The sequence below is a fragment of the Struthio camelus genome, chromosome W, assembly GCF_040807025.1.
Source record: "Struthio camelus isolate bStrCam1 chromosome W, bStrCam1.hap1, whole genome shotgun sequence".
Taxonomy (NCBI): domain Eukaryota; kingdom Metazoa; phylum Chordata; class Aves; order Struthioniformes; family Struthionidae; genus Struthio; species Struthio camelus.
Window position 1 is genome coordinate 24,132,133 of NC_090981.1, and position 288,358 is coordinate 24,420,490.

The 288,358-nt window shown below is 39.7% G+C and overlaps 6 protein-coding genes across 11 annotated transcripts; 2 read left to right on the top strand and 4 right to left on the bottom strand.

Moving 5' to 3' along the window:
- Positions 1–1,161: 1,161 nt before the first annotated feature.
- LOC138064201 (COMM domain-containing protein 10-like) lies at positions 1,162–113,871 on the bottom strand. The gene is made up of 7 exons (XM_068925817.1): positions 113,784–113,871; positions 113,586–113,676; positions 111,607–111,717; positions 109,625–109,780; positions 89,863–89,973; positions 2,374–2,433; positions 1,162–1,710 (listed from the first exon to the last, which is right to left on the bottom strand). The coding sequence occupies exons 1-7, from the start codon at positions 113,813–113,815 to the stop codon at positions 1,672–1,674; spliced, it is 600 nt and encodes a 199-aa protein (XP_068781918.1). The 5' UTR covers positions 113,816–113,871; the 3' UTR covers positions 1,162–1,671.
- A 5,736-nt stretch (positions 113,872–119,607) lies between these two features.
- LOC138064095 (ARL14 effector protein-like) lies at positions 119,608–125,734 on the bottom strand. 3 transcript variants are annotated; one of them, XM_068925056.1, is made up of 6 exons: positions 125,678–125,734; positions 125,448–125,515; positions 125,216–125,360; positions 121,942–122,061; positions 120,274–120,413; positions 119,608–119,904 (listed from the first exon to the last, which is right to left on the bottom strand). In XM_068925056.1, exons 4-6 carry the CDS (start codon positions 122,050–122,052, stop codon positions 119,682–119,684), a joined length of 474 nt encoding a protein of 157 aa, XP_068781157.1. In that variant the 5' UTR covers positions 122,053–122,061; positions 125,216–125,360; positions 125,448–125,515; positions 125,678–125,734; the 3' UTR covers positions 119,608–119,681. The 3 variants fall into 3 exon arrangements, with proteins under 3 accessions (XP_068781157.1, XP_068781158.1, XP_068781159.1); XM_068925057.1 differs by lacking the exon at positions 125,678–125,734 and having other exon boundaries at positions 125,448–125,540; XM_068925058.1 differs by lacking the exons at positions 125,216–125,360; positions 125,448–125,515; positions 125,678–125,734 and having other exon boundaries at positions 121,942–122,458.
- A 4,008-nt stretch (positions 125,735–129,742) lies between these two features.
- LOC104150993 (aminopeptidase Q) lies at positions 129,743–171,557 on the bottom strand. Of its 3 annotated transcripts, none has more exons than XM_068925799.1 (20): positions 170,944–171,557; positions 163,174–163,316; positions 161,817–161,956; positions 159,566–159,692; positions 158,863–159,017; positions 157,318–157,431; positions 153,485–153,628; positions 153,085–153,150; positions 152,894–152,959; positions 151,711–151,880; positions 150,198–150,274; positions 146,567–146,706; positions 145,177–145,232; positions 143,588–143,741; positions 142,547–142,641; positions 141,758–141,865; positions 138,746–138,916; positions 136,603–136,743; positions 134,532–134,607; positions 129,743–132,873 (listed from the first exon to the last, which is right to left on the bottom strand). In XM_068925799.1, the coding sequence occupies exons 1-20, from the start codon at positions 171,555–171,557 to the stop codon at positions 132,727–132,729; spliced, it is 2,904 nt and encodes a 967-aa protein (XP_068781900.1). In that variant the 3' UTR covers positions 129,743–132,726. The 3 variants fall into 3 exon arrangements, 2 of the variants coding, with proteins under 2 accessions (XP_068781900.1, XP_068781901.1); XM_068925800.1 differs by having other exon boundaries at positions 132,783–133,398; XR_011137484.1 differs by lacking the exons at positions 129,743–132,873; positions 134,532–134,607 and having other exon boundaries at positions 136,618–136,743; positions 138,666–138,916.
- Positions 171,558–200,364: 28,807 nt separating this feature from the next.
- LOC104150992 (adaptor related protein complex 3 subunit sigma 1) lies at positions 200,365–232,604 on the bottom strand. 2 transcript variants are annotated; one of them, XM_068924997.1, is made up of 7 exons: positions 232,400–232,550; positions 228,633–228,724; positions 225,807–225,918; positions 219,911–219,982; positions 210,484–210,591; positions 207,298–207,339; positions 200,926–201,015 (listed from the first exon to the last, which is right to left on the bottom strand). In XM_068924997.1, exons 1-6 carry the CDS (start codon positions 232,466–232,468, stop codon positions 207,304–207,306), a joined length of 489 nt encoding a protein of 162 aa, XP_068781098.1. In that variant the 5' UTR covers positions 232,469–232,550; the 3' UTR covers positions 200,926–201,015; positions 207,298–207,303. The 2 variants fall into 2 exon arrangements, with proteins under 2 accessions (XP_068781097.1, XP_068781098.1); XM_068924996.1 differs by lacking the exon at positions 207,298–207,339 and having other exon boundaries at positions 200,365–201,015; positions 232,400–232,604.
- Positions 232,605–232,690: 86 nt separating this feature from the next.
- On the top strand, positions 232,691–235,780 carry LOC104150996 (ubiquitin-like protein ATG12). Its single transcript, XM_068924998.1, has 4 exons — positions 232,691–232,900; positions 233,080–233,216; positions 234,904–234,966; positions 235,334–235,780. Exons 1-4 carry the CDS (start codon positions 232,732–232,734, stop codon positions 235,391–235,393), a joined length of 429 nt encoding a protein of 142 aa, XP_068781099.1. The 5' UTR covers positions 232,691–232,731; the 3' UTR covers positions 235,394–235,780.
- Positions 235,781–245,193: 9,413 nt separating this feature from the next.
- LOC104150995 (cysteine dioxygenase type 1) lies at positions 245,194–255,490 on the top strand. The gene is made up of 5 exons (XM_068925373.1): positions 245,194–245,452; positions 247,404–247,481; positions 249,541–249,698; positions 252,227–252,396; positions 254,741–255,490. The coding sequence occupies exons 1-5, from the start codon at positions 245,274–245,276 to the stop codon at positions 254,768–254,770; spliced, it is 615 nt and encodes a 204-aa protein (XP_068781474.1). The 5' UTR covers positions 245,194–245,273; the 3' UTR covers positions 254,771–255,490.
- Positions 255,491–288,358: the final 32,868 nt, after the last annotated feature.

The window sequence follows — 288,358 nt, forward strand, 5'->3', positions numbered from 1 at the left end:
TGGGAGTGTTATTTCCCAAATATATTTATCTCTGTGTGTGTGTATATCTCTCTCTCTACATTATCTGTATGCCATGTCTGCCAGTGGCTTGATACAAGTCTTGATTTTGGCAGCCAACTTTATAGGGTGTACCTAGTAAGCTTCTACCATGCAATGGTGACTTATTTCTTCTTTCCAACAGGGTAATAACGTTAACGTGCATTAGTGGTATAGTACCACATGGTATTTCAGTTAAGAACAAAGATAAATCTTTTTTTTCCTCTTTGGTGCATTTTACTCACACACTGTGTGTAGGTTGTTCATTACTTCATCTTATAAAACTTTCCTATTATCTTTCAGCTTCTGCAAATGGTCCAAAGCCCTTCTTCAGTATTTTAGAGTTGACAGCACAATCTCTAATAAAACAAAAACAAAATAACCCTCCAAAAGCAGCAAATTGAGAAATTAGGCACAAGAGGACCTAAACATCAGCTATTCAAAACATGCTCTTGGCTATAGTTAACTCTTGTGTCAAGAGCAAACAAATCTCAAAACAAAACTGACCCAGCGCCGCTTGGGTATTAGCCATGCCCATTTGGGGAATCTGAAAGCAAAAACCGTGTTCAAGGAATCCCTTAGGTGGAAAGAAAGGCATGTGAATAATGAAGATTTTTACTTCCTTTCATCCTCTATTAGCCCAGAGCAGAAGAGTCACGTACCGTGCCTATTATGAAGGTTCAGCAATGAAGTTGCCTGTCAATGACTGGCAATGAACAAGAACTAAGACTTTCACCTTCTCATAATGTTCAGGCACTTCCTTCATCTGCAATTAACGTGTGAAAATATGACTTACCTGGCCTCTTAGTCACTATGCTTTATTTCTGCTTTTCAGCTGTAAAAACAGAGGTGGACAACATTAGGAAGGATCAACAAACAGCTTTCAGGAATCTGATCATCTTACTAGTTCAGTGTTCTTTGCTACGCACTCTGAGTTTTTTCCTCCGAGTTACACACCGTATTACTTAGGATTTATTGGTGTGCACATAGTGCTCAGAAGCCATACTTATTGTCAGTGCCAAGAGTAAACACTGAAATCAGTGACGCTGTCATTATTTAGAGAAACAAAAACAAATAAAGAACAAAAATAATGAAATAAAATTAAAATTGCCCAAACCAAAACAATCCATTTTTATATCCTGGATTTATTTTGACAAATTTGCAATCAGTATTATCAATCATGTAAATAACAATTCAGAAGGACAGAGATTTCATTAGCTATATATTTTATTACTACCGATACTACTAAAGTTTTATAGTCCTTTTATGTCTGAAAGATAAATTTTATTCCTGGTCCCTCACTAGTATGCACATTTTCATCGAAATCAAATATCGCATGTAACAGGAAAAAAAAAAAAAAAGATATCTGAAGCAGGGTAGCATTCTCTTTTTTTCCAGCAAGTAAAACCACTCTTCACAAATGCTCAGAAAAACATGAGAAAGTCCATTCGAATCTTCAGAACTCTTAACACCATTCTCCCTTGGCTAATGTTACTGGTCTAAAAGGAGATATGCCATATAATTTTACAGGAAGCAACCCACTGAATCCTTCAGCAAACACAGCTTGGCAATCTATCTTCGATTCAAAATAATGAGGTGGCAGGAGTGTGATGGAGAAATAAGTCTTCAAAAACATCACGTAAGGGAATCCAGCTGTGCTTGTATAGTCTCCAGCTATTTAAAGGAACAAAAGGAGAGAGAAAAAAAAACCCCACTCATATAAAATGTTGTTTAGAAACATGCAAACAGAAAAAAAACCCTCACGTTCCAGTGTCTGCAAGTATGCATACTAAATCTATTCATACAGCAATAAAAAAATCCTGTACTCATGAATATTTGTTTTTACATGAAGCTATCAGAATTCATTGCTGCAGTTTAAATATTCAAATTTTAAAGAAACAGTTGTCTAAATACTGCCTTTTTTTTTTTTTTAAACATGCACAGCTGTTTTGCTGTGAATTTCCAATGCATAAGAGCAACGTAAAAAAAATAGCAGAGTTCATTTTGACTAGATTAGGAGCTTGGCACTTCGACTGAAGGCATAACACAGAGGTGCTCCTTTCGGATTGCTCACAGTTAATCATCAGCTAGTCGTCTACACCTAACCGCCAGGTACGCTTAGAACGACCCAAACCCTATACAGCAACGTATTCCAACCCTGAACCCGCAGGCTCTTTTTGAGAAAGCTTCGTATGATCAAAGAAATCCAACAGCTTTAATTAAAACTGGATCCATTTTCCTTCCAGTTTCATGAGCTCTAATTCATAGAGGCAATGCTTCCTGCAGAGCAGCATAAGGTGTTTACCAAGAGAGGAGAGTATCGTAAAATCTACAGACCTTGTTGTAGAACTCAAACAGCTCCTGATGACTAAATTCTGCAAACACTTTCTTCAGGTTCTGCGAAGGAAAAAGAAAAAGAAAGGAAGTAATAAGGGTACTTTATTCCCTCTTTGAATAACTGGAGCTATTTCAGAAGGTGAGTTTAAGCTATAGGGAAGATAAAATCTTTGCACACCGCTTCGTTTTCTTTCCATGGACCGCAACGTCCCTCGTATATGCCTATTTCATTTTCGTGGCGAAAACAGGTCTACAGAGACATCTATTCCCTTGTTGCAAATTATAATAATAAAACGCATTACAAAAATGATTTTGGTACCTTATTTTTAAGTCATAGATAAAAACGAAAGGTTATATTCCTCTTTCTCAGCAGTTCGTCTAGGAGCTGGTAAATACCATTATATAAAGACAATGCCAGTAGTGTATTTGATTGAACTTGCACAGCCATTAATGTCCTGCACCAGCACAGAGCTAATACCGCCATTCATTAATCTAACAGTTATGATCTTAGCATGCTGAGATTGCTACAGGCACTTACGCACAGATTCAGGCAAAGTTAACAACTAACACAACAGCTTCAAAGCGGCGCTTAAACACTAAAAAAGCAAAATAACACAACTGATGGAAACTACTGTGGATAAAACAGATGGAGGTAATAATCCTCTGCATGCATATGCTGATGTCTGTGGGGAAGGGGGTTAAGTTAAAATTTCTATCCTGCTTAACTTGCTTACACGAAGCAGGTAGTTTAATGCCTGACAGTTATCTCAGTCATAGTACCAATCTATCCAAACTGGTTTTACTCTTATTCCTCCTACTTTGCTTTGCCACTTTATTTCCTTTTAAACAAATTTCTAACTACTACTGCACGTCTTCTGTGTTGCTGCTAGACTTTCCAAGGCTTGGAGGCGTTCCTGAGGATAACAGTTGCACTTCCATAAACACCACCAAGGCTCTGTGAAAACTGAGTCTGCGGACGTGTCTACTCGCAAAAGTAGCATCAGCTGAAAGAATGTACGCGCACCGATTTCGTTAAACTGGTACCAACTCCACGTACCACTTCAGTCAGTAGAGAAACGCTTGTTAACAATTCAGCTTCAATTAGCCAGGATACTTTCGCATACAGACGAGGCTGGGGGCCAGATTCGGTACGCTCTAACACTGACGTGAGTCTGGATTTAAGTCAAATAACGCTGCTGAACGTGGTGCAACGAATTCACAAAAGCGGTAGAAGCCCTGGGAACTCAGGCGAGGTACTGTCTGATGTTCGTTCCAAAAACGAATTATAAGACACAGGAAAGGGATAAAATGACTGGGGCCAGCCTGTCTGGTGCAATTCCTCCTCCCCACTCTGCAGAAAGAAGGAAACTTTCCAACAATTTCAGGAAGGCTACAAAAGCCTAGAAAAGGACCAGTGATTTGTATGAGAGACGAATCTTCCCCCTCTGGGAAGGAACAATGCAATTCTGGGAAGGGTATGGTGAATACAAACTAAAACTACTAGAGCAGCAGTTCTCTTTGCCATGATCCAGCTGATCCTCCCTCCAAGGAGCATAATGCAGTGACAGGGACGTAAAAGCATTTTTAAAAGCATTCTATCAGCTAAGAAACCAAGAGAAAGCAAACAAGTGGTTTCTTCAGAAATGAAAGGAGGTCGAGGAAAGACGAGATACATTAACAGCAAATGGATCTAGCATTTCAGCCCAAAGGTCTGGTATTTGCTATTCCAGCAGGATTTCAGTGGTTGTCTGAACGGCAGTAATTAAAACTGAAAAGAGAAGCATCAGGATAAAAGGAAGACACCGTATTTCTTAAAATCTATCAGTCACAATAATTAAGTTAGGGTCATCTCTTGCAGAGTCTCACAGAACAGGCTGATGGATTGAGGTGCACCAGTTCGATGCCGCCTCCAGCAGCGGGGCAGGTTGGGTGTCCAACACCTCTGACCCAGCACAGCTTCATCCACCAAACCTCATTTATCAGAGTGCTATGTATCAGCTAAGACTGGCATCTTCTGGTACCACTTCAGACCAAGAATCTGAGAAGCTTGTCTTGCTTATTTTCCTCTAAAATCAGTAGTTAGTAAAAGTTACAAGTTAGGGTAGGCAAATGAAAAAAGTGTGGTCCTTTAAATTCAGGCTCCTTTCATATTGCAAAAAATCAGCATGCTGTTATTAACAGGCTGAGGTCTCTTTTCCCATTACTATTTAAGAGTCACAGTTCAGTAACTCAGACAAAATTTATGGTGTGGCAGGCAAATGTCTGTGGAGAGCTAAAAAAAAAAAAAAAAAAAAAAAAAAAAAAGAGCATGCAGTCTAAAATCTTGTGCCAGACTAGGTTTTTGCTTTTTTCGGGTTTTTGATGGGAGAGAGGATATAAATATAACAGAATCTTTTATGAAGCATGTTGTGTATCTGCACAATCCTCTGCTACAACAGAATTGTTTCTGTGTGGAAAAACGTGGTACGTCTACTCTATCGCTTTAGCAGAGAGCAGTGCCACAGAGAAACGCGACCAAGTGTGGCACCAACTAAACGTTATTTTTACAACAGTATATTTCTTACTGGTATCAGTGCCTTGAAGAAGGTGCCAAACGATCATTATTACACAACTAGGAGTTCCCATCTAGACCACAAAACCATCATGCAAGAAAAACCTATGCCTCAGCAGGCTGATTGGCCTCACATTTTTAGCTGATGTATCTGCTTTTCACTTATTTCCCATACTCTCTGTGAACACAAGCAGTTAGTCACAAACAATCATAATTAAAACATATTGCAACACAGAACTAGGTTACAATCCACTTCTTTAATTAATCAGTACAATAGTACTAAAAAAAAATCATGGTGTAGATAAAATATTGCTAAGACCTCCAGTGTAGGCAAAATTCCTCATTGATTGTAAGGAATTTTGCTCAGGTAAGGATACAAAATTACACACTGCAATATTTTTTCAACCATATCATAACTAAAACATAAGACATAAGAACTACCACTTTCAGCTTACTGACTTAATTCAATGTTACCACGTGCAGACAGAGTCTCAGTCTATTTATGAAAAGTGCAACTAAGCTGCCTTCTTACATGTACACATACAGGTTTTCAGATGTTGTCTCTGACCTAGTATGCATTTCCCAAAGCATAAATAAGAAAATAATAATTTGCTGGACATCTAACTTCCTCCCTCCTTACATCGTGTGTCATCCGCTTTCCCTCTTCCCTGATTTCCTCCCCTTCCATTCCTTCCTTTCGCTCTAGTCTTTCCTTCATTCCTTCCACCTCATTTTCTCTTTGCTATTATCATCTTCATGGGAAAGACAACTAAAGTAAGTTTTACGCTTCATTCTTATTCTCACACTCTGTCACTCTAATCCCTTTTCTAAGTAGATCCCAAACTTTGCCCCCTGTGGCCGTAAAAGCCCTAGCTTCTCCTTTGGAGAGCCTTACCCTTGACAGTGACACCTTCACAGCACCTGAGAAACAAAGCTGCAGAGAGATGTCATTCTTACAGAGACAGAGAAACCTCTAAAATACCAGCGTTTGTTCTCTGGACACCACCGGAGTGATATTCATATTCACTAGCACACCTATAGAGGTGGTTTGCAGCGTTTTCAGGTAAACAAAGTTGCTGTTAAGTTCAATGCGCTCCTCTGCTGTTAGCCGTGGCAGAGCATTATATTTACTCCTGGTAATGGCTGTACCAGTTGAACGCTTTGCACGGGACAGATCTTAACATCACCGCTGGATCTGGTTCAAGGAATACAGTAGTAAGTTTTCTGAAATGTATGATTTAACATGTTTGGCCACATATCACTAGTGAATATATGTTTAAATTAAATTTTAATGCCATTTTGCCTTTATATATCTAGACAGAATATTATTTCATTCTGCCTCTTCTCTCATCCCCAAGATATATCAATATACAGCCTCTTAACAATTTCTGTAAAATCCTAGTAAGTTTAACTGATTGAGGCTGTTTTCTCCTCTTCCCTATCTTCTCATTTATTCTCTAGGATCATTTATAAAAGCATAACATCTTCACCAGTCTCTAACACAGCTATTCAAAAAAAAAAAAATCTTTGTGCGTGTGGAGGGGGCAGAAAAGGAAATGAGGATAAAACCTTCCTGCTCTTCGTCAACATTAATACGCTACCCTATCCAAAAGAGCCATCCTGAATGTACGGATAGTTCTACAAAATGACCACAACTGCTTGACAGACACTTAAGCTTACACCCACCAGAAGATAATTAGGTAAACTTTTAGCTGAACATAATTGCCGGCCTGCATGACAAAGATTCAGCTACACAAGGTGTAAAGCAGAGTCCCCAGCTTCCCATAGCCTTGGCTAACAATTTATTTTGAACACGAATGCCTTCTTGCTGCAAAATGTTTCTGTGGAAACCATGCAAAAAATATGTCTACTTAAAATACTGCAGAAAGCACAGGCAAATTCCTGGTTATAATCAAAGGTTTTTTTTTTTTTTTTTTAATCCTATGCTCTAGATATTTCTATTTTACCATACTACTGCAAAAGGCTTTATTAGTAATGACAGTTTTGCAGTCTTACTTATTGCCCAGCCTTATTCCACACACTTAACTCCTCCACCCCACGCACGTACTAGGAGTTATAAATAAAAGGCCAACTTCTGGGTTTAAAGCTAACTTGAATATGAAAAATTGATATTGCTGTAATAGTTCTCAATTGCAAAGCTGTAACTACTTTTACTACATTGCAAAATAAATGCCAAGTACTCTGAAGCAAACAGATGGAAGGACAGGCTGGTTTGTATATCTAAATGTCTACTGATAATGATAATGCTATACGACTAAGTACATGTAAAAAAATTACAGTATATTCAGTGAGGTTTGTTAACAGTAACTAAGTAGAAGCAACACAAATTCCACAGTCTTCATATTTTAAAAGAACCTTTAAGGCTACCTTCTACAAAGTCTAAGTTAGGTTTAAGAGATGACTTTTTCATACTTACTTTTCATTTTCCAATTTATTCCCATTAGATATCTTTATATTCTCAGGAACAATGAAAGGCTATGGATAATTAAGCTCATCAGTTTAGGGCCAAATTCAGATGCATTCCTAAGTAGGCCCCCGTTGACTTTTAGCAGCCTCCAGTTCCCTGGGCACCTACCGATGTCTGGGCTGCATCAGTTCAGACTCCCTTAAAATTTCCTTGGGCCCTGGAGAACTAGGCATTCGCCTAGGCACAGACAGATGGGAAGAGGGTCAGAAGTTGTATCCCACAGAATTTATCAGCAAGTTCAAGCTGCTTGGACAGGAAGAAGAACTGGAGCATGGCAAGAAAAGCAGATATGTTAAAATAGACCAGCATCGCTTTAAGGCGCACCTTTTCCTTATCTATCTGAACATAAGAGACAGCAATCAAGTCTTGGCTATATTCTTACAGCAGTAGGTGGACATAATTCAGCTAAGGGATTCAGCGGAGCACTCAGACTTAAATATCGACTTAAATGTATTCCAAATTACACTTCTTCCACATCATCAAAGAATTTGACCTTCAAACTTCATTCTTCCATTTGCAATACCAAATAATTATTTTCTTAGAGGGAAAAAAACCCTACATGCCTTATGACTGAATTACATGCGTTTTCAAGTGTTAGCGTGCAATATCTTTCATACTAACCCCATCCTTTCCTAATCTATATATTAAGATTCAGTTTGTACATAAACTGCATTCTCCATTTTCAAGAGTTTTTTTTTTTTAATATAAACTTTAGGTATTCAGATTCCTTGAGGTCTTCAGGGAGGTCAAACTCAACAGCATACTAAGGATGTCTTTCCTTCCCTTGCAACGCATGAGTAAGCTCCCTACCTGAACCTCTGTGTTGATTCCTGAGATCTAACCAACGTTTTTCTGAAGATAGGTGGATTGGAGATACATACGGATAATCTTATTTCAGCAGACATGGGATCATCTAAGCATGCATTCATGGAAAATACCTGTAACAAACTCATTGCCCAGTCTGGCAGGGAGCCAACAGACTCTGCAGAAACTTAGAGACCTGCAGAAATGCCTTACATACTTCCAAAGAGCAGCTAGAAATATCAGTCATTCCCATTTTCTCTCCTCCTTTTGCTTTCCACCCTCACACAAATATTCAATAGCGGCTGGCTGAACTGATGCAAAGCTACAGACGACAAAACGGGATACAACTCCTAGAAAGACCTCATAAGCCGGGAAGACCACAGAACACTAAAGGCAGACAGATCCCTTTCTTCACAGAAAAGGAGAAAATGCTTTTAAAATCATGACAGTTACCTTAAGGTAAAATCCTATAGGACGCTACAGTTTCCACCTCAACACAGCTAGTCAGAGTAAAGACCACGTTGGTATGGAAAAGGGTGATAGTAAAGCATTTTTTCAAACAGCTGTATCAAGGCAGAGGTTTCCTTTGCCTTGAGCATACTAGGAACTTGCACCCCTATAAATAACATCCAGTTAGGATATGGAGGTTTTCTTTAATAATTATTTCACATGGAAAAAACTCCTAAAAAAACAGAAATCAAGAGCTGTAGTGTTGTCATTTCAGTACAAAGATTACGTTAAATACATTTTTAGAAAAATATCACAGTGAACTAATATGCTTTTTGTGAAAATGGGTGGTAACATATATCAGAGTTTTCCTGTCAAAAGAAATATTTAAAAGCAGGTCTTTTGTATTGATTCCTCCCTTTAGGATCTACATACAAAAAAATGGCTCACAGAAGACTTATTATGACCCCTGAGAGTCTGACTTCCTCCTATGCCCATTCCATACTTCACATACACATCCTCATGTGTTCTTCCTTTTTTTGAAGGCTACTATATACAGTGCATACAGTTCATTATTGATTCTGCTCTAGTCTCCATGCAGGATTAATCACTAGCAGTTTAAAGTGCACACATGAACCAATGTATCACTGTAATTTTACGATTCCACAGGAAAATATACAGCTACAACTGCCAAACATAATAACCAAGAAAAGATGTATTCGAAAATTGTTACCTTCACTTGCTAAAAGGCCTTCACACGCTTACCAAGGATATCACTGATCAATCAAAGGAACGCTGGTCCTAATAATAACAACGCTCCTGTTTTACCAGTCACCTAATTTTGCAAATTATATTATATTCCTAGTATCACAGAAAGTTCTTCAAAGGACAATCTGATTAGAAATTTAAACCAAATATACCCCTACCCCCTATTAAATTTCACTGTATCAGGTATGGAGAAAAGGGTCTTTGGGAAAACATGCACATCCTTATATAGCATGCAGTTTGAAACAACTGGAATATACATTTTCTTCTCTCTTCTTCATTCAGAACTCTACTTTGACCACTAAACCATTTTATTCCTACGAAGATATATGATGGGTTTTTTGGGTTTTTTTTTTTCACATTATGGCACAATGTGTCTGGCACAGAATTTACAGTATGCAAAAATTAATTTCATGGGCAGTCCAAAGAAAGCAGGGGGTTCCAATCTTGTGATCTTGTGTTTGATTTATTTCCATCAGGGCTGTCATGCAAGTCTGCAAACACCAAAGACCAGTGAGTTCATGCTTATATTTCTAAAGATATCTCACATCAAGACTGACACAGTAATGTTACATTCACCTTGAAAGACAAGGAATCACTTTTCTTCTTATACTTGTGCCCAGAGAGAACAGGTTTTAAAACTCCTAGTAGTTGTTCCCAGAACAACTACTACTGGCTCCATAAATGTTCTGACCTCACCTATTTGCCAAATTTATCACAGGCAAATTCATTTTGGACAAACTGCACATTATAAAGACGTCACACAGGCATAGCTGTGACGTATTTCCATCACCTTACTCAGAATAAAAATCCAAATCCTGGAGGCTGTCAGAACTGATGTAAATATTAAGAGCAACGTTAGCCCAGCATTTGGATCTGAAAACTTAAGATTAGGGACTCAAATAGCAAACATTGCAACTTGGAAAAGTAGCTTAGGAGATGGAAGCTCAGCCCTAGGTCAAAATTTCCTACCAAAGAGAGCAGCTCAACAAAGTGAAGAGTGTTTTAGAGAACGTCACGCAAAGCTGGATTGTAGCTGACATGATTCAATATCAAGTTACAAATCCTTTATGTTCAAATCCGATATGCACCTAATGTTGGGTCTGAAGACAGCTGGGCTTTGAGGAAGCTCAAATTGTGATTCAAACAACTTAGTAAGCCACCCAGCTGTCTCAAGTAAAGGCCAGATAAAAATCTCCTATATCTAGGTGAGGAAGTTTGCACTATTGCGGTCTGCATCCACATCGAGAGCAACTGCCCTGACGAGAATTTTGTCTGGTATAATCATGCAGATGAACCTGACTTTAGGAAGGCTTTAGATGAATGGAAGAAGCTGCAATCTTTTTGCGAGGTTAGTTTCTGAGTGTACCTGGCTCAAAAAAATACTGCAATATCGCAGTTCTGCCAAAAACAACAACAACAACAAAAAACCTACTGCAAAAAGGCATTTTTGTTTTACCACAAAAAGCCCTTCTTCAACATCAGACAACCCGAAACCTGTTTCTACTGAGACACAAGAAAAGAGTTTGGATAAAAGAGGCCAGCAGCAAGAGGAAGTATCTAAGGAAACTCAGATCCAAGTGAAATCAATGTACCTTGTGTGAAAATATCCTTTCTGAAAACTCTGCTTTAGTATTTACTAAAGGTCAAAATTAGATAATTTGTAAATTAGTTCTTTTCTTTCCATTTGGGAGGGGTCACTGAGACTAACACCAATTTGGATTTTCTTGGGCAGACAGGCAGAGCTAAGATGAATTTTGTTGTTGTGCTAAAAGGGTGTTGGGGGCTGTCAGCAAGCATACCTTTGATCTCAGGGTGAACTGCTCCAGCAGCTAACACCTGGGTGCCTGCACGCCCACAGCTCCCTGCTGAAAGCAACTGGAAAGCCATGGGGAAGCTGGGGGTGTTAACCAGCAGCCTGGCCCTCGGGGAACCAAAGGCAGAGCTCTTGGCCAGCAGGGCTGCCTGGAAAGCGATGTGTATTTTTGTATTAGGAAATCGCCTACTACTTCTACTGTATTCTGAGAAATAGAACAGATGTGCGGTTTTTGCTGTAATACTCATGACTTACAAATAAATACCAGACTCCTGACCAGCACCTCCTTGCTAGAAGCCGCACCAGCAAGGCCTTGACCTTGGCTACCCATTTGGCTCAAGGTCGTCCTGATCTCAGCATGGGGTCAAAGAGGCATTGCTGCGCTGAGCACGGGGCACAACCAAACACCAACATGTCTCCAGTAACACAGAACAGTCTTGCCTCAAGAGTTGCTGCAAGAGTTCTTTAAAAGCAAAGTTTTTCAAATTGGACATAAAAGCTTCTCCTTTTTACAAAGGTTAGAAACAAACAAACAAACAAAAAAAGACTGGACGGTCTTTTCCGATTATGATTCTGTAAAACCAAGACTGACTCTTCATCGACTGCAAGCTAGAAACAAGAAGATCAAAAAAAAATTTTTTTTTTTTACTGAAATAACTGCAGCCTAACAACCCACAATGCAAGATCCATTGATGGTTCTACCAAACAAGGAGGAAACAACCTCTTAATTGGGAAGCAATTCCACCGAGAACTTCTGCATCTCAGTTTGTCCCTGCAGGTTACACACGTTCTAATGATGCAGAAGTGAGCTACCTGGATTTTAGACAATGAGATTTCAGTGATCTTTTCCTTCTTGCGTCATCACTTTTGCTGAAAAGTTCTTTAAAAGCTCGATGTAATGATGTGGTGTGAATTCTTACTGCTTGCAAAGAAAATTGGACAGAGTGGTAAGGATGGAAAGCACTCCAAGTGCTCTGTAAGTGTTTTCATAAAATCAAACCACTCATCCTAAAGCTTCCTTTAAAGACAGGAGATTAATATAAATATATAGGTAGTACCTTCTTGGGAAGAAAAGCTACTTTTGGCTAATGTAACCAATTTGAAAGAGGGTATCAAATCCCTTTTTTCCTCAAGTCTATGTGCTGTTTCATTACAGTTCATACAGATCGCTTTAAAAGCGGGTGAGCAACGAGTGGAATACAGGACTAGATTTGGATTAATCTGCAGCTAACTGGAATATTGGCTCACGCTCGCTACAATGTTCTCAGTTAACAGCCAAATCAGGATGCTTTTTATGGTCTTCTCTCAAAACGAAATCCCTTTTGCACCAAATTTATTACATTTTTATCTTACAATCCAACACTGCATGACGCAAAACGGAGATGGTAGAACAAGGAATGAAAAGTAGTATTATATGGTGTAATCTTTCCATAAGGATAGATATGAGTTTAACATTTAAAATATGCTTAAACATCGTTCAGATTTTCTCTTTTTTGACATAGAATTTTCTTGAAGAGAGATTTTAAAATTTTAAAACAGGCCAGTTTATAAATTCTGTCTGTATGAAGAATTTCATAAAATAATGCTTAAACTGATGTTTAAGATATTAAAACATTTATGACAAGGGATACTGAAAGCTTATAATTTGCTTAATGCGTTGTCTACACTGATCAATAAATGGGTCAAAAGTGTAATATACGGGTTAGTTATTGATGTTTAGCTTTGCAATCTAACTGGAAGTTATGAAACTTTTAAAATAACCCAACACGTTTCCAGATTCTTCTTATACCGTCTTTTATTTATGGGGAGAATGCTAAGAATATTTTTGCTGACTACCAAAGGTTTTAGATTTAAAAGAAAAATATAAAACTGCAGGAAACGCTTTAAAATATTTTCTCTTGAAACAGTGCTTATGTGCTACTATGGAAAGGATTTTAGAAGAACTTTTTTTTTTCTTTTGGTCAAGAGAGCATTTTCAATATATATTGTCTTCTTAATTTAGGATATTATCTTAAAGAACTAAATTATAATACTTGCAGTACTCTATTCAGATAGATTAAAATGATGTCAGTTAACACTGAAATAGCTTGTTTTTAATACTGACTTTCAATATATTCAAGTCCAGAACAGCTACGTTTTCTCTTCTCAAGCCATATGTAATGAAGTGACGGTAAAGGGAGCAAAGAGAATAATTATGCACAGGTATGGTAGGTTAAAAAACAAAAAAAAATTCTATCCTGAGACAACAGGTTAGACATAACAGTTACTGCCCCGCTAGTTAAATGAGGACTGTTAAGTCTAGCTTTCCTTTTTACAACAGAAAGATCTTCCAACAGTCTCAGAAAAAAAAAACTTAGCTATATCTTGAATGATCTGCAAGTGCTTTTCTGGGTTGTTATATCTCTTCAGCGTATGAACAGCCATACATAATAAACTGCTTTATCTTGAATCTGCACAATGACTTTCAGATGCCACAAGCCATCTTTTCTCAGAAGGAAGTTTCTATGGTTTTCGCACTTCTTTTGCTAAGAAAAATAAGGATGTCAGCGAGACTGAAGTAGCTCAACTTCAATATAGGCACATATCAAAGACAAAACAGCAACTGAAAAGCTAAAACTCTTCCCCTTCGCTTACTATGACACTAAATGGCTACAAAGTCATTCTCAAGGAAAGCGATCCCTGTATTTCGCACCCCTGTATTTCAGGTAGCAGCGCTCCATCTAAAAGCACCTTTACCTTATCGCACAGGTGACACACAGCAACTTCAGACAGACTGGGGGACCGGCGTCAGAATTTCCCTGCACTATATGCGCTCGGGCGGATCGTTAGTTAGCGTGGCTTCTGCAGTCTCCTAGATCGTTCATATTCTCAAATAGTGCAAAAAGGAAATACTACTCAGAGTAATCGCACCTCTTCCAGCTCCGTCTCTGCAGATCTCACCGCGGGTATAGACGCATCGTGGTACGCAAGACTGGATTCTTTACAGCCGCAGCGCCTTCTGCAGTCACGTCGCTGAGCAGAGAGGATAAAGTTTGGGGGCATGTATATCACCTCTTTGTTCCTCTGTCAGTGCAAGCGCCAGGCACGAGGAGTCCACATAAGCATCCCCCAGCTCGCCCTCTGCCTACATGCAAAGTGCATCTTGAAAGTAAATAGCTTGCTTTCTCCTTTGAGCAACTGTCTACAGCGATTGCATTGCTGACAAACGCAGCCCGTCTCAGAGGTAGGCAAGAAGTTCTACCTACCAGAAGTCTGCTCTTTCAAAGGTCATAGTCAATCTAAAAGACTGGGGCAAGCATGGGAAAACACAGAAGCGAGCTCCTTAGCGCTAGTTACAAACGATGAACGCGTGCTGCTCAAAGAGGTAGCAAAGGCTAGCAAAGTTAGAGTCTAATGAACCCCAGTGTGTCCAGGAGGATGTTTCCTTGCTGAAGCATAGCAGAGATGTTTATAATCTTACGCTTATACAGATAACCTTTATAGGGATGTCAGTCCTCCTCTCAGTCCTCCTGCAAAACATAACAGAACTGTCTTCCTCAGGCTTTAATTGATTTCCTCCTATTTAGGTGTCAAGACAGTGCTCTAGCTGCATTCAGTGCCTAAAAGCGTGCACTGACTGGCAGAAGAATAAACTGGGAAAACAAATCGTTGACAGATAACCTGATTAAGCTGGTCAGAAACTTTGGCTGAAGCCTCAGTGTGACAGCATTCTTACGGAAAACCGTATTAACAGCATCTCCATTCTCTTACTGGGGAATGGCAGAATTAACAGTTCAACACATACTTGAAGAGAGATGCCATGAGATTCCAAGCATGAGAAAAGTTTCGTGATTCCTGAAAAGTTGAGAGAGTAATTCTGCAGCCCTATGTGGAAGAATAAATACCCAAAACTGCAACCTGGTTGCTTTAATGAGAACTAATGGTCCAATATATTTGGAATCACTATTTGAAAAGGATTAAAGGACTATACTGTGTAGGAGAACCATTTATTTTTGGATTATTGTGTTTGCCTTGCAGGATGCTTTTGACTTTATAGGAACAAGACTTTTCTGCAAACATCAACTAGTCAGAACTCAGTTAGGCAAAAGCAGTGTGGGTTCAGAGGTCTTCGAAGGAATATGCAGATCCAATAGTTAAATTGACAGTTGGTGATTCACCTCTCAAACTGGTGAATGTAGCATTTATTCTTTGGTTGTCTGATGGCATTGATTTTGTTAACTCTGAAGCCTACAAAAGATGTTAAAACCTAAAGCGTTAGAACTCAGCATTTCTACATCAGCAGGAACTTTGGTTCAGAGTGAGACTTCATTATTTGAACTGAAATCACAGAATCACAGAATCACAGAATCGTTTAGGTTGGAAGGGACCTCTGGAGATCATCTCGTCCAACCTCCCTGCTCAAGCAGGGTCACCTAGAGCATATTGCCCAGGATCACATCCAGACGGGTTTTGAATATCTCCAGCGAAGGAGACTCCACCACCCCTCTGGGCAACCTGTTCCAATGCTCTGTCACCCTCACAGTGAAGAAGTTGTTTCTCAGGTTTAGGTGGAACTTCCTGTGCTTCAGTTTCTGCCCGTTGCCTCTTGTCCTGTTGCTGGGCACCACGGAGAAGAGGCTGGCCTCATCCTCTTGACACTCCCCCTTCAGATACTTGTACACGTTGATGAGATCCCCTCTCAATCTTCTCTTCTCCAGGCTGAACAGGCCCAGCTCTCGCAGTCTTTCTTCATAGGAGAGATGCTCCAGCCCTCTAATCATCTTGGTAGCCCTCCGCTGGACTCTCTCCAGGAGTGCCATGTCTCTCTTGTACTGGGGAGCCCAGAACTGGACACAGTACTCCAGGTGAGGCCTCACCAGGGCTGTATGTTTCTTCAGAATGTTTCTTCAGAAATGTTTCTTCAGAAGTTGTGGGTGTTTTCTATATGTTCTTTTTCCTTTGGGAACTAAAACTTTCCCTTCTGAACTTCTGAAACATAACCTTCAATGGTTCTATGTGCAACTTGAGACTTCTGGTCTTAAAAAATATCCCATCATATGAGGAAAGGAAGAGAACATGCAGCTGTGTAGTGTGAGCTGCATTAGCAAGGGACGCAGCCATTGGGCAGTCCCTGCATTAGCAAGGGACGCAGCCATTGGGCAGAACAAAACAATTTTTCTCCTCTGCCAGGCGCTTGTGAGGTTTCACCAGGATTGCATGTCCAGTTTTGTATACCCCCGGTACACCAGAGATGTTAACAAATGAGGGGCCGTTCAGCAGAGCATCATATAGATGCTTAAAGGGCTGGAGATATGACATACAAGGAGAGGCTAACGGAATTGGTTCGCTTAGCTTGAAACAGAGAAGGTTAAGAGTGGGAAGTCTAACTGCAGTTCTGTTTGTAAAAGTTTTAGCATTAAATGGTTTTAGCTAATCTTCTTAAAGATTTGGCATCTTAGGTGTTTAGACAGAGAGTCCATCCCACATGAAAGACTGGCACTTCATAATAAATAATTATCATGTGTTAGCTGAAGACTTGATGAGGAATAAATTTCAATCCACCTGGGATGATTCAATTTCTCTGCGCATTTTTTGCAGGGACGGGACCCAAATAACATGAAATCCCTAGAGGCTGGCAATCGCATCTTTTAGATGGCCCCTGTTCTTTGCTCTTAGAAGACATGGGACTGGATGCAGAAGTAATTTCAACAGATCTCGACTGATCAGTAGTGATAGTGGCCAGCAAGATGATATATGTGACATAGCAGTAGGTCAGTGCAATTCACAAGAGATGAGGTTGTTGAATTGCCAGTCTTGGGATCTAAAGACTTTGCTGACCTCTTGCTTGCCTATCACCACTAGTTTAAAAGCCCTGCAACTGGAGCTCAACTAATCATTTTTGAACAATGCAAAAGTATTCCAGCACAATCTCCGGTAGCTCTGAAGCTTTAACAAGAGCATGAAACATCCATAAACAGCAGGACAGGACTGAATACCCAAAAGGCACAGGGCTCTTGAATAAAAAATCACTGGGATTAGCCAGTTATGCCTCCAGACTTCATTCAGAGCATCACCTAGCCTCAGGGCTCTTGGCATAGGATCAAAACGCCAGGTAGTACAAGGTGCCATCTATTAGTGGCTGTATAGACTACTCTTGCAGGATAAAGCCAGCATAAAAGCATAAGGCTGACAGAAACTCTGTATTAGTTGCATATATTCAGGAAAATGTGACAGAAATGCTGTCATGTACCCAGCATTACAATTCTTCTGCTTGCCATCCGGTAGCGCAGAGGTTCAGCATTAATGATTGTGGAACCATGGCTAGACTCCACGGCATAAACTTATATGTGAAAGCACTATATTAGACTCATTTTCTTCTTCAGGTCCTGACTGGCGGTGAAATGTTTATAGATGAACTGAACACACTATTCTCAGGCCAGTATGTGGTAATATTTGCAAGCAAACAAGAGACAACAAGAGACAAGCAAGCAAACAAGAGGTGAAGATAAAAATCAAAATAAGTCTGTAAATGACCTTGCTGAAAGCTCTTACTTACCAAAAAGGCTTCCTGGAATATTTCACTACTGTGAAGCCATCACACAAGAACTCTCAGAGAGTATTACTCAGACGGTAATAAAAAGAGTTACTAAAAACGTTTTACACATTTTTCTACACTTTTATTTAATACAGCACAGCATCATCTCCTTAGCCGTTGCATCTTCCTGTATAACACTACATATTTTACTAAAAGCATGTGGTCAAAAAAAAGAGACTTTAAACAGTGACAGAGATCCATATCCAAAGTCTATAAAATTAACAATAAAATTAATAATCTAACTGCAGTTAATGCATACCTTCCACATTATCTACACAAATTAAAGAAACTTTAAGATAAATTACACTGGTTATTTCACAAAATCTCAGGATTCTGCATTTCTTTGAGTGTTTCTAGTCGCTGACTACAAAAAGTTCTTAAATTCTCTCCAGCTGAAAGACTAGAGTTGACAATGCAAAACGATGCAAGAATTTTCAAAGAAAATGCATCAACCTTTTTGCCATAAACCTTGTCTTTTCCTCCATGACCACAGTAGTTTGGATATGAAATGGTGTCACAGCCTAGATGTGTGGGATCGACTGCGACTGGGGATTACACAGGCAGTACTCAGTTTGTAATTGCACAAATCAACCCCAACCTAGACCATGACAAGTAAACAGCTCAGTATCAAGAGCCTGAAACAGTGGCTGTTGATCACCCTGCTGTCATTTGATAACTTAAGCGCCATGAAGAAAACGTCCTTCCATCAGGATGCCTGTAACTCTCAACGTACAATTCAATTAGCTGGCATCTAAGCTTCAATAAAAGCTCTGTCCCTGTATTTCTAAATTACTACGTTGGCAGCGGTGTGAAATAGTGTACGGATCTCGGTCATAACCCACAGGGGCAAGTAAAAAAAACCCAGCAACTGAAGCTGGCATATTTTGTCAATCTGAACATTTAATCAGTGAGAAATGAACTACCCACTCACCCGAAGAGGGAGCCAATACAGAGTCTTGGTAAGGAAAAAAACAAACACTGCTTTTTCATATGCATCTTCTAAGAGAAGAGGATGAAGATCTTCTCATTATATCTTAAGAACTGTAAAACAACAACATATAATACAGCAAAAGTGGAATAGAGATTTTTCTTATAGCAAAGGACTAACAAAGATGGCAGATGTGGCCAGCAGACTTTCTCTACAGCAAAGAACCAACTTCGATGGACTGTGGCCATAGACCAACACAGAACCCATATATTACAAAAACATGCTCACAGCCAACTTCTTCTCACTGAACAAGGATGTGACCAGAGTCGTTCAGTAATAAAGAGGGTACAGAAACAGAAAAATGTGAGACTTTAAAAAAGTGAAATACAGATGTTACGTCTTGCAGCGATAAAAGCTTTCTGCTCAATCATTCTACTAAAAAGATATTGTAAGAATCTATAAATCTCTCATTCACTTCATGTGAAAGCCTTCAAGTATGCCCAGGATTCTTGACACGATAGCTGCTTTTCAGTGAATTGCAGTGAATGTATTACTACTTGGGCTTTTTCACTTCTTTCTTTCTTGTCATCCCCTATCAGGCAGCCTATTTATGCAATTTCAGAAACCATTCCTTCCACACTACCCTAATTTATTTAGAAAATCTAATAACAAATGTAAAAACTTGTCCTAAAAATTATGGGTAAACATTAGGTGTATGCATGCAGCATCCACTATTTAACATCTTGTATCTTGGCCTTTTAAACATTTTTTTTCAACTCGTTTTGTTCGAATGATCTCCCAGGAAAAAGGCACCTGAAATAAGTAAACTGATTTCAGAGCTCGCTTTTTAAACAAAAACAGAACATCCTTGTGGGGATACACACTTTATGCCAACGCTTTGCCAAAAACAATTTTATTACGGTCAAGATATTCTTTGGTGGGCGGGAGGGGAAAGGGAGGCACGGGAGAGGGGGAGAGTAAGAATTTGCAATGTATGCACGGAGAGAATCAGCCATCATTACAGATTCAAGGAGCTCCACTCACAAGTGAAATAACAGGCTACAATATATAAACACATATTTGAGCTTCCCAGCAACTCTTAAGAATTTACCAGGCGCACTACCATTGTTTGCGGGTTTGCACATCACCTGCAGCATAGCCCGAGACTGGATTAGTCGCACAGCCTAACGCTTTCTTGATACTTCCACCTAACTACAGCGCCTATGCTCAGTTCTCCCGTGGCCTGAAAGGCGAAGCAGCTAGCAAATGCTTCTGTTGACTTTATTTTCCTCTTGAGCATCAACACTAAAAGTTGAAATTTCAACACTGGCATTTCAAAACAGCAAAGGAGACTGTAAGAGTGGTAACTTGCCCCATATATCTTTTCGTAACTGTATTTTATATTATTTTATTGGGCATAAAGTGCAGATTTGTATAAACGTGTGGCAAATTCAGTTCCCACATGTGGCAGTGAAGAGCAGTAACTGCTTGACTCTTGGGATATTTTTATTGTATTTTCAAGTCAAGGTTGGCCATGTTTTGCATGAGGGATGTTTTAAATTCTCTACGCTACCTGGGTTCTACTTTTACACTCCCTGTGAAGACATACGAATCACACTAAGTAAAGCTTTCTTATGGCCCTGCACATATACTTCGGGGGCGGGGGGGAAATCAAGGCACATTTACAATACATAAATGTTTCTACCAAAGAATTAAAAGTCCAAAATCTCATTTGAAAAATATTATTCATTTTCAAAAAATCCAATTAATTCGCAAGCAGGTTTTAAGCAAATCCATCTGTCCATTCCAACAGACAATTAATATCTTTGGCCAGAATATTAATTCTTGCCTGGCCACAGAAGTATTGACACTTAATTCAATACTGTACCATCTTGCTAGAGGCAAAACGTAGAGTAGTTCTTTTGTAAACCCTATTAAAAATGTATGAGATATTTTTTTAGTTTGGAAAATTTAATTTTTTAATCCATAACCCTTAAATGTCATGCACATTAAAAACCGACAGGCACGCTAAACTAAACAGGTCAGAAGGAGACAGCATATATTAATAATGATTAGGCTATTAGCATGGGATGAGAACGCTGGTCTTAGCGTGAAGAGGTCATGTGTCTCTGCAGCGAGCTGACTGACAACCTGAATTTTCTCAACATGCAAACCTTTTGCCCCAAACTACTTTCATGGCAACTGTGACGCACATATCTTATGTAGCCGCGACAAAGCACAGCAGCGGCATTTTTAAAGAACGCATACCTGTATTTGTTCTTGTTCAAGAAGAACTAGCAGATGCCAGAAAAGCAGGTTAAATGGGAAAGATAATGATTTAAAAAGTTTGAGATGCAATCTCCTGCGTTGCAAAAGACTTCATTAAGACCTTACAAAACTAAAGCACATGTCAGACTATCTAGTATTGCCGTGGAACTCGAGAGACACAACTTTCTGCTGCGATACCACAAACTCAAAGGACTGGGAAAACACAGGCATACTTAATGCTAGACTCTGCTGCTAATCCAAGAGGCTGCCAAAACCACAGTCAAAACTCCCTTTAGAAACCTCCTTCTCAAACTTGACAGTATCTAGAGACTCCAGCAAGGAGCCCCCCTTGTCCCATCCAGCTCCCGCTTCATCCCCTCCCACTTACACTCCATTTCCATTCCCGCAATCTCAGTTGGCAGCCCCTCTTCAGGCTTTCTCTTCTCCCTTTGTGTGCTTGCAGGTAAATATTTCCACCACTCTCTCTCATTACTAACAAAAACTCGGTTGGAATATACTCTCCGTCATTAAAGTTTCTGTTTCAACCTAAAGCAATAGTCTCACTTGGCCCTTCAATTTAACTCTGCCATAAAACACAAACCCTGATGAATTCAAGCAGATCACGCAATGAATGAAACGCCAGTAATTATGGAACAAAGATTTGCAATAAGAAAGGTAGGGGAAATGAGTAGAGAAATTTCCTTAAAAATCTAATTAGCCTTCCAGCTCTCCACGTTCCATTTAACATCAATGTCCATTCAGATATTTATTACAAAAATAAAAAAAAAAGGGGGGCAACTGCAGCAGAAAAAATTCTATGTAGGTCTTGTTCCGCTAATTTCATTTTTCTCTTTTTCTGCTCAAATTTACTTACAGATAATTATACATTGAAATCCAAACACTAAAAAAAAAAAGTAAAATTTCTAACCCACATTTTCTGGCAAGGCTTTCCAAAAGTATATTTACTTTTTATGTGAGTGAATCAAACTCACTCATCATTTTGGTTAAAATATATATATCTATACCTCCTGACACATCAGGTTACCTAAAAAAAGTTAGTATGAGTCAAGACAGTTGTATTGCTAATCTCTGTAAATGTCTTCCTTCCATCTGTTAATTGTCATGCTATTGTCAAACTGAGGGGAATGTATTCAGATGCTATATTTTATCTGCTCTGCTTTGGAAAACACAAATTTTATAATGCAATAATAAGAGATTTGCTTTAACTCCCCTGTGACTGTCAAAGCATCTTGTCTGCTAGCTCAGTTTTTCTCCACCTCCAATCTAGCTTCCCTTTACTGAAGAAACTATTTTTTTCCTTACATGTAGGAGCTGTGATTTCAGAAAGTCTTTTACTTCCTTTCAGAGAGTGGAAGATGTTTAACTCCAGCAACAGGTAAAATATGACTTAGAATGAAAATATACTTAAAAAAAAAAAAAAAAAGCATGGTTGCCTGCTATGCAGTAGTCATCAACATACAGTTATTGAAAATAAGAATCACATGTTGATTCTGCATAAAAATAAATTTGGAGGTGATTATAAACTAATTACGCTGGTAATTAAACAGAATTATTGCTTGCCATTAACCATCTTGCAAACATCCACTCTTAACTATTTTTTCCAACATGGTTTTTCACATTCACAGCCTCATATCCACTTGCATTCTCATTCTTCAAGATGAAAACCATGTTTTTACAAAAAGTTCTGTCTTATATTTAAGGATTTCAGAACATTGATTACACTAATTTTAAGTAAACACAAAATACACTAATTGAATCAATTATATTCTTGCTTATTCCGAAGAGATTTAATTCACCATTTTGCAGATATGTAAGCAAGAACCCAATGAGTTTAAACACCCACTCCTTTCTCCATCAAAGACTAAAATTAAATAGCAGCAGGATCCTGCCTAACTACTAAAAGTCACAGTCAGACTGCAAAGAGGATGGAATAGATTTCTTGCCCCCCAAAGTGCCTTCTCCATCTCTAGCTCGCAGAATACTCTTCCTCCCTTGTGCAAAATCTCTGTGCAAAATTATCACTTCTAAAGCATCAGCTTAGTGCCTTATCTCAAAAAAAAAAAAAAAAAAAAAAAAAGTAGCCTGGTGCTCTACTGTAGAAACCTCCCAGCAATCTGCTACAAACAGGCAGACTCTGCCTAAACATGTCTATATATGCTTCAAAGGTCTGTATGTCTGTAGGTAACAGTGTATTGGATCAACGTAAAAAAAGGCTTCAATCCCGCCAAATCTGGTAATAGCTAGCAACAGTGGCCAACTGTTTAACAGCTTATGTAAAATGATCAGGAGATTTCAATGTATATGCTAGTGGTCTACACACTTCCAGGTCTGCACACTTCCAAACTGTTCAGTTGTCGTACTTTTACTACTGTGATCTGTAAAGGAAGGGTAAACTGGGACTTCTCAAACGTATGTGTGAAGGATGTTGAAAAGAGAGAGGTTGAAGTAAACTTCTTGGATTGCTTAAACGTAAGTTTTAGATTCTCATAAGAGTTTACTCTTGTCTTATCATTACAAAAGAGGATATATTACCATGGGGAAGGAAGTATCGTCACCGGACACCCCAAAATTGATCCTAGCGTAGATTGTTCTTTCCTCTACCAAACTCATGGGAGAAATTTCTCTTTAACAAAGCAACAATTTATTTTCTAAATTTAGCAAGTAAAACCATATTTACTGAAACTAAAAGTATTTAATCCAAAATCTCAAGTATTTATAGCATGTAGAGCATTAGTATCTGCTACATTGCCTTGCTCTCTTTAATGTGATCAAGGAAATTTTGTGGGTTTTTTTCCTTTTAAGATAGCACCTGAGCACCTAAGATTTTAAATAACTATAATCTAAGGCCAACTGGGTAGCCTATTCACATTTCTTAATCTTAGTACAAATCTAGGTTAAGCTAAGACAAGAACAACTATTTCATCATACACATGTTCACTACTTAAACCCAGCTTTATTTATTCTCTAAGGCTGTATCTTTTTCCCCTGTCACCAGTAGTATGATGTGTGCTATTTAACTCACGTGAAAATGCTGATAAATTAAGAACAAAGAAATATCTTCATTGCCTTTAACAGAATTCTGTGAGTTCACAGTTTGCAGTTGTATTAGCACCACTCCAGCTAACACTAAAGTATTTTAACACAGAGACTTGACTCACTTGTACTGCCTTTTTGTGGAAATAAACAACAGGCAAGATTGTTATTGGCCTAATAAACAAAGATTTGACAAGAATGCTACAAAAAGGTAATTTCCTCTAAGGAGGGACTTGAATCTTGAGTCTTAAGATAATACTCAACATTTAAGTTTGATGTTCGGCAGGTAAGCACAGTGTGCGTGGCAGGAGAGAAAAGGGGAAACAGAAGAGGAAAAAGTCTGCAAGATCCATACATCACATGCAAGAAAATATTTAAAGATACTTTCTCTCCCTGAGTATCTGTTACAGCGTTTTCGGAAACAACATCTACACATACACAATCGTTACCATAACAATTCTCCAAATTCATCCTGGCTCTCGCCTACCCGTTACACCGTTACAAAATTCAGCACACCAGCAGCGCAGCTCCAGTTGGAGATCTTGCTGCCTCTCCTCAGCTGCCTGTGCAACAACCCTACATGTCGACTGCAGGGACCCCCTCCCCCCAAATCAAAAAAGCTATCTTTTTCCACGCTCTTTGTTAAGTAAACTCTTCTCCATGACGGCTATTCTTTTTCTTTTTTTGTCTCTGCAGTAATGAAGAAAACAAAGAACTTGCTGAATGCACAAATTGCCTTAGTTCTTTGTATTTGGAAACTCGGCAAATTTACTGGCATTTGTGTAGTGCAGAATTGTTCAAAGTTTGGATGGCTTATGATTTTATAGTGCATCTGCAGAGTTCATGCATAATACATTTCTCTTTCTGAGATTCATCCAAATAAAAATAACTGAACAAACGGCAATCTGTGATGATGACATGGACATCAGCCTAGCTGGAAAATTCAGTGCCCTCAAAAGTAAAATAATTTTACCACTACACCAAAGATCGCTATTAGAACAACCACTTTAAGTATTTAGAAAGCCCAATTTCCACAGGTGATCTTTGCAAATCTAGCGCCCACATATCCAGAGAAATACTATATTTATTCTTCTGTATTTTTAAGCATGAAGCTTGCGCAGAGCGTCTAGAAAAAGAGGGTACAGATCCAGAGGAGCACTGAGCACTTTAACGTGACCTCATTGGTATAATTTTCTGCTATGAAAACTTACATTCTGCATACACCAAACATGCAAAAGAGTGGTAGATACAAAGACGGAAAGAAATCGAAAGTAACTAGTGATTTGGAGGCTTGAAGACGGTTTACATGAGGCCTCCAAATTTTCTTTACAACGCAAGTTCCTTGGAGTTTCTTACAGAACATAAATAAAACAGTTTAAATACCAAAGTGGGAGAGCACTGTTAGGATAGAAGACCATTAAAACTATACAAATGGGTGTAAGTTTAGCCAAATATTGAGCTCAAATTCAAAAGAAGGTTCCTAAACACTATGACGGCGAAGCCCTGGAAGGGCCTCAAATCAAAGTAATAGAGTCAAAAAAATGAACTAATTTTTTAATGAAGATCAGTGAATTTATAGAGGTAGACGACATGCTGCTCTCATGAAGGCAAGGAAATAAGAGTTCGTGGCCCAAGACACCAGCTTCTAGTTCCAGGTTCCTAAATCGTCACCCCAAGACTGACCCACCTCAAATCACTAGTCACGTCTGGATATTAAACCACTGGATGTGGCCTTCAGAAGGATTAGACTCATTTCTCAAACACGTTACATGTTAAACCGTATTTAAAAATAAGCCAAAAATCCACGGATAACTGACAGCTAAGCTCAGCTAGTGCCACAAACGCCCCTAGGATCTTAAAATCACGCAGCATAAGGATTTCACAAGCAAGCAGCCTCCTCTGCAGCTTGCCCTCTGCCTAATGCTTGCAACGGTGTTGATACTACCCCCCAGCACCCCACAAAGCTTTCCGCTCCATTTCCCACACATCATAAATAGCAGCGTGCACCTTAACTTGATCGAACCTGCAAAACCACAGAAGCAGCTTCGTCGTCTTGCGAGTCAACAGAGTAGCGTATCTGACTGTCACACAGTCCATTTGTCTATTTTGCTCTAATATTTGTGACATCTGGCAAGATAAAAATTCATTTTGTGCAGACTCTCAGTTTACTGTAGTAGTCCTTAAGATTATCGGGTGCTTTAAGCTGCATCTCTCCTACACCTAATTTCTTATCAAACATCCTAAACCATGTTAGACTCAGTGATGTCAGACATAGCTCCAGGGGATATTGTATATTGTCACTGTGAAACAAGCACAGCAGGTTACTTGAGTGAATAATCTTTTTCATTAAATTTTTAAGACGTGAGGCATCACTAGATGTTACGTTCTCCATAATCTGTATCATTTTGTAAAATAACTGAAAAATGAGTTCATTGATCCATGTTTTACCATTTTTTAAAATTCTCTTGGGTACAGAGCAAAGAGAAAGTCTTCAAAACTCTGAGAAGCCGTTTTAGGCCTGCATTCGAACCGAGTCCCAAAAGGGCTAATCTGCAGCAAAGTGAACAGAGAGATAATATTTAATCTTGTTGCCATTGTAGGGCTGATTTCCATACAACAGGAAGAAAATATTCTCAGTCAGCTCTTGTCCAAATGCAAAATCTCTATCATTGCAATCTTCATACCTGTTTCTGTAACATCTCATCTCTTGGAGTCTACTGCTTATGTATCGAAAAACAACCCCTAAAGCTTTCTTTATTCAATTTTTTCTTTACATGTAGTCTTGCAATGCTTCCAGCGGATACACAACAGAAACCAATTTTCATTTTCTCCTTGGGCCTTCATTCTGCCAACTGGTGTACGAAGAACATTTAGATCGTCCTGCCTAAGCTGGAAGAAGATTTTGTAGAAAAAGGAACCTTCCGCCCTTCCATAATCGTGTATGATTCTTTTGCCCTTCAATAACTGTAAATAACCAAAGCACCAGCACTTGATTGAAAACAAGTCCCATCAAATGAAAGTTTGCTTAAATAGCAAGAAAAGTTTGCCATTCCTCAAAACTCACTTCACAAATTGAGGACTTAACCAAGGCATATTCTCACTTCTAAAAAGCAAACTCTTTAAAAACTCACATACAGTAATAACTTCCTGTGCTTTAGAAGAAAGAAGAGCTATAAGCAAAACAAGGACAAAGCTTGCTGTGAATTTACTGTAGGGGCACATGTTTGTATGAAGAAATGCAGAGGGAGTAATAAATTCACATGTAATGTATCAAGGCAAACAAGTAATACAAAAAATGAAGTCAGAGACGTTTGAATAATTCAAAATGCATTCAGGATTTTTCCTTTTACAAGCCCGGACACTCAGATCTCAAGTCTTTAACTATATTAAATAAGACAATATGCAAATTCAAGCCAAGCAGTTCAGGGAAGTCAGAGCTTAGGATCAGGCTTGAATAAATATTTTTAAAGAATAAAAAATAAAAGGGGCAGCGTGCTTTCAAAAATATCTGGAAAAGATCAGTGCTCCTGAGCGCAGGGCAAGAGCTAACACTAAACGGAACTGTTAAAAGAAAATGAAATACCTACCTTTACCTGCAACTGAAAAGGAGTTCCAGATCAAGAATACAACAGGCAGAAGCAGCAAGATGCATGAAGTATACATTATGTGAATCGTATTAGCATGTGACAACAACTTAAAGATTCCCACAATCTGAACGTGTTCCAAACGGTAAGGGTATTTTATTCTGTGCTGAATCCCATCTGCAGCTGCTAGTGAAAGATTTACTATATATTAAAAAATTTTTACTTTTATCTACTTAACGTGTCAGTGCCGCCCCTCATTTTAACTTCAGATTTGCTGAATTCTTTATCGGTATGTATGGACGTTTGTACAATCATTTCAAATTCAATTCACAGGACAATGGTTTAAGTAATATTACACCCAAAACTGCTCTTAGCACTAAAAAGTTCAGGGACTTGCATAGAGAAAGACACAAGAACAAAAAGAGGGAAGAAGAACAGAAAATGGGCCTCCGCTCATGGCTTCCTGTCATATGTTTCTCCTGTTAGGCTAGCTTTTCTTCTTCGAATGATAAATCTGCTTTACAACATTATAGCGTTCACTTTTCAAAACACCCACTTTGGGATCTAGCATTTCCAAATAGAAACATCAGTTCTAGGCTGGCAGGGGAGGAGAAAGGAAGGAAGATAATCTAATGAGATCAGCAATCCACCTGGTTTTTATTTACTCACTGTTGTTGCTCTTCGGGATAAATCATTTAATTAATATTAGACAAAGATTATAGTTGTTCTCAGGTCAATCCTTGTAAAAATTCTGTCAAGAGTGTGTAGAGTGATCATGTTTAGAGTGCAAGTAGGTCTCATCAAGCTTTCTGATCTGTATGGAAACAATACAAACTTTTCTCCACTTCTGTAGTATGCTAATAATTAAAATGTAACTACTATCGATAATTCAGATTAAATTTTTATGATTAAGCTCTATAATTCTTAAAAAGTTTAAACCAGAGGCTCACAAGGGTGAATAAATATGCAGGAATAAAAACGTAGGCATGAAAAATGCTTCAGATTTCAACTATTTAATATACAAAAAGTCTTGGGAGACAAATCACCTTGCAAACTGAACAGACCCATGTTGTCATCTGCCATAGGATAAGTTAGGATTAAGATGTGAGGAGGCTAAGAAATTATGTACAACGTCATACCTTCCTCACCCTTCAAATTTTCAAAAAATTCCTAAGTAAATTGCAAAACTTTTTACACTGCCTAAAGCTCCTTTTCGGGAACCAGACACCCAACCCTTAGTCTCACTGATTTTCTGATTGTTTCAGTTTTCTGATCTGTTCTAGACCAGAACAAAAGCCCAACTGCATAGATGCAAAGGAGGTGGGAACTTCTTCCAACCAGTTTTTTTTTCCCCTCTTCAGGCTGAAAGGATTTACACTTTGTAACAGGGCGGCTAAAGATTGATACAGTACAACAACTTCCTGCTAGGAAATGCTGAATTCAACAAGTTCCTGCAAAAAATTTTAATTCTGATGAAAGCTTAACTAAAAACCTGCCTGCTTTCCTGGCAGCTCCTCTCCATGTCTCCCCTGAACCCCAACAACGATCCAAGGCCAGCGGGGCTCTCAGGTCTTCCCACGACCTGCCCTGAGGCTGCTGCAGAGCCACGGCACCAGGACACCAACACATCGGGATTCCCAAACCAGTGCCACCCCTGACTGGTGAACTATGAAGATCCGGGGTTCCCTGAGCTCCAGGTCTCTCCACAGCCTCTCCTGTCATGGGCTGCAGGCAGCTTTGGCTCCCAGGTTCTTGCCACCAGGCTATCTGGGGGCCAGCCGGATCCTAAAGGCTACCAGTACTGCTGGTAGGCAGCTGGCCAAACATCTGCTGCTCTCTGGTACAGCTCAGGTACCAGAGCTGTACAAAGCCATGCAGGTAATCTCAGAGTTCAACACATTCCTTGGCAAGGCAGCAAGATCCCTATCTGTATACTATTTCCCCCATATCTACTGTTAGACCTGAAGAAGGGTTAGTAGTTACTACAGCCTTCTTGATACAGTGGGGAAGATACAGAGAACTGTCTTCTGCTGGAAAACACAAACCACATTAAATAGCTTTTCCTTTTTTGTTGGGGGGGGGGGAAGGTTTGCAAATGCAAAAAAATTAATATGCAAGCATGTGAGATAAAGTTACCTTTTTTTTTTTCTTTTGGGATTTGTTTTCCAACTATGCAATACTGCAGGTTGAACCACAGCCATGGTATCCCAAGTGAACCAACGTGCCAATTAAAATTTGAACACACAAAATCCGTACTACTTCTACTTGCACTGCAATTAAAACACTTAGAGTAGCAAAAGGCATAAATATATATAATATATATGCATCTATATTAAGATATGCTGTACACCCAGAAATCTTGAGCCATTCTGTATGAAATACCCAGTAGCAGAATTCAAAGGGTAAAATCTGAGAAAAAAATGAATAAACAACTATTCCTTAAATAATAGATTACTGTAGGCATTATCATACAAAACAAGACCAGACAAACAGGAAAAAAGCCTTGCAGCCAAACATTAAATCTTTTGCAATGTGAGCAAAATGTAAATGATTTTCAAACAGTAGTAAAATCATCATTTTCCGAGCACAGCCAGTAAATCTGGAAAAATAAAGTGGTTTCTTAAGTAAAATAAGCTTTGAAATGAAGTAAAAGTACACAGCGCTGAAATGGATGAGAAGCTGGTGAGGTGTCCAGTAATGATGCATTTAAATAAGCCATTTGGCTAGAATTTGCAGTCATCTGTGAATAATTTATCAAACTGAGTAAAGCAGCTTCAAAAGTGCAAACTGGCTAAAAACTGCTGCATATTTTTGCCGTGTTAAAACTCAAAGTCTTTCACACTTTCAGTTCTGTTTCTTCTAAACCCATAAAATCGATGAGAACATTCTTCTGAGAACTGCCTAGAGGACAGATGATCACAGAGGATTTGCTTTCCTAAAATATTCCCAAATACAGACTTTAAACATGGACAAAGAGTTCCTTCTTTCTCTGAGCAAAAAAAAGGAAGAACACAACTGATGAAGCATCATGCACGCTGACGCAGCATGCTCTCCGTTAGCATGTTTCTACCCCCTTTACGAAGTATGATCACTACCTGAGACCCAGGCATACTTGTGTATCCGGTACACTTGTCAAGCCGGCAGCCTATGCAGAGCCTGTCATAGTACAGTCTTCACAAACTGACCATCCAGAATTAAAAAAACAAAACAAAAACAAATTTAAAAAAGGAGCTGTGCTCATTCCACTGCCTGTCCCATCTTATACTCTTAAGAAACTGAAAAGAAGTCTTTAGACTCCTTTTGGAAGGACTTCCGATATGGAGACTCACATTGATTTCTTTTTTGGTCTGACATTTGAAGAAGTCCAATCCAAGCCTCATCAGAGAGGGGAACCGTTGCAGAACAATAAATTCTAACCAACTCCAAAGGAACTCGAATTTGTAAGAGAGCTGTGAGTACCTTTTGTAGCATATCACTATCTTTTGATCAAGAGCAGCTTATTTATTATCACAAATTCTAAAGTCCAAGGTCATCACAAAGACTCCTCTGCCTCTCCGATTACAATACTCTTCTTTTACTTATACCACAGGGGGTTTTGTCCTGAGCAAGCACGCTCATCTCAAACGCAGTAGTAAAAAGCAACTATTCTCAGACCTTTCAGTATCAGGTCTCTTCTTTCGTACAGTCTAGCCTCCATCATTATGCTTTCTCCTACATACATAAAACTCCACTTTCTGGCACCCTGTCTCTTAATAACCTATTTCTTCTTGCTGCCTCCCAGTAATGATCCTCACCGAAAAAACCCCTCACTTCTGAAGTTCCAGCAAAAGCAGACTTGGCTCCAACTCGCCAAGCTCTCCCCTTCCCTCTGACTCTGTCACCTGGCTTCCAGGAATGCAATCCCTCCACCCATTCACTGTTTAGCCAGCTTCCTGTATCCAGTCATCAAAAGCATTCAAAATTGAGCTCTCAAAATTCGAGCACTCCACTTGCTATCTAGTTCTTCCCATCACTACTCCTAAGCCCTTGCTGCTCAGGCCTACAGGGAAAGTCCCTGAAAAAACCGTCTCCACTTCCGGAAGCTTATTGCTGCCTTGGTTGCCACGACTCTCCTCAAACACTTAACGTCAAGGACAGTGAAGAAAAGCCTAGTGACCTGTTCAAAGTACTTAGCCTGATAAAACCAAATCACTCCGCCAACAAATTTCTAGACTATTTCATTTGCCAACAGAACACAATGGCTTTGCACTTCTCAGAAGCGAAATGTGTTCCGTGATTAAGAAGAAATTAATTTTCCTCATTAAAAACAACAAAACCCTTCAACTTTCAAAGTCTGATGACAGAATACTGGGGGGAAAAAAGTCCTAAAGCCCATTAATTAAAATGCTTTGGCTCATTTTGTTGAAGAAAGCATTCAGATTAGTGAATCCATGTAGAACTGATTGTTGTAATGATACTGAACTTAGCGAGACAGAACTCATGTCTGTACTAGGGAAAACCATGTTTGCCGTGCCTTTTTTTTTTTAATAAACACATAAAAGGATTTGTCTGCTCAAGAAGGAAACATAGCAAGTGTCTCTTCTGCTGACGTGACCTGCCTTGACAATGTGGATCACTGTAACGATTTAAAAGAACATTGAAATAGTAAGTTCCGAAAAACCAATATGCTACTACAAATAATATCCTCAGACACAATTTCAAATAAAATAAGCTCTGCTAATGCTATCTATATGCCAGTATTCAGGGGCTAACAGAACAGGAGTGTGATGTAGCACCCTTCAACAGCTGCGCTTAAAATGCTGTATTTGAAAAGCAGTGAATGGAATAAAAAAATGGAAATTAATACAATTTGAACTCATGGGTACATAGATCATGAGTTAATTCCATTAAAATGTGAACAGAATTGTGTCAAAATGAAGTATAACGCTGAACAAACTTCCTTCGTCATTCTGGTTAAGTGAATTAAACTTTTCTTGATATATTCTCACTTGAGGCTCGAGCATCTATTGCATATGTCTAAACCAAGACCAAGTAACATATTTCTTATGGCTTTTTCATGTTATCATCTTAATTTTTAAAATATCTCAAGAGGTAAAGAAGTACTAAAGATGAAAATACTTCTGTCAAAATAAGAACACAAAGAAAACCCACGCACAATTTAATTAGCAGAGAAACCGGAGATTTGTTAAAAGTAGTAAGTGTAATAAAGAAGATTATCTCTCAGCCACAGGAAAGCTATCCCAGCACGCCTTCGAAGGATGGCTATTTAAAATTCACCAAAAGATCAGCTATTGTTTGTAAGGATAACTGTGAAAGTTAATAGCACTCGCAAGCATTGTTCTCATAATATGCCAGCAAACGACCATGGATAAAGTAATACAAAATATTAAAGCTTTGGAGACTATGGCTCTCCCTAAACACAGTCAAAAGTGTACAAAAAAAGAATAGAGGAAGGGTATATCTGACTCTCTGGAAAAATGCAATCCAGAAGTTAATATTCAAGCACTTGTTATGGTTTGGCATTACTGAGTACTCAAAACTCAAGTTCAACAATTCTTCCTGAATTGGTTGCCCTTAAGGTTTCCCCTTAGGGCACCTCATGTGCTAACTCCTTCTTCCTAAAAGCTTCTCCATCTGAATTACAGCCTGTAAGGACTTGCTGAGCCACGTCCACAGGAATGAAACAACAGAACTTCAATTTTATACCGGCACCTAAAACGTTTGTTCAAATCCCAGTGCCCCGTGTTAGGTTTTCCTACGAAAAGTGCAAAAGGAAAAATATGGAAAAAAATATGCTTTAAGTTTTTGTTATATGTTATATATTACATGTTTTGAATGACCCAGAGTTTAGTGAATACAGTTTAAGGCTGCTCAGTGGTGTCTCAGAGGCTTTTAGATCGTGGAGTGTGATTAAGCATCAGCCTCAGAGAGTCAGGCCATGAAAAGTAAGGGTACTTATCACCCCTGCAACGTGACCTTGGCTATGCGCAGTCAGGGAACTGCCAGCAGTCCCTGGGAATGATTCAAGGACAAGGGTTCACAGATAGGCAGATCTCTGCAATAAGCAGAGACTGTCCATCTCTTTGATTTCTTTGGAACTGCGAGATGAACTCCCAGAGGAAGCCTGACAAAACTATACGGGAGCGATATTCAAGAGACTGGACTAGATGATGGTTCTCAGGGGCCTGAAAATTGCTACAAGATACATGAATAGATATGTGAAAGGGCTAGAACAATGTGTTATTGTTTATGCTGCATTCACACATTTACATTCCAGCACATATTTGCAAACACTCCAGCTGCATTCACTATGTTAACTCTCAATGTAGTGACTAGCGGAGTTATTAGTGAGAGCAGCTTGGTAGAGCTGCATCTTGTGATTTGAAAAGAGTATATATTTATCCCAAGGAATCAAGAATGCCTCCTTTCAGGGCTGAACTGAATTGATTGTGTGGGAATGATTCAGCTACAAAGGTTCCCTAGAGATGAACAAAAATGCCTTCGTGTCATGGAATTACTAATAGCCTACTGGCATATATGACAATGAATTCGGAAAGTATAGCGAGGGCTAAGTGAAAGGAGCATCTCAGAATGAAACCTCAGGCAAGTCTGGTGTAATTGGTGTAGAGTACGCTCAGTGCTGGGAAAAGCTCCTACTTGTCATACCTATTTAAAATCCAAATTCTGCCAGGGAACGAACGGGATGCGGCAGGACTTTGCCGACTGTGTCCTAGAGAGCAAACGCCCCGTGCTGCTGGGGCATCTGCAGAGACCACGTGGGACACCACGAACATCCAGTGGGGCATCGCTCTGCAAGGGCAGCGTTAAAATTGCATAGCGGAAGCAGAACGCATTAGACCATGCATTGCCTGGTTTCTAGAGGCCTTGTATTGCCTGTTCTCCACATCTTCAAAAGGCTCACAGCACCACTGACTAACCTTAACTCCCTGTTAGTAAAGCTTTTGATGCATTTATTTCCTTGCTCTTCAAAGGAACGCATTCCTGGCATGCCCTTAATTCACAGGTTTACTCCTTCTGTCCACTTATGAGGAGAATCTCCTGAATACCGAATGCTGTAATTACTTGTTATTCCTTTCGCTGTCCTTAGATCAATTCCCCCATTTCTCTGTTGTTCAGCACAGCTTGGTTCATACTCTTGAGATATCTTCCCACAGAGACAGGCCTTAGTAACTGAAGATACATGCAATACATGTAATAACACAGGTAACTGAAGAACAGAGGGTGCAAGAAGAGTGAAGACTGGATTCAGAACAAGCGTATAGTTAAAGGGTTACAAAGAGTAGGAACAAGCAGCAGGAGAGGAAAGACGGACAGCAGCAAGATCTGTGTCTTGGGAAACTCTGGTTTAATTTTCTGGTGTTATGAGTCAGTTTGGGGCAAATTACTTAACACTAACCTGTGCTTGAAGTTATACTGACATTTGCCTGTATATAAGCCACTAAAGTTCTAGTTCACAGGAACTACAGAAATAACTCAGGTATAAGAAGCAGCTGCGGGACTTCATTATCAAGGTCCAGGCCATCTTGCACCAGTGAGGTTAATAAACCCTTCGTGTAGACAAATACAGCCTTCTAGTTGTTATCTTCCTTCTCTAAACCAAGACTTCCACGAGCAGGATTAAGGATATGTCAGTGGGATTTAAAGAGCTAACAGCCAATGCCTTCAGGTGCACATCCTCAGCTCTGAAAAGAGTGCCTAATCACCAGGTGAATCAGTATATGAGCTGTCTATGAAAATCAGAGGCTAAGCAGACACCTATAAAACAGTTAGCAGGCAAACTGCCTACTAACAGAGAGCACTGGCTGTGAGTTCAGCCCCCTCTCTCCCAGCGTGGGAGTCACGGACCGGGCAGAAGGCAGGCCTTCGCCGCACTGCAGAAGACGGCGATGATGCCACCTTCGGGCTCCTGCTGCACGCAACTTCCAACGTTTGACACCGCCCTTCATAGAAAGGGACAAGAGGTGTTTGACGGGAAGAAATGAAAAAAATCCCTTAGCAGCACAAAAATAAATCGTATTGGACCACGTCCACCAGAATGGTTCGTGTCTGTGCAGGAAATCTGCCAGACTGTTGATCGCTCTTAGGAAATGAGCAGCTACTTGGAACCAAGTCCCAGGGCTTGAAACCTCCAGAGAGAAAAGAAATAGGTACCCTGGATTTTTGTGCACAAGAAAAGGGGAAGTATTACGGTATCCATATATATTTGAAGAACAAAATATTCTTGATACTTTTCTTAATTTACTTCAAACAGTAAAAAATATTGCAGGCATCCTCACTCGAAAAAGCTTAACTGCCAGCACTATTTCACAGCCCCAAGTCTCTTCAAGTAACCTTTCCTATTTTAAGGCATTCAGAGTAACTGAAACTTGAATAAAATTTAGCAAAATTATACAAAGCTGGTATTCTAAAATATTAGTTATTGCAATGAAATACACATAAATAGATCAGACAATGATAACAGATATGAGGAACGTAATTCTTTCTTTGATAGTTTGCATTATTGTTAGATTTCATGTCTTCTGACCTGCACAAAACTTATGTTCCAGCCTTTTAAGGGAAGATTTAAAAAAAAAGTTTGTCCACTACTTTTCTTCCATAGTGGATAAAACCTACATTTTTAACACTGACAAAAACAACTGGAATCAGTTCAAACAGTAGTTGGGTCACAAACAGAGAAAATGTGGTTTCTCATTATATTAAGCTATTCTTGTTCAATTTTGATAAATACTCTAATTAGAAAAAAAAACAGCTGAGCTACTGTATAAGGCTATTACATTCTTCCTGTTTTGTACAGATTTATAATATTTGGAAATCAATATGACTCAAGTAGCACACAAAGCACTGAAAATAGAAACACCCAATGGCTCAGCAGGATGCAGCATCCTTGAACCTTCTAATGAGATTCATAAGAAAAGATAATTCCTGTAAAATACAGCACTTTCATCCAAGGTAACTTTTGTAAAGTTTCCAGAAAACATTTATAATTACCCTTATGAAATGACACTGGAAATTCCACTTGGTCAGAACAAGGGCCACAATTCTAGAAAAAATAATTGTGCATAATAGTGTCTCCTGAATCATATCCCTCACAAATATTATTGCCCTTTATACGTCACACAAGCCACACTGAGGAAAACGCGCGTTTTCTCAAGAAAATGTAATTCATCATGGAAATGCTGATTGCGTTTCTGACTCCCTTGATCTTTCATCAAATTCAGGGGAATTCTTCTGCTCCCAGAATGCTTCTCTGATTCCATTTTCCTAAGATATATCTAAAAATATTTCGTTTGTCTATTAACAGCCATCTTCACTGTCCTGTCTACGTTTCTATATCACCCAGTGTCCTGTGACGCTCAGGAGGCTAAGTCAGCCCACTCTGGCATGATAGCAATGACCTAGCATTCATCTTTATTAAAAAGCTACCATGCAGAAGGATTTGACTCGTCTTAATGACTCCAATTCGACAACGCGCAGCCCCACGTGGCTGGGAAAAAGAGACAAAGATTTTAAGATGAAATCCCAGCGTATCCACGTATTCAGCATAGCCTTGGGAGTTGGGGAGTGGGCATGCGAGAGCGAGGGATGGTACAGAAGGGGCCATGCAGACTCGTGCTTATGAAATTCTGCCCCTCCGGTTTTATTCCACCGACTCGGGCATTTTCCTAGGCAGCACGATTTCAGCAGGAGCCTGCTGCCACCGGCCACGTACCTCGCCAGCTGCTCGACAGGGGCACAAAGGGGATTCTGCAGGAATTTGGGCTGAATAGAAACAAACGCTTCCAGGCTTGGGCAGGGGACGCTTCAGGAGGAGTCGCTGGCTTTCCTCCGCTTTCGTTTTGCCTATCACAGTACGCAGCGCCTTCTCACAAAGCATCCTTAGAAAGGCAGTCAGTGTCCTGGGAAACGTCAAACGGTACCAGACAACGATCATCCACACTCTTCCCTCCATGCAGGTGAATCTGTATCTTTATGTCTTACTCTTCACAAAGAGGTGTATTTTTCAGCAACAGTTAGCAACAGACTTTTATCCACTCCTCAGTCTGCTTCAGCTTCCTATAACATTATATAATAAAGTTAAACTATACTTTTGCCCTCTAACCTCAGTTCAGATTTAAATAAAACAAAATAACTCGTGAAGATCCGGGGGCCTACATCGAGCTGAAGAGCACAGTAAAAAGCCAAGTTAAGTGTTAGAAAGCAGGGGGAAAAAAACGTTGATTCATACGCATATTAAAGTAAAGCTGTATCCTGGGCATAAAGGCTTCTTAAAGCCAAGGTAAATTTACGTCACTCAGCAAGCTCACTTTTAATATTTTTAATATCATTTAAATGTACAAAACGCTAAGAATAAAGAATACTGAGAAAACTAAAGAATACTAAGAATAGATAAAATGCCATTTAGAGGACATCGCATACAGTTTTAAATCTAAAGTAATTCAGAAATTGGACTGTACATGCAGTTAGCCCACCCGCAGTAAGAGAGTCAGGCACAAATCCTGTGATACTGTTACCACTGTGGCAAACAAAAAAACACTGCTTTTAGATTTGCGCTTCAACGTTCCCTAGGCACGACAATAACCCCGAAGGACATACGCGCCAACATGTCTTAACGCGTATCTTTCAAGAGGAGTTTTTGCAATACTATTGTTAACAAACTTCATTTCTGCCAGCCTGAGGTACTGCTTGTTTTCCTAAGGCCAAAAATAGTCTCTTTTGTCTGTCCTTCAAGGAAACGGCTTCAATCACGTTTTGGTACTAGCTTGGCTTCTTTAACTACACAGCTTTGCCAATATATTTGAAGTGGATTTTCTACATACTAATTATTTATTAGAGCAAAAGAACAAAAACAAGCAGAAAAGTCACCTGTATTGCTCATTCATTCAGAAGTTTCAGTGGGGAGAAACTCTCTCTGCGGGGCTGACGGGTCACTGCAGTCTCTCACACAACCGGGTATTTGTCGACAGAGATGCAACTCGAAGGTAAGCTTACTCTAAGGTAAATTTTTGGAAATATAGCACGTATTTTACTTACAACAAGCGTACGTTCAGGAGATCATGTTGAAAAGTGCCAGAATGTGCAGTGACTCAACAGATGCAATTTCTGCTGTAAATTAACTACAGCTTTTCACACCCCATCGTTTTTCACAGTACAGCTTGTAAGCTACCTTTTGTCATTTACAAATATGTACCCGTTTAACGTTGTCAGTTGTTTAGATTAACAATTTGGCTGATCCTAAATTGCTTTAAGCATACGCATTTAACTTTCAACTCCTTCGGCTTTTAAGCATAAAAGTAATGCTACCACCCTAAGTACCAACATATGGTACCAAAAATAATTTACAAAAAAATCAAACGTCATTATTCCACTGAAGTGATCCATGGATTAACTCCTGTCCATGTAAGAAAGAGTAAATTCTGTCACCTAACAGGGAACATAAAATCCCATGCAATTCTGCAATAGACACTGTACTCTAATCTTTTGATCCTCATTATGGCTCCAGTCCAACAAAGAATATAGGAGTTTGTTCCATTTTAAATAAGCAAGTAGTCCCATTGAAGACAACAGAAATATCATGGATGTAAACTTAAGCACACATAAATGGTTTATTGGACCAGCGCTCCTACACAGTCACACAAAATGAAATCTGACTGAATAGTTCAGGACTTGAAGGGTGAAGAGTTGAAATTTCTTTAAGCCAGATCAGGGAGGTGGAGAAAAACTTGAGAGCTTTTATCTTACAAAAAGGACAAAAGCAGATCTGGAGTCCTCTCATACGATTGACTGAATAACTGATCTCTTGCATTAAGCAGAGAACCCGTAGGACTTGGAAAGAAGTAACGAGCTAATATTAATTAAGTATGGTTCCCTATGGGTTCCCTACGTGCACGCGTGTGAGTGTGCACACACACTTGTGCGGTTGACCGTGCCAGGTAAGGCTAGGGCATTTATAACTTCTCTTTCTTATGCAGACTCTTTCTGTCACATATTATGTGAGCTCATGCTGCCGCTTTTCATTTAGTCCAGGAGTTACAGGGAGTAGTACCTCCTGCACTCGTAATAAACAGGAAAGAAATTATCTTTGATGCCTCTACCCGCTTGTCAAACTTGGCTGAAAACCATGGCTTCAATTACTAGCGGATGAGAAGAAAAACACAGACAACGCAGACAATAACAGCGTCATGACTTTCCAGAAAAGCAAGGGCTGATCAGAGCAAGAGCCAGAGTCCAGCTCCTAAAGAACTGGAGCACTTCCCAGGCCGCAGCATCGGGGGCTGGCAAGACCCCCTCAGAACTGCCGCATACAGAGCTGGTCATTCATTTCCAAGACACATGATTCAAGGCAGCACAAGAACAGGAAAAGGATGCTACCAATTTTGGGTAACGGAAAGCTTATTTATATTAACAACAAAACCAGCTTGGCTTACACAAGGATTGCAATGCAATGACAATTTGGGAATAAGACTGCCCTTTAAGTATCAGGGGTAGTGTCAAAAAAACCCTCTTAGGATGAACGAGAACGCTAACACAAAAAAAGGTGGGTAGGCTTTGAAAATAGATTCTCAACTAACATCTAGTAACAACAGTAAAGGTAAAACACCTAACAGAGTTAAGATGGAGTTTGACGAGTTCCTGGATATAACTGCATCGTACAGCTAGGAGATGCCTTTCAGTTTTCTCCTACACGTTCATTTTGGCCTTAGGAGACACTTTGTATTTAACATGCCAAAGCGTATCATATAATTAGTATAAACGTTCAAATGGGTGGCCATAAAGACTGCAGTGGTAAATACACTCAATAATCATCGGCCTTAGTTCCTACAGTTTCTTATTTTGCTATGAAAAAAAAAAAATTAAATGCTGTACCACTAAGCCCCCAAAATGAGGAGAAATTATTTCAGTATATGATTTAGCAACTCTTAAACCTGAATCAGAATTACATTAACAGGAATAGCAACTGCATGACTTTGGGCGGGGGAGCGGGAGAGACAAAATCTGACTTTGGTAAGGATTTTAAAAACACATTTAGCTTGCTTTCTAAATATAGAAAAAGGGGAAGGATGAGAGGCCACTACAAAGCAATCTGATCAAATACAGATCAGATTTTCCACATGTTTCCTTTTCAAACTGGGTCCCGGAACATATCCCGTTGGTAATGAAAAGTGTAACTCCAACATCTGAACTACTTTAAGTCTAATGAATCAGCAGGAATAATACATACAGCATCCTCATTCGCAGCCAACTCCCCTCCTCTGGAAAGAGCATAGCTCATACAAAAAGCTGAACAACTCCTTAAATATCCGCTATTGAGTACAACTCTGAGAACTGAAAAGAAAAAAAAAAAAAAAGACAAAAAAAGAGAAAGCCATTGTTCAAAATGGCAAAGCTTCACAAAAACGAAACCACAGGAGTAGCAGCTGTCATAACAGAAACCCAAACGAAAGCTCTCTGCTGTCTGTTTCTGTGAAGAACGTCAGGGCTTTCGAGGCCCCGCGTTTGGACAGTAACCTCACGGTACCTCTCCGGCGTTCCCTTCTCTCCGATTTCTGTGTATTCTTCCCTGCACCGTAACAAAGACATTACTATTTTTCTTCACGTCTGCATGCACAGTAACCGGTGACATAAATGATATGTATAACCAGGACTTCAAATTATAACTCAAACGCCTGGTTTCTGTTATCAGGACCATCGTGCATGTTTCAAATTTGTAACTCTCAGCAAAATTAAAAAAAAAAGAAAAAAAAGCCTATTTTAACCTGCTTTTGAAAGAGTTGAAAAAAATCTTTATAACACAATTACTAGTAAACCAACGAAATGCACCCCGGTTTCCTATCTCGTGTGTTTTCTTACTGGCAGATCAGAAGATCAGCTTATTTAATCTGTGCTGCCCCAGGAAGCGACAGAAGGGCCTGTGGCAGTGGCGGCGGCGGCTGCTGCTGCTGCTGCGTGGGAGCCGTCCTGCGACCCCCCCGCCTGCGTAGGGGCTCAGCTACGTGGGGCCTTGGGGAAGCACACGGCAAGCCCTCGGTCACTGCGCTCCCCAACTGCCCAGGACAACTGCACTGAGACAGCCCCTCCTAAGGCACAGAGCTGCGCGTTACTGATCCAGGCCAAGAACCGCCTGCTTACAGAAACAGCCCCAAAAGTCACTGCCATCCTGGAACTGCACGTTAGGATCAGACAGCGAATTCGAGTGGAAAGAGATGCATTAAGGACGATGCACTGTTCTCGAGACTAATGACCTCGATGACAAATAAGCAGAATAGAAAGGATCATGGAAAACAGGAAAACTGGAGATAAATACTGTTTACCCTAAACGCGACAATTCAAGTCCGCCTCAGAAATTAGCCTACTTTGCTGAACGAGATGGATCTATACATTTTCCCCACTAAATATTCTTCGGTAAAGAAAAATAACATTTCCCTCCTGCTTTGGAGGGAAAGTCTGTAGCTCCATGCTGAAGGAATGTCCAGCAGCAAGCAAGGTATCACCAGAGAGAATGAAACACTAAAAAGATACAGATCTGACTTTTAGAATAGACGTTCTATTCAGAGACACAGACTAACGTGACCTTAACTCTGTTCTGCAAATTAAAAATGCAGAATAGTAGCATGGGCAAGAATCTGTTCCCTCTGCTTTTAAATGTGTTCCATACCATCTTTCAGGCTAGACTGTTCCCATAGCCTTAAGTGAAAGAGCAGGAAGACTTAAGAGAAAAAACACCTTTTATTCTCCTTCAAAAAACCTAAAATGCACCTTTCAGATCTTGGCAGCTTTTATTTATGATAAATTAGAGTTACAAACCAGCTGAGCTAAAAATTTTCTGCAAAAGGAGCTGCGCTCAATCTGAAATTTCAGAACTCTTCTGAAATTAAAAGTATGCCAGAGGCATATGTAGGTTTGCTTGTTTGCTTTATATTTTAATTTATTTATTTATTTTAAATCTGTTTTGCATGTGGGTAAAAGCCTAGGAAAAAACTATTTCCTGAAACTAAGTTTATTTTGCAATAAATATCACGTTGATTCTGAACACAGTTTTACCCTCATAGAATAACAATGCCATTGTTTTCTTATCCTGCCCTGCACTAGTCTCTAAAGTGATTACAGTTAGATAACAAGCTTTAAAGGATAGGAAATTCTAAGAGTTTCTGAGAGGGAAACAAAAATAAGGCTACTCAGACTGTTCAGTAAAAGCTCTAGATTCAAAGATGGAGACCTTTCTCATGGAAAAAAATAAAGAGAAGTAAGGCAGTCCTGGAAATTTTATGTCCTTATTGGGAAAACCCTGGGCCTGTGGCCACAGAAAAGGCTACCAGTTAAATGTTAGAAAGTTTACAACCTTATTGTGATTTTAATGAGAACTCCAAATTACAATTACATTTCATTTTTATCCAGACCGAGTTGACCGCTATTTATCACCGGGCCTTATTTATACAGACTGGGTTCAAAAGTGAACTTTTTCATGAACTTATTTTTCTCAACATGAATTTAATCAGTTCTGAATGAACTATTTAAAAATGGCTGCTCTTAAATTTTCTCAAAAACATTAAATTACTCTGAAGACAACGTGGGGGACTTCTGTTATTGGGATCAGCATTGATCCCAATTGAGACAGAGGAAGCCAGATTTTCTTACCAGTTGCTGTATTGCCACCTGGCCCATTTTGCATTCCCTTGCTTTAAACCCTCTCTTCATTTTTGCTGGACCCTGATGCAATTATATCCATTTGTGTGGTCCATTAGGAGGAACGGCAAAAGCCTGACTTCTCATCAAAAGACTCTGGCATACAACCTCCGCTCTCCTCCATCCATCCTTCTCAGGTATGGAAACTAGCTGACAAGATACTTGAAACCTATTTATGTAGGAAAATCTGAAAATATCTTCCTCTGTCTTTGTTCTTGTATCCCTAATTCCTCTCTATGTCATTTTATACCAAACCAGAAGAATATGCGCTTATAAGCGGAATAAAAGACAAGGAAAATCCTTTCATTATGATAAAAAGCTGCGCGCGCACACACACACCGCACTGGGAGATGCGTCAAAAACAGCTGATCTGATAGAGTTCTTGCTTACAAGAGAAAACGGATTATTCTGATTGCGACTGATGGTCTGAGTTTCAGCTAGTCTTTGATTAAACTGTTCCTTTGGTTTGTACTTCCAGGCAAGTATGAATTTTCTCTAACAAATCTTCAGATGTTAACATACAGCGACTCTGCGTACACCGTGGCAACAAGATATAACATGACACAAACTAGTTTTACAGGGAAGAATGCAGAAAGCTTTTGAAGAGGACCCAGACAGAAAAATATTTTCATCAATATTTGCACCAAGCAAATGACTGAAACATAGGAGTGGGTAACCAATGACAAGGGTCTTGTAGCTGCTGCTTCCTGACTATCAGGCCTCTATGGGAAAGCTTTTTGGAAAGTTAATACAACAGTAAGTAAAGTCAGCTGCATATGGCTTTTACTAGGGCTGACAAATCCATTGCACTTCTTTGACTTCAGAATTATACTACGTTTGAAGTGCAATCCAGACAATATACTTCTCCTAGCAATTCTCATCGTTGCCTTTTTTCCCCTCTCTGATGTAGTATCTATATACCACAAAAAAATTTATTATCATTTTTATTTTTCTAAGGTTCCTACCATATAGGATTATGGGATCACAGTGGACAAAATTTGCACAAGACACAGAAAACACTATACGTGCTAGAAACTGTAGAGATGGCTCTGCTTATTATCATTGCTTATGAAAACTTCTTCAAACACAAATAGGATAGATTTATATGTAGATGTAGTCATTCCTTTTCACGTGTTTATTTCGAAAATATGATCTGAAACAGAATCCAAGGGAGAGTTTCAAAATGCTCCTTCAAAAACAAAACGTTGCTGGGCTCTACCCCCTAAGCGCTGACCCCAAGACAAAAGAGTCGCCCTTGCTCCCATAAGACAAATGAGGAATTCTCTGATCTTCCTACGCCGTTTTTATCCTTCTCAGGGACTTCTCAGGGGAAAGACTTGTATTATGGCAATCTTGCCTGAAACTCATGATTTTTTTTCTCCTCGGAAAAAGCCAAGCCTTAGCATTTTTTTTTTCCCCTATGGAAGAGTGACCTCTGCAGTCCGCCTCTGCAAAGCTCTGTGCTGGTCTTTAATCTCCTTTTCCTCGGGGAAAAACGGATGGAGGGGCAGGGAGAAGAGAAGGGACAGGAAGAAAAACAAAAACAAACACACAACCCCCCCCCCACCTCTCAGAATTTTGATACTGAGTATTTCAAACACAGAGTTTCCCCCTGCCTTCCTTTTTTTCCACAGGACAAAAAAATAGTTCCCGATCTTGAGGAGGGAAACAAAATACTCACAAAACCCCACTAAACAACAACAAAAGCAGCATGCCACCATGCCTTCTTCGCCAGGACTGAAAGAAATTCAATCTTGAAACGTTCTTTCAAGAGGCTCCTTAGGTGAGCTCTCAATCTCCGGAAAAGGATCTTGAACTTCTTGTGGACCACGAGCTGAACCAACGATGGGATGCTGCTGCCCTCTGAAGTGCATTAACAGCAGCGTCATAAATAAGACACACGGAGGTAATTATTTTTCTGTAGCAGCGAGGCCTCAGCTGGCACGCTGCGTCCAGTTTCAGTTACTTCACTCCAAACGTCGGCAAACTGAACAGAGTTCAGGTACGAGCCACAGCATGAAGCGACACTCGGAGAATATGAGTGAAAAATCGAAAAAAAATGAAGTTTAGTGTAAGAGAGGATTGAGGGCATATCCTTTACATCTGGAAACCTGCAGAAGATTGTTATAAAGAGATCTATAATCAGTATAATTCTCAGTGGACCCTTCACAGGGTAAAAGCAGTAAACAGACTAATTTGCAGCAAGGAAGATTCAGGGTCAGTATGAGGAAAATTTTCCAGCTATATGGGCAATTCCGCAACTGTATAAGCAGCTTGGGGAATCTCTGCCACTGGACAGTTTTAAAGAACAGTTTAGAAAGACCTCCTGGGAAGGTTTTACCACAATTCATCTTTACATCAATTTGAATTTGCTTTCCAACCTGTCATTTCTACAGTAAGTTAGAAAGGACGTAAATAACGCGTCCAGAGCCCCCTTCCTTCTTGCCAGCTTCTCCGTTTCCGTTCGGAGCAGCGTGAGAAAGCAGGGTCTCGGAGCCAGCTTCCAGCAGGACGGGGACAGGTAGCGTAGGGATTTTTACGCCCAGCCCAGTTTCTCTGCCTGGTTGCAGCACTTGAGGCCAGCCCCTACGCACTGAACCCTAAATGGCTGCAGGCAGCTATAAACGTATTAAGAAAGACGATTACCAGACAACCTGCTGCAGTAAATGCAGAATAAATACCAACCCAGCCATTTTCAGTAGCATGCCATTTTGCACATTCTCATGACTTTTGATCTAAGCAGGTACCACCGTTAAGTCTTCCCAGAACAGCTGAGGTCGGAAGGGACCTCTGGGGAGCACCTAGTCCAACCCCCCCCCGCTCAAAGCTTCTTCCTTGCACCTGTTAAAAATGGATAGATTTGAGCGTTCAGCGAGCTGAGTCACTCCCAGCCTGTTTCAAGTGAAGGTCTGGTTCTGCCTTCAAGGAGCAGTAAGCAAGGGAAAGAGCCATCACAACTCATTCGCTAACATGCCTTATGAAGAATTTAAAAAGTCATTACGAGAAACGTCTTCCCTAACCCCAGATGAATACCTCTTTTTATACATCGCACAATTTCAGGCTACACTTGATTACATGAACAAGCAGCTAGAAGAGAAAAAATAAATAAATATACTGGCATAACTATGAAGAAAAAAAAAATTAAATACACATCTCCTACTATTCCAGTAAAATGCAGCAAAAAGCAGCATTACCAACGGTCCCCTTCGCAAACTCTTTTTCCTCAATAAGCTTCATTCAAAACCGTCCAATACATAATAAACGCAAACTGTGCAGTAGACATACAGCCCATTTTGCAAATACAGGAGGGTGCAGTGCATGAGATGATAGTAAAAAGATTTACCAGGCATATATTCAAGCATACGTGGTAGTAGCACGATGCATACTGCACCAATTTTACCTTTCAGACCAAACACATATTTTAGACTTCTACAAAATCACCTTACAAATTGTATTATGACTTTTTGTTTACTCAACTTCTACTTTCGTTCTCCTGTAATACTCAACTCAAGGGACGTCCGCTTTTATTTTCTCTCTCCTACCCTTGTAGGTCCGTTATCTAGCTGTTGTCACTGTGTGGTTTTCAATCTAAATTATGGCCAATTTGCCGACGCTTTTTAAAGTAAATTAAATATGCAAATAGTGCCTTTAGATATATAAGGGCTAAATGGTCAAACCAATAAAACAGCTTGCAGTCAGGCATCACTACAAGTTTCGTTATATACATCAGAAAGCTTCTATTTTGTCTGACAGTAGAAATGTACTGAATTTGGTTAGCAAACTCATATTTTGGATATCTCTAAGAGACATATACTTGCAAAGTAACGATAAGCAACGTTACACAATTTAAGTCAAAGCACTGTAGTCCAGAATTTAAAAAAAAGGCAAAGCAGGCAAAAATGCCAATGTACAGATTATAGAGACATCATTAATTTTATTCTATTCAATATGTTTTCTGCAGTTTATTTGCGTTTTCACTTAAGCAGGCAGAGACCTCAAATCTCAGGTTAAATTTAGGAATCAAGCCATCTTAAATATAGGCTTAGCCCTTCTGTAAAGCAATATAACAAATGGTGTTGTGAAAAAAAACGTTATGAAAAAGAAGAGTGAAGAGGACAGGAACGAAGGTTAAATTATCTCAAAATGTGCAGAGAGGGAATTTTAGAGCAAGAATTTGCTTCATCTATAATTTTTTTGTTATTTATTTTTCTATAAAAGTCATAAAAATGAATGATGTAATAGTCAGTCATAAACAAATGAAAGGCACCTATATTTATAGGTATGTATATATTAAGAGCTGTTTTAATAATCAGGCAATGTTTTACCACCATCAACTTCAAATCTATTCTAGACTTGTACTTAATATGCATAGTCCACAACAAACGCATTAAAATCCCACATTTCACAAATCACAATACAAACTGAAAACTGGTCTCTGCAAAGTCAATTCATAAAACTCAGTTTTATTTCGTTCCCACCACTAGTTTTTCTTTTTTTTGGAGAAAAAAAGAAAATAGCCCCCAAATTAAAGATGTCCCAATTAGATGGATTTAAAATTAAAAAAAAAAAAATTTGTTGTCCTAAAAACAAACCAACTCTTTCAACTCAAAAATAGGAGTCTTGAGCTTTTTTTCCCCTCCATCTTTGAAAGTGGCAAAAATGGGATGTAGCTATTCCTCAGGCTTTTCTTGAAACTGTTTAGAACTATCAATAATTTAGTCACGACCTACAAAGCATTAAATCTCAACGGAAGGTGATGCAAACTACTGGCCCCAACAGGTTACTCTCACAAATCAATGGATAACAGCTCTCCCTCTAAAATGCAAAATCAGTCAAATTCCACCCTTGGAGAAACATCCAACAAGTTCTTTTAGAAAGCCTTTTTCTTTGTGATTTAAACAAAGTTCAAATGAGTAGTGGTTATGGGGCAGGACGCTTTGCTGGGGTTTGCACTGAAAAATGAGAGCCCTATATCTCATTTTTCATATTTCCCCTTTCTCCTCAAGGTTTGGTGGTTCTGAGCATGATGTTCATTGTCTGGAAATGATGTTCCCACTAGGAAGTGGCTTGCATATTTTTTTTTATGGGTGAGTTTCGAGAAAAGTGTAAGCAAAAACCGACAGATTCAAAAAAATAAGTGTCCCAGTGGATTGATCTTTATTTAAAATACTGATTTTTTATTTAAATATACAGCTAATTGGTGGTTTGATTTTCAGAAGTTCTAAGTAACCAGTAGCATCATCTATATAAATAAAATTCTTACAGATATTAACTAACACGGAAATGGTCAGAGCAACATATGTACTGTATAAACACAGACAAGCTCAGGAGGAACAGAGCAGCATGTAACAGCGTCTTTCTAACAAAGACTTGAAGTCTGACATGTAACTAAAGACCAACTTTCAAGGTATTATTAATTGACAAAAGTGACAGTCGCTCTACCGACCTTTGAAATAAATAAATCAACTTCCTGCGAGGCTACGCATTCGTATCATACCGTACCTACCCACCGTACCGTACATCCTACCACACATTCAAGCTGCCCTTACCTCATGTCCCCATGTACTCTGCCTCACTTTATCCAATCCCCATTTTATCCAGAATATATGTACGCGACACCTTTTCTTAAGGAGAGTGTTCCAGTTATAAGCAACAGCGCCAAAATTAACCCGCTTGGGCTTACATTTTGCATGCAAGTGTCTGCCTCAGGCTTTCCTTTTTCATTTACTTAATTAAATTTTGGCAAAAATGATTTTGCTTTTTCCAAGAATTCTCAAGAAACATCCCAATTTCTTCGTCAAGAGACTTATTTCTCTTCCTTGCTGTCTTTTGCCTCACTCACTATGCACCTCCCAGCTTCTAAAACAAATGAGATAAAAGCTAGGGAAAACCAACACATGATCCTGTAGTCAAAGACTGTAAGATTATGATATTCATAAGCAGATGCGTTCTCCAACTTGTATGCTTGAATTGCTCAACTCAATAATGTTATACGAGTAATTAATTTGGCTTCATTCGAGAAACACGTATCCGTTCTGCCAGACTGCTCCCCCATCGATCCCTGGTTAGATATTCACTGAAATGACAGCTGACTTTTCCTTCTTAAACCAGCAGCCCTTGGAAGCAAGGGCACTGTCTCTCAACGCTGAGCGCCTAAGAGAAAAACAAAAGGGCCGTCGGTGTTGCCTATAGCAGTCGCTCACATACGTGCATCTTACAGGAGATGATTTACCTTCCCCTTTGTCTCGCTGTCATTTAGAAAAGACCAGGTTTGGATCCAACTACCGTGGTGAAAAAGTACCCTGAGTTTGGTAAGTAATTTTGTCCTAACCTAATGTCTGGTTCCCAGTGGTGCACAAGCAGTGGTGTATCCGGGTTAGAAAGACTGACATAGCAGGGAAGGCTATGCATCGCCAACCAGGTTACTGAAACATTTGCTACCATGCTATGACTACCGTGCATAATGCGATAACAAGTGTTACAAACGAGACCACAAAATACAGGACAAACTAGTTGACATTCATTCCTTTAGAAACGATAAATCTCTTTCACCTTTCAGCCAGTCACACCTTTTGTTGATAACCAGCCTAGGCTCCTTGAGCCTAAAATACCCTGACATTTTTTGACTGTAACGTTACATAGCTAAAGCTGCAATTAACAACAAAAGGAAGCTGGTGCTCTCCAAAACGCAAGACAATTTGTCAATATTTTTGTACTCAGAAATTAAAAAAAAAAAAAGATAACCATAAAAAATTGTTTTCCCTTCTTCTAATGCCACATACAGATAAGTGCATAAAGAAATTTGTCTTATTCATTAATTACACGGAGACGAATAATTTTTTTTAATGAAAGTATTTCTAAAATCTTAAAGACAAAAAAAACCTAACAGATTTATTTTAAGGAATATTTCATGAAAAGAATTTCCAGAAAACAATAAGACTAGAACAGTTCTAACTTCTAGGAAGCACAGGTAAGAAGACATGAGCATCTAATAAGTTCCATGAACAAACATACCACAGTGAAATTTGACTCTGCATAACTCACTTCTCAAGCAACTAAAATAGGCACTTCAAAATTAGTGAACTGAAACAAAACCTTAAAAACTAGTCACTCCCCTGCAATCAAACCAGGAGCTGTTTCCACCTATCCCAAGCAACACAGTCAATTAAAGTAAATAGCTGCATCTAATTTTGTGACAAAAAGATGCAATCACATCACTGCTAGCAGCAGCAACTGAGTGGCAGACAGTAACCATGACACCAATTTTACAGTACTTTGCGGGATCAGTAACACCCAACTAGATTTATTTCAATAATTTAGTGAGCCACTTGGAAGCTAGTCTTTTTTCTTCCCTTCAACACTCGCAACCAGGATGTTTACGTAGGAATGTTTTAACAGTGGCTACAAGTTTCTAAATATCTAAAGTACTAATGAATACCTGAGCCATATAGTCAGCCCAGAATGCATACACAAAATACATCTATAACATATACCTAAAAATGAATACAATACTGCTAGACTCATTCCTATTAAATCTTTTGTATAAGTGGGGACTTCTGCTTTCTGCATATTGAATTTACCGTAAATGAAACTTAAGAATTTAAAAACATACAGACCTACAATCATAACCTATCCACCAGGCTCATACCTTCAAACACTACTTTAGCAATTCACTATTTCTCTTTACCAAATACTTAAGTAAAGAATATACTAAATATCAACTACAAAGCTGAATGGAAAATCAGATCGAGGACAATACCAATCTGGAGACTTGCTAAATGAGGAATAAAATGAAAGTACATGCTGTACAGCTTTTTTCCTGGACTTTTTATTTACATAATGCAGTTATTGTGGTCAGTATTTTAAATATTGTGCTTTGCTATCTGTCTGGGCTAGAAACATAATTAATTCAATTTCCCCTGTCTCCACAAAGAACGGTAGCACTTTGGGTTTCTAACCAAGTCCTTCATCTTATAGGAGAACACACTTGGCCTCCTCCGTTAAGTTTCAACAATGTAGATCTCCCATAAGGATAACTCCAGGAAGCCAGTTGTGTTCTACAATGTCAAACTCTCATGTGAATTAAAATACCTTTCATGGTTCTTAGAGTTTTGACTGACTTTTGCTGTCTATGTCTGAGCTGGGCTCTTCCAAAGCATATGCGTTTTGAGTAGAACTATATCCTCCTGCAGTTGTGCCACGTCCATCTCTCACTTACTCATGAGATAGCCTTCCCTCTACGTACCCACCTTTTTACCTTCTGAACTCTCTTTTTCTTTTTCTTTTCTTTCTTTTAAATATTTAATTCACAAGTTGTCCATCTTCTTCATTACCCATAATCCTCCTGAGCTCCATTTTACAATTTAGGGGTGATTTATCAGAATTCAAGATGCTACTGTAGTAAGAAGGGATATATAGTCACTTCTGTTCTTCATTGCAGGGCAGCAGTAACTACCAAAGGCAACAAACTAAGCTCTCCTTGGCAAGCATAGCACAGTCATGGTCTTTAATCACATCACAACAAAAGAGGAAATGACTCAAACCTCTTAAAAATAACATAAGATGTCTCAGGGCACTGAGACCTAACATCCTTACTGGGTTTTCAGGTAGAAGAGAAAAGAAACAAAGGTCAAGATTCACAGTTGCAAGGGAAAAAAAAAAAAAAAAAAAAAAAAAACACACCTTACCCCACGGTTACAAACTTGTCTATTAGTCTCCAGTGCTCCCAAAATCGGGGGTGGAGGGGAGGGGAGATGGCTCTCTACGCCTATAAAAACAAAAGATGGTGACCACTCACAGACAGTACGGGTTCAAGAGCTCCATTTTGTAACTTGGGTTTCTGACAACACAGGAGCATTTCTGTAGCTAAGGGCCACCCTATTACTTCCTAAGATAGTCTGAAATCTATAGATACAAAGGCTCAGATACACAACTTTAAGAGGGTTAAGGCGCATCATCTGTACAATCATCTGTACAAAATAAATATTTCCAGCCTGACTCATATTACAGTTCTGCATTTTTTCTATTAAATTAAATTTCAGGTTGAGTAGATTTCCAAATTAATCTATTAACATTCAATTCCAGTGGCTAAAACAAACTTGTCGGAAGATATGGTTGGCCAGGCTCACTCCCTGCTGCATTTGGGAGCGTTTTCACAAAAGCAGGGTTACTAGTGGAGGTTAAATTGAGTTTGAATGCCCCAGAAGTTTGCTGGAAGCGTTGTAATGCCTTCCCCACTGTGCTCTGGGCCCTGTCTCCCATGAGAAAATTTACAAGTTCTCTTCTTTTATCTCCTCGCTCTTTGGACTGCATTTCATAATTGTTAACACAGCACTGAAGCACTACAGTCCGCCCGGGGTGAGCAGAGTAATTCTCAGTTATAGACGTGCAAGGACATACAGCTACTTAGAGACCTACCAATGCCACAAAAAAAACATAAACTTGCATAGGGTTGGCGTGGGGGCAGACGTATCTTGTGTGTGAATATACATATGCATTTGTATGTGGACATATTTTTTTTAGCATTTCTCTCTCAGAGCTGTCTTGTTTTTAAACACTTGCCCGTATCCACCCCCCCCCACCAAAGAGAGCTCCTGAAAGACTGTAAGCTCACAACATAGCATTTGCACCCTCTGATGCGATCAAGATTTACTTGTTCAAAAATACCAAATCCTGCATTACTGCTTTTGCAATATACAGCATTCAAAAGATTAATGAGGTTTATTGGTCAGTTTATCAACAGCTTATGTGTTTCTTCCCTTAAGATTATCAACTGCAGCCAATACCATGTTATATCATAGCACTCTGCCCCCCTCACAAAAATTTATCAGGTGAAGAAGCTACAATAAGACTGAGCAAAGCCAGAATGTGAGTAAGAAGAGTTGTTTATTTCCAGTGTTAAAAATAAGAGCGAGGAATAATAAGGAAAAAGAACAAAGCACACACTTTGTCTATTTTAGATAGGATCCATGCAATATATGGAAGTGGTATTTGCACACAGATAGAGATTCCTATTCCTTTTCCCATTCAATAATATTCACTCCAGCAAAATCTGAGTCTTCTTACTTAACACAGTTCCTATCCTATCAATTTGTGTTGAATAATTCCTGAAAAGGCTGTTTCATAGACGTTATGTTACTAACATCTATATTCTCCAAAGCACAGAAAGTATTCTTCATAGCTGTATTGCACCACACGTTCTATATGTTGTCAGTGCCAGCAAACAGTAAGATGGAAACAGTAGAAAAACACTCATAACCATCTGTAACCAACAAGTTTTCACTCTATTCTTACCTGTGATAGAGCAAAAAACAAACAAACAAAACAAACAAACTATGCTGCATTCGGGGCACAACTTGCAGCATCTCATCGTATTCAGCGTTTGCTGCTGTACTGGCCTCGACTGCTCGCGAGGTCATTTCTCCCTCTGCCGCTCGCTCTCCTGTGACCAGAGAAACCAAGAGCCCATAAAGAGCACCAAACCAAGAGCCCATAAAGAGCACCAAACCAAGAGCCCATAAAGAGCACCAAACCAAGAGCCCATAAAGAGCACCAAACCAAGAGCCCATAAAGAGCACCAAGCCCCAGACTTGCACAAGACTTGAACAACAGACAGCAACACTCACTCCGAGGGAAAGAACAGCGCATCTTAACTGCATTCACAACTGGAGGGAAAAGCTAAATTGAAGGGTTGGGGCTCAAGTGTCTCACACTTTCAGCTATGAACTAATCAAACTAAGAAGGCAGAGGGAGAGAGATTGTCATCTCTATTTTTAAATACAAAGGCGACAGTCAGGTGCCATCAAGATGAAGGCTAGCAAGATTGACACGGATAGGATGTATGTCTAACAATCATGTTGGTTAAGCAAGCTGCGCATTACTAGAGAGTTTTCCTAGCAGATTTGTACGGTGCATTTCTGTGCAAGAAAAGCAGGCTTGAACACTATATTTCATTAAGATATACTGCAATCCCCATGCTGGCGCGTTAGAAGAACGTTATTGGAATTTGGTTTTAATACTTTTGAGATTCTTTTTCATCACAAAGATGAAAATTTAATATCTCACAAGAACTTCTATAAAATCCTTCACTTCTTTCTCACAGCACGCAACACTAAGTAGAACCTAATGCACTTCTTAGCCCATACAATAATTTTTAGAAGCCAAATATGAGATATCATGAGGATTTCCAATTACTTGCCTAATACAACTTTAAAAAGTAGACCCAGACTTATGAAAACGCATACATTTTGCATTAAGAAAAGTTCAAAAGAAATTCAGAAAGACTTCTAAGAGTCATTAGTGGTTCTTACGACACTGAAAAAACTCATTTTCTTCATTTGGAATTTCCACTAAATCATGCAGTGATTTAACAGATAGCTACAGGTCCTCCAGACCCCCCCCAAAAAGGCTGGATTTAGTTACTGGCACATCCAGAAGCAGATAGCCCAGGCTAATCCCCTATATTCTGGAGGTAACTAATATTTATATTACAGAAATGAATATCTTAAAGCAGGAACTTCATTGAGACATATGATACAATGCTATATGGATAAACTAATATATACTAATTAAGATGGAGAAAGATAAGATCTGTACGAAATAGTCAGGGCTTTGCTAAATAAGTGAGGCGCCAATGTGGAAGGAAACTATTGTACCAGAGTGAGGTTAAGAGCGGAGTTCCTTACAAATAATTCTCAGGACTGACCTTTAACAAAAAAATGGAACAAAAAAAAATTGGATCACAATAATGAAACTTGACAATGTTAAAAAAAAAAAAAATTCAAACCAACTGGGAACTATTGTCAGCACCGAGGAAGATCTGAACATCATATTGCACGAACTGAGTAGTCTTGGAGGGCCAGAGCGGTAGTAATGACAAAATGTAATAGCACAAAGTCAAGGTCAAGCACTCTGGGAACAGCAAGAACCTCTCCTGTAAGCTGGAGGGTCAGCAGCTGGAAGTAGCAAAGGGGGAGAATGACTTGGATGTATTAATCAATCAGGATGAATACAAACGGTCAGAGAGATGCAGTTGCGAAAAAGGCAATTGCAATCCGTGGCTGTACCAAGCGAGGCATTACCAGTAGAGATAAGGATGCGTTAAAGCCGTTTTACAAGGAACTGGTAAGATCTCGACTGGAATACTGGAATTCAAGCGTCTTCTGCAAGGTGCAGAGGAAGCTACTAGAACGACCAGGGCAGCAAAGAGCGGGATGGCACAGAGAGAATACTAAAGAGTCTGGTTTAATTAGCCCGGTAAAATGAAGGCTGAGAGGCAGTTCGGAGCGCTCTCTATAAATTAATCAGGGAGGTAAGAAAAGGAAGGGAGAAAAACCATAAAGCTATAAACAACACTGGCACACAAACATTGGATATTAATTAGCACAGTTCAAAATGGAAATTCCTAATCAGAGGAATGAAATTTTGGAACACTTTTTACCAGCAGTAAGGGGGCAAGCATCTTCACAGGAGCAAGAGGCGTTTTTGTACGGTAGGATACAGTAATATTGTCTACAGAAGCTGGGCTCTTTGCTTGATGGCTGAAATATCCCTCGCAGGCCCATTTTCTATGGGCAGATGCCACTTTTTTGACTTTTATGCTTTCTCTCCTCCTACGTACAAAAGCACAAGACCAGTTGCATGCAGTTTCCTAGTAAGCCTCCTCACCCCGAGGTATCTCTTACCGCAGGGACTCTAACCCAAAGGTTGTAACACTGAAGTTTTCAGATATAACCGCTGATGTACTTAAAGGCACAACAGAAGTGCTGTTCTCAAACAAAAAGCGGGAACATTTTTAATGTGTGCAATATATCCCAATGCAGCAACATCAAACAGGGATTTTATATAGATCATGCTGTTCTACATAATTAACCAGTGCAAACTCTGGCTCTTTCTCCCCATCCTGATATTGCAATCCCATAGAAAGCTGGTAATAAACTAACAGCTGTTCCATGCTGCATTGTAGAATAAACTGAATCAACTAGTCAACCGCTTTAACACTACATATTTAATTTAAGGATTCCTGCAAGCTCCCAGTATTTCTACCTGAGCAATTTCTGCAAAGGTTCCAATCATTATGGAAAAGAAATGCAGATAACTTTGTCATTTAACGTATCAGTAAACATTTCATATTAAACACAAGAACTGACGTCATACTAATGATAAATTTTAGTATTTAAATGTTAAAAAGTCAATGCATTTTCACAATAAGGTTCCCGCTTGAAAATAAATTAAAAAAAAAAAAAAAAAGACAGTCAACACTTCCCCCATGCTTGAAAGTAGTATCACTGGAAAAGAGAGTCTCCTTCACTGAAGCTTTAGTAACTTCTTCACCATTAACAGGGACCAGCTAAACCATGTACGTGAACAGTTGCAGACACCAGACAGTAGCTTGATAAGCTGTATTGCGTTCAATCATGCATCTCAGTCTTCCCAGTCTATATACCAAACTTGCAATATTTAAATGAAATCACGGATGGCATCCTAGCACAGGAGTTATTTTCAGATACAGGGGCAGCGGACTACCAAAATACTGCTCATCTGACCTAGAAGTTGCCTGCTTCCTATTGTATAGCATTATGGTGTGAAAAACCCTATGCTATGCAAAATCCACCAGCCAGAAATCCACAACATTTAGCCACAGGCTACCTCAGCAACGACCCTGAAGTATCTGGCACTCTAATTATTTACATCAGTCTGGCTAGCATAGGAGCGTGCATGCAGCAAAGCACTTCTGTAGAGAAGTCCCAGAGTCCTTGCGCTCAGGCACCTCAGGATTTTTAATCAGTCAGCTGTGGGAAAACACACATATAATCCTGAAACTGCTGAGAGACAGCTGGAAGACTCTCAATACAATGCAGTACAAGAAGACAATATTTAAACCCGGTCTGCAGATTCAAGCACAAATTAGCATGAGCCTCGGGATTTTATATGCAGATGGTAATGGAGTTTGGACAAATCTAAACACGGGAGTGCAGGCTTAGTCAAAAATGTAAACTGTATGGACCACTGACATAACCACAAGCCTCTTCTTGTGTCTGGCATGGATAGTACCTAATGAAGCAATGCGCTCTCTACCTAGGGATAGGGGAGGCATTTTAATTCAGTATGAAAATGGGATAGATATATTAAACGATCAACTACTGTATCAGTTCTAAAGTTACCTTCATTAAATTGCATACGTTTTTTTTCCAACTTCAACCACTGTTGTATTGATTTACTGGTCACGTTAACAAATAACGGGTACTTTTCCCTCCAGTTCACTGGAGTATTACATTTGGAGATACCATAGTAACGCACAGATCCTAATCACTTCTGCTCTTGAAAACTCCATGCCAGTTTTCATAAGCACTTAAAGTCAAATTTGGCTTGGGCAATTATGGCTTTTGTATGTTTTTCCCTTGCAAGCTACCTTTACTCCCTTTCAGCTACATTCATGCACATCTTGGTCTCTGCATCATTTTATTCTCAGTCCTAATAAGACGACCTTAAGTAGGGGCATAGGTCATTCATTTTTAAAAAAACATAACTGGTTCCATCTAACACGCAGTCCGATCCTGATGCATGCATACGGTATAACTAAAAACATATTAAGGGAAAAAACATGGCGATCAGGGAGAGAAAAATCAACTACAAATACCCGGACGGTATGAGAGATACTGTGAAAATGTAAGATAACTTGGTAGGGATTAAGCACCGTGCTGCTTCTAAAGATATATTCCTGGAGAGAAAGAGCGAATTGCTGGTCTCTCAGGACTAGGTATACTTAGAACTCTCTCTGCATGGACTGTATTGATTTAGAGACGTTCCTTATGTAATAGCCATCTGTACCGTTATAATTAGACACAGCAACATACGCGCTGGATTCTTCTTGAATTCTACAGGCACACAACCCTTCACATAGCTTGCACATTAGATGTCTTTGAGAGCGACCTCTCTCTCTTTCACTTTGTGAGTTGTCATTAGAGGTTTAATGCTATTCTTTGCTTACATGTTTCTTAGTCTTCTTCGAAAACATACAGTTAATAGTCTCAGTAGGCACTTGTGTTTTGAATGACTCTCTAAAAATCACTAATCTACAAAAATTACATGATGACTGAATTTACTTGATTCACTAATTAGCATTATGGAGGATTTTGAGGCAATTAATGACAATTTGAATGAATGTTTTTTCTAAATAACACCACATTAGAATTATCTTTAAACAACCAATGACAGTGCTGATTTTCTTTTCTACTGTAAGTATTCTTGCTAGCGCTGTGCTGGGGAACGTAGTCTTGTCGGTATGAGCTACCAAAAGCCAGTGTATTGTTTTCCCAACGTAGGGTTTTGCTCATTAGTTTTGGCATAGATGCAGAAAAGAGCTTTTATTTTAATGGCAGAGATTTTTAAAAAAGATAAAGATCCAGGGAAAAGCTAAAATAATACAACAACCTTCTATGTAACTGTTAGAAAAACCTAATAATTCTTCTTTCCATAAACTGCACGAGAGTATCAGGGGTTTGGGACACAAGACAAACTATAAAGGTATTAATACAAGGGAATACATTTTTAAAAATTAGAATTTACAAAAGATAAAGAACCACAAGGTTAACTACAGAATATTCGGGTGGAAAACCTTGTGGAAATCAAATTGAGCACTTACAGTGAGTTAAATTACAGTATGCATCTGCAGAGTATGTGGAGTGAATCCGATCACAGTGACTTACCACTGTTCAGAGTTGTTACTATCCAACAACATTTTGGTGGCTATATAGAGCATAGTCTCAGACCAGTGCCCTAAAAACAGGTATTCTGCATCTCAAGATGACCGTTACTATTGGCACTTTTCTGACAGATCATTTAGGGGCTCTCACTCTTTTTCAAGAAGTGATTCATTCCATCCAAATTCAGATTTGAAGTATACCAGCAAGAAGCTGAGAGGATGACCTGTAACAACTGAAATTAGGGCACATCTCCACTGGAATTTGTTAAGATTCCTGCCTTCCTAAGTGTCCCTGATCACCTACTGCCCTACATGTGCTATTTTAATACTCAGCTAGAGCACTGCTTAAAATAAATTTAGCAGAAGAAGTTTCTTACCTCCAGATGATCCTCTGGCACAGATAAGATGATAGTGTGCTAGAGGCAGTGGGAATGCACAGCAAGTGGTGCCATGCTCTCCCACCATTCCACCTGAAGGAGTCCTTTAATAACTTTAGCGTGCCACACGGCCAGAGAAAATTCAGCATGTCCTTCTTCTACGAGACCAACATGAGCACCTGCAATTAAGCCAAACTCGCACGTAGGAAGAACCTGGTTCAATATTTAGCCTGAAGTAAAACACACGTTAAAGCTGTCATTACTTTGTACTACTCCTTCTTCTCAAGACGGAATAAAAAAAAAAAAACAGAAGATAAGTCATTCCAGAAGCAGGAAAGCTGCAACAGCATTGCCTCAAAGCACAGAAAAGGACCCGTTAGGGGAAGCCCCCAGGGCACCAGCCCAACCGCGGGAAGCACCAGTAACGCAATCTCGTCGCAATGAGGCAGCTGGCTGGGCAGCACGATGCATCCTGGAGCGTGTGTCTAGGACTGTCTCTCTAACTTAAAGACTTGTGCAATGGTTTTGAGATATCGGAGAACAGTTTCTTGTGAACAACATCCAGACTTCAGTAATCCCAAGCAGTAAACTTTGATAACAGATAGCTCAACACAAAGGCATATTGCACAATACAAGCAAACAACACACCACAGATATATTCAGCATCCTATTTTATGGATGCTATTAAGAAAGGCCTCAGCCTTCAGGATAATTCCTCTTGAACACCTAAATATCATAATGACCTTAACACCCTCGCACTTTAATATAAGATTCACCTTTGAAGCTCTGAAATTTGTCTAGTAGCAGTACGCTGCTGCTTAGATTAAAACAAAACTCAAAAACCTAACACCAAGCATATGTCTAAGCTGCTGCTATTACAGTGCTCCCTATGAAGATCCAGTATGAAATTAAATTCCAGCCAATACATCACTGATAGGAAGCTGACCTAGAATAAAATGTACAGTGAGAACAGTGAGAAGTGCTAAAAACTTTATGGAGCACCTCCTCTTCCATTCTGTGCAAACTGTGAAAACTTCAAAGCAATGTAGAAGCTTCAATGGAGAGGCATCGTAGCTGAGTGCTTTCAGCCTAAGTTCTGAAACTAATTAAGTGGAGATACAGTAGAAGATGCTACAATACAAGAAAGCAGAGGAACCTGCAACCATATTTTAACCGAGCACACTGCAGCAGAATAATTTTTTTCCATACAGCAACTACTGTTTAAGGGCGTTTAGGAAAATTGTTGAAGTAATTGGAAGAATTAAGTAGATCACAACTGTATGCACTTGTGAAAGGCAAACGTTGACATAAGACGCTTAGGTGTGTTGATAAAACTCCCTGAAAGTGGCTTCGCTTCATTTTTTTGATTTTTTTCTGAAGTCAGTTTTATTTTCTGAACGCTAAAGCTTTACACTTTGATTAGAAACCAACTTCTAACTGTGCAGCACATACTTTAAAACAAGACTGTTTTAAATGCAGTCCTCTGTCCTTCCTATTTCTAGTGGCTTTGGATACTAAAGCTCATCTCACACCGTTTTACCACCTATAGGGTAGCGACAGTTCTGGCTCAAACAAGGAGACCAAATGAATCCCTCAAACAGGCACTGATGGGACACAAGACACTTCTCCGCTGCACAAAAAGTGCAAGCGTGGATACTAGGGCTCCAGACTAAAACTGCTGTCTATCTGCAAATGAGCCGCACTGAAGTGAACAGGTCATATGTGCAGAGCTTTCTCTACCTGTATTTTTCAGCATCTTTCACGTGCAGTTCAAAATTATAGTTCGTAAGCAGTCTCTCTGAACTAAAATATATAGTTTTCTACTTCATAAGACTAAAGCTAGTGAAAGGCAAAATGCAAGAAAGTGGAACAAACTCTGCTGCACAGAGGAAAACAGAGAAAGGGTGTTTACTAGATTATAAAGGCTACTTGCATCATGGATCCTTATTCTGATATGAACATTTGCATTCTTTTAAGCCTTTTTGTGTTTCTGGTTTTTAAAAAATGCTAATATCGATTGATTTATTATTTATTTTTCCAACGAGGGGGCTGGGGCTATTTTTTAAATATAGTCTTGATACATATGAGATAGATATTTCTTTCAAAATGTCAAGACTATCCCAACAGAAGAGATTTTCAGGTATGGATTCTTCGGGCTTTAAATATTTATGATCATTTCAAACTACAAATGAAAATAAATGAAAATATCAACACATGCCAGATCTGCATGACAGAGCGTGTGAGTAGCAACATTGTCCGGCTTATGTTTTAATAAGTGTGCTATCTAACTTTCAGACATCACAATGCTGAAATCGTCAAACATTTATTAACGTACTTTATGAACATATTCTAATAATCTCTCTTACTTGAAGCAAACTGGAGATAACATGCAAAATGAACCCCTGATCTGAAAGTTTCAATTTTTTAAAAGCTGGAGTGAATTCTGACCTGAATCTCACGCATTTTTATTCATCGTTCTCTTCAACCAAGAAAAGGTTCACTACTTTCCAACAAAGAATTACTCCTTACGAGTAATTCAGTAACAGCAACGTGGATATCAGCGCTCAACGGAAACACTGCCAACAAGTATGCAAGTTCTCTTATTTCTACCCAGTAACCATGGTGAAGGCTGTCCTTTCTGACAAAGACAGGCATTTAAGTCACAGTTCAAAAAGAGCTCGCTCCTCTTTAAAAATCTAAGATTCTCATGTGAAACCCCGGGGGAAAAAAGCAAACTGCAAAATCCATGCTAAAAATACTTCATGCATCTGTTGCGTTTGTCTCCTCCAATAGTATGTCCACTCACACGGACTTCTACTTTGTGAGCAGGAAGCAAGGTAAGCTTGTCCCACGCCCAAGTCTCAAAGCATCGCACAAGGTTCCAGGATTCTCCAATATGTTGACGGTTTCTGGAAATGGAAGTGAACCTCATGGAAATTTAGGCAACCTAAATGGAAATAGAAGGCCACAGAAGCAAAAGTCACCTTAGTCCTGAATGTTTGACTGACCTTCGCATTTTTCATTTGAAAAAGTAAAAGTAATTTTATGCGCTCATATTCCAGTAAGTTGTGAAAGATTTATTTAGATCTCGTAAAAAAAAAAAAAAAAGAGAAGTATTTGAGCTCAGCATAACAAATTTGTAAGAGAGACTTCAACCCTATCATAGTTACACATGAAGACAATCTTTTGCCTTCATTGTTAAGCTTTACTTCATGGTTATTTTATTCTGCCAAGCCATACCAAAGTTAGTTTTACTACTCGTAATAAAACGTGGCAACTGTGAAGAATCATTTATATGCCTTGTTCCTCTTACCTTAAAATTCTTTGCTTCTACAAGTTGAGTTAATTAAAACTAAAAAACTTCCAAAACGTGCACTATGGACACGTTTGAAGCTTCTGACAAAGGAAAATGATGGAGTGTTTATGCCTTATGGCCTTAAAAGTTGATGTTCAATAATAAACGCTGTTCTACAACTCAGCATAAGTGCTAGCAGATCAGCAGACTGCCACTGCAATGTTAATAAGGTATCAGCTTTTCTTTTTTTTTTTTTTTAAACCTCTGGTGGTAATTAAAACAACCTCTAATTTAGAGTTTAATTAAGAAACAAGATTATGGGATAATAAAAGTCCTATTTTAAAAGCTTAACATTTTCAGTTTGGTGTCTCCAGTCTATTAGCAGTCTGTACTGTGCTTCTTTTAAAGGAGCCCTGGCAAGCTGGATCACTGGCTCCCCACACATTTGTTTAAGTTAGCTTCTTTCCTGATGCAGAAGCGGGAGTGATTCAGTTTTAACCTCCTGAAGCAAGGAACAAAAAAGTGTTTTTTTGGTAAAGGGGTGAGAGGGTTGTGGAGTTTTTTTCCCCCCCCTCTCCCAGGATATTTAATAATGCAATACTTAATATTCAGCAGCTTTGAAAAACTGGACTGAGTCTCAGTGCATGCAAGTATCATCCAATATTTTAAACATGAGAAACCTAGTGGGCCGTCTCCTATTCAAAAATCTCGCTCTTTTATGCTTTGTGTTGTCGTGACATTACCTACTGTAGATTACATTGGGGTGCTGCTGGGTACTCCAAATTACCGTTAATGTTAACTAGCACGCACGGCATAGACATGCCTACATACTTTAAAGAATTTGGCTTAAATGAAATGGTGACTGATGATAGCTTCTCATCAAGATAACTGACAATTTTTTCTGCATCTACTCAACGTTTTCTACAGAATCATAATGAAAGTTTTCTGCTTTTTCGTTGTTGCAGCAGGAGAATACAATCAGCCTCTCAATAGCTTTGTTAATGCTAATACAGAAGCTGAATTTAGGTCTGCTTAACCAATTAGGTTAACCAACTGCTCACGGAAATGTCATCTCTGTGGATCCTGACAGGAAGCCATGCAGGGAAAGTCCCAATGGTTTCCTCTTTGAAGAATACTGCAATAAAGACCTGTGGAAGTGGAGCACTTATCTCTGCTCAGCTTGCCCTATGAAGTACCAGTATTTTGAATTTGTACTGGAAAAATCATTTGAAACTGTGAGAAATTTAGGGTAAGATTTATGAAAGCAGAGTAAGAGAGGAAATCTCAGATAAGAAAATGTCAAATTTTGAAAATTACAATTGTATTAAAAGGGCATAATTGAACCTGAAAACTAAACATCTTTCAACAAATCATCACCTAAACCTCAACAGATAAGCAGGTCAAATAAAAACAAAAACATGAGCAGAGGAATAGTGAAAATCTGGGACAATAATGGACAATTAGCTTCTGCAAAAGGCAGATTTACTATGTTCTCTTCATCCCATTTTGCCTGAAGGTTGGAAAAATCAGAACTGTTTAACTGTTAATTGTTTAATTGTTTAACGTTGGGGAACTTTTGAGTGTGGGATTATTTCACTGCACACCACCCCGTAATATTGCAGTCTGGAGCATTTTCAAGCACTATTATAGAAGAAAGTCTGTAGGCTCCCAGAGATGAAGGCGGGCTGGAGGTTCGATCAGTATGGAAATTAATAATTAACTCAAGTCTTCATCTGTTTGCCCTGAGTGAAGAATTAACGAAAAACCACAAGCACAGGGCTCCAGAATCAATTCTTTTAGTAAGACAGGAGAAGGGAAAAGCCACTACATACTTATCTTCTACTTTTACAAACATCTATCCATCTCTCAATCCAATGTAAAAATACAATAAACAGCAGGGTTTTTTTTTTCCTTATGTGCTGTCCAGTTTGTGGGGTCAACATAAGAGAAGGGAAGTTTTAGGTACCAACACATCAACTCAACCGTTGCAAAATTTCCAGAGGAATCTCACTCATCTCCTAAATAAAAAAGGTCTCAGTAAGACACGATACTCACCTAACGCAGACCACCAACCACACAGTTTTCAGCCATAAGCTGTAGTCTACCATCTATAACACCAATAAATAATTAAATAAATACAAAACAGTACAAGCCAGCATATATAACACACATTCTCAGCCACACACTGGGGATGAGAACAAGCTTTATTCCTGCTGACTCGGAGACTTGTCCTAAGACCATGGGAGTGTTTTCCACAACTATCTGTGTGCAGACAGAGTACATTTCCTCTTTCCCTGCCCACCATTCACCTCCCACTTTTGGATTTTTTTAATCTGATCTGAAGCTCTGAGAAGAACCACCAAAGCTAGGGTCATATAAACTTTGAGCCTATTTGCCTTATAATTAGTAAGCTACCATGTGCCAAACCACTATTATAGAGTATAAGAATTTTTTTTCAAATAATTATTTTGTTGGAGAGAAGGCAAGGAGAAAGGAGGAAACACGTTTGCTTTTTGTATTTACAACTCCTGAAAACTGAAAAACACAGGGGAAATCACCAACTCCGTAACCACAAGAAAACAATTTATACTGTAAGTCATTTTGGTATGTGAGGAGAAATCTCATAGTAGTGCTCCCTTACCCTTAAAGGACCAAAGAAACAGGTGGGTCAGCCGGTTATTAAAGGACTTTTGATACAGTGCGGTTTGCTGGGAAACATTGCACAGGATCATTTTAAGTGTCACTACATTTTAACTGTTGCCATCAGAAAATGCAGACGCACTTGAGTCTGCTGAAAAAAAAAAAAAACAAACAAAAAAACCCAGCAAATTTCATTCCTGAAATAACTTACTGTAGAAAGCACAGCCTAACCTTTTCTCCTCCCGTTCTCTAACTCATACTTCACTCATCTGGAAAATTCAATTTTGTTGATTTGGTCTTTCTATCCTTTTTCCTCTTTAGATCTGGTTGTGGCTGTGAAGATGCCCCTTCCTCCACTCAGTCTTTTTTATTTTAACGTTCATACTTGTTCACAAATTTAAATGTTTTAGTCAATACAAGGGATTTGAACAGAATTGCTGCGACCTGTTCCTCGGTGTTGTTTAACAAAGTAAAAAAGGAAGTTGCAGGGCAGTTTGGCAGCCTTACTGCCTGTGAAGTGTCATTAAGTAAGAGATGGCAAGTTTTATCACGCACCTTTGACTACTAAATTCACAAAACAAACAGAAGGTTTACCATGGGAGGTAGCAAGAGATCAGGCAATATCCTCAAGTCACTCTTCCAGTAAAACAGTGTGTGGTTACTAAAATTGCTATGGGAACATGGGATTTCATCAGAAACATATAGTTCTAGGTGAAAATGTTCCTTAACCTTTTACATTACCACTGCTAGAAAAAACACTAGGTGTGATGCTGGTGCTTGTATACCAGCAAAACCCAGAACATTAAACAGGAAACAGTACCATGCTAAAATCTTTTATGTAGTCTTTGTTGTTAAGCTGAAGCATTTGATTAAGAAAAGAAAGTCTCCGCATGTGTCCTCAAGCAATGCACTTCAGTTGACTTTAACACATTCTGTAATTGCAGCTGAAAAGAAGAGAGGCCACAGTAAAAGGCGTAAACAAGAAGCAACTGTTTTCCTTGGAGTCGGTGCTGCTTGCAATTATTCTGCTCAATGGACCACTCATACCATTTTGCAGGAAAGGATAGTTATATTTGCGTATCTCCACTGTGCACATAAATCTTGCTCTGGCTCCCCTCTGTGTTTTATTGTTCCTTGATAATAAAAGCGTATAAAAAAAATAGACGTTCAGTCAGAAACTGTTAAATTCACCGGAATTTAACTTACCAGTCTACCATGTTATTCACAGTTTCTTTTTACGTTGTATCCTGTTTTCATATGCATTCACTGTATTTAAAACAAGGGCTTCCATTTGGACGTGCTTACATTCCTGCAGTCTTAAGGCCAAAAGAGATCCCTAGAAACAGAGGTGATTAAATTGCTTTATTACTTCTACCTAAAGCCTAATGACTCGAATCAAGTGGGTTTTTAAAGAGGTAACCCATTCATGCTCAGAAGTTGAAATATCCACCTCCATCCTTAATTGTTGCTCCAGCCTCAACCTCCAGGTACTAGAACCCGAAACTTCCCCATCATGGGATCTTTGGTAACAGATATTTTCTTCTCACTTTCTTTTAAAAATATAAACTATAATCAGGTCATATAACAATCTCAGTTTTAAGCTAACAAATTGATCTCTTTAGTGGTCGCGCTTCTGCAGATTCTCTACTTCTATAAACCTTACATAATATAGCCATACTGAGATGCAAATCCAAAGTTTCACTTGCACTGTTTTTAACTATGCCATAAACATCATAATTGTCAAAACCCACTCATCCACTCACCCAGTCTGCTGTGTGCCATATTTGTATTGCCAAAACTAAAACATAAAGGAATAAACCGCAATAATGCAGTCCAGACCTGCACAACTGTTTTATCACAATATTAAAAGAGAATGAAAGAACCCAGGGTGGATTTCTGGTGTTGAGGAACCGGTCATGTCTCAGACTTACACATTTACTAATTCAGAGTATCTGATAGCATAAGAATAATCATTCAGATCACATAAGCTGTTACAGCACGCATCATGAACATCCTTGCTCTCCCTTGTTCGTAAGGACCCCAGTGGATAGCGCTCAGATTCTATTCCTGAATTTACCATCAACTTGTTGTGTGACCTTTTGCTAACATTTTACATCTATGTACATTATTCTTTCTATTTCAGGATACAGAATAAAAATATTTCTCTTCTGTTGTAAAGTATTTAGTTAACCAATAAAAATTTCACTTATATTAAAAAACAGTATGCCAGAATTCCAACAGATTTGGTTCAAAAATACATTCTTTAAAAATGCTAATCCACTGCTAATTCACGTTTGCCTGTTACTGTTCAAGTTATTACACCTAAAAGATCCATCTCGTCTCCAGAAGCACTGATAGAGGGGGAAAAAAAAAGTCTAGCTTGCAAAGACTGTGCTTAATCACAATAAAGGAAAGGTTAATTTTGCATTTCCAAAAGTTGTCAGAGGTCAATAAAATAGGCATGGGAGGAAGTTCCAATGCTTCCAATGCATTTTTTTTTTTTTTTTTAAGTAAAGTATAATTTTTAAGTGAAGCGATAGGTGAGGAAGACGACAGTATTATTACTCCTGCTATGTTCTATAATAACCACAACGTACTTCTATCACCAGTGAACACTGCAGGTTAGGATGCAGTTTCATGGAAAACTGAGCAGTACTTTGAACTGGCAGAATACAACTGCAAAAGAAACACTGTCGCAGTAAAAGCCTGTTTCTAGGCCTAGCTTGACAATAATTAATGCAGATTATGCTTTATGAAATGTTTTCTATAACTGTTTTCAACTTATTAAATACACCATTATAACATTTTATAACCTTCCTTTTGTTCTTTATGCCTTATGAAGGTTAAATGCAAATTAGTCCAATAACTGGCTTGTACATCTTGGGTTTTTTTTTAAATAAACCTTCCTATTTTGATACGTTTAAAAAGCAACCACCTGTGCCCAGGACAGCAACAGCACAGGAATGCAGTCATCCATTAATTGGCTTGCCCTAGCAAGCTGCCTAGCTTCTTCTACTTCCCAGTCACTGCTTTCACTCTAGTGTTTGCAGTGGAAAGAAAGAAGATAGGAGCTTAGACTACATCTTGAGGGCCAACCAGGTCAACATCACCCAATATACGCCTGATTCACTTGCAACGGTTCCGTCGTGAACGTTTCATTGCAGCTTCAGGTGCCAGAGGATAGCCCCTCTCAGAGTACCTGGCATTATGGACACTAGCCAAGGCTTAGCACAGCACCAGGAACGGCAGGACGAGCTGTCTGCAGGCTTGCTTGCAAAGCAGCTTTGTGCAGCCGATGGACCACGTCACGTTCATGGCTGCTGCTCTGCCTGCCCATCACCTTGGGTGTAGATGCAACTAGGTACAAAGTCTGCCGTACTGAAGGAAAGAGAACACACAACTTCAGAGAGCATAATAAAATAAAGAATATTGTTGTTTTTCCACTTACAAACAGGGGGGACAAAGCTACACAGAATCCAAACAAAACACAGTACTCCACAGCATTCCCACAGCTTTTGTTGCACTATATTAGAACTAGTATCTGGAGAAAGCACATCAGAATTACAAAACACTTCGGTTAACAGAATAAAGTATTGAACGGAGGAGCTTCTGAAAGTGCCAGACCGAAAGTAAGAACAGAATTTTCTAATAGTTTGGAGAAACATTGAGCAGTTGTAGCAAAAAACTGCTCTTCTTCAGTACAGCATAAATGGATTCTGGCTGCAAGGAATTGATAGTTTTACATCTCATGCAGACACAAAGCAGCAAGCTCAAAAAAATCTACTGATTTCAGACCTTCTTAGGGAAAGTATTTGTAAAAGTTACCTATTATCATAATGTACTTTCTAAAAACTGCATTATTTCACATTTAGAAAGGAATTTGCAGTGACAGTAGCACCAAATAAGTTCAGCATGTAAAATGTGGAAGCTTTGCAGAGAACCGCACTGTTAACTAATTTTTAATATACAACCCTCACGCCCCACCGATCAAATCTCACACTGTAAAAGGTGATAGGAACAAATGACAGAATTGCAGAAGAAATCAAAAAAAAAAAAAAAAAAGAAAAGTTTCCTTTAAGGGTTACGCCGTTTATTGGCCTCAGAAAGGCTCAAATCACTAGCATTACACCTAAGAGAAACCAAGCCAATAATGATAAAAGATGACAAGAGATCAGAATCGAGGCCCCAAACTGCATTTCCTGTGCCATAAGATCTGCACAGAGTCAGCACACAAATGGACGCCCATGTGCTGTTTTGAAATACTATCCACTGTTTTGTGGACTACCACAAAATTTGCACTCCAGGCACAGAGCTACTATTGCCTCTGGTCCTTTATTCTGTTCTTTTGTTTTACTTGATTTTAGTACTTTCATAGCTCATCAAAGAGCTCCCTATCATGCAGGTTTCTCATAACGAATGCAATGCCAGGTTACATTAAATACAGCAATTCCGCTTAATGCTTGACACAAGTCCCGAGTCTGCCAGCTGATGAACAACTCATTGTTTTCCATTATCTAGTAGAGACGGAGTGATTTTAATGAGACTCTGTTTCATCGAAGGATTGCTTTCACAATGCTGTAATACTTTTGTACGTCTCCAGGTAAGTAGCATTTCTAATAGCACCTCACTCAGACAGTTTAACTTAATATCCAACTGACTAGAATTTCATGGTTGGTAAAAAGTGCCAAAACAAATTAGGAACCTTTCATGAAATCTGTCTAGGAGATAGGTCTTTTGATCTGTGGATTTAATGATTCTGTTGCTTTTTTCCTTTCAAAGACTGGCCTCACCTCTGATTCTTTCTGGAACCTACTCATTTTTGTTACTTTTCTTATTTAAACATAACAGAATAGATTATATACTAAATTAGTCATTACTCTCTTCAGCTTCTTTTTCAGGATTCTGCAGAAAAATCTAGTTAAATCTCCATAACTGAAATCCGTAACTCAGAATCTCCGTAACTGCAGAATCATTCAGGTTGCAAGGGGCCTCAGGAGGCCATCTGACTGACCCAAACGTCTGCTCAAAGCAGGATTAACTTTGAAAGTCCAAATATTTTTCTAAAAAAGAATTTTCAACATACAGCTTGGCCAGAAATACCCACTTGTGGCATCCTACTCAAGGACAGCTCTGGGTAAAAACCTAAACCTTTTTCAAGCTATAGAAACACGTGAACAGTTCCTTCCAACTTTCATTTTGCCATTGTCAGTGATGTGCTTGGTTTTTTCCTCTGCGATGGGCAAATTTCATCTAAAATACTAACTCAATGCACCGAAATCCTTTTGATAATAATCACTATCATGTTAGACAGGAATCTTCCAGTCTCAGTTGTGGTTGCCTTAATCACTCTACTCCTTTTTATCTTTCCTTCAGAACTTTCTCTCTCTTCCCTTTTTGCATCACTGCACACATTACAAGCGGCATCCTTTATTCCTATCATTTCCTTAGCTAGCTGCATGTAAACTGGGAGTTGAGAAGACAAAGAGGTGGGCTAATTCCTGCAGCTCAAACTGGTTTTTGCTCTTCAGTCTTTCATTTCCTCCCTCAGTCAATTCCTTGCATTCCCTGTCCCTGATGATCCTTTAACCAAAACCACCTGGGCAATTGTATCTTATCTATTTCTAATGTGCACAACATTTAGCCTAAATGTGTTTCACACTGGAATTTCCATAATTTCTGTTGTTCACCCCTTCCTATTTTCTCTCTGCCAGTATATGCTGATTACAATCGGGTAACTTTCTGATCATTGCTATTTCATACACGGTACCTCTGCCTAGTTATATGCACTTTACTTACAATTCATAATCGTCTTACTGTATTCTTTGGCTTACATTTGGACACAACAGAAAGTGATTTTAAAACAGCTACACTTCCGTGAGATAAGCTCACCATCTGTAAAACTTTATATGCAAACTATATACATAAGATTCTTTCAAGCTGTGAATTCCTTGGCGTAGAGAATGTATTACTTCTTTGTTTGTTTAAGGCTGGGCATGTGAACGACAACCAACAACAGAAAGGGAACCTCATCAAAGATGCTTCAGACAAACACATAAGAAAATAACAAAACAAAAAAGCTTATCAATTTCCTAGGGTTTAAATTGGTAGGAATTCTTAAAACGTTTAATTTTCTCTTCATCTCTCACTGATTTCATTAAGAAGAAATGCAAACCTATCAGGCCTAATAAATCCTACGCTAGACATTTCTCCCAACTGAAGACAATATAATGTTTCTAATCTTACCAAAATCCTCCTGACTTTTACATTAGTAGCACCAACCCTTCTAAATGACGCAAACATTTAAATAGAAGAGCATCACTTTCATGAACGTCTGAAAACCGAAACACTAGTCCTTAGGCGCCCGCTACATCCTGGGAGAGGCCTGCCATTTTGGAAAGCATAAGAACAGTAACCAAGAAAAAGTAGAGATCTTTTCAGAACAGTTTACAGTTGTATTTTCTTTGCTACTTCATGCCCTTCCTCACACTGACAACTCACTGCCACCTGCATAACGCAGCTCATTTTTTTGTGCCAGAGCAATTGTCTGTAGGGCCATGATGGAAACTGAAGCAAACCAGGATTTCCACAGAATTTATAAAATCTTGGGTTCGTTTTGTTTTCTAATTCATTGCAGTGATCCAGTCTGCACTGTAGCTTCACAAACCTTACATCAGCACAACTGAGGGAGTGGTGAACTTTTCACCAGCCTTTCTTCCAGCTATTACGGAAGAAAACACACACTTAAGGTTTCCATGGATTTAGAATAGACACATTCCTCAACAGCCAAGAGAAGTGAGGTTTTATTATTATTATTTTATTTCCAAGGTTCATCTCTACAGTCAGATTGTTTTATTGCTTTTGTGGCTTGCCTGGAAGGACACTTAACAACCGTTTCCATATATATCTATTCGCATGCAAAAAAACATTTAAGTTGAGCAACGTTATGGTTTAGAGCAACATTATGGTTTAGAGTCTCTATCAGTAATTTCAAGATAAAACGTTCCAGTGAAGATATTAACAAGAACAGCCAAAGAAACTCAATGCCATGCTGCTCCCTTCCCCGCGCAGCCTCCTCTAAAGCCCAACAATTTCCCTGCCTTAGCGCTGCCCTTCAGTCTGGCTGAACATTTTATGCCCTCTTCCAAAGTGACTTACAGGTTAGATGCAGTCAATAGCCAGACTAATGAAATTGGAAACGAAATAGATTTTACTACTGCTCTGATGCCTGGAGTCCTTCACTGTTTTTTTTAATTTACAAGTTCACAATCAGGACTTTACCACAATCAGAAAACTTGCTGGAAAAATCCTTTTGGTCACCTCACCCATCTTTCTGCCAGTACAGGACTGTATTGTAGCTTATACTCTCCAGAAATTGATTTTGGTAGAGCATGCATCCACCTGGGGGAGATCAGCCAGCTTCTTCTCTGTTATTTTATATGGCACCATCAGAAAGCAGAGACTACTGAGCCGACTCCTTGCACTAGACTCAAGGATACAGGAAAGCCCAGCAAAGCACCCTCCATCTCTCAGCTACGTTATTTCAGCATTTGGGCTCTGTGTCCTCCCAGGACAGTGTCACCCACTTGTTGCTTTATTGATAGCAAGGCCTTACCTTAAAATAGAAGGATTATAATCAGTTCTTGTTTCAGCAAAAGTCCAGGACTTTGATGAGAAACAATCCGAAAAAAATGAAGTGATAATTTTTAAGTATATAATTTTTAAGTAGTCTAAGTCAACTAAACTTCAAAGGAATTTTATAGGACAGAATAAAAGGCACTTTTCTACCCCAGGGCTTCTCTTTGACATATTCCAAACATTTTTACACTTGGTAAAGTTCTCAGAACTTAAAAAAAAAATGTGTGTATATACAGGGGAAGGACTATTGTAATAGAAGGAAGTTTTCAACTAAACACTGCTTCCCCTGCTGTTGATCCCAAAGTGTAAGAATTAGCTGCAAGTTATAAGGAAACAGAGACTGCATATAACTAGATTTAAAAAAAAAAAAAAAAAACAACCTTTTTTCCACAAAGCCAAATAATAATTTAATTTTCTTCTCAAGCTCTGAAGTAATATGAAGATATTAACATATGTTATAAGATAGAAGATTAATTTCCCACCTGTTGCAGACCTCTTGGTGCGATAGTACAGTACTGGATATGGTTTATATTGGCAATAACAACCTGCAGTCTCCCCAACATTCAGTACTCCCCTCTGCAACTCTTTGTGAAAGAGTTAAACATGTCACTTCCACATAATTCTGAAAATGTAAAATGCTTATTTTTATCTAAGACACATATCAAAATAATATTCTTTTGAGCTGCAAAGCGTCTCTGCAATTTTATAGGCTGACTCATGTTCAGTCCACAATTCTTATTTCCTTCTTTAGTTAGGAGAAAAACGTGCTAATGCTGAAGCATATTACCAAATTGCTTCAAAAAGCGTGGGAAAAACAGAACGCTGAATTTTTTCAGTTGTCTGAAGCCACGTTACTATAAAAAGCCAGTAGTCTCTCAAATTTTCAAGTGTTTGAGTATTTTAAAAATAGTCACATTAGCAAAAATATTCAAGTTACTTTAACAAACCTTTGGCTTACAGTGGATTGCAATGTTTCGAAAATAAGGTATTTTATTGAAAAGAAGGGGGAAAGGTTTAAAATGAATAAGAACAAATTTTTATTTGCAACATAAATGTTTTATTGGGGTACTTAAGTTATAGTAGTCCATCTCTCATGCTCAGTGCTGACAAATACGTTTCATCAGTCTATGCATCAAGAACTGAGACTGTTAAATGTACATGGGCTTTTTATTGTTTGTTGTTATATCCTTCTTCTGCCTCCCTCCCTATTTCCACAGATCTTCAAAGCATGTATGTTAGGTCTGTAAGCTCGCCCTTTGATTGCTTTGCCTCAGTTAGACACGTGTCAAGGTCTCTTCAGAAAGCACTAAAAACAAGTGTACTCTGCCTCAGACAGACATCACAGGTCATCTCGCCTACCTTAAAGTCAAAGAAGGCTCCAAGCTTTTTGTGACTCCCTCAAGGCTACAGCAGCGTGCGCTGTGGTTTAAAGCGCTAACGTGAATTTTAACGTAACTCCACTAGAAAATATTGCAGTTTTATAGATTCATTTTATGCTACACTTGGATTTTCTCACGGAATTTTCAGAAGGATTTTTCAGATTTCACCGTTCTCAAAGAAATACCACTTAAATGAATTTGCCTTGCTACAGTACTCTTGGCAAGGCCAGGGCGTTCCAATTGAGAATCTCCTTTGGCCACGGCTGCTGCAGCAAAGCAGTTCTTCTGAAAAGGTTTAGTGTTAAATGTTTCCTCCTCCTCCTCTATATCGTCTCAAATAAAAGTGCACTTGGAACGAAATCAAATAGTACCGGTTCCAGCGTTGAAAACTGGCTATTGTTGATCGCTCCCACACTATTCATAAGCCAGCTTGGTCCTCCTCAGAAAGCCAATCATTTTCACTAAACTTAATACACATTCACAATGAGCAAACTAAAAGACTCACTCAAGAACTCATTAAATGGTAGCCTCCAAAATACAGCTGATGGGAATAAACGACCATCCAGGAATTTGGAAACTGTCTAAACATTGCTTAAAGAAGACACCTTCCTTACATTCTGATCATTCCACATTATCCCTTTTGGGAAAAAAGATGTCCTACAGCACAAAAACAGTTTTAAGGCCTGAAGAACAAAGCAATCTCATAAAGAATTATAATATGATTTGTAAAGAATTATAATACGATTTGATATAATTTAATCAACTGTTGTTCAAAAAGAAAAAGCTAGCAGCAGCAGCAACAAAAGAACAAGCGCGACGCTAGTTAAATGAAGGCAGTGTTCAAAAACTTGCATTCAGGCTTCTCGGACATAGTACCAACCCTAGAAATTCTGTCTCACTTCAGTGACAATTCTGCTGTTTGAAAAGAAATTTCCAAGATATTTTGAAACGTGCAGCATCTCTATCATAGGAACACTATGAACTTGCTCCTATGAAGGTGAGTCCTAGGACTATTAGATGTCACAGCCGTAAGCAGGGCAGCCCCTGAACCTATAGTTTCCATAATGCAAAACCCTACAATCAGTGCTCCTCAAGAAACCTGTCACAGACTCTTCTCTGCCAACACATTTCTTCATATCGTCAGGGAAACACGTGCACCCTTTAGTGCTGACATACCTAACCAAAGAAATGTACGTGGACCAGAGCAGCCTACAAATCTGTCCCTTGACAAGAGTTTTGCTCTCAAATCCCCGCTTTTTTCTTCCCTTCCACAGGAAAAAACAACCCCCCCAAAACAACAAAAAATAGCCCAAAACCTCTTAACATGACTTATCCCCTATCATAAGCATTCAGCCTCCCAGTTCTCTTCATGTCTGTTGACACTGGAAAAGAGGAAGGAGAAAGAACCTAACATTGTCAGGCCTCTTTTAAACTTTTTAAAATTTAGAAACATCATTTACAGAAAAAAAATCTTGTAATATTTTGATTATGGGCACAGCAGAGACTTTCATCCCCTTACACAGACAACTGTGAACTCACTGAGAACACATCACTGTGCAATTTCCTTTTCCGTTTGACCCATTGGTGTGGTTCCCTCTCACAGGCCAGGCAGATAACTTAGTTTCTCTAACTACCTATTTAGAAGTTCTATAAAGTTGTTCAAGAGGTCAAAAAAAGAAGGCTGCATGTCAGCTTTTACCTATGTATAAATCGGAAGCTAGAATAGCATTTTCATTAAGACTAGTTTCGGCTCTACTTTTGTTTTTGTATTGCCCTTTCACTACTACAAGGCTTCAGAATAAGTTCTTAGTAACGTGATCCGTCTCATTAAGAGGGGGAAAAAAAGAAAAAAAAAAAAAGGAAAAAAGGAAAAAAAAGTATTTCCCCTTCCCCCTTGAAGTCTCTTTCTATTACCGTCTGGCTACAGAACGTGCATTCCTAGAAATACACATTTGTTATTTCATTAGTAGTGATTTTATACAATCATACTCAATAATATCTGCTCAGGGGCTGCAGGCTACCCTATGGGTTGTGGTTTTGTTGCAAGAGAGGTCATATTTCATGTATTTTAACCAGCAAAAAAGGTCACTTGTCACGGCTGCTTTTAAAGTTAGCTAAATGTTCCTTCAAACCCAAATGGCACAAATTTACATGCCACATAGCTCCAGATGTCAGACTCCTGCCATTTGTAACCAACAGGAAACAAGGTAACTGCAAATTGCCAGCCTTGCATATGATTGAGGTGATGACCTGCTTTCTTCTACCTGAAGCATGACTGTAGAGGGTGTCACAGCATTGTTACAGACACCTGCTCAGTGTCAATTGTACGGAGTTGATCGTGTTTGACAGCATGTACAGTATACTCATCGCCTCGAGCGGGACAGATGTTAGCAACCCAGGAGATGCTCACTTTGTGCTCTTTCGAGAATATCTGTACTGTTTCTCCAGGATGCCTGATATGGCACTTTCACAAGTCTGCACGTTGACAGAAACATGAGCAAAAGTAAACAGAAAGTAAGCCCAGTGATTTTGCAAAATGAACAGAAGACACAGAGCAATCCAATTGCTTTTAAAGATTCAAAAACACACTCTTAACCTGCATAGCAGCTTGGGTTCAAAATTTGTAGCCACTGAGAGGATTACTCTTCCTTGTCGGTACAGATTTATACTGAAACTCACAACACAACACATCTAAAGAACTGCCCAAAGAGAAAGCAAGACACAAGAAAGAAGCACAAAGATGAACACAAGTAATTATGCCACAAACGTACGCTCAGTGTAAACTGAGAAGCGTGGGCTCCTCCTGTATTACGCTGAGCAGTCCTGGGGAGATGCTTGTCACGTGTAATACCTGACTGGTTTGTAACAGCTTAGGTAATGCAGAGTCACCGGTGAGATATGAATCAACGGCACGCGTGGCTGCGGTTCTCCCCGCCGCAGCGTTTGCCAGAGGTGCCTCAAAGACACGAGCAGGGTGTAAGCCGCAGGCTAGGCCAGCTGGCCTGGCAGCTGCTCCTCACCATCCTTTCATTTCCAAATACCCTCTTCTGATACAGGTGCCGATACGGTTGGGAAGAAAAAGCCTGTAGTGTGCTGTGCCTCAATGTGTAATTAGTGCCCATTCAACAAGACACAGGAGAGGCCACGCGCAGGGGAGCGGAGCGGGGAAGAGTGCACAGCCCCGAAGTGGTTCCACAGGCTGTGGTGGGACCTGGTCCAGGCAAGAGGCAAACGCTCCAACACATATCGGCTGCTCGTATCCAAAGCGCCTAGTAAAAATATCATTACAGAATCTGAAAATGGCATTCCGTTCTAACTTCCTAACCCCATGTAAATAGTTGCACACATGGCATCCTTACTTTTTTTTTTTTTTTTTTTTATGATTGTTACAAGAGACACTTACTCTGCTCAAATGCCTCAAGCAGTTGACTTTTGTGTTTTGTGGCTAACCCTAGGTTTGACAGCATTAAAGAAAACGTTTGAAAGGAAATATTGTCAAGCACTTATATTTCCAAGGACAAACTCACAATTATGCAGCTTTATGCTGATGAGAGTATTCAAGGTACAGTACAATTAAATGCCAGGCCTGTGATTTTATCAAAATCACAAATCCAGAGAAATTCTCTCTAACCTCAGATACTCATCAGCACGGCTTACCCCCCCCCCCCCAAAAAAAAAAAAAAAGGCATTCTAAAAGTTTAAGTTTAAGGGATGTGACCAAGTCTCCTAAGGCCTATGCAGACACTTTGGATGGAAACCCTATACTCTCAAACACTTTTCTCCCCCTTCCAGTACCAGGGATAGGAGTTATAAATGCTGCAGGCCAGAAAATGGAAGAAAAGTAGAGGGTTGTGCCCAGGTTAGCTCCCTCTCTCTCTCTCTCTCTCTCTCTCTCTCAGGAGCAGGAGTTCTCTGTGATCTGTTTTGCAGCCCAACATATATTTAAACTGCAAAGAAGAGCTAACCTAACATGCCACGCACTGTCATATACTGAAGACCCTCAAGTTGATGTTAATCTTCCTCCATATCAAAATACTACTTACTCAAATACAGCTCTCCACATCCATTTTGGAATATATTCTACAGTAAGGGAGTTGAAAAATTCGTTGGAGAAGACAGAAAATGCCGACAACTTTAAAAACATCCTAGACCATCAAGGCTAATTAGAATGTCAGAGGAAAGCACAAAACAGACGCGACGTATAAGAAAGTTAAGGAACAATGCAAGTAAACTCTGCTAAATATTCCCAGGTTTTAAAAATTACTTAAAAATAGTAAATTATCTATCAGGTTTTTTTTTTTTGTCAAGCCTCTATTTGGGCCTTTTTTTTTTTCATTTCAGAAACTTAAGAAAGCAAAATCATAGTTGTAAGAAGTCATTTAATTTAAACTCTTCTGCCCAGTAAGACGGACATCTTACAACATCTAATGGCAGTCAAACAGATTTTAAAAGGATGCAGTTATACTCAGGCTTGCAATGTAATGCTTACAAATATACAATATAATTTTAAATGTCAATTCCAGCATGTACAAGGTAGATATTATACACAGTTTCACTGTCAGGATTGCCATGGAAATGTCCAAGTCTTAACTGGATTTGATGTCCAAGCTGGTATTATTTTGTCAGGACATGCAGCATAACTGCATTTTCAAGGAAAAGTAACTAATGTTCAACCTCAATAAGCAAAAGAAAAACACTTTACAAATATAGGAACTGCAATAACTAGGTCAACTACAACAGAAGATCAAGTAATTTATTCTGATATGGTAAGAAGTAAAAAAAAGCTAGAGACTTATTAAAATGCAACATTCCATGTGCATAAAGACATGACACAGCAATAGTTATTCAGGCAACATAGCACTAAGCAAGAAAATGAATACCTTAAGTACTACGGTACTTACAAAAATATTCAATATGCCGACACAATTTGCCTATAAAAAAAAAAAAAACTTTCTTTATAGCAATAAGCAGTCAAAATTCATTGAATATACATTTTATAAATCACAAAATAGCCATACTGGACTGCTACTCTAGAAGAGTTTATACGAAGATGACTTTTCACAGGAGAAGGGTGAGATCAGAGCGTCTGCCTCTAGTTAAAATGTAAGTCAGCTTGTGGTCAGGCTTTTCAGAAGCTACAAGCTACAAAGAACCCATGTAAATAAGACACTTAGAGGCTGAGCAACTACTCCATGCCTCTCTTAGCTTTCCACACATCTCCCTTCCTCTTCGGATAGGCTGAAAAATTACCTTTCATATAAAAACAGCAATACACGTATCACAGTTTCCAAGCTAATCCATCTACCTAACGTTCCAAGGTGAAAAATGTACAAGTCAGGACAAAACTAGCAAAGTATATCCTTAAAAAAAAAATTCTCATAGGTCAAGGCGTAGCCGTAAGATGCCATAACAAAACATCAGTTAAGAAGTTCGTGCAGGTATGCTTTTTGTGAACTGTCATCAGATTTCCAATCAAAGGAGAGGCAGACTATATAATCAGGGGAAATATGAAAATAAGACACCCGCCAGTGTTCTTCAGAGCTCTGTAATAGCTGCAAGTTCAACAGAGCCTATATGCATTTCTATGTTGCAACTACAAAAGTTAATCCAGTTATTTATAGGCAAGTTCTAGTTCACAATTTTCATTAAAATATTCTGTTCATATTTCAACCCTACTTTCAATTCAGCCCTTTGATATATTGCTTCTTTTAGACTAAAGATTTTCTCCTGTTCACAGAGCACCTAGATCACAGTATGCACTATCAAAAGACAAGGAGAACGATTTCTTCCAGTCCCACACAGGACACCACAGAAGTGAACAGCGAAGCATGGACTGCTCCCAAGCCAGCACGAGAGTAATGAGGAATGAGGTAAATGGATCTCAAGTGGCAGGATAACTGAAAAGCAGGCAATAACCTGGGTTCTACAAGATAGTCTTATCTCTTCCAACAACCTCGCAAGGTACCAGTTACGTGGGAACCAGCTAAAGGAAAATAAAACACTGTTGGGTCCTAAAGATGTGAAATAATTCTAAGCATAAGTTTACTGAGAAAAACATTCATTTTTTAAAAATTCCATGTCTCAAATAGCCTTCGTCCTTTAGAACCCTGCAGAGGAAAAATAAAGATTAACATAAAATAAAGATTTTGTCCTTAACATAGGACAAAACTTCCTATAAGCAAGACTAAGCTGCACACATCAGACAGTAGCAAGTCACACAAACTTCGTAATTCTTAAAAATGTTATTCTTGTCAATATAGAGCAACTGCCATATAAATGCACTTGGCATCACTTCTGAACGTTCAAACTCAACCCTGACACCTCCAAAAACTGAATTTTATGCTCTACTCCAACAACCACTCAAATCAAATCAAGTCAACCAGAATCATGTTTTAAGATGAGAGTTTACAGAAAATACTGCATTTTCTTGAAATTTTCCAGATTAACGTGAACATTACTTCAACAAGAAGTAAGAAGAACATGTGAACTACACCGATATTTGGCATTTATAAAGGGAAAAGGGATATTGGCTTGTTCCTTTTACCTAGGAATATTTTTAAAAATGTATTAAAAAAAAAACTGATCACCATTTGACAGATGGAAAAACTGAGAAACATTTGTAACTGACAGTAAATCACTATAGTGAAAGAAACATACACCTTTCAAGCTAACAGACAAGTACATTTTCTCCATGATAGTCTTGTCTGCATTTGTATTAGGGTCTGGACTGCAATTGGCCAAGAATGCTATCTGCTTCTTAATGTCTCTCTCATGGCAGTTATTACCTAACTAAATAGGTAAGGTCGCTTTGATAATTCTGCTTTCTAAAGTCAGTAACAAGCCATCTAACCTAAAGATTATGAGCTAGCAAAGCCACTTCCTCCAGTGAGTAAGCAGAGCCAAAGTTCATTGGACTTCAGGGCTTAAAGGTCTACATCTCTCAATCAAACTCAAATATTATGAATTATACTGTCATTTTTATGAGAAGCTCTAAAGAACGTGCATTACCCATATATTTTTGATATTGCACACAGCTGCCAAGGTGGTATTTATCAGCAACTTTAATAAAACACTAAATTAATTCCCGAGGGATGCTGCTAACATGAGCTTCTGAAGGAGTGGACTTCACTACATGCTGTTGCCAGTGCACAGTAACTAACGATATTTAAAAAGTCAGAGTTAGATATAACGTCTTACTAGTCAACTCTCCCTTAGAATGGGGTGGGAGGGGGGGAAGGAATATTATGCATTAAGAAATTGCAGAGGAATTTTATGCTGCTCCTTGCAGGTCTAAAACTTTGTACTTCTGGCTGACTATCAATAGTGGCCTCATCAAAAAACTGTGAGGCACAGAAAAGAGTCAGAGGGCCCAACATCTCTAGTGGGACTCAGAAAACATATGCACACATGTTTATAGGTAGTTCTGCAGAGCTTCCCCAGCACAGCCCCTTCCACAAAAAAAAAAAAAAAAAAAATTCATCTCCTGTTTTTATAAAGAGCACATTTCATCTCTTCTCTGCTTGCTTCTGTCAAATAACACAAGAGACGAGTATTCCTCCCTGATCTAAATGCCATAAAAATGCTACTCATTTGATTTGCTAATACCTAAAGGCTTTATGACTCCTTGAAATCTCTATATTTTAAATACCAGAGAAATTTTAATTCTTATGCATTCATACCTGGAAGAATATCTGGTTTTTGGCATCCAAATTAAAGAGTTGCTGACTTGGAGATTACACGTTGCCTTCCTCTGGTCTTGCCTCCACTTCTCAAAGGCAGCACTTGCCAGCATTTTAACAGAGGACACAAGCAGAAGAGCTATGTTCAAAGGCAGAGCCTCCCTCTTAGGCTTTTATGTTCTGCTCTCCCTAATCTGACCCATTTCTTACACTACCTTACCTCTCTACCTCTTTACCTGAAGAAAGAGACAAAGGGGAAATGTCAATTTTTAAGGTATTTGCAAAGGCAACATGGAGCTGATTAGCCAAGTGAGGGTGGGGGGAATAAGCAATGTAAGGAAGCAGTATGAAAGGGTGCCATTGACAAATTATGGTTATTTCCTCTTACTACCCACAGACCAAGACAACAGTTCATTTGCTACTACTTTGAAGAGTTTCTGAGAATAGCAGGCAAATAACTATTTAGAATTTCTTGAGAATTTCCAATGAATCCCACAAATATTTTTCCTTCCCCTGAAATGACTGAAGAATCAAGCCTACAAAACTAGTTTGAGGCAAAAAAAAATAAAATACATCTTGAGAATAAAGGTGACATATATAATATATCAAGTGAGAAAAACTCACCAGATCCTTGTTTTTCAAACGCTTTGGGGCCTTAATTGCCCAGGAAGGCACTAACTCTGCCTGACAAAGCAAAGGGTCACTGAGTTTAAACTTGAATTTAAGTATTTCTGCTACTTTTCTACTCCTTATTTGGACTGACAATGGGAAAGCTATACAGTACGGTCAACTCAGTTTAGTCCTTTCCAAACGAAACAAGAGGCTCAACATTAATTATACACTGAGGTTGTCTAAGGCCTGCAACTGTACATGGTCAATGGGGATGGAGATTTTTCGTCAATTCCACGACACAGGGACAGAGCTTAACAGCGTTTTAGCGGGAACAAACTAGGTGCACAGGCTACAGTCAATTATATAGTTGCAGACTTTATCTGTAAATTCTGTATTAGCAGATGAAGCATAAGGAAGAAAAATCCCTGTATATGGTTCTTTACTATAAACTGGATAATTAGATCATATGAGATCACAAGTGGAGCCAGATGATGAACTACACCCAAGCAGTACAATTGCCAGAGGTGGGCACATACTCCTGGAGCCGCACCATCTGGTAGATGGTTTCGGTACAACATGTCAAGCTACCCACACCTTCGAGGATGCAGGTTACTCAGCCTTCCATTTCTGCACTGTTAAGGAAACAAATCCTCCCAGCATCCTGAAAATTCTGGACTGCATCTTCTGTTTCCCCTCTAATTAAAATGCATTTAATCAGGGATAACAGGTATGACGGATCACAACCATAGTCTAATGCAAGAATTGTTGTGCACTGCAACTCTGGAATTTCTGGCTCTCACGCTTAGGCACAGAAATTTCTGACAGCTTTCTGTAGCAATGTGACAGCCTGGAAACAAATTCCAAATTTCAAGCTTATTTTTCTGAACCGTTCACATACTCAAAGTCATACAGCCATTCTACTACGTCTCCTAAGAATACTAAGACTTTTCCCCTAATATTCTGAAATCATTTTTTAGGGAAGCGTCTGCTCTCTCATCAGTATTATTACTCATGAGATTTTAGTCCTCAGAACAAAACCCGTGATCTACCTTGCCAAAAGCAGCAACCTTGCTTGCATAGAGTTCAAAAAGACCTTGAACTGGGACTGCGCTATCTGAGGCTATCTAGCCTGAGGACTATCCTGGCCTCCAATCACCATCTTTAAATAGAAATGAAATGACCTTTTCTCTTAAACTCCTCCTTAAACATATCCGCATTCATCTGAAGGTCTGTCCTATTTACTTTTTTGATAATTGCTAGAGCCTTATAAATCTACTTGATGTGAGGACTAAACTCAATTCAGAGTAGAAGCACAAGTTCTTTGTTTTCTGAGAAAGAAAAGGGTGATGTCCTTATGAGAACAGCAGGGCTGAGGGGTAGCTGAGGAGGGTGAGGAGCAATTTGTGTTTGCGCCTCGGGACAGCTCCTCCAGCATCACAGCAGACTCTTAATTGCTCTCTTTTTTGAGAGCCTACAAATCACACTTCTGTTTCCAGAAAAAAACAGCACCTGAATGCAGTTCCTCAAATAACGAGGGACCAAGAGGGTGAATGAAAGGAGTACCACTGTATAGCTGCTCAGCTCCACCACCTCCTGCCTCCCTGCCGTGGGAACATACTATCGCTAGCATCCACCAGATCTCCACAAACATAACTCCTGCTCAGAAGAAAGAGGAGGGCTAAACGGAGAGGGGAGGGCAAGCACCACCAGGCTCCTGCTCAAGCACAGGTCCTGCCTGCCTACCATCCGGCTGCACAGAACCTACAGCTGAAGTGACAGATTGACCTCAAGAAAAGCTTTGTTTCGCAGTCTACTCTGCTGTTAAAGATAGGGGAAAAAAGTCCACAGGGACAAACTTAGAAAGCAGAATGGCACACTTATTGAAGTAAACAGGGCAACTCATCTAAGGTGTACATTTGTCCACAGTCCAGAAATGTGGAGAAAGTCTGTTAAAACTAAGAGGAAAGAAGAAAACTGTGACTGACATTTTAATAAGTAAAAAAAAAAGTCATTCATTATTTCCAGACTTCTATATTCCCTGTGGAATGATGCATATGTCTTACTATCTCATTTTCAAATGCAGCCAGACCCCATTTTGATTTTGAAGAAATGACTGCAGAAAGGTAAGTTGAAAATATTTCCTTTTCCCCCCTTTAAAGGAGCCAACAAACCAGGGAAAACTAATAACATTAAATTAAATTAGTAGAGGAACACTTTAATATTTTCTGCCTTTTGTTAGAAGTATTATAGTAGCAGGTTTAACAAACCACAACTTGTATCAGTTCATTTGTATCAGTCTTGCATTGGCAATTGTAACAAAACCCTTCACATACGAGTTATAATCAAAATAAACAAAGTATTGAACTCACATGGAATCCACACACAGAGTTCCCATTTTTGCATACTAAAAAATGAAAGATCCCCAAAACGCAGAAGGCCATCAAGAAAAGGTTAAAGAGAAAATTGTACATGTAAAAGAGGGGAGGAGAAACAAGAGAAGAGCAAAACCTTCCACAGCAAAAAAAGTTTAATTAAATAACTACGAATGTAATTACATACATGGAACAGAGCTACATAAAAAAACGTGGGTAACTATTGAAACACAATGCCGGGCAAGAAGAGTTTTTGCTAAGGATTTTCAAGCATGAATGCTGCAGATCATGTGTAAAAACACACAATAATAAATAACCTTAAATAACAGCATGCCTGACTGTATTTTCCTAGCAAAGAGAGACTGCAGAAACAAGCAAGGATACAACAGAGTCATGATCCTTAGAGACAAAACAGGTCAGAACAAATTGACCACGTCCCCAAGCCTTTAACAGCACGTAGTCTTACCTCCCACGTCCCTCCCGGGAGGTATTCAGCAAAGACGATGTGACATTTCTGATGCCCTCAAACCTTTTCTACAGCTTTTACTACAAAAGTTTTCCTTAATATATGGCTCGTGTAGTTACAGAGAATGATCAGAGCTGTTTAGAAAGGTTTGGACTAGACAGCCTAAGGAATTACTATTGCTAACAGTGGAAAAGAATGTGCGAGTGTATGCCTATGTAGATAGATATTAAATAAATTATTGAAGTAAACAGAGATATTAAATAAACGCAGCACTTTTTTGGAATAAGTCTTTGTTTGCAAATCAACACCATAATTAGCAGCACAGATTATCACGATTATTAATTTGTACTCCCTCTACTAGTTAATTCACCCTACAACGATAAAAATAGTAATAGTCCATAAAAAGTCTCCAGATGGCTGTGTTGCAACTCAGCAACACAACAAATCTGAAACCAAATTACATTAAATAAAAGCCCTATACCCTGCCAGTGCCTTACACATCAGTTTGGAAACAGCTGTTTCTTCACGTTCCCTTAGTTTGTTAAAACGTCAGGGTGGAAGTAGAAAGATCTTGCAGTTCAGAAAGATGTTCCTTCTCATCCTAGCTTGTTTTTCATGTGCCTGCTTCACAGAAATCTCACTTCCCTAAGATTCAGAAATACAATTAAACATTCTGAACCTTTGTAACGCAAGCTGTTAATTGAATTTTAAATTGAAACTGGTTTTTTTTTTTTTTCCCATACAAAATGCCATCAGCAAGCCAAACTGTAAAGAAATCAAGAATCATGGAACAACTTGGGCTGGAAGGACCTTTGGCTGGCTGTCCAGCCCAACAGCAGGACTAGCTCCAGGGTTATGTCAGGTTGCTCAAGGCTTTGTCCAGTTGACTTCTGAATATTTCCACAGCTGGCAAGCCCACAGACTCTCTGAGCAAGCCACTCATGGTGAAAAACTTTTCACGACATGTAAAATTTCTGTTACATCCCAGTCAAGCAGAATTCAAAGACTGAGGATAAGCAAAGGCTGAACTCATAACAACCAAAAAAAAAGTTTGTCATAATAAATAAACAATAAACAATAAGTGATAAATAATAAAAATGATACTTATGTACTTACAAGTATAATATTACAGTATTGCAAGGTATAATACCTATAGGATTCTGCATTTCATCTGAAGCTGACACACTTTGTTATAAAGATTCGTATGACATACAGTGGATCCTTTGACTCATTTTACTTCATGAAGCACAAATGTCATTCCTATAGCCAGAGGTTTTTGATCACCTATCCTGCAGAAATGGTTAAGTACTAATTTTGAATGTCAGCTTCTGACAAAGAAACATTTAAACTGCCCTTAACTGAGTGAGCTGTAGTAAACGTAAATGTATTAGCACAATTACTCTCAAACAGTAAAAATGGAAGCCACGGCATATTTCCTTTACCTTGCTCAGTGCCCTTTTTTTATAACAGGCTTCAGTCTTGTAGACGAGCAAGACAAACTCCTATTGTTACCTGCAGATTACAGACGTAAGCGCTTCACGGTTCTCCCAACTGCTGGCTTCAGGAGTGACTCTGACCGCCGCTTCAAAAAAAGCATGCCGAGAGCCAGAGAGGTGGGACCCAGAGAAAGAGCGCTACTGCCCCCTCATGAGCCAGCGCACGAAGCTCGGCAGCAGCATTTCGCTGTTGGTCTTACATCGAGAAATGAAAGCTATCATATTTATGATTTAAACAAAAAAAAAAAAAAAGGAGAGAGTTCAGTTACAAACAAAGATAATTAATCATTACGAACCAATACTCTGAACACACGCCAAATTTCTGTGCAAAAGCCTGAGTTAGACATAACTGCGGAGAAAGAAAAAAAAAAATCCTCGGAAGCGTCTAGCTTCGTGTTTAATGCACAGAGGGATCAAGATGGCGCAAAACGCTCCACAAAAATTAATTATGCTCCAACACTTCTGTCAGCATGTAGGCAGGTATTAGCCTATTTTAAACCTATTCTGCAGTGGGATGTTAGCATTTAGTTACAAAACAACTGTAGCTATCTTCACACCAAGCCAGATACTTAAACTTTAGAGAACACTAAAGGCATTTTTCGCTTGTTCTACTGTTCTACTAAATGCCAGTTTTGGAGCTGTCATTCTAGGCTTGTAATTATTGAAAAAGAATCCAGATATCTGTATCTAATTATACCAGTAAAAAGAAATAGAGAGGAATCAATTAAAAATAATCTACTTTCTGAATTCTGTTGGGAAGGAAACACGTGGTTGAAGTAAAATAAAAAAAAAAAAAAAAAAAGCAGTCAGCAGCCCATAATGGAAACAGCTTTTCCATCTTCCCATCCATCTTCCCAAGCTACTAATCTGCATGACTATATCACTACATGCACTACATGGACAGTTTTATCAAAACATTCTGCTTCGGACGTCTGTGGCCTCGGAGCTTTATTCGGTTTATCGCTGGTTCCACACATACCGCTAATGAACAAGCCACAGATAAGAATTTTATCTTAAGTTTTTGTTCATTTGTTTTACAGCTAGAAAACCAAAGCAAAGGAAATAGCATCTTGTTCCACAGTAGATATTGGAGTCTGGATTAGAACTAATAATATTAAATAAAATTAAATCCTAATTTAATATTTTGTAAGACTATCACAAACAGCTCACTCTGAAGAAAATAACGTGTGCAAAGCTATCTTTATATATGAGAATATATCTTTATATATAAGAACTGATGACCAGAATCATAACATAGCTAGATAACCAAAACGTGGACAACCAAACACAGAGAGTTATGCACTTAAATATCTTGTTGCACAGTTCTACAAAACAATTTAGAACAAGAAACATCTGGCAGAATCTACTGAGGAAATTTAAATGTGAATTTAAATATGGTTAGGACACAGACTTAACATTCTTCTCTTACAAAAAGCGCTAACGGGATCTTCACATTTATCCAGGAAACAACACACAGAGCCACAGGTTCAGTGCCCAGACAGAGGACTGGTACCCACGTCCCATTATTGCCTGCATTCTACCAAGGGATTGTCTGTCCAGGTAATACCACACTTTGCTTTAACTTGGCTTAAATACAAACGTTGACTGCACTGAAAGGTAACACAGCTGTACACATAGGGTTCTACTGTCTTCCTTACATGATTCCACTACAATTATTCTGCACAAAATTCTACTAATTTCATCTTGCTTTCAAATCAAGTTGGGCAATTCACTCAAAACAAACTGCACGCAAGGAAAATCAGGAGATTTTTCTGTTTGTAAAGTGTCATATTTTTCTTATGTTTCCTCATAGTTACTTTGTCACAGATTGTCATAGATTTGAGCCTGTATGCTGTGCTTCTTAATTCAACTAGCATATAAAATATTGTGGGGTTCCTGTATTGTGTTTCAGAATATATATTCAGAAATATAACTTGCAATGAACTGCTGAAAAAAATAACTCTATTGCAGTCCTGGTGTGAAGCACAAACATAAGCTCTATATTCCCTTATTCGACTACAAATCAGAAATTCCACTCACATTAGCGCAATTACTGTGATTTAAATGCAATGTGACAGCAGAATTGAGTTTCAAATCAGTTTTTTTCTTCAAATCTTTCACATTGACTTTTTCATTGATAAACATGAGAGACACCACAGAGTTTTAGACTTTCCAATTTCCATTTGCAAGATAAGGTGAACAGCCATTTATGTGTCAAATTTAAAACATGCTAACTAACACAAGATATAGCTTATATGAATGAAGAACTTCAAAGCAGTGTTTGACACTGAAACACCACCAGTCACTGAAATCCTTGAATATAGGACTGTACCTCAAAATCTCCGAACTATTGGCTTCCATGGCCTTGTATAGCCTCTTTCATATACATACGTGCGTGTGTGTGTGTGTGTGTGTGTGTGTGTGTGTGCGCGCGCGCGCACACACACACACATCATCAGCACAGAAGGGTTTCAAGTGATGAATAAATAACATAAGTACACACACTGTAGAAATCAGTGAGGAGCTAGTCATTAAATGTGTAAGAAGTACCAACCACAAGATGTGTGCTATAAAGATATCTTATAGACATAAAATAACCCCATTTCCATGACATCTCTCCATCACCTCACTGCCCAAAGAGCTCACAACACAGCTCACAACCTCCAACCAACTTAACGCGTATGCTAGTACATCAGTACTTCACAATTTCAATTGCCTAATTGTTTTCTGTAAAGTAGAAATATGAAAAAAACAGTGAAATATTAGTGACAGAGATTTTCAACTGCTGTCTCAAAACTTCAAATAAGGCCATGACCACAATTCATTCTTACTCAGTCAGGCATGCGTTTCATACCTTTGAATCTTCATTGCTCACTCCCAGCTCTAGCACAGCTCGAGGATATTTTAGTTTTGCGTGCGTGGACTCGGCCATTTGAAGATTAAGCTGCCATCCAATTGTTTCAAGCTACAAAACACAAGTTCAGATTATAATCAGATGCTGCAGAAGCTCTGGGGAGATCAACTTTCAATATCTGTGAACAGTCTGTGTCAGTCAGCATGTCTTCAGGCTCTACATAAATTAAGCATTTTTATACCATGGACATTGTGCAAATTCTCCTGGACTCCCAGACAGATTTGCTTCTACCTCCGCCCAAATTTAAACGTTCAAATTGCCTGTGACCATCCAAAATACAGTGACTTAAAATGCTTCAGATTTGCGGGAATCAATCCATAGAACAAAACTAAAGATCCAATGTAAGGTGGGTTTCCCATCTATGCAAAAGAGGATGGGCAAAATTTGGGGCTTCCACTTCTATTTCATGTGCCTTCTAGGAAAAAGTTTAATGAATGGTAAACTAGCTAAAAATGGTTATTTCTTCATCAGCAGACCTACTCATGTGTGTTCTAGCATATGCGGATGTTAGTGACAAAAGTAATTCTGTGCTGCTTTTTAAATTTTTACTACTGAAAAGCCAAAAATCAGCTGAGCATGTAAGCAATAGAATTTGCTCATTTTCAATAAAAACAACACAAAAAAACACATTTCCAATCACTTTTTAATCATGAATCTAAAATGATATTCAAACATTATCAAGCTATGTCTCACGCGTGAGGGAAGTATGTAAGACCAGAACTACAAGTCTTTCAGGAATTAACCTACCTAGCTTTCTTGAATAAAGAACAGGAGAAATCTAAAGTCTTACCATGTAGCAAGTTAATTTGCACACAAAATTTTAATTTAATGCTCACTCTCTGTTAGTAAATATTGTAGCTGAATTGGTAAAATGAAAGTGTGCCACATATCAGTTAATACCTCTTACAGTCCAACAATTCAGTTAAAAAAAAAAATCATCAATAGCACAAAGTCACCCCAGAGACGCTAGGCTGTGAAGGGAACAACAGAGCAGCCGACACATAGCCGGTTTCCTACAGGGACAGTGATCCCCAGATGAGGGACTGGATCGTGGTAAATATCTTACATGGGCACAGCTCAAAGACAGAGCTTACAAAATACATTACAACTATACCATTTATATACAACTGTACTATTTATATGTGATATCTTGCATATGCTTTGTGGATTGCATACATAATACACCAGTTATGCAATAAACATTGTAAGTTATGTGATCAAGTATACCAACAGGAAAAGTAGGTGTCGTGATCTATTAGCTACCAAGATGCTTCGAGAACTTAGCCAAATGCCGACATGGGTAACAGAAAGACGTAGAGCACTCTCGGACTGACTTGGCATATAGCTATATAAACAAGACAGCGTGAAGACATTTAGCATGTCAACCTGCAGTCTGTCAGCTGCACTGCAACAAACACCACTATCTGGGCTTCATTCTGTGGTAAAAATAGGGTAGTTTACACACCAATTAAATCCAGGAAAAGCATACTTACAACAGCTACTTACTTATTTACTGCAACTACTAGTTACTACAGCTAACGCTGTGAACATAGTCTAGTCTTAATTTTGTGGTGGGCACATCTCTAAGAACAGTGTACACACAGACTAAAGCTGCTTTAGAAGACAAATATTATACATCCTAAAAGCAGATTAATTTTTGGTCAGTTATCCGTTCTGATTTTTTCCAAGCTGACTACATGCTGGTTGATGAAAATAACAGGGCACTCCCCACCTCACCCCACCCTGAAGTACCGCACAAGCCAAAAGAGCGGTCACTTCTGTGAAAGCGTTACTGAGTTAATCACACTAAGCACGGACGAGCCTGCAAAGCCCCTCTTCTGGCCAGTATCCACATGATCTGGAATCTTTCTAGGACCACCAGTAAATTAGGCCAGAATGAGACAGCCTGGAAAACATTTGTCTCCCCACAAACGTCAACAAAACTAACTCAAGAAATCAAAAAGAATACATTTATTTCTCTGGTCCACATAGCGACAGAGATCTTGGGACCTTGACTTACTCTAGCTTTCAAAGTGCAAGCGTAAGGAGGTCAGGTCAGTGTGGTTCAAGAACCCTACCAAAATCAGTAACAGTCAAGAGAGAAAGATCCAAATGATGGATAACAGACTGGTGCTGGGAGCAGTCCAAAGCAGGCAACAAAAGAAAGTCCTAGCTATTTTGATGAAACGCTGCACCCATCTAACCACTAAGGCCAAACCTGGAGATCATGAATTTGATGGCTCTTTGTACTGCAGTCACTGGGGTTCCAGCTGAGCGCTCCTCAATTTTGAAAGGACTTTTTTAAATCAGTGCCTTAAACACTTCATTGTACTAGTATGGAAACCAAGGCTTAGAGAGGCTAGCAGCTTATCCAGGATTATAAAATAATGCCAGCAGAGATGAGAACAATCTCCTAGGAAGACTGACTTTCAAGACTTTGCTCTAGCTGTTAAACAGTGCATTGTGCATAACACGGAAAACAAACCATCAAAAGAGAGAAGATTCAAATTTATGACTTCTATTTCACTTTTAACTCACATCTATCCAGCAATATTGTAGAGGGCTCAGAACAAACAATGTATGCGGCAGCACAGTGGTCTACGTTCATAACTGAACAGCAGCCCTAACTCTTTTTTTTTTAATACTGCTTTACCTTAAAATGACTTTGTTTTTCTATATGATTAATGTGTCTTTTCTGTTTTAAATAAAGCTGCATGAGAACAAGTTTTGATTAACGAATAGTGTGCTGCCTGAGGCTTCAAAACGTCTGCCTATTTCTTTTCGTGAAAGCAAAGTAGAACATATGTTTGGCCACAGTCATGTTTACTTAGAAGACATTCAGCATTCTGAAATATCAATTAACCTTTTGAGAGCAGAGACTGTTTCTGCCCAGTGTTTTCGTCAAGGCACTGCACTTGGTAGCCATGAAGTGGTACGTATTTTTGGGCTAAGTTTTTCAGAAGATACAAGGAGCGTTAAATTATTAACAGTTAAAGGATTGTTAAATTATTTCCACTTCTGATATAATACCAGTCATAGAAAACAAAACCTTTTTACGGTGCCAGAACCTGTGATAACATTCATGCTTACATGAAAAGCATTTACTGGGGGGAAAACAGTCTTTCTCTAGAACTAGCATGAAAATAAAGTCATATTTTTAGTTACTGTACACCTTTAGCTTCTTTTTACAATTTCTTATCAGCAGTTTAGAAATGTGCAAGAAATATTAAGGAAAGCCACCTTGTCACTGCAATGATAAGTACAGTTGAAAACATACTATTTAGCTCTGCAACTTCTCACCGGTATCTCTGGCACTTATTTAACCCTAGAGTTATGTTAAAAAAAAAAAAAAGGGGGGGGGGGGGGGCCGGGGGAAGCAAGCTGGAAAACAAGGACAGGAAAAAATGCAGATATTACATAAAACCTAAAACCAATAGTAAGTAGGAATGAAAATCCTTCAGATCTGTTCCATGAACACTACAGCAAATGATCCAGGAAAACTAAGACGGGGGCAAGCTTTACCCCTGTAATCCTCAATTCTCTTGCCTACTGTCCTCTTCATACTTTCCATACTAAACAGCAGAGCACAGTATTTTACACATTAGGACAAGCACATCATCAGCAATCTAACAAAGCTATGGTAAAACGTTGGTGTGAAAGCCACCCTCTGCGGAAAGGCTGCACAGGGCCCATGCACACTTAAGTGTCGAGTGCTCTTTCACAGCTTATCTGATAGGAACTCCATGCAAGGTCTCCAACCAAGATAGGACTTCACGTAGCCCACAGAACACCACCCACAACATTCACTATTTCTCTCACCACTTAACATCCTTTGTGTTGTACATACTATTATCTTAACCCTATGGGAATCAGTCCATTGGAATCCATTAGAAAGAAAGGACCGCAGCTTTGAGAGTGAGGGAAGATCAGAGGTCCAGGAGAGAGACACTGCGGGGCTGCAACTTGAGGACACAGAATAGAACCGAAGTCCCCGAGAAACTGACATTGAAAAAAGAAAAAAAAAAAAAAAAAAAAAGCTGGTTACAAGCTTAACTTGGGGAAAGAAAGCAAGTGGGAACACTGAGAAGACAGAAAACTGGAAGTAGAAGCAAAATTTCAGAGAAGACAAACACCTACAATGTCTCCCCCAATACTGTCAACTTCAGCCAACCAAAACTTCTGGAGCAGGGCCCAATATTTTTAAGGCAGGAGAGTAAAAGGGGTTTTTTAGTGCTCAGTAGGTGCTGGAGGAGGGCAAGAGGGGATACTTATCAAATTTCGGTCTTTGGTGAGATACACTGAGATGACGTTTCATTTCAGAGCCAAGAGGACTAGAAGCTTGTTTTTACTTTTTAATGGAAAACTGAAAGTTTCATGTAAATTATCTGCTTCCAGAAGGTCTTCAAATATCATAATGAATCATTGGAGCATCTTTCCTACGAAGAAAGGCTGCAAGAGCTGGGCCTGTTCAGCCTGGAGAAGAGAAGACTGAGAGGGGATCTCATCAACGTGTACAAGTATCTGAAGGGGGAGTGTCAAGAGGATGAGGCCAATCTCTTCTCCGTGGTGCCCAGCAACAGGACAAGAGGCAACGGGCAGAAACTGAACCACAGGCAGTTCCACCTAAACCTGAGAAAAAACTTCTTCACTGTGAGGGTGACAGAGCATTGGAACAGGTTGCCCAGAGAGGTAGTGGAGTCTCCTTCCCTGGAGACATTCAAAACCCGTCTGGATGTGATCCTGGGCTCTAGAGGACCCTGCTTGAGCAGGGAGGTTGGACTAGATGATCTCCAGAGGTCCCTTCCAACCTAAACAATTCTGTGATTCTGTGATTAGAGGAAATACAGAAAATCAGTACTACTTCCGTCAAAACTCACCGATACGGCACAAAGAGCCTACTACTTAGTGTAATTAGTGCAAGTGCAAACTATTTTCTCCACGGATAATCCATGATTTGGCATCTATTTGTCCAGCAAAAAGTGCTAAAAAACTTGATCTCGGGGAAAACTGGAGTCACGATAAATGAAGCACTGAACCAGTAAGAATTATTGTATGGACACATTGCTTGAATATATAAAAATCAACAGATCAGAGCTTTTACAACACCAGAGATTCAGACAGTTATGGAACAGCCAAACACTTTATATCTCAAATTTAACACATTATGAAGCTGTAGTTATTTCACTCAGATTCCTGAGCTCCATTCCCTTGACAAGACTTGCTGCTTTCAGAACAGATAGCTTTCCCAAAATAGAATTAAATAATATGTATTTCATTTCTGCACCTACAACCATTTTAGAATATGATGGTTTTTAGTTAATTCAAGACTAAAAGCATGCTGATGTGATCCAGGACACATGCGCAAATGCAGTTAATCAGCGTTATAGACTTAACACGATTCAACAAGTAGCTATAGATAAACCAGCTACAGGAAAGATTTTGAAGATCTTGGCATACCCATTATTAGAATTCTAGATTAAAGGATAACTGCATACATTCCTACAGCGAGAGATAAAGTGCTCATTACCATTTAGCAGAGAACAAGAAAAAAGTTTCTTAAAATTAGAATTTCATCTTAAAGTGAGAAAAACAGATTTCTGGACTGAATACTTGTTAACAAGTTTGATGGGGCGGGGAATGTTCTGTAATTTTATGTTTATGAGGGGAAAAAAAGCTTAAGAAAGTCCACCATGGGCAAGGAACACTTAACGCATGCAAACATCCCATTTTATGAAGCTTACTACTACTACTAATGTTTTCAATATTGCCAAAGGGCTCCCTACGCTACACTTGGTAATATTTGAAAGCCAAACATATCATAGCCTCATTTTTTAATAATTTTGATGATATTTGAAAGATCCATTTTGAGCATCATTACCAACTGCTGCGCGAGAGGGAGTTTTTCATTGTCAATTGGCTGTGTTTTGGCTTATCTGTTTTTCTTTTTTAATGAACAAAAAAACCCCCAACATATTCCTTTTTAGGAAGGAAAAGGTTTTCATTACCCTGAACTTACTAAGGAACTGCTGAAGCTTTTACCAAGTGGTAGAGCTTGATTAGAAATTTAAAGCAAACTGAGCACGTGGCCTACAGTCAGAATTAAAAGCCAATAAGAGCATCCTTTAGAGTAACTAGATCATGCCGTTGTGAATATTGAGAAGAAAAACGTGTTCTAAGAAAATTATGGTATATGATATTAAATCTTATTGATCTGATTGAGTTTATAATGAGTTTATCAATTCAGTCAAATTGGCCTCTAGTAAGATGATTGCTAATTTGAGCACAACTGAAAATAAATCTTAATATCCCTTATAAAAATTCAGATCTTGGCACAGAGCTGAGACTACTTCTAGCAGTACCACTACTTCTGGTACTAGCGATGCTAGAGGACGTGATTAACATGAACACTCTTTTTCTTGGTTTCAGGCAGGTTCTTATGGCACAAAATGCTGTTATGGAGAACTAACATCCCAGGCTCCTTAACTATCAACTCAAAGAGCCATTTTAAGGTAATTTACTTGCACCTCTAACTACTTCCCTTCACAGACAGGCTGATTAATTTGAAGACATGCTTATGCAGTGCAGTTGACTTCATTTTTGTGAGCTTTCTAATAACTATACAATAGAAACAGAATGCCAAAGAGAACTTCTTTGCTGACTTATTCTTTACAGGTGTCACAAAAGATATCAGTCAACTACGGAAAAGATAGAAGCCCAGCAAAATATTCAGGAAGACAAACTAAGAAGGTTGCATTAAGACAGAAATTAGTTTCAAGCTCCACTGGCATATAGGCCTACCTCTTCAATTTTATAAAACTTTAATCCTTATTATGAGAAGACTTTCAGTTCAAAATGAACCAACATTTGTGACAACTTAAATGTCATTGCACATGAGATTATGCTTTTCATAGCCCAAGAAAAAACCTCGGCTTGTTTTTATAGTTTTTCCTGTAAGAAAATAAAATCACATGCATGTGCAATGGCACTATTATAGCATTATCCAGGGTTATATTCTCATCTATTTCTACCAAATAGGGAATGACTTTATCAGCATATTACAGAAACGTTACCAGTTTACTTACAAGCGCTCTTGTAAGTGAGCCCAACTTCGCTACATCAACGCTGGAACGCCCACGCAGTTAAAAGGCTACTTGAATTCACAATCTAAAGTAAATATTCATAATTTAGGATTCCAAATTCTAAACCTCTACTGTTAGAAAGTTAAGAATAATTAACTCCATAGGAAGGCATATAAGAGTACAGCTTGATTTACATATTAAAAGAGAGTAGCTTGGAGAAAAAACCACCCACACTTCAGAAAGCAGATTTGTGATAGCTGGAGAAATAAGATCCAAGAACTACCTTCTAACAGTACCAGCAGAGGCAAAATATACTAGATATTTTAAAGGTGGAGCCTGAGAACTTTAGAGCGTGCACTACATGATGTGGCTGCTTGCAGTAATAGGGGAGTTGAACAACTCATGTCTCTTCCCACAGGCACTTTAGAAATGAAACTATTCTGTTCTCAAAGGCAACAATTACAGATGAAAAAAAAAAACTATTTAAATCATGTATTAACAAATGAAATCAGAATCTTTTGTCTTAACCTAGAAACTAATTCATTCATTTTAGCTATTTTTCCCCCTCTAATTTCAGAGGAATAGTCCAACGTTAAAGGTGAAAACATTCCCTAGAATCAGAAATAGCTGTTTATATAATTTAAGATAGCTGTAGTATTGCTGTCACTGAAGCTGTTATGAACAGTGAAGTGAGAGATAATGGGATATGAAAGACGTCTTAAGCAAATCCCTTTCTCGTATGATTATAATAGCACATATCACACTGACACTAAACATTTAAGAATGTTTTTCAACTAACAAAATACTTTGAGGAAATAAATCATCCGTAACAGAACAAATTTTCAAGCGCAAATTTTCTCCACTTACGAGACACTTATTTTAGCTGTTCAAATAACCTTTATGAATACAAGAACAGAGTACGACTCTTTTTGTTCACTCTAATTTTTGAAAGGGTGACTCCCACAGTTCCCTCCACTGAAGGTCAAGCATTCCCCATTTCATTGCAGGAAAAGAAAATCAACTAGAATTCTGGTATATTGAAGTTTGAGGGTTCTTCCCCTTGTCTTTCAACAGATCAAACTAGCCAAAGTGTATATTAAAGAGTAGCTGCAAACATACATACCTTTCAACGCACCCTTCACCTACAGAGAATATTGTAATGCTTATATTGCTTCCATATGTACATGGACGCATTAACTACCAGCTTGGCATGGGGGCATTACATGTTAACACTGGTCTACAATGCACTACTCTGAGACCTGAGACCTGTGCAATCACACCAAGATAAAACTAGAATACAGCACCAAACCAGTTCCCTTAAGCCTGTTCTGTAAAACGTGCAGCCTAAGATCCGGCTCTCCATCAGCCCACTCTGTACTGGAGAACCAAAAGTCATGATAGAGTCATTTTTTGGTGAACACGATAACGATACCTGAAGACAGTTTATAGGAGAGGCCAAGAAAAGGATGAGAAAATATGTCTGACAGTGAACTTCTCAAAGAGCTCTCCTAGTTAGTTTAACAAAAGGAGGTTAGTGCAGAGGAGCCACCACCAGTTCTCTTTGGCATTCTGTTTCTATTGCATAGTTATTAGAAAGCTCACAAAAATGAAGCCAAAAGCGTGCTCAATATAGCAAACAAACACCAAAACAGAAAAAGGTGCCCATTTTTAAGAGGAAGGCAGCTAGGTACTGGAACAATTTGCCAATCATTGCAGGCAGAGTCTTTGTCGCTGAACATTTTTTGTGGTCAGGAAGAGATTGCTTCCTGTAAGATAAGCCCTAGATCAAACAAGAGTTAGTTTACTTTCCTACTGATGTGACTCTCTAGCACTGGCGGTGGGGGAGATGACTGGCATAGACAGATTAATGCCTACTCCTAATTATTGCTACTGACTTGTATTAAGGTGGCATGAACATCTCTGAAGGAAACTCCAGTAACATACCTGGATGTTGCAGCTTTTTTAAGCAGACCTCACTGTAACAACTACTCCATGGAAATGGAAGTCTGCAGAGAAACAGCTGGCTTTTCACAGAACGTAAATATTCGTTGGAAAGGGTATAATTTCATCCTTCCAACTGAATACTGAATTTTTAAAAGGCATTTTTAAGTTTCAATCTCTCTACTGAGAACTCTAAACAACCAATCTTGATGTTTAGTTTTCCAATTAATCACTACCTGCTTGAAAGGCAGATGATCAAATATTAAAAAGTATATTCCTAAAGAAAACAATAACAAAAAACCATCAAGGAGGGCAATGATGGTGATTATGTTTTCTCTGTCCTTCAGTGTTCTAGCAGGCAACAGCAATTACACATGATAGTTACTGGATTATTCTTCAAACTCAAAAATATTCCAGTTTATTTACTAGCTAAGCAAAAGTGTCATTTGTCTGTCCCCACTACTACAACCTGTGTCACCTAATTTCTTTAGCGGAATGACCTATGATCTATTGTTTACAGGACAGTTCTTCAGAAATCTACACGAGGCCATACGGTGGCACGCAGACAAGAACCAAATTCTAATGTTTTATTGCATCTGGAGGAAAGATTCTATAACTGGGTAAACTCTTAGCAGAAATTAAACTGAAGTCAATTATTTTGACTTATACAAGAAGCAGGGACAGAAGGAAAAATAAAATTGAAGTCTTAGAACTGAGGGAGAGGGAATTATGAGGGCATTTTAGAAAACGGACAGAGTTTTAAAGTATATATAGCAATTTCAGTATTTCATGTACCAAAGACACCTAAATCATCTTGGAAACTCATGTTACTTACTATTATTTTCCAAGATACTTAAGTGATGACCTGCTCAGAGGTGGCCAGCTTCTATATAATGTACTACTAAGAATAAGCAATACTTGGAACTCAAGTATGATTAACTAATGCCCACTCACAGAGATAATTACTGTCAAATATGCATACCAGTTTGCAAAGTTTCTGACTGTAGTCCTCTATTGCATTTTGAATAGCAAAGAAAAAACCCTGAGGTATACAATATTTTTTGAATTTGTCCTCCTACTGTACGAACACATTCAGGTCAACCACACTCCAGTGAATCTATCACTGCAGAAGTACCTTGACAAACTGACCTTTCTCACTGGTCTGCAGGAAAAGCCCAGCCGTTTCTAATATACCCCAGTGCCCTTCTATTCTTTTTGTATTTGGGGTAGCTGCATATTATGTAAAACATAAACTACATACACAGTAACTATACAGAAAAGTGACCAAGTCTACAAGGGTGCTGTATAACAGGGCTCACTAATTTTGTTTCTCCTTATAATTTGGAGTCAGAGGTTCAACAATCTAAACATTGCTCTCAAAACAAGTTCACCCAGTTCATCCAGCACCTTGTACTTAATGTTTTCAGTTGCATTAATCACTGCTGCCTCTCTCCCTAGCTACTTGCCTTGCAGCCAAACTGTAGCTTTTCCAGTAGAATCCATCTCCCTTGACTGCTCACCACCTTCGTCCCAACCGTCTGACCTGCACTACTGGCCTCACTACCCAGCAAACTCCAGTCCTCAGTAAATCCCACTCATATTCAACCTTCAGGTTTCAGCCTCACTCCATCTGGGCCCATTAAGGCATTATTGAGAGGAACAGATAGCAGACAGGGTGCCTGCTTTTAGTTCATATATTTGAACCTGGCAACAAATTTCCAATACTTGAGCTACAATTCTGCTCAATCCTAGGTAGAATCCTTGGAGATTGCAACTATCTTCATTCTTACAAAGGCTACGCTGATTTCACAGAAAATGAAACTTAAGGCATAGCAAATTTCAGCCCCAAACCTTAAAGTATAGCAAGGTTATAACAATTAAATTCAGGTCTTTAATAGAAAAATAGAAAAATATTTAATAGGCAGCACTGCTAGCACCAGTGAATTTGAAGAACAGACTTCTCCAGAAAAAGCACTGATAAACAGGCTCAAACCTGAACATCATTTACAAACCTGGATGAAAAGCAAAAAACCTCAAAGGAACTAGAAAGTAGCCTTTCAGAGTGCGTTTTTGTATAAATGAGGAATACAGCAACTAAACAAAAAAGAACCAATGTACAGGATGAGAAATTAGAGGAAAGAGAAAGATTAAGTTTGTGGCTAAAGAAGGCTAATAAACAAATGGAAACCAAGCCATGATAAAACAGAAGGGTGAATAACTTCTTAAATATGTGTTACACAAATGTTTGGCAACGATCCATCAGACAGAACAAAGAAAAGACTCACCGGATGGGTCTTATCTCTCTAGTCACAATACCAAATGGCAATGTCAAATGTGATTCTGCCTTAATCTCTCACTTCGCAGGGACTGCAAAAACACCAGCACAGAAAAGACAAAAGCAACAGTATCTTTTCCAACTGAATAACAGACAAAATTATTAATCACTGAAGTAGAACCACACATCGACTTTCCCTAGTTGGTAGGAAAAAGTCCCAGTGGTAGCTGTAACATAAGGGCAAGCAAAGGAACGGACTGAGTCAGGCAGATGGACAGTGGATTTATGAAATTCTGGGAAGGAAAAACAAAAACAAAAAAGCAACAACAAAAACATATACATCATATAGAACACAATTCCCAATAAAAACACTTCTAAAAGTTTCAAAATCAAAGACAGATTACTCATGGGGCTTTGTATCTTAGCCTTGAAGGAAGTCGTTTTAAGAGCAACAGACAGAAGAGCGGTTGGGCCAAAGACCCGGTCAAGCAGATGGACAAGCAAGTGAGACAGAGGGGCTGGAAAGAGCCACGGGGCACACCTCAGGTTTGCTCTGCTCATCTTCGATCCCTCGACACAACTTTCCCTAACAACATAGCGACACTAAGAGGCAAAAAACAAACCAAAACGAACAGCAGAAAGTGTTTAAACTTTGTACACGGCGAGCTTCAGCTTATAATTAATTCTAGGAGAAGCAAGCAAAGCCAGCCAAGAATCCAGTACCGCAGTCATTGCTCAGAGAGGATTTGACTGCTAAGACTTTACCATTTTAAAAACAGAAATACAGACCGGGGCTCAATTCTAAAAGGAAAATTTGCACAAATTTATATATATAACGTCATCTGATTGGGTGAAGACAGAAAATTAACTGGATTCTTCATCCAGGATTGGGTCTCTCTTAGTGGATCGCTAGTATTAATTGTTTGATTTGCTGTTTTTGTCTGCAAGTATAAAGTTATATTACTCTTTAGCAGGCCTCAGCTAGCATGTATGCCAGGTAAAGTGACAGTTTTCAGACTGTTGAACTCAATACCTATAGCAAGAAAACCCATTTTTTACATCTTTGAATTTAAAAAAAAGAAATAGCAACGCAGCAAAAAGTGCCAGTGCACTTCAAAAGGGAAGAAACAAAAGAAATATGACCTGGTTTTGGTACAAAAATCTAGTGCTAAACTTCAAAAGATGTTTCCCTAATTTTAGTTGCTGGGATTTTTCATCTTTGCAAGTATTTTAAATGATAAGCAGCTAGCTTGATAGCAAAGAGAAAGGGAATGAATATATGACAAACATCAGAACCAACATTCAAGTTTCCAGTACTCTAATATATTTAGAGATTCACTTTGTGTTAAAGTACTGTTTTACTCAAGCTCTATCTGAGAAACTTGTGGACATAGAGTGGCAGGTAAAATAGAGTGAGAATACGCGCAAGCCTATGAGCACTTACACTGAAAAGATTTCTGATAATTCTTTGGCTCTTTTATCAAGTAGAAAAACACAAAGCAGAAAAACACATAGCAAGCTCCAACAGTTGGAAGAAGGAGTTAAACATTTTTGCCTCATTTCTAATTAAAAATTGCCTATTAACTACAAAAAATACCCTAGAAATTATCAGTCATTTCAAGCCTTGAAACGACAACTGGGCCCCCTTTCAAAAGCTGTTTTACTCATTAAAGAAAAATTATGGTTTGTATTACACAGGAAGTTAAACAAGACAAGCACTGGACTCCTTTCAAACCTTAAATTCTGCTGTTTTGCCTGCAGGAACAAAATAAAGGTTTCAGTTGTTTTTAAACATTTTTGAAGTATAACTTCTTTTAACCTTTATCATTTCCACTTTCTTGACTGGGGACAGAAGGTGGTAAGAAGAATGGGGAAAAAAGCCCTTAAGAAAAAAAAAAAAACAATCAGTAAAATCAAAATAAGAATACTTAGAGGATACTGAAGTAGCACCTAAAAATTGTAAATAATGAGAATATCTACTAATGTAAAGTTGGGTAAGTGGAAGATTAAGCAGATTTGGACATGCTATAACTGGCAATTAAAATAAAGCTCAGTAGGTATAAAACTGCATCTTTATTACATCTTTAATCATTTATATTCTCTTTGCCACCGTCTGTGAGGGCATCAGACAATGCAAGCAGGTTTGCAGTTCACTGTGACAATGCCCGCCGAGCTGACATTGTCTTTGTTGCCCCTTAGTCACTGTAGGAGGGAAAAACAGAACAAAGGCAAACAAGAAACTGAAAGAAGTTTTCTTTCTCTTTGCCGAATAAGGAAGAGTATCGCTCACACATTTCTCCTGATACCACAAAGGAATTTTCCAAGTAAGTAAATATTTATATATAGAGCCCCAATTCTGTTCTTTTCTCATCATAACAACTTTAGAATGCATATGCTTCAGAGAAGTATTTCTATAGATTTGCCACAGTTCAGCACAGGGAATTTAGCATGTTCACATTACATACTTACCCCTCAGCAGAAGACCAATTTCTGACATAACTACCTTCAGAATTTTTCCCATATGGGTTCAAACAGCCAGGCAAGATGCAGAATTGACAGCTCTGTCAAGAGTTTTAGGTATGTAATTTCACTAGTTGCATTCCCACACATCATTATATTAAGTAACACTGCATGAACGCTATAAAAAAAACTTCTCCTGCCTGGCAACACAGAACTGGATCTTTTTTAATTAACTATATTTCAAAGATACCAGAACAGCTTTCCAATCCAAAAAGTCTATGAGGAATTTAGCTTGACTTTCCTTTTAAAAGACAGACTTACATCAGTTACTGAAAAACTTTCAGAGAACATAATACAGGTGATTTTTTTTTTTTTAAAAAAAACAGACCCAATGAAAAATTAACTATGAGAATTCAGAGTGAACTCTATTAAAAAGTTGGCTTTCCTTTGAAGAGACATAAAAAAAACAAACAAAAACCACATTTTAATCTGATCAATATGCCTCCTGATTTCTAAATCAATACATTATCAAGCAAAGCTTCACAAAACCGGATCAGATCGATATCAGACTATTATCACTAGCCTACCATTCTAGAGGCCAAACTAAGAACGCAGTCAAACAAAAGACTGATAGAAATACCATCATTCTAACTGATTGTTATTGTATTATATAGCAGAAGTGATAAAATAAAAGGATATGAACAAAGACTCAAAGAAGCAATTAATGCAACAGAAAACCACGGACAGCTGAAAACTGAGTGTACTTCAGTGAAGAAAAATGACAAGGGAGAAAATAAATACTACTAACAGTTTCCTTAATTTCACTCCACAGTTTTTATTCTTCTCTCCTGAGACAATAACCTCACAGCCAACTGGGTAGTGTAGCACCAACAAAATCCAAAGATTTTAAGTTCAGAAAAGAAGAAAACCTTTTTCTCCAACAGGCAAAATTAGCATTCCCAATCAATAGTCTGGGAAATACCTGTTCTGTAGCACTAACATTCAATTTGGCTTGTCGTCCTAACGAAGCTACTGGCCAGTGCATTACCACCTACATCTGTTGCATAGAACTTAACTTACCCAGAATTCATAACACTAGTTTTTACCCAGACTGTAATTTCCAGGCAAGAAAGGAATCTGGTCTAAGAAAAAAAACAATGAACATGTAAACCCAAAGGAAATACTTGTAAGAAATGACTTCCCCTAATAATTAGTGGTCTGAAGTCCAAATCTAAGCATTGCTGCAGGCCACCGGATGCATTGGCCCATTCTTCCTGAACAGCGGTGAACCAAATTAATGAGTAATATTATCAGTTAACGATCGAGGACAGTCAGCTACCTACTAGTTTTGGCCAAGAATTAGTAAATTATCAGTTCTTCCTTCAATTTCCCACTTGAAGTGCAAAGCATTGTGACCGAGCAATAAACCCCTACAATGGAAGAAGGCTCAGAAGAGCGGGGCAAGGGCGAGGTGCCCATGAAGCTCAGGGTGGGTCTCACCACGTAGGCTAAGACTGACCACAGTTGTTGCAAAGAAGGCTGACCGTACGTCAACACAAAAGAGGGCAGGAAGGTGGCCTTTGTTCTAGATAAATAGCTTTGTCAGTTGAGTGGATCAACTGGTGTAAACGTTTCTTTTTGAGTTCATCGGAAGAGTGTGAAGGTCTCCTTGAGCTAGCCAGACCAGCATGGGGAGGAGCGTACACATGGCTCAGCCCAACACAGAGTATAAAAACTGAACAACTAACAAAAGAATTCCGAAGAGAGCAAAGGGCTTGAGCTGGTTTCCACCTATGCATTCCTTCCCGGCAACTGGGGACGTCCAGTGTCATGACGGTGAGCGTACTACTAGAGACCGGTAACGGGGACTGCATTTGTACTGTGATTGAACTGCATATTGCAAATGCTTTATTTTCCTAAGTGTAACTTACCCTTGTATTGTGATTCCAGTATATTGCTGTATCACTCTCAAAAATTCTGTGTTATATGACGTATCTTCAAATAAGCAAATTTTGTTAATAAACATTACACCCTCCATGAGGGCAATATCTAAAAGAACCTGATCAGGACTCTGACGTTAATATCTCTAAATAAAAAAGGAAACGATCAAGTATTTTATGTTGTTTTAAAACACAAATGAAAGACAAATCAGTGCCTGATCATTTGATGCGTATGCTAAAGAAAACAGATTTATTTAATAGCAGCATCTCTTAATATTGCCACAATATTGCGCTCGCAAGTACTGGATGCCAGGATAGACTAGGAATTATTTTGCCACTTGGATTTTAGCAAAACAATTTGGAAAGACAATAAAATGCCAATATGATCTTTGTTGGTTAAACTATGTATTAGGCAATCTACGCAGTTTCCCTTGAACACCTCCTCACACTGGAACAGAACTATCAGGACCTCATTGATACTAACCACCATGACCCTGGTTCTACAGTCAGGTCTGGATGAACAACCCTATGCATGCACCCATTAGAGCCATTGCAAAGCAAGTTCAGGGTAGATAAATGTATACTAAAGCGTGGCGAAGAAAAGCCTGAAATATTCATAAATACTCTGAATTCTAAGTTAATGTGTAACCCTGCACACCACCCGGACAGGTCAGTAAAAGCCCCTACTAGATGTGCACTGACAAGCAAAAAGCCTGCATATATTGGGTGTATATATATTTTAAAGAGTATACAAGAAAATACATATATTACAAAGCCCCTGCATAAAAAAAATATGCCAGGCAAGCACATACCATATTCTATTCACATTAGTTTCTCCTAAAGCATAGCAGATACAGAAGTCAGACGCAGATAACATGAAAAATTATAAGCAGGAGAGACTTGCACAGAATGAGAGAGTGAGGAATCACATACTACATAGCTTAGAAAAAAACCAAGAACAAACATCAAAAAATACAGTTTAACAAATTGGAGTCATATTGCAAACCACAAGTTCTTCTTCATCTTTTCTCCTAATAAAAAAGGGATCTCCATTAAAATGAAGAGATCAGTGGGTATACAGATTTTTAAAAAATATGAATCGATATCACTTCATGAAATTTCACTCAGGTGGCGAAAACAGACAAATCAGGCATGTATATAGACTGAAACCTCCAGGTTCATTAAGTAGGATACTTCGCAAGCGATAAACAGCCAGCTTTTAGGATATAAGAAGGCTTCTAAGGTTGAAGTAGAAAATGAGGTGAAGTAGAAGTTGTCCTCAAACAAGCTCCTACATAACTAGAGGATTACACTCTCATCCAAAACATGTAGTGCAGGCCAATGCTAAAGGCAGGATACAGAATGAACAGATGTTCTGATCTAGTACAGCAACTCCTATATTCCTAAAATTTGAACCTCTAACAAAAACTACAAGACAGACTCTTGACAAAAAAAGCATCATTGTGAATCTAACTGCAGACATATACCGAGCATGAATAAATGACTTAAAAAACACTTTTCAAGATTATGTTGTTGGCAATTATGACAAGAGAATTGTCATATTCCCTCGGCAATTAACAGAAACACAGCACAGCAGAAATTTGTACATAATATTGCTTCGGTGGAAGAAGTTAATGGCTCAAATTAGGAACTCCACGCCTCATGGAGACTTCCTCATGGGCCATGTTTTTATATATGGCCATGTAAACAAGTAAATGTAAACAAGTAAAATAAATTACCTATACACGGGGCACATTTACAAGATTCTTTGTTTTAAAAAAAAAGTGTTATACTCTTTGCAACGTGTGTGTGTGTGTGTGTATTAATAACTAGATACAAATCTCTTCTTTTAAACAAAGAATTTAATTTAGTCTCAGAATCAATCTAAAATTAAATAGACAAATATTCACCTCTAAGCATCTTTCAGGATTCCAGCTTTTTTACTTTAATTCCAGAGATCCTGATGAGAGTTTACAGCAAGTTTGCTACCATAAGTACATATCATGAATAAGAGAATATTTTGTCCTCCATTCCTCAAGGTACCCAAAGAAAACTCAGAAAATACGTAGTATTATGCAAGTGCTTATAGATTATAGAAGCAAATAATGGAAGGATCACACAGTCATTTACTGCATTCATAAGACATCCACTATATAAAGAGTTTGCAAGCTACACATTCAAATTACTCCTTAATAGCTACATTCACGCTCAATCCTATAACCCAACTTGCCATTCAGGTTGGGGGGAAAAAAAAAAAAAAAATCAGTAACAATGACACTTAAGTGTACGTAGAGGCATACACCCATAATTGAACCTGCTTTCATACTAAAAAAACAAATAAATTTCACTATGGTATTTTGCAGAAGTCGTTTTCCTGCAAGCTTAACTACAAAAGACAGTTTAAAGCTTTTTTTTTTTTTTTTTTTTTAAATACAGGATGTAGCAAAATGCAATTCCACCATATATTAGATGGTGGTAAAGCCAAAGAGAATCCCCAAAAGTAAACCCTAACACACATGAGAAACATTGTATTTTGCAGGACTTGTTCAAAACTACAGACAGAAATAGAGCAATGTCATCCCCAAGCAAGGTCACAGAAAGGCCACAGATGTACATGATGAAAGTTCCAGCACACGCAGAACTCCAAATAAATGACGATCAAAGGTGTTTGTATTAGTTTTGCATTAATTTCTCAGTATGCTGAGGAACCAGCAGCAAACTAGCTCATTGCATAGTGCAGATAAAGAAAATTCTCTGTTGCTCTGTAACATATCTTCAGAACTATTTTCCACTTCTGCACACATATGCTGCATTCTAAAGAGTTAGCTTCAAAACCTTCTGCAATTTTCAAATGACTTGCCCCCTTTAAAGGAAACTCATACTTACCTATATTCTCATCACAGCATACCTATGTTCTCATCACAGCATTTAAATTTTGGGATTTCTACGCTCGGCACTGCTAAATATTATGTCCAAAAGGCAGAAGGCCACAGTATCATGAGCAACTCTGATTTTTGTGTACCTACACTACCAGTCACCTACTTGGTTGGGTTCATGAGTTAGTATAATTGCACACACTGAAGTTCTATGAATTGTGTGCCTAAAACTGCACAATTTTACACAGTACTGAGATAACCACAGAGGTATCTTGTCTTCTCAAAATGTGTATTTAACACCCAAAAGTCTAAAACCTGCTGCTATAGATTATGTTGTTCTGTTTCTGCCAGTGTATTACGTGTTCTTTATACATCCAAATTATTCTCTAAGTAAATGTTGCTACGCAAACCACGAAAATAAACTAATTCTTATCCTAATAAGATAAACAGCAATGATAAAAATATAGCAAGAATAATGAAGTCAGTCTTCCACAATTTTTTTGAACCATTTGACTCTGAAATTGATCCGTTCTGTGTACACCTCCTAGGCAGGTGAAAGCTTATTATGAATCAACACAGGATGTGTTACCCCTGCTAATAGATGCATACATTCATGGCTAAAGATACAACAGACCAGGCTTCCACAGCATATACCAGAAGAGAATTGTAACTAGTAACAGGCACATATGAAATGAGATTATATAACAGTAAAAAAGTTTTCCAAAGATACCTTACAAAATGCACTATACAATCAGATTACAAAGTTCCAAGATATGGGAGTTGAGATACACACTTTAATTACAGCTAAACCACTGCAACTATCAAAGCACACATTTTAGCCTTGCCCTACTGTAAAGCATGTTCACAAACACCTACAAATGACATTTAGGTTATATCACTTCACACTGCCAATAGTACACATATGGTCAAGTTCCAACAGTAACAGCAGCTCAGCTAACATATAACATGTCTTCAGGACAATGGAACTTACCTGCCTCTGATTGCATCTATTAGGTATCCTTTTCCATTTTTTTGTCACCTTCGCTTGTCATGAAGTTTGTGTCTTAATTTAAATTCCTTGCTTTACAACTCAGCTATATAGCTTTACCCTCTTTTACAAAAATTTGTTACCTTCTGAGGGGTTAAAACCCTCTGCCTGAACTTCTCAATCGTATCTTGACCTGCAGCTGCCCACGCACTGGCAAATGCTTCTGCTTTGTCTTGATCCAGGTGAATGCTTTCCAGCTGCTGTTGCAGTGCAGCAGGCTTCAAATTATGATAGACCGCCTGTTAAAAGGAAAAATAACTGCTCTACAAGTTGTGCCAGACATATTCCACCACAGATGGCCTCTACATTCACACAAGATTTTTACTAGCAATACTACTGTGAGAGAGCAAGCATCCTGTTCACCTTGACCCTTTGACTGAGAAGAGAGAAGGGTACAACTATCCCAGTTCTCTTCAAGTGTAATAATATAAATGACTCTTCTCAGGTTGGACAAATTGTCAACAACATAGAGGTAAATCTTTGTAATAGTACATGTTTCCACTGTAGGTAACGCCAAAGCAGTTGTCACTACAGACAACAGGGCTTTGCAGACTACAGAGACCATGAAGAAAGGACAGCGTTTCCAAACTCATGCTGTTCAAGAAAGCTTTACCTATAAGGTAATATTCTGCAAAGGCAAGTACAGTTTGCCAGGAAAGGTTAGTTAGTCATTTCCTCCACATAAGTATTGATTTTGGTGATAAACACTCTGTGTCACGCGTTGGCCTCCCCCTTCAGGGCAGGACGCCATCACATTCAGAGAAAACAACAACAAGAACAAACAACATGGAACGAAGACCATGCAGTCATCCTAGGTTGTCTGTGATATGACCACAGATCAAAAAAACTTATGCTCTGACAGAACAAGCAGGTACTCAGAAGAGAGGATGTCCGTGAGGCAAAACTAAAGAGTCCTTACACAAGATGTATTCCAATTGGGAATCTCCTTTGGACTGACACTAATTATCCTCTTATTTTTTTATGCAAAAGAAACGCAAGTCTGAGAGGAGACTCAACTGCTTTTTCTATTCGTCTCCAATAATTATATAAATGAAACAGTCCAATGAAAATAAGACCAGTGAAGAAGACAGGTAACTTAGTCGTTTAGTTGAGATGAAAATTCAGAATTCCTGGCTGGATGTGACCTGAGTTTTAGTTTTAACTTTTTGTGGTGTAGCAGGTATGCGGAGGACTGTTTAGTTTGTTTTTTGTAATGCTGTGAAATATGTTAACAAAGTGAAAGAATCATAAATTGCTATGTGCTCTTTTGACTAAATATTTGTTAATATATAAACAGATAGAGAAGCAAAAAAAAAAAAACCATAAGCTCAAGAAACGGTAAGAAAGGATAAAATTCAAATCCCACAACAGACCTATCTGAGTCAGTATGCATGCCCTGACAAGACCTTTAAAAATGTACAGAATACACCTACTATATTTGTGTGGGGATGGATGGACAACATTCCAGCTCTGACCATTTAAGAGAAAGCCCTGACTTCTTCAGTTACCATATTTACTGTGCAATACTTTGGCTTCTCATCTGAGTGGTGGACGACTAGCTAACCACAGCAGAGACGGAAAACCTCTTCCATTACAAGATATTTAGCTCTATACCATGCAGTCATCTCCTCATTTAAACACGAGAGCCACATCATGGGGCTCAATAAGGCAAAAAATTTAATTTAAAAGTTAAAAAAAAAAAAATGCATGGAGAGATCGCTTAGAATTAACTAAGGGAAAGATAGTATCTCTTAATTTTCAATATCTCTCTCACATGCAGGCAAAACTGGTTTCCACCATCTCTATTTACATTATTGAAATGTCATTCCACAAATGCGGTTAGTCCAATTCAAATCACTAAGGTACACAAACAAAAGCAGTACAATTAAGCTCTCAAAGCATACAGAGTATATTACAGATGCATGTTCTTAGGAATATCTTTAACTTGACTTCTGTATTTTTGTGTTCTTAGGAATATCTTTAACTTGACTCCTGTATTTTTGAAACTGCTATGTGATAAAAAAAAAATATATCTACCAATTCATAATGATAAAAAAAGAGGTACCTGCTCCAATATGAATGATATTGTTTCAAGAACTAGATGAAGATCCTGCTTTTCCAACGAAAAAGCTACTTGAAGTTTTTCTTCCTCCTCTTCACTGAAGCTGCTTTCAGCCTGAAGTACAAAAGTGATTATTCCTGACACTCTATTTAACCACCAAAAACATATTTGCCAAAATAAAAGCTTTCTCCCCATTTTTAGAAACATAGTGGTTGTCCAGGTGTTTCTAAATGGAAGCAACAAAGGAAAACCCTTTTTCAACAGAAAAATACAAATTAATTCATTTCCCTGGAAATCAGAATGAACTTCTCGTGTCCTTTTGTGAGCTTGTATTACATGTTTTTTAATGCATCACAAGAATGTGTTTTCTCCCCACTTGAGAAGCTGAGAGCTACTAAATAAATATTTATCTTTTGACTACATCAGATGATTTGCAATATCCTTTTATAAACAAAAATAAGATGACTAGAAAGTGCACCACTCGAGTCAGAACCCAAAGAAGACAGAAGGCAAACTTGTAGTTACATATGCTGCTTCCACTCTGGATACTGACATTTTTCTGTTTTGAAAATTGTCCATGTTGCTAGAAAAGTAATAAAGGTCTTATGTAAGTTATTCTGAAAGTCAGATTTGAATATGTGTATTGTATTGTAGACTGTGTATTGTATTAAAGACTACTGAGAAAGTAATTGTACGTTTACATATAAGTAACCATATTTATTGTGTTACAATAAATAACTTCAAAAGACATTGTAATCTTTTAAGATGTAATTAGTAATACATCTATGCTACAGACATCAAAGTACCATATTTAGACCACTTAGCAATCCAGAACTGCAAAGCTACACAAAAAAAGCAATTGAGCTGTCAGAATGAGCCAAACGATGCAATTATAAAAAAGCTTCAGTGGTCAAAATGTTTATAATAAGAATATCAAAATGGAAATATTACTTGAATCATTAGCTGCTAGAAGGAGATGCAGAGCTCTGGGCATCTGCTTTGTTAAGCCAAGTAAGTTTGCTTAAAGTTTCCAGCAATTCCACATGCCCTAGAGTCAGACACTTTAGAAAGAAAAACTGAATGACCCATGAAATTAGTCTTTTCGGTTTAGCTCATGCACTCAGATCCAGCTCATATCTGTAGTGATTAGCTACTTTCCAACTACTCAATAGCTGTTTACTAAGTTGGTGACACTATCTAGCTACTAGTGAACTACTATCCCTCCAAAGCAATCATGAAAACTCCCCCTGCAACAACTGCAGCACCCGAGCTAGTAATTTTAATGGGAAGAAAACAGTAATTCAATCAAATACACAAAACAACCCTTATCAGAGGTCCTATTTCAAGACTCTAAGTTTGTATTTTCTATCCATGCTATTCCTAACCTACAATGTTTTAACTTTTAGAGTGTATGTGTGTATACACACACACACCCCAAACTTCCTTTCTCTCTCTCTCTCTCTCTACATATATGCATTTCTTCTAAACCCAAAACAAGGGAATACATGAAATCTGACAATGAACGACATAAAGTATTTCATAAAGCTGAAAGAAATTTTCAAGCAAATCATTTCTGCTTTAATATTTCTTTTAGAGTTCCCCCACAATTTTTTGTGCCAGACAGATTTACTGTTTAACGTTTGGCACTCCACAGTGAAATCGACTAGTGATTTTGTTTCTCTCCTGCAAAATATAAAACCCTGAACTAAAACACCCATAAAAATGACAAAAATACTTATTACAGAGCTTTGCACTTTGTTTTTAACCTCTACAGATGATTTTGGCCTAAGGAGATATGTAAGCGGGGGGGGGGGGGGGGGGGGGGGACACACATTTAGTCTTTACCCTGCAAGAACAAGGGTGGAGGAGTTTTTGCAAGGGTCCCCCTTGCGCTGCACAAGGCCGCTCGCCCTAACCCCCCCTACCCACTCCCCGCCGCCCGTGCCCCTCCGCCAGCGCAGCGCCCCCCGGACGCCCCCCACCTTCAGGTGCAGCTTCTGCAGCAGGCGGCAGAGCAGGCGCGGGAAGCGGCCCGGCGCCACGGCGTTCAGCAGCGACACGGCCTTGCGGATGCTGCAGGGAGACAGAGACCGAGGTCAGGCTCGCGGGAGGCCCCGGCCCGCCCGCCCCGAGCGGGGCAGCGCCCCGGCCCTCCCCGCCCCGCCACCGGCCCTCGGTACCTCTCAGTCTCCGGGACGACGGGCGCCGCCATGGCTGCCGCTGCGGCCCCGCCCCCGGCAGCGGCCGACGGGAGCCTGGCGGGGCCAAGCCGCGCCGCTTCGCGCGCGCGTCGCGCCCTCGAAGGCGGCTGCCGCTGGCCGTTAACGGTAGCCTGGGCGCCGCCTCCCCTTCAGGCGCAGAACTGTGACTGCTGAGGGCATTCCCACCATAGCTCTTACCGGAAGCGGGACCCACGGCCTCCTTTACGACTGGAGGCAGCTACGTTTTTCAAGCTGCTATTCTAGAGTGAAATGTAAGTGTATTCAAATGCTTGGCCCATTTTTCGGCAGTTTTGTGAAACACGCAGAGTATTCTTGCGTGAGATTCGCTTGGCTGGACAAGAAAAATGAGTGTTTCACTCCATGCTCAAATAAAGTAACTTCTCATCTTAGGGAATCTCCCCATGAAAGCAGAATTTTTTAACAACTGGTCAGTCAACAAGAATAAGGGCGACTGGAAGCCTAGGCGATTACTCATTTATTTGAACAGGTTCAAGATACAGTGGCACTGCATGTGCCGCTCAGCTTTGCTGCCCGTTCTCTGGTTTTATAATTGCATGCTCCTATTTCAAAGTGTTTTTTTTTTTTTCCTCACGCTTTGCTGCATGAATCTTCAAAACAATGAATATTACAGTTTTGGCTGGACAGGGTCCTGAGCAGCCTGCTCCAGCCAGACCTGCTTTGGGCAGGAGGTCGGACCAGACCCCTGGAGCTCCCTTCCTCCCTATACAAATCTGAGACCAAAGCCTCGCTGAAGGGAGACCCCAAGCCGGTGAATTGATTGGAGATACTAGATACCGAAGCCAGCTCGACAACATGCTGACAAGTGCCCGATTATATATGTTATAAAACAGTGTTGGTGGTGTTGTGCCTCCAAAAATGGAGGCTCTGCTTCTAAAAAATAAATTGTAAAAAGTTGTGACTTCTTGTACATCCATTCCTTTATTATTGCTTTGTATATCCATGATTCATTTTTCCAATGTGAATAATTGGGCTTTTCACGGAGCTAATGATATTGCACAATTTAATTTGCTTTTTATCAGCTGTCCTAAATTATCCATCTCTTTAACTCAAAATAATCTGCTTGGATATAGAAGTGTTGTACGGGCTTTTAGACTCATCTGCTCATACCCTATGACTAAGTCTTAGGCACAGTGACTGAGATTTTAGATAATTTAGCTGCTAATGCACATTCGGCATCTAACTGCTTTAAAACAGCCTTAAACTCTTAACTCTTTAAAACAGAAACTGAAAAGCTCAGTTTCCCTGACTTAGCCGTTCCAGAAATGGAACTGCATATTCTGTTCGTTCACAAGTATCAAAAAAGCCTTCGTATTATTTTAGTATGATTTGTTTTACAGACTTTTCTCATCACTCAACTCCTTAGTAAGAATTCATTTTGGCATTTTTTTTGACAAAATCTATTTTTGAAATACTTCTATGGGTACGAGAAGAACCTCTGAATATATAGAGCATGAAAAGGGTGCAAAGTTAGGAATTATGGCCATGTCAGGCCAGTTAAGCATTGTAATCAATTGCACAGGAAAGCTGAGGAACCTCTTTTTACCTGTCAAAAAAAGATGCGAGTAAAGCTTATCCAGCATTGACTACAGGCTCTGAAGATCCTTGCAGTACTTATTTCCTTTGAGTGTATTACTTCTTTTATTTTCTTGGCTCCTTTTGGTCCACTTTTTATTCCACAGCCTGTTACTTGCAGTGTCATTGTGCCCACACTCAAACCTTCCCCTTTTCTGTAATCTTCTTTTTCTCTGTTACTTTTCCTTATTTCCATAGTTCTGAAGGTACACACAAAAGAATATATTGAACTCCTTCAGTCATGTTTTCAAGCTGTGATTTGTACAATATTCCTGACGTTATATATTGAACAATATAATTGTCCTACTGTTCAATGAAAATAATGAAAATAAAAAAACATAAATTTTCACTCGCAACTAATTATGTGTCTTAAGCAACTGCATTCAGCAAACAATAAATTTGTGTGGCAAGAATTGAATTTTGCCTTTCGCCTAGTATTAAATAGTTTGAAAAAACTTTAAAAATCTAGTTGAGAAAATAACTTTTTTGTAAAGTGCATTTTAAGTGTTTCAGTTAGATTACACCTACCAGAAATAAATACTCCTCTGCGACTTTTGTCTATGACTATTATCATTATGAAACAATCTGCCACTCTTTCTATGTCATTAGTTGTGTCCTGCTGTGTGAGTAATCTCACTAAAATCAACAGGACTCCTTGCAATGTCAGATGCTGCTCAAAAGGAATAAGGGCAGGGGAATCTCACTTTATTGATTTGATATGCTGGTTTATAGTTTGCTATTTTATGCTTGTACGTGAACATTTACTTTTACCTCTAGTCATGTGAAGAGAATGGAACTACTTGAGCGATGCAGTCCTTCACAATAGAAATCAGGGCTGCACAGTGCAATCCCTTTAATCGAATACATCCACAAGCATACCGCAAATTCAGCTGTGGACAATGGACCTTAATTTACTCAATTATAACACAAACAGCTATGATCCTTTCAGGGACCGGTGCTCCAACATTTGCACCTGACTGGAGGAGGAAGCAGGTCAGTACTTCATAGGACCAGGCCATTGGAGAAAAGATACATTACCTTCTGCTAATAGTAGGATAGCAGATCTTTCCAAGATTACAAATTAGAGTTAATGACAGAAAAGTATTATGTGCTAACAAATATTTAAAATTGCGGTTAGCTCAGACTTGATATATGTTTTCCAAGTAGAATGAGATTAAACAGAAAGGTCCATTAAAACATGCATAATTTCCTCGAAAATGTTTTAAGGTCATGGTCAATGTGTTAAAGGAGAAGCTACAATCAATATCGCCATCACTAACTAAGAAACTCCGCAGAGCAACAGCAACTGTAATGTTTTTGGTGCAAATATTTACCTAGGGCATGTTCACTTGAATATTTATCCAGAAGATATTGGTTGATATTTCTTTAGTCAAGCTCCTCTGGTTTTCTCACTGAAGTCAGTCAAATCTCTGTTCTACTCTGGTTTGCACGTATATAGAGAAAGTTCAGTTATGCTCTGATAGGAGGTGTTAAAAAGATCAAGAAAGTTGTCCAGAAAAGAGTTCAAAGTAAATTTTTTCTCTTTTTTATGCCTTTCTGAGTTTGTATGGATCACAGAGACTGGCAAACATTAACTACCGAGTTCTTACCTCAACAGATGTTGACATACAGTGCAAGTTCAATAACAGCTTGGATTCATTTTTCTCTAAATGATGCAGTGGGATTAAGTGGCCCCTAGCCAATATGCAGAAGTTCATTTTAACCCAGGAGGATTTGCTTAGCGGTTCAAGCTTATGTCTGCAATATCTAGGCCTTATTCAAAACTCCCAGTCTCTTGCTCAACTCATCTGATAAAGCCTCAGGTATTCTTTCTCTTTTGCATACAAGTTCATAAGCAGCCAGAGTTACTCAGCTGAGTCTTTGGAATCAAACAGGTCTCAACAGGACAAGGTCCACGAAAATGGGAGGTGAGGGTGGGAAAAACTGTCCTCATCTGCCCAAAAGTCATGCAGACGCACATTGTTCATTTACATCAGATTGATTTCCTTGCAGTAATAAAGTAAAATTGTAGTATTTAATAAAGCAGAAGGTGAATATATCTCCTTCCAGATATGCACGGATTGTAAGGCAAGGGGGATAAAGCGGAGGGCACAGTGAACTCAAATCAAACAAAATTAACCAATTTTTAGGCAACGGATTGACAGATGGTATCTTAGCTAGTCTATACTTCAATATATACCTGCGTTTTCACCTTTTCTTAAGCCACAGCGGGAATGACTGGTGCCTATCAACAAAGCAGCCACGTGGACGAGGAAAAGTTAGGCTGAGTAAACCGACAGCATCACACACTTTAATCTGTATAATTTGGGGGGGGAGAGAGAAGAAAAAGTGACAGACCTTATGGAACGGTTCATTTTGCTGCTTGCTTTTAATCTTTTTAAACCTTAGCTTTCTAAAGCAACCTGATTCTGAAGAGAAATACATATTCTGTTCAGACTGATATCTTAAGAGGTAAAAAGATGGATCTAATGTCATCTCAAGAGGACGATTTCATAAGAGGCTAAGAAATCTTCTCAGCCTTCTCTGGTAGTGATTTTATTTTAAAATCACCTGCAAAAGTCCTCCAAGATGGCATTATGTAATTGCCTAACAAAAGCTATCAGAAAAGGATACCCTGTTATTATTTTTACATACATACACGTGCCAATAAGTTTCACCATCAATACTTGTGATGTCGGTCTTACTGTTTTGAGGGTAGCTGCTCTAATAGGACTTCTTTTGCGCCGTCAGCTGCTCTAATAGGACTTCTTTTGCGCCGTCAGCTGCTCGTTTGAAGTTAAGAGCAAAGTTGGCAGGACCCTTGTCTGGAGCAGTGAGGAGCCATTCTCGAACCACAGCAAAACTGCCTCTACAGCACGCTCGTGGTTTCAGTTTCTTTGTCCGGGCTCTCACTGCTGTTTTTGCTACTTTATTTTCAAAGTTACGATAAGCATGCCACTGATGGAGCTCTCCCGTACTCTGCATTTGGCTATGATTGTGATGGGGTGGTGGGGTCACAGTCCACGCTGAAAACCACAAAGTAACATCAAACAATGATTTTAATAATGAGATTCTAGATTTATACCAATCTGGGTTTAATCATGTTACTGAAAGATTTAACATAAAGCGTTATGCAGAGGAATCCACTTGAGAAACTATTCATTTTTTGCCAGTTACTGGAAAGAAAGTAAAGCTAATTCAAACCTGCCCATTTCAGACCTTGTGGTTATTTCAAGGGAAGGCTCACCCCTTCCTTTCCATGTAAATTCACTTTATCTTCTTGGAAGAGCTGCTGATTCTATCAGGTTCGGCGTGAGTCTATGGCGCAGAGGAAACCCAGCAAGCCCAGGGGCCTGGGGGTGGATTCCCACCTAGCGGCACGGTCCTGGAGGTGGTCCGGGGCAGCCTTCTCCCCTTCAGGGGCCGGAGGGACCCTCATTTTTCCAATAGGGTGCAAGAGGAGACACATAGTGCCCAGAGTGAACAAGAGCAGCTACCTCATAAGACAGTAGGGTGTAACACGTTACTTCAAACGTGCCACATCTCGTGGTAAGGAGGAAACTCCTGGAACCGAAGAGATGACTTCTGTCCAGCAACAAAAAAGTGCAATCTGTTTACCTCTAGCCTGAACTATAATTAACAACTAATCAAGGTAAGTGCACAATATGCTGAAAAACTTGCTGACTGAACGTGTTGGTTTCAGTCTTGTACCACTGTTCCTGGGCAACAGGAAAGAATTGGAGAGCCATTTCCACTCTCCTTCATTTCATGGGGGAACTGGAAAGTGATGACATAGCTTCAAAGGACAGTGTTATCTCAAATGTCCCCTGCCTCTATAGAAAAGATACGAATGCATCAGAAGGGATAAGACGCTTAGACAAGCGTTCACAAAAGGATAGCAATGTCACATGTCTCGGTAAACGCCCAGGCAAAGAAATCAGCAAGAGAAAGCTGATTCCAAGTAACGTGATTTAGCTTCCCAGGGTGAGAAAACTGCTTGACCACAGCAGCCCAGACACCCTCACTTTTAGAAAGTCAAGATTTAGGAAGAACTGACTAGGTGCCTCAGCATTCCTGGCAAGGAGTAGGAAGAATAAAATACAGGTGCCTAACAGAGAAGGTTAAGATGCGCTGAGTAGCAGTGGTAAAGAAGCACAAGCACACTAAGGCCACTTCACTAGAGTCAATTCATAAAGCCAAGATTTACTTTATTAAAATGTGAAGAAAGAACTTTGCTCTGATGCAAAAGCCGTCAGAACAACATCAGTCAGGGACAATAAATGGCAACATGCTGATCACATCCCCAGCCTCAGTCTCAATGGTATCGTAAGCCCATTTCCTATTGCAGCGACATTCTGGTCCACATTTGTTCGAATTGCATTTGGGGCAAGGATAGAAGCAACCCAGGCAGTTCTTTTCCAGGCAGTCACACAAATCGACATTATTACAAAGCAGCCTGCCATGTTTGTCATACTTCTTTGTGATTCTGCAGGAGAGGGGGGAAAAAAAAAGTGATTCTCAGAGACCATTTCAACATGTTCAAAGACTAAATAGAACTAACGTGGAAAATGTCAGGAACAAGTATTTCCACTTCAGCACCTTTGCAACACAGTGAAATACCAGCATTAGATCCTAACTGCGACAAACACTGTATTAAAAATGCGTATGCCAAAGTAGTAAGTCAAAATTCTTTTAAATCACACAGAAAAAGCATATTTTCCCAGAGCAGCTTTCACATCTAATAAGCAATCTCTCTGAAAAATACTAATGTTTTTATTCAGTTCATTTATATTCAGTAAACAGCATAATAGCAATTTTTTAAAAGTAAACTACGTAATAAATAAGCACATCTTACTTGGGCTTATAAAAAAAATCTTGGTTCATCTGTGACATGCGTGCTTTCTTTTTCTGCTCTCTAGTTTCAGGATTGAAGTCAGCTACCTGAGGTCCTGGATTTTGAAAGGCTAAGCATTTTAGTTGTTTCTCTATTTGTTGCTACAAATATATATAAAAAAAAGAACAACAGCAAAGTTATAAACACAGGTAGGAAGGTGAGACAAAACCCAACCTCAATTAAGAATCGCATTGTTTAAAATGTTTCCTTGTCTAACTGTTAATTGATTATTCCTCTGATCAAATTTGCAGCCTAACAAAAGAGGGAACCGCCAGGACTCAATACAGATTCTAACTCTGGTACAGTGGCATGGAGTTTGAAGGTTGTCTTGTGGCAGAAATCATGTAACTTTTTCTTCAAATTTAACCATAATGTAAAATCGAGTGCTGTAACTATACTCATCTCAGCTGGGTTAGCCCTCTAAACCCTTCTCTGTCCCTGTTCTCTCTGGTGCCCGTGGCCCAGCTTTGTCCCGACAATCTGCAGACAAGGAAAAGGTCGGGATGATCAACTGGTGTGGGAAGGAAGCAGGCACAGAAATGAGGAGTGTGAGAAAAGCACAGGCAAAGGCAAGGAAGCCAAGCTGAACACCTTTAATAGTCACACAGCTTCTGAGAAATAGGAGGAATTTTTTTCTTGCATATTTTATGGAATTCCTATTTACAATCAGCTGAAAGCGCTGATTAGTTTTACGAGATTATATATATATATATATCAGCCCTTGTCCTTCAGGGTCTTTGTGTACTGTCACTCAACACAGCCCACGTACATCGTCAGTCACGTCTCAAGTCAATGCAAACAAACATGGGCGTTATGTCAAGGAGTTTCTGTTTGGACAATGACTGTGGACACTGTACATCCACTTGTCATGCAAAGGCACAAACATACATATAAGTTGATCTGTTCTCCTTTTAGGTTAATGAGATGAATTGCCACCTGCCAGCTTCCCTGGCAGGTGTCATGCCTTTCACAAGCCATGGTGATTTTTCACAACCAAGGGAGCGCTTTGGTGGCTCCTCATGGTGAAAACAGTGGGAGTTCAAATCAGATCTGCTGCTGTGGTGCCTTTGAAACATAAATATATGCACGTGACAGCAGTTGGCTGGTGCTGCGCATCTTCATCTGTATCCTCCTGAAAACCTGAAGGGCAATCTCATCCACCTGCAATATTCAGACATTTCTGCTTTGGGGTGTGGAGTAGATTTCTGGTGAATTTGGTGAGTTTTGGAGTTTTCAGCCTCATTATTGCACTTAATCATAAATTACATAGTTTCAAGTTGGAAACAAATAATAAGCTATAGAGATGTAAATGGTTAACACGAGGGTCACCTTTCAGAGCTTAAAGGTGGCTTAAAAGATAGCCAATCCTCCATCCAAGAGCACGCTTCTATTTTGGGGGTTGGACCAGATCTCCAGAGGTCCCTCACCACCTCAGCTGCTCTGTGACCCTGTGGTTCCCCCACTTTTTGTTTTATTAAGGCTCTGAAGACTTGGCTCACTTCACTGTTTGTTATTACTGGTATTTCCCTATGGGCTCCTTTTTTTTTTTTCCCCTCCAATAAATATAGAAGAAATCGAAGGCAATGGCAAGGATCTTGGATCAATAAAGTGGTACCTGAGAAGACATACCAATTGTTTTTGTGTTATTGAGCAGTCCTTAGGAGGAGAGGCATTACTTTCTGCAGATGATTCCTGGGCAGAATTGTTTTTCTTCCAGTTTTCTTCCAAATGATCGCTCATTTCAACACTCTAATGAAATAGATCCATACATACGTGTTAGACATACGGAAGTGTGAAACCCACAGACATCTTAGGTTTTAGGATGAGTAGGTGGTGTCCATACTACGCTTTTATATGCTCTTAACCCGCTCCGACTGCAGAATCAGCCTCTATTTCAAAACTGTATCAAAATAAAATAACTAGCATATAAAACAGAAGCTGTATCCCCAAAGCCACTCTATCATTCGAAATTAAGCAAAACTCAGAAAAACTCCTGCATTAAAACATCGCAGAAGCGCCACTTGAAAGAAGCGTGATCCCCTCTGGATCTAGTGCTGACCCCACATGAGCAGCTGTAGGGAGAGTGCGAGGAGCAGGATTCTCACAGAAAGAGCAAAAGCGCTCAGGGATGCCCAGGGGCAATGAAGACTGCGGCACGCGTGGGGTGTCACTTCGCGTACCACTAGGTGCCACTGTTGTCCTAGCTACAGGTCTTCGGCTAAGTCTCCAATAATGATGGGGGAAAAAAAATCATTTTTGGGGGGGAGGAGGGGTGCAGCATCATTTCGCACATTTTCCTAGACACTCAAAAAGCAAGTGTCAGAATGAGGTCTATGGCCGCTGGACTACTCCATGCAGATCCACAATTCTGCTTCTGAAGATTTCAGACCTGGCCTTGAAATCTCAATCCTTATCACTGTGAACGTTTTTGGTTCAAAAAGTGCATGCTTCACACCCCAGCAGAGCTGCCCTACAAACACCATCCATCACCTCTCCCTGTTCCTTCTCTCTCCGTCACAGAGAAATGGTGGAGGAGAACTGTACATCGTGGATGTTAGCTACTTCATTTTACTCATCTTGGGAAGCTACTTAAATACAACTCCATGCAATATGTGCAGCCTCAGACTTCAACCCCAAACAGTGCAAGGAAAGTGTAAGCCTTCTGCTGTCGAGCTCCTCGAACCCTTCCCCCAGGTGCTGGCCCGTCCCTCCTGTTGTGCCCAAAAAGCACTGCAACGAGTACCCTCCACGTTAGGATTATTGCCCAAACCCTGTCCCTGAGAACAGCTATTTTAGAACTCCTTCGGTGGATGCACTTCGCCTCTCCACTGTGCCTCGGGGCAGGTGCTCTTTGTGAGGAGAGGGGAGCTCCTCCAGCTTCAGGCACCTCCAGGCCAGCTCCCCTCCACAGCCGAAGGCGGGTTAGAGATGAGAAGGGGCTGGAGCCCCCGACCTGGTGGTGACAGGAGCAGAGGCTTTGCAGGAGAGGGGAGAACAGCCCTCAGCCTGCTTTCAGAGTTTCCCTTTCTTCCTTTTAGCAATAGGAAGAAGGATTCTGGGATACTGTTCGCAGCAGGGCGCCCTGGAGCAACAGTTTCAGTCTGTGCTCTTTGGACCCCAGGTAGCCCACGAACCACTTCTCAAGATGAGGAAAAAGAAGGCTATTATCAGCCAATAAGCATCTGCTGTACAGGAGCCTGCTTCCCCACTGGAAATTTGATAAAGATCCACAAATAAAACAAAAGTGAAGGCCACTGCTCCAGCCAAAGTCAACATTGCCCTTCATTGACACTCAAGTTGGACTCCTGATAAGGATTTGCTTCCTACATCTCCTCTTAGGCAGAATCATGCATCCGAGGTTGTCAGAGCACTTCACAAGTATGCATGAGCATTATCCCTCCCTATTTGTTACACTGTGCAGGGGTCAAGAGCAGGACAGCCATCAGCAGCTACTAGCGAAAGCACACAGAATTCCTCCAGTGTCTTCTGGTGTTGCAAACATTTTGACCCCTTCGGAAACCAAGCCCAAGCAGTTATCAGGAGCCAAACTTCGAAAATCAGTCACCACTTTTAAAAACTTGGCCTAAGACGAACCACTCAGCATCTCATTCCACATGGAGATGTATTTCAACTGCTCTTTCACCTCAGCGAAAACATTCTCCACAGAAAATATAGCACTTTTCTGTCTCCACAAACAGTCTAAAAATAAAGGGTTATTTTTCACTCTCTAGGAAAGATATTTAAAAAAAAAATCAGGCACAGTAGGACTAGGGAACTGTGCAAAGTTCAGAAGCTGGTGAGACTCACTAGACTGATTTTCTTCCATATCATCCTCCGAAAGAGGGATGAGGGAAAGAGGAAGACTACCAGACTCAGGCATCTACTCTCAACTCTGCAAAACTTAAATTATCCAAAGGAAGGGAATCATGGTCCCGGAGCAGTGTTTATCCTGATGCTGTGAACAGTTTTGGTCTATCCTGTCTGGCTATAGTGATCAGCCCAAAGTCAAGGCATTCAAGCACTAGTCACTTCCATACAGATTTCAGCTCAGAAGCCTTTAGAGAGCAATCAATTGTACTCTTCCTCCCTGCAAAAGCTGTGTTCTCCCACATCTTTTGAATGAAGCAAGCACTTCTTGGAGGTGATCAGCCACAGCTCGAGGTCCCACTGTGACCATAGCATCTGTCTAGGAAATGGCAATTTCAGCGCAGATCCTTGGCAGGGCTAATGAGGCTAAAAGCAGACGAAGGGAGGAAGAAAATTAGAGGCTGTGCTGTATTAAAAGAGACTTGGACTTACCCAAGAGACAGATGTTTCTGCTCAGCGAGCAGTTTCAGGAGATGTTGGACGCTGGGAGGAACTGCATTTGTTTATGATTTTCAGAAGGGACATATTTTTCTGTATCTACTCTTTCAAGAATTAAGTATTCCAATTTATGAGCTTTGCAACTTGCGCTAAATACTTCAACAGACGTAAAATGTGGTGACCTGCACTCAGGCTGCTTGACTTCAGCAGCCTAAAGCTGGTATCTCTACAGAGCTTACCAGAGTGAACGTGCAGTGCTTACTAGGTTATATTTGTTCACTCCAGTGGAGCCTCTCTGGCTCACATATGCAAGCATGTTCATCACCTTCCCCAGGGCAAGGCAAAATGCTCTTCCCCATGGCTCTGATCTCCCTGTGCACACAGGGGTTAGGCTGAACCTAACCTAGGGATGGTAACCCTAGGCTAGCTCTGCAGAGCTCTCCATGGGCTCAGAGACCAAGCAGGCAGGGTGGGGACACGCTCACCTAAGCACCATGAAATCTCTATAGGACGTCTGGTGCTAGCCTAATTAAGAATGAGAATAAATTCAGCTTCTTCAGGCTCCACTGTGCTGTAAAGATGTGGAGGGGGCACCTACCAACTAGCGTATGCCTTCTCTCGTGGTCCCAAACGTAGATGTGTGTCCAAAAGATGGCCTTGGGGACAGCAGGGAAACACCAAACAGATCAAAAAATAGGTCTTGTGTCTTGCAACTCAGCCAGTTTCCTGGAGATCCTGCAAAACTGGTGACAGAGCAATGGCCCATTCTGTGAGAGGAATCTAGGAAAGCAAATCCCACCATCTCCCAGTAAAATAAAACAAATCCTTACGAGTTTTTCCTCCCCAAGCCAAGTGGGCTTCTACCACGTGTGGAAGTGAGGGATCCTTTAGCTGAATTCTGAAAGACAATTATAAAATCCGGGGTGTCTATTGTGCAACAGGTAGAAGAGGTCTGCCAGATCCACCTTCTGAAAAACCGTAGTTCTGCAGGGGATATGTTCAGTTCAGATCACACTATAAAAGAGAAGGAAGGTTCCCCAGAATTTTAAATTGTACTTACCAAAGAAACGGGCTGGCACAGCAAAGACTGATTACTCTAGACTTACTGCTGCACAATTCCTCTGATAGTGAGCGTATGACGTCAGCCCCAGAGTGACTGAAACAGAAGACAAATCATCGAAATAGTGCTCCCCAGAGAGGCAGGCTGAAGACAGTGCCAGCTAGCTGTCTTAAAGGAGCTCACGCTTGTCTTATTAGCGGTGGCTTTTAAAAATAATTTGACTTAGCACAAAGGGTGGAAATAGAGAAAACAATATAAACTGGGATGAGAGTCTTCATTTATTACCTTCATCTGTTGTGTGTTCACAGATGAAAAGTATTTCTTAGACCTCCTTTTTTTAAAGAATAAGTAAACAGTAAAACTGTAATGAGTATTGCATTTCAGAAAAAAAAAGAACTTTTTTTTTTTTTTTTTAAAAGAACATGGATATAGTAAGGGAATATATTACCACTTCTGACAAAATGTTTTGATTCTGTTTGCCATCTCCAACAGTCAAAAGTGATTAAATAAGTATGCTCCCCAATGGCGAAAAAACATCACAACCTCACATTTCAGCTTTCTGCCTTTCAGGATTACTGGATACGCCAGTTGAGACAATTCAGGCTTCTCCCGATACTGTCAGATGCCAATTTCCAGGACTGCTGCAATCACCGATAGCTTTCATTACTCTTTCCTAGAACAAAACTAAATCCTAACAAACATCCAAATTTGTCAAGTCCTATGAATTCTTCTGTTGTGCTTAGAAAAACGGTCCAGAACATCTTTTTTCTGCATCTGTAGAATCTATCCATTTTCCGAGGCATTTCAAAACCCAGTCAGAGGGCAAGCACATTTATTATTTACTATATTGTTTTCTTTTCCTCCAAACACTTTTGAAACCAAATGTTGATGTAATATTTCAGCAGCAGACTTTACCTAGGTGATTTAAATGCTGTTACAACACACAGTCATTATATTTCACCAACTATTTTCTTTGTCATGAAAAATAAAACAGAAATCTCTCAAGGGAAAAATTACAAAATCTCCAAGGTACTCCTACAATAGCAAGAAACAAACAGAAGAATACAACCTGTTTGTTTTATTCTGCTTTATTTTTTCCAGTATTCTTCTGATTTCTCTATATTGTATATAACGGAGGAAAAAGGAATTAGTAATTCTATAAATGCAAAAATTTTAACCAAACTGCCTTATGCTTAATATCTCCTTTTCTTCAGTTTGGTCATAAATCTGAACTCTTTCTGAACTTTCTGTTTGTGCACAAGTTATGATATTTGTCTGTCACGGCATACCTGATAACGAGCAGCTGACAATCTACTCAGAGTTATTTTCACTGTGTGCGTGTTGCCCTAGGAGTAAGTGAAGGCATACACATAAATTAAAATCTTAGGTGACATCGTAAGAGATTGATAGCAGTGGCGAAACTGCTAATGATTCCTACAGGGCCAAGTCTTCCCCTCTACGAGCCTATGACTCCAAGTACGCCTTGGCAGACGTGATCTAAATGTCCCTGTGGATAAAAAAAACAAAGCAGAGAAACAATTAAAGATATCCAGATTCTAAATAGAAGGGTTCCTGGTCATTTTCCAATATCAAGTTGGTTGCTTGGCTACGGACTGGCTGTTCATGCAGCCGTATCCCAACGGGTCCTGGATAACAGTCATCTTCAGCGTGTTGCAAGGTCTTCCATAGACCAGCCCTCTTGCCCAGCTCTTCTTCTTTCCCAAGGACCAGTGACCCGCGCAAGGGGTTGGCTCCATTTCAGTAAGAGCAGACACTGGATTTACAGTGCTGGATTAAGTTTAGAGACATCCAGTGTTTTCTGTGGAATATGGGATATTCTTTCTTCTTTCCCAGACTAGAAGCTGTGATATAAACATAATATCTGATATTTAACCAGCTTTCTATTAATCATCCCAGAGTTAAGAGTATTACACAAGTACATCATAGGCGAGGCCAACACAATGACATTGGACAGGCTTTACTCTGTAGATAAACTGAACTATTAATTTCACTGTGAGGTTTTCTCAGCAAAAACTTCCTCCGCTATTTAATTTAACAGCAATAAAAAATTGCAATGGATTGGAAACACTCTCATTGCTGCTGCTGGTAGCTCCTCAGTAAAGTGGGAGCACATCGTGGGGTCGATGCTGGATCAGCAAATATCCTCAAATGCCTTAATATACTTTGCTGCACAGTGCGCTCAGCAGCATCCTGCAGCCATTACAAAACGGGCGGCTGAAGAGAAGAAATTGCAGTTTTCAGTGTTAAAAATTGGTCTGTAATGTTCTTATCTCACTGGCAAACAGTTCCTTGGGGCCTCGTGTGCTGACTGTTGAAGGGTAAGCCGGACTGGCGTTTTAACAGCGGTCTGTCCCTTTTATCACGCATTTTTGTCTCGTTCTCCTCCCGCTGTTGTTCTAAATTGCTGCTGCTTGTCAGTTACTTTTGTCTCTTCTTTCCTCCCTCCTGAACGCTCAAACCAGCAATATTCACTTGGGGAAAATATCAACAGAGAAGAAGCATGAATATGGCTGGGAAATAATTTTGGTGGCTAAGATGTCAACAGCGAGAAGTTGTGAATGACTTGCTGGAAACACGAGGGGGAACGAAAACACCCTTCTCTCCGGGGAAGGAGGAGACTGTAAAGCCTGCCTCAAAATCAGTCCAGCACGGGCGAGTTTCAGCTGCCTCACAAACCTCTTGGGTTATTTAGTGCCGTTTCTTCCACGTGAGCAAAGAGAGTCAGCAATAGGCATTGCTCCTTCCTATCCATCACTTTGTTTACCACCACCCCCAAAGCCAGAAGCGTAGGTTAGTCGTTTTCTTGACAGGCAACCAGCCCCCACTTGCAGAGGGCCGCTTTATCGGCGCCGTTTGACCCACGCAGCTCTCAGCAATTCGCAGCTGCTCAAAGCAGCGCTAGGGCTTGGAGCGGGGTGCCCTGCGTGGCCGCTTCGTTGGGGGAGATGAGGTCTGTGTCTCCCTCCACATCCTCCTCCTCCTCCTTCGTTCATCCGCGGCAATTCCCCAGCGTTCACTGCCACCCCCTCGTGCACACGGTCCCCCCCCCCCCAAACCTGCTTTCCTGGCGGCTCCTCCCTCTCCGTCCTCGCCACACCACCTTGCGCAGTCTTTCGTAAATCCTCCTCCTGTCGGGGCACAGCGAGGGCGGCTGCTCCGCTGGCGAAGGTGAGCCAGGAGCCGAGCGGCACCGGGCAGGCAGGAGCAGCGGCCTCACCACGTGGAGTCGGGGCGGCAAGTCCGGGTCGGGATCGGGGCCAGAGCCGGCGTCGAGGTCAGCACGACATGGCGATGCCCCAGCAGGGCTGCAGGGATGAGGCAGGTCCAGGGTCACGCTGAGAAGCTGAGCCAGCGGGTCTGGGTGAGGGCCGAACTCGCAGGCCCCCAGAGCTGCCTCCACCGCAGCTTTGGTCAGTGAAGAAGCCCGCCTTGGGCTCAGCTGGCCAAAAATCCTCCCCAAGTCCACCGAGCGCCAGGGGGGCAACACGCTCCATGCCCGGGCAGTCTCTGCTCCCTCACCCTTCCCTCACTGAACACCGCATCCACCACAATCACATGAAACGGCACCAAAAAGGTCTGAGCCTCTTGTCCCTTGCTCCGGAAGAGCCCCTCCACCTCCAGGCCAGGGAGGTGACTTTTCCCTTTTTGTTCGCTGCCGTCCACACGGCCACACAGCAGTCGGCACGCACCTCGACAACCTGTGCCTGCAGCAGGCTGCCGCGTCCATGCTCACCCACCGGCACCGTCCCACCCTGGGAGACCCATGCGCCTCCGGCCCCTCGGCCTGGCAGGGACGAAGGGGACGCGGCCAGCGCTCGGCCTGCTGAGCGCCAGCAGCGGAGGTCAGGCGCGGCCGCCTGGCTCTCTTGAATCTTGACCCAAACAGCTCTGGAGCTTGTCTTCGCGATGCGAGCAGCTTGGCTCCCCAGGGAACTGGCTGGAAGAGCAGGTGGTAGTGGGGGGGACAACAAGCAACACAGGGGTTTTCAGTGCAAACACGAGCGTTTGGAGAAAAGCTGGAAGCTGTGCTCTGAGAGGCAGCTAGTGACGGCAGCTGCAGCGAGGACTCAGCAGGGGAAACCCCTGAGCGTACCCAGCAGGGTTTGGGTGGCAGGGGGCCACTGCAGGAGGAGGCCACAAACTGCCCTGGGCCAATCACAGCCCGATTCGGATGCTCTAAAACAGATGAAAACAATCCACCATGCACCAAAACCTCCAACAACCAGTCAGGAGAGCACGTGGCGCCGCTGCTCCAATGTATTTTAAGACGGAGCAGCGGCCACGAGGGGCAGGAGAAAACAGAGGAAACGAAACAGAGGAGACGCAGGGAAGGAAATGATGTTGGGGACCTGGCTGGAGAAGGAGGCACTGGGACATGGCTGGCCCACGCCAGGGCAGGGACATCCCCGAGGGACTACAGCCCCCAGGCAACCCAGGCTGAGACAGGGGCATCCCGAGCAAGAAGCAACACACAGAAGTGAGCATGCACACAACCCCAACCTCTGCACCACCCGTGGCCTCACCGAAGGACTGGGAGGGACAGAGCGTGATGAGTGGTGAAAACAAGGGGAGTTGAGACTAGCAAGGGGGAAGGAGAGGAGTCAGGCTGAAGTCGAGCCTGGGGAAAGGGCAGGAAAGACATTTCCCTGTTCAATTGTTTGTTTTCTTTCTTTTCTCAATACTAGAATTAGCAAGTAAAAGTTTGCGTTAGCTGGCAATAAATTAAGCACGATTCTCCAAGTTTGCTTTGCCAGCAACAGGGATCCAGCTCTTTCCGGACAAACAACACAAACTTTGAAAGAACACAGTATAATCTTTCAAAAGGTCTCATGGCTAGTTCCTCTGGGGCAAGAAGCCCTCCTGATCCTGAGTTCTTCGAGTTAGGAGGAGTCTGTCACCCGACCACTGAGCAGGGCAAGCAACACATGCAAGAGGAGCCTGAACATCTCCCTCTTTATCCCATTCTCTCCGGATCTCCCCTTGCTCCTGCAGCTTCCCACACTTCCTTCCCTGTACCGTCTCCCCTTTGGATCCCTGGTCCTCTTAGCTCTTTCCATCCTCTGGTCCAACTCTTCTGTCAGGTCTCCATCTCCCTTCCTCCTTCCACTCACTCCATGACCCGTTCCCCATCCCTGCCAACTCCTCCAGGACTCCTGGTCTCTCATGCATGCTACAAAGGCAGAACAAGCATCACTTTTCACTTTCAGGACAAAGAACAGGATTTACAGTAAACAGTGGGACTCTTCTCATCATTTTATAGCTACGGTTTTCCCCTCAGGGCCTACTGAATCAATCTGGCCTATCAGTGTCACCTGCTCTTACTGAAATTACCCCATCTCACGCACCCTCACAATTACACGCCCCATAACACCTACACAGCCTGTATAGGTACTCCAAAACATCATTTTCTAAAGTCCTGCCAACCTCATACTTCTTAGCAGACTTCCTTTCAGCCCCACTCCCTTAGCAATAAGGCACCTTTCCCAGCTTACTCTGCATTCCTCTCTCCCATCTCCCTTTCCCTTACTGTGTCTCCCATTTCTCCCTCTCCAAACCTCTATATTTAACTTGTACTCAGCAGCAGCAAGAACTGCTTTCGCATAGCTATCGCTGCTATAAGCCAACAAGTATAAAAGTGTGCAAAATGGAAGAGATTCAGATCTGCTCCTATCCAGGCCGCTTGTGTACAAATCATCTTCACCACTTGCTTCTGTCATGAAAACTGCTCAACTACACTCTAAAACACAGAAAGTCAATCAAGAGGCATGTACTAGTCAGGAGCAGTCCTCTGAAAGTATTTCCTTACTTAAAATTATTTTAGTAATTATTTACATATTGGCAATGTTCATTAAAATCTGTGTTCAGTAAAAAGAAGTCTGATTTTGAAATGCTGTGTATTAGCCTGTTTTTTATTCCTTTTCTCCTCATAGTGTGGCATTTAACTTCTTTGCCTTCCTGGGCTCCCAAATAACATTGTTTTCAATGTTAACTAGAGCACCAGTACAATACCTTTGTTGTGAAACTTTTATCACACACAAGAATAAATTGCACAGACTGAGAAGCCTGTATTTCTTCAATCACAAGCTAATATATTTTGCTAATACTAATGGCCTGAATTCTATCACCTCCAAAACATACGTTAGCAAGCGGATCAGCATAGTAAGAATGGAACACATGGTGATGAAGATCTAACATGTTTCAGAAGCGTTAGTTCAGATTAACTGCACTCTAGTCGCACTGTCAGAGTACCTATTGGATGGTGGACTGTTTTAGGTGTGCCCCAAGAGCTCATCATCTCCTGGGTTAACTTCTTCCAGGAAGAACCCAGTTCACACACCCCAAGGCTGCTCTGGGACAGGACCTAAAGCGAGTTAAATGGAGACAACTGGGAGGGTCTCTTCAAAAGAACATTCCCGATCAAACAAAAATGTAAATGTAGACACATTTAGTACAAACCCATAAAGATTCGCTAAAGAAAGATAAAGCATTTAAATGACAAGGCATTCATTTGTTACCATTAAACTTTAAAGTTTCTTTAGTCCCTTCCTCTCCACAACTCAGAATTCACGAGTTTGTCACGTGGCACTGCTCCCATTAACCCCTTCCCATTTTACAAACACAGAAGTTGAGACTGGCATTAATGACTTGCCCAAGGTCTCAATACCAATCATAAGAAAAACAGAACACAAAACCTTTCCAGCTTCCTCTTGTGGTTTTGTCACACCTTTTGTACTGATAGTCAAAAAAAATCAAAGGTTTTAGGACTGTATGTGTATTTTAGGTCACTGTTAGCAACATATCCCTACTAACAACTCATCCAGTAGGAAATTAAGTCAGATATAATATGAAAACATATCTCCTTGTTTTTCTTGCTGAATCTTTTCATTGTGATTTGGTTTAGCTAGACTTTCCAATTAGGATGACAACCACAGAACTCGTAAAAGTGTGCTTTATCTTTAAGTAAATCTTGAAACGTATACCAAAATGCCAGTGAACTGCACAAAAATATACTGGAAATTGTTCTTAAGTCAATCATCTATATTTTTCTGTAACCAGACAGCAACTTCAGATAGAAGTTCTCTGTTTTCTATATTTTCCAATTTTGCAAACTCCAGTAGTTCAGTGGTAGCCACCCTCTCATCCTCTTCCAGTGCAGTATTATAAAAAACCTGTAACTGAAGAGATAAATACATGAGGTTAGTTCGTGTAGTTTCACTTGGAGCAGAGTAAATAACTGTGCATCATCTGACAGATGTCTTCGACAGAAGTATGTAGAAAAGGGGGAATTTCAGGGAGCAAAGAGTAAACAGGGGCAAGCATCAAGATTACACTGAAGGTGGGATTCTGGTTTCCATGAATTCAACGGGAGTTCTACCACCATTTCACTGGGGCCAGAACGTTTTAATTCAGCAACATACCGGCCCACTCCAGGGTCAAAGGCTCCATTTTGAAAAATGACAGAAAGAGTCTGAAAGCCCAGCTTTTTCAAGGGGCAAGCAACCCGCATTTCCAAGAACTAAACCCTTAAAGGAACCTGCACATGATAAATGTGCCTTTTCGTCATCCCTCTGGAAATCCTTCCAAATACAGAGAGCTTCACTAGGACTAGCGGTACCACACAGTCTAGGATTAGTTGGGTATCAACATCCTCTTGTGCTGCCTCTTCTACAATCACAGAACAGTAAGTCTCTTCCAGCAATCTAACAAGTAGAAGACAAGAGAGGACGGAAGAACAGCAAAGAAATATACACTGCTGGGGGGGGGAAGAAGGGGAATGAAACAATGAGAGAAATGCGATAGATGTCAGCACGATAACTAGCTGCCCTAACATGCCAGCAGCCTAACTTTTGGCAAGCTTTCAGTTAGCATCATGGCAAAGGTGATCTCTATGGACAGATTTTAAAGACAAAAATGAGGCAGTTTTGCGGACATTTATTCAGGCTCCCAAGCCTGAAGATTAACTGAAAGGCTGGCATTGGGCTATTGCTTTTGCCATCATAGGGATTTGACTTCTCAATAAAGAACATGACATGAACAACTTGCAGTGCATGCGTGCTCAAGAGAGATTTGATTTTAGGAGCTAACTCTCTGAATTGCTGTCCTCATTAAGCATCCCTTCCCGGCTACTTGCTCTGTGCACGGCCAAAGAACGGCAACAACATTTGTTGTGCTATGACCGATCCCAGCAGCTCAGGGCTGACACAGACATGTGGATAAAACGGAGAGAGCACAAAAGCGGAACTGATGGAAAATAAGGTATACATTGGGAAATAATTTGTTGAGACTGGAGGGGAAAGAATAAGAGAATGAAACAAGCAGCGATGGTCATCCATTTGCCACAGTCACTAAGATAGGGATTACTGTGGGGAATAAGCTAAAGAAAGGCTACAGCCACCATTCACATATTTCCACCCTTTAGCATTTTTCTCAAAATACATCCTCTTTTTGCAGATGTACACCAGCCCAATTAGAAAGTACTGTTCACGGGCTCATCGGGGCTGCCACAAGTGATGCATCACACATGTGCACACCATCTGTTCAGCACCTGGGCAGGCAGTCTCATACGCTGCAACTACAAAGAGCAGGACGACGTTCATCCCTGCACAAAAGCTTACTTTCACACCATACTTAACAACTCGCTGCACGCACACATGACTGCAGAGCTGTGAGTTCCTGTTCATACGTTTGTTTCTCAGATGAGAAAGTGTAACTTTTCTCAGTGTCTCAACACAGCAATATTATACAATACATTCCCCGATTTCTCTAAGAAACAATACAATGGTATTTACAAACTGACAATAAAGCTGAAATTACTTCTATGTTATTAACTTACCTCTTGGATCTGTACATCTGTATTGACAAATCTTCCCATTATTTTTAATACCTCATGTAATAATTCCTTCCCATACCTGTAAAAAATGAGACAAAAATCCTTCCATCAGCATGTTAGCAAATATGCTACTTTTCCTCTCCTTTGAAAATATTCCCAGTGTTTGTTTATTATTTATCATACTGGAAATACCTCCTAAACTGAAGTTCACAACTGGGTACTCATTTTCCCCTTTTAAAGAAATATCATTGAAGTTCAGTTTAGACATTTGAGCTGGATGAAGCACAATAATTACCCACCATTTTCATTTCTTTGTAAGACTTGGTATTTCTGCTTTGGTAACATGACTCATCTTCTTTGCCTAAAACGGGTAACCTCTGTCAGCCCATGCAGCTAAACATAGCCGGACAGGCTAATAAATAATGATTCTAACAACACAGTGTTTCTCTTTGTATTCTGAGGATAGCCTATAAAGCTAGCACCCAGACTATTCTTTTAATTTGAAAATAAGGAGTCTGTTTCCCTGTAAATTTCTCACGGGTATAAAGTGCAGAAAAGTTCCATGGGGAACAAGGTGGCATAGCACAAACCCGCGACAACTTGCCTTTGCTAGAATTAGCAATACAAATACACTTCAAATACACCACTGAACGCTCCCAAGTGGCTGGGTTTGGTTATGCTGCCACTAATGGCTCCTAAAGGACCCCTCTGCCCCCAAAGACAGTAGAAACATATGGTGTTACAGCCACGCTCCTTTTCACTACTGCCTAGGAGACAGAGGGAGTCTTGGAATAAGCATTAAAGATGCTTACTTTGCTCCAGCCAAACAGCCTGATGCAAGCTCACCTGCAGCAGTGCAGGTAGGATGGAGGTGGGCTAGGCCATAAGCCTGGGATTAATGCTATAGTTAGTCTTTGCAACCCTCATAACCCTGTGTGCTCCTATCCTATGTCTCATCATACTCTCTTTGGAAGAGAGGTTACAGTCTTACTCCCGATACATTTTACACCTTTGCTTAGGAAACGCTACTGGATAAACCCATTTCTAGAGCATAGGGGGACCCACTCAGTTCTGAGAGTTGCCAAGCAGTCCATTTTTCTGCTGCCTGCAGAATTGTCTAACTGACTGCACATCAAGAAATCTATCTTGTTATTATTTATTCAGGAGAAAGGATGAACTAGAAGGCTTCCCTACTTGCCTACAGAAAGCCTGCATTGCCTTGCACCATATTACCGAAAGCCCAGGTAAACATGCAGTGGATACAAGTCAGTGTGATGACGGTTTCATCTGTGAAGTCTAATGCTAGACTTCCAGAGATGAGGCTGATCCTGGTCCATCACTATTCCTTCAGGTCTTGAACCTCTTACTGATTCTCCGGGCTCTAACCATCCATCATCACTCTGCCTTGTCCTCTTATGCGCTCCTGAAACCATCCCTCTATGGGGCCAGCCATCACTCCTACTCTTACAAACCACTAGGAGGCTGCATCTATTCCTGTTTTGAAAGTTTATTCTGTTCAGTGTGAAATACTGCCTGAACTGCAAGAAGCAGGGCACAATAGTTTGCACAGTAGCTAGTAACAAGAGGCCAATAATATCATGTTAGAGATAAGAGAATAATATCATGTTAGTCATACTTCCACCTATATCAAACCTACTGGTTTCCCCTACCCGTTGTCACAAAGCACATCTTAAGGGTACTCTAAAAGACAGATTTTCAGCTTTCACCGTCTCACAATTGGGATTTTGAGGGAAGCTCTCCGTTTAGGTAGGTAAACATGCGTCAGATTTTCTAGAAAGGTTAATATCTACAAGAACTGAGACGGTCATGAACAGACTCTTTTTTTTTTTTTTTTAAGCATTCTGTGTCTGATATGAGCTCCTTTTTGACATTAAGCCCCAATGAGAGCTGAATGCTGTGGTCTGGGCACTTACGGAATCACATGGGTCATTACAAAAAAGCCATATCTCGAAGGAAAACCTGACCCGGATTTCATAGCTCGAACCTAAAAATGGAGGAAGGAGCCAAAAAGACATAGAAATAAAAGGAACTCGAAGGTGGCTGTTCTCCATACCTTTCACTTAGAAGCGGCCAATTTTCTGTAACAAATTCCCAGGCTATACGCTGACCAATATCCTTAGTCACCACATATAAGATCATGTTTGAAGTACAATTGGAAGAAAATAATGTATCACTGAGTCCATATTGCAAATATCTGTCGGAAAAGAAGTAAAAAAATTTAACTATCACTTGCTGTTTAACCATGAAGATTTGGAAACATTTACCAGCTTGAGAAAATTCCTATCTCAACATTTACCAGAATCCAAAGTGTTATACCAAAGTTGGTTTCACTTCAAGCTGTCTATCCAGCTGTGTTTCCTGTTCACGTGGCTGAAATCCCCTGTTCATGCACATCGGTTCTCCATTTCTCAGAGAAATGAGGACATAGCACATCAAGCAGATATATTTGCTTTTCTTACTCTTGTGTTAAAGAGGGATGAGGGACAATCTCTCACTCCCACTAGACAACCCTGTGGAAGGGCAAACTGCTCCTGAGTTTCTGGGGACTCACTCTGCTCAGATTCAGAGGGAGCCTACAGAGTGAACAGCAGTGAGACACTCAGTTCTGCTGAGGAGACCTACTGCAGTGACATGGATCTGATGCACTTCCATGGAAGCTAAGGCATGATTTCAAAAGCAGTTAAGTAACTACCTGCCACTGATGTTGATAGCAGTGGGAGTCTGAATATCCTGAAAAAGTAAATATGTAACCCTCCTCTTTGTTGCCTAAATACATAACTTTGCATGTCTCCTACTTTGAACTAGCACAGTTAGAGTCACCTTCTCATAGGCTTGTGTAGGCAGCTGCTTTTATGGATAGACTAGGTGAGCAGGGATTTCTCCCATTTGCACACCACCAACACGCTTAACTGAACTGACAAAACTACACTGAGGGCCAGGAAAAGCACAGCTTAACACTCCTCACCCAAAGAGGACTTTAAGATGGCATACAGAAAAACAGATTGGCTTGCCAACTACTAAGGCACAGGGAGGAAGAGGTCACCACGACTCCCTGAATTGGCATCATCTTGCTTCCAGTATAACTCACCGCTGGTCAGGGACAAGTACTAGCCTGTGTTTAGTGACAAAATGTCCTAAATGACCAAAGGGGAGGCAAAAAAAAAATCAGCATAGCTCTACTCGGACACGTCTTTCCACTCTATTTTGCCCTCTTCTCAAGCATATCAGTTCTGCCTTCACATGACCACCATCACAAGAGCAGAGGGCTGGCAGGCGAAATACATCTGCTACTTTCAGAGCTTCAGATCCATAGAGTTTATGCCAGTGGGAGGAGGATGGTTCTGTAGGGAGTCAATGGCAAAACTGTGTCCTCTGAGCTACTCTCTAGGGTAACGCAGATATGGCAGATTAGAGAATTCAGCTTCAGCATCTTTTTACTTATAAAGTGAAGATGTTTCATACGGAAGCCAGTGAAAGATAATAACTAAGGTATTCCACACTGCAATATTTAGAAAACAACTTTGCAGTATGAGACTGCACTTTCAATGGTGAATAGCTTACTGGTAAGCACATTTTCATTTTTGCCCTTAACCTAGGAAAAGGCGATTTGGCTTCCAGGCAAAGGCTAAATAGACAACGATACTTTTGCTTGGAAGTAAAGGAGAGAGGAGAGAAAGGATATGGGAAAATGACATAAAATCATAAATGGCAGGGAAAAATGTCAAGGCAAATTATGATTACTGTTTCTCACAGTGCAGAGAGTAAGGGCAGCCAATGGGATTAAGATTTAAAAAAGACAGGTAATAGGTTAAAAAAAAAAAAAGTATGTTTTCATACAACATGCATTTATACTACAGGATGCGTTGCCACAGTCTGCTACGAAGCCTGAAGTCCAGGTTCAAAAAGGGAATTAAACACATTGAGAGAAGACACATCCATTGTTAGTGTTAGACATAATACACTAGAAATATTTAACAGCTCAAGAAAGCCATGATTACCAGCGTCTGGGCAGAAGGCTCATTTATTATTGCCCTGTTTAATCACACTTTTTCTGCAATAAAATCCTTACAAATCTGCTACTGGTCTATTGGATACACAGTTCTGCAGCAGGCATACCTCTGTCCAGCTTAGTACAGTATTTGTGTTTTTATGATTTCACTTTTGTACGCATAAAAAGATCATTTGGTCCAGGTCACCTGTAAAGTAACCATGATTCTCTGGCACAGCTCAAGGCAGAGAGCAGGATGTCTTTATCTTCCTTTGTGGAATTGGTTTGGTTATACATTTCCCATGCAAAATTCCATTCTTTATCACTTCCCATGGCAACACCATAGCAACAGACCGGTTTTCTAATTAAAAAGGGAATACTGCAAAGCAAAATATGATTAAAAGGTACTCTAATGTTATAAAGTGAAAATACAAAATGTGATCAAAAGGTACTCTAATGTTATAAAGCAAAAATAAGCAGTTAATGCGTAACTGAAAATACACGTTTGTTTACAGTTAAAATACACAGAAAAAGAGAAATACACTTAAAATCTAAATAAAGCTATGAAATTTGATTGCTGTGCTTACGACTTAAACATTAACAAAACAGGGGTTTAAAGGTAAACCAAAAATCCTTTTTAAAACAGCTGGGTTAAAGCAGTTTGTGTACCTACAGTATTCAATACCACTCTTTCACAGCATGACCTAAGACATCAATCACGTGAACGTTGCTCTGTGGGTTTTACGTTGATCACGGTGCCTTCGGAAGTGATCTTTGCATAGGATTCAGTTTGATGTTGGCATGAACATCACTGAATCTGTGGGGGAAAGGCAACGCAGGGACTGAGATTTCCCACCCAAATGATAAAGAAATCGTCTGTATGTTTTCAGTTCAATGTTGGGCTGATGGTACAGTTAAAATCTTCTCAAGATGCTTCCTGAAAAGTTGCCTTGGCTAAAATATGGCTATTTTGATACCCACAGTTGTCCCAATAGTCTCAAGAAAATGTTGGTTATTGAACATAAAGTTGTTGTGGGTGAAGATGAAATGGATAAGGTCAGTGAACCTTTCGGACACAACTCTGAATGTTGAGCATGCAAGGCAGGCTGCAAGGGCAATGTTGTATGGGACACTGGTATACTGGTTGGTGACATCTACAGTGGCCTGGAAGTGGTTTGTGTTGTATAGTTCACACAGGAGGTCTGTTGTGACCCAGAGAAAATCTGGAGCTTGGGTTTTTGTTTTTAATGTTGGATTAGGGGTGGGACTTACTGATCTTCAAATTTTTTTCCAGGGATGGTCCTGTGGCTCAAGATCATTGGCCTGCCAGGATTCCCTTGCTTGTGGATCTTGGGTAACATGCAACAAACTTCTAGGAAGAATGCTGGATTACGTTACGTCTTTTTCCTGGAGTCAATACAGAGATGACATGATGATTTCTTAAGAGTAACGGCAGCATGGTAACCTTTCGAAAGTAACTAAAACGTACAGCAACTATCCCTTCCTCTAAGCTCATTTTCTTCTTTCAAAGGAGAAAAACCAATAACACTGCACCACAGGGAATACACTTATTTAGAAAGGTCTACCTCACTGCTCTGAGCAGAAAAGGAGTAATTCTGAGAGACTGGCGGGAAATCATGGCTCTCAGCTTATTCTTTACACAGAACAGATAAAAATGTACAATCTCAAGTCCAATTGATTAAGTTCTGTGAGGTCAGTGTTCGGAAAGATTCAGCTGAAGGCCGATCACCTTATTTGAAGGGGAAAACCATTATTCCCTTCAACAGATACGAGAATCCTACTGGGTATCATATCATGCATGGTGCTAGCCTGTGGCAGAACAACTATAATGTACCCTTATGAATTGTGGCCTCCGAACGGAGATTTAGATAGAGCATCTACAGGTATCTTTCTGTGAAAGGTGGGTCACAAAGTTATTGTGCCCTTGCCCTGTTCTAGCCAGTATATGAAAAGCCTCCTCTTTTCCTGAGCAAGGACACTGATCCATTATTTGAAACCTAAGAAGTTTCCTGCCTCCCATGATTTCTTCTCCTTGAAACATGATCATTTTTTCCACATCACAGCTAATATTTCACAGACTTTTCAACTCTCGAACTCAGATAAAGTATGTAAAATCTCAACAGGGAGAAAAAGTCACTTCAGATATTATTAATAGGGGAAAATGTGTGGCTATTCTGAAAACTGTCTCAGATTTTGGCATAGCATTGCTGCTTTTAGTGTGCGATAGCAATAATATTCTCTGTGGAATGCATCAGAGTGTTTAGCATATTTAAGCTTTTCAGTTTACCTTTAAAGTACTGTTTGTTTTTTATGCGGATGATCGCTACAGGGCTATTTTAAAAAAAGTACAAATATGAGCTCAGGTCACTTAGCCAACCACATACATCAACAAAAACATTTATAAAAATTATACAACTGTAACAAAGAAAACAAAAATAATGATAAAACTTTAAACATTCACTCACCAGTGCCAATACTACACGATAATTGCATAGAAAAATATCAAAAGAAAGAGGGAGAAAAGAGAATAAGAATTTCAATACATTGTAAGATTTTTTCCAACAATGCAATACTCTTAATACAGAAAGTCTGACTGTGGAAGGAGGGATCAGAGCCCAGATCTCTCTTCTCACAGACAAGAAACCTAACCACTGGGCTCCAATATCACCATGAGATCTGACAGCTTTCCCAGCTTCTGCCCATGCAAACACAGTACATGCAAAGTGATTTGACAGGTTCACCATGAGCAGATTTCCATACCCTAGAAAGACCATTTCACTCAGTACTACCTACAGAAGCTTAAAAACTGTGTGGGTATACATGAGGCCCCTCGAAGCTGGGGGCTTTACTGTAGAAAGGGATAGGGCAATATGGGATATCGGCCCTGATCTGAGCTTCACCTGTTCTGCAGCTAAACAGAATTTGGTCTTCATGACAACACTATGCATCCTCCAGACTGTGAGGTCTGCATGCAAGGCAATAAGCATGAACTCCACAGAAAACTGGAATTTGGGGAAAATGAGGGGCTTAGGGAATTCTTAGTCTTTTGGGTTTTTTTAAGCTTAAGTTCTGTCATTTTGTGGAGAAAGAAAAGCAGCGTACAGGAGCCATCCCGTTCTGCATACCCTGTGTAAGAGCCCGTTAACCTTTCACCTCACTTAACACACACACACTTCTAAAAGCACGTTATCATTCTTACTTGTACTCAGGGTTGTCCATCCACTTTGCATACAGTTCAGATGACAGATCCAAACAGTCCTGGAGACCCAGCCAGCATGCTGTTGCAAAAAGTTTTTCCAAATATACTCTTGAAGGAAAGCCAAAATAGCAAGAATAAAAGATATGTATTCTATATTTGGAGTACTCAGAGAAACGCTTAATCAGCGCAGTTTTAGCACATGATGCTGTTTACCCAGGAGAACCTCTACTAGAAATAATAGAGGTTTAATTAAAAAACAAAAAAATCCAACTAAGCTACCAACAACGGATTCATGACATCGATACTCACGGAGATTAGCAAAGCTACCAAGGGACTGTAATTTTTAATAGGTTTTGTGTGTTTTATACCACCCTTGCTCAGGTCTCATCATTCTGACATTCAAGCATCCAATGCTTGGTAGCCATGCAAAATAAACTATTTGCAAGCTCTAGTGGTGAATTTGTAAATCGCGTTTGAAATTCACTGCTGTCAGTTTTCCTCCCACTAGCAGCAGCCTGTTGCAATTGGTCACAGTAAACAAAAGCTACTATCTTCTACGCTCACTAAATTTACTAGAAATACCCCAAACAATCTACCTACTGAAATTTCCTGGGGAACCACCATTGTAAATAACACACATTTATAGGACAATAAAAGTAACAATTCAGTTAGATTCCAACAAATTAGAATATTTTTCCTGTATCTTGTATTTAAATGTACAAAGGCACACCAGAATGCATCAGATCAAACCATGCCAGATCAAACTTTTGAGGGAAAAAAAGTACTTACTGAGCAAAATAGTCATCTTCCAAAGTATCAACATTTTGCTGAATTAAACCTGCATAATAATGGTATATTGGCAACATTCTCTTTAAAAGGTATTTCTTTTAAAAGAAGGGAAAGAAAAGTTACTTTCATTCAGATCCATACATTCATTTTGCTGAGTTTTTCTTCACTTATTTAGATTTATCCTAAAAATTTACCACTATAAATTTCTTGGTAATATACCACATTAAAATAAAGCATACAAATTGGGACTAAAAAAAAAACCAAAACAATACATTTTTACATCCATTCAAACTGAGGAGCTCCCATTTCACCTTGCTTTGATAGGTGAAAAAAACTTTGGAACTCGTTATGAAAGAAAATACATGCTCACTCTCAAAGAACAAGAGAGAAAAATGTTTTTAAATAGAAAAACACTTAGTTCTTTTCACAAGTTAAAAACATATCTTTACTTGTATAACTTACAGAATGATTGTAACAAGATTGCACTTTTTAAAATAAAAGTGGAGACAAATAGATGTCAAGGAAGTAAATAACGAAATGTTATCTCATCTCAAGTAGCCCAAAAATGGGAAAAAAATCACCTCATTTAGTATGTAGGCCATTAAAGCATGACAGGTTAAACTCAATTCTTTCTTCCTCTCCACAAAGATGAACTGGAAGGCAATACATGCCATAGATCACACATGTACTATATCCCCTTTATACCTATCAGTGTTGTGCCCACTACTTACTACTGATAGCTGTATTTTCCAGATCTTCATTTTACCAAAACCTAAGAACAAGCTTAACATTAACCATGTGAATATATTTCTGCAGTAAGAAGCAGCTCCTGATTTAATGATAGTTATCACTGACTAATTCATACAAACAAATACTGCCAATTAAAAAAAAAAAAGTCGGCAAAATCATCTAACAAAAATTATAAGAATTATGACCCATCATAGTCATCATTACATTCCTGAGAATCTTATGAAGAGTTCATTTTGATCTTTTTTATTTAAATGGTCTAGAATCTTCATTAATTAACAAAAAAGGTGATACCTTTAAAAGTGGATATACTTCATAATTTTTCAGAGTACTTTCCAAATTCTCTGGTACTAGATTTAATAATACCACATTCCATATAAAGATTTCATCTTCTCTGGCAAGATACTTCGTTAGTTCAAGCGCTGATTCAATCTGAATATATCCAAAACTATGTGAAGGAAAAAAAAAAAACCCTCATATTTGAGCACTCTTACTCACACTAACACATACTACGAATATCTGTTTGTTTACAGAACTGATAGTAAAACATGAGGACACTGGGTGGAGAATAATTTAGCAAGGATACCGGAAAATTAGAATATAAAACAATGGTGCCTCAACAATGGAGCTGAACTGTCCGAACATTTATTACAGAGCACAAAATGCTTAACCAAAGCAATGGGACACTCCTGGCAGTAATCCTGGCAGTAAGCAGACTGTATTCTGGTTATGGTTTTAGGATTAGATCCAAGCACATTTATAGCATGCATCAGCCTCACTAGGACAAAATGAGGGAACAAAGCACTGTTTTGAGTTACAGTATATGTCTGCCCTTATTGATGAGCAACAGATTTTCATTATAGGTTACTTTACGAAATAAATATAATTGTAAAAACATACAACTTAATTCATATGCACAGTACTCTTAGATGTAAGAATTGTGGTATGGCATTTCTGTGCTTCAGTATGATAATTACATGGAATTCATTCCTGCCCCAAAAAAGCCAGTCAAGCCCTCTTCTCCCAGAACAGAAATACTTCTAGTATACTTGCGTCAGAGCACAGTTACCCTAATGAGTTACATTCCTTATTATATGGCAAGTCTGAGCTCTCTTATGAGAAAGGATGTTTGCATGAAAGGGAACCTTTGACTCCCTCCTCAGAGCTCCCTGCCCAGGCTTCGAAGGGATGTGGTATGCTTTAGCCACCTCCTCCTGGAGTTCCCATATCGCTGGTCCCTGAGGCTTTTAGGATCTCTATTACGTTTTAGAGGCACAGGCACATTTTGGGGGTCTTTGGTTCTCTTCGGCACTGCTGAGCACTCCAGTACCACAGTTCTGCAGCCTCTAAGCATGAACCTCCTCTATGAACTGCTCAGATTTCAGAAAATTAACATAAAATTAGCTTATCTTAATGTAGTGATTTTCTACGGAACTGCAACATATGCAGTGCAAGCGTTCTGTGACCTTTTTCTGCCAAGAGATGAACGACTGAGTGATCTATCAACAAGAGAAATGAAGGAGGTATTAAGAATGATGCACAACTGCATCAAAGAAATTCAGAAAAGAAAAAGTAATTATGATCATTGAGAATTTTTTTTCTGCTACAACAAATCTAGGATAGTCCCTGGAAAACTCATGACAATGCCATTATATGTAATACTTTCTGAGAGATGGACAAAAGCTAGAAGAAATTTTGAAAGAAACCATTCAGCACTGAAAAAAGATTGGATTAAATATTTACTCCCCCATCATTTTGGGGAAACATCTGCTGTCTTTATAAGGCATGTATGGGTAGGAATGTAAGAACCAGAAACAGGAATGTTGATTGCAATTTTAATAATTTTAATAATTTTTTTTATGACATATCCAAAACATACTTACTGCATCAATGCAAAAGCATCATCTATCAGCTGGAGCCTGCTAACAGCGGGAATAGCCTGCAGAAAGCATTCATTTGGTGTTAATAGATCTAAACACAACACTGAGATTAAAAATAAGCTTTACTACGTTTCAAAAATTATGAGACGAGATCCTAACATCTTTTCTAAGCCAAAATCTTCTACAAAACACGACAAAATGGGATCCTGCCTCTTAAGCTGAAATTGTTACTGTGCTTTTAAGAGCTTTTATATACATAAATAAACAACTATATATCACTAAATGCTAAACTTCAAGACCTTTCTTACTTGCATGCTGGAATGAACATTAAAATAAGGAAACTACAGTACCTAACAAATATCCTGGTTGTAAAGTTTTGGCACAGGCTTTTTTTTTTTTTTTCCTTTTGAGGCTTCAGCACAGAGTACATGCTCAGGTTAGCCCAAAGCAGAATCTGACACTATTACGGATTAAACGAGTGAGGAAGAACTTTAGTTACTGAGAACCAGCGCTCTCACAAGGACTGCTGGTCCCTTATCTCTTCCCTGCTTCTGTGCTAGTAAGGCTTGGCCACTGCTCTGGTCAGCCCTCCTGCTGACCAGTGCCCAAGCACTGCCCCATGACAGCACATGCCTAAGTTTGTGAGGACTTAAGTTGCTGTGAAAGAAAAGCTTAGAAAAAAGGAAGCCAATGTGCTGTAGAAAGGCTTTAATCAGAACTATGTGCTCTGACTGGCAAAGTGTTCAAACCTTCCAGAGAAGTAATCTTGACTCCCTTGATCTATTACTACACGCGCCCCAGACTTCGGAAGTTTAAACCTTCTGATCTTTGGTATCCAATCCAATAAACTGACATTACCACCTAAGCCATACTCTAGGTTTAGGCAACACTAAATATTATACAGCCTCATATGAGGTCACATACGTAGCCTAGTCCATATTTCTTTCATCTGCAGTCCAAGCTATGGTAAGTTAGAGGTTGCATGAATAGCCCATTGAATCAGCAAGCTATTTCAATTCCATCAAATGAGACCTCTTTTGCTTAGTTCTAACCACAGATCAAGCTAGTCACATATCCATACTGATAACTCTGAGTCAAATTGAAGAGATCAGAAGAACCATGAGCTGTTAAGACAACTTTGAAGACAGGAGGTCATTTAATGTAAATTATTTTTCAGCCTACTGTTTATGTGAAATTATTTGGGCCTGTTCCTATTCCCTTGTGGAATGCTGCCAGTGATGTTAGAGGTGCAGTTGTGGGTTACTTGTTCATATGTGATATATAAGCTTTTCACGGTTCCAGTTTTTCCAGAGTGATTACTGGTAAAAACTGCAAGAAGAAATACAAGGAAAGAAGTTTGCTTATAAGCTTGAAAAAACAATTATGATCTTACCTTTGGATCGTTTTCAAGCAAGCGTGCTAATCTTTTTAAGTTTAATTGATCATAATTAACTCTATAGTATCCAGATAAATTTACGTTTAGCAGGATCCAGTCATATTCTGATTCTGATACTCGCATTTCAGGAAACGTTTCTGTAAAGTGACATTAAAGTGTATCATTTTGTTTTCTGTGCACTGCTAAACTCTCTTGCATTTATAAACAGTGGGCTCAGTGCTCCTCAGAGATCTAAGAGGCAAGCTGGAAGCTACACACAAAGAGAATCCCCCCCAGAAGCCAGACGTACTTGAGCTCTCCAACTTCTGCATAGTGGAAGAACTTCAACAAGCAACTGACCTCCCCAGGACACCCTGAAGATGGTAAAGGGGAGGATGAAGACCCAACTTGTTCTACTCAAAGCAGCTGGCTAGCAGGCAGCTGGGAGAGCTGAGAAAGGTTATCTGAGAATAAAAAGACTGGATAAGGAGCAATACCACTGCGCACTTGCTGCTTCGTGTTACTCCAAAAACACAACTCTACCTCACACAAGAACAGTCCTCCTATCAGGAGCCACGCATTCCTAGTAGAGATCGAGGGAAGCAGAACAGTTAAGCTGATAAAACAGGGACAATCAAAAAACTTAGCTGTAAATAGAAGTCCTGTAGTCCTTGTGAGTCATATCACGCACTAAAGGCCTCTGTCTGCAGTCCTATTTCACCTAGCTATTACTCAGACTATGTTTCCGATTACCTGCTCCCGCTAGCCAAAGGTTCAACTCAAGGAGCCAATGGAGCTTTGAAGGCTCTAAGCTGTCTCCTCACAAGAGGATTTGAATGCTGCTTTAACTGGGTTTTATCAGCATGATTTAAGAAGAACTCTAACACACACACACAAAAAAAATTTGTTTGATGTACATAATCTAGACGCAGCGCTGCTCCACCGAACAGGAGAGTGGGACTTGAGTGTGTTTTGACTGAGCAAGTACTATGGAACTCAGCCTTAATCATTTTCACAGACTAAATAAAACGAAAAAGAAAGGCGATCCATGGCAGATATGAGCTTAACAGTTTAAATCGTCTGTGGGTGGCTAGACGTACTAGCCCCGTGGGTGCCCCTAGAAGTACTTTCCATATAATGGCATATGGGTGCAATGTTCTGCTAATCATCAAGAGCACCTGCAGCTAAAATAGCAAAACCATGCTCGGAGAGATGCAATCTATTCCTCATCTCCATCCATCACGCTGAGTGAAACGTGCTCTACCATAACAGCACAGTTTTCCTAGCATTCCGCTTTTGCTGCACAGACATCTATCACTCAGGGACCAAGTCTCTTCCTGTCAGTGATCAATCCAAATATACAGGCAGAAGCTAAGTACTCAGATATTGCCTGACAAACCTTAAGCCAATAGGACGCACTCTTAACGTGGTACATGTGCAGCTTTAAATAGATTGGCTTGGCTACCAGTAGCAGCCTAGCTTGGAGTTTAATTGACCTTGTTCAGAAGCAAGATAAATTAGCTCTTGCAGAGTTCTGCAACAAAAATATACACGGCCTAAATCACAGAATGGCCAAGGTTGGAAGAGACCTCTGGAGATCCTCTAGTCCAAACCCTCTGCTCAAGCAGGGTCACCTAGATGACCCTGTTGCCCAGGGTTTGCATGTTGCCCAGGATTACGTCCGGATGGCTTCTGAATACCTCCAGAGAAGGAGACTCCACAACCTCCCTGGGCAACCTGTTCCAGTGCTCACTCACCCTCACAGTAAAAGTTTTTCCTCATATTCAGATAGAGCTTCCTGTGTTTCAGCTTGTGCCTGCTGCCCTATCGCTGGGCATCACTGAGAAGAGTCTGGCCCCGTCCTCTTGACACCCTCCTTTCAGATACTTATACACATTAATCAGATCCCCCCCGAGCCTTCTCTTCCCCAGGCTGAACAGGCCCACCAGCTCCCTCAGCCTCTCCTCATATGAGGGATGCTCCAGTCCCTTAATCAACTTAGTAGCCCTTCGCAAGACTCGCTCCAGTAGCTCCATGTCTCACTTTTGAGATCTTTTCTCTTTATGTATTGTTATGCCACTGCAGCAACTATTCAACAAAACTGTGCTTCTTACCAAACATCTCATTTTCATTTCCCAAAACTATTCTCATGAACACCTTTGAACACCTTTAAATGACAACATTAATAGAAGTTCTCAACCAGAAGCCATTTCAATTTTACAGGAGCAAATGATAATTTAATTTAAAAATATCCTCAACATTTATGGCCTTTTAGGAGACAGTTTGGTTTATTTCTGTATCAAAAAGTAAAAAAGAAAATTATTATTATTTTTAAGATCTTTAAAGTTGAATATAAGTTCCTTGACTGAAGTCTACAGTTCTCATATACAAGCGGAATGTGTTTTAATGACTGAATTTCTACTTTACGGTAGTTGCTTCAGACAGATGCAACATGATGATTTTTTCCATACGTTCTCCTCTAGCTCTTAAAGCATGTGATGGCTGAGGAAATGGAATTGTTATCATCTCAGTAAGACAGGCTTAGCACACAGCACTATCTCACGGCATCTCCTTCCAAGCAAGCACTGTTTAACACTTCTTTCCTGCACGTTTTCTAATTCTTCACCTTATCAATCACTGGTTTACTTCATTTTAAATCCAAAGCACTCAAAGCAATAAACATCCACTGATTGCTTATTTACTTGTCCACATACTGTGAAATAACCTCTCCACCCATCCTCTTGCCTCAAAAATAGCCAAAGTAACTTTTAATCACTGCTAACAGAGGGCAGAGAGCTGGAATACACACACAACATACTGTAGTTTTGCTCTTAAGCATTCCATAAACACATTAGTCTCTGCATCTTGTAACTGATTCAGAGTTTGACAGAGTTCAGGGCTGACCTGCCAAAGAAAAATAATTACCCAGTCCTAACGATTACATTCTTCTCTCTCAAAAAAAAATATAGTTGCTTATTGGAAAGCACTGAGATGAGAAAGAAATGAATCATTTTATTTGACTGGATATGTCCATAAACTCACTTTTTTATTATATGCCTTTAAAACTTTTTAAAATTCTACTCTTCTGAGAAGACTGCATAACCAAATTAAATTACATAGTGTTGAAAGTAGGCATTTTTTGTTTTTACAGATATCTATATGTGACAATGTTGGGTCATTTCATACAGCCGTTTTCAATCTTTTCCAGTCTTCATATCTATTACTTGAGCTTGATCGTTTTCTGATGCATCATGGCCAAATTCTGAGGTTCTATATACATTCAAAAACTGTCACTAATGTCAGTGGAACCCACTGGAGTAAGAATAATACAGAAATGTGAGGTTTGGACTTGTGTGCAGAACGACAAATCAAAATCACTGCGGAAATCTCTACTCGGAACGTGCATTCTAAACTATTATTAAAAACCTACCCTAAAGCTTGATTGCAACTTAGACAAAAACAACACAATAACTTATTTTAAAATCTATTGATATTGCAATACAAAACATAACAGGTAAGTGTAGACTTTGCCATACTAAGGCTTTACCTCTCTAATTCAATTCAAATATATCTTCTGTTTATAGAAGTGTTTAGGCATGTTGTTGTTATCGGCTTGTTTTTAACACATGTGAACTAATTCATCACTTACTGCTGCTTTTATCGAGCCACATTAAGGGTTGCGATGATCCATTTCTCATCCAAGAGATAGGAACAATCCATGTGTTACTTTGGAGGGAGAAAAAAAAGGTAATTAATGCTTATGCTTAAAAAACAAGCTCTCAACTGATGCTAAATTAGACTGCAATAAGTTCTTATAACAATCTCCATCTACCCTCCCTCTCTGATGCACAAAACCTCATCAGATGGTGGCGCTTCCACCAGACCAGTCCTTAGGTTCATTGAACATGGGGAAAGTTTTGGCATGGATTTCAAAAGGCTCTCATATTCAGATTATTGCTCTGTATTAGATCTTTGAATATTACTGCGTCTCTGTAGTCTGCTTTCCTTCTCCAGACAATAATTTTATTCTCCTCACTTATTGCACTACATCCTATTTCTGGAGACAGTAAAGCTCCTTTTCAGAACTGTCTCTACTAAAAAAGGTCCCAGGTAGGCGATACAATCTTAATTTCGACAACTTTAATTTCGTTTGTGAGAGAATGTAAATCTCCCAGAGAAACACAGGAAAGCTATGAAACCTACAAGTTCACAGAAATGAAAAATTCAGTAACGCATGTCCTGGATTTGCTTAAATTCCCACGGTATTGCCTCTTGCCGGAGCTACAGTAAAGGACTTAACATTTGTGACTTGGAATTCCTTATCTGAGCTAACCAAATAGGTGGAACGGACTAATTCTCTTTACTTCCTCAAGGTTGGAAGCAAAGGAAACTCTGTGGTTCTCATCAAATCTCTCTTGCGGTCGTGCATGCTACCAGCAATTGCAGCCAGGGAAAAGCTGTTTTGGACTATGCTCTGCTTTGTAGTTCTTGCCTTGCTGAGAACTCATCTCATGGGCTCTCCCCACGCATCCTCCCACTCCGGAGGATCACTAAATTTCCTGATACCTCAAATTCCGGCCATGAGTTTCCAAAGTGGGTGACCAAAGGTAGCCTCTTTTATCACCCTTTTTAGGCACCTAAATACGCAGCGTGGCTTTCAAAACAGCCAGACATTCAGCAGTGTTCATTGACAGTCAGGAACTTTAGAGCTGCATGTCAGCTACTCATTACTTTTGAAAAAATGGGCCATTTATTTAACTGCTTCAGCGCAACCCCATTGTCTTTGCCGAGGAGAAGAAACTGGGAACGTGTGCTGGAAGAAAACTACAACATGGTTCTGCCAGGTCAGTCTGGACAACTGAGGGATGAAGCAAATGCCAGGCAAAACTCCTGCCCTGCAGCTTACTAAGGGCCTGTGTCTGTCCTTACTAAGCCATCATGTGGCTGGAAAAGTCACTACTCCAGAGAAAAGCAACCCTTTGACAAAACAAGCAGCTTGCAAATTCCAAGCCTGCAATGAATTTTTTTTACTTGGCAGTTTATGACCGGGTGGGGAGAAGGGAGACATTACACAGATCGCCAAAAAATAATGTCCTAACTGAAGATTTTCATGCAGAAAATAGAGTATATAAATATACTATAAAAATACAAGCTAAACATACTTGTAAGAATCAGTACTGTTTTCATTCTTTCTATTAAGAAATTGTTCCTGACTGATGGTGCCAGTGGAGAGATTTAATGTTAAAACTGGAAACCCATTTTGGCATGTCCAGGAATCCATTATTTTTTTTACAGATGCTGGCAACTGAACTTCATCCTGTGCATCTACAACCTTCAAGAGAAACAGGAATTAGAAATGTTTATGATAAACAGGCTCTTACTGATATTGCTTCAGAAACGTTGCAGGGGTTGTTCTAACCTAACTTTGGAGTTTGCTGGTCTTTGGTTCATGCACAAAATCAAAGTGAAAAGGCCATTATTGACACCATTATAGAGACAGCATAACCCCTTACGGGAATGGAGACATTTCTCGTTCTTGTATCTTCACTACTAACCCTTCTCTGTTTTGTTTAATATACCTGCACCCTGGTATGGCTGACGACAGACTATTTATTTCACTCACATAAACCTGCTCGAATACAGAGATTTTAAAGCAACAGCCTAATGAACAAATTCAATAGTAGCAACATATGTAAAGAAATACTAAGCTACAGTCCCAACTAGTGTGAATTAGCATGGTCTCTGGTGGCTTGAAAGATGCCAGAGCCTTGCACATCCAAAACTGTGGCTCAATCTGAGAGCTTGCAGCACAATGGAAGCCTTCTTTAGAGGAACAGAGAGGTAGAATTTTTTATAACAAACTCATTATTAATACCCGTTTTCTTATTCAGTTTCCTGCCAAAACCAGTAAAGGGTGAAATGCTGAGCTACTGCTACAGGTATAGACTTTGCTGAATTTGTGACACAGCAGCATCTTTGATCATCAAACCGTGAGTGTCCCACACTTTGCTCTGGCAAAACTTACTCTCCAAAAAAAATAGGCTCTGCAATTTCACGCAGGCTGAGGCAATCTATGAAAAATAAAACTCTACCCTGTTCCTGATTTTCCACTTCCTCTCCCTCTACTCCTTGTACTTAGTTCCACCTATCTCAAGTGCAGTTAAGTAGTCAAATAAATATTTGTAAAGATCTTCGCCAAAAGGGCCATCAAAGCAAATTGTACGTAAGGGAAAGACTGAACCAGGGACTGCCAAATCCCAATTCAGTCTGCTACAAACGGTATATGCCCCAAAACTTGGCCTATGCCAAACACCAGAGCAGTAACAGTAGAGATCAAATGAATACCATTTGTATGTGGGTCCACAGATCATCTTGGTTAGCATTTGAAAAGGAAAGTGTTTTCAGGTAAGACTGCAAAGAAAAAGAAGAATTCATGCAGATTCAATGAAAAACATCAGCAAGGCAGAAACTAATTTGCACAACTGTTATTTTCAAGCTAATAAATTAAGATGAAGACATTAATTTTTCAAACTTACATTGAGTGCTCTGATAAATAGTTTCTCAGTCAGAAATCTAGAAAGCATCCAGGTAATGGAAGCCCCCTGAGGCACAAAAAGAGCTACGTGAGCATATGAATTATTATTGCAGTTATTATTGCAATATTTTTTCAAAATGTATTTCAGAGATATAAATCTGGCTATTCCTACACTTCATATTTATGGAGGTAAAAAATGTATTCATTGTTTCTTTTGTAGCCAAAGAGATTTGCAACTTTCAATGTATCTATGTGAGCAGCAGAAACAAATCTTGAACAAAAAAAATATATACACAACAAACACTGTAACATAAGAAGATATTCCACTGCTCTGCTCAAGCCTACTTTGCATCACATTAGCTTAGAATATAAAAGAAAAGGGAATAATTTTATTTCTTCACCTTGTTATACGTGATGCTGTTAAACAGAGACATTAATGAAAATGATTCTTTGATCTTGTCTTCACTCTCCGACAGCGATCTAACTTCTATTTCATTGTCCTCCCTTAAGATGGGCAGTAGAACATGATCATAAAAGATTTTATCCTGAAAGTGGAAGACAAAAAAAATCTAAGTGCATTGTGAACTGAAAAGAAAATATTTTCAGGCAGAGAATCTGGCTTATGGAATTACTACTAATAGAAATAGCCCAACAATAAATAAGCACCAGTCCTTTTCTCCTCTCCCTAATTTTCACAAAAAAATAAAAGGGACCTTGCACCCAAACACAACATTTTCCAGATGCAACATTACTACTTAGGGCAGTGCAAGTTGTACATCTGAGAAGACTGTGGGCTTGTGTCTGCCAAAGGTGGTTACACTGCAATCCTCAAGGAAAAAGTCAGCTGTATTTTAGTAAATCACAAAAAATAACTGAAAACTGAAAATTTATATCTGGTTTACATCTATTCTCTTTAATCTGTCAGCATCTTCCACCTAGGCTCCGTATTGCTCCTGCCGCAATCCTGAAAAACAATCTGCAGACTATACTACTGAGTACACTAAGGGTTAACAGTTGCACTATGCAGCATTCCTGATGCCGCCAAGTAATAAACAGGGAGGAAAAACTGCTTCTTTGGTATAAATTAATAAAGTTCTCTTTTTGGTAAATGATGCTACAGTTTCCACCAGATGAGTATCTGTCCTAAAACTGGAAGACAAATGACATAACCAGGTAGGTAAAGAAAGAACTTAAATTTTTAAAACATTACAGGCCCGTCTGAGCACTTGTTAAAGGGAAGAACACAGCTTTTAATAAATAGGATCAAATCTGTTTGCCGATTTTTCCTCTTTTTGTAAAAAGCCAGTAAATTTCAGAGCAGGTTTTGTAATTTTCCAGGTTCACTTTGTAATTATGTGTGGCCCACAAACCTGCACAAGAAAACCCTGTGTCCTTGCACCTGTGCAATTTATTCTGGATTTCCAAGGCAAATCACATTCCACTTATCAAATGGAATTAGTACTCTGCATTTATTTGAGTAAAGTAAATTTGAAACAGTAACTGTTTTAGAAGCTTGCTCTTGAAAAAATCTAATATCAAAATTAAAAAGGAGACAAATACTTATTTCCAGTTTAAAACCTGGTAGCCTTTATACTTTGCAATGCTATTACAATGCTGCTTCACAGAGAATAAAGCGATCTGTTGTTGAAGTCCAAAGAAAGAGGTTAGCATATCTCATGACCTAAAAATCCTCCTGACAGAATTTGTTGGACATGCCTGTATTAGTTTCCAATTAAGCATGCTTACTTAAGTACTTTGGTGAATTAGAGAAGGAAAGCGACGAACAGTCTTTCATCTGAGTCAGATAAAAAACAGATTGGATTGATCACTAACTTAGAAACCAGGAGATGGTTTGCAGTTTTTCTGTTCTTGCTTCCAGACTATCATAGATTACATTTTAAAAACAACAGCAGTTTTGGGGTTTAGTACAGTTGATTAAACTTTTGAGAGCAATAAACAGAAATCAAGAATATAAACCCATTGTGAGAACATGGAAACGTGAGCACAGTAACCTGATCTGTCTGTGGACTTATCACACAAGAACTATCTTCTTGTGAAAAGGCAACACACTCTACGTGTAGTAAATGTAGTTCCTCCCACTATGTTAAGCCTCTAAAATATTTTCAAAGACTAAACCATAGCTGTTTTATTTGGTTCCTATATGGCACAGTTTAAAAAAATCCCACACTGAAGAATTCTTTTATCCAGCTGTGCTTTCATTGATCAGTACATTTTGTTTTTTAATATCAAAAAGTTCTTTCTGTAAGTTTACTTGCATTTTGATTGAAAAATGTATTGATAGTCTTGTAACGGTGATAACATCAGAGCAAAGACCCAAGTACACATTACTCAGCTCCCAGTCACTGGGCTACGTACAGATCTCTGTTAAACCAGAAGGATTTATAGCAACGTCAGTTGGATTGTATAGGTTTGACAAAGAAGAATGTCAGCTTTCATAGTACAACTATACTACAAGGTGGGAAAGTTAAGAAGCGGGCACATCTCTGGAGCCCAGTCAGCCAGCTATTTACTGCAAAGGATCTGTGAGGATGAAAGTCACTTTCCTTTGCGGCTGCCTTTGACCACAGGTGATGACCTGAGTCCGATCAAGTCTTTAAAGACTAAATGGTGTCTTTCTGGTTATCAAAGACATCAGCAGACCAAGGACTGTTCTGTATGTCCTAACTTCCCCTGCTAACAGTTCCTGCTGGTTGGCACTAGCCTTTCAGAAGTACCTAACCAATAGAAAATACGAGGTTCTGACACACCCAAGTAGGACCTCTGACTTGCTGAATCTAGGCATAACAGCCGAGAATAAAGGCTCCTTTAACAAAAAACAATATGAAGCTTTCCAGAAACATACATAAACCTTTCATATCCAGCTTATCAGATGTGGAACCTTTACTGCATGTAGGGAAAATATATGTAGACTTGACTGAATTGTATTCAAAAGTTAAGCAACCATAATCCAAGCAGCATGCAGAATTCTCTCACCCAATACTGAAAGGAGAAATAGATAGTTGTCTACAATTGATAAGCTTCACTGTGCTGTGTCATGCTGAATGAGACACGCTGTCATATTCTGTCAAATTTCCTAACCTTACATGATGAAACATGGATAACAGAAACATCAGGAATGAGTTTAACAAGCTGAAAAGAGATTAAAAAAAAAAATCAGAAAACTATACTCACCTGATCCATTTAATTTCACAAGTCATAATTTCCAAATTACAGAAATAATGCATTCATCAAAATGCTCTGTTTGACTGACAGACACTGATCAACCAGTATGTGCACATGTATACATTTTATTGAGATTATATAAACCACACAGTGTAAAATATACACCACGCATACCATACAGTGTGGGGATGTCTGTGAGCATATATTTCAACAAATGTAATGGTACAGGATTAGGACCACACTACACTTGCTGGACTACAGACTACAGCCCTTGTAGTCTCAAACCAGCCCAGACTAGAGCAAGAGGTCTCTCTTTACAGGCTTCTCTTTTCCTCAGCAGCCGAGGGCACTGTGCATAGACATTTTTGAGCATACCGGCAAGCGCACCTCTGTTACAACGTTGGCCCTGCACTACCTTACAAACCAGCTCCTCCAGCCTAACTCTCCTCTCATGGCCATGGTTAGCAGCACCCCATCCTCCTGCCTCACAGATTAATGATAGATGGAGTTCTCCAATCTACTGTGAGTCCTGTGCTTACTCCCATTTGTGAGGAACAGGAGTTTTTACCCTACTGTTGGATTAGCTGGGGCAAGTTCTGTTTTATTTGCAACTAAGCAACCATGGACCCAATAGGGTAAACAGACTCAAAGTGTCCAAACTTAGCCACGTCCAGTGAAGGTACCTGAGATACAGGTTGTCCAGTTCTCTCATAAACACGGCTTGGAAACAGGGGGAGGGAAACTACCTGCTACAAAATCCAGGAGAGAATACATACATACATAAATAGAAGAGGGGTTTGGCAAAGGACAGATCTAGAGTGAAATGACTACCCCAGTTCCTTAGCAACCTGTCACTGCAGAATCACAGCTGTTCAGCCATCCTCTTACAGTTGGTACAGCCCCAGCAGACAGAAAACCTTCGGGGAAGGATGAAGAGCTGCCAATAGGTCCTAGGGGAGTTAAGTTACTAATGGTGTGGCTTAATTAAATCCCATCTCTTGCATTTTCCTTTTCTTCCTATGTACTAGAACAATTCAACTTTAGTACTTACCAGTGAAAGCTTAGGTTCAACAAAGGTAGCTCCCAGGTATTCAAAGAAAGAAGCTAGTCCTTCATTAAGCCACAGGTCATTCCACCAGTTCATAGTAACCAGATTTCCAAACCACTTAAATAGAAAGAAAAAGTGTCTCAACATCTCTTTGAGCTGCTGCTTTTATTCTTGTAAGTTATATAGAAAAATCTATGCCCAAGAGACTTTATTTAATGCACACGTGTAACTGGATAAAATGCTGCACGTGTTCCTTCAGTTAGGGAAAATTCAGTAGGACAAAGATGCATCTTGGAAAGAGTCAAAGGTTCAGGTCAGGTTTTTTTTAATTGCTTCATCTAAAACTTCATACCACGAGCACATCAGTGATTTGTATCAATCTTTTATTCTATTTAATTTTAAATATTTCCCAATAAAATGTGTAGAACTAGAAAATCAAATCAGGCTATAATTAAAAACATAGCATTTATCAAACCATTTCTAAAACATTTTTTCAAAGAGCCACTCTTAAATGAAAAAATAATTTTTGTTTTTTTCTTGTTCTTAAGGAAAGAAAATTGTCAAGTGGATGATAAACAGAACTGGGGAAAATAACCACTTCCAAAATCAGCAAATCCATATCTGGATGAGCAATACAACTTCCACAACAGCTGCTACATACTCACATCTGGCAGTCAATATTTAACAGAACACCGATCATTTGAGGATTTGTGTTTTATTTGTTAATTCTTAAAATCTTGGCCTATAATTAAACTTTATTTTAAAACACAGTTATGTAATGACATGTATTTTATTTTCCTACGGGTAAAAAACACTCTGCTCATCTCAAGGTCTCAAAAGTCAGACCTTGTCAAGAGGGCACATATGTGCACTAGCCAAGTTAAACTCTTTTGCTAACTTTGTTGACTAATTACTTTCTTCTGGCAAACAACAATAAATTAAACATAGTCAATAAAAAAGTAAAACTGCATTCTCGTTCCTAACCAAATAAAAAAGATTTTCAAAATCTCTGTGAAAATCAGACAAAGTTCCAGCTACACTGTAAAATGTTTTTATCTTGCATTTTTTCTGTAATACCATAGACTGTTTCTTATGGAAAAAACAAATACCTTTGTGCAATATATATGTGCGCTCCCACTAATGAAGTCCATTCATTCTCCCATTGACGTACTAAGTATAGTGCATACAGAGAATATCATATAATTCCTCCATCTCTATATTTTCTTTTCTAGTATGGTTTTTGGCTACTATGTAAGAAAAAAATAGGTGGTTCATTAACAGTTTTATACATATTGGTGAGCCCTATGCAGTCAATATGCCGTTTGCAAATCGAAAGAAATTGCTTTCAATGTTGATTTATCAACTGAATGTACAAGTCTTTCAACCTCATGGTGCTCCATGGATACGGATTTTGCTAATGTTTTAATAGTTCTTTCTCTATTTGCCACCAATTTTTTCACACCCCCTATTCAACAACTTTGTATCTTTAGCAAATGGAAGGAAACAACTTCATAGACAAACAAGGGTACAGAATTGTTTACCACATGCCTGGTGTCCTATCTCATGTGATGTAGTTATGGCAATCAAAGTCTTTCTGCCTGTGAATTTATCACGTGGGAGGTACATCAATGAAGATTCTTGGAAAATCATTAGCCCCCAGTTTTCCATAGCATCAGCTCCAAAATGAGGTAGTGCAACCAGATCTAAATTGATTCAAAGAGTTAAAAAAAAATCTTTAAAATTTTCAAAAAAAAAAAAATGCTCACAAATATTCTATACTTATACAGTGTGCAATTAAAAGATAATACTTTTTTAGTGGTTCTTTGCTATATCATGGTAATACTCTAGAAAATACTCTGTGAAATTTTTTTCTTTTCACACTTCCCATTTACAATTGCTAGCCTTTCAGGGAGCCAAATAAGAAATCCCCATTAAGCCCAAACCTTAAACGCATCTTGTATATCCACTTTCTATCCACTTTGTAACTATATCTGTCACTGCATTAGGACACGACACTTTAAAAGAATGAGTGTGATGTGAAGAGATGAGTGCTGAGTTATAGGTCAGCAAGAGCCATTATGCAGAAAGGAGAAATCAGTAAATTAAAGGTTAATGGATTTATTCCATGAATATGGTATGCTATAAAAAAAGAGTATATTGCGAGAGGACCCATTACTTCCGTGAATGGTGTATCATCAGTAGCCATTTCTGGTCCCTTTAAAAAAAAAAAAAAAAAAACAAGTAATCTCACCTGTCTTTGGCAAAGGGTAGCTGATGTTAAGTAAGTCTTCCAGGAATGAAAATATCGGGCCTGTGATATTTAAAGCGTAGTCAACATATCCATTTTTAACTGCCTCTTTCCGAGCCCAAATACGTATCTGCAATAAAACAAGGAAATATTATTTTAGACAACCCTCATATTTTCATCTTCTTTGCTTCTCTTCTGTGAATCATTGTTTGAAAATGCTGTTTGTCCACACTAGATCACGCAATAAAGCTTCTCATCAAAAAAAAAAAAAACCACAAACAAAAAAACAACCACCCAAGTATTGCCTGACCTAACAAAATATGGAACAGAGCCTAATCCCACTAAAGTCTAGGAGAGCTCTGGCACTTCAAAAGGGCCAAAGATTGAATACAAATATACATTGCTGCAGCAAATGGATTCTCAAGTATTCTTTCATTAAATAAGAAATACCATGAACATATTTAAATGCAAACATCTTAAGCTAGCGTATTCCAATCAGTGAGCCCGGGGGACAAGTTTTCCTTCAGCCCACCACTGGGTCCCTGAAGAGAAAGAAATGGAGCATTAAAGAGCATTTGCTGTTCAAATAGCCAAGTCCCTCCTCTTAGACTTTCTCACAGCCTTGAGCAGGTCTGCTGCTTCTGCTAGAGAGAGGCCTTTCTGAGCAGAAACCACCTCTAGCTCTAGGTAATGGAGACAGGAGCATCAAGCAAAGCTTTCCCTTCCTGTGCCCATGTTCCACACCTGGCTGTCCTGTGGCATTTGCAATGCCATGGCACTGCAGCAGGCAGCTGCTTGCTCAAAGTCACCACATAGGCTGAAGAGAGGAATACATCTCCATCACACACCTCTGGATGCCAGACCCCGAGGCGCCTAGCAGCTCAAAAAACTTGAACGTTTTGCATCTAAATACAGTACATGGTCTCACAAGGGGTTGCACAGCCAAACGGTAATAGCACAGCTGTGGAAGCATCAGGATTTAACTTACAAGGGGAGAAACACAGAATATTCAGTTAGCAGCGTATCCTCAGCCTCTGAGCCCCCCCCTTTTCTGCCAAGGTTCAGGAGTTTCAAAGACCAGATCACTTAATTTTGCAACAGCTAGACATAATGACCATACTTAAAATCCTAATGCTAAAATGAACTTCGAATTGCAATGCAGGTGTTTGGAATTGTTACTTACTTACTTGAAATGTTAGAAAGGACGCAGTGAATTGCCCACGCACGTACACTGTGGAGGGCTAAATTGAGCATCTCTGTCTGAAACTTAAGGGAAAAATCCCTCCCCTCCATTTAACAGCACACTTGTGATACCTCTTCCTTCTTCACCCTCTGAAAAACACTAGTTTGAATGCTTTCCTTTACAAACTCCTATCAGTACACGTTAGTCCAAGAAAAAGGTACCGCAATCAGAGCTGCGAGCATCAGTTTGTTTCATAGAGAGGATAGCATATATGACATACATGTGCAAGCTCCACCTTTATAAAGGAGGTAATACTACGCTTCCTACTGCACCTCTGCACTGTCCTCTCACTTTGTCCTACCTTTCCCTAAGAAGATGTCAATGAAGCAATCATAGAGCTAACATACCTAATCTCTGTTGGTTTTTAACAAAAGGTAAACTGAACAACTAATGCCATTACAGTATTTTTTTACAGCTTCTCTCAAGGAGCTTTGGCAATTCTAGTATAACAGGAAAATCCAATACTCGCTGTATAAAGAAGTTTCAAACAGAAAAGTTACTTTTGAAAGCCAAAAATTTGTGCCCACTGCAGAGAAACAAGTACATCAAAGGTTTGGAGCACAGTATTGCCTCTGCTGAGGTCATTATGCCAGAGATCCCCAAAGGGCCAGGGAGAACCAGACACTGAACTTTATTGAGTTGTCACAGCAGCAGAAATGGATATTTTTTCCAATTGAAAGGGCTAAGAATATATGATGATCCAGACCTAGTACTGTATGCAGAATAACTACCTCCTGAAGTTTTAACACATACACCCAATATGTGCCTGTAGAATCACATCAGAATACACCTATGAAATGATAATAACAGGATAATACACTAATTATTATGAAAGAAAATTTTCTGCAGAAATATTTCTAGGATAAACGTTAGCAGTTTTGCCATATAAGCAAATGCTTTTGGAATGGAAAGCACAATTAGTATCTGTGATATCTTCTAAAGCACACGATGTACCACAGAGCCAATTTCTGTTGTAAACTGCTGTAATGTGTTATGTAGCCTCATATTTACCTCATTTCCCCGCTCAGTTCTGGTGACATAGTCGAAATCACAGATCACAAAAGCAGTTATGTAAGTTGACATTTTCAGTGAAGTATCAAATGTGGTAACAGTCCACAGGCTTCCATTTTCATCTTTCATTTCAGAAACATCTAAGAACAAAATATCAAATAAACATTCAAACGATGACTCTTGCATAACAAACAAGCAATGTGATGTTTCCTGCATGTTTTTTACACCTCTCTTTGATATACCGTAGGTCTGCACTAACTTCATATGCTTCTGGCAGCAGGCAAGCAGCCAGTGTCCGCGTTTCTACCACATATCAGAGTTGTGACCTTTCAGTCAAATGCCAAAAATCCACTCCTGAGTTTCTTAACTCAAGCTTTTAAAGCATATCAAACTGCATCAGTTTCAGGATGCAGATAAACTGTGAACAATTTATCCTAGGCTGCATACAATGGGCATGATCGATTATAATTCAAACATAGGTCATGTGCACCTAAGAATTACAAAGTACATAATCAGATACCTTCCTTCTACATAAGAGGGGAAAATGGACAAGATTCTCAGAGAAAAAAATGCTTCCAAGCTATTCCTGCAGAGAACCCATCTATTACAATTCCTAAATAATTTAACTTCTATGCAAATCTCATAAACCTTCTTTATTTTTGACTTAAATAGATTTCAGCAATAAAAAGGATTCAGGGCAATGAACTGAAGAAAAGATCCATCGAGAAGCAGGCAAGAGATTCCACAGCTTCCTATAGGAATACTAACTTATGAAATTTGTTTGTAATCTTAGCCTACACTCCACACGAAGCCGAGCAAGTGACAAGAGTGGCACTGCCACAGAATTATACGTCATTAAATGTAATTCTTATTCCGTACATATACAAGAGACTATAGCCTCCCTGCCTGGTAGAAGACTTTGATATGATGCACATACATCTTAAAAATCTACATAAAATGAAAACAATCCTTTAATACCACAACTCTAAATTTTCCAGAAACTTCTGGAGCTGCCATTTTGTTTTGAGGAGAGGTCATGCAGTAAGATACACTGGCTATGCAGTAAACGATAAGAATCAGACCATGTCCAGGCCCCAGCTACCAGATAAGAGCACATCACAACGGGGAAGTCTTGAATTAGTGCCATCAAAGGCATTAGTTATGAACATCTGCCTGAGAATTTTTAAATTTATAGGCACAGATTTTCTGTGCCTTTTCAAAGCATTAGCCCACGGACAACAGAATGCTTGCAAAGAATGATAAAGTTATACTTTGTTCAGATAAATGATACCCTTTTTTAAGGTAATTTGCGGGGGTGGAGGGGAAACCCACAGAAGTCTACTTGTTGTTTACTTACCAATAGCTGGCATGTTGGACAGAGCCACGTAGCTTGGGTCGTGGATAATTCTTATATTAAATGTGGCTTTCATGGCTGGTTCATCAAAGCATGGATAAACTGTCCTGGCATATGCTGGTTCCAGTTGGGATGCAATCAGCATACTGTAGTGAAAACACAAATAAGATTAATCCAGCATGTTAGAGCTGATCAAAATCAACACAGAGTGCACAAAAATGCCAAAGTAGAAAAAAAGAAAAAAAAACCCAACAAATATATAGATTTGGAAAAGGTTTGTTTATTATTTTAAGTCATGATTAAATCCCCTCCCTGTCAGACAGCTCAGTTTGGAGGCTTCTAAAGAAAAGTAGCTTTTCTAACTGAGTTATGTTCCCCCTCCCCCAGGCTTTTGCGGATATCATATTTTGATTATTTGAGCGTTTCTAGTTTGGTTACTAAGATTGCATTGATTAACGTTTAGCACAGAGGAGGCAAGCGCTCAAAAGTGATACAATGCCCAACTTTCATTTCATAATTAGACTCTCTTCTCTGTACAGCTGCTCATCTCTCTAATGCAGGTTCTTATTTTAGCAATACATTTTCTTAAAAGACTGTAAGCATAATATCTGTCAGCTAACTATGCACACATGCACTTGCATGTGCATGAACATGCACCTACCCCCTTCCATTCAAAACACAGAGAAAAACTCCAGTGAAAGCAGTGCGCCAACGCTCTTCCACTGCTCTAGCAAGCACAAGAAAACAGTCCAGGGAACCCTTTTCTGCCATACACTGAGGAGCTTTGCCTTGCTTGGGGTAGATCTTTGTGACACAGTGACTGGAATCAAAAGACAAATCACTGTATCCAGTGGCCAAAGTTTCGGAGGAAAAAAAGAAAAAAGGAAAAAAAAAAAAATCTAGCCTGCTCACATTGAGGCGTCTTTCCTGGGTGTTTGAAAAATTCTAATGCGACTGTTCTTCAAGCTCCACACCTGTGGGCCAAAGGCCACTTAAAGCATTGACAACACCATAGGAAATAGACTTTTGCACATATCTGAATGAAGTGAATAATGATACACATGCTAAATATGCGAAGAAGAAAAAGGCATGCAACCATGTAACTCAAGACTATCAAACTTTCCACACTGACTTCAAAAATAAGTCAGATAAGTTAAGGGAGTTCCCAGGAGCTGTGGCATGCAAGAATGGCATGATCATGCTGTGGCATGATACTTTCCAGCTGTGGTTGAGCTATTTCTTAACAATGTATCTGATATATTAGGTTAACCCAGGCTTAGGCTTAGCACAGAGCTCTCACAAACAAGCCAGAGGCCATGAGAGCAGCATCAGCACCTATGCAGTAAGCAATGAGTCAGATCTACACTGCATGCACAGTGCGACTGCATCTGCTACCAGATCTGTAGCGCTGAGCACGGGACCCATCAAAACAATGCCTGCGACCTCAGGGTACATGTTTTGAGATGCCCTTTTTTCAGTATCTGAAATTAACTGCATTGTCTGGAATTAGACCCAAAGAGCAGAGCCATTAGCTTGCTGTTTCCGTTAACAAAATGTAGCAATGTTTCCACCCAACTCCCAAGGTCAGCCCTCATGAAGGTCGGTACCTTCATGAGTCCTTGTGTTTCGACAGATGTACGGCTGCTGCCATTTTAACCACTGTGTTGCCTAACCCTGCTCAGAGCAAATCTAACCAACACGGTTAGGAAAACCATGACGAAAACATCTGCAGCCCATCTACACTATGCCTTTCTCATTGCTGATGGCGTAGAACTGAATTAATATCAACAGGACTAGTGTGCAAAAGCATCACAGTCTCAAGACAAGGTACATCTTGCATTTAACAGATGTATCTTGACACTGTACCATAATCCAATTTATGACGTTTAAAGACTGCATGTTGAACACTGACGCACTCTGACTATCAAGACCATGATGTCTGTTCTGAAGTGAGGATTAGCTCAAGGGAGAGCAGCACCACCTCTCTGACTTCTCGCCTATTAATACAGGAATATTCGTTTTTAAAGACCTGATTCACTGCAAGAGTTGTGTACGCGCTGGGCCAGCCATCAGCTGCCTTACTGAAGCAGCTAAAAGCTTCACCTGAGATCCGAGTATCGCCTCCTGCCCTCCATTATGCTGTTCATGACAGAACAAGTTAAACCTCTGCCAGGGATTGCACAGGAGCAGCAAAAGCAACACGCTGCTTCATCAAGCAATCAGTCACTGAAAACATTCCTGTTCTAGCTTCACCTTCTTCCCAGGCACCCAAGTACACTTTTGTGCGTGCAATTGTGCGTTCAGTTACAGCTTAGCTATAGGAAACGCTGAATAACCTCACTCCTGCAAATTCGCCGGCACCAGGCTCTTTGCTAGGAGAAACTAACGCAGACACAGAGTGAATTTGGCCTACTGCCCACAAGAATTCTTGTTCAATAGCACAAAATAACATGTATGGGGCCAAAGCACGATCATAAAAAAAAAAAAAAAAAGAAATATGAGGAAGGATTAAAAAGTTGTTTTTCAGCCAGTCTCCAAGTAAGAAGAAAAATGAAAACGTTTCATGCATGTCACACAAACAACAGTTATTTCACAAACGCTACCTCACATCATTTGTCAGAATGAGTCACTGTTGGGGTTTTTTGCTTGTTTTTAGAAAAGGTGGAGGTATTAGCATGAGGTGAATCACCAGCAAATTTTATTCCACGTTCCAATTTTATCACAAATCAAATTACCCAAATGGAATTTCATTTTCAAAAAAGCCTAACATTGCAGGAGTAAGAGAGGAACTTATCAGTCTGCTTAGGCATTTTTGTGCACTGATTCATTTTATATTTATAAAAATTATTTTAAAAAAGAATGCCACCTCCTCCTCCTAGTAAAATAAAATCAAAATCACAATATTTTTAAATAAGGAGAACCAAATAGATAACAGGATCTGTTAGCGTAAACCTTTAACAATTTAAATTCCATCAGTTATTTTTTAGTTGGTGTCTAAATAACAAGGAAAGGAAAACTGAAGAAAGTTTCACGTATAGTACATAACTAGCGGACGTTGTTTCATCTGATAAAAAACATCACTGTAGGAGAAATATTTTACGTTGATGCAAGAAGGTTATTCTTCTAAAAATGCCCTTCTCACTAAAATAATGTTATTAGTAATAGTCATAGTATAACACTTTTGTGCCAACACCTTTTATATCTGCATTTTCCCACACTAAAAACCCTCTCAGAACTAAATCCATAAAATAAACCATAAAGTCGTTCAAAGTAAGAGAGCTTTACAGCGAGCAGAATATTTTACGTTGCATGCAGTGGTGGCTGTCTCCCACAACCAGTCCTTCTTTCAGGTGACCAGTTCTCAATACTAACATGCAACCCAAGAAAACATCAGACGTGTTATTTGCTCTGATTTTTGTCAAATGACTTTGATGGTCTTACCACAGAATCAGAGAAAACAGAGTTAAGAAGAATATCAGATTCCCTGTTCTAAGGCACAATTAACTGTACCGATGCCATTCTAATCCTATTTTCTGTCATTCTAGTATTTGGTACATAAGCAACTGACCAAAAAAAAAAAGTCAGCCTAAATAACGTGTTTGATCGCATTTCGGGATGCCTATTAACACCAGCCCTAGCCAGTCAAATATCTATATAGAATTTGAATGGTATGCTGGAGGAGGATACGTGCAGAACGGGCACTAAGCAAAACGCTCACAGAATTTTGAAACACTAACATGAACACTGATGTACAGGCTGCACTTTTACTGTACTCTCCACAGGGACCCTGGTAACCCTGGAGTAGTATACACGAGCTCGTTCACAGCAGCGCAAGGTCTGCATGCACACCAACGCTAAAGCAAACCTCCTGCACTGCACGTGTTCATGCCAGCGCTGCTAAGGAAGGGCAAACGTGGTTTCTATACCTTTCTGCCTACCCTGATCCTGGCGTGAACTCTCCCAGCTATCTGTACAGCACAGAGTCCCCATTTCAAAAGGGGAGTCTTACGGATATTTTATGCTGGGGAAGTAGGAGTAACCTCCTTTTTGACTTCCTCTGCTACTGTGAGCACTGCAGATATGGGCTGTGTGGTATTCATACAGGTATCAGGTGTAAGAGCTGATCAGGTGTGTAGTACAAATTGTTGGCCAAAAAAAAAAAAAAGCATGCTGTCACCTATGATCAAACAGGTCACAGGCAATTTTTGTACTGGAAATTCAGTAAGGTTTGCATTTGATTTGTTCCATTTTCTATAGAGGCGCGATTATCGCTTCTGAAATAGTAGAGCATTCTCATTACAAACAAACTTTCCCACGTGACCTTGCCAGCGTCATTCAGCTCTGATTTGGAGAGAACAGGGAATGGTACTTTGTGTCAATTAGCTAATTCTGCAAACTGGTCAAGTGCAACGCAGACATCTGACCAAAAAAAACTGTAGGTGCCAAAGCCCAGACCCAATGAACATTTCAGAGGCTTCACTTCTCTTTAGGATCCAGCTAAAGAAAAAAAAAAAGCCAAAAAAAATCTTGCCGTTCAGTGCTTAAACATCCCTGTAATCAGAGGTCTCCAGTAGTTTCACAAGCGCAAACTATAAAAACTACTACAATTTCTAGCACATACAAAAAGTACAAGAATCTGTTTGACTGTAGATAAATGGCACATTGTTAAAAGTTGGGCGGTTTAAGTTACAGAGTTGATTGGTGTTAGAGTGGACTAGAGAAGCCCGAGAAGTCAGGAGCCTAGACAGGAACCAGATCCCAAAAGGTCTGCTGGGGCCAGGTGAAAGTCACTTTGGAAAAAGCTACCAATGGAGACAGCGGTTTCCTGCCAATATCATAATGGGCTTTATTTGTACAGGCAGCCCCGAGCTGAAAGACACTGAATGTTTCTAAAACAGCTCCTGACTTATTAGGTCCTCCATCAGAATTCAACTTTTAACATCATAAACAGCTTGTGAGAGCTTACAAAAGATAGACCTCAAAATGCATCTCCTCCAAAAAAGGAGGACAAAACCTCTTCAGTGTTACTGGACCCCAGCAGATTAGGAAACTGCTATGGTAAAACGACGACTTCATCCTTAGTAAAGGGGGGGAAAAAAAAAAAAAAAGATACTGTTGCATGCTCTGGATTCAGAGAAAGCCTTTTTAAAGCAGAAAAGATATGTAAAATCCATTTAAGAACATCAGGAATGCAGGCAGGAACAAGTAACCAAAACAAGATGTTATTCTGCAATCAGTGGATTTCCTTTGATTTATTCCAGTGTCTGAACACTACTGGCATCTTCGTTGACCAGATGGCAATCTCAGATTTTATTAGTGCTTCATGACGAGTTAAGAGTAAAACGGAACAACTGTCATAAATCCTTTAAACCCTTCGAAATGCACATTATTTTAATGATTTTAAAACGTTTGTTCCTGCTTTCTACTATGTCAAAGCTGACACTAGCACTTTTTTAGATCCTTTGAATTTTACAAAATATATTTCTGTCTAATTCAGTGTTTATTAGATAGGATTTGGTTGAATTAATATGGTATCAGAAAGTAATTTGAAGCAGCATTAAATAATTAAATGCTTGTTCCATTCTTACTTATTTAGAATAATTGTTTAAATGTAAATTAAGCAAAGCATTCTATCTTTTCCTTAACAAACTCCGAAGTTGGGTAAATACGCCCATGAATGACAAAGTAACGACTAAAGAATAACTTTGGACCATACCGTAATTTTCTGTCATGCTAATCAACTTACCTCCTTTCCCTTAAAAAACAAACAAACAAACTGCCCAAGTTAAATTTTCCAGATGTGGAAGACAATGGTATCAGTGAAGATTTACACAAGAACATAAGAGCTGGCAGCTGAAAAGCCTGCTCATTGTTATGCGGCGGGGGGAGGGGAGGGGAAATCGCACAATCCTCTTCTGTTTCCATTCAAACAAAAAAAAAAAAAAGAAAGAAATTAGCTTTATTTCAGGGTTTCTTATTACTACTACTCCTGTAGGGGCAGGTACATATGGATCTGGGGAGTAAGTGAATATTACCTGTTGGCTGGGAGCCAAGACCTCTTGAGTTTTAACTCTAGTTCTCCTTCTGACTCACTGTGTGATCCTCAGCAATTCACTACATCTTTCACTATCAAAAATGAAATAACTTTAAATAAGCCTTTTATCTGCTTCTATTTTAAAGTCTTTATCTTGAGATAGTTGTCCTTCAACTAAAATCTCCGTGTTAGGTTTCACTTTTCTTTAGCAAGTTTCACATCCAGAAACTTAGGATGAAACTCACTGAGAAGATTCCCAGTTTAAAAAAAAAAAAAAAGGCATTATTTTGAGGCTGACTTTTTTTAAAATGACTGACTGCTTGATAAACCCACGCTGTCCCAACCCTAGTTCCACAGTTCCAAATAAACAAATAAAGCATCACAATAGCACACATTAAGGACATACTTAAACACAGACACACCCAGTGAAGACATCCAAGCAACTTCACGTGCAAAGAGCACCTATGAACTCCTGCTCTCCAAAGCCACGACCCAGCCTGTTCCACTGCACAGCGGAAACGCGTTACCATCAGCGTCTCTGCAGTCATGCCCGAGTACACCGCCCAAATCCTGAACTCTAGATCAGTTCCTCACAGACGTACGTACACAGATGAGGCGAGAAGCTGTCATTTCTACAGGGGAACGTACGAGCTCAGAAATAAGATCCCCAGGAACTGGACGTAGGTATTGTCCGATCCCTCACGATCGGAAGGGGGCGAAGAGAGAGAGACTCGACGCTGTCTCAGAAACTTTGCTTGACCAGTTGAGACAGACCTTTACCTTTCCCATAAGCCTTCCGCGGTTTGCCAAAAGAAGACCCAGTCCGACAGACTCCAAAAAAGCCCCTGGGGTAAAAGGAAGAAAAGCCGAAATGAAGGGCTAGGGAAAAAAGTCAATCAGCTGCTTTAAGGGACAGTTACCAAAGCTGGGGAAAAGGGGAAAAATGGTGAAGGGAGCCATTACAGCCAACTTAGAGGCAGGCGACAGAGCAGGAAACCAACACAGTGCAGCAGGGAGGCAACACGGATAGAAAGAAACAGTCGAGAGACCTGGGAGCCCAGCGGACTTGCTTTTTGCAGAGTTTTGGGGGAAACCCAGAGAGTTTTCATTTCACGTTACGTTTGAGCACCGACGTCCTGCAACACGTGAATTAACCCGGGCCTGAAACGCGAAGCTGGGAAGAACCTGAGGCGCTGGGTTCAACGCAGCACGCGCCACGCGCTTTGCCCCTCCGCAGGGAGCAGCTCCCCAGCCCCTGCCGCGACGAGTCCCAGCGCCCTGTCGGCCACGGCAGCTCCTACGGGAAACCCAGGGCGAACCGCCCGGTGCTTTCCGGAGAGGATGACAACAGCCCAGCAGCGCACGCCTGCTTTTGCGCAGAGTAACCCAAGAGGTACGCGTGGGGGAAAGGGACGGCTTGCACGACCGACTGGCCACCTCGCCCTCGCGCCGGCTCCCGCCACCGCGGCTGGCCGGAGCGAACGCTCGCCGAAACGCAAGAGAGACAGCGATCCGCGAGTGACAGGTGGCCAGCTACCAAGCTGCGAGAAAGCCGTCGGGAGAGGACGCGGGCGCACGCCGCCCCTCGCAGCCCTCGGCCGGGGCACCGGGCCGGGGAGGCCGGCGGCGCCTGGGGCAAGATGGCGCCGGGGGCCGAAATGGCGCCCGGAGGCCGAAACGGCGGCGGCCCGTTCCCGCCGCGCCCCGCCCTCACGCCCGGCCCCGGCGGAGCCGCCCACCTGCTGCGGCCCTGGTCCGTGTAGCGGGCGAGGAAGAGCCCGTCGAAGTCCTCCTGCAGGCGGCCCTGGAAGGCGAGCTGCAGCACGTAGCGCCGCCCGGCGCGCAGCCGCCCGCGCAGCTCCAGCACCGCCTGCTCCCGCGCCGCCTCCTGCCGCAGCGCCGCCACCTCCACGGCGGCGCCCGGCTCGGCCAGCGGCCCGCGCACGGCGGCGCCGCGGCTCCGCAGCCCGGCGCTGTGCAGCACCACGGCGTCCGTGTCGTGGCGGCAGCGCACCGTGATGTTCACCTGCCCGCTGAAGGTGAAGGGCCCCGCCTGGCCCGGCCGCACCTGCGGCCACAGCTCCAGCTCGTAGTGCAGCGGCACCAGGTGCCGCGGCAGGCGGCGGCGGACCGAGCCCGGCGCGGGCCCCGGCGGCCCGGTGGCTCCGGACGGCGGCGGCGGCGGCGCCCCCGGGGCGGGCGAGGGCCGAGGCGGCGGCGGCTCCTCCTGCCGGCAGCGCCCGTAGAGGGCGGCGAGCGCCAGCAGCGCGGCCAGCAGCGCCAGGAGCAGCGCGGCCAGCAGGGCGGCGGCCCGACGGCCCAGGTAGACACCGGAGGCGGCGCGGAGCCCCATCGCGGCCGCTGCGCGCCGGCGGCCGGCCCGGCCCGGCCCGCGCCGGTACTTAGGGGGCGGCGGCGCGGGGGAGTGAGCGGCCGAGGGCGGGCCGGGCCGGGCCGGGCCGGGCAGGGGGCCGGGGGCCGCCCCCGCCCAGCCCCGCCGGCTGCCCCGCTCCGCTCCGCTCGGTACCTGCCGCCCGGGCGGAGGGCGAGGCAGGGGCTCGCGGATTGGGGAGAAAAACCAGCCGCCCCGAGGGTCCGGCCCCGGCGCCATCAGCAGCTTCTCTCTTTTTCTCCGGCGTGTTTTGCAACATTCGTTATGTCGCTCTTGTGTTAAGACGTTAGGACCATCTCCAACAATTTCCCCCTCCCCAATTTTCCCCCTTTTAATGTTTTTAATCGTATCAATGAAACCTACGTTGTTTTCTCTTGCTTCCCGTAGGTCGTCCAAACGTACTCTTTTCCTAGATTTACACACAATACAATAGTTTACTTACAATACATATTATAGGGAGGGGTGTTTAACTACCTCTTCCTCCCCAAAAGTTTGTAATCTTATAAAGTAAGTGAAGGGCGAAGGCCTTTTTTAACCCACAACTGCAGATTCCCCTCCTGACACTAACACACTCACTCACTTGAAAGGGGAAAATAAATACTCTGTATGCGGCCCGAAAGATACCAGTAACCTCTATTACAAATATCATAATTCACCGTTCTCTTGAATGTATTTACAGAGTCCTGTGCCCAAATGGGATGATTCTGAAGGGAAAGTTGCAGGAAATTGTGGGCCAGGGACGGTCTTTTGCTCAGGCTGTAGCCCAAACCCTGCTCTGGCATGGAAACAGGTGACTCATATTTAAGTCAGCAGAAGCTGCTAGTACACATCTGAAGGTAGAAATGAAGCACCTGTCATAAAATGACTCAGACAGCTCTGTCCTTCTGAAGGATGTCAAAGCATCTGACAAACTTTACCATCTTGTTCCAAACCAGGGGGTCTGTGCAACCCTCGCTAGCTGTGGAAAGTCCTGTCGATGTCCGCTGAATTTTAAAGAAAAGAGAAAGGTCACATATGACAACATGAGATGAGTTGTCCACTAAAAGTGCAGTATGGTAAACAACGCTTCTCATGCTAGTGCTGGTCAAAAAAAAAAAAAAAGCAGCTTTTTTCCACTGAAATTTGACTTGAAATTTCATATAGTAAAATATTACAATATTTAAATTGTTCATAAAATATTACAATTGCGCATGCTTACATTTAATTGAGACACTTAGGTTAATAACAACAGGGTTCTCAAAAAAAAAAAACCACTGTGATAGCATCGTAAGCTGTATATACTGAATGGTAAGAAGAAGAAAAACAAGGATGTATTTCAGTAATTTGAAATAATTGCTAGACTGAAAGATGATTCCCTAAATCGCATTATTAACATTTTGTTTAATCTAACTGGAGAAGTACCAAGTCATGGCACGTACAGAGATGTTAGCAGTAGGACTTGGAAGCTTTTGAAGCTCAGTTTTTCTTTTTAACAAAATTGTAGATCTTGTTTTCGCTTTCTAGGAAGGTCCTTGATTTTTTTCCCGTTTCACCAAGTAAGATCAACAGTCCTTCTAGGCATTAGGGACACATGCGCACAGGCCACATATTTGCCCATGAAATCCCTATAAACATTTTTCATTAACTTGGGCTGTTTGTTTTACAGAATATAATGTGCTCTGTATTGTTTATTTTCCTTCTTTAACTGAGACACTACTGTATCAGAGCTGAAAATGTTGTAATGCCTGGAAATATCTGTGGCAGCAGCTATTCCATAGGAGATGCTGAATCTCTAGACTTTTAATACTGCTCTATATATTTGACAGGGAAGTTTCCGGTTCCCCGGCCATCTGAAGTGAGAGGCGTGAGCTAGAGGTTGACATAATGCTATCGATGAGCACAATACACAAGCAAAGCATGAGCTGTTGAGGACATGTCAAAGAAGGCCTCAGCTTTCCTGCAGGCTCACGATAAATACTTTGCATTCTCCTTCATTGAGTATATCTTCAATATCAAAGTCAGCACAGGCGTTACTGGTTACCCAGTAATTAATTGTAAATGTAATTACAAATAGACTTGGAAGAACAAGGTTTCCTATCCCTAACAGGAAAAAAAATGACTCTGTTTAAATGTTTCTGCCCCAAAGGGATTTTGTATACCCTTTGTATAAATCTGTCATTGGACAGATTAGTTTAGAAGCTGCTGCTAGAACAGCTAAGCGTAAATCCACGTTTGTATTGACAAGACTGTGAATTGATCAGTGTAGGCAGATACAAGAAAGGCAATGCGGAGAAGAGAGGGACAAGAGCTAGCCTGCAGTTAACTCCTCCAAAATGCACACAGTATGAGCGCTGGGCCCTCCATAGCAAATACTTTACAACTCCATCCTTTTGGTGCCCACTGCCTGCTTACCTCAGCTTAGCCTTTCTTGCCCCCCCGTCCTAGGAAACTGCCTGCTTTGCCTGTGCTGAGAGCTGACTTTAAAACAGCGTTATTATTGCACACACAGAGCAAGCACCACTGGCGCAGTATAATACAAACTTCTGGTACTGAAAGGTTTGGAATTTTTTTTGTTTTTTTAATTTGTCCTATTAGCTCATAAACTGAGATGGATGCTAATTTTTGCAGTTTTCTCAAATTAATGAAAAGTGATGACAATTGATTCCTCACAATTTTTTTTTCCCTACTCAGATCTTCATTAAACTACTCAGATCTTCATTAAACAAGTCAGACTGAATAATGCCTAAAAATTACTAGTGTGAACTGGCAGAGAACTAAATGCCCATGACTGGTGGTTTTAAAGCTTACAGGTAGTCTTTATCCTGAGAAGCTGGGTACCGTATTTTGCAACGTACATGCCTCAGAGGAGCTCACAAAGCACTCCTTAAGTCTTTATCAATCCTGCAGCATTTCTGTGCACGCTTGTGATCAAATTGGCCAGAGCTCTGCATCTCCCTATGGACTCTAGAGAGTCCATTTTCTAGAGGGCCTCTTTCTGGCAGAGCATTGCTGGAAATGTCTTAATGCTCTATAAACGCAATAAAACAGGTCTCCAGTTTAACCTGTTTGTACCTTCTTCTTGCATCTGTGAGCGCTGTGCCTATTTAGCAGTGTGGTCTAGAATAAAGGCTCTGAAGGAGAAGCCTCTGAACAGCTCCTTCTATTAGTCAAAAACCACCTCTGTGCATTTGTCCATGTTTTAAAACCTGTGGTTTTGAAAAGCCACAGCTTCTGGTAAGACTAACGATACCGTAGACCCCTCTGAGGAACACAGGCCCTGTGGAAGGTAAGGAGAGAGCTCAGTGACAAGGTCGGCACTGAGGAAGTATTTCTGACCTTTCTTCTTTAGGACTGCGGGGACTGCAGGCTCATCCATGCCAACAACTCCTACATGTGCTGTACTGGAAAGGTGTTAGGAAAGTACAGCCAGGATATGCCTCTAGGGAAGAGAATAAGTAAAATGGAGATCAGTTAAGACGACAACTCCCAGCAGATGGCAAAGGAGAGGAGAAATGGTACGAAGGCCCTGGGCTTGTGTGTGAGATAGGGCAGCAGGCTGTATCATTAGTTTGTTGAAACTAAACCTTTTCAGGTGAAGGTGAAAGTTTCTGACTGATTGGAGTCCAACTGCAGCAACGCTACAGTTTTAGTGGAGAAAGTCAAGATAGGGAACTTGTGCATTTTACAATCAGTCTGTGGCATCAAATGGTCGCATCTCTACGACGGAAAAAGAGAGACATCTGAAAAAGGAGGATCCCACATTCTTCATGTCTGCTGCAGGAGTGACAGAAGCAGAGCTCGTCCCAAGAAAATGAGAAGAGGCTGGAGACTGCAACAGGTTAATGAAGAATTAAGCCAAGTTCAGCCTGAGAAAGATGGTTGCACGCCACATATGTTATTAGTTTGTTCTGCAAACAGAATGTCGTCAGTGGAGCACAGTAACGGGCTCCTAGCCACACTCTTTGCTCTGAGATTAGCAAATCCAGCAGCAAGGCAAGAAGAGATGGAAGCCTAGCCAGCAGAGAAACCAAAACAAGTAATCACAGAAAAAGAAAGTACATAATGGGAAAGTGTTCAAAGCCCCAAGCTCGGGGGGGCTTGATGCTAACATGGGGAAAGAGCACTGTTTCAGTGTGCTTGCCACTCTGAAGAAGAAGGGCATTGTGATTCCTTCCACCCCACTGGCTGTGGTAACAGCAGCGGCCTGACTCAGTGAGCCAGTTAGCCAGGTTTTAAAAAATTGCATCCTTGGACTCAGCTTGCAGGATGAGAAGCTGTTCAGTGACAAACTTATGGCTTGTCTACACCACATACCACCATTACTTTCTAAATTTTGTTGTCACTTTAGTGACTTGGGAAATCCACTCAGTTACTTGGAGAGAGAGAGAGAGAGAGAGAGAGAGAGAGAGAGAGAGATCCGATGTATTTTTTTGGATGAACTTTACTCCTTAAAGCTGTCTTCCCACTCTATCCCAAGCTGGTCTGCTTCTGACTTTGATTGGTCTCTTTGGTTTACTAAACTTTCTCTGCAGCTCTGACTCAGTGACTGAGTGTCACATCCAGCTTTAAATACCAGCATACAGGCCAGACTCCCTCTTTTTCAAAGATTTATTGCTAACATCACACACACTTCTTAGCCTTATGCTACTCACATCTGGTTCTGGATGGACCATTGCAGAGATCAAAGATTTCCTTACATTTTAGGGAAAAGATAGACCCTGTCTTAACAGCATCACTGGAGTGCCCAAATCTACAGAAGTAGAAGGCAAAACAAAGAAAACGAGTGGAGGCCATTCCAGGGCAGGGTATGGTGCTGTGACAAGAGAAGAGGCTCTTACATAAGAATAACAATGGACAGCATCAAACACGTGCTCACATTTGCAGTCCTAGCCCTAGCGTTATGACTGGGTCTCATTTTCTTCCCTGGGATCATTCCTGACAGGAATGAAGTAGCCCTAAGATCACAACTGCAGTTTTGAGTAGAACTTTAACCCTGAGTCCCACAAGATCCATCTCCTACAGCCTGAGGCTGACCTCGAGGGAGAGAGAATACTCAAACCCCAAGCAGATGTCCAGCTTAACTGTACCAGGATTATCATGGCTCGCTTACAAAAAGGAATTTTAAAATAACCTTTGTTCTGGGGAACCTCATGGGAAGCCATTGGCTGCTTTTCAAACAAGTTCAGCTTTTATTACCAACCCCACACCCATTTTCTGGAGGGTCCAACTGATGTTCAGGATGAGTGGTCTATGTATGCTCTGTAGAATTTCCTTTTCTGAAGTATCAAATCCTCCTGGTTTTGATTACCCTTTCAAACACCCCCTCAATCCTACCTACCCATCCTATTTAATATTCCCTCAGTCCCTTATTGCATGACTTCTTCCCTCGCCACGTGCTCAAAATAGTGTCTGTGCCAGTAAAATGTGAATTCCGTCGTGTTTATTTCTGTGTTATAACAAAGTGTTCCCTTTCAGATGGCTACTGCTCCTTAATCCTTGACCTTAGCTGATGGCACCTCAGAGGTTATAAACGGATACTTCACAGCAAAGGTGTATTTATTGGAGTGGCTGACACACAAAGATGAATCTCAGCATAAAGAGTAGATGGCTTCACATCTGAGCAACACTGAGTTTATAACTACCTTAATCCTTGTTGGGATGTTTTTCCACAAAACAAGACATTCCAAAATGCAGAGGAATGATTAAGACAGGAGGTTACTTTTTAATCCGGCTCTCAGAATCACTATCACAGAAGCCTATTTTGGAGGGCGCTTTCTGTTGATCTCCTTATACAGTAAAGGGAGACTATAGCAACACAGAATGATTTTGGCATGAATAGCGAAAGGCAGGAAAATCATTCTGGGGTTGATAAAAAGTAGCACCGTTGTTCAGTGCTCGCCTTCTACTGCGGAATTTAGAGACCACTGTACTGAATGATATCCCTCATATCTTGATGGTATTCTCATTGCTTTCTCTGCAACATGATAAAACTTGAGAGGGCATCTTTCAGAGTAAAGGCAACCCTCAACACGTGGATCTTCTTATTCAAGAGACAGTAGTTTAGGTCATCCATGCGGACACCAAACTCCACGGAAGTTTATACATAAAAGTATATCCAGCAAACATTTTCCCCAAACATTACACAGGCAAGGTCTGAGACATCTCACCTACATCCAGCACCTAATTCCATGCCATAGGTTAAACAAAGAGGATAACTTTCTCTTCTCCCATTCATTTTCACACATGCATTCCCTTTACTGCATCAAACTTATTTCTGCTCGACAACAACACGTGAGAAGAGTATCGAGTTTGTAAAGCAAGACACAGCACTATTGAAAAATAGTCACTTATTTTCCTCACCCCATTGTCCACCGCTCTGCTCGCTTCAGTGTGTTGCTAACCCCCCAACTCGTTTAGGCAGAGAGCTCGTTCCGATCTCTTCAAAGGCACCGTCAGCTCAGAGCTTGTGCGTGGAGACCTTTGGGATTCACAAAACTCAAAGGTGGAGCTGAAGAATGATATTCAACGTGCAGAGCCATGATCTGAAAAACTACACATTCTTTTCCTTGAGTTTGTTTACTGGCGTGATACTCATTGGATGCGGCTAGTCATAGCAGATGTTTCTCCAACTCCCAGAATGGCTAACTTTGCGAAACATTAATAACCCCAGGTGCAGCCTTTGACCCTTCTGACACATCTGACTCTTCTCTCCCTCGTTCTTGTTCTCTTTTTCATTTTTTTTTGTTGTTAGGGCTGTATTTTCTTTCTGAAAGTTGGGTTACAATCAAGAGAACCTTCACCCCATCCCTTTACAATACTCCTTCAGATCTCCTTTTAAAAGGAGTTGAAAATCTCAAAACTTGAACTGTAACATCTCATCTCCATTTTGATTTTGGAAGCACAAGGGGCAAAACGCAGACCTTACGTCAGCTGAGTTCTTCCAGCAAGTCTCTCCAGTGTAATCTCTGGTCAGTGGTGTAGCAAGATACTGAGTGGATGCAAACTAGTCAGGAAATGAGTGTAAATGGCAGTGCAATTGATATGGCATTAAAATGGGTGTTTGATATTTAACAACTGCTTCTCTGGGCCAGGAAGATGTAGTCAAACAGAACAACCAACACCCTTGTACAATACACAAGGGTCCTCCAAAGAAACAGCTACCCTTATGTCTCTGCTTCTGTTAGCTGCCTGTCCTGAAGTACATCACTTTCATTCCCCTTTGTCTATTTGCATTCTGTGCAGAATAACCTAAGCTGCACTGTTTTACCCTATACTCAGTTTCTTTACTTCCCTCTATTCACGTTCTGTAAATTATGGGATCGATCCTATAGCTTGAGAATTTGCTCAGGCAATGAGTAATTTCTCAAAATAATATTACGGGAAATATCCCAAACAAACTTGTTGGACCAAATGCAGCTATACAGAACTCTACTTCTGAAGAGAAACAACTACATATTGCAGTTGCTGCAAAGAAGCACTTTGATTATTTTTATTTCTCGAACTGGGAATATTTTCTAAGTTTAGATAATAAAATTGTTGAATTTAAATAAAATTGTTGAATTTAAATAAAATTGTTGAATTTAAATAAAATTGTTGAATTTAAATAAAATTGTTGAATTTAAATAAAATTGTTGAATTTAAATAAAATTGTTGAATTTAAATAAAATTGTTGAATTTAAATAAAATTGTTGAATTTAAATAAAATTGTTGAATTTAAATAAAATTGTTGAATTTAAATAAAATTGTTGAATTTAAATAAAATTGTTGAATTTAAATAAAATTGTTGAATTTAAATAAAATTGTTGAATTTAAATAAAATTGTTGAATTTAAATAAAATTGTTGAATTTAAATAAAAAGAAAGTGAGCTAAATCGCTGCCAGCATATTGCTTTTGTTATACTAGTTCATCATTCTTCTCCTTCACTCACGTTATAGATCCTTCAGTTGCATAAACACATTTTACTGTATCATAAAATGACAATCTGGAATCGGTTCCACTATCTTAATCATTTCTTGGTGTGGGTAGTATATAGCAGAAGCAGTGCAGCTTGGAGTACTTCCTAAGAATTATCTCAGTATTCTCCCTAAATTCATGGTGTCATTTCTAAACAAAGTGGTGTGATCATAACAGGCAGGAACCGAAGACTTCACCATGGGGAATGGTGACTTCATTTTAACATCATGTCTGTCCCTCTGAAACTGGGACCAAGCTGACTGTTGCCCAGCAACTGTTTACTGTTATTGTCCTCTCTGTTGCCATGCTATATCCCTCACTACCACCGGAGAGGAGTGTATCACACAGGATCCCAATTACTCCAGCACCCCACAGCTCATTTCCCCTGGACCAGATACTGCAGCAGCACAGGGAAGACAGGGCCAAGCTAGAAAGTTCACCTAGGAGACATCACTCCCTCACACAGCCGGCACTTTTCCTTGCTTGTGCTCTCATTAGAATGTTGCTTATATAGCCAGTGCCGAGAGGCAACTCAAAATCTTTTATCGTCCATGTTTCTACCCAGCATTCATGAGATAACGACACTCACCAGCAGGCTAAGGCAACCGTAGACCTCAGGAACCAAAATGAACCTGTTTCTTCACCTACCACCCACCCCCTGCCCCCTAACAGAAATAGCGTCTAGTCACAAGCCAAGCCCTCGCACTCAGCGACCTGAGGACACCTGTTTGCCACACCAGCACTTGCCAGCACCACAGCTGTTGTGCCAAATAACGAAGCTTTCCCAAAACGAGCAGAATGGGGAAGAAGTACCGCGCTGGGAAAGGAGTGATTAATTTGGAAGTGGAAAGAAGTATGGACTGAAGGCACAGTTAAGTGTGAATTTGATGGATGAAAGGAAGATCTCCAGGTATCTCTAACTGAGGACTGTCATACATAGCGCCAGTTGAGACAGCAGAGATCTCTGAGAACCCCTTGTTAAAAATGTTAGCATAGCACTGCTGTAAGTATATATCCGTTAGTACTTTTCTGCTGGCTGAACTGGGAGCAGGTCTCATGATACCTCTAGAAAGTGAGACCCACATCTTTCTGCACATGTTTGATCAATTAAAGGAAAAAATAGTGAGTGTGACTATGTACAGCTGAAGCTACAAGCATTTAAACATTCTCCTGTTTTGTATTGTAAATACTGTCAGCAAAGCACTTTTGTTTCTAATTGCAAAAGAAAGAGGCAGACAACCAGCATGACAACATTTCTGGAATTTTAAAGTTAAAAACAAGGATTTCAGGAATGGATCCAAACAATCAGAGAACTGGAACAATAGATTTCCAACAGAAAAAAAGAAAAAAAAAGAGAGAGAGAGAGAGACAGAGGAAGTTCTAAGCATCTGCTCACTTATTTACATTACATGTTTTAAATATTTGTAGAAAGACTGTTGCCTCAAAACCAAAAAAGAAAGAAATAAAAGTCTAATGTTACATCCTTTAAGCTAAAAACTTTACGTAATACTTCCACTTCTTCCTAGAATACCTAGAAAATCTTGGTGGTTGTTTCCAAAACTATCTTACCTTTTCTCTTTTGTCCAAAATTGATTTACTGTAATAAAATGACTGCAGAATCAAAAAATACACACACAGCGCTAACTAATCATTGTCTCATAAGAAAGCGCCACCCTTGCCAATAGCTTCAGAAATCAGATCTTGACCACTTTGTCCACAGCGACCATCTGGTGAAATCAAGAGAAGCTGTGCAAGCGGAGAGCTTGCTGGGTTCCAACAAGAGACACAAGTAGCAAAACAGCTCAGCAAACAGATAAGAAGCAGCAAAGTAAAACAAGTGGCTTATATTTGGCATTCTGATACTGCAGCTTTTTCTTCTATTATTTTACTTGTTTCTTTGCTTACTATCCAAAAGCCTTCATAACTGAGACAGCATACCGAAGGCTGAATCCTTAACTCTTGCCAGCCATAGACAGAAAAATTTTGTATGTATAACTGCTAGCACAGCTACCTAGGCAAACCTTCCTACATAGCATAGGAGGAAAATATATACATATATTCAGCAGCACATAGCAAACTTTAATTTCAGTGAAAAAATACAAAAATGGTACAGTGCATTAGGAAAAGAAGCACAATGAAGTAAAACATCTCAAAAGTACTGAACTATATCCTTTCAAAATCATTCTCATTTTGAAATGTGTTTGGAATAATTCACATTTTAATTTTAAACTGTTATTGTGGTTTGTATTATCTTTTTTAATATCAGTTATGAAACAGTTAACTATCTCATTTACTAACCTCAACAATTACCATTTAATATACCTGTTACTAAAATACCTAATACAATTCTAACAACAAAAGTAACTATGAACAAATATACTATAAATTGATAACTTAAGGAATAAAACCGTATCTAAAAAGATCTAAATTCAATGCAAAGCCTGTAAACTTCAGCAAAACACTTCAACTAAAGTGAAATGAAAAACACGCAGGAACGATGGAACTGTTTGTGAAGCGGATGTGTGGTTTCAACCAGCTTTACCCTTGCTGGGGATGGGATTTATCCAGGCAAGAGTGTCACTGCGTGACTTTTGCCCCATTAGCAAATCTTCGCCTCCGCTGTAAGAGAGGGTGCAATTTCATCTTCCAGTGTCTCTGGTGGCAATGCTGGTTTAAAGGATTCCCGTCCTCCCTCCACCTCCACTGTTCATTTTTGCCCCCGTGCAGCTGTTCCCCCTTCCTGTGCTGAGCCGATGTTACCGCCTGCGAGAGGAATGGGATAGATGATGTTCAACACCCCCCACCACCGCAAAGAAATTGAGGAAGGAGGAAAAAGGGAAGCAAAGAAACGGTGAGGTGTTGACTGAGCCCCTTGCACTCATACGGAATGAATTACTTGCTTCTTTGAAGCTGATGCAAGTATTGCCAATGCCAGCACAGTATCGCTTACTGAGTGACTGTGAGTCACGCAGCTCTTCCAGGAGACTGTCCGAGGGCTGACAGGCAGGAGCTAACCAGGGTTAACATCACAATTTGGGATTCTTAGTAAGAATAGCAGGACAAGGCCAAATTAGTGCAAATGATACGACTTAGCCTTCCAGATCTTGTGCTTAGACTCTGCTGCGTTGGGATGAAAATGACTTGCATGGAGGTTGCACCCGTTTTTTCTAGGCAGCACTGGCTGAAGAACGCACTTCACCATGATAACAACATTAAAACAAAGAATCCATCTTCAGAGATCAGAAGGGAACCGAACCATCTTGTTCTCAGCCATATCAATATTGCTATTTATCCTGAGCCCAGAAAACACAAGACGATAGTATCCTCCAGCTACAGACGAAAAGAGCAGAGTCGCACGGCTAAAGCAGAGGACAGTCTAGAAACTTGGGATCTTTTCCAGTTCTGCCTTCCAGCTGCAGCAGCATCCCACCTAGTAACATCTCCGTGGCAGTTTTGGGCATTCTCATCCATTTTTCACTCTCTCAGAAGCAGTTGTGAGGTTTAATTCAAAGACTCCTATAAAATGCTTTGAGATCTGTGGCTGGGAAGCACTATAAGAATTCCACATAAATAATGATTGATTCTTAACTTACTGAGTGCTGTTACAGAGCTGACGCTATTTCATGTCAGAGAGGCTTATATACCCCTAAGATTTTTAATGCAAGGGTAATAAGCTTAGAAAGCATTGGGCAGAATCTTTCTCAACTGAAGGAGCATGTTAATATTTTGACTCAAAGTTCAGCGCAATAAAATAGGCATCTATTTTATTTTTCAGTTCAAGTCACTGAGATGTAAAACTCTTTGCTGATATAGAGTTAATAAAGAATGGAAAATGTAAACCTTCTGCCTGTGAAAAAAATGTAAAGGATCTCTGGAATGGTTGGGAGGACTTCTGCGCGATGTATGGGTCATAGCAAGCTTCTGCTTTTGATCAAGAGACAGGATATGCTGCAACGATCATGGACTGTTTGCCAGCACATGTTAAAAAAAATAGACAGCAGTCAGCGGAGAGTCATAACCTTAGTTCTGGCTTTACCATGTGTTTGGAGACACCTGGCCACAGATCTATTCCCTTTAGCATTTCACATCTTAGCCTGTTTAACAGAGAGAGCTTTATCCTAGTCTCAGATATACTCAAAGAAACCAGCCGTAATTCAAACCACTCAGAAAGTTAATACAGCATAAAGTGCAATACGAGCATCAGAACAAGCCCCACATTGGCTGTCTGCATGGTAACTCAGTGTTGCTTAAAATGTGGCTCGCAGGAGAGATGGGAGGATTTAGAAAAGCCCTAAAAATTCTTCCATTCAAGTGGCTGAAATAATCATCAGATTCATTCAGTTGCAACACCACGAAAGATCAGAGGTCCCTTTGAGTTCAGTGAGTCTACAGTGAATCCATCTGGCTGGAACAGGCCAGAATAACGTCCTGCTCAGAGGCACCAAAAGGTTTCCCAGACAGGAAAGTGCAGGAATAGAGACAGTCCTGGTGAGAAACTTTAGGCCAAGATTTATGCTCTGTTATTATTATTATTCAGTAACCAATAAAGCCAAACCCCACAAAACACGTACAGTTACATGGCATGCTGTATTTTGCAAGCCAGCATGTCTTTTCTATGCTTCTGATGTCATGGAAAAGCAGAAGTACAGTAACAGCATGCTCCAGATTCCCCAAAAGCTGAGAAACAGCAACAGGTTTTTGTTTTGAATTGCCCTTTTATGCTTCCTATACTTCACCTGTCTCTTTGTTTCTCCTCTCATGAGCCCCTTTTCATTTCCTCTTTTCTTTATGGCACATCTACCCTACCCTTGCACTTTCTAAGTGAATACTGAAGTTGAATCCTACTGAAGGTTGGAGAAGAGAGGAGAGAGAAACGCTCAAACAGCTGGGTGGCACAGATCCGCAGGGTGAGGAGCAGACTGGCAGTTTGTCATGGACCCACGACAAAACCAGTAAGAGCCCTTATAAAGAAAAAGTTGTCGTGCCTCATGGTAAAATTACCCAGCTCTGAAGAGCACCTTATGACTCTGCCAGGCAAGCAGCTGCCCCTCTCCAGCAGGGAAGGCAGGGTGACCAGCAGTGGCACCAGCTATTAGCAAGGTTGCCAAAACGGCACAACGGACATGGATAACACATCCCTTTGGCAGACAGGAAATATTTGGTCCGAAAGGAAAGAGAAGGACAAGGAATAGGTTTCTGGAGCTCTAGGAAAAAAATTATCAGAATTTTTCACCTGGTCAGAAGAATAGATTTTTCACCAGCCTTATTCACAGAATGAATTAATTATTTCAGATGAAATTTTCCAAAATAAGCAGCAAAATGAGACATATCTGGTACTGAACATTCTAGCTCAGCTGACTGAAATTTGAAAAAATTGTAAGCAACTCATTCTTCTAAAGATTCAGTGCTCTCTAGCTTTTTTTACTATAACAGAGTTACTACAGTTTGAATTACAGAGTATATCTGTGTCTTGTGATTTTGGTCACAACGCAAACCCACTCATTCCTCATGCACAATGTTTATGACATTGGTAGAAATCCAATGTCCCTAGAAGGACAGCCCAGATACGCCTCCATACTGTTTGAATTATTTTGATGGCATGGGTCTATTGAGTAACTTTGTCTTGGACCAGTGATTAGCCTGAATCAGAAGCATATTTTATCTATAGGTGTTTTACTGGTTAACTGGAACAAATATTTTGTGAGCTGTAAGAATATAGTTTTGAATATTAATGATTTTAATTTGTTTCCATTACATTGTAGTTACTTGTACTGAATAGTTTATACTTTTGGATCCAGTTTTAAAAAAGCCACTTTTTAAGTATGCAATCTTGTTTCTTGAGACTTATATTTAAGTGCTATAGCCACAAGAAGAAAGTTCTCCCAATGTGATCAACATTGAAAGATTTCTCGGGAGTAATCAAATTACACCACTTACAGTGATGTGGTTTATATAAGAACTAGAAGTCAAATTTTAAATCGCAGCAGCAAGCAGTAGAAGGAACATCAAATAAACCATTTTCTTATGTGAAGTTTCCATTGTGACAGCAAAAAGGGAAAATAACATGAGAATGAGTGGAAATAAACTCATACAGGAAGGATCAGGATCTACATAAAGATTAAATTCATTTGGAAATGAATCCTCCAGCTCCGTGACATAGGAGGGCAGCCTTTTGGCTAAACCTCATACCTGTTAGATTATCCAACTGGCAGATTACTCATTTTATTTTTTCTGTCTGGGTTTTTATATCACAACCATTATATGCCATCAGAATATCTCAAATAGCTTACACTATACCTATCAACACTGAATAGCAAATACTCTCATTAGTTATATTCTCAGCATACCTTTGCAAGGAAGAAGGCTTTTTCAGTTTCCCTTTCTTCTCATTTTTGAACCTGTTGATCCATTTCAGCCAATATGACAAAATCAGAAATCTCAAAAATATTTAATTACACATTTCTTAAGGAGCTTTGGGGGGTGGGGGAATCCTACTAGTGTTTTTCCTGAGGGTAAAGCTAGAAAAATACCTGTTACTAGTTCCCAGGCACCAGGTGGCCAGCCATTCAGCACACAAATATCGAGTGTCAGCTGACCCCTCAGCAGGTGGGGTGGGGTGGGGTGGGGTGGCGTGGCTCATGAGCTCGTTTCTGCTTCCAGTTTGCTTCTCTCCCTTTGCTTCAAAAAAGCACAGCAAAAAAAAGATAACGGCACAGAGGCAAGCGCTGAGCTGGAAATATGGCTGGCCCAGGAAGGTCTCAAGTTACTGAGATGCAGGTGTCTTGGGAGGCTGGAAAGGAAGTGGCCTTCTTGCAGGGAGATGTATTGGGTGATGGAGCACACAAAGCTGGAGGAAATCAGGCTTCGTTATTCCACTGCTCTCAGAATAACTTTCCTCTCTTCTGTTTGACTTACCGCATACTTCAGCAAGTATGTGGAACCCAAGTATTTTAATAGCATACAAATATTTAGGAAGTGTACTCTAATGTAAATTCTCTTTTTCTAGGTGTGATGCATTAGATGTAGCTGTCATGGGATAGTGCTGCTCAAATGTAATGCTCAGCTAAAGCTGTCCAGATCAGAACAGCTCCAGATCAGAACAGCTCCACCTTAAGCTAGGATACAACAAGCCTGTGGAGCATGTGGGAGGAAAGACATAAATATTGGGGATTTACAAATCCCAAATAAGGTTTCAGTTGGAAATATGTCTGTGTTGCAATGTTTAACTGCCTTCCACCACCACCCTCCAGAAAAAAAAAAAAAAAATCCAAATAGGTATTTTCTCCCTTTTGCAGTCGTTAATTTATCTCTATTTAACAGGAAACTTGAGAATATCATGCAGCTCTCTGTATTGCCTTACAGCTTGAGTAAATTGTTTATATCCAAATACATATTTAGCACTAGAAATATTAGGCTCTTTATCATTCTCAAGATTTGGTGCTCCCAGCTGTCAAACAAACCAACCTACTTTTGTTTCGTTTCCTTTCACAATTGCCAAACAGCTTGGCAAAGGCCCAAATCCCGAGGCAGGGTGCTTACTGAACCCTGAAAAGCCCCAGGTCAGTGGGAGTTTCAGGGAACTCAGCACCTTCCAGGATCACGTATTCCAGTGACATGTATGTTGGCATCTTGTTACTGAGTGGTTTACGCAGGTGTCCCTGACCACAGCATGTTATGCTCAGGAAGACACATCCACCCAGATGTTGGCTGTTGGGCTTTTGTTAAAACCTGTTTCTTTCCTCAGCATCTCTAGTGATATCTCCTCCAGCGTTGCCTCGTTTTGGAAGACCTGACTCTCAAGAGGCCTAGCCCTCCAGATCCACTGGCAAAGAAGGTGGGCTGGGAATTCCAGGCAGCAAGAAGGCACTCCATTCATTTTTTCTTATTTTAAATCTTGTTCATCATTTTGTTCTCCTACACTCTAGAAGTTAACTTGGATAAGGAGGTACATGGAAATGTGCAACTCCTGATATTAAGGCAGAGCCTCTTGCCAATACATTCTTCTACAACTGGGCAGACGCTGGTTTTGCCTCTGCTCTAGGCAGAGATTTTTTTCTGCATGAAGAGATAGCTTTAGTTTAGACCGGTTCTCTACGGACCTTACTGTTTGGAGAGAGAGACTGCTGCCTACAAAACTTTCTGGCCGCTTTGGCCAAGCCTCTTTGGACAGCGTTTGGAGAGCGCTTTTACATTCCATGGCCTCAAACCCCATACCTGGCTCTGATGCCATATTATGACCTCTCCAACAAAAGTCATTGCTGCCGGAAAGCTCTGATCTCACTACACTAACAGCACAAAGCTTTCCTATGGGATGTATACTGGAGGAACATTTGGCCTTCCATTGGTATTACAGCACTAATCAATATAAGAATTACTATCTAACCAAGGAAATGCACTGGGTCTGCCTTATGTTCAAGTAACCCTATCGATCAAATGCAAGGTGAGAATTCAGTCAAACCCATTTATAAAACCAAATCAAATCAAACACATCATCATATGGGAAAGGTTGTGGGACCTTACTTGGCAAAGGCAGCTGTTGCTGGGTCTTCTTTTAGTAATGAGCAGAGAACGGCTGAAAGTCGGCTCAAAAGGGTGAAAGAACATTAAAAGCAGCGATGCTAAACTACTTTATGAACCTGGACATATGGTAATAGTAGTTAGGTACTCACAAGCATTTCAGAAAATAGGGCCTTAGAGCCCCTCTTGTCTTTGCACATACAGCCATATTTTAAACCACTTAGGAATGTTATGATTTGTGTTTTGATACAGCCTGTGGTTTTAAAACGATGCTGAGTTTGTTGTTGAGGTTACCCTGGAGAGATGGTTAGATTTGTTTTGATCATTCTTTGCCAGTCTTTGTTAATCTGGGCACTCTTTAGAGCAGTTTGTACAAACTGCAACATCTCCAGAGCCTTCCAGAACTACATGGGTCCCAGAAGGACTGGACTGTCCAGAGTGCGAAGTGCATGGAGCAACACTGGTGCATTTGATCCTAGGGTCCAGGCCCCCATCCTACTTTCAAGACCTCTCATGAGATTTGGATAGTCCCTTAGTCCAGTTAAATACATACTCACTCAAATAAAGTCTCTCTGGTTTTGTTTAAGACTCAAAGCAAGGTCTAACTTGCAATTTCCATCATTCCCGTCACAACAGGAAGCACTGAAGTGCAAGGATTTCAAGGAAACTGCTTGGATCAGTCCTGCTTTCAGCCTCAGCAGTATCTGTTGCAAGTTTTATGGTGCCCTTCTGAACACGCAGCTATTGGAGAGGCACTAACAGCTCCCACTGATTCTGCCTGAAGGGTTGGCACTGCTGAAAGTTTGACTCTGTTTTTCATTAGAATGAGCTCGATTTTTGGAACCCGCATTCTCCACAGTCGATGCTCTGGTCTCCAGATTTCCTGATACCATCAGTTCCTGCTACAGAACACAAAGGAAGGCAAATCTGCAGCTGGTATAATTTGGCAAAGCCAATGAAGAGTCTGGCGTGTAACCTCTCCCCCTACAGCCATCATAAACTAAAGGAAGAGTTAGAAGGATATAGAGGAGGAGAAAGGTGTTACATAAGCAAACCATGGTATCCATAAGGACAGGCTATCTTTCGATACAGCATGAGTTGTCACCTGAAATAAAGACTCCTCTCTATCTTTTGAAGAGATTTACTTTTTGCTGTTGCATTATACAGATGATAAAAATGCTCCACTTTTACTAGTTTGAGATGTTACCTACAGAAACAATAATCTCAGTTACAGTGGTTTTAATATAAAATAGATGAATGTGACGGATGTTGTACATTTTCAACTGGAGGAAAACACATGCAAGTTAAGTGGAGGTCAAATTTCCTGTGGTTGAACCCATGGAGTAAATACAGAACATATTTTGTTTGTTTAGATTTTGGGGGAACAAACTGTTTTTATAGTAGTGTAGTCATATTACACTAAAGCACTGTAATGTACTGCATTTCCAAATCACATAATTATAAAACAGAGAACGTACTAACATCCAACATAATCAGACGCAATCATGAAAACTGGAAACAATTCTGAAAAATCAAACTCTTGAAAGAAGTCACTTTTATTTTCTAAATCATAACATACGGACAAGGAAAAAACTTGCTTTGAATGCTGATGTAAGGTCCTAGTGATAGGAAGGCTAATAGTGAAAAGCAGTTTATCGTGCATGATTTTCTAATATGAGTCTCATTCAGACTAGTGATTTCAAATGACTGTATTTGAAATATGCTTGTCTTGCTAAACCTCACTAACCTCCTCATGATCCAGGTCTACATGACACAGTATTTGCCTTAATTCTCATACCTGTATGAGAATATAGTAGGAGAACGTATCATAAAAATAAAGATTGCACATCTTATTGAATATGCCTGTTTAAGGCTTTTTTGGACATTTAAGGCTAGTATTTCATAACTCTTACGAGTAAAATTAAAGACAATGGTATCTTAAGGCAATTATTGTTCAGAAATGATTAGCGGGAGGGTCTGGAAGCAGTTTTCCTGTTCTGAAACCTTTTCAGTCTTCAAAAATTGTTCCCTATAGGGAGAAAACCACGATTCTTCACATTTTCCTGCCAAGAAACAGCGGACAAGAAGCTCAGAGCAGACAATAACCCTGTGCATAAGGGATTCTCCTCTGACGGGGCAGGAACTTGGTTCCTGGGTCTTTCCCATGCCAGCTGACTATCATTATCACAAGGGTATAAACACTGTAAAGCAGCTCTTTCTGGCTGGACGCAGCACCACTGTACAGCTAAGCAAAAAAACTGCTTGATTGCAGGCTATCAGCACTTCACATAGAGGTGCTGCTGCTTTGGGAGCTTCTTTAGCTTTAAGCAAAAATTTCATCTAGTGAACATGCTCTGCAAAAGTCCTGTCAACTCTCATCTACTCATTAAAAGTTGTAGTCGCAACTAATCATCATTTTCCAAAATCCTTATTTTGCAAAACTCCTAACCCACCGTATCAATGCCTCGCTCCCAAGATAAGCAGACTACTTTGTTTTGACTCATGAATGGCTGCAGTTGCGGAATTTCGATGTGGTAGGGAATTCCAAAATTTTTAAATAAACAACGATGTTGAGTGTGAAAATGCTAGCCTCTGTTTATGATCCACTGGAATAAAAGATGCAACTTCAGGATTTCTAAAGAAGGAGGAAGATTAGCTCATGAGTTTTAAGGATACAAATAAATACAGTGTGTTTCTAATTATATCAGTGAGTCACAGTAGAGCGCAAATTAATAAGATATAGGACTAATAGGATCTTTGTCTGCCTAAAGTCGGTCAACCACTTTCTTTCAAAGCAGTGGAGAATATTCCAATGTAGCCCAACCTCATGTATATGCTAAGTAGGACTTCCACACTTGTGCAAAAGCTCCTGTGCTTTTCCATCCCAAAGTACCTCCCTCTTAACAGTGGTCTAAACTGAGCAGTGGAGCTGAAAACGGCTATATAAGTGTATTGAGGATGACCCAAAAGCCTCCCAGTCACACCTACTCAGACCATCTTAAAAAACAGATGAAAATTCAAAAATGTACTTTAAAACATCTATTTTTCAAGGCTTATAATAAAAGGGATAGAAATATGAAATTATTTAAACAAAATCCAAACTTCAAAACAGGGATCCAAGTATTATAGTCTTGATAACCTCTGATGAAACACCTTTTGCAGGGACTTACTGCTATCATTTCCTCATTATGGGTATATTGCTTTTCGTACCAGAAGTACACTTTAAAGAGCTATTGCGCTGTATCTCTAACTTCCAGTCAATCTCTTATCCTATTTTCCTCAACAGGCATCAGCAACAACCCCTTGATCTCTTCCTCGGTTCACGTTCCTGCTAGTCCTTCTCCCCAAACAATTCCATAAGCAGAAAGGCACCTCCTTTAAGCATAACATGCAATACCATTTAACTACAAGTTGATATTAAAACAATGTGTTAATAAAAACAGCACAATCATGAAGCTCTCACTCCAAAACAAGAAGATTTTATGGCCTTCATTTAGACCTGTGTTCTTTGGCAAATACACTTGCGTAAGTCATGCAAATTCTCTAGCCCAAATAAAATTGATTTCATTCTGCAGCAATTACTATGTTCACAACACAGAATAATTGTATTTCTAGTATTAAGAGTTCTTTTATTCTGGAAAAGTGTGTCCACCTGGAGAAGATATTTCAGAGCATTCTGAAGAAAAAATTCCCTCACTGTCCTCCCCAGTGGCTTTATATGACCTACACCATTAAATCAGTCAAACAGTTCTTCAACAAACTCATAGCCCTTCCTGATTTTCTCATCTGCAGTCCTCCAGCAAACCCCACCCTGTGCAGCAGGAGTCCCCCAGTAGCTTCTTGATTCTTACCCTCCCATCCCATATTCACCAGCCACCTTCCTGTTTTTTCTTCAGACATTTCTTCATATGCCTTGTGTGTCTGTCCTCCTTCCCATGACCTTCTCCACCCTCTCCATCTCTCAAACTCTGCTCTTCCCAAACTTGCCTCAAATCCCATTTTCTCCTTCCAGGAAACTCCATTTTTCAGTTTCTGCTCCCATCCCAAAGTTTTCTCATTCTTTCCTTTGAATCCATGAAATTCTAATCCTGTCTTTGTCAAAAACAGCCTCTTGCCCGTTTTGTATGGATACCCCAAAATCCATCTTCTTTTCTCAGCACAGCTCTCAACTTCTTCCCTCTTTCCACCTCCACCCTCTTTCCATCACAAGCACAACTGTTGAACCCACAGCTGGGTCTTCTTACTGGAATAAGAACTTGCATCAGCTATGACTGCTCCTCATGCTTCCTTCAGACCACTCTTGTTCCCTCTAGCAAAGCAGAGAGATGCAACAGGCAGAGAAGATGCTACACAGGCCAGTCAAACTCATGATTTGCAGACTCCTAACTCTCAGGAAGCTAAATGTCCCCTTCCGCATGGGGAATCTGCAGCTCTGTACGTGTGCCATGAGCCAGCAGATTAGAGGATCTGCACGGAAACGAAGCTGTGAACCCGAGCTGTGCATCAGACTGCCTACAAACCAGTGCTCCACTTGAACTGCCTCCCCAAAACCCCACCTCCCTAAATCTTTGCTGAGAAGAATAAGATCTCTACCAAAACTCTGAAGGCAGGGGATAGATTTTTACACTGAAATGCAGAAACACTAGAGGCAGAGGAAGAGAGAGCAATTTTGTCAACACAGAGGAAACATATGGTATAATAATTAACTTGGAAACAACATAAAAGCACATTATAATATATTTGCACTGGCCCTCTGCTGAAAATGTCTGCTAAATAAGCCTAATGCTTGGTCATTAGTCAGTGAAGCTCCCGAGCCTTTGGCACAATGTTTCAGTTTAATAAAAAGATTTAGTATGTGGAAAGCCACTGGCAGCGTATCTTCTCGCGTGATGGACTGCTTTCCTTTTTTTTCGCTCTTTCCCTAACTTGAAACATCCCCCATTCAGCCTCCTCACTGCTGCTCAGAGACAGCTCTGCCTTTGTCATCCACGGCAGAGCGGGTCTGCAGCCTGAAATCCCAGTAGCACGGCCTCAGCCCTTGTACAGCTGTCAGTGTTGCGGGGCTGCATGCGGCCCCCTTCAAAACTGGAAAGAAAGGGAGGAGGAATTGCACGACCGAACCACAAGAAACAGGCACATATGCGCTGCACATTGCAGAGCTCACGGGAGCCTACAGTCTCCAGGGCTCTTCTAATAAATCTAAGTTTGATGCCAATGCTTTCCTTCTGTGTCCCGGCACTACAGCTCATGGAGATACAATCCACAAAATCAGCCTCGGAGGGAGAAGTGTTTTCACTTTGCAAACTCCACTCTCAACTCCCTTATCAATACTAAGCCTTTCAAATGGTGCAATCTTCCCAAAATATCCTGCTGATTGAGTATTTGGCTTCAACATACTTGAACTCATGCATTTACAGGAAAATCTTCCTGATGCTTTTTAGACAAATCGCTTAACTTTTCTGGGCCCTCTAATGTCTGTCTCAATATCCCATCAAACACTTTTCATCTGTCACTTAGCTTGAAGATTAACTACTGCGTATCTTCATTTGAACTGACATGTAACTGCTATTTGGAATCTGATTGCCAAAACACTTGATGTCAGGAAAGGCCAGCGGGAATGGCAAGGAAAGGCATTTTAAAATTCCAGAAATATGTTCTCCTGAGAACAAATATTAGCACCCCGCTGCACATCAACTGGTGAATGGAAGCTATAAGCAGCTACAGTTAAAGTCAACTCTGACAGGAACATGACAGCTGAACTGCTAAATACATCTCTAAAACATTAAACAACCTGTTATTTTCACTTTTGTTTTCAATCAAGAGACTTTGCATTGCTTATATGCTTTTACATTTCACTTCACAGAAATCCAAATAATATCTAAGAACTTTTAAAAAATGGATATGAAGCAAACATAAGTTTTGGAATTTTGCTCATACTTTTTCTGGGCAGGAGAGATATTTTGTCTTTCTTAGAAAATATGTATTACTTGGGAATCTCAAGGCTCTTGGCACTGACATTAACATATCCAATGAAGCAATGCAACTACCCATCGCTTACTGTAAGAGGTGGCACCACTAGGAGAGGGCTAGGGAAAAGAGGAAGGACCTTGACAATTATTACTGTGTACCTTGAATATTCAGCCCGCCAGCAGCCCAATCAGCTGTTTTGTGTCAAAGAGCATGCAAACATGGTATAGATAATTTCTTACATTTTGGAACACTTTCAATGCTATGTAACACTTACTAAGGAACAGCAAGTTTTCTCTTTTCTCATATTCAAACCCATTTGCTTCCTTCCTGTGCTTTTCTCGGTTACTGCTTCCTCATCACTCACGCCGGCTTTAGAGAGAAGAGGAAATTTTTGTCAGAAAAAGTAAAATTGGATCAACCAGCAATGGTTGGAAGAAATACACATACTTTAGAAGCAGTTTAGAGCTGCTTGATTTGTCTTTACCTGGCAAAGATCTGTTTTTGCAAAGGTTTATCCCTTTTTATGCATATATCAGTTAAACTAATAAATGATTTTATAACGCTGCCACACTCTTATTCTTAGGCTATAAAATAAACCATTTAACTGCTGCTTCTTTTACAACCTTCCTTATGCCTAATTTCCTTCTGACCTTTTGGGTAGCACTTTTCTAAACTGTTCTACAAATTACCAATTTCTTTTCACCTAAACCTTCTCCTGCACATTTCCCTCCTGGGAAACCTAAATAAGATTAGCAAGAAACCCTCCATCACTCATGCTTGTGAAAGAATGAATTTAAAGTAATGTCTTCATACGTGACGCAAAGCCTTACTGAGCTACCACCTTACCACCTTCTCTTCTCACACCTTATTACCTCCCTTACTATTCTCTTGGATACAAATATTTGGCAAACTGTAATCTAATTCAAATTACAAAGGTACTATAGTGACATAAGACTACCTAAAGGGGCTATAATAGATTCCTATGACCTGAAACTTCCAAGAGCAGGAGGGCTCATACACTGTGGGAATATTTTTTAGTTGTTGACTTGCCTTTGGTGGAAAAGGTGAAGAGAAGGTGCAGATGCTGTTTACGATGGCTTTGGTGACTTTTACCAAAGGCAAAAAGTTTGTCAGACACACGCAGAGTACTGATCACGCCGGCATCCTGCCACACACACTGGCCAGGCAGGTTCCTTGCAGATAACTGAAGCTCTGAGATCCTGAGATCTGACTTGGCTCCCACAGCAACTCTGCTGGCTGAGGGCTGAAAATCATACCAAAGAGGGTCCATGGATTGGCCTGAGGGTCAAAAGGAAACAAGACGACCACACACTAATCCATCCAAGCAGCTCGCAGTCATCGCTATTGGCCTGCCTTTAGCTCCAGCTTTGGTGACACATTTATGGTCCTGTTCAGAGTTTGGAGTGGAACATGCTCCTACCCAGTCCTGTTGGCTGGCCTGGTGGCACAGCCAGCCCAGAAAGGGGCACGTGGGGTACTCCTTTGTGCTGCTGAGTTTCCATCGTGCCAGACTGGGCAGAAAAGCAGTGGAATACAGCACGAGTGCATCAGTTACCCTACCTCAAAAACTCTAGCACTCTAGCTCTAAGGGTACCCAGACTGTACGCAGAGGGGCAACTGGGCCTCGCTGTCATGTCACTCCTAATGCTCCACGAGGCAAAAAGCTTACACACAGGCAAGAAATCTGGCTGCCACGCTGCCATGACAGTGTACCTGCCTCTCCACTTCTACCCATGAAATTTGGGTAGCAACATTACCTTACCTCGAAAAGCATTTTGAGGTAAACAATGAACATTAAGAACGGCAAGGTGTTCATATATGCAGGAATGGGACAGATCATTTCCCTAAATGAAGGGATGAAGAGATTTAAAATTTGTGTTATGATAATTACAAAGATATATGACAAAGATAATATTCTTTTAAAAATTGCCAGAAGCAATGAAGGGGGAGCAATACTTGGCTGCTTTGCTTACTCTCAGTAAAATTACAACTGCTCTCTGCAAAAGTTGAGAAATATATTTTGTCCAAGATTTAGGCTCTGTTTTTCTTTAACAGAATTATAAATAGACTATGATTTTATTTGTGACGTTTTAATTTCCAATTACATCCAGTGGTTTACATCTTGCATATGCTGGAATTCAGCTTCAAGCAACTTTATCATGTGATTGTTGCAAAGTCACCAAGTTCCCCTTTGGCTGTCAGAGTAGGACCTACTAAAATCTATAATTATTTCAGCATTTATTGGAATTTGCTATTAGAGAGAAAAGGTCAAATGTGCTCACAGGAAGGCTGGGCCAATTTAACTTTCTGGCTTGAACCTCTCTCGCATGCAACAAGGGACCCCATTCTCCACCCATTCCTGTCAGGCAGGATGAATCAGAGCAGCAACATCTGTTTTAGAGGAGAAATTTCTGATAGTCATTTAACGTATTGTAAAATGTTTGCTCTTCCTCCCAAACGTATTTGAAAGGGCAACTCACTATTCAGGGAGGAGCGGGGAGTATGCAGACACAGTACCTGCTCCGAGTGCGCTGTCACCACTGCAGACAGCATTCTCAAACCATTCTACCACACGACACTCCTCTTTTAGGGACAGTTCTCAAAAAAATTGGCACCAGTACTTATTACCCCTGTCTCACTGGGAAAAATTGATTGCACTGTTTTAAATAGCAAGTTTACTGCAGTAATTGAGAACCCTCAATCACCCTATGAATTTGTACTCTTTCTGCCCTTTCTTCATTTGTTTGGAGGGATCCATTCTACGAGAAGGAAGAAAAATCATCTCTCCTCTCCACATGGGCCACAAAGAAAGTCTTGGTCTCCCAAAAGGGAAAACCTTTCCTCTCAAGTACTGAAAGAAAAGGTCTGTACCAGAGAAGAGAATTTTTCCTCTCAAAGAAAAAAAAAAAAAGTTACTCACCAGAATCAGCAGTTGCTGCTATAGACTCACGAGATCTAATCTTCTCCCTATTACTAAGTTGCACATTAGAGATCTGCAAATTTGAAGGGTATCATTCATAATGGGAGAGAATGATCAATCATGGTATAGAGACAAGTAATCCATCCAAGCATCCAGCTTGCTTTCTAAGGGCACCTCCTCCTGTCCCGCAGAAACATAAACAAATGCAGGAAATATTTATCTTGCAGAAGAGCACTGAGACAAATAACCACTTGTGACGATGGGGAACCTCTGACACTACTAAAAGAGGAGGTGTGGGGAAAGGCAGCAAAAATGGATTAGATAAGGTACCCTGAATGCTTAATCAGTATTTGTATTATTAATGTTATAGAGTCTCCTTAAAAAGTATCTCTATGCATGATTCATCAAGGACTATCAAGAAGTTGTACAGACAACACTTACTAAATTGCTATGAACACACGAAAAAGTTGCTCCCCAGGGAGCATAACTTGCATTAAAAATGTCATTAGCAGAGACTAATTCAACCGAGTAGGAAAGAAAACCTAATGTAGGAAAGCAACACACGTGGAGTTAATAGTCTCAGATACTGTTTAATAACATCTCATTTGCAATTCTCAGAAATGACCAGAGTTAGTAAAAGCATAAAGAAAAAAATCTGGAGTAATTCAGGGAAATGGAAGAACACCGAAGAACCTCAAAAAATAGCTTTCAGCAATTCATTTGCACATACTGGCACCCTGATGAACTTCACTTAACAAGGCAGTACTGTGGAGGTGGAGTATTGCAAGTTAGTTGCTTGGCTTCTGCAGCCAAAACATGACTCAGGCTGACCTCTTCTCCCCCTTTTAAGACAACAGCCAGTGCAAAAAATTGATGTTAAACACATTAAGCTTCCCTTTCTTGTGGTTACAAAGGCGTAAACAGATTTTGAAATTTTTAATCAAGAGCTGAATCCTTTCCTTCGCAAGCCTACAACTTATTTCCATTTTAAAACCTAAGCAGTGCTTTAAGAGGATATAGAACTAAGAAAAATGATTCAAAAAGCACATCTTTCATGAAGGTGACAAATACAAGCAGAGCAGCCTTGGGGAAAAACTCTGAATACCGGAAACACAAAGGAAGGTCTGGAAGGTCAAGAGTAAGGATGTGATTTCTATCAGTCAACAATCTAATTTTCCAGCAATTGGTTTTGGCTAGGAACTGGTTGTATCATACGTAGTAAGAGGCTAAAAACGCCCCTGGCAGACTAATGGTAGTCCAATGGCAGCTCTTCTCTAGCAAGGGGAGAGGCAGGTTCAGCGACAAGGAGGAAGTCCATAGCATGCTATTATCTGTTGTTATTTAAGAAAACACTGTTACCATTTATTCTTTCTGTACTGTACCCCTTGTGTGCTTACTTGTGTCTGTGAATTTCTCTTTGAAAAGACCGCAATTTTACTGTCAAAACCTGATCAAGAATTTCTTCCCATCTGTTCTTCTTTCTTCCTTATTTCTTCAATAAGGAAGCTTCCGAGTCACAGCCTTGCATTAAAGATCTGGTGGCCAGTCACAAGCAGAAAAGCTTCCTGAAAAGTCTGTTGTTTATGGAAGAGCTGTCCAGAGAAGATGATACCGTGGCTTCTGTAGGAATCGATTCAGGTAGAAGTAAGGTAGTACAAGCAACGGAAGCTCAAAATGCAGTTAGGAAATATTACAAATATTTGTACATATTTTTATATATAACCATATCAACAAGAGCTTTAAAATACAAGTTCTTATATAATTGCTAAGAGCTAAGTTCTAGTTCCCAAAAATTAACAGACACCTGACTACTGACATAAGAAGAGGTCAGAAGTTCATCTGAAATAAGCTTCATTGCAAGATGTCTCTCAGACACATTTCTCCTAAGGATTTCGGAAAACACGTGATTCAAATGAACCCAGAAAGATTTCACTGTAACGAATGAACTAATATTGTAACTACATGATTAAGTTATGAGCTTATGCGTCTGAGAATGAACTGGAGGGGAAAAAAGTGAGACCAAAAAAAATAGAGGACTTGGAGGGATTCCTGAAATTATGAGTTCTTTTCACAAATAGCCAGAACACTCTGTAGGTCAGAGTACCAGGAGTTTCAAACTTTCCTCTTCATCCTTATGCACCAGCACTGTTCCTTCTGTGAGGATTTAGTCAGTGATGAAAACTTTAAATATCTTTACTCAGAATAGCACAGGGTTTTTGTGTTATGCAGAAAAACAAAAGTTGGTAAAAGCAGGTGAAATGGTAACAGTTCCAGATTTGTACCAACTAAGCTAACTTGGGAATACTAAATATCATACTTCATGGCAGGGGAGGCACACTGCGTGTTTCAACTTCTCAGCAAGAAAGTGACAATTTTCTACTTGACCCTCACCTGAAATTTCTTGGGGCCTCAAACTAAGGAAGCTAATTTGAAAGAATAAACTGTCTTTTCAAGAAGCATCGAAGAAGCAATTCTATTTTCAAAAGCATTTATATATGCTTTTCACTGTCACTTGACACTTACTAAATGTAACAAGAACTATATATACATATATAACATTCAACTGCAAGGAGAACAACGTTTTGTTTACATCAAATTCAAACTTCTAAAGCAACACAGCACCTGTCAGACCAGTCCCAAAAACGTGCGCGTCTGATGTAACATTACTCTACTGTCATATATAGTTATATTTGCATACTTTAGTGGAGAAGAAAACTTTAAGAAAAGGAATTCTTAAATATCCCAATGATATTTTTTATTTTTAAAGTCTTGTACATTACACAGCTGAAAGGCATGATTATAAAAACAACAAAAACAAATTGCTTTCTTCCTCTATCCCTTTTTTTTTTTTTTTTTTTTTTTAAATCACAGAAGAAGAGTTTAAGAGCTGAGCAACTTACCCAGGGCTGACAGTACTCAGAGCATCAGAGGCCTCAGCAATACTAGGTATCCCATAAATCTAATTCTCAGAGTAGAGCACCTCAGATGACACTGTGCACAGGGGTCCAAATAAAGTTTTATCATTTATCCTTCCAGATTGCTTTTCTGTTCCACATTACCTGATTAACTTATTTACAGTTTTGAGCTGCCTCATTTTCTCTGCCCCATTCTGTATTTTCTACAACACAGCAACTGCAGAGACCCTTTTGAGTCTCCTCTTTTCCCAAAGCAAAGCCAGACGTCATGGAAAATCCACCAGATCGTATGTCTTCTCAACATCTACATGTAAAGTTATCAGATCTTCAATAAAGGCAGTTTTTTCTTCAGAGCAATAACAAACAGCTTTTGTGAGAAAAGTGAAGAGCCAGTATGTTCAACACGATACTCCAATGCAATTCTTTCGGAGATTAAAATACAATATTAATGCTTGCTACAATAGTATTTATATATAGTCAGTTGGCTCAATCAATAGGAAAAAGTGATTTATTGCAAAGAGTGGATTTCAGACAAACAGGTATTTAGAAGTCCAGTTTGTAATGATTTTATTCAGACAAAACAAAAAAATTTAATGTTTTCATGCAACATTTGCACTTGAATCTTAAATAATTATGACAAATAGCAGAAGTAGTTAAGGAATGCACTAATTATAGACCTTAGTGAATATACAAAAAAACTCAACATTATAGGTTATACAAAGTAAAGAACATCTTAAATACTTTCCCAAAATACTGCAGCAGCCGAGACAGTGATATGCCTTACAAGGGCATAGGAATGTAATTTAGAAATCACACGGGAACTACCCATTTCCTTTAATTTCACTGAGCAAGACAAAAGCAACATTCAACTCCACACAGATTTTTCACATGATATCTATACAGTACCTTGAGTTTTATCCAAATAGTAAAAGTTAGACATGTCGTTTATTTAGTAAACAATTATGTGGTAAACCTCTATTACATTTTTCCTTGTTTTTACCTGGAGTAGCCATGTTATTTAAAAGAGGGTAGATTTGGCACTTTTATACTGATGTCACCAATATTAATATTTCTCGGGATCTCGGGCAGATTCATATTCTTTACAGCAGAAACAGCTCGGGCTGGAGCTCCTGCTAAACCAGCCTGTATATAAAGCGAAGAAGAAAAACACAAGTCAGGCAAAGCTGGTTACAAGAAGAATCGCTAGCAGGTACACAGACAACTAACTTTTAAAGTAATTTCATGGCTATACAATTAGAAAGACCAGATGATAATTTTGTTTGGGATGAAATGAGTTATTTTGAAATATTAAACCAGAAAGAGAAAACAGTTCACACATTTCTTTTTATATGGTGAAACATGTAATGTTAACTTGATGGAAAAGTATGCAGGGAGAAATAGGGGGTTTATCCAAGAGCGTGTAATACGTAGGTTATAAAACAACCCGAGGTATTTAGAGGCCAATAGGCTGTCCTTTGCCTCTCACCTATTCTAACAGTTTACACGGCACACAGCTGACTAACTTTGGTTACAGGTTCAGAATAAGTTACTGAATGTCAGTTGAACCGTATTACTTCTCTAAATGCATGCAAATATGAGGTAACTCAAGCTGGCTTAGCCTGGAATGAAAAGGCTAAACATCTTGCGTTTGGGGGTGACAAAGAGCATGCACAAAGATAAATGCTACAGACCAACTGAAGTGCAGTAATCTGCTGTCCTGCGGTATCTAAATATGAACTAACGTATCTACAGGCCCTGGGCACGCTAGAACATTACATAATGATATGGTTATGCCAAATCGAACATTAAAGTTCCTGTTCTGTGTTAAATTCCTCTACCGGAGTCTTTCTCGGCATTTAAAGCCACAGCTCTGTTTTATAAACACTTCTGTATTGTTAAACTTATGTAAGTTTTTAATCACTGACTTCCAAGATAAAATACTTCTGCCTTTCAAGATAAAATAACTGCCAAGTTTACACGTTAGGGTTTATTTCTGAAATGCTAACAAAAATGATTTGCTTTGCAACTCAGAAGTCTGAAAACATACAGCACATGATCTTTCCCTACTGCTTCTGAAGTATACTTTTTCAAAACTCTCTTACTTTAAGGGCTGTTTAAAAAAGCCAAATAATTAAGTTGTTACCGTATTTGCTACTACATAGAAAAAAAAAATCGCATTTGTTATAAACAAGGCAAAGTTTCTCCTAAAATGTCAGATTCACTAAATATATTTAGAATTGCCTGTGTGGCTCTATTTCAGGCTTGTCACACAACAAGAGAAAAAAAAAATAGAAAAAAAACTTTTGTGTTCTTGCTGAAAAACGTATTTTAAAGCCTGGTAGGTTTTGAAAACAAAGCCTATAGTTTGCAGAAAAATACCTCATATTCCCAATTCCATGAATATATGAAAAAAATAGGTACTTTTTATTTGGATGTCTTAAAAGCAGCATTAACAATATTTGCAAAAGAATAGTTATGAAAATTACTGTTGTGATCAAGCGTGGCATCTTGTAGACCCAGGAAAAACTAACAATCTACAAGAAACAAAGTAACAAGCTGAGAACCTGGTCTGACAAACAGAAGACTAAACCTGCAGAAATGGAAGGTCTTTCATTGCAAGCGCATTAAAGACTGGAGAAACCAGTGCACATGCAGATAAAATAATTCTGACAAAGTAACACGGTAAGACAAAAGGAAAACTAAACTTCTGGAGAAGTTTGTGATTCATAGCTGGTTATTAAATACTGTTTGTCATTAACTACTGCTCAAGGTATGACCTTTCCAGATTAATGAGTTCCACTGACATTCATTGCAATTACAGGATCTAATTACACCGAGGAGTACGTTTGACATCTGTCATATCAACTTGCACTAGTGTTCAAAAGCGGACAGACCCCTAATGTACTCCTCCTAACATAACAACTCCAATTTTTGAAAACCGTCAAAAGAATTCTCCCTTTTATTGCTCTTTTATGAGAAACAAACATAAGGTCTAATTAACATATGGTTTCCACTTAAAAATCCTACTTACTGTTTTACTCTAGATACGTATAGATTCTCCTCCCTTCAGAAACATCCATAGTCAAAACTGATTAAAGTTTCTGTTTTTGAACTACCCCTTTTATGTCATGTGGAAAGGCTAAAGCGTCATAAATCCCTAGATTTTAGTCACAGGAGGATTCCCAGGAACAGAGACCAGAAAACCCTAAGTCATCTGTTATTACATGCCCCCCTGCCAAACACTCCTATATGAGACATCCCAAAGTTGGGAAGGGCACGTAGGGAGAGAGGAGAAAGCTCAGGAAATCGTTAACCTCCATGGCAACCATGTAATTTGCTCTTACTTTGGCCCCTGACATAATCAAAATGATCTGCTGGCAGAGATACAGGGTAACCAAATAAAAGGGTGTAACAAATTATTTTTAAAGCTTCTCTTTCCTTGGCTTGTGCTCTTGCCACCAGTGGTATCAGGTCATTTACTTCATGAAAGGATTGGAACTGAAAGAGCCTTTGAAGGAGAAAGTTTGGACCCAACGTTACTGAAGCTGAAAAAAATGCAAGCATCCCAAATCTGCAAGCCTAAATCTGCAATATCTTGAAAAAGCAGCATTAGACGCCACAGTTTTTTTGCCATTTACACTTTCAAAAATAGCATAGAAGACATGATGCCGCTAGACATTGCCATTTCACGTTTGTGAATTTTGAAATACCCATTTTAAACCATGAGGTAACTTCCAGTGAAGTTTTATCAGGTGAGAAAATAAATGCATTTCCTCTCTAACTTGGTTCTGTCAATTAAATTCTAGATTCAGTAACTGGAGGAAAAAAAAAAATCCTTTGAGCAAAACCAGAAGTGGGCAATGTAAACTGTTTTCCACAGAGAAGATGAAAATACTAATAAAGTAGTAACAAAAGCAATGAATTATACAATTTAGAACTGAAACAATGGGAAACCAGAAAAATATTATAAGTGATGGACATGGTCCACACAAACAGGCATGGCTGGCAATTTAAGAGAGATGCCTTCTAGGTGACTAGGATGGAGATTCCTTAGCCTAGTTTAATGAGAGTTAATTGTTTTTAATGGACATATAACAGCTTTAGTATAGCTGGTCATTATTTTTACCTACCTGCAGCTATCCTCTTTACACAGACTTACAGTCCCTGCCTCCCGCCCCAATGGCATAGGACACAATGGAGACACAATTGAGAATTATTTAGAATACCACAATTGACACAATCATTGCCCTTCCACCCCCCAGACAACCACAACTTCCAACAGTCATGTTCCATCAGGACCATTCTGAAACAGGATCAGCAAAGATCCCCTGACAAAAGTGCTATGACACTCCAGAGTACCTCTTTTTTGCCAATGGGTTTTTCTTTCGCTATCGTATACTGGAGGAGAGATACGTTTTCAAACTACTGCGCACTCTTCTCCTGTAATTCTCTATATTAAGTGGTCTTGTGATTCAGTGTATACATAATTTGACATAGCAGAATGCTATTTATCACAATTAATGTCATAACCCTATAAAGCACAATACAGTCAAAGTACTTAAAGCAATGTTTTCAACAAACTGTCTAATAAAATGCCTGAAAAGTACTTAACCTTCAAAACTGGGTAACTAATAGAAGTTAATTTTAATGATACTACATCTGAGTGCCTTTGCACTCCTTTTTAGCACGTCAAACAGTAGACTGGTAAGCAGTCCTGCCATTTATTATTTCTTTTACAGAAAGGAAGCTTTATTTAAAAAGACAAAGGTACTACAAGAAATATTTCCAGTCCAGTGTGCTCTTAAGCAGTTTTCAACAAGTACCTGATGAAAGAGTCATCACTGTAACATAGCACTGGATAAGTTTCAACTGCCCTTATCAAATAATTCAGCAGGTAAGTTGGTGAGGTGCAAAGAAAAAACTGTTTCACTTAAAGAAAAAAAACAAAAACACAGGTAGCAGGCTTTAAACATGCAGTGAATGATGAATATTCACAGCAAGCAAATGACTTAAGCAGGTGAAAATGAAACTTCTCAGACATTCAGGACATTTTAGAAATACAATACGAATTGCATACAGCTGGTATTACAAAGAGCCAGTACACCATATTTTTGCCACAGCTGCTTTGTATTCTCAATTTCATTTGCTATTGAAGGTTGTACTTTAATCTTGAAACACTGTATTTTAATAGTTTACTTTCAGCTACTGCAAAAAATGCTTGTAAACATGGTAATACACTTTTAGAGTGAATGAACAATGCCACGTGAGCAAAACAAGAATGCTATTTTAAAGATTGAAATAGACACATTTAACAGTAACACTTTTCTTCTACTGGTTCTAATCCATCAGGTGAGAAATATGAACCGTTGCTAGTTTACTAAGTCATTATTTACTACTACAGAAATCACTTTTCTTCTTTCTAATCATCATCTTTCCTTATAGTGTCCCACTGATAAGTTACATGAAGGTGACCCCAGAAACACTGATTTTATTCTTTAAAAGAACTCAGATTACTAGGAAGTAGTATTGCAGGTCACAGATTTAGTCAATGTGCATTTTGCTTTTTATGCACTACAAATAGGAAAAAAAATTCAGACTGACATTGCAAACAGCTTTACATAGAGCTAGCTACCACTAGAACAGAGGTATAAAAATATGCAGCCTACTGGAAAATGAAATAATGAATTTTTGCAAAATACACCACTCTTTTCCAGATATACTGGAGGCACTAGGATCTCTCTGCTGCAGGTGTTTCATACCAACCTTTCTTTCCAGAACAAGTATGACTTCAAAGCAGCAGGGTTATGAAAGAATGAAAGGATGCAATGCATTATATAAAGGAATGATCATGTCCCCTGCTTATGAGGTTAAATAAATGAACATAATTAGAGAAAAAACAAAATGAAGTCTGCAAGTATATCAAAATGAGGCCAAACAGATAAGAAGACTTAAGACATACTCTTAGAAATTTTAAGCACTTGAATCACAAAGAGAGTAATGGATGGGAATGATTAATTGTTTGTTTGTTTGTTTTTCATTGCCAGACCCAAAAATAAAAACAGAACATGTGTGAGCAGAACAGAAAAAATAAAAGTAGTAGCTTTGTTCAAATAAATAAAAAAATAAACTGAAACCAAGCTCCCTACTCTTACAATGAAACATGGATATAGTACAAGTGTTGACATACTACGTAGAAGTTATTTGCTTGCTCTTCTTCATGTGCTATATAACACACTTCAAATTTAAGTAAAATGTTGCATACTATTCAGAAATATTTTTGAGCTAATGCTTTACAACTTAGTGCTATTAAATCTAACTACAGAGTTATATTTGCTGAATGTTGAAGTATTACATACTTTATCCTAGAAAGATCACATAAAAAGTCAACAGCAAAGCTATCTGTAAATAAAATAAACTTCAGCTGCTTAAGATTCCAGCTATTTAAAATACCTGTAGTTTGAATACACAGATATTTAAAATGAGTGGTTATGAATTTTGAAATAGTGTAATTAACATTGCTGACATTCAAACTGTTGAGCTCAACTGAAGGTTTGAAACAGCAAATCGGGGCGCAACGACCATAAACTGAACGTCACACATGCATTTTCCTCCTCCTTTTTCAGTTCGCTGTTCATATTCATGTACAGTGACTGGGGTTACCACGATCTCTTTTAAAGCAAAATCCAGCGATCCAGATTGCAAGGGTAGCAAACGTACATTTGAAGTTTATTTATGTGTTGACTGCCCTTATCATGTTGTTACGTTTGATACAATTAACAGAGTTGAAAGATCACTGTTAATAGTTCTACATAAGCTTCACAAAGCACACGGCTAATTTTATTGCCTAGGTATAAAACTATTAAGTTTTTTTTTTTTTAAGTTTTGTTCACCTGCAACTTATTCTGAAACTTCATTTCTCTTTGCAAGCAGGTAGGAGTCCGTTATTTTTATCTGAAATGCTAAACTGTGAAGCTGAAGAGTTCAGAGTTCATATTATGCATTTTAGATTATCAGGGACAAAACGCTCCCATTCACAAAGTCATTTCTGATACATCATCACATCATATTTTGCTATCTCTGTGCATTCAAGTTTTATTCCAATTAGTTTGGAAGATTTTTAAGCCTGTACAAGTTCATATTTCTTTATTACTTAAACAATGATAAAAAGAAAAGTTAAATTCCAAAATGTAGGAAGAGAAATAAAATAAAAACATGACGTCAATGGAAAGCTAGTAAAATACACTATAGCCAAGAAAAAGATGAGGGAACTACAAGAAGAAACTAGCACAAAAATTAGGCTACAAGGACTAGTATGGGTATTTTAACACATAATTTTTGAGTCTGGCCTACATAATTTATTGCCTTTGACATCATTTTGCTTTCCCTTTTTGTTAAAAGTACATTTTTTCTCAAAGTCAGCAATACCTTTGTCTACCTGTCCTGTCTGGGAGACTGAAAGATAAAGGTCTGTAAGAGAGAAGAATGGAAAGAGCTAGAAAAGATCAGGAGGTTCGGGAAAAAAAGAAAAAAAGAGGTCCAACTTAAAGTCTAAATCACACGCAGTCGAACACTCCAAATAGAAAAGAGGTAGCCCAGGTTTATCTATAAAATTTTTAGCGGCTCTGGATAAAACCCCAATGACCCCTCCCCCAAAATTCCCTCCCTTAATCACAATGATCCTTCAGGTTTAGGAATATTGACCAGAAATCCATTCACAGATAAACGCTAAACTGTAAAGGTAGGGAAATGCATTAACAACAACATTTCTCAGGGTGGAAACAAGATTTCCTTTGTAGCCAGTCCAAGCAACAGAAAAGCTGAATCAGAAATCAAAGCTAGGCACTCCTCCAATATAACTTAAAACATTAATCTTTGCTGAAAACAAAGTCTTTGAACTGATAATGTTACTCAAATATTTGTGAATTAAATACATTTGATCATCTTTGCTAAATTCCAACTGAAACTCTGTTTAGAAACCTAGTAGTATAACTGACCACATACTTGATGTCAAATGGCTATGTTTTACGCATTAAGGGATAGTCAGGTGGATACACTACAAAATTGAAATCAGTTCTGAAAACGTAGCCCTGTCATAATTTCATCAGATTCAGCATTTCAGCTATAAAAGAAAACGCAATTCAACCTTAGCACAGCTACCTTATGGATGCAAGAACTATGACTGAGGTCTAAGACGCTAAGCATACTGAAACTTGAAGGCTGAGGCATATGTGGCAGTCCTACAAACTACAGGCTACACTAACAACAATTTCTGATTTTATTGTATTAATTTATTCTTTCTTTTGATTAAAAGTAGTTGAAAACTAAGAAGATTCACTAGTTTTGACTTCTTAGTGTCCTCCGTTCAAAAATATTATCATCTATTAAGTTATTACTTGTTTTGATTTATACAAACTGGATATGTTTGTATCTTGAAAATACATGTTCAGGAAAGATGTTGAAAGACTTACAGTTTTGATCAAAAAAGACAAAGAAAAAGAAAGAGCACTCTGGAACTTCCTGAGGATATATACGTAACAAAGGATCAATGACCTGAGTAAATATTTACCGGGTATTGTGAAGTATCTTAGTATAGCAGTTAACTGTGAAATTTGAAATAAACCATCACTGACCTCAAAAAACGTATTTGTGGTGAGCACATTATGAAACGTTCTACTCCATCCCAGTCACCAGGTGTTTTAATTTATCACTGCTGCTTCTTTACCCTCTATAATTCATTGCTGAATCTAAAAGAACAAGTAGCTTTTTGCCTTGCATATGGCTATAAGCTCTATATCCTCTTTTATATTTTCTACCACCTAATTTTATACAAAAGGCATCTCACAAGAGAGAATGACTTACAGATGAATAATGGGAAACAGCAAGTATTGTGGCTGACTGCACTGAATTGATGAGTTCCAGATGACTAGTCAGAACTGGCCTACAGTTGACTTGATAACAATTAACATGATTGAGAATAAACACCTTAATTAAATGCTTTTAAGTAAAATTGATATGAGCCTAATATAAGTAGATCATAGCTGCTTAATTATGGGACTTTACGTTACCCTTGCACCTAACAAGAATATATATATATACACACATAGGCTCTTCAAATATAGCCACAATTTACAAGAATATCACCAAACATTCATCTCTATGACCATCAGCTCATTCTGAGTTTGTGAAACATGTTAAAATGAACATTTTGGATATTTTAATAACTGACAATACGATCCTTCTGGATATATACTGCCACGCACATCATCATTATCATACCTAGCTTTTTCCTGTTTTTCCAACATAGCGTTGTCCTGTTCCTAGATACAGTTTGGAAGTTGTTTGAAATGGACTATTGAATTTATTAAAAGACTCGAGGTGGTGCAGTGTCAGACTGCAGAATTAGGAGAACAGTGTACATCAAACCACAAAAAAGCTGAAGAATTCATTTCTCTCTTGGTTTGTTAGATACGTTTAAGATATAGATACATTTAAGTTATAACTAGGAAGTTCTCAGTCTCTTCCCCTCATAGCATCTCAGTGTCTTCCCCTCATTTAGTTCACAGTTATGCCACCTGCAATATTTCACTCCACTCATCTGACCTCAGCTTTAGAAGTAGTCCCAGTTCTGCCAGTTTGTTCGCAAATTTGAATAATAAAAATAACCTTCCCAAAATAGATGATGTATTCTCTAGAATTACTGTGTCTCATCAACAAGAATCAATCACATACTTAGTCAAGGTGTACCAGCAGTATATTGGCTAACTAGACAAGCCTCATGATATTGAACAAACAGTAACATTCTGTGCCACAGCTGAAGTAGTTCCAAAATTCTTACTTATTTCAAGTTTCTTTCCTAAACACAAGTTCACCAATATTAGAGACAGGCATTTTAATATCCAGATTTGCAAAATCCAAAGCTTGACATGCAATTACATGGCTATCTTGTCTATGGAAAAGGAGACTCCCACAAGTTACGCAAGTATCCCTTGCTCAGACTGATATGGGCATGTACAAAGTATGATCTTCTCATCTGAATATGCTCAACTGAAGACCAAAAGTCCATATTACAAAAATGGCAGAATTCATATCGACTTTAAAGGGATTAAGACTGGCTTTAATTCTTTCACATGTCCATTTCACTACAATTTATTATTTTGTGCTGCAATATTATTGTGACACTGAATACACTGCCATTTATTTCAGGTGCCAGAAACATACTAGCAGATAGGAGTATGTACTATATACACTTCAGTTCTTACCTAATTTCATTTAAATTTTATACTCACTAGGGGGTTCCAGCATAAAAAAAAGCACTAAAAATACGAGGCTTTCTGTAAGAGATACTTATAGAACTAATGATGTACTACAGCAATGAGATGCACTGCTATTAGGTTAAAAAATTTTAAAAAAGCAAAAATTATCAGCTACCCCTCAGAGTTTATTACACGTGATGAACGGCACCACAGACTAACTTAACTATACATTGACCATTTTTGGCATTATAAACAAGCAACTGTATATAGGATGGTATTAAAGGACAAACAGCGTTATAACATGCACTTATTATGATCATATTTTCAGATCAGACACTACACAGTGCTTCATTCTTACCTCAGATTTCTCTAGTTTATTTTGTGCATCAATCTGAGTGACAATTTCATTCATGTTGGTCTCCAAAACCATTCCACCCATGACCATTTCAGCCAATATATTATGGACCTAAAAAAGATTACAAGAAAATTTAAAAATGCAAAATGTCATACACACATCTAGACACTGATTCTTCAACCCAAAAAACATACACCCTAAATCACTTAATTAAGGTAATAATTTCTTTACAATTATTTGAGTACAAAGCTCCTAAGAACTTGATGTTTCTTCCTCCAGTATCTATGCTCAGCGTTCTGCTACGATCTCATCAGCTTCACTTGTCAATGCTAGAAGAAACTTGAGCACCCATCTTTCTTTAGCTGTTAGTAGCTGTTTTCTCTCTAAGGACCATCAACGAGAGTTCTAATTAGCATCCACAACAGTAATACCTCTAAGGAGCAAATTCTGTGAGATTAAGCAAATTACTCACAAATAGATATGTACAAACAATTTTGGGCTAGATCTGTGAAGGAACTGAGACATCATGATGCTCACCCACCATAGGTACCAAGACTAGGCTCAGAAGCAGAATTAATACACCTGAGCTGACAGCCTGCACTACAAACAGGGAGACTTCAGCATCTTAGACTGGGATTCACATCCAGGAGTCAAACTGAAGGACCAAATAAACCAACAGAGGACATTAATGAAATGGATATATCCAAAACCCCTTTTCTCTGTCTCCTTGATTTGGGAATGAGAGCCTTGGTTCCCAAATCTCTGCTTCAGACTCTGTATATGCATTTTCTCTAACCATAAATTAAAAAAAAAACAAAACGAAGTATGCTTTCATATACTTTGTAATAAAAACCCAGAGTTAATGTATGGTAACATATGATATTTCAATCCCATCACAATTCTGAAAACAAGGAACATCTGATTACTTTTGTGAGCTAAAAATAGAGTACAAATAATCTGATACTTCGAAGCATAATTCTGCTATTATTTTGGATAGTGCTGTCATTTCCCTGTGCATCAAGGACAGAAGTCAATCTCTAAATCAAGCAATTGTAAAGTTGAGGGGCAAGTAGTCAAATATCAAAAAATTACCACATTTCCTGTTTTACTGACATACCTAAAGAACAATATGGAAAAGTTGTTCCCCTGATAAATCATTCCTATATTTCGGTAGGAAAATATCGCAAACATTTAGTGAAGCTGAAAAACTCTTTTCTCAGCCTATTGCTCCTGAATAGAGCTTTAAGAGTCAAATATTTATGAGAAGAACTAAAAATCCTTACTAAGCCACTCTCTTTCTTCTGGTAAGTATATACTACGTGCCATACAATATACCCAACTGAAAAGCATAAAATAAAGAATTAATTATCCTGGCTTGCAATGAGATCGTTTTTAAAGCTTAAAATGAGAATCAGAAAGGAAGATGCAAACATGGTAATATGATATTAATATGCTCTACACTGACAATCCAAACTCATTGACAGGAAACATATTACCAGTATTTACACCATTTTACTGAAAAGTTATTTTTACTTATTGCATAAGGAAAGATAAGGAAAGTTTCCATAAGGAAACAGTTTATAGCTGTACACAAATCAGAGTTAGCATATAGATAGAGAGAGAGAAAGAGAGAGAGTGCATGCACGCACGAGCACATGCGTGTACAAAACTAAGAAACCAAGTGGCCCATTGTGACAGGCTACCTGAAATATTAAATCCCAGAAAACTAGATGAATTTGCATTTGGCTTCAAATTTGCAAAGAATGATTTCTCAGACAACCCATGAAAGATACATTGTATTAAACAGAATCAGCCGAGGGGTGGGAAGCACATTGACCTTTGGGGCAATTCTCAATTCTACCCATATGGAAGGCTTGATAAGGTAGGCTGATGATATTAAAAAGTTGACTTAATATGCTTTTGATATCAAAAACAAAATATTAAAGATGTTGATACTGAAACCATTATAAAAAAATGAATATTAAAATAGACAGGAGTGGAATGAATTTTGTTTCCTTAATGAAAAAGTTAAAGATAACCACTACCGTAGAAAAGATGGCATTTAGAAGATGACACATCTCTAACACTGGCGATGGTCAAAAAGATTGCTATTTTGAAAGAAGTCTGGCTAAAAACAGTACGGAATCAGAGTTTAACTTAATCAATATAACATTAGACTTGGTAATTCCTTAGAGAGACTATGGTAGAAGTGATCTGTTTTAACGTTAAACAAATTTTTATGCCTCACTTGATTTCAGTCATGCTCCACTCCAAGATCAGTGATGCTTTTAAGCTTCTACAGCCACTGAAAACAAAACGTAAAACCTATGAAGTTCTTTATAATGTAGCATTTATCTGGAGATTTTAGTTATTTTTTAACAAACATTTACTAAGCATGCATTTTCACATGTTATGCAATTTAGAATAGCTTCCCTTTTGTAATTTCTGCATGGGCAATATACTGACTTATGGCAGGACTAATCAATAATTCATGTCTTTCCCTACAGAACTGAAGTGGATGAAGGTTTTTTTTTTTTTTTCTTTTTCTTTCTTTCTCACTAAAAATACTGTGCAACAGTGCAACTACAATCACTTTCTACTGACGATTATAGATTTGAACTTTACTTTATTTTTAAAAATGAAACGGGATCCAAAACAGCAACTGCAGTCCCCATCTCCAGGATGAACTTAAGGGGAGCATTTCTCATCTTGTTCTTTCTGGTAGAGCTGGGGGTGTCAAGGAAAAAGATCCCACTGCAACTTGATAAAAGACCTAAAATTTAGAAGCTATTCACTCTAATGTCAAGGGGGGGGGGGGGAAACAAGAAGAATATTCCAATTGTTGAAGAATACATTTTAATGACTAGAGGATATCTGAAACTTCATTGACAGGTACAGATAGGCCTACATACTGGAGAAGAAATAGAAAAATTATGCCAGTTTTAGTGTCTACTTTTTTCCTCAAACATCTATAGGTAAGCAATTAGAGTCCTCTCAACACCAATCATAACAAGGATCAGTTTATCCTCTAGAAAACAACTGATATTGTAAATTAGACCTCACCTAGAATATCGCATCCAGTTTGGGTCCCCCAAGTGCAAGAAAGACATTGATAAACCAAAGCAAGGTCCCTGGAAGGCCCCCAAGATTTGGTTGGGGCAGGGGCTGGAGCACTTGCCCTGTGCAGAGAGACTGAGGGCTGAGGCTGGTGCAGCCTGGAGCAGGGACAGCTCTGAGGGCACCTAACAGTAGCCCCCAGCACCAAGCGGGGGTTACTGGGGGGATGGAGCTGGGCTCTTCTCTGTGGCTTGTGGCAGGAGGGCGAGGGACAACGGGCAGAAGCTGGGACAGGAGAGGGTCGGGCCAGCTGTATGGAGCCTGGCTGTAAGGAACCCTTTTCCCCTGGGGAAGCCAGGCAAGAAGGGTGCAGGCAACCCAGGGAGGCTGGGCAGCTCCCTGCCTCCCTAGGGGGGGCCTCAACTCCAACGGGACAAAGTCCTGAGCAACCTGGTTGGATCTCAGGGCTGACCCTGCTGTGAGCAGCAGGTTGGGCCAGAGACCTCCTGAAGTCTGTATTTAAATTATCCTACAATTTTACGATTAAAACATGCTACTTCATGGTGCGGCAAGAGTTATATTTTACACTGGTAATAAGCAAATGTTGCAGAGCCAGAAATTTGCTCTTTTCATTACAGTCAGGAAATGCAAATTTCTGGGAAAAGGTGGCTGCAGAGAATTACAGGCAATTTAAGTGTAATGCAGTAGTATTACTTGTGCCAAAGTATGAAAAAACTGACCTCATTCTGCTTCACTGTATAAGTAACCTACAATATCAATTACAGGGCACTGAAATTTCACTGGCACTTTAAAAATTCTTTTTTTTTTTTTTTTTTTAAAATACAAGCTGGTAGAAGATACAGAGATACTGCCTAATAAATGCCAGTAAGTGGCCCAGTTGGATAACGTTAGCGTAAAACAGCAGTGGTGCAAGGTATCTACAGCTAAGGGCATTTTTCAATCCATCATCTGAGCTTGAAGACTACAGTGCTGAACCTTCAGCACTGTCTACTGACGTTATATCTCTGCCACAGCACAACAAACATCACTGGGCAGTTCAAAGAGCTTGTAAAAATATTATAGGAGCTTCACCAAGCTATGGTACAAATTCCAGGGAAGTTTTCCTTAATCTTCAGTTAGGAAGACAGTTTACTAACTTTGCAGAATGAAGCTTAGGATGAACTCTCTTTTCCTTATGAAGCAGACGATACTTCTGCTGAAGCTTTGGAAAAAATCAGCTACAACTTGTTTAACACGGGATAGCACTGGATATAGAGGCAGCACGCAAGGAAAGACCAGTTCATTGAATCTCAGCCTACAACGGTTGTGCACCAACTAACTCAGAAAAGTGAGTTTATTAACAAGCTCGAGAACATACTAATACTTACTTCTCAAATGTGACAAATGCTTTAAAGAATAACTGTGGCTGGATCACAGGCATACAGATGTCCAAGCAAATCTCCAAAAGTCTCAGAAAAACAATGTCAGTAACATTCATGTTCTCTATCATCATTTGGATTGAAATAGATACTAGACATACCAGACTAAACATACTTCTTAATTACACATACCTAGATAGGAAGCAATTCAACTATGAATTCCCAGCACATGCAGTAGCATCTTTGTATATGGTTTTTAAGCATGAACAAAATGACTTGGTATGACAGTTCAGGAAACAACTCTACGATAAGTGCTCTCTGATGCATTTTCTACAATAGGAAGACAAACATAAAAAGTCATGGCCTGGTTTGAGCGGGGAGATTGGATGACATGACCTCCAGAGGTCCCTTCCAATGTAAATTATTCTACGATTCTAAGTATGAAGAGGCAGCCTGAACCGTTTTACTATGTGTTAAAAAGAAAAAAGTTTTATGATGCAGCTGCTTAAAGAACATTAAGAAAATACCTTCCTTCATCTTCCTAAGTCATAAAGAAACTATTTCATCATTCCAGCTGCTAGTGTTTGTAAGAATTGCCTTATTATCATTCTGCTCTTAGAAAGTACTTTAGTAAGTATACAATCAAATCAAGGGACCATGAATTACGGCTAAGTAGACCTTTCAGTAGAACTACTATTGTCAATATCACATTGACACCCAAGAAGTTGCTTCATGAAATACGAAACTTAATCTCTATACTTATGCTCAAGCATACTTACAAAACAACATTAAGTCAGAGGCAAAATGCACTTAGCCTAGTAATTTGTTTCAGAAATCTGACCATTGACACTTAAAGAAATCATGTAAGAAAACTTAAGAGTACTATTTCTCCTGCTATAACCTCTCTGCTCCCAAATACCTCCAAGTTCAGGATTCCTGAAATACAGAATTAGTTGTATTATTGTATTTTATATTGTATTATTGTATTTTATAGTCCTTGTTGGATTTTTCTTTGGTTACAATGCCACACCACTTTTAAACCTATTTATAATAGTCCTGGTATCTATAACAAACAGTTTCAATGGAGTTCCATAATCTGAGTTACAAAAATTACATCTTTTTCTTTGTTTCAAGCTTACTTCCTGCAAATTCTGATAACCCCACTGTTCGCTTCTCATAAAACGCAACTGTTGTTCTTCATCTTCTCCAGGTCCTTCAATACTTCTGTCATATTTCTTCCTTCTCTGCCTTTAAAATCTTGATTACTTAACCTCTTCTTCCCTGTAAGCTGTTCCGTACCTTTGATCAAGCTTGCTACCCTTCTCTGTATTTTTTTCCTACTTCTAATATGCAGAACGTACTACGCAGTTCTAGCATGCAGTATTTTAAAATGCCTATAAACAATGGATTGACAGTGCCTTAATGAAATCTTACGTCTTTCTCCATTTCTCTTCTAAAGGAATGCTTTTCTAAATAACACAAGGAAAATATTTTGAGTTGTTCAGCTAGCATGAAAGGAAATCATGACTACGACCAAAAATATGATGTAAATATTGTAATATGTTTACTCCTTCCCCTTAAATATACTATAAAACAAAACAGTAATAGCAAAAGTCTGCCATGCGAGCAATGGCAAGATTAACATTTTCAACCATTTTTTCCTCTTTTTCACTGCAAATGTATTTTATATTACCAAATACATGTCACTTTCTCTATTTTTTTCTAATTAAGTACTTCACTATGTATTCTCCTCAGGAAACAGGAAAGTTCTCTGAATTAGAGAGCATTAAGTGGCAGTGAAGCATAAAATACCTGTTTAACTGTAAAGACTGACAGCGCATGGAACACACATTTGACATTTACATTCTAAAAGAGATTACGCTGCTGAGAACATCAACTTCTTAAAAACTGAAATTGCCATTTTGCAATAATAATTTGAGGTACTTCTACAAAAGCAAGAGTGCTTCTTACTTCTACTCCATTCTCTGTCTAAGAACATGAATGCATGCATTAACAAACGCTGAGAAGGAATGCACCAAGAGCTCTCCCTGGAAAATTTGGCAGATGTATTTTCTTGCCTTCAAAACTTTGCGCTCTGATTCTGGAGGGTTCACTGTTCTAATCAGAGAATAAACTTTTGGAAGAGATCACAATATTCCCAGGGATACTTCAAGAGGTGCCAGGAACTTGTAGAAAAATAAAAGTATTTCCTTACATCCCTAACTGAATGGATGCCAGTATTTTATTCGTACAAGATGCTTATGATAAGCACTTATTATGTCTTTTCCTTTAGAAAGCATTACTCTGCTGGACTCAATGTGCGAATGAGTAAAGGACTGAAATAAGCCTCCTCTTCTGGAGAAATTTTTTCTCCAGTTACAGCAAGTCCTTTTTCAGTAAAGCTGATTTGGGGGGGGGAGGGGGGGGGAAGAAGAAAAAGCACCTAATTCTTTCCTGCACGAATTACTTCCCCTGGGCAAGCCCCCATCTGCTATGTTAAAAAACGAGCACTATCTCACTCCCTCCAATATTCCATTTGCCAACTTAATTTCTAGCAGTATACCAATATTATTCCTGAATGAGCATCCTTTTTGGCTCTAGGTTACAACGAGCCTTCACTGGGTCCTGCATATGGACAGCCGCCTGAGGAAGATAAATTTTTCCCTAACGAGGAAATGCCACAATGGTCTTCTAAAGAAGCAACAGTCAGACGGCTGAGTTTACACAGTTTAAGTCCTTTAGGTCCTAACCATTTTTTAAAAATAAAGGTATTTCTTGGGCTTTCTTAGGCAGTTCCAACAATGAGATAGGAAGAAAGTCACCTTCCGCATCTCCATCAAGCAAAGACGACAGACCAACTGACTGTCATCCAAACCAATTAGTTAATTCTTACTTCTTTCAACACCAGACCACTCAAAACACATCTCAACTGTTTCACCACAAAAAGCTCCTGCACATAATTAATAAGCATATACTGTAACTAAAACTGTCGATACCAAAGACCCAGAAGCAATTGCTATTTTTCCCTATTGCACACTTGAGATCTATCAGCAACCTAGGCGACAAACATTGGATGAAACAAAGTTACCATATGCTAATACAGAAAACTCAAATATATTCTGCTTTTCGGCAAGGTGACTTTAGCAGCATTTTAGAGAAGACTGAAATTACAGCTGTAATTTCATTCTCTCACACACACATCTTCCTGGTTTTCTAGAGATTTATGAGAACAGCAAATAAACTTCAACTGTACCAAAACAGAGGGTTTTGAACCTAACTCATAGTATGAAGCAAGTCCTACCAATCAATTATGCTGAAAAAAAAAAAAAAACCAGAACAGAAATGACATCAGATAAGTCAGAACTGCACAACACTATAATTCTTGATGGTAGCCCTGCATTACAACAGACGTTCGGCTTTCCATGTTGTACTCTCTTGCAGATTTACATACAAATAAAATCACTGCACTGGTTAATGCCATTTTCAAAAACTTTTGAGCTCAAGGTTGCACTCATCCTTCATTTTAGAAATGGGACACTTTTGCTAAAATATCTAATGAGGGATGTAGAGTTCTCATTTTGGTCAGTTTGAAAATTGTAGCTTGAACATTTAACAGCATTCTCATGTGATGTTTTTACTAAATCAACTGAAATACTTTCCATGTTGAAAACCATTTGTCAAAGAGAAGCCAAAATTTAAGAAAGTATCATCTTGTCATTAGTAATTTTAGCAGTTAATAGCTTACCTAATACCAAGTGAAATATTCCTTGAGAAATTTACTTTTTGGAGCACCTCAAGTTACCCGTAAGAGAAATATACCCCTAATAAAAAGTACGGTGTAAAAAATTACCCCTGTTAAGGTATGCCATTGAATGAAATATGCCATAGAGCAAAAGCTTTGACTGCGTAGCAATCACAAATGTATTCTGCAGCTAAGGACAAAGATCAAATTCCTTGCCACATAAGGCCTCCAAGATTTGGGTTCTCTAAGCTCAGAAAGTCATTTTATGAATTCTTTTGAACTTTAATCTGCGGTTTTGAAAACAGTCAAAAGTGTAGTTTGCTTGGCTGAAAATCCTCATGACCTTTCATGAACCTGGTATCAGCTCAAACAGCTACTCAAGATCACTAGCACTTCAGCGTCTGGTCAAGGTACGAGTGTTTCTTCCTTAAGAATTTCTCCAGTTCCATGCAAGTTTGGTCAGTTTCAAAGCGTTAATTTCAGATACTGAGTATGTTACTATTCTTAATCCACTTTTGGTGATACTTGTCTTATTTTCCTTTCATGTCTTCTCCTGTTGATGCAAAAAGAGGTTCACAGACGGGGCAAGCGTCTGTGCAGAAACCGAGAGCTGGCACAAAAGGCAGCTGAAGGTATGAAAACATTATCTCTGTACTTTCAATTCTTATCACTTAGGTATTACTTACAGTGAGAGGTGGCAATGTCCTTCTAAATGAAGGATTACAACAGTAATAGCTTTTCTCTGAACTAGATTAATAAATAAGACACTTATCCCAGAAAGCTGGGTATATTCAAGCAAGACTGTATTTAAATGTTTGAAAAAAAAGACATAATGTCTGTTTGAGATTTAGAAAAGAAAGCTCCGCACAGCATCCAAGTTACATAATCATAGCATTTGAAAGGTAACGGCCAGATTTAACTGGAAAAACTAACAATTTCAATTCTGAGTAACATAACACCTAAACATAAACAAAACAGAACAGATTTCTTGAAATCAATCATACTCTGACAAATAAATAATATTCAGATGTCTCCAATTTTACAACTATTTATGCAATAACACTGCAATAACACTCCTAAGCGCATATTTTTCTTTAGAAAGACAGGTTCCAGCACATGTTTCAAGTTTTAAAAACAGTATGCTGATAGAAACTGTCTAGATTTCACTGACAATAAAAGTAGGATCAGTTGAGTATCACTTGAACTAGACATTTTACTTGACAAGAAATTTTACAGGAGTTCACCACAGTACCTTGTCTACATGGAAAATTAAATCCAGTTCACAGACATTTTCAAAACATTTGTCTAGTGTTTCCACGAATACCTGTAAAGAGGAAAAAAAATCAAGGTCAAGCTTTAACAGAAACTCAATTGTTCCATTGTGTGTGATGTTCAATAAAAACAAATAAGGAAAACAAACATCATGTAGTTTTAAGACATTAAAAGCAGCCACAGAAATTATGTGGTTAACATTATTATGTCAATAATATGTTATTTGTAGTCAGTTGGAGAGTGAGAAATTGTATGCACACGTTATTTTATGTTATAAGTTTGCTAAAAGACAAAGTTTAAAAAAATAAGTTGCAGCTTGAAAAAATAGTAACATAACTGTGCTACAATTTTCACAGGTATGATTCACAGCTTTCCTTCTCGTTTCATTAGAACCCAATTATTAAGCAAAAAGCTGTCATTACTACAGTGCAGGCATCTCTGTCAACCAGTCTACAGCTAGCTTTGCCACAAAGAGACGCCCGAAACGGCTCCATACAAGCTAGTAGTGTTTGTCAGCATCACTGCTTCTGAGGACGGATCAGGGAACAGTACAGCAGCTTCCACTTAGTCTAGACCTGCCCAGTTCAGGAGGGACCAAGGAAAAGGCAGCTTAGTATCACACCTGCTGATCCTTTCAAGGGTTTACTTCAGGCATGCCACCACATAGACACAGACAGGTCCAGCAGTTTGCACCCAGTCAAATAACCCCTCTTTGCATTGCGAATATAAAAGTTCACAAAACAAAAATCCAAGCAACTGCTACAATCCAGCCACGGATGATTTCTGCAGGATATGGGCTATGCGTTATGCTGCTCTGGTACCTCTGTAACACATTTCTTGGTGCACAGTTCTAGTCCATTAACTAGAGCACCCGGGCCCCAGTTAAGCTGGATAATGAAAAGATGTCTGTACCTGCATTTCCTGCAATAGTTCCTACGAAGTTACTACATTCATTATTAATCTACGAATATGAAATCAAATCTGTGCCTTTATTCTTTATTAATCCAGCTTCTTCACACACATTTAAAAATTGTCCAAGGTACCCAACAAACTCTAAATGTCGAATCAGTTATTCTGGAAATAAGCCTCTGTTTTGGAGAAAACAGTACAAAATATGCAGTACTTGGTAAATCATATGATAAATTTGTGTCCAGTTTGCAAGGAACCATATCACTGGGATATTTAACAATATGAGGAATAGGGCTGATTCTGTGGCTGCTAACTACTACTACTAATAATCACTATGTTAAAGTCAAATTACATCAAACTGATTTTCAGTGCATTTTAAATGAGGAGTACTCTTTAATATCAGTGCATAATTTAAACTAAGAACACTGAGCACTTTCATAAGCAGACTCAAGACAGTAAGGGTCACTGACAACAATTCACAAAGTAAACGGAGGGGTTTCCGTTAAATTTTACTGAAGCTAAACAAAGCAGAACTTTTTTCTTCAAGTAGTTGTTAATTTGCTGTGACAGTAAGAGTCTTCTATAAACAAGGGAGGTGAGCCAATAAATAAATCACCTTAAGCAGCACAAACTACACAGTTCACAGTTATGTGCAGCAACACTACTGACCAGAGATGCTCTCTTACTTTCCTTGTACCTTAGCAGAATGTGGATACAAGGACAGTGCTGCTTGACATTAGCTGCAGGAAGAAAGTTGAAAATGCAGGATAAAGGTAACCTCTATCTAAAGGCTTCAGTTATAAAAGTTGACAGTCTGAAAAGAAAATATTCCTCATACATATTACTAAGTTTGCACACAGAGCTATGTATTCTTTGACGTTCAGGAAGCGACTTGAAAAACAAAGTTACATTCAAAAAAAAAAAAAAACACCCTTACAAAAGGCCCCTAAAGAGATGCGTATTTAGTAGCAGTGTGTACGTCCACATATCAAAAGCACTTTAATTTTTGTGGTCTTCTTCCAGCAACTAGGACTTCTGCTATAGCATAAAGAACACTTGATTCATAGCTAAAATGGTGATTTTTTTAAACCTTTACCCGTTACAGAGTGAGAACAGTACACAGCTTGCAACTCTCAGATCTCTTCCTGCAACGCATGACCACCAACGCACGCTGAACATTTTTGCAACATAAGGGAAATCTACCAGCACTAAACACTCTTCAGGTAGAGTTTTCACCAACTAAAGATTTCTAATGGAAACCTTTGAAACTTCCTCAATCTTCCGTTCACGATGGAGAGCTTGTCCAGACCAACGGCAACGCTCATATGATACAGACCTATTATGAATTACTGGTCTTTAAAAGCACTAAACTTCATAGCAAACTGCATTTTTTACGCTAACATTCCTTGTTCTAAGACAACTCAGAATAATTGATGCTGTACATAAAATTAGAGCCACTTTTCTTCCTTTACAGGTCTGGTTGACAGTCAAATAATTTCCTCATTATAACAAGCTGCACTAAAGCAGATACAGAATGTAAGTACTTCAGATGTGTCAGATCTGCAGATCAAAACAACCAGAAGAGAAAACACACCAATTGTTTCAGGAAAAAAGTGACTCACAAGTTCAAGTGTACTTTGTGATGTTGTCAGACAGGGCAAACCACCAGACTGTACATGAAACACAAAACCACAATCTGAGAGACTGCTGACTTTCTTGACTACACTAGTGATTTTTCAACTTTCTCAATTTTTCAAGAACTTCTAAAAGAAAAATAAAATTAACAGTGGAAACAAATTCTAGTCCAAAAAAGAAAAGAAAAGAAAAGAAAAGAAAAGAAAAGAAAAGAGTCATCTCAAACCAAGACCGGGAAAATAAAGACGCAAGAGTAAATTCACATTCATTAAATAATTATGAAATCAAAGTGAATTTCTAGCTCCCCCTTGTGCTTAGTTTTTGAAATCATACATTCTTTCACAATTTGAAGAAAACAAATGCACATCTACGCACATCTCCATGCAAGTAAACAGGGAGGGAGAGTGGGCTTCCTTTCATAGTAAATAAACTTTAGCAATTTTTTTTTTTTTTAACTGGAGAGTAGAACATAAGAATCAAAAATATCCAATTGTTATTTGATACAAACACAACAACAGAAGGCAGGAGCTCACTGTATTCCGTAATATGTCAAAAAATTTAAGACACCACCTTTACCATGCAGAGCCTACTTTTTAATTAGGCAAATACTAAGACAAAGGAATAAGACACATTCAGACAGGGAAGATAACAAGGTTAACTGAAAAAGCAGATACCTAATTAAATGCATTCGACGCTATCAACTACTATCAAATACTAATAAGAGCAGGTGCAAAAAACAAAGCACGAAAAAAGCCAGGCATGACTCAGGTCAAGAAGATCCCATCCTCCTTTCTAGGCTAAACAGCCTAGAAGAGAGAATTAATTCAATCTGCCTGTGGAAGGTCCTCCCTTAACTGCTTTTTGCTGTTCAAACACTACCTGACACTCCAGCTAGTTTAGAACATAGCAGTCTCATAATACAGCCAGGTCTCTATACACAAGCCTGTTTTCTCTTCTGCTCTGAGGGCACCTGTGCTAAGGTATCCCTTGCTTATCATCGCAGGCATCTGAAATCAGCTGCAGCACTCCCATGGCCTTTCTAATTGGGAAATCCTTGGAGTAGCCACTGCCCTTTCCCACACTTACACAGTATGTTGTAAAACAACAAACCTTGGCACCTGATATCGCATCTTTCTTGCGATAAATTTAAAAAAACAGCCACTCAGATTCTACAGATCATACCTAGATTACAGCGCAATGGAAAGACTGTAAGAGTCGCTCTTTTAGGCTGATCAATCAAAATAGAAGTGTGTTAGCTTTCCAGGCTAACACTTTCAAGGTTAAAATGCCATTTTTACAATTTAATTAGCATAAAAACATCTCTGGTCAGGATGATATATCATTAAGAATTGAGAAACCCACCTTTCAAAATGAACTGCACTATAATTTCTATACACACCTTAATGAACCACAGCAACTTGCAAGGTTATCCACAGCTTCCCCAGGAAGACAGTGATCTCACTGATTTAGCTACTAATTGGGACAATGTGCCTTGAAAGTATAGCAATGGGTTAAAATCTTTAAAAAAATGCTTAAGTTGATGTACGTAGTTAGGTACCACTGCAAGTTTCATTCAGTTTTTCCTTATGCCAGTCTGCAGCTATTCAGAACTGCCTATGTATTTTATTTCCATGTGTTTTAACGTTACACTCCATAGACACTTGGGAGGAGTCTGAAATAGCTATAGCTAATCACATAATTTACACTGAACCCAAAAGACCGTAAAACCTACCAAGGATGGTACGCATGCTGACCTGTCTCCCACCCAATTAATTAAAACCAACAACAAATAGAATCTTACAAGTGTTTGTGTTAAAAAAGAAAGAAAACAGACAAAAATTAACAGTGGGAATTTCCTTGAGGTATTAAGCCAAGTTCAAACATGTCTAGTTTGTACCCAGCAGAAAAACAGAGAGCCTCTAACTTGTGACAAACAAATGCAGCGCATCTATTCAAGTCAGAACCAAGCTCTGACCTAATGGTGACGTAAGAGGCCTTCCCAGAAGTATTCCAAATATCACCTCATACAACAAAAATATTATGCTGAAAAGAACTGCAGGCTGCCATATGTAATCTAATCTGCTATGGATTTACTGAATTTACAAGAAAGACTTTCTACATGCTAGATCGAGTTGCAGGTTGATTTCACTACTTTACTTTCAGGAAATCATAAACTGACCCTCTAAATAACCACTTCTTTAAACAATTCAATATATGTGTGATTCACAACAAACTCCAGATGGCTTACTCTTAGCTGTGTTGACTGTGAGTTACAGTAAACAAAGATGTATGAAGATGCAGCAACAATTCTGAACACGTAAAAACAGCAAAGCTTATTCACTCGAGTGGATGGGTATATGCATATGGTGCCAGTCTGGGCTGCACATGGGGTTGAAATCTAATAATAAACTTTGAGGGCACTTTTCCGGTATAAAATACGTTTGACTGCTATTGCTAAGAGGATTCAACAGATCCCTCCTGTGAGCCAGACTGAAAATTAAAAAGGCTTAATGGATCTCTGTATACTTTCAACTATAATCAAATGGTCAGCCTACAACGACTGAGAGAACTGGGAACACTGCAGAGATGCAGGCACCATGGTGACACTGTATTTATTAATTTTTTGCCACACCTTCCTACACTAACAACAAACTTCAGTTAAATTGTTTACATACAAAATTGAAGTTGAAAATCACTAGTGTAGTCAAGAGTTCGCTTGACACAGAAGTGTATTATCAGACACAGTTTTCCTTGCTGAACTGGTGCAGACATATTTACCACCTTAAGTCATGTATGCCTCAACATCAGGCAGTACAGCAGTATTTGCAATCATTTGCTAAGGCATAGATGACTATAAGCTCTTAAACCACAACGATGTTTTGGAAAGTTTTATCCAAAGAGGTATTGGATGTTTTAATCTGCTACACAGACACGTATACATATGCACACACATTTACTACACAGTGGCAGCTTTATATATCAAAGCTCTCATAATCCAAACTTGTCTTGGTGAACGTCTGAACTGTACTACGTTGACGTGAACACTTCTAGAGCCAGAACAAGACCTTGCAAAGCTGCAGCAAAAAGTGGCTTGTGAATGCTCGGTAGCTTCCAAATGAACCGTTTTCTTACTTCATCATCAAGTTGGGAAACAACTTTTTCAGGGGAAGTCCAGAAAACTGCAAACTATCTAAAAGTAACACTCTGCACATTGAGAGGAACCATAGTATGAAAATCACTTTCAAGAAGTTCAGAAAAAGACAATGCTAAATATTGAAATTCTAAGGTACTTAGGAGTAGAATTCCACTTATAAGAAAAACAGAACACTTACTTGTATTAGGTCTAAAATGCCAAGCTCACTTTCTGAAGAATCCACACAGAACACAAAATACAAGGTGGCATAGTGTCGGTAAATTAGTTTGTTGTCAGATCCACCTATTAACCTACATGGGAAAGGAAACAGGAAAGCTTAGTCGGCATCTCAGGATAAGCTGGGCAAACCCCCAAAGTTATTTCAGTTAATAGGAGGCCTATTGTTAATGGCTGGAGCTTCCCCAAATCCAACTACACAACAACTTTTATTTTGTGATATAATTAAAATGGAAGAAAAACAACAAATCATCAAGATAGCCCAAGTCCCATTTACCACATAAGCAAAATTATTGTTATCCCTATGGATATTAGCTATGCTGACATAAGCACCTTTGTATTACAATCAATTCAAACAGATCATACAGGCCACCGTCCGTCCAAAAATGGTTATTAGATGTAATTCCATGACACACTAGCGGGCACTGTACAGACATTAATCTGCATTACTAAGAACAGACATATGCCTAGGCATCCTTCCCTGCCCTTCTCATAGAAGCTACCTAGAGAAGAAAAATTTAATGCAGACCGCTATTTGGATTAAAGAAAAAACTTTTAAATTGGGTTTATGGTGTGCATTATAACCAGGAATGTGTAACACTGTTGTGCTATATAGTATCCGATAACACAAGACGACTGTACTCCAACCAATTGCTTACTGATGCAATGTTAAAGCGCAAGAAAATTTAATTTCTTCTATTGCTCACTGAGCACCAAGTTAGTGAACAAGAACGTAAGATCTCTAAGCAGATATGTACTTCTACTCTTCTGCTGTAGCCTTCCCCAAGGAGATACATATAACTGTACGAAGAGATGTTTTTTAGATCATTAACGTTCACTGTCAGCAGTACAGGAGCTGCTCAAATAGAAATGAAAGTATTTTGTAGCCTAGAGTAATATGGCTATAAAGCTCAGTTCTCCCTTAACACTGTACCAGAACTGGATCACAAGCCTTGTGGATAATAAAGCATCCCTTTATTTTTTCGCTTCAGCACAGGAAGTGGGGGCAGGGCATTACAAGGAATAATAGATCTTTTAGGATACTTTTGCTTAAGCGCTTCGCCTTGCATTAATTAAAGCTTTAGGGAGAAAACAAAACAAAACCTTGCTCCTAAACAGCAGCAATTACACTTAAGTAATATCAGGCAAAAAATATATATATATATAATCAAATTTATTTGGAAAGTTATGACACGCAAAGTTTCTTCTTTTGTGCTTTACCCAATTCATCCAAACGCTTCAGTACACAAAGTTAGCATATAGTTACTGCTGAGGCAAACTTTGGGCAAACTATAAAACAATCCCTGCTCTGAAAAAAAATGAAAAAAATGTATTGAAATGGCAACTCTAGAAAACAGGCAGCAGCAGGAAAGCTGGAATTGTGTCCTCTGCCTCCATTTTTTTTTTGTTGCACAGCTATGATTTTTTGAAAGCCACAAATGTCCTTCTGTCCTTCACTTCTAGAACTCAATCCAGCATGTTTCCAGCTTGTAACCACCCCTAAAACCAGAGTCACAGAATCAATAATCCACAGCTGAGAACTTGAAAGAGAAGGACTTTAGTAAAAATAACATATAATTAGGGATCATCTTGCTCAGGAAAAAGATAGCATAGCTGACATGGTACAGAAATATATTTAACCATGACTCCGCACACAGTAAGTTCAGGCATTAATACACTAGTTTTCTGCCATTAGAAATTTCCATTGTTAGAGATTATGATAGGACTAGATGTTCCATGTTTATACAAAATACCGCAAGTTTGCTCCATCAGCTGTGACCCCTTTTCCTAGAAGGTGGTTGTTCATAGCTATTTAGCCTTGATGACTAATAACCACAAATAAAATACTCCCCTATTTCAGAATTTCTTTTAATTAAAGCAAGACCACACTAACACAGGCCAATCAGAAAAAGACATGATCCATCAAAGAATATTTTGGGTATGCCTTCTTTTAAAAAAAAAAAAAAGAAAAAAGAAAAAGAAAAAAACCACACACACAAAAAAATTATCCTTTATAATCTATACTTAAGAATAAAAATCATACAAAAAGCGTTAGCCTAAGTACATATCTAAAACATCTGGCCCTGAGACATTTTAGCCAACAGTTTTAAGTTGACCTTTACTCATAATGCAAGAAGGACAAATCAGCTTCAGAAAGCATTAAACAAGGAACCTTGGGAATGATCACTAACAGCTAACATTTAAAACTCAGACCGATCTATCTATACTAGCAAAAAAGTCTTGGTTAAAACTGCACTAGTTAGCGTATTTTAATGACATCTTTTTCCTAGTTTACACAACAAGCCTGAACTCTGACATAAAGGTAGGGGAAATCGTTTTATTGGAGACTGTCCATTCAAATTTTTGGAGCTCAAGCCTGAATACCAGCTACAAAATATTTCAGCTTTCTCAGTGGATAGGACCACTGCCAATACCTCTTAGAACGAGGCCAAAAATCTTTAGCTTGATTTTAAGGAAGCTGGTTAAGTATCATCTGCCTGTTTCTTCCCCACCTTGTGTCTGAAACGTCTGTATAGCCACTAACTCAATTATAGCAGTAAAAAAAAAAAATTTTATTGCCTAACTCAATTATATTTCCCTATACATCAGCAGTAAAGAATATGCATACTTAGTGCCGACATAACATTGTTGCCAGTGCATGAAAATATTTCATTTCAGGTGACAGGGTGCTTACACTACAGCTGTAAAAACAGTTATGCCACAAGTAGTACCGATAATCTTTGCTAGCTGAAAAATATTTGACATTTATTTTGAACTTTATACTTACAAGCCTCCTTCTAGGAAATTACAAACATTTTCATCACGTTTTGATACTAAATGGAAAGTTTCTCTGATAATTTGTTGCTGTGTATCTTCACTCTACAAAAGAAAACATGTTTTAATATGAATCTAAAATGAATTAATTAGCAATGCACAACACACATCACTAACAAATATAATGCAAACTATAGGAGCACCCTCAAATTATCAGATTTTGATGCCTTAAATCTGCCAGGCAACAAGCTGCACACCGTTTTTATGTCATTTCAACACCTCTGGTAAAAGGAGACATTTTTGCAAGTTAAATTGAACTAGCAGAGGAATAAAATACTGTGAAACAACCACGAAAAAAGTGACTGTTTTTAGGACGCTTAAACAAATACCAAGACTTAGAAATAATTACTTCAAGTAAATATGAAGAATTCTGAAGTATTCAGAAATTTTTATATCGCCACTGCAGGCTGAATGTTTATAGACATGCTTTGAAATTAGTTTCAGCTGTTACCACGGTGAAAACACTGCCTCGCAGCTTTTGGGGGGGGGGGTGGTGGAAATCATTCCTTTTGAAATAGGTCAAAATACAATGGTATCATAAGCACCATCTTCTTTTACGCCACTAACTTTCATTCTAAATCTTTCACTGATCAGAAACATCACTTCTAAAGTCTGAATTCACTGGTCTCCTACTAAGTTCCCACTGCGACGGTCCGTCTACCATCACACACATACACAAGCTTTTGCTACCCTTCTGGAAGCGTGGGCTTACTTTCAACAAACGTATACTCCACTTCAGCAGTCAAAAAAATGTACATAAAATTACTGAAATCCTGTGTTTATTTTATAGCACAGAGCCCTGAAGTCACCAAACGTAAGAGAAACTCCCCCGACCATCCGAGAGCATAACTCGGCATTTTAAACCATTACATGAACGTACGTTCCTTGCTAAAGTAGTGCATGTATCTTAAAAGTCACTTCCACTAAAAGAGTGCTGTCCCTTGCGTGACTGCTAATGAAATAAGGCTTGGTATCAGCCTGGTTTGTATTTATTCACCTTAAATTCATGCATTATTTTACAAACCAGCTCTAGAATACAGAAAGATATTTACAAAAAACATCAATAGAAGTAAATTGTTCCATGAAGCAGAGATCAAGCAAGTGCAGGGTTCCTTTGCTTTCATAGTCTGTGTTCCCTAAACTGTGCCTGCCTTCCTCTAATGCAGTAACCTCACCTTCCTCCCCATGTTTTCTGACATCAGGAAAAAGGTAACATACATCATCTTTCCTTCAGAAACTGAGACACATCCTTTTCAGCAACTGAAGCATAACTTTTGTATTCAGAATCTGCCTTTATTTTCAGAGTTACTCAGAAACTTGTTTTGAACTTTGAAATTATGGCCACAGGTGTATATTGTGAAACCTAAAACCACAGCACATGCGTCTTCCTACTTAATTGCTGAGAATTATTATTACTCTACTTAATTGCAAAGAATTATTAACCTCATTTTATCCAGGAGCAACTCTTCCAATCCTCTGCATCAGGTTGAAAAAAAAAAAAAAAATCACACATGTTCTATCAGTTTCATGTTACCAAGGAAGCAAACGCATCTTTAACAGATCTGACTCAAAGTAATCTCTCACAAAGGAGGGCACACTTCCACTTGTAGAAAGAAATTGAGATTTGCCAATATTGAAGGCTGCATAAGTTTCAAAAACTTCATAAATAATTCTAGCCTATTGAACCCACACACAAAAAGATAATTAAGACAACAGTTACACCTGTTTATATACACCACAAAGATACAGAAAAATCACTTAAGCACAATGCAAAAATGGTTTTTTGCAAACCAGACTACTAACTCTGGACAAGAACAGTGACGTAACTTTTAGTTAAATATATTATTTACATTTTCAAATTTGCAAAGTGTTTCCTTTATACAAGCATATTAACCTACTGTATGCACTGAAAGTGTTTTCTAATTCCAATGATTTAAACTGGAGTACAGTGTAGTCCACCAGAAAAAATTGATTTTCTCCTACCATTCAATTCTCTCCTTTCCCCACCCAAGACTTTGCATTTAATAACACTAACGAAAGACAAAAGTGAAATTAGAATGAAAACCAAGAATGAAAATGAACTGCCTCACATTCATTAACTGAGGTTCTATATAACGTCTTCATCTACTTATCCTACCAATTAACTGTTACCTTCAGACTGACAGTAAAAAAAAAAAAAAGAAACTTTTTTTAGTAATTTACTGCAAATCGGCAGTTAAAGTTCGCAAGAAAGGAATGGAGATGCACACAAGAGGAATGGACACTTATCAATATAGTGAGACTGCTTTATTTGGATTTTTAAATTTGAAATGGTAAATGAAAGATATCAGTGTTGTAACCCAGAATTCAGGAGAAAGGAGACAATGGGTTTACAAGCACGTATTAGCATTTCTCAGTATTGTCCTTCCTCTGAGAGAGGATGAAATTCAGTCACCCAGAGCAATGGCCTGTATCAGTTACAGTCCTTTATTAAAAGCCTGATAGTTGCAACCCGAACTGTCACAGTCCTCATTTCTGCTCAGATGTGTACCAAGTAAGACATAACCCTTCCAATAAAGTTAAATATGACTTTTGAAATGCCCAGAATTGTAAATAACTAGTTATAAATACAAATAACCAATAGCATTACTGAAAAAAAAATTTTTTGCTTATATAATTCCTGAGAAGCATCAGTTGTTTTCTTGCGTTTTATGTCCGAGGCCAGCCCAAGCAGTTTCACATGCTTGCTAGGAAACGCAGTACATGATTAAAACATTATCTTAAAGTCTCTGATCCTTGAATTAAGTCAACTGTTTTCAGTTTGTTTCTTAATACGCTGTGGCCACACTTTCTTTTCCTTCAGACCAAGCGCTTATGCTGCATTTTCTGAGCTGCTTTGAAGTTTGCTTTCTCCCACGTAAAGGAATATATTTTTCTAACTCACTACATTTTTTTGTGTTAGAATTATTTTTCCTCTCTGAAAGTTTTCCAAGGAAAACGTTCTGCTTACTGACCAATTACTTTCAAGGCTCATATAAAACTGTATTCTCCTCTTCCCAACTCCAGCACCTCCGCCACAGCGTGGAGACACGTAGCACTACATCAGAGACGCAGAGAGTTAGGCTAAAGAGCAGTACAGAGTTGGTAGTAGAGCTCCCACAAATAAGATCAGAGAACCTAATTTGCCCTTGAAGTAGGCTGCCTTCTATTACCTTCAAAACTACCAAACCCTAATTTCTAGGGAAAAATAACATGTGACAGGAAAGCAGCTTTCTTTATCAACTCGTTTTTGTCACTGAGATCACCCCGCAAAAAAATCCCCGCGCCTTCTGGCTTTCCACTCTCCAGGCCCGTGCAACTGTCTAAGCACAGCACCGCAGGCAGCGACATCAGCGAAGCCGGGGTAAGACCTGGAAGCCGCCTGCCACCGGCAGAGGGCCGAGCTGTCCCCGTCTACGGGCTGTGCCCGCCGGTCCCCTCAATTATTAATCGAGGTGACGGGCGGGGAAGCAGCAGCAGGAGGAAGAGGCAGGAGCAGAGCCGCCCGCTCCCGGTTCTCGGGAGCAGCCGGTTCGGGTCCAGCCGCCCCGCCCGAGCGCGACCCCTCAGCCGGCAGCGGGCCCGTCACCGCTGCGGCGTGGCGCGGCGGACCCACCCCGCAACCGCCCTGCCCGCGGCGGCTGCCCCGGCCCCGACCCGCCGCGGGGCCCGCCCCGCCCCGGCCCGACCCGCCGCCCGTACATAGCGCTGGTAGAACTTGGAGAGCCGCGGCTTGCCGTGGTTGTTGAAGATGAGGATGGCTTTGATCATGGTGGGGCCGCGGCGGGCGGGCGGGCTGCGCGCTACGCCCTGCCCTGCCCTCCCCGCGCAGGGCGGCGGCGGCGGCAGCTCGCGCGCGCCCACGTCGGCCCGAGCCCAAAGCCGTTAGCGGCGGAACGGCTGCCGCTGCACGTGACCCGCCGCCGCGTCGCCGGGCAGGCGGCGGCGGCCCGCGAGGGTCAAAACGTCTTGCCAAGCGAGCTCGCTAACGCCGCGCCGCGCGTCACTTCCGCCGGTGGCTTGCCCCGAGCAGCATGGCGGAAGGAGGGGAGCAGTCGCCTGTCTCGCCTCAGTGCGAGGGCCGAAGGGAGGGCGGGGAGGACGCCCAGGAGGGCGGAGCCGCGGCAGGGGCTGCCGACCCGGCCCCCCCCTCGGCTGGCTCGCCGGGCACCGAAGAACCCGCCGGCGACACTAAAAAGAAAAGTAACGGGGGGAGAAATCGTTACTGAGCGCGGTGGGGGGGGGGGGGGTGGTGAGGAGTCTGTTGTGATGGGCAGGCGAGCTGGCCAATCGGCGGTGGGCGCGTGTGGTTCTGACCAATGAGGGCGGCGGGGGCGGGGGCGGGTCCTGCCCGGCGCCGCTAACGCCCGCTGCCTTCGCAGTCGATGTCCTGCTGAAGGCGGTGGGCGACACCCCCATCATGAAGACCAAGAAGTGGGCGGTGGAGCGCACCCGCACCATCCAGGGCCTCGTCGACTTCATCAAGAAGTTCCTCAAGCTGATGGCCTCCGAGCAGCTGGTACGGGCCGGCCGGGGCAGCAGCCCCTCCTCGGCCTCCACTTGCCAGGGCGCTCCTGGGTATCGCCGGGAAAGCTGGGGCAGAAGAGGGTTTTGCACTTGGCAGTAGATAGATTCAACTTGCAGGTGTAACGTCCTTACAGGGAGACTATTTGAGTCTAGGCCGTGGTTCGTAGCAGGAAAATTGGTGTAAGGGCAGCAGGAAAACTATTCAAAATCCGTCCGTCCCAGGGTACAATGTTGAGAAGAGCAGTAGCTCCCAGAAGCCATGCCATCTGGACATGCTCAGACTGCAGTTCTAGCCGCTGTATTTTTTGCTGTGTCTTTGTTTTTTCTCATCTGATGCTGTCACGCAGGATGCAGCTGTGTATCTGTTGTGCAGCAAGGTATTTCAGTGCCAGGTTCATACTGCAGTACAGCTGTGTAAGTCAGGTATACGGAGAAAGTGTTCAAGGCTCTAAAGTGTATGGGATTGCCATTCTGAATACTGGTGTCTGTTTCCTTCAGAACTTTTTCTTCCCAAGCAGTTTAAAACTACTGCTGTAGGACAGGTTTTTTTTTTCTCTTTAAAATGGGTATTTTGGAAATACTTGCTATTTGGCAGGCCCAGTGCCAATATTGTTTGAGTTCACTCCTGCCTAAGAAGCCCTAGTGCTCTTCTGGTAAATTAAAAGCTGGAATAGCTGGAGCAGATATACAAATACAATTGCATTAACGTTGCAGTTAGCAGTAAACTCTTAAAAACATACACGTCAAAGTTTTCATTTAAGATAACGTTAAAGCTAGCTTTGTTAAAATATGCAAATGCGTAGCTAAAGTATCAGATAAAATCACTCTCCTTGGTCTGGCAGCTATTTAAATCTAACCTTGTAAACAGCTTTACTAGCAGTCTCTTTCACTTGGTGATCAGTAGAAGGGTTTTTGTTGTTGTTTTTCTCCTCCCCTCAACCCCCGAGGACCCAAGGATTACCAAGGATTACCAGGTCAAAGAAGGGTTTGGAACTGCCCCCCCGTCCCCCCCCCCCCCCCCCCGTGGCTGACGGATGTCCTCAACAGCTTAATGAACTGCCACCTCATTGAGCAGAAAAGGTAGCAGTGCAGAGTCGTCTTCTGTGGTTTCACCTTAAGGCTAACTTCAGGAACAAAGCCCTAGGAATTTGATGACTTGCTTTGAAAATAGTATATTGATATCCTACTGCACGTGGCCCTCTTGTGCTGTGGATCCTAAGGCTCTCTTTTGATACTGTTGAATAGCTACTGTGTATGTGTATATATTTGGAGCAGGACGTGTGAAGGATGACTTCAAAAAAGAACAAAACAGTTGTAGTTTCTGTGAATGTTGTTCTAATTGAGCAACCTGACAGTAGTGGTAATGAGCTGGATACTCAAAATAAGAGCAAGAACTAAACTACTGCATGAACTTCATGCTGCCATATGGGAGACTAATGGGTGAGCTTGGAGAAGGCAGCAGTGGGCACGCTTGCTTTGGCCAGTCAGACATGACTCCTGAAAGCCACGCTGCCCCTCTGCACAGAAGTGAAAATACTAACCAATGGTAGCTGTGGATTTTAAAGATTATAAAGTAAATGGGGAACAGAGGATAAATTTAGCCATCCCTGGTTGAAGAACGCTTCTTTTACTATATGCCTTGCAGGGAGATCTTCATCTTCTGTTTTCTTTCCTTGCAGTTTATATACGTGAATCAGTCTTTTGCTCCATCCCCAGACCAGGAAGTTGGGACCCTCTATGAGGTGGCTTTCAGTTTGAATATCCTTTCTAAATGTACTTAATAGAATCTGTCGGTATACTTCTGTCACTTTAAACCTGCTGTTGTCCCTAGCTATGTTAGTAGTAGCTTGCATTTAGTGTAATATAGTCAATGTTTGTGGATCTGTATTAATATGATTTTAAGTGACATTATTTCATACAGTCTCTGGAAAAAACAGTCCTTCACATGCAGTGTCTTATCATGCCTCCCATTAGGATAAGCTTTCTTTGGACTAGCACTATTCCATGACACGTTTATCTAATTTTGTTTTCATTTTGCTTCATGTGTGTGCTAGCCCATGAAAAACCTAATATATTTTTTTGTTTGTTTGTTTGCTTCCCCTCTTGCAGTGTTTTGGAAGTGATGGCAAGCTTGTACTGCACTATTGCAAAAGCCAGGCATGGGGATGAATGACAAGTAATACAGCTGTTTAGGTATGATCTTCAGAAATGGAAAAGGGATTAGCCTTCAGAAACTCTGCCTATAAACACAGAGAAAGAAGGATTCTTTTAATGTTTCTGCCTATGACTGTACACTTATAAAAAATGACGAAGATGAATAGTGTTAAAGGAGAACTACCTAGGCTATCCAATCATGTAACTTTCTTCCAGTGCCATCTGGGATACAGAAATCTGCATGTGCCATCTGTAGAATAGAGCCAGCTCTTGCTGGTGAGCTCCCAGTTGCTGTATTTGAAGGGAAACTGTTTAATGTCTTGAGGACTGGACCGCTCTCTGTCATTCGATGTGCTGTACTGAAGACAGAGCTGCTTCTTATTAAAAGAGATATTTATTGCACATATGGACTGGAATTCAGTTCATTTGCAACATGTACATCTGTTACTTTTTTTGTGAAGTCTTCATCTTGAACATGCACTATCTGATGTCATTTCAAGAAAGTATTTCGAATTTTTCCTCATAATTAATATTTGGGTATTTGTATGTAATTTATTTCGCCTTGTGCCTTCCTCACATTGGCAGTGCAAGCACCTCATTTATATTTGTTCAGTTTTTAACTTAAATTAACAATATGATGATATGTCTCAGAAATATTTTCCTCCGTCCTTACACTGTTTAACCATTAGCAAAAGCTGTTGCATCTTTCAGTTAATAAAAATGCCATACATTGGGGTGTTAAAAACCTATTCTATATATGTTCCTTCTGGATGCTGTTGTTTTCCTGCTTTGCCAGCTGCATGTTCCATCAAAGAACTAGAATGCACTTTCTATCTCTTTGATAAGTCTTAAAGTAATGAGGATTTTTTCCCTTCATCCTGGAGAGGACTTGGTGCCCTGATTAGGGCATCAGCCTTTGCTTTTATTTGTTGGAGAGTTTCAGTTTGGGAATTTGAGGGGGGGCATCTTTTAAAGTTGTCTGTTGTGCAATCTTTTATGTTTGTTTACACTGTACTAAATTAAATGCTAGCTGTTGGCTTGAAGGATGTGGCTATGCTGGGTAACAGTTTTGGTCACGGATATAATTCAGTTCTTAAGCAAATATAAACAAAATGGCCTGTTCTAGGTTAAAGCATGCTTCTTCAAGTGACTGAGCTGATTGTTGCCATTTCATGCCACCTGTGAATGTAGTAGTATGGGTGGCTCTTATAAACAGTCACTACAACCCATGTATTAGATTTTTCCGTCCTTGCAGGACTTCTGGAGAACAAATACTCAGCTTACCCTATTGATGTTGCTGCAGTTTGACTGCATGCATATATATATATATATATATATATATATATATATATCTGGCATGGTAACATAGGCACATGCCCTGAATGTATAATAAATATGTTACATGAATAGCTTAATTAAATTTTAGCTTTTTTCATGTGGAAAGCCTATATTGGAGTTTATTGGATTCAGCTAACAGTGCAGAATTGGTTGCAAACTTAAACACTTTCAAAATAATCCATGCTTTTGCCTATTCAAAACACCAATCTTACCAATCTTTGTATAATAAGTCTTTTTAAAAATACTAATGTGGGGGTGAGTACTCTGTCTGTCCTCTTGAAACCAACTCTGCCTGCACGGTTACTGTAAAGCTATTGTAACCTTGTGCAGCCACTAGAGGGTATAAAAGGACAAAGATATTTGCATATATTTTCTAGATTTTTTGGATGTTTTTTAATATGTCCATTTTGCCTGCTTTACAAATGTAAGTAGGTTGCTGGTGTATGGCAGTATGTTTGCCTAAGATAAGCTACTAGTCTGGCTCTCTAAAGAATGTTTGATTGCTGTCTTTCACCTCACTTGATCTTAACAAATGAAACTCCTAGTGTAGTGCAAATACTTGTAGTGATGCAAGAAAAATAAAAGACAAAAACAAAACACTAGGATCTTGAGGTGAAGGAGGATTGTAGGTCGTTGTATCTTGCCACCTAATGGTAGAAGGCTGTCCTTCATGTTGAATCTATTGTTAAGCTTTATTGTCTTGAGTTTAAAAGAAATGTTTACTTCAGTCTCTTACAAGTTAACAGTCCAGTCAAGTAAACCCTACAGTAATGGTTTTGATTTCCTTTATTCAGCACATGTATTTTTGAACTTGGACAACTTATTCATACAGATATTTGAATTAGTATTAATTTAAGATTCAGCATGTTCTTTTAATTGTATTTAATTATTTATTACTGTTTGTACCTGTATTTTATTTCTAATGGCTTCTTTTAGCTAGACACCATGGTATTTTATTAACTGAGGAAACTTCCCCAATAATTCTAATTCTATGGCTTATTTTTGTTTTGTCTGTTGCATTTTGAGAGGTGACAGTAGACCTTAAATCCCCGTCTTGTCACAAGTGTAGCACTAAACTAAATCTGTATCAGACAGTACAGATTTGTATAGGATAGTATAGGGAAAGCAGAATCATAGAAAATAGAAGAAGCAGCACTTCCCCTACCCAAAAGCAGGACTAAGCGTGCTCAATTGTTCCTGGTAGGTGTTTGAGTAGACATACGTCAGTTAATGATGAAGCTTTTCACAAGCTTTATGGGCAGTCTCTTCTAATGCCTAACACACTATATTGCTTTTTAAGTGTTTTTTTTTGTTTGTTTAACTACTCCCTTGCTGCTACCTATATATAGGTATAACTTACCGTATCCATAGAGGAAGTGAAGATGAATATACTCTGTTCTCTGCTGCTCTATTTTTGCTTATAGTGATTTTCTTGACTCCTAATCGTTCTGTTTCTCTCATCTGGACTCTCTCCATCACGTTCCTATATTTCTTGAAGTACAATATTCCAAATGGGATATAGTACCCTAGCTGAAGCCTCAGAGAGGAGAGATCTATTTGTAATTAGTCATAGTGTTCTGTAGAGTGGAAGTGGAGAAACTGGTTTTGTTCTTAATTTTTCTCCAAACCCCAACTCTTTTACTATTTCTTGGCCCTAAGTTTGCCAGTAGACGGTGACTACCCACCTGATCCAGCTCTTGCCAGGTCTATTTCTTGAATGCATTAAGTGGCTGCCTTTATTCTGTTCCTCTTGTTTTAATGACTAGCAGTTCCAGTTCCACTAATTTCCCAGTGTAGCTTCTGTACCTTCTTTATGTGGGGACACCACCCTTCTTTGCTGTTTTTTTGGATTTCTGGGTGCCCCCCCCATAGTTTTCTACTTCCTAGCATCCCAGGAACAGGGGAGTAGTCAGCTCTTGTCTGTCTATGATAACTCTTTGAGGACCACTGTCTCCCTCTGTGGCACAGTCTGGGAATCGGTGTGATCATCCTTGTTATAAGTGGTAGAAATTTTTCCCTGTGCACGTTCTTAAATAATAGATGAGACTGCAAACATGTTCAATTAGATAAGCTATTAGGTGAGCAGATAAATGGTTAGCAGCTTGTGTTGCTTGTAGAATTTGCAGAGGACAAAGCTCCAAAGCTAAGTGAAACTAAGGTTTCCTTAGTTAGGAGTGAAATGATAACTGATACATTGTCATGTCACCTCTTGGCATGTTGAGCAAATACCATTTTTACTCGTTAATTCCTGAAGAATTACTGCTAAGGTATTAACAGAAGCGATGTCTGTTAATTCTCCCCACAACATAGTCTTGAAGGTACTGATCTCACAGTAAAATGGAGACGAGAAAAAAAGCTTATCCAGCAATTCTGCAAACTCCTCCTGGACTCTAAAGCAGCTTCTCTTCATCCATTGCTGCTGTTCACAGTCATTATGCAGATCAAATCCAGGTTTTAGTTGTACAAGCTTTTGTCTTACGCTGTTCTCGGCTATTCTGAAGTCTTCGTTACTCTTCAGGGATGTTGTACAAAGGTTACCCAAGGTATTATGTAGCCTACAGCATCTTTGTACTTTGAGATGAGGCAGAAAGGGGAAAAATACCTTTAACTCTGCGTTTTGCATGCTAATTGTGATTCTATTATATAAAAGGCCATGTGCAGATAAAAATATGTTGTCAGCCTTATTTTGTGTTGGATCATTCAGAGAACAAAAATGTTTGCTAAGAGAACGTGGTAGAAGTGTTTGTTCTTATTTTCAGAGACCACACTTCAGCTTTTCCGGCATCATACTTAATATGCTCCCAAAATAAACTAAACATCAAAAGATTCTATGTAATTTTCTTGTTCCTGCTTTGCACATGCTGCAATAGCCATAATAACATGAAACGTCAGGTACATCTCACCATATTTTATCATTAGAAAACTTCAACTCTGTCCATCTAGAGAGACAAAAGCTGATTTTTAGAGGTGCAGTTGTTCCATCCTAAAATAGATGGCTAAGAGAGATTGAATGAACCACATTGTTGACTAAAAAGAGTGCTGAAATAAGTGTGTTAGATGTTTACCATTAAGCCTGTCAGACTACATCTGTGTTACTACATTCAATAGTGCCAGGAAACTTCCTGGGGCACTGTAGCTCAGTCATCTGTACTGTTAATTGGTAGAACAGTTGCTGGCACAGATTTTGGCCTGTGCATAATTCATGAGTTAGCAAGGTACCTTTTCTGGTAGGCACTTGGGACGTGACCAGCCTGTTCTGGAGCTTAAGAGAGTTTAATAACACAGACACAAACCAGTCAACTTTGCCAGTTGGCTTCTGTGCCAGAGAACAGTCCTTGGGATGTTTGTTAGTAGATATGCAGTCCCAGTTTCAGGTGAGATTCGATTCCTTGTATCCTCACTGAGCAAAATTAAACTTTGTCAGGAAAAAAAAAATCCAACCCCTTCTAACCTTAGGAGCAATCTCACAACTTTTTTTTTAAACAGTTCTCCAGCTTTCCTTCCATGTAAATGTCTCACATGTACTATACTCGCTCTAAATGCCTAGCGACAGCTAGATTCTGCAATGCTTTTTAACGTTAAGGATGCAGTTTACAGATGGTGAGGAAATAATTGTTTATACATCTCAATTCACTCATACTTTTCCTTATTAAATGTAGATGCTGAATTTTAATAAGATTTAGGAAGAAGTGCAGTAGTCTCAGTTTTCTTGCTCTGCATCTTCTCATGGAACAATTGCACGTGAAAATTGTGTATATATATAGGTATATCAATCGGATTGGATGAAACTATTGTTAAATATCATTGCTATTATTTGAGTAGTAAGGGGACATGGAGGGCTTTATCATTGAAAAATGAAAAATAAAGAGGTTAGAGTTAGATATTCCAGCTGCAAAAATAAGTATGTGAAGTTAAAGTAGACAAAAATGTTTTTCCCTCAAAGGTGGCTTGGTAACAGAGCTAATAATGCTGGTGACTCTTGGAAATTAAAATGCATTAAGAGCTCTCCAGCCCTGAAACAGAAAACCTCAAAGAAGGGAAGGATTCCAAGCAGAAAACTACACGGTAAATATTGGCAGCACAGAAAAGTCTAGGCAGGGCTTTATTTAACTTTTTCGTATAAATACTGCAAATTGAAAGAAAAGGAAATTTATTTTAAATTGTTTTTTCTCATAGAGAGTGTATAAAAGTCAGTATTTTATTTATAACATATACTCCATCCACATAGCATACTAACCTTCGACCACAATTAGATCAAACTAATTAGATCAAACTAAATATTTGTTCTCAAACTTTTTTGTGAATCATTGTGCAAGCAGCAGTCAGACACAAAATCTGTCACGTACTGAGGGATGTATCTGATTTACCAGGTTACACGACTGAGGGGAGGCTGCAGCGCTGCTCCACAGCCCCAGAATGAGGCCGCTACCAGGACCCTTTTGGGTGTGGGGCTCCATCAGGTCCATTGATTATTTAGCTTGGTCTTCCAGATCAAAGTTTGGGAACTGCTGCTTTAGATGGTGACATTGCTATGTATTTCCAAATAGCAATCTGAGTTATGTTTGCAACGTGTGCTTATGTCTCCTCCTGATTCTAACCTGAAAGGTTTATTCTGTGCAAATGGTGTCCTTCCAAGATCCCAATGACATTCACAGGAAAAAAAAAAATAGGGCAGATCTCTAGGTGCTGTACAGTGAGGCACTTCAAGTTTTCAGAAGCAGTCCTTATTAAACCACACCAAGCTTTTAAAAAAAAAAAAAACAAAAATGAAACAAACAAAAAAAACTGTAGCCCTGCTGTAGGATGTAGTGCTTTGGGACTTTACTACTCAGTATTGTAGTTCAGTAAGGCAAGTTCCCCTGGGCCAGGTCATTTACCTTTTATCTAAGTTATTATCTGCTTGATAAAATGTTCTGTTCTCTTCGACCCCTCAGACAGTTATTGGCGTTGAGCCACGTAGCCCCAAAACCTGCAAGGCACAGTGCCCTAAGGCTCCACGTGCTATGCATGTGAACTACAGCTGCAAGTCCAAACGTTGGCTTACATTAGTGTTGCAGTCCTCTGTAAAAGTAAAGAAACTAGAGTGAACAAGGACTTAATAGCAATGGTAAAGGGATTCAAGTCACAATATCTGGAAGAGGAGGCATAAACTCTTGTTACTGAGTTAAGAGCTAGGATCTCTTCAGGCTAACAGGCCAGAAGGAAGAAGCACAGTCTGGTTGTTTGCCACAATAGCCTGAGGACTCGGGCACCTTAGATCCCATTTTCGATTTATCCATACATTTCATTTGGAACGATAGGCTGCCTGATAAAATCTTGAACCCCAAGCTATATGTCCACGCCCAAAACACAGTGCCAAGCGCCTAACAACGGCATTCATGAATTCCAGCAATCTAATCAAAAATTTTCGTAAATGTGCCAGGGTAAAACCTGTGAGCTGCATCCCAGTAGGAGGCGAGGTGCCCATACCTGCTTGGGACCTTCAGCTGGCAAATCTCTTTTGGAGTTAGAGGTCCTGTTCAACAATTGCTTGAAGAGCTTGCACCAGTCTTTTGGATAATAGCCTAGTGGTTAGAGCATTTGTCCAGGAAGCAGAATCCCTGTGAATAAAGCCCAAACTCCCATTTTCCAAGACTGTTTTAACCACCAGGGTATCAGCAAGAGTGGCTTACTGGTTTCCTCTCTGCCTCTCAATCAAGTCCTATCATTGGGAAGGAGAGAATGCAAGAATGATTGACTTTGTAGATTACTGATTACTGTATGCTGTAATTATGTAATTACGCTCCAGAGACTTTCTGTGCTTTCCACAGGAGCTGCATACTGTGAAATGCAGAAATAGTCCTTGGACCAAGGAATGCGTTTCAGGATATCCCTTTATGCTTCTTCCCTAAAGCTACATGCTTGCTCTCGCGTTCTCTCTATCTCTCTGACCCAAAGACTGTGTATTCACTTTAGGTACTCTGTTGTTTGAATATATGAGTAGGCAGTGTCACTGTGTGATCATACAGCTATCACAGCATGACACAGATTCACTAGTACCAAGTGTGATTGTGTATCTTCTCCAAGAAATATCAGTGAGTGCCGTCGTTAAGCTAAGGGCAAATAGCTGAGAAGGAGGATACAAGAACCAGGTTACAGAAACGAGCAAATGTAATTTCTGCAGAATTATTTCATGGGAACGTGGTCCTAAGTACCTGATATTCATGAAAGTCAAGGCCTGAGACAACGGGCACTACTCAAAACACAGGGTGACAGATCTAACTGGTGAGGCGGGCTGGGTACAGTAGGGTTCCAATCAAAAATGACGTTGCAGAAGGGACTGACTGTGTGCTTTTTACCTTATTGGTATGTGATACCATGATACCTTTACTGGTGCACAGTCCAGCTCCCGAGGAATCATCGGTGGAATTCATGAATACCAGTTGCAGTGCTGCATCCTGCATTGAAAAAAGTTTAAATGTAGAAACTGTGTCATTTGTCTCAACTTAGAGCTTATTTTCAAATAAGCTTTAAGTAATTGGTCTTAAAAAAGACCTACGCTTTTTGTTATAAACTGAAAGTTACAGCACCTCTTACATTTGTTGGAATATAGCCTCCCGCATTATGAATGTTATTTTAATGAACAGCTGATAGATATGCTCAACAGTTCATTTCTACAGGGTTCTAAATGTATAATTTTCCAGCAATAGAGAGAAATGGGTAAAGTGCTGTGCACTCCTTTTATGAGAAACAGAACTGAGAATGTGAAAACAATTCCTGTGCTGTGTGGATTACAATGCCCTCTTCTTTTTTTAAATTTTCAGCAACAGCCACCCTCAGTGGCAGAAGCTAGAATCTGTTAGCTGCTGCGCGTAACTCAGATCCTTGTGCCATTCCTGTCAGTGGGACATTAGCAAAGACATTTGCTAATGTGACAGTGGGACATCAGTAAACTGTAGAGCCATAAATATTGTAACTAATGATTTCTACGCAATCAAGCAATCAACTCCTATGGAAGTTTTCAGGATCAACAAGCGATGTTGAAAGATTCAAAATCAAAAAAAAAAGTGTGAATACTTTTGAATAAGGGTTAAATAGAAATGTAAGATTTTCTATTACTACTAGAGAAATTCGAGCTCTTGGTTATCAAGTTAAAGAAAAGCTTGGGCAAATATATGGGTCAATCATTGCAAGTGAGCTATAATAAGCAATAACAGACTTTGAAACTGCAATAGGCAGATCCAGCCTAAGCCATTAGCTGTAGCAGAGGAAGATGTAAAACGTCCTTTTGCTTTTAGTAGTAAAAAAGCCGTAATTAATGCTCCCATCAACGTTGTGGCAAATGAATCAAGTTTCTGAAGTTTCTGGGATTAACAGGAGATGCATAATGCGATTTTTTTCCTGGACTTACTTAAGTACCAGAACATCGCCAGTCACAGAGGTGTGCAGGTACGCAGAGAGACATTATGACTGCTGCAAAATAATTGTGATCAGATCTTGGGAATACCAGAAAGAAACAAAAAAAAGGTTGAAGGCAGATGTCATTGTTCATTTCCCAGCTCATTTAAGCATTGCTCTGGTGGTTCTTACAAAACCCTATTCTTGTGATATATTTTATACCTGTGGGCAGTGTTTGTCTGTTTAAAATGGTCTAAAATTGTTTCAAAGTCTGTTTAAAATTATCACAGGTCACACCCCCACAAACACAACTCGTTAATAAAAGTAGCAATAAGGGTCACATCCGCTTTCTGAGCACCGGGAGAGCTTTGCGATAGGTCTCCGACAGCGTACGTGTTCTGTAAACTCAGGGGTGTTTCACTCCCATGCACAAGATGCCAGCCCCGTTTAAATCTGTGGGAACGTGTTCTTGACTGCAGCGGAGGCAGAAATTCACCCAGCCTCGCCAGGTGAACTTCCTCTATTGATGGGGCTGCTTTTTCTCACAACTCCTTGATGCACAGGTCAGAGGAAGAGAAACCGGGCACACTAGAAATCGCTTCAGCCTGACTGCCTCAAAGGCCGGCTACGACCCAGCAGCGCTTTGGGCGCCCTCAAGCCTTAAGCGCGCCTCCCGAAGAGAAGCTGAGCTGCTGGCTTGCAGCCTCACAACCACCTGGCGGGCCTGAGGAGCCGAACCCTTTCTCTCACGCGAAAAGGTTGATTTTTTTGAACGTAGCTCTACGGCGCATACTGAATTCTGTTGCTGGAAGTCACGGCTAATCTATACCCCGTTAGCAGCTGACCCGGCCATGAAGGCGCCGGGTGCGAAGCCCACTTGCGTGGTCGGCCGCGCGTGGGTCTGGCACCCGGCGGTGTGCCGGCACGGCCGCAGGCTGAGCCGCGGCCCTCTTGGGTCCCACGCGTTACGTTTCGGGGCGGGGGTGAGGGGGGGAGCGCAGCAGCCTGACGGTGCGAGCTGGTGGCCGAGCAGGACTTTGGCAGCGGGGGCAGGGCCGGCGGGGCCGCCCCGTCCCCCGCCCGCGGGGGCGGCTCGCTCCCGCCGCGCCTCCTGGCGCATAAAGGGCGGCGGCGGGGGCCGGGCGGGGGCGGCGGCCAGGGGCTGCGCACGGAGCCGGTCATGGAGGCGCCGGTGCAGACGGAGATGTGGAAGGCGCGGAGCCTGGCGGAGCTGATCCGCATCTTGCACCGGCTCTTCTCCGAGGACAAGGTCAGCGTGGAGGAGGTGCAGGCGCTCATGGAGTCCTACGAGAGCAACCCCGAGGAGTGGCTGCAGTACGCCAAGTTTGACCAGTACAGGTAGGGACCCGCCGGCGCCGCGTCGCATCGCGCCGGGCCGGGGGCCGCTGCTCCCGGCGGCGGGGCAGGGCAGCGGAGGGCGAGGGCCGGGGGCCGCGCTGCCCGCGGCGGGGCGCGGTGGGGTGGGGAGCGGGCGGGGCGGCGGCGGCCAATGGCGGCGGCGCGGAGCACCGATGGGGGGGCCGGGGGCGGCGGGGGGCGCCCCCCGCGCTGGGGCCGCGGGGCCGGAGCCGGAGCCGGCGGGTGTGCCGTGTCGCCTGCCCGCTTCAGCCCGCTGGGCCGGTGCGGGTTCAGGCCTCCCGCCCCTCTGCCGCTGCAGTAAAACAGCAGCCGAGGTTTTAAGGCGCTCTTACTTTGCCGACGCCGTTGGTGGCTTCTCTGTTGTGTATTTATGATTAAATGCATTTTATTCCAGCACCTCCCTTATTTAAAAAAAAAAAACAAACCTTTCCTATTTGTAACCACTTTATCATGAAAGCATCATTCTGGCTTGACTTTTTTTTTTTTTTTTAAAAAGCCTCCTGTCTTCTTGCATTGACTTCTCTCCATTCAGAACAAATCACGGAATTGTAACAGGACACAGGAAACTAAGAACTAGAAAAACTAAGCCGGGTAACTTTAGAAGTATGCACGACAGCCTTTCTTTTGGCCGTGCAGACCCGCTGTACAGAAATAGCAGCACTTGAAAAGTTCAGTCAAATGCCAACACTGATTGCTTAAGTTCTGACATCATAGGAAAAATATATCTACCTGATGCGTGCCCAGATTGTGGACGGAGCAAAAGGCAGCATATAGATATAAATGAAATGCTTTGAAAGTGACTTGTTAGGAATGTCATATCTTGATTAAATTGAATGACCTTATCAGAAAATTAATGCAAAACATCTGGGTGTCATCAGTGACAGTTCTGCATCGGTCTGTTGGGTGAGAGTGAGTCTTCCTGTCATAGGCATAAGTGTCTGCTTTACTTGGCACCTTGTGAATAGGCGATGACTAAAGCTGAAGAGGAGTCAGAAGGTCAGAGCTGCTTGCTTGCACCAGACCAGCCAGGAGCACCGGCCCTGGATCAGGGCCTCGCTGTGCAAAGCAATGTATATAGCAAAACACAGCCCCTTCTCAGCTGGATGAGACAAGTGACAGCTGGGGGCAGGCTTGCAGGGAAGCGCGCAGAAACAAACCTCAAAACATGGTGATACAAAAAGCTTTCAAGCCCTGCGAGCAAATCAGTCTGGAACACGCATATGGATAAAAAGCCTTTAGGAACAAGCTCATTCCATGTTATTTTTAAGTTAGCATAAGTAAATCTGTTTAAAATTTTCTGCTATGCTAAACTTCATTTCAAAGTAGATGCTGGCAGAAGTTACACGATAGGTATTTTATCCATACAAGAATGTTACAGTGCAAGATGCAGAATCTTCAAGAAAAAAGTAAGAGTACCATGTATGGTAAGCCTGACCTTTTTTTTTTTTTTTTCCTATTCTTTTTCTGCCTAATAGGAAGGAGTGCTGCCCAAGAGAAAGGACAGCCAAGAATATCTGAAAATGAACTGTAGAAGAATGTAACCATGTATTTTTCTTTTTTCATTGCAGTCCTCTGTTTCTAATTATAAGCCAGCTGCTGAAGTGACTTCATTCAATAACTATTTTGATCTGATCCTGTCGTCCACTCTAGTTGCAGACTCCTAGTTCCCAAACTCCAATCATCTATGTAATTCAAAAGCAATATGACTATCAAATATTAACTGAGTCCAATTTTTCTTCCCAGAACAACTAGATGTACAAAAACAGTTTAAAAACTGAATTTCACTTTGTCCAAGGGAAACTTTGCTTTCAAGAAGGCAGAAAAGAAGATTTTTATATGGTGCAACCTTTGTTCATAACCATATTTGTATACTTCTTTTATAGGCATGTTGGTAGTGATTGTTCTTAAAAGCAAACACTTTGTATTTCAGGTATACAAGAAATCTTGTGGACAGTGGAAATGGAAAGTTCAACTTGATGATCTTATGCTGGGGTGAAGGGCATGGCAGGTTTGTATCCAAAGAGTATGGTTTTATCAAACAGATAGAGAGTTATAGTACCTCTTGCTTGGAACACTGTCATATGAAAAGAGAAGAATAATCAGCCCTAAGTGAACTATGAGAAAACTTCAGGGAAGTAGGCAGTGTAGAACTCCTACTTATTCCTTTGGGGTGGCCGTCCTGCATATTTGCTAGAATATTTTTTGCAAGTTTGTACCTTATGGACACTTTTAGAGCATTTAAAATATAATACTAATTATGGTCTTCTACCAAATCTATGCTTTCTTCTGTCTGTAGAAGTTTTTAATCCCAGAGGTACAGTGGGTCCTACAGGCATTGAACAGACCCTGTTGCTTCTGATAAATCTGCTTCACTTTGTGTTGCAGAAGCAGGACTTGGTACAGTCTAAACAGTCTTTATTCTCTCATGTTGTTTAAATCCAGTCTTTGCACCACAAAGAGAAAAGTGGGTTTGGGTTAGGAGCGTGGGGTGGGAGCCCCTTTCTGGCGATACATAGCTTTAGGTAGGTTCCAGACATCCTAGCTCCTCCCTCAGAAGGGACCACACTGCTGCTGCGCCCCCTTGAGTTATATATGCGGCCCATACATTGGATTGCATAGTCCTGCAAAAGTGAGAGCAGGATCTGTCCCTTGGAGGGTCTCTTACAAAATGCTGGATACAACAAAATGTGGAGTGACAAAACTTGCAGGCTTTGACTGATTGTCCTTGCACGTAAACAGAAAACCCCAAGACCTGGGGGGGGGGGGGAGGGGAGGGCAGAGGGGGCTGTTTTTAATTGAGCATGCATATTGAACACTTAAAATATCCTCCTGGGGATGCCATGCAATTATACCCAGACAGATGTAAGAATGAAGGCCACCTCCTCTATTTCTCCTGGGCTTTTCCCGCAAAGACTGTAATTCTTGTCAAATTGTGTTTGGGTTGGATGAGCATTTGCTAGGAACTAGACTCAGACCACAACTTGTTTTTGCTTCCTACATGAGGAGGATCAGATTGTGCTCATGGCTTGTGCAAGGAGCATGACAACGTGGCATTTGTGAACTGTTCTATGCCTGAAGCAAGCAGTGCTCTCTTGGCATCTCACTTTGTAAGAAGCTGACATTTGTTTATTGAAAACAGTAATGTACAAGTACCAGGCTTGTTGGGTGGAACTCATTAGCACTATACTTCAGGGAGGGCCAAATTCCCTCGCCTCCCTGCCACGAGTGGAGACATCTCCCTTTGTCCTAATCCCATCAAATTCTGTAACAGTTAGGCCTCTATTTAAAAAAAAAAAAAAAAAAAGCCCCAAACTAAATTGCATATCTACCCTGTATGCCTCTAAATGAGGCAATTAAAACATACTTCCAAGTAAGCAGATAGATCAAGCAAGCAGACAGATCATGCCAGCTCCTGCTGCTGTTCGTGTTTTGCCAACTTGTGAAATTAAGGGCTTGCTCTAGTCAGTTGTACTTAGTACTGTTAGAGTGGCAAAGACAGCATTTTCTTTCTCAACAAACTCCTATGCATCTCAACAGTAGAGAGGCCTAGGAATGAAGGAGAAGTAGCTCATTTCTCCCATGTTTAGAGAGGGAGCACTGTGGATTTGCAAATACACCTGGTATAAATGCAAGTCCACACTGGCCTCTGCCTGATACAAAATATAGGCCCTGGTTGGGGGTCACTGAGGAAAGCATCCTTTTTTTTTTTTTTTTTCCCTTGGCCCACAGAGTTTGTGTTCTGAAAAGCTTTCCTGTCCTCCTGCCTCCTCCAGATTTGCCTTGTTTTTTTCTCTGGCAAGGTCATAAGCTGACAGATAGCTTAGTTTTTTTTTCCTCCAAGTCCTGATAAACGTAAGCTTATCCTAACACATTTCTAATGCTGCAGTTTTAAGTAGGCATACCTCAGCCATGGTGAATATTTCTTTCTAAGATTTGTGTGCGTGCAACAGCATTTCATTCTAGAGCTATGTCCAGCTACAATAGGCTATGCCATCTGTTCTGTTTGCGGTACTTCAGTTAAATGTGTAGTATCACACTGAGTTTGGTTATTCTTTTTGCTTATATAGCAGTATCCATGATCACACTGACTCCCACTGCTTTATGAAGATCCTCCAGGGAAATCTAAAGGAAACTCTCTTTGCATGGCCTGAGAAAAAAGGAAATGGCGAAATGACTAAGAAATCAGAACGTGTTCTCAGAGAAAATCAATGTGCCTATATTAATGGTAAGCTCCTCTAGTATCTTATTTGACAGCTACCCACCTATGAATGTGACTCCTTAAATAGGATAGTTCATGTGCTAACTAGGCTCTTACCTTTAACAGTATCATACACTTTACACACTTGAACTTGGCTATTCAAATTCTCTACAAACCTGTATTTGGATTCAATAAAACAAACAAAATTTTCCTTTTAACTCACTCTTAAGACATTGCAGCATTTGCTTGGTTGCAGCAATCGCTTGGTACTTAAAGAGGCTGGATAGCTCTTCTATACTGAGTAGCCTTCAGCACTGTGTCCCAAATAACTCTGAAATTGCCTGTAAACACAGAGCTTAAATTGTATTTTGTGGAGAAACAAGAGGAAACAAAGTTTAAATTTCTTAATCATCACAACTTTACAAAGAAATAGTCCTTGTGATCTGTCATGGAAATCCTAGGGCAAAAATGTAAAAGCCATAGAATAAATTAAACAACCAGAAACAGAGGCTGTGATCCTCAAGTGTAAATTTTCGTCCAAATCCAAAAAAGACTCTAATGCTGAAGTGTAGTGTCAGCAGAGCTGAAGGTCTACCCAAACAATCTATAAAACAATCGCCTAACTCCACAGATGCTGAAAGACATCTAAGTCTTCACCAGGAAGGTTCCCTAGGTACCTAAAGTCATGCCATTATGCATACCGGTAACTATTGCCATCTTGTGTTACACCTGAGGCTGCCTGGGAGTCACCAGCTGGGCATCACATTCTGATCCTACAAGAGGCGTTACAAATCGTGCTGAACTGCAAAGAGTTCAGCAGAACGAGCGCTTCAGGGCAAAGCCTCAGAGAAGGGGGCTACCTGCCTTGTATGTGATAGCTGAGTAACTACAGCACACCCCTGCGGTGCTCCCTCCGGTTCAAGGGAGTCACATCCACAGCCTCAGCTTGGCTTACAGACTAGGCCAGGGCAAAGGGCATAGAGGAAACATGAAGGGTACTCTCCAGCCCTTTGCTGCAGGTATGTCACTTTATCTGAAAACACAAAATTCACAGGACAGGAAATGTAAGGAAGAGCCTGATGCTTCTACTGATGGAGGGGGCACTCCCACACCTGGGTGGTGGGTTCTCAGACTTGTTTAGGTTTTCTTCCCTATGTATGTGGTTCGTTGCAATGCAAACAATTACGCCCTGTGTGTATCTGATCCAAAGCTTTCTTGGTTGTTTAAAACAAATTTGGTATCCAATTCTCTGGGACAGTTTAGATCATATTTCATGCTAGGCATTTTGGCTTAAAAGAAACAAGTAAAAGAAGTAGATGGAAAACACTGACAGTGTTCTACTTGATTGCCTTGCTACTTTAATGGTGTCCATAAGCCTTCGTGTTTCTACTACATGTTTCTTGGTGGCTGTTGTACTTTACTGTTAAGGCTATAACCCACTAATCTGAGTTTATTTGAATCTCCCTTTACATAAGCACACATTTAAGGCTTTTTTTCCTCCCCGCATCCTTTATTTATCTAAATGATGTTAATGACACTTAGGGCTTACGCTCTTGACTCTGATATACATTCGAAGTGTACTTACAGTTCCCAGGTTATTGTGCCTACAATGCATAATACAGGTCTGAGTATTAGATGATGTATTAATTTTAAGTACAAAGGCCTCAGTTGTTTTCTTACAGCAGGAGTCATAAACTTGAATTCAAGGTTTCCCTTAAGTAATTCAAAAACTCCACTTTAATATAGAATGAAAATAGATGTTTTTATGGATTTGATTCTTCATAGTTTACATTTTCTGGGACGATCGAGCAGAAGTCAAGGTATTACATAAAAATGCCATTACTTCAATAAGACAGTGTCTTATTACCTGTTCAATTACGCTTACTGTTCGGTTAAGATTGGACATATGCCAGTCACCAGTCATTTGTCGCTTTAGACAAAAGACCAAAGAAATGAAGACTGTTCTACTCCAAACTAATAAGTTGGAAAGATTAATTAGGAAATGGACGTCTGCAATAGAAGACAAGTATATCTCTGCCCATGAGTCCATGCTCCAAAAACAAGTAGCTGACTCTTAATGTGATTGATGTCCTTGTTATTGGGCTGAGAATTAGTAATACAAAAAGTCTGCCTGTAAACTATCCTGCTGATTTTTAGAAACACAAATCTTCCTGCTTCTAGAGAGCAACAGCATCTCCTAGGAGAATAAACCTTAAACCCATTTGGGAATGGCAGCTGGCAAATTACTGGCCGCATGGCCTTCCTTAAGCTTCTTTGGATTTCTATTGGCCTTTATCCCATAGTAGATAATCCAGTAATTTACAAGTGTTGAAGGCGATAAGGTATTCTGAAGCACCAGTGTATTTAGGAAACCGTGCTAGAGAACAGCAGTCTAATTTGCTGTACTGAGTTACACGTTGTTCCTCAAAGTGCAGGTGTGACTAACCGGCTTCTTCACAAGTTTCAGCTTAGATGGCACTCTTCCAGGTGTTTATGAGATCTTGCTAAATCTGTCTCTTAATGCAACCTTTCATTTCATGCCCTTGCCTCTCTAGACTCCATTGGCTTGCACCGTGTGGAGAACATAAGCCACACAGAGTCTGCTGTTAGCCTGCATTTGTACAGCCCACCCTTCGACAGCTGTAACACCTTTGATCAAAGGACTGGACACAAGCACAAAGTCAAAATGACATTCTATAGCAAGTTTGGCGAAAGGACTCTATGTGTAAGTATGGGATAATACGTTCCCTGGCAGCTCTTTGTCACCAACCACTTGCCCTTGTGCAGGGACAGGACAGAGGGGCTGCGTTTTTGTCTGCACAGAGCAGACCATTGGCTCCTGGGGGGCTCTCCAGGACTTGTAGCAATCTCACAGTTCCTGGGGCATCCATATCTAGGATCAGCATAAGATGTATTTCAAAAATACTCTTCCGTTTGTCAGTTTGCGCTTTCCTTATATGCAGTTCTCTTCCCTGCTGTGTTACAAAGTGCAGTAATACAACCACATAGGAAAATTGAGGCTGAGAACTTATCATCTGTTAGTGATGACGTTGGATTTGGCTGCCCTGGCTCTTCTCACCACCCCTTTCCGTTCCCCTATGGACGGTGTCCAGCTGTGTGAGGAGTGGAAGAGCCTAGCAGGAGGCAGTTCTGTGTGGAGAAGAGGATTAATGAGAATTTTGCTATTAGTTAAGCGTCTTCAGACAGTAAATGTAACCTAGTCAATGGAAGGCCATTAAGCAGCTAGATTATTTTAGCCAATTTAAGTCATGTGTAACATTCCCTGCCTAAACTGTTCTGCCAAAAAGCATCCCGTTTCAAGCCAGTTGTTTTAAACCTTGTAACTTACTGGAAGTAAAGCAAGATAAGTACTCAGACTTTTTAAAATCAAAACTTTTAAATGGAAACACTTGCTTTGAGAGAGAGTAGACTGGCTGTTGTCTGCATTCCTGAGCAATGTCAAGAGATTGAATTTGGATAGAAAGGAGGGACCAAGCTAGGACATCTGGCAGGGTTTGATAGGGTTCCCTTTTAGCACTTCTCTGTGTGTTGGGAAAAGTTACCACATACAAGGGGAGAAAAAACAGATTTTTGTTGGGTCAGCTACAGAGGTTCAAAGACTGTTTTTGTTAGATACAGAACACTTTCACCTTTTACTGAGGCCAGAAATTCAGTGCTTTGGACTTCTAAGCAGTGAGCCCTTAGTAAGATCCAGCTAAAGATTTATATAATCAGCAAGCCCAGTGTAAATTATTTCTTTGCATCTTGTCAGATTAAGTGATTACAATTTTACTAAACAGCTGAAACCTGAACTTTAACCTTCACAAGTTTGAAAGGTCTTTGAGAAAGTAAGCTCAGATTTATAAATCAGATTTTAAAGGACAATGAACACAGAAAAAATGTGGAACAAAATTCACAGGAGAATTCAATATTTGCTTGTTTTCCTTTCATTTTAAGTGTTTATTGAATACAAAGTGTGCAAGATAAATGGAACTAGATACTTTAACTTGGACTATTTTCCTACTCTTGATTTGTAACCCACTGGCAATGTTTGCACCTTTTGTGGGAAATGGGATCTGGCTTACAGGAGAGAGGTAAATCTTAATCACTAGGTCTCTTTCATGAATTCCTGTAAATGGAATTCCAGTAAGGCAAAGAGTGGTAGCTAGTCTGGGCCATCCAACTGTCTGAAATGACTTCATGCTACAAAAACCTTCTGGTTTCAATGACGGTTTTTGGAAAGCTCACTGGAAACTCAAGCCTTCTTCTGTTTACCAGATCTCGAAAGGACTTAGGAAGGCAGAGGACTGTACGTTAAAAGGAAAAGGAGAATAGTGTAAAGCATACTTGCATATCTTCATTAGTGAGAAGATTATTAAAGCACATTCAGCGCTTCCCATTTGTCTGAAGTTTTCTCTGTAGGTAAAATACTCGGGTAACCCCTAGTGGTTACGATGGAGTCTTAATTAACTGAACAGTAAATATATAAACAAGTTAGAAGGCCTAATAATTGACACGGTGTGGAGTTAACTTACCAAGGACTTACTCAGAAAAGAGACTGTTTCCACAGTCCAAGTATGAACCATTAGAATACAGATGTGAAAGTTCACTGAGGAAAACCTGGTTTTGTCTCCTGGCTGTCAGAGCATATCAGAGGCTCTTGCTATTGGGAATTGTTCTAGGGCAGGTCGTTTCTTTGCAGTCTATCTTTCAAACTGGAGTTCCAGTTTCTGTCAGAATGAAATACAGCACAGCGTTTCTGACAGAAAAGATAGCCTAAAGGAGAAAGCACTCCTCAGTTGTCTCTTCTGCCCATGGTCACACAGGGACCCAAAGGATAGGGCAGCTAATTTTATCAGGTACTGTGGTATTTGGGCCATACTATCCTCTATAAAATGTGGGTAGTAACTTTTTATCTTGCAAAAAGTATTGAAAAGAAATACATCAAATATTTTAAGGTGCTGAGCTCCCCTGGTAATGTTAAGGCCCATATTAAGAACAGGCAGATGGTTGGAGTCTACTACTAAGTCTCTTCCCTTAAAAAAGAAATCTCTCCTCTCTCTTTTTAGGCAACAGCAGTGCCACAAGAGAACAACTGAGAAGCACCAGCATGTGTTTGCTTAAGACCTGCTGAATGTTTAACCAGGGACAGAAGACTTACATGGCTAAGCCTGACAGCCAGCTATATTCCTCTAACTTGTACATAGAACTACAGTAGGGCAGCTTCCAGGCAACCTGTAGTTATCTTGAGTGAATGCTGATTATGGGACACTAAGCTAACTAGTGCCATAAACTACTTAAGAGGTTAGATGCCTTTTCTTAGGCTGTTGTCAAGTCAGAATGAAGTAGTTTTTCTGATTCTAGCCTCCTTTTAATTCCACTTTTCATATCAAACATAGGATTTTTAAACATCATCTGACACTACTTAATAGGCCTACATGTATGTATGCTCTCAATGTAATTAATAATAATATAAACTTTTAAGCTTCCCGTCACTTGTACCTATGGGTAGTATACTAGATACTACTAACAGCAGCTCTTTTTTATTAAGTCTTTTTGGTTTTAATGCCATAGGTCATTTTGATAGTTTTGTGCATTTTTTTACTTTATTTTTTACAATTTGTTTGTCAGATCTTATTTTAAATAGGAGCAATAAATTGCTTCGTGTACAATGATTTTCAAAACTGATTGGGCAAAGATTTGAGTTTTTAATAAGACTAATCCTACTTAATACAGCTAATGTCCAGTTTCCAGAGTATTCTGTATAGCTACTGAACTCCTTCCAGGTAACTAAAATAAAACTGGATTTGTGCACAGAACTTAAAAGTTTGCGGCCTTTATCTCCTGATAACTAACACAGTCATCACACTTGACTAATTTCCACATTACTCACTAAGTGGTACGCTATAGAAGTGTTTGAAAAGTCAAAGGTATTTAAAACATGTAAAGAAACCCTGATCCCAGTTAAGTCAGTGGGAGTTTTGCCATTGAGTTTACTGATGCATATTTTCATCCTCAAGATTTAGTTACAATGATAAGACCAACTTGAAAAAAATAAGTGTATCAAAATCAGTAAAGCTGCCTTCCTGAGGCTATTGTAGTCATTTAATATAACCAATACATAAGGACAAAGTAGAGAACATGCAGCAAGCCTCTTGATGTCTTAAGTGACTGCTCATTACTTGGGCAGCCATTAAAGTTTTAAAAGCAGCCTGTTTAGATGAATCACATATTTCCCTCCTTATTGACAAGTCCAAAAAAAAATGCATTTACTTTGAGGCCCCATTTTTAGGAGGCTCTATCACATTTTCAAAAAATGTTTAAGCAGCGTAACAGCTGTAAATGAGCCTATGACTTTCTGCTGCAATTACCCTTTGAGAGCCAATGGGAAGGCAGTAGTTGCTTTGAAATACTCTTTTTTTTTTTTTTTTTTTTTTTTTTGGGGGGGGGTTGGGGAGGGAGGTGGGAGGGGGTCAGGGAAGCAGAAGAAGAGGAGAAAGAAAAGCCAGCCTGAAGGCAAAAGTACAGGGAGAAGCATCAGCAGTAAACAGCGAATGTCTGCATGAGGTGGACTTGGGTAATGTTCCAGAGAGGGGTGAAGTGAACATGCAGCCCAGAACTTGAAGGGAAAGAAACATCAGGAGCAATACCACTACTAACATGAAGACGCCTCTGTGCTTTTCCTGGGTTCTAGCGTACCCCAAAGTGCAGTATGTTTCTTTCTGATTCATTGTGAACCACTTGCTGAAAAACCTTGTCAAGCCATGTAGTGGGGCTTGAGCATCTTAATTTGGCAGTGCTCAGGTGTCTGTGAAAGTATCACAGAACAGTTGAGGTTGGAAAGGACCTCTGGAGATTGGTCCAACGCCCCTGCTCAAAGCTGGGTCAACTAGCGCAGGTTGCTCAGGACAATCCAGCTGGGTTTTGAATATCTCCAAGGATGGAGATGCCAAAACCACTGTAGGCAACTTGTTCTACTATTTGATCACCCATGTGATAGAAAAAAGTTTTTTCTTATGTTTAAATGGAATTCATTGTATTCCGGTTTGTGCCCATTGCCTCTCGTCTTCCTCCTGCTTCTTGCAGGAAATGAGCAATTTGGCTGAACTACATCATACAGCATTTTCATAATTCTTTTGCTTACTAGGTAAAACTAAAAGACATAGCCAACACCTTCTTACAGAGCACAGGTTGAGTCAGGCTGGGGGCACTGGAAAGCTCAGAGAGACAGCCAGGCAGCACAGCAGTGATGACAGTGGCAGCTAGTTGCATTGAGGCTCACTGGTATAATGACTTTGACAGTATTCCAGCTAGCCACACACGGGCCTGGCAAGTGAAGCAGAGGAAATAGCAGCAGAAGGGATGGCAATCATCTACCTAAGCTGGTCGAAACACTGTTCAACCATGGTAAGTGTGGCATCATACGTTACACAGAAAAATAGAAGAATTCCAGTGTTTTAGGATAAGGTATTTGCTAGGTACTTTTGACCACTGTATCAGAGACATAAGAGGGAAGTGCATACAGCAATAAGGGGCACTAATACAAGAAACCTAAAGCAAAATGATGAATTTGGTCCAGAATCCTTAAAACATAAACCTTCTTTGTTACTTCTTGAGCACTAGCTATGAATGTTATACTCCCTAAGGCACAAGTATGAAGCTAATACCTACCCAGAGCAATATTTAATCACTAAATAACAAGTGACAGAAGGAGAAATGCAGTCACCCTTTCGCTTACACTAATTTGTCCACATAACCAGTGTTGGTTTAAAACAGAAACCAGTAACAACACAATAGCACTTGCACGTTATTACGACTAAACAACCAATGCATTAAGCCTTCCAGCATGTGAAAGTACACGAGCTTCAGACTAATGCTGACTGGCTGATGAGCTAGCAATACGCTGCAGGCTGATAATTAGCTTTCATTGGCCTATGAACACATTCAGTGTTTCAGATGCTTTCACCAGGTAAGGTGCTCTTGAACAGGGCCTCATTAATATGAAGAGAGGTAATTGACAATTACGTAGGTTACAGCTCGGCCCTTAAATTGAAAAATAGGGTGGAAGTTACTAAGTCACTTGGGCTGGCATCACTAAGAAGAACTCAGTCTGATTTGGTGAGTTGTCTAAGATTGCAGTGAAGGAGCTTCAACTGAAAGATGCAGGAAGGAAAAGTAGTGCCATTAATGGGGTGAAGTGTAATATTTACGTGACTTCAGCAAACTGCAGATTTGGCTGTGGAGAGTCATTATTAGAAATTTTGCAAGAAGAGAAGTTGCTTATCAAAGAGATTTGTTTTGCTTGGGGAGGTACTGTAGCAAAGAGCATAGGTAAGGAAAAGAGACTCTTCCCTGTCTGCGTGGCTGTTGCTTATGAGGGCTACGCTCACAGAAGTTTAGGAAATGCGTTGTGGGGGTTTGCATCCATGTGGAATTAACACGTGAGTAGCTTTCTCTCCCCTGATGCTGAAGTGGGGGAGCGCTGAAGCCTCTAATAGGAATTGTTGCTGGGAGAGGGTCTCTTGCTGGGTAAACGCGGTTACGTTCTTGTGGATAATTGAGCCTAGAGTTGTGTTTTCTTTTACTACAGAATCTCTGTGTAAACAAATTAGTTCCATTTCTTTTATTTAAGCCTGAATGATGCTTATTTAAGTCTCTTGACATTTGATGAGTGCTATTCCCATCTCCTTCCTGTGTTGACATACAGAGGACAGAGCAGAATCAAAATTCACTCTATATGTAACTTTGCTTCCATTACAAAATTCTCTTCCTAAACCACAAAGATACAAGATGTGCTGTTCACTAGCTAATCCTTGTAGCTATTTCTCACACCCCTCTCATGCTTAAGAGAAAGCTATGTTGCAAGAATACAGCCTTCCCAGGGTTAAAAGAGGTAGCCTACCTACAGTGACTCTAATGTTTGCAAAGAGAAGCAGAACAATTTGAAGCTCAGTCCTTTTCAACCGTTCTATACATTTTGCTCCTACCACTTCAGCTCATGAAAGCCTTTGCCATCGTTGAATGTTAGAGAGTCTACGTACTCTTCACTTCTCTTTGCAGGTTTGACAAGCTTAAAATGTGTTTGAGAACCCAAAACCTTCATCAGCCCACACCTAATTGAGCTCATCTTTCTACTTGCTCACCTGAGAGCTCTGTTTGCGTACTGGACCATAGGCTGCCTTTAGTTAAGGGGTAAGTTTCAGGCAGGGTCTGCAGTGTCAGCCTCTCTGGCCAATAAAGGAGGCAAAACCACCATGGACTAATTGTGCAGCCCTCCAAGATTAGTTCTACCTCCGTAGCTTATATGAATCTTTGTTTAATAAGTAGAATTCAAATCTCAGACTCTCGTGGGTACTTCCAGCTAGATTGTATTTCTTCAGGGATGGATGATCATTGAAGCCAGGACAGCCAAACTCTTCTAAACTAATCGCTCATTCTTGCATACTACACAAGAAATGAGAGGATTAAAAAAACCAAAAAACTCTAAACAAACAACAAAACACCTTTCTTCTTTCCCAAGCCCCATTCGTCTTTGCTTTTGCTTTCCAATCCACAATAGAACTCCTGTATAGACAAATGAGTACATACTTTTCTTTTGAAGCCTGATTTCTCAACATCTGAGGTGTGCCTCCTTCCTGTTTGCTGTGGGTTCAGAGGAACACATACTTTCTAACTCTACTCTATTTGGACTTTATGTCTCAGTACAAATTTTTTTTCCTGAACCACAAAGATAAAATGTATATGCTGTTCACTGGCTTGTGCTTCAATCATTTTTCATGTCCTTCCCTCCTCCTCTTCATTTAAATCTATAGTCTTTCAGGGCGCTGTGCTCTCCCAAGTTTAGGCAGGGTTAGCTAGCTAACCTGTGACCAAAGGTGGTGAGGAATGTTTAACAACGCGTTGATTAAAATGTGAATTAATGTACTTCCTAGAGGATGGCATTTCATCCGTCTGCTTCCCCAATTCCTAAGGATTAGAGAAATAACATTGTGTGGCACTTTATCTGGCCAGTGTCCCTGAGATCCATATAAAACACAAAGCTACTTGAGCATAATGTGTTCGCTGACTGGGAAGGAGGACTTCTGTTATGAAAACAAGCTATATCTCAGTCTCTGCTCCCATTCAGTATTCAAACAGAGACCCTCAGTGTTGTTGTCTGAGGAAGCTCTGAGAGCAGAAGGCTTTTCTCTCCCTAGCTGACAAAGATGCCCCTGGGTCATGCAACATATTTACAATCAGCACTCAGATCAAATAAACATGCTGAAAAACGTTTCTTCCTCTGCTTCTGTCTCCAGGCGGGGTGCACAGCTTTGCCTTTAACTGAATTGCAAAACAGTTGTGTGGGTCCTTGCAGCTAGGTGCAGAGATCTCCTGTCAATCGCTCACTTAGGAAATGGCCCTGAAGTTGGTTATTCTGAGCATAACCATGGGCGTGTGGAGGAGCAGGAAAAGCTTTGGGGATTGTAGAACTGCTCTGCAAATGCTGAAAAAAAACTGTTGAAAATGTTGAAAAAGCTGTTGGGAGGCACTCAGACCTGTGGCACACGATTATTTCTCTGCCGTAACTAGGACTTTAAAGAGGCCCGGGATTGCTAGTATGAGGATAATCATTGAGCATATTCATAGAGATGAGAATGGCTTTTGAAAAAGCTCACTTCAAGGGAAACATGCAAAATAGCCCTATTTATATTTAAGAGGCTGGAGGAAGCCTTTATCAGCTCTTGCGTCCAGACCTTTACCCAATGTAGGCTGGAATAAAAATGCTGACATCAACTGCCTATGATATTTTACATCCATTGAGACAATGGTCCTTACTTCAAGCATTTGCTGTGAGTGAGTGTTTAACAGTGGTTACATTTGTTACCTGTGACTTCAGACTGTGTGGCCCTCACTGAATATGGTCACTTATGAGTGGAAAAGGGAGTCCCTCGCTGCTTAAGAAAAACTTTAACATCCAGTGTTTCCTGTCAGTCAGGAGTATCCAGAATTGGAGCCTCTGAATATAGCACAAGTATGAGAGAAAAACCTCTTCCTGGATCATCACATCATTTAAAACGCATAGTTCACCTCTCTGTTTTCACACTTCACTTCACTGCCTCACCTCATTGCAATATAAACTCAGATTAAAGAGGTACTTTCATTTGCAGTATCTATTTTGGGGTTCTGATAATCGCTCAGAAAAATAAAACCCTTGTGTTAATATTTATGGCCTGGATTCTGGCCCCTGTTCTGTTAGCACAAAGCGCTTGAAAAAACAGCTTAATAAGTTATCTGCAGACTCCCCAAACTTAGAAGTGCTGATAACAGAGCAGCTAGGGCATCGTGCAGAGCAGTGCAATATTCCAGTTGTGAGCTCTCTCTTCAACCAGGTGGAAAAAGTACTCAAGGTTCTTAAAGAAAATGAACTGCATAAGGTACATGAATGTAAAGTATTGCTGCCTTCTCACATGCAATGAGACACTGCTAGCGGTGCTTCTCCATGGATCTCAGAAGTACACTACACATATTAGGAATTAGTCTCTGATATACCAAATGAGTTAAGTAACATCTAAGTTAATTGCACAGGCTCAATTGCTGTGGTCTTTACGGTATTTATTCCACCATACCTAACCTCTGGCAGTAAAGTAATAATAGAACATTTAATAGAAAGCGAACTGAAGCACAGTGAAATTAAGTGACCTTCTGTCACATAGCGCAAATAGCTAACCATAGGTGTTGCAAACCCCATGCTAGTTCCCAGTCCCTTTAGCTAGACTTTCCTTCTGTGGGGGTTAAAAAAAATTATCGTCTTCTCCCATGGAGAACTGGAATATTAAGAGAATAAATGTTCTAGGGCATCTATAGTCATACAGTTACCTTGCACTTCTATTGTGAGACTAAAAAGTTGAGAAATAATAGCAAATATTCTTTTACAGGGAAAGTCCACTCCTAATGAAAATGAACACTAGAAATAGCTAGTTATCTTTACATGTGAAATCACAGTCATAACATTGACTATAAGTATTTTTCATAATCAAAAAGTCCCAAACATTTTTGCAGATCTTTTCCACAGAGCTTAAAATGATTCAAAATAAATAGAAATTCTTTCCATGGACTCATACTAAAACAAGGGTGGGGTTTTAGAAACCACTTAGTTCTAAACAAAACAAGACCCAAATATTGACTTGCAGAATGCCTGTGAAATTCCCATGTTTGTACCTGTGGAGCTGCTTGTTGGGATGTAAAAGAACCCCAAGTAAATGAGTGAGTCAAGGAGTCACTGCAGTATGAAATGCTTGCCTCAATTACAAGTCATTTCTTTGAAGCAAATGATTCTATTACTTGAAGAAGTGTAAAAGACATATCACTACCACTTGAAAAATGAAATGGTTGCAAATGGCTGTATGTTCAGTGTGGGGAGCCTGCACCCCTGCTCAGAGCCAGCTATACTGTAACACACAGGGATTCTGAAGGTCAGACTTTGCCGTGGGCTGCAAGCTTCCTGGGACGAGCTGCGTGAAGACGTTTGTACAGCTCGGTGGGGAACACTCAGGACCTTGACTCACATAGAGATTTAAAACTGGAAAAACTAAATGCTTACTATCTCCGGCAATCTATCCACCCAATACAGTTTCTGAAGACTGCAGTCTCGTAACAGGGATGCTTCTGAACCGTTGCAGTCTGCAGCTTGGCCTATTTAGACAAACAGAAATTGGTGCCAAATTTATGTTGCATGCGGAGTGGTCAATCACCACAGTTTATGAGCAACTACACATACCTTCAGCTGCCCTTGGTGCAGTGTAGGAAGGAAAGTGTAGTGGTCAGGTCATGTCTAATAAATAGTAGAGCAGTAACCACTTCAATTGCCAGCTACACCCTTCAGATTTAGGATGGCAAGGAAGAAAATGTTCTGGAGTTGTACTTGTTGTTCTACTCTTTGGATGACAACTTGGAACTACCAGCTGCTGCTTTGACCCTCTTCCTAGATACTCTAACCTTGTCGTTAAGAAATACAATGACTTGAAGCCACTTCGGCTTGCTCTTTGTCATGGCACTAATGAGAGGGAGCAGTACATTAAGTTTCTATAGCATGCAGATCTATCTTTACGCGCCGGGTTCACAGATATGATTAAATGTTCATATGAACAGAATTTAAGTAACCATACATGAAGAACCATACAGCAAAGAAGGAAAGCTGATAACCTCGGACAAAGCAATTCACCTGAAAGTAAGCATGAGGTTCTAAGATCAGAGTTCCTTACCCAAATGACCTCTCAGAATAAACTATTTTTAATACTTCTTAGTCAACTCATTATCTACTGCTTCCTCAGATCACATAAGATCTCCTCCTGGGAGATTCCTCTCAGGGAAATATTATTTTAGATCAGATCTGGAATTATTGATTGGCGAAAGGGCAAGGACTTAACAGTTAAAAGCATTACTGATTTCTCAATGTTATTGCTATTCACGTTACTGGAATGCAAATAGCTTATACCAAACATTAATAGCGCTGAGAAGAGATTTATTTTTGTTTAGTAAGTACATGAAGTTCCTATTAAGGGCCAAAGTACATGGCCTTGTCTACAAGGGTGGGGACATGACGGATTATAGGAGTCAGTATTTCTTAAAGCCATCTCATTTGAATGAATCATAGGTATATCCGGAATTGTTCTTTTTTGCTAGTTTAGCATTGATAGAGTTCTGCTGCAGCCCATTCACTGGGCCGCTGTGTAAGGGTCCCTACCGGGCTCTGAAACGTTTTGGGGATGCTGCATCTCTGGTCTGCTTGTCAGCCTTGTTGGCATTTCCCCTAAGCATAGATTCTTTGCTAGCTACCTATGCGCTGATGCAGGACCTCACAGGTCAGCTGCTCTAAACTTCTCAGGTTACCACTGGCTCTTTCAGAGTTATCAGTAGTTTCCATGCACTCCTCCTCTGGCAACACCTTTACGGATGATGATCCTCATGTTTTCATGTGAGAAAACTGAGGTGCAGTGAAGATAACCGACTTATACAAGATCACAACGGGGGTCTTTGCTATAGAGCAGGCCTCCTAACTGTAAGCCTTTTTTCCCATTCATAAATTAGTAAGAAAACAATACCTGAGAGACTTATACAAAACACAGCATTACCTCTTTCAGCAAGCTTTATCAGACCAAGGTAGAATTAGGAAAGACGGACAAGTTTTAGGCACGTATACCCTTTTCCTGCATGGAGCACGTATGATCTCATCTTAGAAGAAATTTATGACTAAGATGATAATCCACTGGGTTACAGGGTTAGAATTCTTTTAATGAAGGATAATATCAGCCAAAGAAAAACAAGCAAAAAAACCTGATTGACAGGAAACTCACAAAACAAGACAGCGGCTAGGTTCAGAAAAGCTCTTGAGACAAGTGCTTTTGTAATAACTCTGAGTTTTGCCATTGACTCCCACAGGAGTAGAACTGGATTCAACAGTGTTGATCTCTCTCTACCTTAAAGATGTAACAGCAAGTTTTTGCTGCTGTAGGGTTGGAAAGAGCAGTAAAACAACAACGTTCTTTACACCTATGAGGTTCCCTTCAAAGAGGCAGGAATGTGAAAAGCATCTTCCTTTAGCTCTCATGTATACATGCCTGTGAACTCTGCTGTGCCAAACAGGAGATAGACTGTTCTTCCAAGAGGTGCCAAGGACCGGAAGTGCCTGTGCTAGTCGGGATCTTAGACTCTGTGATGGTTTTTTGTCATGTTCTGGCTCCAAACTCCTTGTTTTCTTTACTTTCCGATTACTTTTCTTCGCAGGGCACAATATTAGTTCATCTCACAGGAATTTGTTTACTGTTTTCCACTATTTCAAGCCTCTTGCCTGGTTAGATTTCAACTCAGGAAATTACCTCTTTCCACACAGACACATTTTTTTCCCTACAGTTGCAATGAGATACCTTTTTTTCCACTTTTTGCCTTACCCCATTGAGTAACATTACTACTTACTGAACAATATTACTTGTTCTGCAGCTATGTTTTATATGCTTCAGTAGAGCTTATGTTTTTCTTAAGTTAGGACGATCCCTTCTTTACAGGATTTTGACAAGTAATGTCTTATCGTTGTAAATGCAGCGCAAATAAGCCAAGCATTTTAAAGAGTAGTCTTGATGGGGTGTGAACCTTATTTTTCACTAGCTTTGATCTGTGGGAATGTAGCATTAGCTCACAATCTCTTATTCTTTCCTCCTTTTTCCTCTTTCCGTCTTGTTTTCTCTCCCTTTTCCTTCCTGGCTTTATATCTTAGTTTCTTCCCTCCCCTTTCATCTTATTTTGTATGCATCACTGGCTACAGCCAGGAGAGGGGAATTCGATTATGTGGAGGAGCTCTGACAAAGTGCAGAGGGCTGTTTGAATGGATAGGCAGAGCAACATTTCTAGTGTGGGAGACGTCTATATCCTCCCTCCCACGCACACTGCTTTATTCTAAAATGTTCTCTTGGAACATCTTCTAACTATATCTTGTTTCAGGGCTTGCACCTGGTAAAGAAGTGCACCTAATCGATAGGATTCTCTGTCTTGCCTCTCTCCCTTCTTCTTGCAAGTGGTGGTTACATCAAGGCTTATGGGACTCTGCACATAACAGATCCTGAAGGAAATAAGTACCTTTAATTTGCTAGCACTAGGGCTTCCTGCCTTAGGTCAGATAGATAGGATGGTGCAGTTACACTAAAGGAGGAGGAGATTGAAATGAGAAAGAAATTGTACCACGGAATGAAGAGTCACCATAATCTGCAAAACTTAGGAGTCATTTTAATACTAAAGACCAAATTCTCACAGGTTGTGTATGGCTAAGGAAAACAGAGAGAGTTCAAGAGCCAGATCTGCTGTCCTTTCAAACAAAATTCCTGGTACTCTCTGGGGGAGGTGTGACGAATACCTTCGGTGCTGTACCATGTTGTTGATGTATCATCACACCAGTGTGACCATGATGGAACAGGGGAATGGAACTGTGCCCCAAATTACCAAAGCAGCTCAAGGTTAAATATAAGATAAACTCTGTGGTCACCAAGAAAGATCCTGCTGTTACATCACACAGTAGTAGCTGGAAGATGTTTTTATTACATCTGGCTCTTACTCTAAGCCTGGCTTGTTTAAGAACTGAGTGCTTTTCCTTTAGTAGTAAAATATTTAAAATCATAATATAGTTAAAAATAGAGCACATATTAATGTCACACCATAACACAAATTCTTACTTTCACTTGGGAAGACAGAAACTTGTAAAGACTATTTCATAATATGCAAACACTTCAAAAACATTTAATATTTTAAGCAAACTTTCCTTGACTGGGCTCATTTTCTACTTTTTAAAAAATTAGTTTGATACCTACAACGTTAGGTAAGCCGAATATTTGTAGAAAAGCAAATAGTGATTTTGTTTTTGGTTTTTTTCTTGCTCTAAGAATGTAAACTGAACAATGCTTCATGAATAGATGAGGAAGAGTCCTTGGCAAATGGATTTTTCATCAGAAATAATGACAATGAACAAAGTGCCAGTTTATGATAGATTGTTATATTCAACCAATCTTCTATGTCTGTTTATAGACAAAGACGTATGAACTATTCGTTCAAGAACAAAATTAAAATAGCAATTCCTGCCTTACCACTTTTATATGATGCACAGAAGTGTGACCAGAGCTAGAGCAGCTGTTTTGCATGGCTTCTACTTGAAGGGAGTTAGGATTTAGTCTGTTGTGTACTTCAAACCCTTTGAGAGCAAACCCTAAGAGCAGATAGTTTGGGGGGTTATCTCATGCTATAGAAACCTGTGTTTCCTACAGTCTTCCTCCTAATGAGTGGCCAGCACAGCCAATGGAATGAAAATTGTAATGTTCTGGGAGGAGAAGACATGTTATAATCGGACACTTACTATGACAGCCACAGAAGAATCAGAAAGCAGTTGTGTGCAAACAGGAAATATTAACACTGAAATAGCCTACAGTTACTCCAAATATATCAGATAGAAGCGTAAAGTCTCTGATGAGACAAAAAAACATCCCATCTGCTGCCTGGGACCTTACAAGTGTAATAACGTGCATATACACTGAGATACAGACACAACAGGTCTGACGCAAAGCTAATTTAGGGCAGTAGGAGTCTCAAAAGGGAAAATACTCCTCTGTTCAGTGGCAGAAGGACTGGAGTACTGCTTGAACACTTTTTTTTTCTTGGATCTGGAAATCACCAGTTCTCATTAACACTGGAGTACAAAGACTGATTGGTACATTAAAGTTGTGCACTATAGTAGAAGTGACATGTTTAACTTAAACCTACTTATCAATTGCTTCTCTTTCTGCAGCCTTAACGTCTGTTTTCTTAATGTGTGTCTTACTCCTTCAGACTTACTGTGTTGCACTCGGAGTAATTAAGCCATGCTCTGATAAATGGCTGGGTTTTTTACATTAGAGGAGATGGGAAGAAGTTCCTTCAGTTTACACCAATTTTCATTTCCTTGGGCTGCCTGTGAAATAAAGTCCTGTATCTTTACTTAAACATGAAGCGCATGAAACGGTGATACGACGGCTTAAATTCTATTTTGTAACAGTCATGTGGAACTGGTGGAAATCACGTGCTTACATTGATCTGAGCTCACATCAGGGTTCAGTTCTGACCTTGGATATATGCTCATTTAGTTCCTGCTGATTACAATGAGAACCAAACATATGTAGTTACAATGAGAACCAAACATATGCAGGCAAGGCTCAGCATTTGATCTCCGGTCAGAATACATTTAAGTTTATCCTTTGCATTGCCTAGATGCAGAGTGTATGTCAAAAACTTTTTCCACTTTAAATTTACATAGGTTCTCTCTCTCTCTCTCTCTCTCTCTCTCTCTTTCTTTCTGAAAGGGACTTTGCTTGTCTAAAGCTGGGTTTCTGTTCAGCCCGATCATCTGATCCCAAACAAAAGTCACAGAGCTAACTTCCAACTTTGCCAGCTGTAGTTCTTCCAACTTGCCAGTACTTTTGCATCAAAGATGAGGACAGGTCACATCACACTTTTGACAGAAGGATATACCTTTGTAGCAAAGACTAGAGATGGACACACATCCAATGCGACCTTGCCTATCTGTTTCATAAGCAAAGTATTATGTTAGTTCTTACTGAAAACTCCCCTTAGCCAGGCTCTTTGTGGAAAATGGTGTATTAGTTGTGTAGATGGTGACTAGTTATGTGTATACTGGAACTGCTAAACTGATTTAGCAATAACATACTTAGAACTACCTTCTTACACAATGAGGAAAAGCAACAGCTCAAAGTATGTTAATTTGAAAAGCCTCAACAGAACTGGCCAAATATTTTTAGTATTTATTTTATTGTCATTCCAATATAACGCATAAAAAGTTGGCGATAAGATAGCCTTCTCATTCTGGTTTTGGTAAAGACAAAGCAAGAAGTTTCCTTCACCAGGAGCTTACAGTGTCTGGAGATAAATCAGGAAAAGTGCTGGGGAAAGGAAATATTATTGCACGCTTTCTGAGACAAAAAAAATCTTAGGCAAAGAGACAAAAATGATTTGCTCAAAGCTACCAGAGGTTGTGGTATTTTGAAGAACTGAACCCAGTTCTCCTGGCCTAGTTACCAGAGTATTCTTCCACTCTGTTTTTCTCTTGGGAGTAATATTCAACATTGTGCATGCAAGGTGTAAGCATACATCATAAGAAATCAAAACAGTTCAGATCAGCTGACAGTTTGGGCATACACAGAGTTCATCTATGTCTTCCATAATGTGGGTTTAAAAAGCTGTACAAAAAGATAACCTGGAACTTTTAGGTAGTTCTGGAAGCAGAACCGGGACAGAGACGGGGGGGAAAAGGGAAATTCATTTTACTGGCAAAAAGAGACTATGAGGCTTTAGATGAAATTCTAAAATAGTGTTGCTCACCTGACTGGAACTGCTGGTGGGGTGAAAGGACAACAAAACAGGTCTATTTTAAAATACTCTAATCCTTGTGATAGAACCCACACATTATTCAAATGCAACAGAGATGTATTTCTGAAGCTGTTATGTTATGCAGATTACTACGAATTAAGACTCTGGTACTGAATTTGGCAGTATGCGTCTGATGTTAGGATAGTCCTTTTCTGCAGCAACCAAGGAGTCATAAGCTTTGCAATAGGCTGAATTTGAAAAAACTTAGGCAGAACTGAATGTGAAGAAATGGCTGGGATACCACAAAAGCTGATGCAGATAGATACACACATTTAATTAATTGGATATGTATATACAAGACTTAGGTGCATATCAAGTAGAAAGAGAGATGAGACTGACAGAAGTCTCCTTTTATACAGAGGAAAACCATTTATTTTCTGAATTATTAAGAATAAATATTTATTTTATTTTCTTGTAGTCCTCAGGGTACTTCACGTACACAGGCCCTACCAAAGTGATGGCTGTATAGCTTCAAGTACACTTCTCATTTTATTTTGGAAGGATCATTTTCCTAAATTTTCTCTGAAATCTTTTTAAATAGTTCTCATTTATAAGAGTGATTTTCTGTTTTAAGTTTATGTAAGAACAACATTACAGAGGAAGAAAAATGGTTATTTACATCCATTCCGTCTATTGGACTCTTTCTTCTTCCATCACGTCCATAAGATACTGTAAATGTTACTCATAGATTTTTGCAAGAGTAAAATGATATATCAGTAATTGGAGACATGTGGTCTTTAAGGTCATGATAAAAGGTCAATAGAACCATATTAAATAACAATTTCAAATGAGAGTTTGATGGTAAGGTTGCAAAGATATCCATAGCTGTTTTGAGTGTACAAGTAACTTTACTACTGCAATGGCAGAAGACATCTCCTCTGGTAGGGCAGACGGCATGAAGAATTGACGTAAGGCACCTCTGTCTGAGCTCCACAGTCTTCTGCTCTCTAATAGAATTATGAAGGTGAAAAGAATGTGAAGAGCAAAAGAGTCTGTTCTGCAGCAAGGAACAGGTGAATATGTGAATAAATGAATAGCCTGGAGACAACAGGTGAGCTCTGTATCAGAGTTTATACACTTAGGAGAACGGCAGAAACACAGGGCATGCAGAGAACAAAATCTTCTTCCCCTTGAAATGACAAGGCACAACTTTCAGAGGCCTGGAATTTCCTTCAGGTATAACAGAACAACTAACAGGGTCAAAATGCTGCACAAGGAATACAGTTTTATGATTAGCTTGCTATTCTCTTTTTAGTTTTTTTTTTCCTCCTCTCTCTTTAAAATTCTTATATTGGTGCAGTTATTTCACACTTATTTGACACATTAAGATATTCTGACACATTAAATTATATCAATCTTTCTCTTGGTTGCTTGCCAGAGAGATAATTCAGAAGCTAATGTAGACTCTTTCCTCGTATCTTGTTATATTGTAGAATGGTAGGGCTGACTCTGTCTCATTCATTGTACGATTATTTTAAAATCCACCTCTGAAATGGAAAGCCTGCTAACTATCTCACCCTAGGCAAATAATGGCAAATGCCAAGCTGTTTCTGCGTATCTGAAAGACAAAGTTCTACCTGCTTGTCTCGCAACACTCAGTTAGGTGTTTTAAAAATAGGAGATTTAAAAATGAAAGCTCAAAATATTAGAAAAAAAGCAAAAGCGGCAGCTGTTTTATAGAGGTTTTGTTTCTTTTAGTAGGAGTCTGCGTGTAAATGTTGCTTAAAAACATTGAAATAACTTTTTATTAAAATATGTGGAAAACAAAAATCTATATCTATTCTGTCAGCTTCTAACTGAAGCCTCGAAAAGGCAAAGTTTCCAGTGACACAAACAGAAAACAAGACCTCATCATTCACGAGATCTATTTCTTTGGCTCTGCTTTCCTTCTATTCTGGATATTTAAGCAGAAAAATTGGTAGCTTTGTTAATTTCTCTTTCTTCCATTGAACTGACGTGGGAGGAAACCAAATAATCTCACAACTTCTTGTAAGATAGCACGCTCATGAGGATAGTAGAAATATCTCCCCAGTGTTCAGAGGTTAGGCTGGGCCCTCTAGCAATACAGGTAATGAAAGATTTAGCAAAGAAATACATATATATATTTTTTATTGTCTAACCTTCTGAAACTTAATACTCTTTGAATAAATGGTCCTTTAGATTTGCTGAGAGAAGCAGATTTTGGGAAGGAGGAAGAGGTGTTCAATTTCACTATCGGCTCCTTCCAAGCCAGCCAAGGCTACAATTCAGTGTGCTTTCACCAGCACGCAGAAGAAGAGGTGTCAATCAACAGTTAAATACTGACACGAATAGTGCCTTTGTGAATATTTCTGTTGTGCCTTTGAAAGCACACAAGCCACAACAAAAAATCTTTTGACAGTGTGTGGAAAAACAAACCTGAAATGCTTGAACAACCTTTCCCAGCTAGAAAGCTGGCCATATAAACTCTTTAAAATTGAATGCTCTTTGGCAGATGGACGAAAGCTTGTGTTCTGAGATTCGACAGTCAGGGAGCCCAAAAGTGCAGTAGCTATGAGCATTTCTTAGCTGTGTGAATTGATTGGTTGCATTTTTATTCACATTCATGAAGCATTGTGCAGCGGTCATTATATTCATCTTCAGTAAGTTTCCTTCTTAAAGACATTAGCAAGACACTGAGCAGTTTGCAGATCTTCACTCAATCGGATATATTATAAATTCTGCTGAATAAATCCCCAAGTGAGCAATTCCCTTACCTGGAAGAACCAAGATTTGACAGATTTGATTTCACAGATTTGATTTTATTTTGCAGGTTTTTTTTTTCCTGATGCTGATTGCACTAGTGTCACAGACGTGGCCTTACTGTTTGGCAACACCAGCAGAAAGGATCAAGTCAGGCTTAGATAAAGTCTTTCTCTGTATAATGCCCCAATTCAATTAAGTCATATAAGAATTTGCTTGACTTTAAATGCACAGATATTTAGAACAATTCACAGCTTTAAAGAGAGACATATGGATTACTGAACGGTTGGCCATATCACACCATTCTGAGATATTCTGCTTTTACTCCGTGAGCCACTGAAACTAATGAGACTGTTACTCCTGTAGCAAGGTGTTCCTAAAGGCGAAATGCAGGGAGCAGTGACAGAGGAAAATAGAGAGAAGAGATTCTTTAAGCTTCTGGATTTAGGTACTGTTAAAAACAGTACAAAACAAAGAGCCTCATGTACACAGAGAAAATATTTTTTATATGTATAAGATGATAATCAGATGTGTAGAATTGTCTCCCTGACATGCATTTCTGAAAGCATTGCAGATGGCAACTAAAGAGTGCAAAGAAGTGGAGCAGTCATCCTGAGTTACACAATTACACTTGCGAACCTGAATATTCAAACTTGTTTTGATGAAAGGGCACTGACTAAAGCTGCCAAATTATTTGCTGCTTTTACTGTAACTTGTCTTGGATTTTTAAGTTCCACCAGAGATGGTAGGAGAATTTCTAGTACCTCATCTAATGTCTAGCAGACTCAAGAGCAACACCATTGTTGTCAGGCTACTCAGGCATGGCTGGGGGCCCTAATTCTCTCATGAAAATTGAACTTATGACTTTGTGTCCTAGGCCTTGTGCATGTGGGACACTTGGTGGGTTTTATAGGATAAATCACTTTGCGTCTGTATACAAGTTGTACACAAGTTTGTCCTCCTTTTTTTTTTTCAAACCATCTGGCATCTTTTCCCACACCAGTTAATCCCATTTGGAAGGGCACACGTTTATTCTAGAATTTCTTTTTTTTTCAGGAAAGTAATTTTCAGCATTTACTTAAAGTTAGATTAACTGTTCCCTTTCAGACAGTCATCCCACTACTATGCCATTCTGCTTAGATTTACAGCTGAATTAACCTCTGCATCTTTTATCTGTAGGTCCTCAAAGGTCATTTTAGCTGACTGTAACCTTCCACTTAAATTTTAAAATTCAACTAGCTCCAGTAAAATTCCAGTTTATGTACACTCAGCAACATTCCCTTTATAGCAGTCATGTTGTCTATTTCCAGGGGCACTTGGTATGAAGATCTGCAATTCTTTGGTCACTAGGAAAAGAAACACTTTCTCTGAAACGCCAAGACCTGGTAGCACTACAAATGCAAGAGAAAGGATACTCCCTGGGCAAGCATCAGTGTTGCTTCTTCTGGAAGAAGAAGAAAGATATCTGCCAATGCTTTGATAATTTGCCAATATATAAGGAGATTTTTGCACACAGAACCTCAAAATCTTTAAAAAGGATGATTGGGGAACACCTCTAAGTAGCCTCGGATGCCAAGGAGGGATCTCTCTCTCAAACAGAAAGAGATTCTTCCAAGTAGTCAAGTTTTTTTCAGTATGCCTATTTTAATTAAAAAAAAAAAATTGGAAATTTAAGATATAAATATGAATCTTAAGGTGGGGAGAACTAGCCTGAAACTTCTGCTGAGGGAATACTGCTAGTCAGAATACAGGCTGGGAAAAACCTTCTTAAAATTAGGAGGTATAACCCATGCTCTTAATTTAAAGCAGATGTAAAAAAGCCTGCCAAACACAAGATTGTTCAGACAGGAGGAAATGCATGTAAACACTTGAGGCAGAAGTAATTTCTAATTATGGCTTGAGCGGAGAACATATGCCTGTGGATAGATGGAGGGATACATACAGAGACATCTAGGGCCCAAAGAGAAGCCTAAAGAGAAGGCTTTTGGCTCAAGTTCTATGGGTCTGTGAGGGATAAAACTGTCATTTCCTGCTGCTCTTGCTTTTAGCGCTAGGGATCTTTTGAGCCAGTCCTCATTAATATAGTAAAACTTGAGGCTTAGAATGAAGGGCAGAAAATAGCTGGGTGGATATTTGTGCTTGTGTAGTACCCTCTGTGTTGTCATTAATATCTATCCTTAAGTTTTGAACTTGTAGTCAGTGCCTATGGTAAAACACAATTTGTCCAGATCGTTATCTGGGATGTGCAGTTATTTGTCCACTGAAGTCAATAAGAAAGCAACGTATCATCTTGGCCTTAATCCTGCCTGTGGCTGGAAGCCCTGGCCCTCAATGCTTCCCTCCCATGCTTTGCTGTAGCAGAAGAAAAAAGAATTAGAGAGATGGGATGTTTCTGTTCTAAATCAGAGACCATTTCTTCGGGTTTTTTTAAATTTGTTTATTTCTTTATGAATTGGTCAACACCTACCAAAGGTGGCTTCCAAATAAGACTCTAATGGATGGTCACTTAATATCAGGAGTAAAGGTTTAGCTTAAACTAGCCGAGAAGATCATTTGGGTTATGTATACGTTGCCAAGTAGGGCAGGCCAGTAGGAGTGGATCTGTAGAGAAAAACAATTGGTGCCGAGGACTGGATATTTTACAATATGTTCATTTCAGTGTGTTTTATTTCAGACTAGTTCTGGACTGATCTGTGAACTAAAAATCCATTAGAGGTTGGAGCACCTCTGGGGCATTTCAGGGACACACCTTCTGCTTTGGTGTTATCTGCAGGTAATCCAGTTTGTATGCTTCAAGACCTCCCTGCAGTGTGAAACATAGCATGGTATGTGGGAATGATCAGGAGTTTTGCTTCAAAATTGCCCTTCTAATCTCACCTAAAATGTAACGTAGACACACAGTTTGTTGTTCTGTCCTTGACAACACAGGTCATCAGTTGTACATCTTGCAATAAGTTCACAATTTGCATGTGGTCTTGTGAGTTCTTCTCTTGTTAAAAGTCTTACCTGATTAGAGCTAAGCTGGCTTGCAAAAGGATTATATCTGAGCTGAATTAAAAAGCATCTGGTGTATAGCATATATCTACTGCAGTGTTTACACTCCTCTGAGACTTGCCAGAGAACAGCTGTTTCTTATTTTTGTATAGTGAGAAGGAGACAGATCTGGCAGGAAAACTCAAGACAGAAGTGGAGATGGCTTAGAATTTGCACGCCCTTCTTCATGCAAGGTGTTTGCCTCAAAGAACTCAAAACCGAACTCGAACAAGGTCCCTAAGGCAACTTGGACACAAATGCCAAAGTGATTTCAACAGCTGAAGATCTGGACAATAAATTCTTACCTGAGGAAGAAAATTAAGAAGACATGAGCCCTACTACTGAACTTTTAAGTCTTTTGAGCCATATACTTATATTTTTGGTGACCAAGGACACTCTGTTTTTCACAAAGTCGTAATGCCACAAATTAGAGGACAATAAGGGATTTGGAGTCATTAAAGCTAAATTCATCAGTATGCTTGTATGATGATAATACTTCCTGGTCTGAAACTACTCTTACCACCTATATCACATATGGTGAGAGCACTTTCCGGAGTGTAGTCAGAGGTGGCCCTGACAGCCGGTCTGAATTGTCATGTTGCACATTCCACGGTTTAAACAGTAATTTATTTTGCAATCTCTGCATCACTGATTCTGGAGTGTTTGTCCAGAATGTTTAATATTTGAAGAGGTCAATATTTAAAGAGATCTGTGACAGCAAACAAAACCTTCAGGTTGCTTGAAAGTTAATATGTCACACACTCTGATGGTGATATAGAACTAGAACTGTCACTAGGCATGCTGTCAGTGCCTCTATTAAGACAAGAAATTATGGCGCCATAGAGTATGACCTGTGAGAGAGACTATTTAAAACTTCTGACGCAGTTTCTGAGTATCTTAGTAAAGTTCACCAGAGCTTAAAGAAATAACTCCATTTGTTAGTCCCATTCGAGACATGCAGGGCAACAAAACAGTGTGGATAGTACAAAACAGGGTATATAGGGTTTGCCAGCATGAGGAAATGAACGTCCCATCTGCTCTGCCTCCTTCTCCAAGTCAGCGTGGGAAAAAATAGGCATGTATACTGGAGGACTGTAGAATACACTACTGCTCTCAGTAATGCCTGTAAAAAGTTGCCACAAGATCTTCCGGCTGTATCCCTGTTTTGAAGCATCAGTCAGGTTTGGCACTGTTTAAGGTTCCCAAAGTAATGTTAGAATGATCAGAGCAACAAATATGTGGGTTGTGCTGACTACAGGAGAATAGGAAGGCAGATAGCAATAAAAGCAGGTACTACAAGTGCAGAAATCAGTGCACATATATAATAGTATAAACAGAGAAGGAGGCAGTCAGTGGAACCCTTTTGCGTGCGGATGACTCAAGGTTAGCAGGTTTAGCCTTTGCTAACCATGCAGATTCTGGGCAGCTGCTCCTCCTAGCTCACTCCCTCCATCTGACAGGCCTTTCTGTAGAAAAGGTCTGCGGCAGCGATGCTGTCAACTACAACCTGCCCTCCCTTAGGATACGCGTTCTCCCTCCACAACACAGTTCTGAATGAAAGGAAGAATGCTGCCTTAAACAGTGGACAGATGAAAGACATCTGAGTAAACTCCACAATTATCAGAATCTCAAAGATATTTTTTTCTCCTATTAACTTTTAAAAACAAGGTTATCTGATGAGAGAGAGGACTTCTGATTTTGTATCATACATTAAACACATGCATATAGTATTTTCATCTGCCTTTAGGTGGCCTCCCTCCTTCAAGCACAGAGAAAATTATCTCACTGAACTGGAAAAGAACCCCTTGAACCTAAAATTGCTGAAGACAAAGCACCAGGTTAAGCACCACGGTACAGCATATTTGTTAGGCAAACATCAAAGATCCTTAAAGTTTTACTTTTTCTAATTTTTCAGGAGCTGTGACCATTCGTTTCCAAGTATTCCGAGCAGTTCTGACATTCTGGGGCAGGGGAAGGCTTTAACAAAATCCTGCTGCTTAACAAGGAAGCTCAGTGTTTCAAGCTGGAAGGGTAGTTCACTAAACTTCCTAAAAATCAAAGCTGATAGCATCTTTCCTCTTTTGCGAATAATTTTTGTGTCAAGGGAGGATGAAATATAGTTTAACACTTCTAAATACCACCTTTTAAAAATGGGGGGATCTGGTTTGGACCCTAACCTGAACCTTGCAAGTTAGATTCTCTATAGTCTCCATAAGACACAAATGGTTACTCGTAAGTAAGAGAAACAGAATGAGATTTATAAAATCTTCTGAATACTCGAGTCTCCACATTCTCTCTCTCTCTCTGTGTGTCTCTCTCTCTGTGCCTCTCTGTCTGTCTGTCTGTCTGTCTGTCTCTCTCTCGACCTAAAAAGTCTAAGCAAGCTGCCAGAAGTTTCACACCCAGTGCTGAACTGGCATAAAGTCGAAGGTTGCTAGTTGTGTTTGGATGCGAAAGCATTAGTACAGCTCTGCTAACTACTAGCCTTTTACATATTCTTTTGCCAAACTAGATATTTGGCAATTTTTGCCCCTTCTATAAGCTTTCATTGCTTGCCTCTCCAAGTATTATTTCTTTAGCACTAATCTCACTGGCTGGTAAGAAAGCATCTCATACTAAACCTTTCCTCTTCAATGGTAGCTGTTGATGAAGGTCCCCTCTTCTGTAACGGAAAGTCCATGCATCAAGTGATGCATGTCCTCGGATACATCTGCAATATCAGCTCAGTATAGTTTAAGCCTGCTCTTAAGAACAGATTTGCCCATTACCCACACTATAGCCCCAGAGTCCCCCACTAGAAGGTTGCCTTAGTCCAAGCTCCGCAGCTGTTCAGAGGGGGACAGCCTGTGCTTTCTTATAGCCCCAGAATATGTCCAAACTGTGCTCTCAGTGAATGCCCTCAGTGACTAACTGCAACAATTTGGAAAGTCACAGAGCTTCACAACCTGATATCTATCTACCCTCTTTATCTCACACCTTATATCTAGCCACATAGGGCACCACACTGCTACAGCGGAGGGTTAGACCCATAACTTGCAAGCATATTTTTGGAAAACAGGCTTTTATCTGCTGCCTATTCAAAACGTAATTACTAAATCATAAACTTCACTTTAAGCATAGAAACATTCTCGCTGAACTCAGTGGGACTGCTCATGTGATAAGAAGCACTGTGAGATAAGTCACCTGAGGATCTGAGCTTCCAAATCTGATTAAAGTCCCTTGCCATTCTAAACACACGTATGTGTATTGAAGCACCTGCCAAAACATTATGTGATTTTCTTTGAGTGCCACATTTTTTAAAAAGCTCCCTGCCATAGCATCTCTTACCATCTTTCTTTTAACAGTCTCACCTTTTTGTTGCCCTTTCCTCATGCTCTCTCTCATTTAATGCTCTGTTTTTCCCGTTGACGCTTTTCCCAGATTTGATATAATAGCACTTTAAACCAAGGCTCTGTTTTCTAGGACAGCCAAGAACTCTAATCTTGAAAAACTTTGCATAACATTGTGAATGTTCAAGCGGCGGACAGAAGCAACCAATATAATAGAGTAGATGCCTTCTCGCATCAAGGCAAAGATAACTAACGTACCAAGAAAATAACAGCAGCCTATAGGGAAGCATTTAATCTCTGTTGTCCTGTGCAAATCTCAGCAGCACAGTAAAAGGAACCCATACTACAATTAATGATTTACATATTTATAACCCAATCCTCTTGACCTTTGTTAGCCAAAACACCTGAGTAAACCAGTCTGTATGCTTAAATTCCTTGTAACACCTGGGAATGTGACGTATGCTTTAAAAAAATTGGGCAGGGAGGTAATTGTTTTGTTTTTTAAGCTAACACAAAAGGAAGAAAATAGAAATAATAAGACTGAATTTAGCAAGCGGTAAATGGTACAATCAGCCCATAAAAAGCTATTTTGTTTGTGCAGTTGGCACGCTTCAGTTTTGCAATAAGAAGTTGTTTGTTCATTCTCATCCATGCAACCATCTCTTGTTTTCCTCATTTCGTTTCCCAGCAAAGAGCTGACTAGGTGAAAAAGGTTGATCAGTAATTTTGAGGATTATAGCTAAATCACTGCGCTGATTGCAAGTTAATGGTCATAAAAACTTCATATTACCTTTGCAGCAATTCTTTAGACAGAACACAATATTTTGACTATTTCCAGTTCTTAGAATAGCAAGCACATACTAAAGGATTGTTCAAAAAATATAAGTACACTTTCTGATGACTACCTCTTTCAGCTTCATCCATTCACTGAAATGAATGAAATCTAAAAGCCAGGGTTAATCTACTGGGCAACTCCTAGCATCCTTGAATAAGGGCAGGATTTCTTTTCTGAGTAGGTCTCACTGAAGCTCCTTCAGCCTGCAGCTAGCGTTTGGTCTTGAACTAAGACAGTCAGTGATGCTTGTACATTTTATAGTTACATGTGGCAGAATGATTATTTAGAAGCATACTTATGTCAGACTAGCAAGGGAAGGTCATAGGAACATGGGAAAAAGCAAAGTTGTTAGGAGGAAGAAAACACCTCTGGCTCTCAGGAACTAAATTCTCTAACAGACCCGATGAAGAAATTTCAGCCTACTCTTAGCATACTGTTTTAGAGACTAAAAGTAAACCAGGATCCATAAGCACTGTAGATTCCTTTAGCTCTACTTAAAATCTCTAGAAGTTGCCATATCAAAGCTTTTAACTGAGTAAACCAATCTATGCTTTTGTATTTGAGTCAAATACACCTGATAATGCACACCCTGCTGATAAAACCAAAGTGTATAATAAAGTGTTTAATCAGCATAAATGCATGCTTTATGTGCTAGAGCACAGTGTTTGCTTGGAAACAAATTGGAGAATTTCAACAGGGAAAAATGACTGTTGACCAGATCACTAGCAATTTGGAAGGCTGTTTTTGTGTGGATGGATGTGTTAGGTACAAATGAAGTGCTGGAAGGCAATGCCAGTCTGATGATATTGCATTCATATGATATGCAGAGGAGGTCTGAAAAATTAATTGCTAGAGAGGTTTTGGATGGCTATAGAGGACTGATTGTTATTCTACCCTGAAAAGTCTAAGATATAAAACTCTTGACTTGGGAGCTTGTTCGGTAATTACTAGGAGAAAAAAGGATATCCTCATGAGTTCCTAGGAAGGATGCAATGTTAATAAATCCCCCATAAAAGCTTTATTTTCATTATGATAACTTGTTATTTGAAGACAAATAGCAATTATTAAAAAAAAACTGTAACCTGAATTTTAAGTAACCTAACAAAAATTATTTTTCCTCTTCATAAATCAATTTTTACTTCTCTCGGTTGCTGAGTCACTATTTTTTTTTTGTTCATCATGCTCAGGATCCACACCATAAAGAGGATCTAAACTTCTGAAGTGAAACTAATTTAAAAACAAAATTGGAGCTTCTCTATATGCAACAAAAAGTATAAATAAAATACAAAGAGGAAACCTAATGTTCTTCACTTACAGATTACTTAAAGAAAAGTGAATGACATAAATCTCATATCAGGGACAGCTGACTCCATTGCATTTAACTTGGCTGATACACTTAATCCATTATATAAATAGACATCCATGATGAGGGTGCTATCAGAAGAATACTATTAGAAAGACAATAAAACTAGTTCTCTAACTGATTGTAGTGTCTCAATACACATTTATAGTTCAACTTTCTGTTAAAATCAGAAGAGAAGAAAGGAAAAAAATCCTCTTCTATTTTATATATGTGTTACTTACATATTTCCATAAGTGGAAAGTAAGCAGTCTAATCTGAAACACTTGCAAAGACCTTTTCTATGACCTTAATTGACTGGCAGAAGCACAGCTATAGTACAGGTGACCCTTTGTTTGTCAAGCAGATAAAATCCAAGTTTGAGTTAAGGCTCTTAACTAACCTGAGTTTCAGTGCTGTCCTCCAATCTGCCTCTGCATTGCTGTAACTACTACTTTGTTACTGCAGTGAATGCCTGAAGTCATTACTTCTCAGTTACCTGCTGCCTATTTAGGAAGAAAACGTGGCCTAAGGGTGTTAAAGGGAATTTTGCCACTGATTTTGTTTACAGCCTAGATTTCACCCACAGCTTGCTGAATCATTATTTTCTTTTCACTGAGTTTTCCAAAATACAGGATATTAGATAGCCTTCATATTCCATTTTCAGCACCACTGCTTTTCCTGAATTGAACATCTCTATTGATTTGCCTGAATGAGCCTTAAAAAGGAGGTAAACAGTATTTTTAAGTTTTGAAAAAACTTTGCTACGTATGGAACAGTAAGTGCAAAATATATGTTGAGAGGACAGAAGAGCATCATTTCAGGAAAGAGAGCAGCTAAAACTCAGAGGCCCTACACTACATACATTGGAAGGGTAGCTGAATGATCTAGCCAAGCTGTTGGGAAATCTCAGGAAAGTAAATGTTAACCTTATATATTCAACTATATCTTCCTTTGGAATGCCTAGGAACATTCCTTTGAATGTCTAGGAACCAAGTGAACTTCCTCTTTTTTCATTAAAGTAAATATGCATCCTGTTTTCTATCTGTATTAATGATTTCTGTTGTACAAAAATATATTGGTTTTTTCTCTTTTTTTTTGGGGGGGGGGAGGATTGGGGGGGGAGATGATACTTTCTTAACATTGAAAGTACACATAATAGTGTGTTTAGCATGAATTCAGAGAGACCTTCTTTAGGAACAACAGTGTATAACATCACCGCTCACAACTTAATGTTACAACAAACAAGCAAAGGACCCACCTTTGTCCAAACTCACAGTTTCTGATTACATCTATTTCCCAAGAGCCTTGTATCTTTTATTACTATTTCCACTTTGCAAGGCAAGTGCAAGTCTGCTCCTTTTTGCATTCCCTTTGCTGAGGTGCAAATGATTTAGCAATTACAACCATACAATGTGTTCCATTATATAACTGCATATGTTTCCTATCTTAAACAGTGTGGCAAATGACTAATTGCATAAATGCACAACTTAAAAGCATACTGATATGGAAAAAATATATAGGAGTCCTTTATCTTCATGACTTCCCTACCCTCAGGCTGAGCTCATATTCAGTGATGTAATTTTTGCCTGCAGTGATACCTTACCCGGTCAACTAGTTCTTTTCTTTTACTCTCTAAGAAATTCGCTGAGTTGTAAAAGTTTGTAAAATCCTGCAGTAGAAATAATCGAGGACAGGATTTGATGCCCCAAGCTAGGTGACCTATAGGCAGGAGTACAGACGATTAGGCAGCTGCATTAGCGATACTAAGTATTGATCCGCAGTAAACTTTGGATATCTCCGAAATCAAGTATGTGATCCTTTTGGACTCAGAAGAACTGAACTCATAGGAAAATAACTCATTATTTCTAGAGAGCAAAACTGAATATGTTTATTTTTTCTACTTGTATTCCTCTAGATTCTTGGATAGATTAGTCAGGACAGAAGAGAGTTTCTTCTACTCTCTGTGTAACATGGCTGAAATAGAAAAGTGTTGTTGAAGGCAGCCATGCTGTATTCCTCTTCTCCTCAATTTAAGGCTAATATTCTGAACAGATGAAGACAAAGAAGATGAAGATCCTTTATTTGACACACACAAAGCTAAGATTAACCAACAGCAAGTGATAATCTTCAGAGGAGTTATGTATAGGTTTTAAAAAAGAAAAGGATGTCTAGACAGGGAAAAAAATCCAATTATTCTGGAAAGGTTCTCTCTCCCATTTGTAAACTTGCTGTATTGAAAAGTATTACTCAGAGCCTCAACTTTATTTTTCTCACTTGTCCATGCCCAAAGTTGCTACGGGAATACAAACAGATGACATGCTCACTATTCTAGTAAGAAAGGAGAGTATTTTTCTTTTCTCATGTTCTACAACTTTTTGCAACCTCTGCAATATTAAAAATGTACAGATGTAACACAAATGTAAAGAACATATTGTGTATCAGTAAATGAAAGAAGCTGCCTATTCTCTTCATCACCAGAACTACCCATATCAGCATCCAGACTTTCAGGCTGTGATAATGATGCTTTCTATCATTTTTGCAAATGCATCTCTACAGTCTAAATGGCAAAGTCCTCACTAGTTTGTAACAACGACAACATAGAGACGTAAAGCAGGAATAGGTAGAGGGCTGAATTTCCTCTTGCGCTCTCTTCTTCCTCTTGCTGTGCCTCATGTGGCAGAACTTTTCCGTTGTTGAACAGAGATTACTAGAAATAAATTCTTCTGAAGTAGACAGGGTTTTGTTCAGTTTTGACACTAGGCTTCCAGCCCAGTCTTGAGCAATCTGCACTGAGAAAGCTCTGTGCTTCTGTGGTATACTTCTTTTTTTGGAGACTTCTTGCCTGAGCCGGTTTGTAGTAAAGAGAACCATTTTCTGAAAGAACATGTTCCAGCCGACAATCTATATTATCAGTCTCATACTAGCATAGTCTCTGACAGTTCCATCAGATTAGGCTCTAGCTTTAGATCCATAGTAGATCATTCTTAGATTGGGCACATATATGTTTATTTCTTGATGTGTACTAGTTTTACAACAAATCGGAGATACTGTTTTCTCGTACTGCTTTCCTGCTAATCTTTCCTCTCTTTTTACAAAAATGGGTGAAAAAAATGGTGCGTCTATATAAACTCGCTGCAGAAGTCCTTTTCATCATATTTTGCCTTGTCTCTTTTCTTCCTCAAAAAGGAGGACATATGACTCTATGGCTTATCTTCTGGCACGGTCAGGATTTAATCATATGAAATCCAAGATTGCTCTGTGCTCTAAACTAGTCAGCATGTTGCTAATCATTTTGTAGACATGCAAGAGTCCAAATACTGTTGTGGGTTTCCCTGTTGCTTTTCCACTTTCTCCGCCCTTTTCACTTACGAGAAGACTGTGTCTATAATGTCTTTGTACATGTCTACAAACTGAGGCGCTTATTAGGATTAACATTTTTGACATACTGACACCACTCTAACATGTTTGTGAAGCATCTGGTGTAAATATCGTAAGTGCATTCTTCTCCTACTTTCTTAGTGACAATGGTAGACAATCCCTCCTGTCTATTAGTTAGAAGTTGTCATCACCTAGCATGCAAGTTCTGAGTATTTCTAACTAGTTCTCACCTGCTACAAATTTTTGTTGCACGCTTTGGTGAATTGTATGAATATTGTATAAGTGTGACTGTCACTACAATACACTCTTTATAGACCCTTCACTTCATTTGCAGTTAAAAAGAGAAGGACTACTAACAGGTCTTGTGTTTCTTCCTCTAACTGTATGACATAAGTCCCAAAATGCAAATTCATGCGTTTGTATCCCATTTTGCAGAACGGCTAGGCTATGAACTCCTGGGCGGTAGCTTTCTTGTTCTTAGTTTCAGTCCCACCTAAGCTGCTTGCTTTTCCTCTTAATCTTGTTTTTCCCCACTGTTATTCCACCTGAAGCTACACATTCCGTTCTCTCTTCTTGACACTGCTGCATGTATTTTTCCCAGCTCTATGTAATGGCTAATATTTGTCTAGATTTAATCCATTATAATTTGCCATATTCATGAGGCTTAGACTCCTATTTTTAAACATCTTGATAATTTATTGTTTTTCCAGAGGTTTATATTTTCTTAAAGAATCCCTGAATGTACCAGCCAAATATCTTAAAAGCAACAAAGCATACAAAATAAATGAGGAAAGTCATAAAACAAAATGCTAGAAGATTCACAGCATAGCTGATTATTTGGTTTCACGGTATACTAAAAACCCCGTTGCTGTGTTTAAACTTGGAAGCTCCCTTTTCGCTTAGAATGCCTAGGACACTAATGCTTACTTAGAATCGCTTTTCAATTCAATATCCACTCCTCTTTTACCCAAAATGAAGACAGATGTTTTTTGAATCAACAGACTACACTTGGGTAGCCAGAAAGTATACCAGATGGGTATCCTTATCACTTACATGAAATTCTGTGTTGCTTCCATCAGGAAACGTAACAGTAGCGTATTTATTAGAAAGCCAGTCATGTTGAAGGCTTTTTTTGTTACTGCTCCCTATAAGCAATTACTACAACATGACAGAAGGTAACAGACCAGCATCTTCATTTTTTAGTACTTCACTACAAGCTGAGTATGAATAGCTGGGATGAATATCTATGAACGGTGAAGAAGTGCTTAGGTATGTAACAGAAAGGAAAAAACATATATACAATTATTTTTGTGTAAAGATGTTATTGGTCTTTTAAAACCTGCCTATTACTTATGTAGCCACAATATTGCTTAAACGATTTAATCAAAACAATTTTTGTGCAGAGAATGACATCTTTTATTAGACTAACTATATATAGTTGGAAAGAGTAGGCTAGTTTTTGAGAGTTTTATACCATGTCCTAAGTACTTTTTAAAATCCCAGCAGATAAAACTGCATGTATTAAAGAATATGTCTCTCTTCCCTCAGGTAAGCATAATGGCATTACCAAAATTAGGCCCTGTCAAGGGGAAAAAACAGAACAAAACAAACCAAAACAAAATGCAAGCCATTGAGAATGGCATTATGGAAAGCATACCTAAGCTTTAGATTCCTTACATGAAATCTGGCTAGTGCATCCTTTGCTATTCCTATCTAGTTCAGTGCAGCTAAGCTTTCATTCTCTGTCGCCTTCTGAGTTTGTTCAGCCCTCCCTCAGGTCTCTCCCCTTCATGCAATCAGTTAAAAGTCCCAACTCAGTCAGAATGGGGGCTTGAACCTGCCTTTCTCACATCCCAAGCCTTCCAGTCCTGAAGAAACTGAATCAGTGGGAACGGTCCTCACTACCTCATCCAAGCACTACATGCTGTGAAAAAGATGCCTATCCCCTGGAGAGGACGGGGAGTTGTGAATGTGATTCAGAGATAAATTCTTTTCTGTTACCTAGAGGAAGCCATGTTTGTCCCGGATGTTAGAGCACTCTCTTTTCTACATTTCTTATTGAACAGCTTATGCAGCTCTCTGCTTAGGATGCTGGTGTTTGTGAATCTCGCTCTTGGAGATTCCTATATGCTATACAGGGAGTCCTGGTACCTAAAGAGGCATCTTTCACTAGCAACTAGAAGCCTAACCAGTGTGTAAGTCACAGGCATTACTCACTGTCATTGTAGATTTCTTAGCCCTGTGTCTATAGCTGTAATTTCTGAGATCTGTGCCCGCGCTTTGTCTGACCAAGACTGTCAGTGTTTTTTACGTTTGCAATATCCATTTATCACTCGATTAGAAGAGTCAATTGGAGGCTGAGGAAAGCTTAAGCACAGGATATACCTTCAGCAAAAAGTGAGCATTGCAAAGTTTTTAAACAACAGCTCCCTCTTGTGTATTAAAGAAACAACAGAAAGCAGCTAAACAGAAGGCATCTTGTCTGCATAGGTCTGAACATGTGACCATGCAAATTTAGCAGAACTTGGGAAAAAATTAGAGCGTTGAACCATGCAATTTGGTTAGTGGAGACAACACAAAACGGAGCTCCTGGTGGTGGGTTGCTGAGCTCACAACTTAGCTCTGCTCCGGGCATATCTAGACATTTGTACTGGCAGGGTGGAAGCATATTGATGTAATGTAAAAATGTTTTGCAACATTTCCAGTCATGTGTATTTCACTTATTTGTCTTAAAAGGAAAAGAATATGGAAAGATACCATTCTTAAACAAAATATTCTAGCTCATTTGAACTTTTTACTTACATTTTAAAAAGAAATGTTGAAAATAAAAATACTACGTTTTCATGAATATAGACGCACAAACTCTTGTTGCCAATAACAAAGACTTGCGATTCTGCAACAGTGCACATGGTATGTTTGAGCAGGTAATAAAGATCACAATTTTCCCATTAATGTCTTTGCTTCTGATTCCTTAATGGCCTATTCCCTGTACTGCCGGAGCTCTGTACCTCTTCCTCTGTGAGGCTGTATGTGTGGAAATACAGTAAGTGATTAATTTTGTGTTTAGCAAATTTGCTTTTTATTGAAAACGTTTATTTAAATTTTGTTTTGTTTCCTCGGGGTGTTTTGTTTGGGTGTGTTTTGGTTTTTTGTTCAACTGTTAAGAGCATAGACAGTAGTGCACTGACTTTTTAGACATAAACAAAATCATTTATCGTTCACTGCAGTTTTGAAAACATGAGAACAGAGGTTAAAAAATGCACTGAACCGTAAAAGAAAGGATAAACTCAAGTGGTTTTAAGGTCTGGTGATTTTTTCCTCCACAGCATGACTTAGCAGAAATCACACAGAGCTGAAACTGTGTGAATAGTAACTATACTTGACTGCCCTTTGAGTGTTTTACGGATGCCAAAGTTGTTCAGGGCCAGCTCTTCAAGTATGAAGGACAGTGAAAATGAAGATGACTTTGTATTACCATCTGAACTGCTTATTTCAGTCATCTTCATCTAACAAAAACTGACCAGTGTGCTAGCAAGTAAATAAGAATTGAAATTAGTTAGACATCAGCCAAAGCCCAAAGTAAAGATTTTCAATGCTGAGATACTTCAAATGGTTAATGGTTAACCTATATCATGTTAGGTTGAGGCTGAGCAGAGCAGCAAGATATGTTTTACTTTAGCAAAACATACTAACGTATATGGAATGTACTTCAAGTGAGAGTTAAGGGATGATAGTGAAGTGGATTTTTAACTGTAATATGCATCTAGCTTTCTACATGTTCTATACATCCAGACTAAAGACTCTTATGAAAACATCTATCAAAATCTTCAGTAGGGAGGGTTGCCTGTTGAAGGACTGTAAAGGTGAAAACAGTTTTTCTGTTTTACTACTCAAACAAAAGGAAATGTTATTTCAGTGAAAAGGTCTCATTTTTATCTGCCTGTAATTATATCCGTAATGACAGCATCTAATAATGGGAAAAGATTGTCTCTGCCAACCACCTCAGGAGACAAGATTTGAAATTTGAATTTTGCCTCACCTACTATGCAGAGAAAAAGAAATACACACACCTGATTCTCCTCTACTTTGCAGTTGTCTTCAGTCTTTTCACTCCGGCTTCCAGGTGCGCTCATGAACAAATGGATTGCTTGTACGACCATGGTTCATTAGCATTCCTGGGGAAAGCACATTTTAATTAATGCCTGTGCAAGAAATGCTTGCTGTTTGACGAAATTATTCACAGACAGAAAGTGACACCATACATTTAAAAATTGAAGCCCAACCAATCTAACAGCAAAAGCAAATCTTTTTTTCCTAGTCTTTGAGAACTGTGTTCTAACTGTCCACAGAAAGTAAAAAAAAAATAAAAATCTAGCTATGTACATATGCTTAATGTAGGTTGAAATTGAGAATTCCTCCTGCAAGTATTCTGTCATAAGAGAGAAAAAGAGAGAAAAACATTCTGCCAAGGAAGAACTAGGCTGAAAAACATATGAAACTCAGTCCCACCCTAATTAGACAGACTGTTCAGCAGGAAACAAAAATTATTCATATGACTTTCTCTAAAAGACATGTATTGATCTTATTTTCTCTAAAAGACATGTATTTCATCTTAACATTCTAATAGTCTTTGCACAGTAAGTTGAATCATATTAGTGGTATGTAAAATTTTATTATTTCCCAAACAGAATGGTTACACGTAGAGGTAGAGCAACGGACCTCAGGAAGAATCTGATAACAGTAACAGTAGCACTAGTAATCTAGAGAAGAGAGTGTTCTTTCTGATTAATTTTTATTATTCCTTGTAAGTCTTATCAATGATTAACTGGCCAACTCAAGGAAAATGATAATGAAATCAGCAAGTACAAAGGCATATATAGTGTTCTTTAAAGGGGGAAAGGTCAGATCCTAGGCATTGCAAATGAACGAATATATTGATCTATCTGTCACCTAGTGATTCAAGATCACTGTGATGGGAGCATTTAGGAGACTGACAAACCAAGCCAGTCTCAAACTTTAAAACAGCTCTTTACTGGATTGATGTTCATAAACAATACACACTGCTAACAGTTAGTTCTTAATCACTGTCATTCATTATCACCACACACCCAAA

Excerpts from the sequence above, each read along its gene's own strand:
- LOC138064201 (XM_068925817.1), bottom strand. The coding sequence starts at position 113,815 with ATGGCGGCGCCCGTCGTCCCGGAGACTGAGAG. Across the intron at positions 89,974-109,624 it reads GGGTTTTAACCCCTCAGAAG|CTTGAAACAATTGGATGGCA; the intron begins GTAACAAATTTT and ends TGTGTTTTGTAG. Across the intron at positions 1,711-2,373 it reads TGTTTGAGTTCTACAACAAG|CTGGAGACTATACAAGCACA; the intron begins GTCTGTAGATTT and ends TCCTTTAAATAG.
- LOC138064095 (XM_068925056.1), bottom strand. The coding sequence starts at position 122,052 with ATGAGCGATCATTTGGAAGAAAACTGGAAGAAAAACAATTCTGCCCAG. Across the intron at positions 120,414-121,941 it reads CAATAACACAAAAACAATTG|CAACAAATAGAGAAACAACT; the intron begins GTATGTCTTCTC and ends ATATATTTGTAG. Across the intron at positions 119,905-120,273 it reads GATTTTTTTTATAAGCCCAA|AATCACAAAGAAGTATGACA; the intron begins GTAAGATGTGCT and ends CCTCTCCTGCAG.
- LOC104150993 (XM_068925799.1), bottom strand. The coding sequence starts at position 171,557 with ATGGGGCTCCGCGCCGCCTCCGGTGTCTACCTGGGCCGTCGGGCCGCC. Across the intron at positions 161,957-163,173 it reads GTCCAACATGCCAGCTATTG|ATGTTTCTGAAATGAAAGAT; the intron begins GTAAGTAAACAA and ends TTTTGTTCTTAG. Across the intron at positions 132,874-134,531 it reads CAGATGTACAGATCCAAGAG|TTACAGGTTTTTTATAATAC; the intron begins GTAAGTTAATAA and ends TTATCTCTTCAG.
- LOC104150992 (XM_068924996.1), bottom strand. The coding sequence starts at position 232,468 with ATGATCAAAGCCATCCTCATCTTCAACAACCACGGCAAGCCGCGGCTC. Across the intron at positions 219,983-225,806 it reads GCATTTTAGACCTAATACAA|GTATTCGTGGAAACACTAGA; the intron begins GTAAGTGTTCTG and ends TCCTCTTTACAG. Across the intron at positions 210,592-219,910 it reads TAATTTTCCATGTAGACAAG|GTCCATAATATATTGGCTGA; the intron begins GTACTGTGGTGA and ends AATCTTTTTTAG.
- LOC104150996 (XM_068924998.1), top strand. The coding sequence starts at position 232,732 with ATGGCGGAAGGAGGGGAGCAGTCGCCTGTCTCGCCTCAGTGCGAGGGC. Across the intron at positions 232,901-233,079 it reads CGGCGACACTAAAAAGAAAA|TCGATGTCCTGCTGAAGGCG; the intron begins GTAACGGGGGGA and ends CTGCCTTCGCAG. Across the intron at positions 234,967-235,333 it reads AAGTTGGGACCCTCTATGAG|TGTTTTGGAAGTGATGGCAA; the intron begins GTGGCTTTCAGT and ends CCCCTCTTGCAG.
- LOC104150995 (XM_068925373.1), top strand. The coding sequence starts at position 245,274 with ATGGAGGCGCCGGTGCAGACGGAGATGTGGAAGGCGCGGAGCCTGGCG. Across the intron at positions 245,453-247,403 it reads GCCAAGTTTGACCAGTACAG|GTATACAAGAAATCTTGTGG; the intron begins GTAGGGACCCGC and ends TTTGTATTTCAG. Across the intron at positions 252,397-254,740 it reads TTGGCGAAAGGACTCTATGT|GCAACAGCAGTGCCACAAGA; the intron begins GTAAGTATGGGA and ends CTCTCTTTTTAG.